A 288,358-nucleotide genomic window follows, 5' to 3' on the forward strand; every position below is an offset into this window, starting at 1 on the left:
TTTTGTATATGGTGTTAAAGAATGTTCTCCTTTCATACTTTTACACGTAGCTGACCATTTTACCAGCACCACTTACTGAAGAGATTATCTTTTCTCTATTGTATATTCTTGCCTCCTTTGTTGTAGATTAACTGACCATAAATAAGTACGTGGTTTTATCTCTGGGCTTTCTATCCTGTTCCATTGATCTGTGTGTTTGTTTTTGTGGTAGTAGCGTACTGTTTTGATGACTGTAGCTTTGTAATATAGTCTGAAGTCAGGGAGCCTGATTCCTCCAGCTCTGTTTTTCTTTCTCAAGATTGCTTTTTCTATTAGGGGTCTTTTGTGTTTCCATACAAATTTTTAAATTATTGTTCTAGTTCTGTGGAAAGTGCCATTGGTAATTTGATAATGATTGCATTGAATTTGTAGATTCCCTTGGGTAGTATAGTCATTTTGACAATGCAGGAAGAAAAAGCCTGCCTACAAATCTATTTGTGTCATCTTTGATTTCTTCCATCAGCATCTTATAGTTTTCAGAGTACAGGTCTTTTGCCTCCTTAGGTAGGTTTATTCCTAGGTATTTTATTCTCTTTGATGTGATGGTAAATAGGATTGTTTCCTTAATTTCTCTTTCTGATTTTTTTTATTGTTAGTATATAGAAATGCAACAAATTTCTGTGTACAGTTAAGTCCCCTACATATGAATGAGTTCTGTTCCGAGAGCTCGTTCATAAGTCCAATTTGTTCCTAAGTCCAACAAAGTTAGCCTAGGTACCCAACTAACACAATCGGCTATACGGTACTGTACTGTAATAGGTTTATAATACTTTTCACACAAATAATACATAAAAAACAACAAACGAAAAATAAAGAAAACATTTTTAATCTTACAGTACAGTACCTTGAAAAGTACAGTAGTCTAGTACAACAGCTGGCATACAGGGGCTGGCCTCAAGTCAACAGGAAAGAAGAGTTACTGACTGGAGGAGGGAGAGGAGGTGGGAGATGTTAGAGCTGAAGGATTGTCAGCAATAGGAGATGGAGGGCAGGCTGCAATGTCACTCATGCCTGATGTTAATGGCACAGGTTCTGGTTCCTTGCTGGATTCAAGTCTACCTACCCTCTTGGAAAAATGATCCAGTGATGTCTGGGCAGTAGCTCTTTTTTGCTCATCATAGATGACACGGTAGCACTGGCTTGCATTCTGAGTGGCTGCTGCAACCCTCGTGTACCGTTCTATGTTCAGGTCCTGTGCCTCAAAAACTAACGGTGTCTCCTCAAATAAAGACAATCCCCGTGGCATTTCCTGCATTGTGAATCTCTTTGGTTCTTCAGTTACTTCTTCTTCCTCTTGTCTCTCTTCGTCCTTACTCTGGGCCTCCAATTCCATCAGGTCTTCATCAGTAAGCTCCTCGTGCTGCACAGCAAGGAGTTCAGTGTTATAAGAATGAGCGATGTCTACCATCTTTTCACCTTGCTTCACTGTCTCAATTATTTTCACTTTTGTTTCCATTGTTATTGCTTGGTGCTTCTTAGCAGTACCAGCTACATCACCGCTGCTTTTACGCTTGCTTCCAGACATCCTGAGCTTGAAATAAACATACTGTACTACTTTACTCTATACAGTACTGTACAATAAAGTACACAAACGCACAACCACTTGTAGAGGATGCACGCACGTGACAGTGTACGCCAGACATGTGAACTAACTTATGTGATTGGATATGCGAATGCAGGTTTGCATCTTTGAAAGTTCGCAACTTGAAGGTTCGTATGTAGGGGACTTACTGTATTAATTTTGTATTCTCTAACTTTACTGAATTCATTGATGGGCTCTAGTAGTTTTCTGGTAGAGTCTTTAGAATTTTCCATGTATAGCATCATGTCGTCTGCAAACAGTGACAGTTTTACTTCTTTTCCAATTTAGAGTCCTTTTGTTTCTTTTTTTTCTCTGATTGATGCGGATAGGACTTCCAAAACTATGTTGAATAAAAGTGGCAAGAGTGGACATTCTTGTCTTTTTCCTGATCTTAGAGGAAATGCCTTCAATTTTTCACCATTGAGGATGATGTTAGCTGTGGGTTTGTTATATATGGCCTTTATTATGTTGAGGTAGGTTCCCTCTATGCCCACTTTCTGGAGAGTTTTTATCATATACGGATGTTGAATTTTGTCAAAAGCTTTTCCTGTGTCTGTTGAGATGATCATATGGTTTTTGTTCTTCAGTTTGTTAATGTGTTGTATCACACTGATTAATTTGCGGATATTGAAAAATTCTTGCATCCTTGGGATAGATCTCGTTTGATCATGGTATGTGTTCCTTTAAATGTATTGTTGCATTCGGTTTGCTAGTATTTGTTGAGGATGTTTGTGTCTATGTTCATCAGTGGTACTGGCCCGTAATTTTCTTTTTCTGTGGTATCTTTGTCTGGTTTTGGTATCAATGTGATGGTGGCCTCATAGAATGAATTTGGGAGTGTTCCTTTCTCTGAAATTTTTTGGAGTAGTTTCAGGACAGGTGTTGTTAAATCTTCTCTAACTGTTTGGTAGAATTCACCTGTGAAGCCATCGGTCCTGGGCTTTTGTTGGTTGGGAGTTTTTAAGTCACAGATTCAATTTTCAGTACTTGTAATTGGTCTGTTCATATTTTCTATTTCCTCCTGATTCAGTATGGGGAGATTGTACCTTTCTAAGAATTTGTTCATTTCTTCTAGGTTGTCCATTTTATTGGTATATAGTTGCTTTTAGTAGTCTCTTATGTAATGTTTCATTATGTGGATGCCCAGTAATCCTCTTAGTTACCTTATTGAAAATTCAGCTAGCCAAATTCACAAGCTGCAATGAAACTTCCTGGTAATTTTATATGAGTAAGAGCCAAGTGAACAGACATGGTAATGGAATCAACTATGTAGGCTTTGAGGGTAAAAAAATGTCCTTACAATCTCTAATAACAATTGAGAAATTTAACTTAAGTTATGCATAGTAATTTTACAGCAGAGAAGACTCTTGCTTTGCCTTATCAAATATTAGTACCTTATGCTGCATGATCACCAAAGGATGCACGTAACTCCCCTTTCATAGTGAGGATGTATTTTTCTATGGGAACCATTTTATCAAAATGCCTCCTGAGAGTATTGAGAAAGGACCTTAAATGCTAACAGTTTAGGTTTTAAGAAAGGTCCAAAGAGTGAAAAAGTATTAAAAACAGAATGAATATCTCAGGTCGGATTACAGTTATCTTGTCATAGAAAAAGCTGCTGAAAGAAATAAGTGACATGATTTGAAAGTATGTCAGTAGCTTTCTGAAGATAGAGTAAAGAATAATGGGCAGATCCCAAAAAAAGAAAAAGAAAGAAAGACCTGGAATCATTTTATTCCAGAACAGTTATTTTGGTTGATGATCCTTTTAATAAAAAATTAAAATTTTGAGACACTGTGGACAGAGATGATCACCTGCACGATTAGGGATTATAGCTTCTAAAAAGATTTTCGTGTTTAAAAAGCACAGCAGCAACTACTGACAGCAGGAAAGAAAAAAGCAGACTTTAGCAGATAGAGCAGGAAGTTCATGCTCAGTTGTTCTGAATTTTGACAGAAGCAACCCATGGGGACTATGTAGAGCTACAAGATGGGATATTATCTTTGAATTTATGAGTAAGAGATAAGAGGTGAGAGCGTGTATTAGAAAAAAAAATATTTTTTGGGGTGGTTACAGGTACAAAGAAATGAAAACTGCAGTGCAGGATAAAAAGAACAAGTGTTTTATAGAGAGGAGTTCCACTATGTATTGAATGTCAAGGTAAGGTTTGTCTTTAACAATCACATATTAAATAATTTTAGAATGGTAATATTGAACTTTAAAGGGAAAAAAAGAAATGGAGAGAAAAATAATGATGTGAAAGGAATAACATCCACAGTTAATTTTTCTGGCAGTGTTATAATCTTTAGTAAGCATGCATAAAGTGTATTTGGTTTTGAAAAATGAACAACATATCCACAGAATGGCAAAAATATTGCAAATCATATATCTGATAAGGGACGTGTGTCCAGAATATATAAAGAATTCTTACAACTCAACAATAAAAAGATAAATAACTCAATTAACAAATAGGCACAGAATTTGAATAGGTATTTCTCTGAAGAGGGTATGCACGTCATTAATGGTCACATGAAGAGATGTTTCAAGATCATTATGATTAGGGAAATGAAGATGAAAACCATAATGAGAAACCAGTTCAAACCCACCAGGATTGCTATAATTTAAAAAACAGACAATAACAAGTATTAATGAAAATATCTGGAAATTGAACTCCTCATACATTGCTGGCGGGGTTGTAAAATGGTGCAGCCACTTTGGAAAACAGCTTGGCAGTTCCTCAAAATGTTAAATATAAAGTTGCCATGTGGGCTTCCCTGGTGGCGCAGTGGTTGAGAGTCCGCTTGCCGATGCAGGGGACACGGGTTCGTGCCCCGGTCCGGGAAGATCCCACATGCCGCAGAGCAGCTGGGCCCATGAGCCATGGCTGCTGAGCCTGCGTGTCCGGAGCCTGTGCTCCGCAACGGGAGAGGCCACAACAGTGAGAGGCCCGCGTATGGCAAAAAAAAAAAAAAAAAAAAAAAAAAGTTGCCATGTGACCCAGAAATTCCACTCCTAGGTATATACCCAAGAGAAATGAAAACAGTTTCTACACAAAAATTTGTACACAAATGTTCACAGCAGTATTATGCCTAATAGCAAGAAGTAGAATACCCTAAATGTCTGTCAGCTGATGAATGGATAAATAAAATGAGTTGTATCCATTCAATGGAGTATTCATGGGACATAAAAAAGAATGAATTACTGATGAGCGTTATAATGTGGATGAACCTTGAAAACATTATGCTAAGTAATAGAAACCAGCTACAAAAGACCACATATTGTATGATTTCATTTAAGTGAAATATCCAGAGTAGGTAAATTCATAGACAGAAAGTAGATTAGTGGTTGCCAGGGGCTGGAGAAATGGGAAATGGGGAAAGACTGCTAACGGGCATGGAGTTTCTTTTCGGGGTGATGAAAATGTTCTAAAATTAGATACTGGTGATGCTTGCACAACTTTGTGAATATACTAAAAACCATGCATTTTACATTTACTTGAAAAGTGTGAATTTTATGGTACATAAAATATGTCAAGAAAGCTGTTATAAAAATTGATAACAATTAAATTCAAATTATAAACACAGAATTTCTAAAGAAATGGTGCTGTTAGGTTTCTAGATTCATATATCACCTCTGCCTTCTCTTTTACTATTATGAATAACTATACTACCTTTGTCTACTTGACTGAATCATGGAAGTGAAGTGATACTCTTCCATCTGACCAAGCTAACCTTGGTTTTGCTTTCATTCATTTATTTATGTCCCATTCATTAAAAATTAGGAAGGAAAATGTTCTACTTATTTGTTGAGATAAAGGAGACGTATTTCCTATTTTTCCATTTTAATTACTGTCTTTCTTTGTGTGTTCCTATGAATCTCAAATCTTCCCTCCTCCCCCGCCTAGAACATACCATTAAAGAAAATGATTGGTTAGAGGTGGAATGGTGAAAGCATCTAGTATTATCCTGCTATTTTTACAAAACTTTTGTCACATTTAACCCTGGTTGTCTACTCCATGTGTACATTTTTATATGCCATATAATTTCAGTTGCTTCAATTAATGTTGTATTAGGAATGCTTTTCCTTGTTTTGGCATAAATTTCCCGATGATTGCAATAGGCAGAATAATCGCTACCTTCTCCTCTACTATGTCCATATCCCAATCCTGGACCCTGTGAATGTGTCGCCTTATGTGGCAAAAGGGACTTTGCAAATGTGGTTAGGTTAGGCATCTTGAGATGGGGAGATTGTCCTGGAATATCCTGGATTATCCAGATGGGTCTGATATAATTACCATAGTCCTTTAAGGGAAAGAAGGAGGCGGGAGAATCTGAGGAGATATGACCTTGGAAGCAGAGATCAGAGTGAGCCAGGGGACCAAGAACAAGGAATTTGGGCTACCTCTAAAAGACGGAAAAGGCAAGGAAACAGATTCTCTTCTAGAACCTTCTACCAATCCATTTTGGATGTCTGACTTCAGAATTGAAGATAATAAACATACGTTGTTTTTAAGCCACTCAGTGTGTGGTCATTTGTCACAGTTACGATCCGGATCTAACACAATCATCATTTAAAATTGTTGCCTGCTGTTGTTACAGTGGACCAGAGCTTCCCAAATCATTTCCTTGTTTTGAAAGAGCAAGCATTCGGAAACGGCAATGACGTCAGTGTAGCCAGATCTGCATGAGGAGGTTTGGTCTGTGCAGACAGAGTGGTCTGTCCACTGCCACCATTTCTTCTCTCTGAGGGATGCTTAATAGTGAAGAGGACCACAGAGCATCTGGCCCCATTGCCATCAGAAACACTTCACTGCAGTCTCGGGTAGCATAACTCAGGTAATGTGCAGCTGGACAGTCATGGGCCCTGAGTACAGAAACCATATTTTCTGAACCCAAAGTTGAAAGACAGACTATTGAAAGCTGGGCTTGTAGGAAACTTGGAACCTGTGGCTCTCAGACGTATGGCTCAGTGAGTGATGGTGTATGGTCTCTTTAGTTGGTGGATAATAACGTAAGCATTGCAGAGGGCAGAGCTCCTTCTTTTGTGCCTTCTTAATTAATTACCATGAGACAACGCCAAACAATTTCTTGTTGAAACACTGGACGTTTCCATTTTGTCTTTCGAAGTTGGCCTGAGTTCCAACAGATGGAAGGGCAACAGGGCAACAGCATTTGCAATGGATGACCATGGAGAGAGACATAAACAGAAGCAGAGGACAGTGATTAAGTTCCCAACCGTGGAAAGCACAAAGCTTCCTAGAATTCAACATTTATAGGGGTAAAAAAAATTCATGAGGCAAATGCTCCATTAAAGTCCATAAACTTATGGGTAGATAGGGTAGGTTAGGCCACATGAGCTATAAACTGTGATGGTGGTGTACACTGTCCAATTAAACTTAGTCCATCTGACATAGGTGGTGGTCTAGATCATTGTTAGTAGGCAGCACAGTGGAAGTGGCAATTAGGGAAAATGGCAATTCATTCACATGAATGACTTAATTAGTATTATTTGCACAAAGAGCCATTTTCAAATGCTTGTTTTCTTCTTTTCATTTTCTGAGTTCTTTTGCACCGGGAATCAGAATCACTATTTTCTGTCAGTTGAAGCTCCATTTTCCATCCAAATCATCATCCCTGCCATTGTGCATGGCAAAGTCCTGAGTTCCCCCAACATTTGCCCTGCATCATCACCCAAGGGCTGAGGTTCCTGACACTTTATTTTCGTGATTCCGTGCTCTGCCCAGCACTTCTTCCATTCCCTGCACCGAATGTTCTGCCCAGTGAAACTTGTGCTAAGAGGCTTTGACTTGCTTTCCACACGCCCGGGTGGATGGGGATGTCAAGGGACATTGAGACTAAAGGACAGGAGAGGGCCCAGTAAACATGTTCTCTGAAGTTCAGGAGTTCGCCCAGGGCATGGCAGTGGGAGCAGCCAGCCCCAGAATAGGCAGTAAGAGGATGTGTAGTCTGTAGAGAAGTGGAAAACAAAACTGGCTCAAAGGGGTTTGGCTTTCTGTTATCACCATGGAAGAGCAATTGTAAACAACGCCATTGGCAAAATAGCCCTCTCCCCCGAAGTCTTTTATTGGTCTAAGTTCTAAACAATTGCTATCGTTTACTGGTGAGTTTCAATGATATGTATGTATGCTTCAAATAAGAAAATATTAGCTTCTTCCTTTCCAATAAGCATTGGATTCTACATAGAAGTGAATTTGGAGAACACTCAGTTTTGTAATCGCCCCAGGCACACGTGGGCTCAACTACGCGTTTGTTTTCAGAGTAAATTTGTCGTCATTCAGAAGTTTTGGGGCTCATCTGTGGCGTAATTTGTGTGTCCAAACCCTATGATATAACATATTCCTGTGTTTAAACAATGAATTAAAATAAAGAATGATAGTACAGTGATTATAAAGACAAAGACAAAGAAGTTGAATGCTTCAATCTGTCATTCTGTGTGACCACTTGGGGATTTAATTTTGTTTAAAATTTCTTGACTGTGGGCACATTAGAAAGCTGTTAGGGGACTTCCCTGGTGGTGCAGTGGTTAAGAATCTGCTGGCCATTGCAGGGGACACGGGTTCAAGCTCTGGTCTGGGAAGATCCCCCATGCTGTGGAGCAACTAAGCCCATGTGCCACGACTGCTGAGCCCGTGTGCCACAACTACTGAAGCCCATGCGCCTAGAGCCCGTGCTCTGCAACAAGAGAAGCGAATACAATGAGAAGCCCATGCACCGCAGCGAAGAGTAGCCCCTGCTCGCTGCATCTAGAGAAAGCCCGCATGCAGCATCAAAGACCCAATGCAGCCAAAAATAAATAAATAAATAAATTTACTTAAAAAAACAACAACAGAAAGCTGTTAGAATCTATCCCAAAGAAACAAATATATGGACAGTATTCCAATGTCTGGAATTTATTGGGAAAAATATTTTAATTTATTTTTGTTATTTTAATTTTTTCTGGCTTTATTGATATGTAATTTATGTATATCACTGTATGAGTTTAAGGTGTACAATGTGTTGATGCGGTATATTTACATAGGCAAAATGATTAACCTTAGGGTTAGCTAACACGTCCATCACATCACACAATTACCATTTATTTTTTGTGGTGAGAACACTTAAGATCTACTCTCTTAGCAATTTACAAGTATATATTGGGATGGCCAAAAAGTTCGTTCGGGTTTTTCAGTAAGATGTAACGGAAAAACCCGAATGTACTTTTTGGCTAGCCCAATAATATAGTATTATTGACTATAACCACCATGCTGTACATTAGATCCTCAGAACTTATTCATTATAACTGGAAATTTGTACCCTTTGACTAACATCTCTCTATAAAAAGGATTTTTAAAGTCTCTGTCAAACTTACTGTCTTTAAGACTTTTTCTAACTATTTGTGTATCTGTTGATTTATGTGAAATAAAATTTTTGCAATTAAAATCAATAAAATGTGCTTTGATCACCTATAAGCATAGATAGGTTGACAAACCTAGCTAGGCTATCTACTGCATGAATACGCAAAAAGATTAGTTTTTTAAATTGAAGTATAGTTGTTGTATAATATTATACAAGTTACAGGCATACAATATAGTGATTCACAATTATTAGAGTTTATAATCCACTTATAGTTATTATAAAATATTGGCTATATCCCCTGTACTGTACAATATATCCTTATAGCTTGTTTTATACATAATAGTTTATACTTCTTAATCCCCTACCCCTATATTGCCCCTCCTCACTTACTTCTCCCCGCTGGTAACCACTAGTTTGTTATCTATACCTGTGAGTCTGCTTCTTTTTTGTTATATTCACTAGTTTGTTGTATTTTTTAGATTCCACATATAAGTGATATCATACAGTATTTGTCTTTCTGTGTCTGACTTAATTCACTTAGCATAATACCCTCTAGGTCCATTCATGTTGCTGCAAATGGCAAAATCTTGTTCCTTTTTATGGCTGAGGTGTATACATATACCATATATGTATACACCACATTTTCTTTATCCATTCATCTGTTGATGGACACTTAGGTTGCTTCCATATCTATGGCAAGTATAATGCTGCTATAAACATCGGGGTGCATGTATTAGTGTTTTTAATTAGAGTTTTTGTTCCTTTTGGATATATACCTTGGAGTAGAATTGCTGGGTCATATGTAGTTCTATTTTTGTTTTTTTTTGAGAAACTTCCATACTGTTTTCCATAGCTTCTGCACCAATTTACATTTCCACCAACAGTGTACAAGGGGTCCCTTTTCAACACATCCTTGCCAACATTTGTTATTTGTGTTCTTTTTGATGATAACCCTTCTGACAGGTGTGAGGTGATATCTCGTGGTTTTGATTTGCATTTCCCTGATGATTAGTGATGTTGAGCATATTTTCATGTGCCTGTTGGCCATCTGCATTTCCTCTTTGGGAAAATGTCTATTCAGTTCTGCCTATTTTTTAATTGGGTTGTTTGTTTTTCTGATGTTGAGTTGTATGAGCTGTTTATATATGTTGGATATTAACCCCTTATTGGTCATGTTATTTGCAAATATTTTCTCCCATTCAGTCGGTTGTCTTTTGGTTTTGTCGATGGTTTCCTTTGCTGTGCAAAAGTTTTTTAAGTTTGATTAGGTCCTGTTTGTTTATTTTTGCTTTTATTTCCTTTGCTTTAGGAGACAGATCCAAAAATATAGTGCTATGATTTATGTCATGAATTTTATGGTTTCCAGTCTTACATTTAGGTCTTTAATCTCTTTTGAGTTTATTTTTCTATATGGTGTTAGAAAACATTCTAAGTTCATTCTTTTACATGTAGCTGTCCAGTTTTCCCAGCACCACTTATTGAAGAGACTGTCTTTTTTGCATTTTATATTCTTGCCTCCTTTGTCATAGATTAATTGACCCTAAGTGCGAGGGTTTATTTCTGGGCTCTCTATTCTGTTCCATTGATCTATGTGTCTGTTTTTGTGCCAGTACCATACTGGTTTGATTACTGTAGCTTTGTAGTATAGTCTGAAGTTAGGGAGCTAATTCCTCCAGCTCTGTTCTTCTTTCTCAATATTGTTTTGACTATTAGAGGTCTTTTATGTTTTTATACAAATTAAAAAATTTTTATTCTAGCTCTGTGGGAAATGCCCTGGTATTTTGATAGATATTGCATTGAATCTGTAGATTGCTTTGGAAATTATGGACACTTTAACAAAATTAGTTCTTTCAACCCAAGAGCATGGTATATCTTTCCATCTGTTCTTCAATTTCTTTCATCAGTGTCTTATAGTTTTCAGAGTACAGGTCTTTTACCTCCTTAGGTAGGTTTATTCCCAAGTATTTTATTCTTTTTAATGTGATGGTAAAAGAGATTCTTTCTGTAATTTCTCTTTCTGATAGTTCATTGCTAGGGTATAGAAATGCAACATATTTATGTGTATTAATTTTATATCCTTCAACTTTATGGAATTCATTGATGAGCTCTAGTAGTTTTCTGGTGGTGTCTTTAGGATTTTCTATGTATAGTGTCATGTAGTCTACAAACAGTCACAGCTTTATTTCTTCCTTTCCAATTTGGATTCCTTTTATTTCTTTTTCTTCTCTGATTGATGTGGCTAGGACTTTCAATACTATGTTGAATAAAAGTGGTGAGAGTGGACATCTTTGTCTTGTTCCTGACCTTGGAGGGAATGCTTTCAGCTTTTCACCATTGAGTATGATGTCAGCTGTGGTTTGTCATACATGACCATTATTTTGTTGAGATAGTTTCCCTCTATGCCCACTTTCTGGAGAGTTTTTTTTTTTTTATCATAAATGGATGTTGAATTTTGGCAAAAGCTTTTTCTGCATCTATTGAGAAGATCATGTGGTTTTTATTCTTCAATTTGTTAATATGGTGTCACTGATTGATTTGCGGATATTGAAAAATCCTTGCATCCCTGGGATGAATCCCACTTGATCTTGATTGTGGTGTATGATCCTTTTAATGTATTGCTGGATTTGGTTTGCTGATATTTTGTTGAGGATTTTTGCATCTTATTCATCAGTGATATTGGCCTGTAATTTTCTTTTTCTGTGGTATCTTTGTCTGGTTTTGGTATCAAGGTGATGGTGGCCTCATACAGTGAGTTTGGAACTGTTCCTTCCTCTGCAGTTTTTTGGAATAGTTTCAGAAGGATAGGTGATAACTCTTCTCTCAGTGTTTGGTAGAATTCACCTGTGAAGCTATCTGGTCCTGGTGTTTTGTTTGTTGGGAGTTTTAAAATTACTGATTCAATTTCAGTACTTGTAATTGGTCTGTTCATATTTTCTATTTCTTCCTGGTTCAGTCTTGGCACATTATACCTTTCTAAGCATTTGTTCATTTCTTCTAGGTTGTCCATTTTATTGGCTTATAGCTGTTCATAGTAGTCTCTTACTATCCTTTGTATTTCTGTGGTGTTGGTTGTAACTTCTCTGTTTTCATTTCTGATTTTATTGATTCAGGGCCTCTCCCTTTTTACTTGATGAATCTGGATAAAGGTTTATCAATTTTATTTATCTTTTCAAAGAACCAGCTTTTAGTTTAATTGATCTTTTCTATTATTCTTTTAGTCTCTATTTCATTTATTTCTGCTGTGATTTAGAAAAAAATCAGTTTTGATGAAGTCAATTAAAATAGAAACCGAGGGCTTCCCTGGTGGTGCAGTGGTTAAGAATATGCCTACCAATGCAGGGGACACAGGTTCAAGCCCTGGTCCGGGAGGCTTGCACATGCCGCCGAGCAACTAAGCTTGTGCACTGCAACTACTGAGCCCGCACAGCTAGAGCCCATGCTCCGCAACAAGAGAAGCCACTGCAGTGAGAAGCCTACTCACTGCAACTCACTGCAATGAAAAGTAGCCCCCGCTCGCTGCAACTCGAGAGAGCCCATGCGCAGCAACAAAGACCCAATGCAGCCCCAAATAAAATAAGTAAATAAATTTATTTAAAAAATAAAATAGAAAACGTAATGTTATTTGTTATTTATTATGCAGGTTGAACAGTATGTGCATATCAGTTTTCCTGTGTTTTTCAAGATAAAAGTATAAATCCAATTTAAAAGTATTAATCCTTTACTTTTCCCTTTTTTGTATTATTGTATTTACTTAAATTTGTATTAGCAATGTTTTTCTGGTTTGAGCATATATAGAGAGTTAAAGAAGTTTTTCACTGTTTTTCCCCCTCTGGCTATTACTATTATTTGTTTCTTTACAAGGGTATTATTAAAAATAATTTCATCATGTTGGGGATGTATTGAAAAATTATGCTGTTAGTGTCAAATATGCCAGTTATGCTTCTGCTACAAGACGCAGCATCTGAAATTCTAGTGACAACGGGATGAGAGGAAGAACAGTATTATAAGAAAGAGAAAGTAGGAGAGGACAAATCATCACTCTGTTATTTCCAGAGCCCCCATTTTGATGAGAGATTGCATGCCTATGTGAATATAAGAGGTTTACTTTTAGGACCAGTATGATTTGAAAAGCAAGGAGATGGTCCCCCTTTCTCCCACTTGTTGGTCACCACATGGCATTCCTCAGGTTGGGAAGAAAGCTTTTAATTCCACATTTAGAGATATAAGGCCTAAAAATACAGATACCATTTATTCCTTCAACAAATATTTTGACTACCTATTATGTGCTAATGTTCTCATCACTGAGATCCAATAATGAACCAAACAAAGCCCCGCCCTTCTAGAACTTATATTCTTGTAGGAGAGATAGACAATGTAAAAACTAAACAAGAAATAATGTAGTAAGTTAAAATGGGATAGGCTTCATAAAGAAAAATAGAGTAGGGAAGAGGATACGAAGTGTGGGGAAGAATATATATTTTTTCAATACCTTTTAGTGAAGTATAATTTATATACAGTAAAATGCAAAAATTTTCAGTGAACAGCCTGAGAATTTTATATACATATATATATGACCACTGTAAATATATATGTATACACATATATACGACATCGATCAAATCAAGCTATAGAACAGTTCCACTATCCTAGAAAATTCTCGTGTGCCCCTTTCTAGTCAGAGCGCACTTGCCCGGATGCTACTACTATTCTGATTTCTAAGAGTATGGATTAGTATTGATTAATCTTGAACTCCATGTAAATGAAATCTTACAGTATGTACTTTTTTAAATGCCTGGCTTATTTCAATCATAATAGATAACGCTTTGGGGATTTATTCATTTTCTAACGTATGTGCATTGGTTGTTCTTTTTACTGCTGAGTAGTATTCCATTGTGTGAATATACCATAATTGGTTTATACATTCTCTTGTTAATGGACAATTGAATTATTTCCAGTTTTGATTTATTATGAATAAAGCCTTAATGAGCATTTTTTGACAAGTCCTTCAGTGACACATATAGTTGTTTCTCTTGAATATATACCAAAGTATAAAATTCCTGGGTCATGGGGTAGCTCTATGTTTAACTTTCTAGAAATTGCAAAGTAAATTTTTTGAAGAGATTGTGCCATTTTAAATTCTCATCAACAATATTATTCCACCCCTCCCTCCCAAATCTGCTGGGATCACATTGACTTCCAAGGTTAATTAAGGGAGAAATGACATCTTAATGATACTGAGGCTTCCATTCCATGAAACTTGTATGTTTCTTCATTTATTAAGTTTTCTTTAATTTATTTAGGCAATATTTTGTAGTTTTGAGGACTTACACATATTTTATTAAATTGATTCAAAAGTATTTAATGTAATTTGATGCTATTATAAATGGTAACTTTTAAAAGTTAAATTTTCTGATTGTTTGTTGCAGGTATATAGAGATATAACTGATTTTTGTGTGTTGACCCTGTATCCCACAATCATGTCAAACTCAATTGGTTCTAACAATTTGTTGATTTCTTTGAATTTCTCTGTACAAAACCATGTTATCTGTAAATAACAGTTTTAATTCTTTATTTCCAATTGTTATGCCTTTTATCTCTGTTTTGTGCCTTAATGCAGTTGCTAGACCCATGAGTACAATGCAGAATAGCAGTGGTAAGAGTGGACATCATTGTTTTCCCAGCCTTGGAGGAAAGCATTCATATAGTCCATTATTAAGAATAATAGTAGCAGAGAGGCTGCCTAAAATCATAATAAGGTCACAGAAACCCCAAAACACACCACCAGATGCGGTCCTGCCCACTAGAAAGACAAGATCCAGCCTCATCCACCAGAACAAAGGCACCAGTCCCCTCCACCAGGAAGCCTAAACAACCCACTGAACCAACCTTAGCCACTGGGGGCAGACACCAAAAACAACGGGAACTACGAACCTGCAGCCTGTGGAAAGGAGACCCCAAACACAGTAAGATAAGCAAAATGAAAAGACAGAAAAACACGCAGCAGATGAAGGAGCAAGGTAAAAACCCACCAGACCTAACAAATGAAGAGGAAATAGGCAGACTACCTGAAAAAGAGTTCAGAATAATGATAGTAAAGATGATCCAAAAACTTGGAAATAGAATGGAGAAAATACAAGAAACGTTTAACAAGGACCTAGAAGAACTAAAGAGCAAACAAACAATGATGAACCACACAATAAATGAAATTAAAAATACTCTAGAAGGAATCAATAGCAGAGTTCCTGAGGCAGAAGAATGGAGAAGTTACCTGGAAGATAAAACAGTGGGAATAACTAACACAGAGCAGAATAAAGAAAAAAGAATGAAAAGAATTGAGGAGTGTCTCAGAGACCTCTGGGACAGCATTAAACACACCACCATTCAAATTATAAGGGTCCCAGAAAAGAAGAGAAAAAGAAAGGGACTGAGAAAATATTTGAAGAGATTATAGCTGAAAACTTTTCTAATATGGGAAAGGAAATAGTCAAGTCTAGGAAGTGCAGAGAGTCCCATACAGGATAAATCCAAGGAGAAACACATATTAATCAAACTACCAAAAATTAAATACAAAGAAAACATATTAAGAGCAGCAAGGGAAAAACAACAAATAACACACAAGGGAATCCCATTAGGTTAACGGCTGATCTTTCAGCAGAAACTCTGCAAGCCAGAAGGGAGTGGCAGGACATACTTAAAGTGATAAAAGGGAAAAACCTACAACCAAGATTACTCTACCCAGCAAGGATCTCATTCAGATTCGACAGAGAAATTAAAACCTTTACAGACAAGCAAAAGCTAAGAGAATTCAGTACCACCAAACCAGCTTTACAACAAATGCTAAAGGATCTTCTCTAGGCAGGAAACACAAGAGAAGGAAAACACCTACAATAACAAACTCAAAACAATTCAGAAAATGGTAATAGGAACATACATATTGATAATTACCTTACATGTAAATGGATTAATGCTCCAACCAAAAGACATAGACTGGCTGAATGGATCCCAAAACAAGACCCGTATATATGCTGTCTACAAGAGACCCACTTCAGACCTAGGGACACATACAGACTGAAAGTGAGGGGATGGAAAAAGATATTCCATGCAAATGGAAATCAAAAGAAAGCTGGAGTAGCAATTCTCATATCATACAAAATAGATTTAAAAATAAAGACTATTACAAGAGACAAAGAAGGACACTACATAATGATCAAGCGATCAATCCAAGAAGAAGATATAACAATTGTAAATATTTATGCACCCAACATAGGAGCACCTCAATACATGAGGCAAGCGCTAACAGCCATAAAAGGGGAAACTGACAGTAACACAATCATAGTAGGGGACTTTAACACCCCACTTTCACCAATGGACAGATGATCCAAAGTGAAAATAAATAAGGAAACACAAGCTTTAAATGATACATTAAACAAGATGGACTTAATTGATATTTTCAGGACATTCCATCCAAAAACAGCAGATTACAATTTCTTCTCAAGTGCTGATGGAACATTCTCCAGGATAGATCATATCTTGGGTCACAAATCAAGCCTTGATAAATTTAAGAAAATTGAAATCGTAGCAAGTATCTTTTTCGACCACAACGCTATGAGACTAGATATCAACTGCAGGAAAAAATTGGTAAAAAATAGAAACACATGGCTAAACAATACACTACTAAATAACTAAGAGATCACTGAAGAAATTGAAGAGGAAATCAAAAAATACCTAGAAACAAATGCTGATGAAAACACGATGACCCAAAACCTATGGGATGCAACAAAAGTAGTTCTAAGAGTGAAGTTTATAGCAATACAATCCTACCTGAAGAAACAAGAAACATCTCAAATAAACAACATAACCTTACACCTAAAGCAATTAGAGAAAGAAGACCAAAAAACCCCCAAAGTTAGCAGAAGGAAAGAAATCACAAAGATCAGATCAGAAATAAATGAAAAAGAAATAAAGCAAACAATAGCAAAGATCAATAAAACTAAAAGCTTGTTCTTTGAGAAGATAAACAAAATTGATAAACCATTAGACAGACTCATCAAGAAAAAAAGGGAGAAGACTCAAATCAGTACAATTAGAAATGAAAAAGGAGAAGTAACAACTGACACTGCAGAAACACAAAAGATCATGAGAGATTACTACAAGCAACAATATGCCAATAAAATGGACAACCTGGAAGGAATGGACAAATTCTTAGAAAAGCACAACCTTCTGAGACTGAACCAGGAAGAAATAGAAAATATAAACAGACCAATCACAGGCACTGAAATTGAGACTGTGATTAAAAATCTTCCAGCAAACAAAAGCCCAGGACCAGATGGCTTCACAGGCAAATTCTATCAAACATTTAGAGAAGAGCTAACGCATATCCTCAAACTCTTCCGAAATATAGCAAAGGGAGGAACACTCCGAAACTCGTTCTGCGAGGCCACCATCACCCTGATACCAAAACCAGAGTAAGATGTCACAAAGAAAGAAAACTACAGTCCAATATCACTGATGAACATAGATGCAAAAATCCTCAACACAATACTAGCAAACAGAATCCAACAGCATATTAATCCAAGCAATCATACACCATGATCAAGTGGGGTTTATCCCAGGAATGCAAGGATTCTTCAATATATGCCAATCAATCAATAAGCCATATTAACAAATTGAAGGAGAAGAACCATATGATCACCTCAATAGATGCAGAAGAAGCTTTTGACAAAATTCAACACTCATTTATGATAAAAGCCCTCCAGAAAGTAGGCATAGAGGGAACTTACCTCAACATAGTAAAGGCCATATATGACAAACCCACAGTCAACATCGTTCCCAGTGTTGAAAAACAGAAACCATTTCCACTAAGATCAGGAACAAGACAAGGTTGTCCACTCTCACCACTATTATTCAACATAGTTTTGGAAGTTTTAGCCACAGCATTCAGAGAAGAGAAAGAAATAAAAAGAATCCAAATTAGAAAAGAAGAAGTAAAACTGTCACTGTTTGCAGATGACATGATACTATACATAGAGAATCCTAAAGATGCCACCAGAAAACTACTAGAGCTAATCAATGAATTTGATAAAGTAGCAGGATACAAAATTAATGCACAGAAATGTCTTGCATTCCTATACACTAAAGATGAAAAATCTGAAAGAGAAATTAAGGAAACACTCCCATTTACCACTGCAACAAAAAGAATAAAATACCTAGGAATAAACCTACCAAAGGAGACAAAAGACCTGTATGCAGAAAACTATAAGACACTGATGAAAGAAATTAAAGATGATACAAACAGATGGAGAGATATAGCATGTTCTTGGATTGGAAGAATCAACATTATGAAAATGACTATACTACCCAAAGCAGTCTACAGAATCGATGCAATCCCTGTCAAACTACCAATGGCATTTTTCACAGAACTAGAGCAAAAAATTTCACAATCTGTATGGAAACACAAAAGACTCCAAGTAGCCAAAACAATCTTGAGAAAGAAAAACGGAGCTGGAGGAATCAGGCTCCCGGACTTCAGACTATACTACAAAGCTACAGTAATCAAGACAGTATGTTACTGGCACAAAAACAGAAATATAGATCAATGGAACAGGATAGAAAGCCCAGAGATAAACCCACGCACATATGGTCACCTTATTTTTGATAAAGGAGGCATGAATATACAATGGAGAAAAGACAGCCTCTTCAATAAGTGGTGCTGGGAAAACTGGACAGCTACATGTATAAGAATGATATTAGAACACTCCCTAACACCATACACAAAAATAAACTCAAAATGGATTAAAGACCTAAATGTAAGGCCAGACATTCTAAAACTCTTAGGGGAAAACATAGGCAGAACACTCTATGACATAAATCACAGCAAGATCCTTTTTGACCCACCTCCTAGAGAAATGGAAATAAAAACAAAAATCAACAAATGGGACCTAATGAAATGTAAAAGCTTGTGCACAGCAAAGGGAACCATAAATAAGATGAAAAGACAACCCTCAGAATGGGAGAAAATATTTGCAAATGAAGCAACAGACAAAGTATTAATCTCCAAAATTTACAAGCAGCTCATGCAGCTCAATATCAAAAAAACAGACAACCCAATCCAAAAATGGGCAGAAGACCTAAATAGACATTTCTCCAAAGAAGATATACAGATTGCCAACAAACACATGAAAGAATACTCAACATCATTAATCATTAGAGAAATGCAAATCAAAAGTACAACGAGGTATCACCTCACACCAATCAGAATGACCGTCATCAAAAAGTCTACAAACAGTTAATGCTGGAGAGGGTGTGGAGAAAAGGGAACCCTCTTGTACTGTTGGTGGGAATGTAAATGGATACAGCCATTATGTAGAACAGTATGTAGATTCCTTAAAAAAGTAAAAATAGAACTACCATACGACCCAGCAATCCCACTACTGGGCATATATGCTGAGAAGACCATAATTCAAAAAGAGTCATGTACCACAATATTCATTGCAGCTGTATTTACAACAGCCAGGACATGGAAGCAACCTAAGTGTCCATCGACAGATGAATGGATAAAGAAGATGTGGCTCATATATACAGTGGAATATTACTCAGCCATAAAAAGAAATGAAATTGAGTTATTTGTAGTGAGGTGGATGGACCTAGAGTCTGTCCTACAGAGTGAAGTAAGTCAGAAAGAGAAAAACAAATACCGTATGCTAACACATATATATGGAATCTAAATATAAAAAAAGGTTCTGAAGAACCTAGGGGCAGGAGAGGAATAAAGACGCAGAGGTAGAGAATGGACTTGAGGACATGGGGAGGGGGAAGGGTGAGCTGGGACCAAGTGAGAGAGTGGCATGGACATATATACACTACCAAATGTAAAATAGATTGCTAATGGGAAGCAGCCGCATAGCACAGGGAGATCAGCTTGGTGCTTTGTGACCACCTAGAGGGGTGGGATAGGGAGGGTGGGAGGGAGATGCAAGAGGGAGGAGATATGGGGACATATGTATATGTATAGCTGATTCACTTTGTTGTAAAGCAGAAACTAACACAATGTTGAAAAGCAATTATACTCCAATGAAGATATTAAAAGAAATAAAATAATAATAGTAGCTAGGAGTTTTTAATAAGACACGTTTTTATCAAATTGAGAAAATTCCCTTCTCTTACGGGGTTGCTGGTGGTTTTTATCTATGACCTTGCTATTTTTTTTTTTTTTTTTTTTTGTGGTACGCGGGCCTCTCACTGTTGTGGCCTCTCCCGTTGAGGAGCACAGGCTCCGGATGCGCAGGCTCAGCGGCCACAGCTCACGGGCCTAGCCACTCCGCGGCATGTGGTATCTTCCCAGATCGGGGCACGAACCCGTGTCCCCTGCATCAGCAGGCGGACTCTCAATCACTGCACCTCCAGGGAAGCCTGACCTTGCTATTTTTATCTATGATCCAGTATTGACTTTTATCAAGGCCTTTTTCTTTATATACTGAATTAATTGCATATTTTTGCTCCATAAATCTGTTAATGTAGTGAATTACACATTTATTTGCTTTTTGAATGTTAAGCCAATTTTGAATCCTGGAATAAACCTCACTTGTTATTGTAGTACTATCGTTTTTATGTATTGCTAAATTTGATTTGCTTATATTGTATTAAGGATTTTCGTGTTTACATTTACAAGGAATATTAGTCTGTAGTTTTCTTGTGATGTCATTTTTAGGTTTTGGTATCAGTGTTATAGTGAGTATATAATATGAATTGGGAAATATTCTTTCTTCCTTGTAAACTGAAAGAAATTTTGTATTATTGTAATTACCTCTTCCTAAAAGTTCAGTAGCATTCACCAGTGAATTCTGGGCCTGGTATTTTCTTTCCAGGAAGGTTTTTTAATTAGGCATTCATTTTCTTTAACAGATGTATTACTCTTGAATTTCTATTTCTTCTTGTGCTACTTTTACAAAGTTGTATTTTTGAAGGAATTTGTTCATTTCTAGGGAATTTCTCAAATTTATAGAGAAAAGTTTTTCATAATGTCCTTTTATGTCAAAGATCCAGAGTGCTGTCCTTGTGTTCATTCCTGATATTTTTCTTTCTAGGGTTTATAAATTTTACTAATCTTTCAAAGGGCCAACTTTTGCTTCATTGATTTTCTCTATAATTTTTTTTTTGTATTTTAGGAGTTTCTTCTTTTATCTACTGTTTCCTCCTACAGTGTTTTTGGTTTTATTTTCCTGTTCTGTTTTCTAGCTTTTTCAGGTGGAAGCTTCCTAGATCATTGACTTTGAATATTTCATTTCTAATAAACACATTTAAGTTACGTAACTTTTTTCCACACACTAATTTTGTTCCATCCTATGGATTTTGATATGTCATATTTTTATTATTATCTAGTCTGAAACATTTTCTAATTTCCACTGTGATTTCTTCTTTGATCCACGGCTTATTAAAAAGTATGCTGCACCATTTAAAAATATTCAGGGGATTTTCTAGTTACTTTATTATTATTATTATTATTATTGAGTTCTGGTTTAATTTATTGGAATCAGAGAACATAGTCTTATAATTTCAGTCTTTTGAAACTTATCAGGAAACTCCTTTGAAAAAGCATATTATCTATTTTGTTAACTGTTCTCATGCACTTGCAAAGAATGCGTATTCTCCAGTTTTTGGATGCAGTATTCTGTTGACTAGCTTGAGTTAGTTAATAGTGTTGTTCAAACCTTCTACATCCTTGCTTGTTTTTTCATCTGTTTATTCTATCAATTACTAGGATGTGTGTTAAAATACTCAACTATGTTTATAAATGTTTGTGTTTCTTCTTTTACTTCTATCACTTTTCACCATGTTATTATGTACATGTAGACTTAGGATTGTTTTGTCTTTCTGATGAATCAATCTATTTATCATAATGAAATATCCTCTTGATCTGTGTCTTGAAGTTTACTTTTTCTGATATTAATATAGGCACAATAGCTTTCTTATGATTGGTGTATGCAAGGAATTTTTTCCCATCCTTTTACTATGGACCTATCTTATGTTTAAATTGTATCTGTTGTAGTCAGCAATGACTGGACTTTGTTATTTATCTAGTTTAACTATTTCTTACTTTAATTAGAACATTTAGTCCATTTACATTTAACTACTGATATAGTTATGCCATCTTCTTACTTGTTTTCTATTTATCCCACTTGCCCTTTGTTCCTTTTTTCCCCTGTCTTCTTTTAGATTAATCTAGTAGTTTCTAGTATTACATTTTATATCTTCTATTGGCTTTTAGCGATACCTCTTTGAATTATTTTAGGGGTTACACAGAGGTTATAAAATGCAAACTTTACAAACTGAACATATCAAAATCCATCTGGAATACCACTTACTAGACAATGTAAGAAACCTTTGCAAACTATAATTTAACTTACTCCCCTTTGTGACTTTTATGGAATTATTGTCATATATTTGATTTTGCACATGTTAAAAATCCCACACTACCTTATAGTTATGGTTGTTTTAAAGACGTTAAAGAAAAAATTTTGAAGCATTAAAAATAATTTTACATCTTTACTTACATATTTACCTTTTCTGATGCTCTTCATTTCTTCTAGGCTTTTATTCAGGATCATTTCTCTTCAACCCAAAGGACTTCTTTTGTATTTCTTATAGTGCAGGTGATGAATTCTCTCAGACTTTGTTTGCTTGAAAATTTGCTTATTTTGGCTACAGTCTTGAAGGACCTTTTCACTGAGTCTAACAATCTAAGTTGACAGTTTTCTTTTTCTTTTGGCATGTTAAAATGTCATTCCTTTGTCTTCTAGTTTTCATTGTTTTTGAATAGAAGTTGTTTTCCGAAATATAAAGTATCCTTTTAATCTGGATATTATTAAAGTTTTCTCTCTAAGTTTGGTTTTCTCTCTATTATGGTTTTCAGCAGTTTGGCTATTATATGCATAGGTGTAATGTTCTTTCTTTGTCAAACAATTTTTGTTTGGGGATCTGAGATTCTTGAATCTATAGGTTGATGTCTTCCTTCACTTTTGAAAAACTCTCTGCTATTATCTCTTCACATGTAGCTCTGCCTTGTAATTTTCTCTGTTCTCTTCCTGGGACTCAAGTTACATATCATTCCATAATTCTCTAAAGATCTGTTCGTGTTTTCACTTTTTTTCCCCATTGTGCTTTAGATTAGATAATTTCCATTGACCTGTTCAAGAACATTTATTCTTTCTTTTGCTGTATCAAGTTTGTTATTAAGCCTTCCCAGTGAATTTTTCATTTTAGATATTATATTTTTTGTTATAGGATTTCTATCTGACTCCTTTTTAAGGCTTTTCAACTTATAATGGAAATTTCCTCTCATTTTGTGCACCACTCCTTTAAAGTTCTTTAGCATATTCGCGATAGTTCTCTTAAAATCCTTGTCTCTAATTCTAACATCTGGGTCATCTGGGGACCTGCTTCTAGTGATCATTTTTTTTCTGTTGATTTAAAGTCACGTTTTCCAGCTTCCCTTCATATCTGTAACTTTCAATTGCATATCATTATGTGACAAAAGAGCATTAGAGATTGAAGTAGAGAATAATTTTTTTCCAGAAAAGCCTTACCCTTTAGGGTTAGAGGTTGATTTCTTTTCTCAGCAGTAAGTGAGCAGGGTCAGGATTGCATTGCTGCTTTACTTACTTTCAGTTTATTTCTGGTGCCAGTTGTTTTGAGAATGAGATCAGAACTTTAGAATCTATTAACAGACTGCTCTCTGCCTTCCAGCCCCATTTTCATCTTCCCCAAGGTGCTGTTTACTCAGCATTATTGCTGAGGCAGGCAGGGACAGCTAGTTCTGTATCTGGAGATCCTCTAAATTCTGTTCCACTAGACCAGCCAATGTAATCCTAGCTTCACTCACCTCTCGGCTACCCCTGTATCTCTACCACGAGTCTGAGGATGAGTGTTTCTTCAGTTCTTTTTTCATACTATATTGTTTACAAATTTATAAAGTCTGATATTTACATTTCATGTTTTGTTCTGCTTAAAACCAGCTAGAAAACAAACTTACAGTTACCAGGGAATAAGGTGGGGGGGAGGGATAAATTGGGAGATTGGGATTGACATACACACAGCTATATATATAAAATAGATAACTTATAAGAACCTACTGTATAGCACAGGGAACTTTACTCAGTACTCTGTAATGGCCTATATGGGAAAAGAATCTAAAAAACGAGTGGATATATATATGTGTATGTATAACTGATTCACTTTGCTGTACACCTGAAACTAACACAACATTGCAAATCAACTATACTGCAATAAAAAATTTTTAAAACAGAGTACTTGCATAGTGAGGATGTTTAGAAAATGCTCACACCACCACCTGTGTTATTGGATGCATAATTGTATTAACAAAAGAAGCTTACCTGGCTACTTTCTAATCATATTTTGAAGTGATATTAAAGAGATGTCTACACATTTTTGGGGTGTGTGTGTATGAGGGTGTCTCTGTATGAGATTAGCATTTGAGTCATTGGACACAGTGAAGCAGATTGCCCTCCCCGATGCAGGTGACCAGCGCAGGTGAGCATCTGCCAATCCACTGAGGGCCTAAACAGAGCAAGAGGCAGAGGAAAGTTGGAATCACCATCCCTCTGCCTGACTGCTTAAGCTGAGAGTGGAGGGTCTTCTCCTCCCTTGGACGGGGAACTACATCTTCAGCTCTTCTGGTTCTCAGGTCTTTGGACTTGGACTGACCTATAGCACCAGCTTTCCTGAGTTTCCAGCTTGCAGATGGCCGACTGTGGGACTTGCCATCTTCCATCTTCCATAATCACGTGAGCCATTTCCTCATAAGAAAATCTATCTATATACGTACATATCTTTTTTTTTTTTTTTTTTTTTTTTTTTTTTTGTGGTACACGGGCCTCTCACTGTTGTGGCCTCTCCCGTTGCAGAGCACAGGCTCTGGACGCTCAGGCTCAGCGGCCATGGCTCACAGGCCCAGCCGCTCCGCGGCATGTGGGATCTTCCCGGACCGGGGCACGAACCTGTGTCCCCTGCCTCGGCAGGCGGACTCTCAACCACTGCGCCACCAGGGAAGCCCCGTACATATCTTTATCTATCTATCTACCTACCTATATCTATCTATCTATCTATCTATCTACCTACCTATATCTATCTATCTATCTATCTATCTACCTACATCTATCTATCTATCTATCTATCTATCTACCTATCTATCTATCTATGTCTTATTGGTTCTCTTTCTCTGGATAACCCTGACTAATGCATGGTAATTACGTGTATTAGTACTAATACATGGTAACCAATAACTGGTAATGAGAAGGTCCTAGAGTTACCATAGTGGAAGTGACCGAGGTAAGATGCCTGAAAAAAATCAATAGAGAAGAGGTGTTCAAGGCAAATGAGAGGGAAGAGAATGGTCCAGGTGCAGCAGCGAGGGGCAAAGAGGACAGTTAGCCCATCTGTACGTCCAGTGGGTCAAGAGTGAGAGGTTGAGTCACAGTGGCCACCACCTGGAAGAGCTGGAGAAGATGCAACGTCCTCAGGGGGAAGGCAGGTTTGGGGTTCGGAGCAAGAATGGACTAGAGTCAGTTCTCCTCTATCACTTGTTCTGAAATGGGAATTTGTTCAGCACAGTTGACATATTCGGGAACCATTTGAGTCTAAGGTGAATGTTGCATTTGCTTAGATGCAGTTTCATCTGTGAGCAATTCTAAGTGAAACTCAGAAGAGCTCGCCAGGCTGACTGGAGCACCTCAGGCAGACACGAAGTGCACACCCTCCAGCCTCCACCAGGGCCTCGGTTTCCCACGTGTGTTAGGATCCGCCCTCATATTAGGTGTTACAAATTCCCTCTGGTTTCAGCGGGCCCTTCTCCCACTGCCTCACGAGCACCGACAAGCTACAGCCTGTCGACATCCACTTCCACAGGCACCTGGAAGTCTTGTTCAAGGTAAAATGCCACGTTCATTGGAACATAGATGTCTTTCTTCACCATTTCACAGGTGTCAAGTTGTGCTACTGTTTTTATTCGATTCCTGTGTTTTTCTAATATGTCACTGACAAAGTTCTTGAATGTTTTGCCCCCATGCTGTTTTCCCCATAAGTTCTGTGGTTTTTATAGGGCAGTTGTTTTGGTTTGTTTGTTTGTTTTTTATTTATTTTTGGCTGCGTCGGGTCTTCGTTGTGGTGCGCAGGCTTCTCACTGCGGTGGCCTCTTCCCGTTGTGGAGCACGGGCTCTAGGCGCGTGGGCTTCAGTAGTTGTGGCACGTGGGCTCAGTAGTTGTGGCTCGCGGGCTCTAGAGCACAGGCTCAGTAGTTGTGGTGCACGGGCTCAGTTGCTCCGTGGCATGTGGGATCTTCCCAGACCAGGGCACGAACCTGTGTCCCCTTCATTGGCAGGTGGGCTCCCAGCTACTGCCCTGCCAGGGAAGCCCTATAGGGTGGTTTTAAATAACACAGTGATTTTTGTTGCATTACTGCAGTCCTGTGTTTAGAGATAGGCTGCCATTGAGTGGATTTTGCTGATGAATGGACCGTACGCTCCAAAGAACATCATGGAAGGGTTTTGAGGAGATAAGGACGTGCAGAAGGAGAGAACAGTAAAGGGATTATGAGAATGCAGGGTGTAAAGTATGACCTGGGAGTCTGGAGCTGCTTGGGGATTAAACAAGAGACAAAGGGTACAGTGGGATTAGCGCTCCAGCCTGTGAGCCAGGCTGTGAGTGTTGAAGTTGGCAGGGGGGTGGGGGAGGTCGGGGGCGGGGGTGACTTTCTGGGCCCCTGTTCTTTCTGCCAAAGGAAGTAAGGAAGTGAGGAGGTGAGGGGGTCAGGGCGGGTGGGATCTCTCTGGGCACAAGGGGCTCCCTGAGAGAATCAGTACTTGAGTTTGAGAAAGTTCAAGATACAAATGAGATAATACTCATTATTATATCTGTTCGAATAGGAGGAGGGGATTTAAAAGTAGGAAAAGTCAAGGCCTGAAAAATTGGGTGGAGTGGAGAAACTTATTCCGGTGCAAGAGGGAGAACGTAACAAAAAGAGGAGGTTGGAGACACACATAAAGAAAAATGATTTCACAGCCTTCCCGGTTTTGCCTCAGTTTATTTTCAGTGTCTGAGCGGGAATTGTGATGAGGACTTGGTATCATTTCTGTCAAAACTGTCAGGTACTTTATGAAATGGCTTGAGAAGGGAGAATAACTTTTTGAATAGAAAACATTCTTATTTTATTTTAAAAATAAAGTTAATATTCTTCCAATAGAAAAGGGGGTGAAGTGCTGAAAGTAAAAGAAGAAAAAAAAATCTCATTCTCCACCAAGGAGTAGAAACACGTCTAATATTTTAGCGTATTTTCCTTTGAATATTTTCAATATTCCATCTTTAATGTGAGTGGACCCCAAACTAAAAGCATGTACTAAAAGCAATAGTGCATATTCTAATTCTAATTATTTTTAATACACTGCTTTCTGATTTTAAAAACATTCATCTCAACATAAAAGTCATGACATACAGAAAAGTATGACAGAAAATTGAGTGCTAAGAACTCCATCACTCAGAGGTTTATGTATTTTCTGGAAGGTTATTTTACTTACAGTTTAATTTCACAATATCCCGTGCATGGCATGGTTATCCCAGGTCTATTTATAAGTTCTACATCCGTGATTTTCAAACTGTAGTCAGTGGGCCACCTGCATGCACAACTCCTGTGAGCTTGCTGAAATGCTGATTCTTGGGCCAGGATCCAGGACCACTTAGTTGGGATCTCCAGGGGGTGGGCCCAGGAGTTAGCATTTTACAGCCTCTTCAGCTGTTCCTTACAGTAAAGTTTGGAAATATGATCTAGGTGGGGGACAATATAAAGAGAAACTTGGGTATAAATATCTGGTTGTTAGCCTCTTCCAGTTAAAACTGAACCACTGGAGTTATATTCAAGAGTGATAACACCAAAGTTTGTTAAGCTATGATGTGCCAGGTATTTGACATATGAAACCCCAATTTTCTCAGGACTCTGAGTACAAATTGAATCCCATTAAAGATCTTATTTCATGAATTTGTGCCCTTACCAGCATAACAGAGTTCAGCCCTTCTCCGACCTTCCCAGTCAGGTCTGGAAGCCCGTGTTGTGTGTCCTCCGTGCCCTGGAAGCACTCACTCATTGATGGTGCTTTAGTAATTCCACTGCTATTTCTCTAATTTACTATTTCTCTTGCCTGGCCAGTTTCACTGGTACCTGCATGCCTTAGGATTCTGCGGAGAAACAGAACAGGATAGGATGTATGCACGTGTGTATCAAAAGAGATTTATTATTATAAGGCCTTGGCTCTCCCGATTAGGGAGCTGGCAAGTCCCAAGATCTATACAGTGAGTCAGCGAGCTGGATGCCCAGGGGAGCTAATGGCGTAGCTCCGGTCTGAGACCGAAGGTCTGAGAACCAGGAGAACCGATGGTGTGTTTCTAGTCTAAAGGCTGGCAGACCCGAGACCCAGCAAGAGCTGATGTTTCAGTTTGACCCAAAGGCAGAAAAAAGCTGATGTCTTTGTTTTAGTAAGGAGGAATTCTCTCTTCCTTGGGAGAGGGTCAGCCTTTTTGTTCTATTTCAGGCCTTCGACTGATTGGAGGAGGCCCACCCACAGTAGAGAGAACAATCTGCTTTACTCAGCCTACTAATTAATTTTATTATTTAAAAAAATTTTTATTTTATATTGAAGTATAGTTGATTAACAATGTTGTGTCCGTTTCAGCTGTACAACACAGTGATTCAGTTTTACATATACAAGTATCTATTTTTCAGATTCTTTTCCTATTTAGGTTATTACAGAATATCAAGCAGAGTTTCCTTTGCTATACAGTAGGTCCTTGTTGGTTGTCTACATATCAATCCCAAACTCCCAATCTATCCCTCCCCCACCCCCTTCCCCCAGTAACCATAAGTTCATTCTGTATGTCTGTGAGTCTGTTTCTGTTTTGTAAATAAGTTCATTTGTATCTTTTTTTTTTTGATTCCACATATAAGCAGTATCATATGGTGTTTTCTTTGTCTGACTTACTTCACTTAGTATGATAATCTCCAGGTCCATCCATGTTGCTGCAAATGGCATTACTTCATTCTTTTTAATGTGAACCTACCAATTTAAATGTTCATCTCATCAAAAACATCCTCACAGAAACATCCAGAATGATGTTTGACCAAATATGTGGGCACCACGTGGCCCAGTCAAGTTGACACATAATTAACCATCAGGCTGTGTCTTTCTTATTCAATGGTATTATATGAATAAGTTAAATAGTTTTTGTATTACAGCCTAATTATTAGAGATCACATATTGTTATGTACTAAAATGCTAATTCAGGGTTTTAAAATAAAACTACACTTTCACAAGCTAAATTTAAATATCAATACAATAATTCGGTCTAATATGAAAGGAGAGGCATTGCAGTTGGGAATATATTCTGATCCTTAAATTATTTTACTTTTTTTTAATGGAAAACATTATCTTTGCCTATTCTTTTATTATTTGCTTGTGTTATTTCATTTATATGGGTTTCTTGAAAATAGCATATTCATTCATTTTTGTTAACAAATATTTACTGAGGTCTTTCCTATATGTAGTCACTGTAAGCACTGGAGAAACTCCTGTGACAGGCATGGAATTGCAGACCAATTGGGAAACACATATTAAACAAATCATTACATAAGTAACTTCTAGTAACGCTTGTGGTCTGAAAGAAAAATGCATGATGTGACATATAATGGGGCTTCTGTCCTAGAAATGAGGGTTTATGAAGTTGTGGAAATTTCCTCAAGCTGAGGCCATAAAGGATGATCTAGAGTTAGCTTCATATTGGATGGAAATAAAGCTATTTCAGCAGAGGAAACAGAACGTGCAAAGCTTCTGAGGTAAGAAAGAGCTCAGAGCATTTGGACTAAGAGAAATCTAAGGTGGTGAAAGCCAAGAGGAGTCCATGTAGACTCCTGCAGGCTTTGTTGAGGGTTTGGGATGTTTTCTTTCTTTCTTTTTTTTTAAATTAATTTTTATTGGAGTACAGTTGCTTTACAATGTTGTGTTAGTTTCTGCTGTAAAGCAAAGTGAATCAGTTATATATATACATATATCCAATCTTTTTTAGATTTCCTTCCCATTTAGGTCACCACAGATCATTGATCAGGGTTCCCTGGGCTAAACAGCAGGTTCTCCTTAGTTATCTGTTTTATACATGGTAATGTGTATATGTCAATCCTAATCTCCCAATTTATCCCCCCACCTTTCCCCCCTTGTTAACCATAAGTTTGTTCTCTATATCTGTGACTCTATTGCTGCTTTGCCAATAAGTTCATCTGTAACATTGTCCTAGATTCCACATATAAGTGATATTATATATTTGCTTTTCTCTTGCTGACCTACTTTATTCTGTATGACAATCTCTAGGTCCATCCACGTCTCTGCAAATGGCACTATTTCGTTCCTTTTTATGGCTGAGTACTATTCCATCGTATATATGTACCACGTCTTCTTTATCCATTCCTCTGTCGATGGACACTTAGGTTGCTTCCATGTCCTGGCTATTGTAAATAGAGCTGCTTGCGATGTTTTCTTAAAACACATGGGAAGCCTCTAGAGGGTTTTAGGCAGATGCTGTGATTGGATGTGCAGTTGAGAAGATCACTCTGGATGCTCCCTGGAGGTTGGACTAGGGAGAGGGGGGAGTGGCAGGAAGGAGATGCTTTGGAAGCCATGGAAGAAGGGAAGGTGGGATGACGGCTGGACGCAGGGCGGTGGTGCTGACGGGCAGCAGTGGATACTTTCAAGGGAGTCTGAAGACACAGACTTGACAGACTTGGATGTGGATGAAGCAGAAGGAGGAATCAAAAATGGCTGCCCATTTTCTAGGATCACTATCGGAGTGGATGATTTTGCCCTTTATTGGGAGAGGGCCCACTGGAGGGATAGCAACTTAAGGGGGAAGATTTTGAGCTCGCTCCCGACTTCGGGTGTCAGCGGGATCGCCAAGTGTAGTAACATCAAGTAGACAGTTTGGAGGGAGGGAGGAGGGTCTAGGCTACTGGTGTAGAAATGCTTTGGTTTTGACCCGATCTGGGCAGATGAATTTTCTAGAATGAAAAATACTGCTTGCAGACCTCCACTTACTTTTCTGCCCAGCTGGGTCTATGGTGATTCCAGTCTCCAAATGGATTTTGGAAGAGAGGAACCGCTGGCACTGGAGTAGGGGTTGCAGCAGAGGTGAAGAAAGGCCAAGAGTATTCTGAGTATATCAAAAGGGCACTCAGGCGGAAGAGTAGCAGCTGCCCACTGCCCTCCGCAGAGCAGAGCTTCTATCATCAAACCTGGCAAACGATCCTGAGGCAGAAATAAAGAATCTTTCCTGATTCCATTCCGTAGGTCAGGCTCCTTTGGTTGCAACTCCATTGGACTTATATTAAGTTGAAATTATCTCCAGTACTAGATTTCTCTGGTGGTTTTGGTTTTTATTTTCTTCTGTTTTTGTGTGGCATATTTTAAGGGGAGTTTGGAAAGCTAGGTCAGAGGTGGCTAGACAGACATCATTTTTAACCAGTAGTCAAATTTCTTCTTTTCTTTTTTTTAAATTTTGATTTTTAAAAAATTTTGTTGATGTACAGTGTTCTATTAATTTCTGCTGTACAGCAAAGTGACTCAGTTATACATACATATTTTTTCATATTCTTTTCCATTATGGTTTATCACAGGATACTCAATATAGTTCCCTGTGCTATACAGTAGGACTTTGTTGTTTATCTATCTTATTTTCTGATTAAACAAAATAATTTCGTATTTAGTTGATTCTGTATAATGGTATCACTACTGTCTTGTTTGGGGCATATTCTTTTTTTTTTTAATTGAATAAAAGATTCAATTAAATTTTATAGCGCTTTGCAATTTTCAAAAGTTTCACACACATGATTTCATATAATCCCATGATAACTCTTTTTTCCCCCATACCTATATTGCCACTCCCAGTTTCCCTCTCCCCACTGGCAACCACTGGTTTGTTCTCTGTATCTATGAGTCTGCCTCTTACTTGTTTTATTCACTAGTTCGTTGTATTTTTTTAGATTCCACATATAAGCAATATCATACAGTATTTTTCTTTCTCTGCCTGACTTATTTCATTTAGCATAATGCCCTCCAAGTCCATCCATGTTGCTGCAAATGGCAAAATTTCATTCCTTTTAATGACTGAGTAGTATTCCATTGTGTATGTGTATATGTACGTGTATATATATATACCACAATTTCTTTATCCATTCATCTGTTGATGGACACTTAGGTTTCTTCCACACCTTGGCAATTGTAAATTATGCCATATGAAAACTGGAGTGCATGTACTTTTTCAAATTAGGGCATATTCTTTTGAATCTAATCAGAAATATATGAAAATGATACTATGTGTTAAGTAATTTCCCCAAATTTTTAAAGACAGAAAATGAAAGGTAATACTTAGAACTCAACAAACTGTTCAGTTTTTAAAATTTCTAGTTTAATGGATCAATGTTTAGTATGAATAAGATGTTCCCTTTTATCCCATTGGATAATTTAGAACCCAGAATAAAAACTATAATAGTAAAATAATGGACTACTGTGTTTTCTTCAAATCAGGGAATTTGGTGTTATGTTTAGGTCTTGGTATTTATAGAGCAGCAAAAGAATTCTTTCCCTACCTAAGGAATAATTATTATTGTTATTATTACTATCATTATTATTATTTTATTTTTAAAAAATAATTTGTTTTATTTACATTTGGCTGCATTGGGTCTTAGTTGTGGCACACAGGATCTTCATTGAAGCATGCGAGCTCTCTGTTGTGGTGCGTGGGATTCTCTCTAGTTGTGGTGTGCAGATTTTCTCTTCTCTGGTTGTGGCGAGTGGGCTTCAGGGCACGTGGGCTCTGTAGTCTGTGGCACGCAGACTCTAGTTGACGTGCGCGAGCTCAGTAGTTGTGGCGCACAGGCTTAGTTGCCTTGCGTCACGTGGGACCTTAGTTCCCTGACCAGGGATGGAACCTGCGTCCCCTGCATTGTAAGGAGGATTCTTTACCACTGGACCACCAGGGAAGTCCCTATTACTATTATTATTATTTAGGCACTTTTTCTTTCCTACATATCAAGAGTACTGAGCGTAGCTTTCAACCTAATTCATAATTAATGTCTAATTCAGTTGGTTGGGAGATTGCAAAAGATGGCATAGGCTGAAATGAATCAGGGTTTCCTGAACAAAAACATAGCAGACATAGTACTTGATTCATTTTTCTTATTTCCCTGTACTCTTTGTTTTAAAACTCTTGAAAAATATATGTAATTACACCATGTAAAGTATTTTGGGGCATCAACAGAACATAAGCACTATTTGGTGAAACATCAAGTTAAGTCTTTTCGTACAAACATAAAGCCATCTTTTATAGTTTTAATCTTTCTCTCTCTCTTTCTTTCTTTCTTTCTTCCTTTTTTCCTCCCTTCCTCCCTTCTTTCCTTCCTTTCTTCCTTCTTTCCTTTCTCTTCCCTCCCTTCCTATTAACTGCTAGGCACAGAGCATTTTGTCTAAATGTATGGAGAGTATGTAGCTGTCTACAGCATGATGTTGGCCTTAAAGGACTTAACTTCTTGTCTTAAAGAACAGATGTATGTGCACCTAATAAAACAGGTGGAGTGATCTGGATGTGCATTAAATGGGGAAGGAGCCACACCCTGCATTCTAAATGGAAAAACTGGGTTCATGGTTTTGTCAGGGCCGGGAGCAGGAAAACTGGCCAGATGGAAAGGGCTCTTTAAAATCACCTGAGTGACTGGATCAAGGGATTTGCTAACAAAATTCACAATTTGGCACTAAAAATGAGGATTTAAAAAAAATTATTTATTTTTTAAAATTTATTTTTGGCTGCATTGGGTCTTTGTTGCTGCACGCGGGCTTTCTCTAGCTGCGGAGAGTGGGGTCTGCTCTTCGTTGCGTAGCACGGGCTCTAGGCGCACGGGCTTCAGTAGTTGGGGTGCGTGGGCTCAGTAGTTGGGGTGCATGGGATTAGTTGCTCCGCGGCATGTGGGATCTTCCCGGACCAGGGATTGAACTGTGTCCCCTGCTTTGGCAGGCGGATTCTTAACCACTGTGCCACCAGGGAAGTCCCCAAAATGAGGATTTTTATGACTGAAAAATTTTATGAGTAAAATCAGAAGCCATTAAAAGCAACATTTAGGCCCAAATGACTTAACTCAGGGCCAGAATGCCTTTGTGGATCACAGTTGCTAATGTGAATTGTACTCAGAGGTGAATCTGGAGCCAGCACAGACGGAGGCCCAGTTGTTTCTTCTATAAAACCAGTTCCTCTAAGTGAACCAGCTGCTGTGCTCTGAGCCTCCTCTAACATTTTGAGCTGTTTTCAAGTGTAGCTGCGAATAGGGAGAATTCAGTCTTGGCAATGGTTCACTCAGCACTGTTAGGGATTCAAGGTAAAAATGTTGTCTGGGCAAACGAGCTTGGGAAACATTGAGTAAAATAAAGTTAAGCAAGGTTTTCTACGGCAGAGCCTCTCTAAGATTTTAACACCCTTATTTGGACTGTGAACTTGCAACAATATTTCCCAAGTTTATTTGTCCAGCGAACCCTTTTTCCTAGAGCATCTTCTAAGAGTTGTGTTCCACAAAATATGCTTTGGGAAACATTTCATTGGACTAATCTTTGACTATAGACTATAGCTGGGGTAACCATATAATTTACAATATTCTCCAAAGTGGGAGTCTTTGAGAATAGGCAGGGAGTTATTGGTAATTATGTTTGACAGCAAGCATAAACTGGGACTGCCTTGGGCAAACCAGGATGTATGATCCTCCTGGATCATAGCTAATAGGGCATGTTGCAGTGGCCAATATTACCCTCTGGACATTGCATCATAAAAGCAACAGAACATAAATAGGTTGGGTCAGTTCACATCCTCTGAGAAGCAGGGCTCAGGGTGAGCTTAGATATGCCAGAGATTTATTGGGTGACCCTCCAGGAAAGGATGAAGAGGGAGGGAGGGAGGAGGAGGGAAGAGCTTCAGGCTGTGATTCAGGTCTGATCCCTGTGAAAGGACAGAGGAAGAAAGGGAAGGAGGGAGGGGGAAGGATTGGGTAGGAGGAGCCTCAGATCGTAACACAGTACTGAAAAAGACTTGATCACACTGATGGCTCCCAAAGCAAAAGGTGCGTGTTGAAGAATCCCCACCTCGGGCAGGAATGGGCCAGCTCTGGTGCCCTCGCTGTGGGAACCAGACAGGGGAAGCTTGGCTTCAGCAAAGATACCATGCCAGGTCCCAAGGGTGGCAGCTAGATGCTCCCTTCAGTAGGTTCTCTGGAAGGGGATATGAAAGGCTCATCTCTGTGGCCACCCCCTAGGTTAACTTTCCAAACATCAAATACTGAATTACCATTATAACCATTTCAGTTCTATCATTTTGCCCAAGGACGATATCCAAGGACCTTGGCCCTTGGCCCAGGTCCCCACAGCCCTGTAGAAGAGGCTGACATTTCTTCATAATTGGGAAATCCCTTAGCTATTGAAAGACCCCTATCCCAAATGGGCCTTCATTGGAGAAGCTTCTAGATGATGCCAGAAGATGCAATTCATCAGGAGAAATACGTTTATGAGTAGCTGGGGGGATTCCATGCTGGGCTTCCTTGCAGTCTTGTTTCCAATGAAACGCCATGGTTTATGGGTACGCGGATGGCTCCTGTTCTCGGTAAATTCCAGCAGACAGAGGAGAGAACCTCAGCAACTTTGAATTCAAGCCTCAAACCTTTTCTGGCCCTGACTTGGCTGTTGAAACATGGCTCTTGGAGAGTTCCGTGCAGTCTCTGAGACAACATGAGTGTATTATCAGAAGTGATGGCCTGCACGATAGATTTCTCTGTTCTCCTCTGTGGCTGCTTCTAGGTGGCGATGGATTTTGACCCAGCAGACCAAGATGGAGCATTTGTCTATGACTGTATTTCAAAAACCCAAATGATCAATTGTGATTATGCCTCTGTGATGGTTAATTCTATGTATCCACTTAGCTGGGCCACAGTACCCAGATGTTTGGTCAAAGTCCAGTCAGTTTGTTCTGGGAAGGTGTTTTTAGCCATGAGTAACACTTAATTCAGTAGTCTTCAAGTAAAGCAGATGACCCTCCAGAATGTGGGTGGGCCTCATCTAATCAGCTGAAGGCCTTAAGAGAAAAAGACAGAGGTTTCCTGGGGAAGAGGGAATTCTGCCTCCGGACTGCCTTTGGACTAAAGCCACAATGTCACCTTTTCCCTGGGTTTTCAGCCTGCTGGTCTACCTACCCTATGAGATTTGGCGTTACCAGCCCCATGAGCCAATCCCTTAGAATAAATCTCTGTCCTTGTGTCTCTCTCACTTCCTCTTTCCCTCTCCCTCTCTCTCTCCCTCTCTCTCTCTCTCTCTCTCTCTCTCTCTCTCTCTCTCTCTCACACACACACACACACACACACAGACTGTTGGTCCTGTTTCTCTGGAGAACCCTGCTCATCACAGCCTCTTAATGGAGAAGAGCCATGATATGCTTCATCTGAAATGGTGACTCATTCAAGTAGTTGGTATTTTACTTTGAAAAGCACTCTCTGCTCTCCCACCTGGTGTATCATCCTGATGATGAGGGAAACAGTAAATAATAACGTTGGCGGTGGGAGAGATCCTACTGAGTACCCTCGTGGAGTCCTTACTACGTGCCCGGTGTTGTTCTAGGCACTGCCCATGCATTAACCCTTCGAGTTCACATTTAACAACCCTGTGAAGCGAGCGTGACTGTTCCCATTGTACACATGAGAAAACCAAGGAACAGAGAGGTGATGTGGCTTGTTCGAGGGCCACAGCTGGGAGGTGGCAGAACCAGAGTGCCGATCGGGGGTCCTGCTCACGAGCCCGTGCTCTGACCCACTGCAGGCTGTGCTTCTCGGGAGGCGCTGCACACGACACGGAAACCCTGCTACTGCGGCCGCCAGTCTCCTCCGCTCAGCTTGGTCTCTTGGTCCACACCTATCGGGGAGCCCCAGGCCTATTCGCTCCTCCCCGCTTCCCCAGGGGCCCAGGACAGAAGCAGCACCACACACCTGCCCTGTCCGGCTCTATCTCTCCCTGCCCCTCCCAGAAAGCGGTGCTTCTGTAGTGATGAACAGATGTCACTGCGCTTCTTCCAAACCCATAGAACGTGAAACACCACCAGTGACCCCTAATGTAAACTGTAGACCTCGGGCGAGGGGTCAGTGTGGGTTCGTCGATTGTAACCAGCGCACCACTCCGGTGGGGTCTGTTGATGAAGCGGGAGCGACCGGGTGTAACATGGGAGCTCTCTGTGGCTTCTCACTTTCGCTGTGAACCTAAAACTGCTCTAAAAATCAAGTCTTTAAAAACAAGACATATTGAAGCCCTAACCTCAGAACATGGCCTTATTTGGAAATGGACTTATTGCAAATCAGTTAAGATGAGTTCATACTCAGGTAAGATGGGCCCCTAAACCAATATGACTGGTCTCCTTGTAAGAGAGGAGAACACCTGTAAATAGAAGCATGTACAGAGGGAGGGTGGCATGAAGACACACAGAAGTCGGCCATGTGCCTGGAGGGATGCAGCTACCCGCCAAGGAACACAAAGGACTGCCAGCAAACACCGGAAGCTGGAAGAGGCAAGGAAGAATGCTCCCTTAGAGCTGTCAGAGAACATGGCCCAACCCATGCCTTGATTTCAGACTTCTAGCCTCCAGACTATGAGACGATAAACTTTCTTTTAAGCCAAGAAAAAAGAAAAAAATAAAAATAAAGAGAGAGAGAAGAAAGGAATGCTATACTTTGATTTCTAAACCTCAGGTTCTGGAACTTTCTGGGGGGACCTCCAAATTTGTTCAGCTCTTTCTGGACCCTCTGAATGGACCTTAAAGATGGACGATAGCAACTGCTTCTTCACGGAATTAATGAGGCCAACTCCCAAGGGATGGGACGCTCAGAGATTGTTTGAAAGGGATCCAGGCTCTGCAACATGAGAGAGAGATGCATTTTATTTTATTTTACTTTATTTTATTTTTGGTTCATACATAAATACTGTTTTATTTTTTATGTTTTTTATTTTTATTTTCTATCTGAATATAGTTGATTAACAATGTTGTCTTAGTTTCAGGTGTACAGCAAAGTGATTGTCATACTGAGTGAAGTGAGTCAGACAGAAAGACAAATAACATATGCTATCACTTATATGGGGAATCTAAAAAAAAAGATACAAATGAACTTATTTACAAAACAGAAACAGACTCACAGATTTAAAGAACGAACTTTTGGTTACCAGGCCTGCAGGGGGTGGGGGGGAAGGGATGGGGGAGGGATAGATCGGGAGTTTAGGACTGACATATATACATGGCTATATTTACAATAGATAACCAACAAGGACCTACTGTAGAGCACAGGGAACTCCACTCAATATTCTGTAATAACCTAAATGGGAAAAGGACTTGAAAAGGAATAGTTGCATGAGAAATGAGAAATATCATCTCTTCAGGTATCTGAATCTTCCTGTGCCTATGAATGTCTCAGAATGTTTTAAAATGAATTAAATACATAGGATTACAAAGGACACCAATAATATTTTTACCAAACTATTAAATATGGTTACCAAACTGTTGAACAATAAATTGCAATTTAATAATATAGGTGCTTTGTTATTAACATCATACCTCACACGATTTAGCAGTGAATCTCATAGTAGAATTTCAAGGTAGTAACGAGGTTAAGTGATCTTTTGGAATCTCTGAGAACTGTTGTGATATGAAAATAGATGATATTGCAACTGGTCACAGAGTCCCCAGTATGCTAATACTATTGTCGATTGTTGCCCACATTTATACTTGATGAAAATATTAGATTTTGGTTAAAAGATAGTGAAAATAAAGATGCAAGGTTTTGTTTTTTTTTTTTTTTCTTCGGTACTCGGGCCTCTCACTGTTGTGGCCTCTCCCGTTGCGGAGCACAGGCTCCGGACGCGCAGGCTCAGCGGCCATGGCTCACGGGCCCAGCCACTCCGCAGCATGTGGGATCTTCCTGGACCGGGGCACGAACCCGCGTCCCCTGCATCGGCAGGCGGACTCTCAGCCACTGCGCCACCAGGGAAGCCCAAGATGCAGTTTTTTTCCATGCAAGTTTCCATGTTCAGAACTATTGTTTTAAAAGTTTCCAGATACTTCTTATCTAGGTAGAGACCAAAAATTCACCTTTGCTGGTGACTTTTATTCTTTATTCTTGGAAGGGCTGGTTGGGTGAACTCTGCCTACTCAGACGGACAGGGGCTTAGTTGCTCCGCAGAAAGGATCATCCAGTACATTTTGTTGCTTGACAAAGTCTCTGCTCTAGAACTGGTTAGGTATTGGGGGGCAAAGGGGTGGAGAGAGAGGGACAGCCTTACCCAGGACTCAGGGAACTTCCAGGAAGCAAAGAAACTCCAAACTCTTCCGTTCTGGTTTTAAATGTGATGTGGTGAAGAGTACAGAATCTGAGCCAGACTTTTAGGTTCAAACCCCGCTTCTTCTAGTTCCTAGCTGTGCTACCTTACTTCTCTGTGTCTCCATGCTTTCATCGGAAAAATGGGGCAAAAATTAATATTTACTTCACAGCATCTCTGTGAGGGTTAAATGGACTAAGTGTTCAAACCCTCAAGAGAACAGACCCCAACTATTCATTATTATTATTGCTTCTATTAAAGGTCAATGTATCAGAACCTCTTTGAGGATTGACGGGGTGCTGACTGATGTCTGCTTGGCTTGCAAGGGTACCAAAGATTTCCAAGATGGAGCTCGCATCAGGGAGGGGATGTCTGGAGTCACGGATTCCCCATGGCTCCTTGGGTACGGTGGGCTGGTTCCAGCACGACCTCTGGATGAGGCTACAAATCTCTTGCTTCTTCTGCTTGCCCAGGTGGGCTTGGGCCACAGTGGCAGAGAACATGAATGGAAATAAAATCACCACATTCATAAGAGCCCCGTGTTGAAGTACCATCAAGGGAAAGGGGTCTCTCTCATTGAAAGAAAACTTATGGATCTGGATCACCCGTGGAACCATTTAGACAGTGATCATGGCACGTGACCTTTGAAAAACTCTGGTAGCAACAAAAGCAATGGTGATGAAGTAAGGACTGATCAGATGGATAATCCCCTCTGCCTGCTATTCGAAAGCCAGACTGGACGTTTTATTGCAGTAAGATTTTACGGAAAAAAGCCCGAATGAACTTTTTGGCCAACCCAACAGAATGAAGAAACTTCCAGAATTCTTCCACAATTCCGGGCAAGTGGGTATTTGAGTGATGAATTTGAAAATTACAGAGGTATAACCTTATCTGTGTCTGAAGGTAGCAAGATAGTCATGCTACCAAAAATATTCTTTTGATGGATATTATAATTAATTCCAATTCTATGAGTGTATATAGGCTCGGAAGTGATACCCAGATTGGGAAATAAAGGAGGGATCAAATCTAAGGTTTAAAATATGCTTGCACTTGTTTTACAAATAATTTTCTATTAGCCACTGTTTTGAAATACTGCAAACCATTTTCTAGTCCTTTGCAGCAGTACCAATAATCCAAAATTAATTCCATTTCTCCCCTGCAACTTCCAGAAACAGATGCAGAAATTCAAACCATAATAGATGCTTTCCAAAGTGTCAGTGAGTCATATCAGAAGGGCAAGAATCAGGAGAGGTAGGCTGAACAAATGCGTAGTCACTCATCTGATGGACTGTGCATCTGATCACGTTGAAGTTTGTCCTCCAAAGGGCATTCTTGTTTTCAAATTTATTTTAAGGCACATGGAAAAAAGCTATCTCTCTTTGACTAGTCTGTAAATTGCCAGCATCTTTTATGGAGCTTGTATGTCTATGCTGGTTAGCTGGTGATCAATGACTTCACCTGTGCATTTCCCCCAACAGGCTGTGTCCTCTTGCCCCACCAAGATTAAGAGGATGACGTCACATTGTAGAAAGGATGGGTATGTGGAGAAGAAAGAGACAGGTCTTGTTTACTCTGCAGCACTTCGTGGCCATATGATCTGGGAAAGTTACTTACCCTCACTGGGTAAAAAATGCTGTAGCTACTCAAAGCAGGAACTAGATCAGATAATCTTAGGGTCCTTCCAAAAAAAAGCTATTTCTGTACAGCTGTTAAAATTTTATACTGTATATCTGGGTATAATTATTGTCTTTTAAATTTTCTTCTGGTTTTATACAGTGAGCATTTATTGCTAATTAAAACTATTAAAAAGAATTTGCAGTTAGTATTTTCATTTTCCCAGTTAAAAAATCGTTGAAATGTTGTCATTAAACACTTAAGAAATTTTGCTGACATAACTCTGGTCTCTGTATGTTATTTTTAAATTGTACTGGAAGTGTGATCTTCATCTTAAATCTTTAGCAACACTGTCAACCTGACGCTCTGGGATAGAAAAGAGGAAATTGTCTCTGGTGTTGCAAAGGCGACCAAAATTCTCGTTTTGAGTTAACACTGTGAGAATAAGCTGAGGGTTCCCACATTGCTTGTTGGTTGTGAGACCACGGGCCGTCCTCTTATTCTCTCTTTATTGCCATCTGTAAAATAAAAGTTGCTGTACAGATTTAATAATGACCGTAATACATTATAGATAGCATCACTCTGTAAAAAGTAGATGTTTACTAGCATTTTGTAAGTTAACTGTGCTAACAGAAGGAAATTCTGCTCTTCAGTATTTTTTGTTTGTTTAAAAATATTTTTGTCATTTTTCACTTACAGTGTCTGACAATGAATTGCCAAACATAAGCTATTATTTAATATGTAAAAACTTTTAAGTTGTCTTAAACTCATATCTCAATAGCACCATGTGTTTGTTTTGTTTTTATATAATTATAAATAATTTTTATTTATCTTATAATAGCAGGACATAAACGTTTTCTAAGATAATTGAAAACACTTAATGAACATATGATTGACTGTCATATTCCATTGGATAGATAGGCCATTATTTACTTAACCAGCTCCATTGTTGAATATTCTGTTTCCCAGTTGTTACTACTATAAATATTATTTTGATGAATATCTTTTTTTATTGAGGCATAGTTGACATTATAACATTATATTAATTTCAGATATACAACCTAATGATTCAACATTCATATTGATATATACTGTGAAATGATTACCACAGCAAGTCTAGTTAACATCTACCACCATACGTAGTTACAAATTGTTTTTTCTTGTGATGAGAACTTTTAATATCCTCTCAGCAACTTTAAAATATGCAATACAGTATCATTAACTATAGTCACCATGCTGTACATTACATCCCCATCACTTATTTTATAACTGGAGGTTTATACCTTTTAACTGTAAGCTCAGTTTTTTTGTTTGTTTATTTTTTTAGATTCTACTTATAAGTAGGATTTTATGGTATTTGTCTTTTTCTGTCTGACTTATTTCACTTAGCATAATGCCCTCAAGATCCATCCATGTTGCCCACAAATGGCAAGATTTCCTTCTTTTTTATGGCTGAATAATATTCCACTACATACATATATATGTAGTGGAATACATACATACACATACATACATATACATGCCATATTTTCTTTTGTTTGTTTTTTTGTTTTTGGGGATTTTTTTTTTTTTTTTTTTTTTTTTTTTTTTCTTTTTGCGTATGCGGGCCTCTCACTGCTGTGGCCTCTCCCGTTGCGGAGCACAGGCTCCGGACGCGCAGGCTCCGGATGCGCAGGCTCAGCGGCCATGGCTCACGGGCCCAGCCGCTCCGCGGCATATGGGATCCTCCCAGACCGGGGCACGAACCCGTGTCCCCTGCATCGGCAGGCGGACTCTCAACCACTGCGCCACCAGGGAGGCCCGGGGATTTTTTTGATGTGTTAATTTTTAAAAAATCTTTATTGAAGTATAATTTCTTTACATTGTTGTGTTAGTTGCTGCTGTATGACAAAGTGAATCAGCTATACGTCTGCATATGTCCCCATATCCCCTCCCTCTTGTGTCTCCCTCCCACCGTCCCTATCCCACCCCTCTAGGTGGTCACAAAGCACCGAGCTGATCTCCCTGTGCTATGCTTCTGCTTCCCACTAGCTAGCTATTTTACATTTGGTAGTGTATATATGTCCATGCCGCTCTCTCACTTCATCTCAGCTTACCCTTCCCCCCTCCCCATGTCCTCAAGTCCATTCTCTACATCTGTGTCTTTATTCCTGTCCTGCCCCTAGGTTCTTCAGGACCTTTTATTTTTTTTCCATATATATGTGTTAGCATACGGTATTTGTTTTTCTCTTTCTGACTTACTTTACTCTGTATGACAGACTCTAGGTCTATTCACCTCATTACAAATAACTCAATTTCGTTTCTTTTTATGGCTGAATAATATTCCATTGTATATATGTGCCACATCTTCTTTATCCATTCATCTGTCAATGGACACTTAGGCTGCTTCCATCTCTTGGCTATTGTAAATAATGCTGCAATGAACATGGGGATGCATATATGTCTTCATGAGTTAGTGTTTTTTGTTTTCTTTGGATAAATACCCAGAAGTGGAATTGCTGGATTATATGGTAGTTCTCTTTTTAATTTTTCGAGGAACCTCCATATTGTTTTCCATAGTGACTGCCCCCAATTTACATTCCCACCAAGAGTGCACAAAGGTTTCCTTTTCTCCACATCATCTCTGACACTTGGTATTTCTAGTCTTTTTTTTTATAATAACCATTCTAACAAGTGTGAGGTGATAGTTTAATGTGGTTTTTTTTTTTTTTTTTTTTTTTTTTTTTTTTTGCGGTATGCGGGCCTCTCACTGTCGTGGCCTCTCCCGTTGCGGAGCACAGGCTCCGGACGCGCAGGCCCAGCGGCCATGGCTCACGGGCCCAGCCGCTCCGCGGCATATGGGATCCTCCCAGACCGGGGCACGAACCCGTATCCCCTGCATCGGCAGGCGGACTCTCAACCACTGCGCCACCAGGGAGGCCCTAATGTGGTTTTGATTTGTATTTCCCTGATGATTTGTGGTGTTGAGCATCTTTTCATGTGTCTGTTGGCCATTTGTCGTCTTTGGGAAAATGTCTATTCAGATCCTCTACCCATTTTTAATCGATTGTGGGGTTTTTTTTGCTATTAAGTTGTATGAGTTCCTTGTATATTTTGGATATTAGCCCCTTATCAGCTATATGATTTACAAATATTTTCTCCCATTTTTCATTTTGCTGGTCGTTTCCTTTGCTGTGCAGAAGCTTCTTGTTTTGATGTAGTCCCAATTGTTTACTTTTGCTTTGATGCTTTTGCTTTTTGCGTCTGATTCAAAGAAGTCATTGCCAAGACTATCTATCTATCTATGTATCTGTCATCTATCTTCTATCTGTCAATAGATGAGCATATTCATCTAACTCTCTCACAGCTGGGCCTGCACCTGAGGTAATGTATTTGGTACCATTTCCCAGAGATTCCCAGTCTCCAGCTCTCGTGACTCACTTACTAACTTTGGCTGCCTTCATCCTCTGTATCAGTTTTCTCCCTCACCTGTCTGTGTTCCTTATACCACCTAGCAAACTGCTTTCACTCCAATCCTTGGCTCAGGGTCTTCTGTGGAAACCTAAACTAAGATGTCCTATACCTGCTTCCTTTTATTTTTCAGGCTGGCATGAGAAACCTTGGGAAGCAACTGTTTCTGTTTAGTATCACTTAGATGTCTGGGATTCCACCACACGGCCGGAGTTTAACGGTGTCCAGGAAAATCTTTCAGCTCAATTCTAGTGTGTCCACCCCTACTTCATCCTGTCAGAGCTGGTATCAGCCTTGTTGTTGCTTAGATTGTTAGCTTTTTATTTCCTCCCTCCAGCAAGCCACTTGCTTCCACAGAAGTTGTTCACATAAGTAGTTTTCTCACCAGTCCAGGCATGTATCTCTTCGTTGTCACTGGGGACAGAGTCTGTCTCGGTCACTCACGTATTACTCAAAACTAACTTGAAACAATAGCCACTTATAATTTCTCACGATGTTGGGATGCTCTTCTCTCTACTTGGTCTTGGCTGCATTCAGCTGGGAGCTCTGCTGGCTTCTTTCACATCTGGTGCCTCAGCTGGCCTGGAATGTCTGGGGCTGGCTGGCCTCTCTCTCTCTCTCCATCTGGTCCCTCATCATGGTTATAGTCTAGCCCAAGCTTCTTTATATGGTAGCTGGCTTCCAAGAAGGTGAAAGTAGAAGCTACAAGATCTCTTAAAGCCGTGACTCAGCAGTCCCCGTGAAGTGAAGTCCCATCACTTCCATTGTTTTCTCTTGGTCAAAGGAAGCCATTAGGCCAGCCCAGACTCAAGGGGGAGGGAAATAAGAGTCCACCTCTCGATGGAAGGAATGGCATGCAGGTGCACAGATGGGAGGAGTTGTTGGCGCCCGTCTTAGGACAGGATGTACACGGCACTTTTTTCACTTTCAGGGTGATACCATGAAACTGTGGTCAACATCATGTTTCACCTCCTGTACCAGTGATTTAGCCTCACTTGGCCAGAGATTTTCTTCCCATTTTCATTGGTTCTCCCATCAACCAATGCCAGTCCTTTCTAAATAATACGCCTCTTTACACATATTCCATAAGGCACAGCGGAACCAACAGCAGAGGTATCTCTCATGTGACAGTGTTGGGAGTACCCTTGGTAACACTCGCAATAGTACCTTTTGTCCTGAAGAGTCAAATTAATTATTTGAAAACAAAACTTTGCAAACATCTCTTCCAAATCTCTCCAAGTACCTGAAAAAACTGGTATGGCTCTTCAAGTGTTCTTGTCATATACTCCTCTTCTTGTTATTTTATAAGAGGCACGTGTAACAGGAAGTCTGAGTTGGCTATTTGCAAAATTAGCCTCCTTTTCCTAGAATTGTAGTGGGTGAGAAATCTAAGAAACTTAGAGCTGTACTTTTGGAGCTGCCACTTGAAGGTTGTTGACCTCGTCCCTGGGGAGCCCTGTCAAGCAATTCTGTCTCATTATCTTCCGGAGTTTCTCCCAATGGAAAAGGACCCCCGCCCCTCAGAGAGTACTCGAATTAAAAACAAGCATGAGACTAGTCTTTGGGTGAAAAGCTTTTCTTCCTCTTATTATCCTCCTTTTTGTTATTTTTTTCTGGTTCTATTAAAACATTGCCCTAGAGCCAAGAGAAATTTTGGACAGTGTTGTAGAAACTAAAAAGTCACAGTTTCTGTATCTTTAGTATTAAATGAAATGAAAGTATTTACGGTTTGCCCTCTTCTCCGCAGGGAAATCATTACTCAGATGACTGAAAGCTATGTCCTTTCACCTCATTTTACAGATATTTTGAAGCCTCTTTCTGCGTCTCTAAGGAAGAGTTCAAGGAGCAAAGGAATTTGCATATTCAATTTGTCATGTTATAACTGTAAAATAGAACCATCTGAGGAGGTTTTCACCCTCACATTGCTCTTATTTCATCCCACATGACTTGTGCAGCTAGAACAAAACAAGTCTTATCTGCTGGATGGGGCAGATGCTGGGAAAATTCCAATTAGGGGCAGAATACAGTATTCTGAGGGGATAGCAGCCCAGTGGCAGGCAAACTCTTAGTTAGGGGGTCTGGCATAAGTGTTTGAGTGCTCCAAAAGGCTCGCTGGCTCAGTGAGGGAGAGCCCTGACACAACAAATTTTGAAGCCCTAATTGTGGACCCTTAGAGTTAGGGAAGTCTATCACAGCTAGTAAGGCCTCCAGCCACTTCTCAGGGGTTTAAGAGGGAGATTAGAATTTTCTAAGCAGTTGATTAGGAACAGCAAGGCAGGACCTTAGTCCAAAAAGACCTAAGATTTTAGGCAGGTTTTCTAACTGGGAAATGATGTGAAGACCATTGATGAGACATGGAACACAGACATTCTTTTTTTTTTTTTTTTTTACTTTTTATTTTATACTGGAGTATAGCCGATGAACAATGTTGTGATAATTTCAGGTGCACAGCAAAGGGACTCAGCCAGCCATATACATGTATCCATTCTCCCCCAAACTCCCCTCCCATCCGGGGCTGTATGACATCCCTTACATGCAGAATCTAAAAAGAAATGATACAAATGAACTTATTTACAAAACAGAAACAGACTCACAGACTGAGAGAAGGAGCTTAAGGTTACCGGGGGGGAAGGATGTGCGGGGGAAGGGATAGTTAGGGGGTGTGCACGCTGCTGTACTTAAAATGGGTAACGAACAAGGTCCTACTGTAGAGCACAGGGGACTCTGCTCAGTGTTATGTGGAACACAGACATTAGAATGCTGTCACTGGTTGGGCTACAGAGCTTCAGATTCCGTCTACGTGAAATGCCTGCCGTGGTCACTTTGCTTCAGCCACGGGACGATTAAGACTTCAGAGGTTAGAAGCTAAGCAAGCCTCACCCTCTCACGTTGTATTATCTCTTGCACCAACTATGACAAGGTAGATGGGAAATTAGGGATTGTTTTAATCCAATGTGATTTTACAAATCAAAGCCTTTCTTGTGATCCATATATCCCAAAATTCTAGGTGGGGTTTTGTCTCCAGAGAAAAATTTTTTTAATGGTTTAGGTACAGAAATTCCTTTGGAGAGTCTTTGACAGTGAGAGGTAGTAAATGACAGTAATGGAGAGAGGATGACAGTGATGAGGTTGGATTGTGGAGAGGGTTTGAGGGTATGGAAGAGCAGATGAGGAGGGAAAAAACTTCACAGACTTCAGAGTTGCAGTGAAGGCTGGGATAGATGTGGACCGCTGCATTATCCATGTCCCATATTTGCTAGGCGGTATCCATCATTTCCCAACTTAACTATTTATTTATTTAATTCAAGTATAGTTGATTTACAACGTTGTGTTAATTACTGTTGTACAGCAAAGTGATTCAGTTTTATATATATATATATTTTATATATATATATATATTCTTTTTTTAAATATCCTTTTCCATTGTGGTTTATCATAGGATATTGAGTATAGTTCCCTGTGCTATACAGTAGGGCCTTGTTGTTTATCCATTCTCTGTATACTAGTTTGTATCTGCTAAGCCCAACCTCCTACTCTGTCCCTCCCCCACCCCTCCCCCATGGCAACCACCAGTCTGTGCTCTATGTCCGTGATTCTGTTTCTGTTTCATAGATACATTCATTTGTGTCATATTTTAGATTCCACATATGAGTGATATCATATGGTACCAAATTAAGTATTATTCACTGAATGCAGGTACTTAGAGTTTTGTTACCTTAGACTTAGTGGAGAAGACAAGAATTAAATGAGTTGTACAATCTGATTTTTCACTGAGATAAATTTTAGAATTTGATAGACTGCTACAGGGAAAATTGTTTCTTTTGATATCATTTTTAAAAATTTCCTCTCAGGTGAGGAAAATGAGGTTGTGATTTCTCTGCAGCTTCATCTTTTCTGTCCTCAACTCTGTAATCACTTCAAGTCAACGAGTGTATATTAGGCATCTCTTATATGGTAAATTTTTTTTTTTTTTTTTTTTTTTTGCGGTACACGGGCCTCTCACTGTTGTGGCCTCTCCTGTTGCAGAGCACAGGCTCCGGACACGCAGGCTCAGCGGCCATGGCTCACGGGCCCAGCCGCTCCGCGGCATGTGGGATCTTCCCGGACAGGGGCACGAACCCATGTCCCCTGCATCGGCAGGCGGACTCTCAACCACTGCGCCACCGGGGAAGCCCTATGCTAAATATTTTTAGCAAAGCCCAGTAAATTGGCGAGTTAGCCCTTGATAAGTCCCATTCACTGAGGGTTTACTTTGTCATACACCAAGCTTGTTGCTTTATGTACACGTCTCATTTAATCCTCATAATAATCCTTTGAGGTATTGCTGTTCAACAAATAACCCGAGAACTTGGCAGCTTGAAACGACCATTTTATTATGCTGACAGATTCTGGGTCAAGAATTTAGACAGAGCATGGAGGGAATGGCTTGTCTGTGATTCATGAAGTTTCAGGTCTCAGCAGTGACAACATGAAATCTGGGGCTGGAATCACCTGGAAGTGTCCTTACTCACATATCTGGTAGTTGATGCTAGCTGTTGGCTGGGGCACCTACACTTGGCCTTGCTGTGTGGCCTGGTCTTCCTCAGAGCATGGTTGTCTCAGGACCTCCAAAAGTGAGTGCCCTGGCCAACAAGGAGGAAACTGCACTGACTTTCATGAATAACCTCCAGTGCCATTCATCACTATTTGAAATGCATCCTGTTGATTGCCAGTGAACTGCAGGTTTGCCCTGTATTCACAGAGAGGGTGCGTAGACCCCACCTCTTGAAGAGAGGGGGTCAAAGAATTTTCAGACATGTTTGTGAACAGCTACAGGTACAGTTTTTATTCATGCACAATAGTGTCATCAGGCTTAGGCTTGAGGTATAGGGTCTCTTTATAAAAATCAAGTCCATACAAGGATGAGACTCCTCAAGTACAATTTCTCAGGTATGGCTCTTCAAGACTGGTTCCTCTTTATCTTAAGACCTGAGGACTAAAGAAACAAACTACCCAGGCCTTCCCTGGTGGTCCAGTGGTTAGGACTCTGTGCTTCCACTTCAGGGGGCACAGGCTCCACCCCTGGTGGGGGAACTGAGATCCTGCAAGCTGTGTGGCATGGCCAGAAAGAAAACGGAACAGACTACCCTACACACCCCCCACTTTCCATCACTCAGTGGTGGGACAGCATAGGGTAACTGCTCTATACAGTTTGCTTCAAAAACAGAGAGAATGGGAAGCACACAGCAGTCGCTGGCCCATAGCAATTCTGAAATCCAGTTAGGCCTGGGCCGCCATGCCCCTGATTAGAGCTCAGTTCTACTTGAGGAATTTTTCTCTGTGCTTCTTGACTTTTTCCTCTGAGCTCTTGGCTCCATCTTTTGAGCCATTCTTCCTTTTCTGTAATAATTGCCCCATGCTTATAACTAAGTAAACTCCTCATCCTGCTTCTTGTTCACAGGGGTTTGGGGTTTCAGTTTCAAGGCCTGTCTTCATTTCGTACTGTTTCTGTCTCCCTCACAAGCTGACTTTTTTTTTTTTTTTTTTTTTTTTTTTTTTTTTTTTTGCGGTACGCGGGCCTCTCACTGTTGCGGCCTCTCCCGTTGCGGAGCACAGGCTCCAGACGCGCAGGCTCAGCGGCCATGGCTCATGGGCCCAGCCGCTCTGCGGCATGTGGGATCCTCCTGGACCGGGGCACAAACCCGCGTCCCCTGCATCGGCAGGCAGACTCTCAACCACTGCACCACCAGGGAAGCCCACATGTTTTTATCAATATAATTTCCTTAAAACTTTGTGGGTTTTCCCTGAATCTTATTAGGCTTCACTACATTTGACAAAAGCTACAACCACAGATATCTTTAAAGCAAGCCCTTCTTTACCTTAAGGAACCTGAGAGGCTGCTGAGTGACAAGGTTCTTAAGATTACTGAAAGTCCTTTAGGAGTGAGGGTCTATGATATGTTCCTTTCAGGTCCTTAGGAGTCCTTTTGTATGTCTGAAAGATTCCATGTGGCACAGCCTTAAATCTCCTGAAGGCCTGAACAAATGATCTTATACACTTCCCCCTTTAGGTTTGATCTTTGCCCTAGAAATACTCTTAACTTGGCCATCATTTGCCATTTGGAGATGCCAGCAACGTGAGACATTTACTTTTGAGTCCAGCAACTTTCAGCTCCTCAAATTTTGCTTGATGCTAAGCAGTTTGCCTTTTAGCTCATCTCTCTCCTCTTGCATTTTCTCACAGGCAGCAAGAAGAAGCCAGGTAGCCTTGTTAATATTCTGCAAAAAAAATATGCTTAGCTGAATCATCAGATTCCTTAGGTATAGTTCCAATTTTTCACATTACCACATATGACAGTTTGGCCAAACTTTGTACCACTAGGTAACAAGATTCTGCTTTTCTCTAGCTTCTTACACCATTCTCTTTGCTTTTTTTCAAATCCTCACCAACGGTCTCCTCTAGCCTTGTCAGGCTTCCACTAACAGTCTCCTTGAGATCCATTCAGCTGCTTCCAAAGAGTGGTCTCATAAGCCAGTGTCTCATGCTTTAGGGTTATGGTATAGTAACATTCTACTTCTAGGAACCAAATGTCTCTTCTAGTTATTATTGCTGCATAGTAAATTGCTCTCCAAATGAGCAGCTTAAAGCAACTGTTTTATTATGCTCATGTGTTCTGTGGCTTAGGAAGCTGGGTAAGGCCAACAGAAATGGCTTGTCTCTGCTCCATGATGGCTGGATCAGTGAGCAGGCAGTGACTTGACAGTTGAGGGCAGGAATCATTTGATCATCTGGAGGTATCTTCACTCACAGTCCAGCAGTTGATACTGACTGTTGGCTAGGACCTCAGCTGGGACCTCCTACTGAAACATGTAAAATATGGCCTCTTTATGTCTCTTGGGCTTCATCATAGCACGGTGGCCTCAGAGTAGCTGACTTCTTGAATGATAGCTCAAGGCTCCAAAAGTGAGTATCTCAGTGAACAAAACAGAAACTGCATAACTTGGTTGGCCTAATCTTAACAATTACCCAGTATCTTTTTCTCCTGTATTCTGTTGGTTACAAACAAGTCACAAATGTACCCAGTTTCAAGAGGAGAGTACGTTGACTGTGGCTCTGAATTGGAGGGTTGTCAAAGAATTTATGGACACATTTAAAAACTGTAATGAATATTATCATCTTATTTTACAAATGACATTAAGTGGCTGAACCCCAATTCAGTTGACTCTGAAGGTAAACCTTTTGATCATTAAGGTAGATTGCTTCTAAATATTCTACAGTGTAAACACTAATCACAGAAGGGAGATAATTTGGGGCTAAAAGATACAGTTCTGGAGCTGAACTTGAGAAGAAGTGTGAAACAAGAATTTTCTGTATTAATAAAAAATAAGAAAACCAGTTGTTGTTGTTATAAAGTGAAGTGCTCATAGCAGTAGTCATTAACAAGTTGATTTTCTCAATATTAACCCAGGCTGGGAAGTATGTTAGACCAGAAAGAAAGGGCAACAAGAGTTATTTTCTGTGTGCTTTGGAAAGAGGAGAGGGGGAAAGGCTTGAAGGTGGGGAGGAAAGGGTAGGGCTTGCCCAGAAGTACATTGTACAGATTCGCATAAGTGCAGGATACACTGAAGGCAGGATGGGAGATAGGGCTGGACAGATAAGATGGTGGCATGGCATGAAGGACTTTGAATGCCATGCTTAGGAACTTGAACTTTAATCCGTAGGTAGCACCATCTAAGGTGTCCAAGCAGGAAAGTAATATGATGTGATCTGTGTTTAAGAGAGGCAATTTCAAGGTGCTGGTGAGATTGCAGGCAAATAACCAGAGGATATTATGGATGATGCTACTGTACTTCAGATATATTTTTCTAAAGAGACATGAATCTTTTGTCCTAGGTATCCCCTCCTAAAAAAAAGACTCAAACTCTCCGAACTGCATTCTATAACTGAAGTAGTTATTTATAAGTTTATATCCTTATTTACTCTATGAAGATTTTGATATGGTTTAAAGGCAATATAGGATGTGAGAGTAATAAAAAAAAGATCAAGGTCAGAGAAAATACAGGCACCTTAGTAAGATAAGACAAGCTGGAGACTGTTTCGGAGCAGTGCAAGACATTTGGTTTCCCACATCTTGAGTAATAATCAGAGCTTTGCTAATTAGCTTCCATAATGTCAGAAATGTTGACTAGATTGGGGCACCAGGTGGGCTCCGAGCATCCAGGAAGCCAAAGCAAAAAGGAAAACACACAGTACTACAAAACTTATATCATCCATGAGATACAATCCAGATCACCTGTGTCATTTCCTAAGGAGAAACAGGGCAACTGGTATCATGTGAATTTGAAGGCAGTTATCACACACATAGAAGTCAAAGGAGATAGTTACTTGATTCTCATTTTAGTAATAGAAGGAGGACAATTGTGTAGATTTTCATGAGAAGTCCTCCACTGAGAATAGCAGAAACAGCACCATGATTCAAGCAGCATGAAGACAATGAGGCAAATGAAGTCCAAAGTCAGGGATTAGAGAGCTAGTAAACCTGTCGGTCATGGCTGGTCCTTCTCAGGGTCCAGTGAGAGGTCAGCAGAGACAAGGAGAGGTCTCATTCTCATTCTGCACAGCAAGACTGTATGCAAACTGGTGAACCACTCATTTTAAAACATTTTAGTGGGTATTTCATGTGAGTTTGTAAGTCTTTTGTTATGCAACATATTTAATTTATAACAAGTAAGAAATCAAAGGACCTGCTGATTTATTGATTGACTAGTAGCATAGAACCCTATCTGATGGTACCCTAGTTGAAAATTTGACTTTATAGTAGAAATCATTTCGAGGTCCATGGAAAGAGGCAGTATGCTTACAAAACCAAGGGCGTTTCTGTGCCTCTTCTGTGAATCTTTGCCAGCAGGATAGCTTTCATTAGTATTCATGCCTTATTGCTTTTGTCTTTACTTTTTTCAATAAACATCTTATTTTTGAAAAATAGTTATTCAAGGCAAATGTCCAGGGGTAATTTTCAGGGAAACATGTTTAAAACAAGACCTTTGATGGCCCTGAGCTGAGTGGTAATGATTATGCAGCAGGTGGCACTTTGAGTCTCTTGGTAGACAGATTTCTCTCATCAAAAAAACAGCCTGTATCATCAGCATCCAACCCAAATTTCATCCACTCTTTCCATTTGTAGCAAGGGCAATTTGGTGCCTAAATTTATGGCTTGCATTAAAAGCTTAGGAATCTGAGATCCATAATTTGAAGTATACTACATCATTGTTAATATCTTTTTTTCCAAAGACTTCAAAGGAATGCTTTTTTTTCCCCCTGTAATTTTTCCGGTACATAAAGTGCTTTGGGTTTGAGGTAGGAGAATTCAATTCTATAGGTAGGAGAATTCAATTCTATAGTGTATTTCCTAGATTCCTACCTGCCATGTACAGGAAGCCACAGACAACAAAGCTGAGATAACAAAGGCTTAGTTCAGGAAATGGATAGTCCAGTAAGAGCTGTGACAAGGACACGAAGAATCACAAATCAAGGAGGGTACCAATGACAGTGGACCATGGAGGCGTGGAGGTGGTTGCTTGCGTTCTAGGAAGATCCCACCCGATTGGCATGGGGAGAATCAGGAAAAGCTTTCTAAAGGTGGTGAGACGTTTGGTATATAGAAACTTGAGGAAAATTAGCTTATCACACTTGTCAACACACAAAAAATGGGTATCTAATACTTAGGAAACATCTTCAGCTCTACTACAAACCTAACACCCAACCAAATTTTAGGTGAATAGCACAAGAAATATTTCCTTGGTAGAGTTATGGAAGCCCATAAATGGAATGTCCCTTCGAAGTGCTGTCGGGAAGAAAATGTCTGATTCCTCTTTCTGGATCAACTCACGACTTTGCCTGGAAGAGAGTTCAGTTGGAGTCATTGTATTTGCACCTCCAGCTGTGTAGCAGCTCAGGAGAGGCACTGCCAGGTAGTCATCTTTAAATAGCAGGTCAGCGCTGCAGTGTTGAAAAGTCGGGAAGACTGTTGCAATGCATCTCTCGGCATCCACCTTTCTATTCCCCCCTCACTTCCCAGTACTTCCAGTCATGGTAGCTTTCAGGTGTTTCTTGATCATCTGCAATTCAAGTAACGATTATGCTAGGAATGACCCTACTTTGATTGAATTTTCAGGGGAAGATGAACTCACAGTCCAAGATAGTGTGACCTTTTATTTCAAATATGTCATCCAGTTGAGGCAATTGCTAAGGGAAGCTTTACCGATTTCTTGAGAAACAGCTTGTAAAGAAAGCTTTAGCTCATAGATCCAAAGTAATGGAAAGATGACAGAAAAGAGAGTATGGTGCACATAAAAATGATTAAGAACACTTGCTGGTCTTCATTTTAACAAGTCATTGACAGGATATTCATAACCTTAACACTTTAAAAAGAAGGCTTAGCATGAGAGGAATAGCTTCTGTATAAGATCCATCTGTTGGAATAATAGGAAAAACCCAAAGGAAAACCTGAAATCTTAAGCTGTAAGATAAACAAATCTGGACAAGTCCCTAGTCTGTGTTAAGATTCCTTATTGGTTCAAAGGGAAGCTAAAATGGTCAGAAAAGTATCATGTGATGGGAAAAGGAAGGTTGAACAGGAAGCCAGGAGACTCTTTTTTCCATTCATTTCCTTTGCCACTCTTTGAGTTCAAGTTTTCTCATTTGTAAAACTGAAATCATCTAGTGCCATAAATCTCACAAATCTCTCCCAAGGCTTTTGTTGGAATAAAATGAGATAAAAAATGCAGGAGCTTCTTGGAGAAGGGTGAAGAATAAGCTAATAATAATCATTACCATTTATATGCAGAATGCTTCACATATACCAGACATAGGCTTTCAATGTATTATCTTAGCCCCAGAACAATCTTGAGACAGGTCACTATTCTATCGACTAGGACACTGAGATTAAGAAATACTAATAATTTGCATATGATCATGGCAATAGTAAATGGTCAAGCCAAAAGTCTCTGACCCAATTGCTAACCAATTATATATCTGGTTTAGAACTGGAAGCATCTAATAATGGGCTACTTTGTTCAATTCTATTTACAAGGTGTGCCAATTTTCTTATCTTTCTTTTTCATTCTAAATCATATTTCTTCATTTTATACCAGTTCCTTTCCTCAGCACCACTGAACTTTATCTTGGTCCAAACACTCCCCCACTCTCCACTCTTATAATTCTTAAACATCTTTCCAGTCTCAATTCAAACACATCACCATGAGGATGTGATACTGCACTTACCACTGTATTCCTAGCGTTAGCACAAAGCTGGTCCCCTAGTAGGTACATAAATATCCATTCAATAAAAGATTGAATGAAGGAAACAGACACAGAGAAATGAATTGAGTGGATCAGTGCCATGTGGCACAGCGGACATCCAGACACCCAAATCTACTGTTCTTCCTTCTTTCCCACTGGGTAAGTTTATTTCCTGTCCAAAATAATGGATTTTGAAGCTGAATACTTTAATTATCATCCATTAATTAAAACCTCAGGGATTCCCTAAATTAGCCATGCACTGTAAAAATAGAATGATAGGGCTTCCCTGGTGGCGCAGTGGTTGAGAGTCCGCCTGCCGATGCAGGGGACACGGGTTCGTGCCCCGGTACGGGAAGATCCCACATGCCGTGGCTGGGCCCATGAGCCATGGCTGCTGAGCCTGCGTGTCCGGAGCCTGTGCTCCGCAACAGGAGAGGCCACAACAGTGAGAGGCCCGCGTACCGCAAAAAAAAAAAAAAAAAAAAAAATAGAATGATAATATTATTTTGGTTAAGAAAAAAATCAGTGTACAGGAACGTGGAGAGAGCTAAAACGAGATTTGGGACCAATTAATGAGATGAGAAGCTAGAAGCAATATGCACATATTAGAGAGAAGGCTCAAGGCTACTTCATATTAATTTTTGCAGCCTATGGGATACTGTGTGTCAACCCAGTTTGAAGAATATAAAATTCTTCCTCCTACTTAATTGTGCACTGTTCAATTTCAGCTTCTCCCTGGCAGGACACAGCGCTGTGAAAATAAACTGAAAGGTGAAAAAAAATGCAAGAGTGAAAATTACCATGTAAAGAGAAATTTTAATAAATTACGTTTCGGTGAGCTTGTAATGCAGAGGCAGAATAAACAATTTAAGTCAAAAGAGATATTTTTGTCTGCTAAGAAATGGGATAATTTCAAAAAGTGATGTCACCATGCCATAGCGTTGATAGATGGTATTCTCCATAGCAGTGGGACAATCCATTTCCTCCTTTGCCTCTTTAGTATAAAGCAATCACTGTACCACCTAGTGTTTATTGAAATCATTGACAAATGATATATACCAGCATGAAAAGAAGTGTGTCACAACACTTACTGTATGATTTATTCTTTCACCTTAGAGCCCATTTTCAAGTGGCTTGGTAACCTGGAAAGTTAATCTAACATGCTCATTGTACATGGACTGGTTCAGATGAACTCGGAATGAAAAAAAAATGATGATGTGTGTTTTTTTAATCCTTCATCGTGGGAAATTTCAAACATACACAAAAATACAGAGAATTATACAGGAAACCCCAAGTTTCATCACTCACTTTGAACAGTTATCAACTCAAGGCCAATCATGGCCCATTTATACTTTTCTCCCTCAGTAGATGATTTTGAGGCAAGTTCATTTAAAAAAAAATTTATTGGAGTCTAGTTGATTTATAGTGTTGTGTTAGTTTTAGGTGTACAGCAAAGTGATTCAGTTATACATATACATGTATCTATTTTTTTCATATTCTTTTCCATTATAGGTTATTATAAGATATTGAGGAGAGTTCCCTGTGCTATACAGTAGGTCCTTGTTGGTTATCTATTTTATATATAGTAGTGTGTGTACATTAATCCCAGGCTCCTAATTTATCCCTCCCACCCATGTTTCCCCTTCGGTAACCATAAGTTTGTTTTCAAAATCTCTGAGTCTGTTTCTGTTTTGTAAATCAGTTCATTTATATCATTTTAAAAATTAGATTTCACATATGAGTGATATCATATGACATTTGTCTTTCTCTGTCTGACTTACTTCACTTAGTATGATAATCTCTAGGTCCATCCATATTGCTACAAATGGCATTATTTCATTCTTTTTTTATGGCTGAGTACTATTCCATTGTATATATGTACCACATCTTCTTTATCCATTCCTCTGTTGATGGACATTTAGGTTGCTTCCATGTCTTGGCTATTGTAAATAGTGCTGCAATGAACATTGGGGTGCAGGTATCTTTTTTAAAAAAATTAAAAAAATCTTTTGGGGCTGCATTGGGTCTTCGTTCCTACGCACGGTCTTTTCTCTAGTTGCAGACAGTGGGGGCTACTCTTCGTTGCGGTGCGCAGACTTCTCATTGCAGTGGCTTCCCTTGTTGTGGAGCACGGGCTCTAGGCACTTCAGTAGTTGTGGCATGCGGGCTCAGTAGTTGTGGCGCACGGACTTAGTTGCACCGCAGCATGTGGGATCTTCCTGGACCAAGGATCAAACCCATGTCCCCTGCGTTGGCAGGCAGATTCCTTTTTTTTTAAAATATTTATTTATTTATTTATTTATTTTTACAAAATTGTGATAGTTTTATTTACATTGACCTAAATGCCTTCAATAGACCAATATTCTTTAATACACACATTATCTTAAAATTATCTTGCATATAATACCATCTAGTAGAGTTATGTTACTTGCAGCATAACTGTAAGAGTATTATTAATTAAAGCCATTATAGGTGTTGTGATCCAATACTGAGACACAGTTTAAAATTGTATAACGAATGTCTTCTTTCAATACTGTCAGTGGCTGTATCATTAAGGATCTGGCAGGCCGATTCTTAACCACTGCACCACCATGGAAGTCCCTCATGTATCTTTTTGAATTGTGGTTTTCTCCAGATATATGCCCAGGAGTGGGATCGCTGGATCATATGGCAACTCTATTTTTAGTTTTTTAAGGAACCTCCATATTGTCCTCTATAGTGGTTGAACCAATTTACATTCCCACCAACAGTGTAGGAGGGTTCCCTCTTCTCCACCCTCTTCAGCATTTATTGTTTGTAGACTGTTTTGATGACGGCCATTCTGACTGCTGTGAGGTGATACCAAACAACCCAATTAAGAAATGGACAGAACATCTAAATAGACATTTCTCCAAAGAAGTGATACAGGTGGCCAAAAAGCACACGAAATGATGCTCAGCGTCACTAATTATCGGAGAAATGTAAATCAAAACTACAACGAGCAAGTTCATGTTTTACTGAAGCAAATCTTACGATATTCTTGATATTCTTTGATCCAAAAATATGTTAATATGCATCCCTAAAGCATAAGGAGCCTTTTAAAATACAAGCAGAACATGATTAGTAAGCCTAAAAATATTAACAGTAATTTCTTAATAGTATCAACTATTCAATTAATGTTCAAATTTGTCTGAGTCATAATTTTTGTACAGTGAGTTTGTATGAATCAAGACCCAATTAAGGTCCATACATTGCAACTTGTTGATATATTTTTAAAGTATTTTTTATCCATAGATTCCTGCTCTCTCCTCCTCTCTCTTTAATTGATTATAATTGATTTCTTAAGGAAACTTGTGTATTTGTCTGCTAAACTTCCCATATTCTGAAATTTTCTAATTGCATCCCAGTAGTATATGGTTTAACATCTTTCTCTTTCTTGCATTTCCTGTAAACTGAGTAGTGAGATTTAGAGCTTTGATCCTTCAGGTTCAAGGTTTTGATGGTAATACTTCATGAGTGGCTTTGTGTGCTTCCATCAAAAGGCAGCTTGTCTGGTTGGCCCTCTATGATATCAATAATCATTGATCATTACCTAGAACAATGATCAGTAATTGGTGATCATTGCCTAGATCTAGATTCCTTAACTCATTAAGGTTTGCAAATGTGGGGGTATTCTAATTTTATCACTCTCTTCATTTCTTATCTAAAATACTTTCAAATTTCCCCTCTTTGATGATTGTCCTGAGACAACTACTTGGCTTCATTTTACCCTCATCAGTTTTCAAAATAACTAATTGATTCTTCCCAAATGTGACTGCCTTCCAAATGTGACCAGTGAGATTTTTTTTTAGTCTCACTACTGACAAATAGATTGAAACATGTTTGACGTGTTTCAATTCATTGCAGTTAATATTTCTTTGATGCTCAAATTGTTCCCTTTTTGGCCAGTTAAAGACTCTTCAGTGTTGTTGACATGATGTTTTAGGCTCATCTTGTACATTTTTTGCCCTAGACCTGCAATCAGCCATTTATCCAAGGAGCCCTGGTTTCTTTTAGTACAAAATAGTATTTATAGGCTATAACCTGGACTCTAGGGATGCTCTCTGCTACCTTATTGCTCTTAAGCCCTTTTAATGGACAGAACTATGACAAATATGTGCATATGTTTATATTTTAGAATTTTACTAATTGTATACAGTAGTGCATTTCCAATCAAAATTTTAGATTATAGAGTTTTAACTTAATTCCTTGATTTTATATTTTTTTCTCATGCTGAAAATCTTACATCCTAACAACATACATAGAATTACTTATTAGATTTCTCCTATAGAATATAAAATAGCTGCAGAATATCAATACCAATATTATTACTAACAATAGTCTAAAATTTATTTTGTTTGTTTTTAGGGTATATACCACGAGGGGTGTAGCACCATATTGCCATATTTTAAAGTCACTTGAAATACTTCTTCTTTCTATGCTTTTGCCATCAACTGGATGAACAGTTAGGTTTCATTTCATTTTGCTTGGATTTACAGGGATTGTTTTTTTTTTTTTTTTTTTTTTTTTTTTTTTGCGGTATGCGGGCCTCTCACTGCTGTGGCCTCTCCCGTTGCGGAGCACAGGCTCCGGACACGCAGGCCCAGCGGCCATGGCTCACGGGCCCAGCCGCTCCGCGGCATATGGGATCCTCCCAGACCGGGGCACGAACCCGTATCCCCTGCATCGGCAGGCGGACTCTCAACCACTGCGCCACCAGGGAGGCCCACAGGGATTGCTTTTTTTTTATTTTTTATTTATTTATTTATTTTTTTGCTGTACGCGGGCCTCTCACTGTTGTGGCCTCTCCCGTTGCGGAGCACAGGCTCCGGACGCACAGGCTCAGCGGCCATGGCTCACGGGCCCAGCCGCTCCGCGGCATATGGGATCCTCCCAGACCGGGGCACGAACCCGTATCCCCTGCATCGGCAGGCGGACTCTCAACCACTGCGCCACCAGGGAGGCCCGGGATTGCTTTTTAAAGAAAGTTTTGAATTGTAAGTATTTACAGTTATTCTGTATCATATGACAGTTATCATCTACACAGCCTTCCTTGGCTGTCACTTAGTGTTAGTTTTTTTTTTTTTTTGCGTGTGCCTCTCACTGTTGTGGCCTCTCCCGATGCGGAGCACAGGCTCCTGACGCGCAGGCTCAGCGGCCATGGCTCATGGACCCAGCCGCTCCACGGCATGTGGGATCTTCCCGGACCGGGGCACGAACCCGCGTCCCCTGCATCGGCAGGCGGACTCTCAACCACTGCGCCACCAGGGAAGCCCTGTTAGTTTTACATAAAATATATATTCAGTGCTCACAGCCAGTCATTATGCCAATTCTTCTTCAGTCATTTGGTCGTCAGAGTCATTTTCTAGTGGATTCTTCAGGAAGGGCCCATGAGAACCACATTCCTGAGTTCTTACATGTTCATAATAGTTTGTATATGACTTTAAACTTGAATGTCTGTCTTACTGGATATAAAATCCTTGGCCACATTTTCTTAGCTTTTGTAATATAAATGTTACTCCATCATCCTGTGGCATAAAATGTTGCTATTGAGAAGTCTAATGTCACTTTATAAACTTTCCCTAATGAGGGGCTTGGTCATTTTGCTTTGATGTCCAAAGGGTCTCTTTTCCCTTTTATTTAAGTTTGATAGATATACTAAAATATGTCTCATTTTGGCCACTCTGGATTGATTTTCCAGGGTCCTCACATGCCCTTTAAATATATAGATTCAGATCTTCTTTATATCAGAAACATTTTCCTGAATAATCTATTACTTTCTCTCCAGTCCTTTTTATCTTTTCCTTTATTTCATTTCTATTTTTAATTTTCTTCCTATTCTAGCTTCTCTTTTCTTATGATGTTGATTTCTCCTTGTGCTCTTCTTACTTTTGTTCATTTCTGAGATTATTTTTTTGTTTTCCTTCTAATTCTTAACCTCCCTCAGCCCACTTTTCAAACTTTTCTTTTGTCCAATCATCTCATTTTCTAATCCTGACTTATGGCATTCTTCCATAGCGTCTATCATTTTCTCAAATTCTCTTGGCTCATTTGGAAATATTAGGTTCAGGTATTTATTGTTTTATGGTCATGTCTTTATGGCATGATTTCATTGTCTATAGGAATAGTTCTCTGTCCATTATTAACTTTCTTTCTTCTTAAAATAATATCACGTGGATTCAACCCCAATCACTGCTGTAGATCACGTTTGTTCTGTGCTCTTCCAGGGGAGGGTGTCTGGAATATCCTTCCTAGATCGAACGCTCTAGGGCTCCATTTTCTCTTGTCATTTGGTGTGTTCGGCTCTTTCTGAGCTATGCTGCCTCCTACCTTAGTCCGGCTCTTTTCTTCCCTTTTCCCTTAGCGTCCCTGATGTGTTCCATTTACATGCAACGCCCAGCAGTTTCTCTTCCATCTGGGGATTTATCCTGTAGTCGCTTTAGGAAAGTGATGCTGAGTATTTGAGGGCAGAAATATCCATACCTGTCGTATCTTTACTGTGAATGTTAGCTTTTAGAATTACAAAGACTTCTTTATCTTTTTAAACGCCTTGTGATCTGAGCTATTTGAGAGTTGACAGGGCGTCTGGAGCCTGCCTGCAAAGCCCCTTCATCGTTTTGGCTCCCCTTATCCGATGGACCTGAAGAGCTTCCCATGCTGAGAGGAGCCTCTTCCTTTTGGGAGGGGGTACCTGATGGCAATCCGGTTTCCGGGCTGTTGGTTGGAAGCCCCTTGTCTCTCTGCTTCCTTCTGTAGTTGTCAGCACCCATCTTGTTGCTGCTACTGTTTTGACCCCTCCTGCTTATGGCAATACCTTGTCACTTTGGTTGCAGACGTTGTCTGTGGGTTTTCGTTTTGCTGTCTCAATTGTTCTGCCTGTTTTTGTTGGGGGTGATTCAGGGAAATTGAAAAACTGTGATTGCCTCCACTGCTGTGCTTCTGCCTCTCGGTAATTTGGGAGCAAATGTGCTGCTGTAGATATTTTAAAATGTGTAAAACCTGAGGTGAGATTTTACTTGTCTTTCTTTGTAATGGCTTTGTTCCTTTTCCCCCCTTAAACATATTAGATAATAGATATCATACTGTTTGAAAATACTATGAAAATCAGTGATTGGGATTTGGAAAATATCAAGGATCTCAGGAGAAAATGCTGTTTTGTCTGTGTTTGTAATATTATGGAATAAATTATTCCAATCCCCTTCAAAATAAATACTGAGAATTACGACCTTTTTTCCTAAGCTAAGCCTCTCAGAAATTCAAGCTCACCAAATGTATGAATAATAAGCCAAGAAACACAGACTGGAGGAATGAAAAGGAAGTGAACTTCCACATTTTAAAGATCTGCCTGTTGTTATTCTGTCGCTGTGTAGTGTGGGACTACCAACATCTTCTATCACTTATTTTTTATTCAGAGTGATTAATGGCAACTTCTAATTTCTTATCACATGGTATAACAATCAACTTATGTAATTGATTTCTTTTTTAAAAAAATTTCTTCGTCTGAAAAGGATCTGATTCATTTCAGGAAGTAAGTACAATATGCAACACACAGAGTATTTCAGACAGAAACAGACTCACAGACTTAGAGAATGAATTTAAGATTACCAGGGAGGATGGATGGGGGGAGGGATAGTTAGGGAGTTTGGGATTGACACATACACACCGCTATATTTAAAGTAGATAACCAACAGGGGACTTCCTGGGCGGTCCAGTGGTTGATACTTTGCCTCCCAATGCAGGGGGTGTGGGTTCGATCCCTGGTCGGGGAGCTAAGATCCCATATGCCTCGTGGCCAAAGAACCAAAAACATAAAACAGAAGCAATATTGTAACAAACTCAATAAAGATTTATAAAAAAAAGGGTCCATATTAAAATAGATAATCATCAGGGACCTACTGTATAACACAGGGAACTCTGCTCAATATTCTGTAACAACCTAATTGTGAAAAGAATTTGAAAAAGAATAGAAACATATATATGTATACCTGAATCACTTTGCTGTACACCTGAAACTAACACAGCACTGTTAATCAACTATACTCCAATATAAAATAAAAAGTTAAAAAAAAAGAATCATTTCAGTTAACAACCTCTCGTGTATATAGCTAGTGCCAAAGTCTCTTTGACTTGTCAAAGGTTCCTTAATTTCTAAACCAAGAAGACTCCTTAAGGGTTTTTTTTCCAATTAAAATTCCATTTCTCGCTAAAATACATGAGCAAATGGTCCCCCTCCCTCGGAACACTTCGCCAGCATTCTTTCCTGAAAAAAAACTACTGATTTTTTTTCCTTTTTATATATCAATCTTATATTTATTAGTGGTTTACTCCTTGCAAGACACTATACCAGATACATTTCAGATATTTTTATACATTTCCTATTCTCTCAACTATGCATTATAAGTATTACTATCTCCATTTTACAGATGAGACACGTGGGGTTCAAAGACTTGCAGTGTTTTGTTTGAGGTCATAGAACTAGTAAGTTGGTGAAAAAATTTGAATTCAGTTCTGACTTCCAAATCAGGGCGCTTGACATTGCAGCAAGTTGCCCCGCTTAATTTAGCCTTTCTTTACTTCCTTATTCCTTCCCTTCCTCCCCTCTCTCTCTGTCTGTCTCTCTTTTCCCCTCCCCCTTCCTCCCTCCAATCCTCCCCTCTTTCCTTCTTGCCACATTTACTCTAAGTCTGGCGCTGTTCCAGGTGCTGCGAAAACAGCAGGGAATACCCCATCCCTGCCCTTGTGAAGCTTACATTTGAGTTTGGATTGTGTTTAGAGACAAAATAAGCAAATTTGTATATGTATGTGTGTTCAGTGTATCACATGATGACCAGTTGAGCACTCTCCTTTAGCACTCGCCTGCCATGCCCCATCCTCAAAAAAAGACAGAAGGATGTGAGAAGTAGAGAGTGCTTTGCAGTAGAAGGTGGCTGCTTCGTGTGAAGTTCATGGAACTCCATGTAGCATGAGACCCCACACATATACTATTTACAGCAATTTAAACGCCTCTCCCCCAGCTTCTCTTGCAGATGTATCTTTACACAAGTGAAAAATCATTTGTCATTCATATCATTCTTTTCTCTGAAAGTTCTAAGTGCTTTTAATGAACGCATAGCAATATTATTTATGTTATCTTCTGTTCAATGCTCCCTAAATATTGTCTAGGCAACCTGTTGATAAGACAAAGTTGACTGCTTACCACAGTTAGGGGCAACAGCATCTCAATAGAGTTTTTATAGGGTCTCAAGGGAGGGAGGGAAGCCGGATTTTATTAAGAATTTGAAGCTTGGTTTAAGGTGGGGCTCTCAAAGCAGAGGCTTGATAAGGATCTTGATGTAACAGTTTAGGATTGGTGGGAACAGTGAAGCAAGAAATCTGAGGCAAGGAATTTAAAGAGTCTCTGGGAAGCAGAAGTAAATGGTGATGCTTCCTAGGGAAGCCTTGATGGGTCTTTCCAGAGTTTCCTGTAATGATCAGTCAAGTCACATCTGGGCAAAAGTGTCCTGGCATAGTAACATTATGCGAATAAAGTTATAAAGACCAGTGGGTAGTGAAGTCATGTTAAGGCAGACCCTCTGATTATATATGTTAAATACATAAAATCCGGGTTAAAAATCTTTATGTGATTCCCACACATCATCATATGGATAGTTTTTTTAATTGTTGAAAAGATGGATTTGAAAATTATATGAAATGTCCCTATTAGAAATGGTAGTCAGTTTCAAATTTGTTTCCTCTATTTTCTGTTCTGAAATTTCAGTGGTGTGTTGACATCCATTCTTTTCATCATCTCACCCCACTGTCTAAAATAGGGCAAGAATTTTGTTTCTGACCCATCTTAAATCTGTACGGATAAATTCCAGGGCAGTCCAGTGGTTAGGACTCGGTGCTTTCACTGCCGAGGGCCCAGGTTCAATCCCTGGTCAAGCGGGGGTACTAAAATCCCACAAGCTGTGCGGGGCAGCCAAACAAACAGAAGAATCTGTACAGATAGGTTACGTGGAAATATATCATTTGATTTGGCAACATTGGCTCTGGTTCCAACAGGGGAGATTCTAGGCCAAATGATTTTTCTTTGCAACTCTGTCATTTGGTACTTGTTCATGAGGTCTTTACTTCTCATCCCTCCCCCTTTTTAAACATGGCCACAATTTTATACACTGTTTCCTATAGATGTGGTCCTTTTATGATGGCAGCAGTGGTTAGACTGGGGGTGAGGAGGAGGGATGGAAAAGACTTGGTTGGCAAGTTCCCCAAAATACTTTTAAGACGCTCTGGCCAATTTGGAGAAGTGGGTCAGAATTTATGTGGTAGACTGGCTCATTCATCTTCTTTGATACATTTCAGCTACAGCACAGCTGTCAGGACAAGGAAGTTATAAATCTACATGTTAGCATTCACATTTTAATTAATACTAATGGGCAAAGCTGTCTCTAGGGGCAGATGGTGAGTTGTATAATTATTTCATTTTATGTTACAGTGTAATAATAATAGAAATAAAGTGCACAATAAAAGTAAAAAAAAAAAAAGAATGAAGTCTGAGAAGCAGATAATAAAGGTAGGGTGTGAAAGTATTATTTCTGAATCAATCCAGGTTGACTGCCAACAGTATTACCCTGTGTTGATATTGTCCAGATTTTGCTCTTTAGAATGGCCTTACCGTGGTTTGGGTTTGGGATTTTCTAATGTCTAAACGACCAGACGTCTCTACCTTTCCGTTAGAAAAGACAAGAGAACAAACTCAGACCCATCAAATTGCTCAGGCAAGATTTTAGAACGTTTACTCTCATCCCTGACATCCATCAGTTTAATTGTAGCCCAAGACAGTTTCTTTTGGGCATTGAGCTAAGACAGTGCCCAGAAGCTGTGATTTCTAAATGGTCCTTGGGTTCAAAGTCATGTTGACTCAGCAGCAGTGAGCTATGCAGGCATTAATTCATCCTGCACTTTTACATGTAAAAAGGCAGCCTAAATGCTGACCTCCCTAAAATCCCCAAGACAAGTCCCTATTTAGATAATGAACAATCCCTGCAGATTTCAGGAGAAGCAAAAACAGAGCACACCCAGGACTGTCCTATTTCAGTTGTGTTTAATGTGCAATATTATACACTGCTGGGCAGTGGAGAAGAAAGCTTTATTTAACTTCTCTTTTTGGCTGTTCACCACCAGAACAAGTCAAAGTGAAGCCTGATGAGGTGACTCTCCAGGGAATTTCAAAATGTTCATCTACTCTAGGTCCCATCTTTCCCCAGAGGCAGCCTCACTGATGAGTTGAGTAACTTGTAGCTACCTATAGGGTGTGAACAGACTGTCCCAGCCAGGTCCCATTTGGTTTAATTTATCTTTTCTTTCCAGGATCTACTTACAGTCTCTTCCCTTCCTTCCAGGTCTAAAAGTTTACTGTTAATAAGCCACTGTCTCCCTAAGGCCATTAACAAATTCCCGTGTCTGATTTTGGCTTCCTGTTAGATGGTGAGCTAGGATGGGTTGTTGGCTTTCTCTCTTCAAATCAACCTTAGGGAAACTAGAAGTGAGAAGAAATCATGGATTTGAGAAGCTAACAAAAATGGCATGAACCTTCTGGGGAGAGTGAATGAATGGTGTGGCGACTCCTGCACGTGGATGGGGTCAAGGTGGAGGGTGAGTTGGAGGGAACAGGGTTAGTTTGAGGAGGACACTTCAGAAGCAGTAAGAGGACAGGCTGGAGAAGAGCTCTTATGTTCTGTTCTTGCGTCTTCCTCACATGACCCTGGGTCAATAGTTGATGGATCCTTCATCAGAGAAATCAACTGTGAGCACCCAGGTCTCTAGTGCCAGGGCCTTTGGAGTGATATCAGGGCAGAGCGAAATCCTTACAGAAGTGAGGAATTTATAAAAATAGATAAGGAGTGCCAGACGCAATGTGCAACTGTCTTCACTTCTGTGCTTCTAAACCCCCAGGGCTAGTAGATTGCAGCTGAGGGAGATGAATTATCACACTGCCTATTTTTAAAAGGAGTTTAAAGACGAATCCCTGACCAGCACAGGTGCCTCATAAAGTGCCAAGTAGGATGTATACAATAAAAAGCAAACAAAAACAAAGCCCCTCACACCTAGATGCTAGAGTCAACTTAAGACCACCAAAGACAAAGCGAATTATAACAGTTTCTAGAAATAAACAGAAGATCACCTCCAAAGAAACAAAAAGCACACTCCTCAATAGCAGCCCTGGGTACAAGAAAACGATGGCTTAATATTTCAAGGTATTGAAGAGAAATGAACATTGAACCAAGAATTTTATGTTCAGCTGCTTTGGAATTTAAACTTGAGGGTATAAATAAAAATTTAAGTACTTCTCCCAAGGAGGTTGTTTGTGTAACAGCAGTTCAGGTCTAGTAGGGCAATTTCATGGCTTCTGGGGGCCCAGGCTCCTTCCATCATGTTGGTGAGACACCCCTAAGGTGCTGGCCTCAACTGTTTGATCCTTGATGGCTACTCCAGCCATCACCATTATATCCATATTTCAGCTGTCAGAAATGAAGAAGGGAAAGCCATGCCATTTCCTTTCCTTTTTAAAGTTACAGCTAAAAGATGAACACATCACTTCCACTCATATTCCATTGACTGGAACTTAGTCACGAGGTCATATCTAGCGGCCAGAGAGGCTGGGAAAGGCAGTCTTAATTCTGGCTGTATGTGAGTCCAGCCCAAAATTCAGAGGTTTTGGAACAAAATGGAAAAGGGGAAAAAGGAAGAAAAAATTTTTTGCCACCATTATATATCCCAAACCAAAAATACCCCTTTTAAGGTGGGGACAAGGACAAGATTGTCTAGTAGCACGACTGCTGTTTGACATAGTTCTAGCGAATGTTATTAAACAAGAAAAAGAAGTGGTTAAGAAAGAGATGAAGCTCTCATTACTATAGGTGATATAATGTACCTAGAAAAAAACAACAGAGTCAATATATAAGCTACCAGAACAGTTAAGGGATTTTAGGGTGGTTGCTGGATATATCAACTTACAAAAATCAGTGATTTTTAAATGCTTGTGTTAACGGTCTAGAAAAATACAATAAAAATAAGATGTGATTCTTAATTCCAATATAATTTAAACATACTTAGGTTTTAATAAAGAATATACAAAACCTTTTTGAGAAAAGTTTTAAACTGAATAAAAGGCAGAAATAAATCTAAATAAACTTTTAATGTCGATGGATATTAATATTATAAAGATGTCCGCCCAAATTAATTCTATAATTCTTCCCCAATTAATCTATATTTTCAAGGAACCTCAAATCAAATTCTTGGTTGAATTTATTATAAAATTTATGTGAAAGATTAAGGGTCCATGAATGGCTAAATTAGTCTTTAGAAAAGAGAGAAAAGAGAGGCTTCTCATCTGACCAGATATTGACATACTGTGAAACCACAGTAATTTTTTAAAATTCAAAGTTTTAGAAGGCAACATTGGCATAAGAACAAGCAAATAGATTGTTGGAATAGAATAGACAATTCAGTGACTTAATATACGATAAAGATGTTGCTAGAAATTAGTGAAAGGCTGCATCTTAGGTGACATTGGGAAAACAGACTCCCCATATAAAGAAAAATGAAAATGAAACCTTCTAATACCACATGCAAGGGTGGGACTCCAGCTGGATTAAAGACCTGAATGTGAAAAGTATGCATTAAAATGTAATAGAAGATAATGTAGGAGAATATCTTCTTTTTTTTTTTCCTTTTTTGCGGTACGCGGGCCTCTCACTGTCGTGGCCTCTCCCGTTGCGGGGCACAGGCTCCGGACGCACAGGCTCAGCGGCCATGGCTCATGGGCCCAGCCGCTCCGCGGCATGTGGGATCTTCCCAGACCGGGGCACGAACCCGTGTCCCCTGCATCGGCAGGCGGACTCTCAACCACTGCACCACCGGGGAAGCCCAGAATATCTTCTTTTTTAAAAAATTTTATTTTATTGAAGTATAGTTGCTTTACAATGTTGTGTTAATTTCTACTGTACAGCAAAGTGATTCAGTTATACATATATATATATATACATTCTTTCTCATATTCTTTTCCATTATGGTTTATCACAGGATACTGAATATAGTTCCCTGTGCTGTACAGTAGGACCTTGTTGTTAATCCATTCTGTGTATCGTAGTTTGCATCTGCATCTGGAAGGGATGTTGGATGAGGGTGGGAAGGATAAACAAAGGGAATCGATAGATGAAAGGAAAGAGGGGCCCGGCAGAGACCCCTACTGAAGCGTTTCTTTTGTTTTCTTCATGAAAACATTAGAATGGATCGGTCCCTCAAGGGTCCTGGCCCTGAAGGAACAGGGCACAGAATGTTTCAGCGAGGATGGGCGGGAGAGACGTTGTTTTGACACAGGTGGAAGGGGGAAGGGACCACCTGAAGAGGAACCTGCTACTGATGAGAATCTCAAAGGTGAGAGAGTTGGATGCCAAGGAGAGCACCATCTGTCTTCCTAGTTCTGTCTGCTCTTCCATAAGGAAAGTGCATAACATTTGGATTAAAAAAAGAAAATCCAAGGTCATGTACCAAGCCACATGGGGACATTTTTCTCTTTGAGAAAAAGAAGCTCAAGTGGGGTACACTGTGCGGACACCCAGGCTCACTTCACCGGGGAGTTTCTGACTCCACAATTAATTGGCTCCACCTGGACTGATTTCCTCAGGTGTAATTTGTCTCCATGAGAGGCCAACCTTTAAAATCTCACAGTGCATCAAATACGGTAGAAAAAATGAAGGGGAAAAAAAGTCATCCAAATTTTAAAATCATCTGTTAAATAGTGGTAAATGGTACAATACTTGTGTAATGTTTTATCTGCTTCTTCAGATTCCTCAGAAATGCTTTGTGTTTATACTTCAAAACTATTTTAAATCTTGTCTCTTAAAAACCTCCCTAAATCCTAAGATATTATGTTTTTAGAAAGCTCTAATTTATTTCTTCTAAAGCTGTGTTTTTCTTTCTGGTTTTGCTATTGAGAATGATTGCAAATTCTAAGTCACAAACAAATGGGATAAAGTAACATGATAAAAACATTTGGAGTATGGCTGCAATAGAAAGTAAATTTAAAAACACAATGGTTGGGCTTCCCTGGTGGCGCAGTGGTTGAGAGTCCACCTTCCGATGCGGGGGACACAGGTTCGTGCCCCGGCCCGGGAGGATCCCACATGCCGCAGAGCAGCTGGGCCCGTGAGCCATGGCAGCTGAGCCTGTACGTCCAGAGCCTGTGCTCCACAACGGGAGAGGCCACAGCAGTGAGAGGCCCGCGTACCACAAAAAAACCAAACAAACAAAAACGAAACAAAAAAACCCCACAATGGTTCTATAGGATGCATCTTATATAGAGATTTAGAAATACTAAAATCGATATTATTCCATTTACTATGAATAAAGATAGGATTGATGCTCTGTCTTGAATTCAGAAAAAGATACATCTTTTAAGTGAAAGTTTCAAGGGAAGAGTTGGTATTCAAGGTAGAATTTGAAAAATGGGTAGATTTTAGGTGGAGAAAAGGGCACAAGGCAGAGGGAACCATCTGAACAAAAGAGGAGGAACGATAAAAGAGGAGACATGTTTGGGAAATGGTGAGCAGTCCCGTTTTTAGGTTATAACGTGGGTTGTAACAAGAAACACCAATAAAAATACATACTAAGTGCTTGGCACTGTTCTAAATGCTTAATGTATATTAACTCATTTCATCTGTTTACAACCCTAAGAGGAGACTTTTCAGGTGAAGACACTGAGGCTTGGAGAGAGGTGATCTGAGATCACCCAGGTAGTAAGTGACAAGCCCAGGATGCTGAACCCTGGTGTCCAGGTCCTGATAGTAACGGTGGAGTGTAGTTTGGGTGTTGACAGTAGAGTTTCATCTCAATTGGGAGGCACTTGAGAAATACTGAAGATTCGATTTTGGAACAGAAGTATGGGATGACCTACGTACAACAGGTTTAAAGAAAAATATTTGAGTAGTGGCATATAGGATAGACCAGAAGTGGAGCTAAGTGAAGTCAAGGAGCCTCGTCTTCTTTTTTTATTTTTAATTGAAGTATAGCTGATTTACAATGTGTTAATTATGGCTATACAGCAAAGTGATTCAGTTTGAATCACATACATATATATATATTCTTTTTTAAAAATATTCTTTTCCATTATGGTTTATCATAGGATATTGAATAGAGTTCCCTGTGCTATCCAGTAGGACCTTGTTGTTTATCCATTCTGTATATAATAGTTTGCATCTGCTTATCCCATACTCCCACTCCATCCCTCCCTCTCCCCCTCCCCCTTAGCAATCACCAGTCTGTTCTCTATGTCTGTGATTTTGTTTCTGTTTCATTTGTGTCATTTTAGATTCCACATATAAGTGATACCGTATGATATTCGTCTTTTACTTCACTTAGGATGATAATCTCTAGGTCCATCCATGTTGCTGCAAATGGCATCATTTCATTCTTTTTTATGGCTGAGTAGTATTCCATCGCATATATGTACCACATCTTCTTTATCCATTCCTCTGTCAATAGACATTTTTGTTGTTTGTTGTCTTGGCTATTGTAAACAGTGCTGCATTGAACATATTTGGGGTGCATGTATCCTTTCAAACCATGGTTTTCTCCAGATATATGCCCAGGAGTGGGATTGCTGGATCATATGATAACTCTATTTTTAGTTTTCTGAGGAACCTCCATACTGTTTTCTACAGTGACTGCACCAACTTACATTCCCACCAACAGTGTAGCAGTCATGGAACCTCTTCTGATGTTGTACTGGGGGAAGAGGGTGACAGTGGAATGGGGTTGAAGAGGTGGGAATGGAGGGGAAGACATTGAAGATGAATCTGGGAAATCAAGGCTGAGCGGCCTGCCAGTGGCTTGACCTTGTCCTCACAGGGAAGAAGGAGGCCACGAGGAAGATGTGGTCTGAGGGGAGGAGAAGCAGATAAACTTGCAAGAAATCAAAGTGGAGCTATCCAGCAGGCTTCCAGAAAGAGGACTTTTCTCCTATTTAATAATGGGAGAGGACAACGCCCATCAAATTTAGGAGTTCGTTAAGGAGGAATGGAGCTAATCCATATGTGCGCAAGTTCCCTGAGGACCACAGTCCAGGGGAAAGGACCGAGGACTGAACGTTAGGAGAAAAATGCCTGCCTTCTGCAATGTTATTGACCTTTCTTCTACCCCCAAAACCTGAGACACAAAACATACTCATGTCACTTAACAGAGCCGTTAACTGATTGTCCTGAGACTCACGTTGGGTTTAGGATAAGGTAGCATAACCAGGGCTATCGTGAAGGCCACTCTTGGATGTTGATAATGAAACCCTCTTGTTTCTGTATGAGAATCATTCCTTTTCTGCTTCGTTCTGCGCAGTCCTCAGGTGTGGTTGGGTGTGGATTCAACGGTGCGTTTCTCGTTTCTTCCAGTGGTGGTTCTTTCTCGTTTCTTCCAGTGGTGGTTCTTTCTCGTTTCTTCCAGTGGTGGTTCTTTCTCGTTTCTTCCAGTGGTGGGAGCCTTTATTTCCTATTTTCTGGCTTTCCTGTTCCTGAAGGAATGCTGCTGATACTGGTGCCACCACTTCTAAAACAGATCTTGTCTCATTTCCTCAGTAAAAATGACATTTTTGTCGAGCTTGCCAGTGGCCTCAGAAGAAAATATTTTGCTCTGTGTGTTTGCTGCTCTAGTGAATTCCACAGATCTGCTCTTTTCATATTCAAGAAGTCACTTCATTTTGTAAAAACTCAAGATAGTGTGAAATTTATTTATACTTGGAAGACATCATAAGAATGCGTATTTTGCAGGTGAACTCTTAATCTGTGTTTTATATATGTCCTCTCATGTCATTCATTCTGCAAACATTTGCTGTCACCTACTTAAGTCACAGTGTGGTTCTCAGTGCCGGGGACAGAGGGTGAACAAGGCAGGTAACACTCGTGCCCTCAGGGAGCTTGGCCTTCCAAACAGAAAAACTATGGGCTTTATATATTTCCTTAAATGAAAAGCACTATTAAAAAGGATATAAGAAAAATCAGAAATTTTAAATTTCTTAAATATCTAGAAACATAAAAATCAGTGAAATAAGGTTAATTGGTCATTCCTGGAAAAAAAAGTGTGTGAGAACTATCATTTACTATTGTGTTTGGTTTAAATTAATTCATGTCAGTCCAATATCTGTATTGAAACATTATAAATTCTGAAAGTGTGTTTTATTAAAAATTAGCTGATCTGGGAATTCCCTGGTGGTCCAATGGTTAGGACTTGGTGCTCTCACTGCCCGGGCCCAGGTTCAAACCCTGGTAGGGGAACTAAGATCCCACAAGCCACATGGCCAAAAAAAAAAAAAAAAAAATTAGCTGATGAAGCATTTCCCTTCCCTCAGGGGTGTATTGTATGGTCTCGTTTCATAGCAGAGGAATCTTTCCTACCTGTGTTGGATGGTATTCATCTGTTCAGCTCTGCTTAAACTTGATGACTGACTATAAAAAGGTGTATTCTTAAAATGGCAACTCATCCTTCATCTGTCATTTTAGATTTTGCAGTCTCTTGTATTAAATTTTACTTCTCTAGCCATCCTTGCTTTCAATTAAATACCTAGACATATTTTGGAGGCACTGGCCTATATCTCTATCCCTGTATCACTGACAAGTTCTTCTGTTAGACCGACTTAAAAAAAAAAACCTCAGAGTAAAAATCTTTTAATTTTTAAGGTATTTTCACTGAAAATATAAGCTCCAGTCATGCCCTAATGTTTTTGTATGCATTTAACCTCTTTTCTGGAACAGATTTAAAATAATTAGGACAAAATCAGTACTTCCAAGGTGGAATGTAATCAGTAACTGCAGCAGCATGCAGCTGATTTCAGGAAGGAGCATGGAAAAATAAGTCCTTCCAACTTCATGGCACATGGGGTAATATCTAATGAGCACCCACAGAGACAGCAGAGATTCCTGGGTCCACAGCTGCTAATAACTTGCTTTGGGACTAGGGAAAAATCATTTCACTTCCCACTGGCTGGGCTTCTGTAGCTGGAAGAGAAAGGATAATTAGGCTGCTATTTGGATAAAGCAGAAAAGAGAATCCCGGCTCTGCTGGCGGGGTTCCAGTAACCCAGACACAAAGCATGGTATTGGCTCCAATGACCTGAGTAACTCCTTCAAACTTTTATTTTATGTGCACGTTGGAAATTTAACTGAGCAGACCAAAGTGGTCAAAGGAAACTGTTAAAGGGAAACAAAAGTGCCTGAGGAAGAAAAACAGTGAAGTTAATTGACTGAGAGGGTCAGAGTTAGTACCGTAAGCTCCTCGGAGAAACCACAAAAAGAAGACCAAGTCGTCTCGGCCCCATAATTTTAGTTATAATATAAATTTGATTAAATTTATATTTTAATTACATATCCATAAATGTTATTGAAAAGTCTTCATAGAGTTAATAAAGTGATAAAATAGCTTGTAAAATGTCAGTCATGTGGAACATGTAAGGTCCATGATCAAAGTTAGTGAAATATAAGTGTATCCTTTCTCTAACCCAGATAATCAACCTCTCAGCATCAGGTGCCTTTGAACACAGGTGGAAAATGGGACTCATTCAGATATGCAAAACATCATTAAAGGAACATTTTCCAAGGGAAAATTAATTAAGGTGGGTAAACGTATAGCTATCTCCTAATTTAAAGGTGAAATTACCATTGGCACATCATGTAGACTCTAAAAGAATAAGAATTCTACTTTACAACGTCCGTGAGTTGGAACAGTACAGTGGTCCATGTATTTGGTCTGGAGCCATGCTAAGTCATTCCATGAATGTAAGAGAATAAGAAAATGTTCTCTTAAACGATGGTGACTTAGAGGTGAAATATGAATATTAAGCAGGGGCCTTCCCTACCAGTGAATACTATTTCCATGTCCATATATAACAGAATGGAAAAGACAATGACTAAAAAAAGAAAGAGTCTGTAATGAAGCGTTTTATTCATCAAGGATTTTCTTTGTTATCAGAAGTTATCAGAATGGTTTTGACTTAGAAAGTCCAGTGCTGTTCTTGTGACTAGATCACACGACCAAAAATGCTTCCAAATGGTAATTTTTCATCCCCTACTCTAGTAGACTACAGAAGAATAAATACTTAATTTCTGTGCTATTTTCTAATCATACTAATGCTATTTGCTAATCCCTAAATGACTACCTTTGATTTTTCCGTAGAGACGTCCAGTTTTTCATACATAGCTTTTGGAACAATTAGGTCTCCTGTGTGAGTGTTGGCTTTTACTGAATTGTGCTTTCCTAGGACCTCAGGATTGCTTTTTTAAAACATTGCTAGTGATCCAAGAAACCTATTTTCCCTGCAGAAAGAAATGGTGAAATGTACTGGACTGTGAATAATTTACAGTATGTTTTTAGGAAAAAAAAGTAAATATTTTATATATTTTACGGTAAATAAAACATGTATTTAGAAGAACAACATAAATACTTGATAGGTTCCTGGGTTTCTTACTTTGGAAGACCTTTGCACAGGATGAGTTATATATTTAGATCCACAATAGTTCATGTATTTGCTTCTAATGAATATCTAACCTGGAGCGGTTTGTAAGTTACTGTGGCTTCTGTGTTTCACTAGTTCCTCTAGGTGAATAGATTTTTCTTTTCCAAGGAGCTTTGCTTTCCACGCCACATTCAGTTTTTCCTTTCCTCTTTTGGTACTGGAGAAAGGAGCAAGAAGATATTTGATGTGGAGATTGGGTTAGTGAAAGGGCTGGTGGGAGCAAAGCATGGAGAACAACGAGCAGATATTAAGCAGGTGATGGTTAACGAGGTAAAGAAGCTATTACAGGTCATTGTTCCCTAGTATGTAAAACTGAGGGCTATTCTCGAAGTACTAAAGAATTGCTTTCAATTTTCAGAATGATTAGCTCACACTGGACCACCTGCACCTTGTCTATCAATGTTCAGAAATGGAAAGGGTCCAGGTCTCTTGTTTAATGTTTAATATTTATTTTGTACTTATTAAAAGTTAAATTGTGGGCTTCCCTGGTGGTGCAGTGGTTGAGAGTCCGCCTGCTGATACAGGGACACGGGTTCGTGCCCCGGTCTGGGAAGATCCCACATGCTGCGGAGCGGCTGGGCCCGTGAGCCATGGCCGTTGGGCCTGCGCGTCTGGAGCCTGTGCTCCACAACGGGAGAGGCCACAACAGTGAGAGGCCCACGTACCGAAAAAAAAAAAAAAAAAGGGTCTCTTCGTGAGGCTGTACTAAAAATGCAGCTATGGAGCTGCCTCTGACCGCGTTCCCTGTTCCCCGGAACAGAGTCCTCTGGCAATAAAAGAGAAGGAAGTTTGCATGCAAATGGGGAGGATTTTAGGCAGAGACAATAAAGCATGTCCAGAAGCAAGAGAAAACAAGCTGTGTTAGCCCAATGGCAGGAGGCTAAGTGTGGCAGGAGTATAAGAAGGTAAGAGGAAGCTGGGCTGGTGAGCGTGTTCCATCCCAAAGCAATAAGGGTGGGTGTTAACGCGAGGCCACCTGAAGTGAGAGGAGGGCTTGTAGGAGTTGGGGGGGGCACGTGTTTCGTGATGTGCCAGGCGGTGCTTTCGATTGCCTGCATGCGTCATTGACATGGGCAGGAGTGGAAGCATCTTTATCGGCTCGTTCTGGAAATATCAGGAGGACTAGAGAACAGAGCTTGGAAAATGGATATCAACCAATGGAGACCAGGAAGCAGGGACAGTCTTGCCAGGGCTTTGCAATCGATACCACTCCTCATGGATGCCACTGCCACCATGCTGAGTAATTTCCCAGCTGTCCCTGCAGCTTGGTATGACTTCCTCAATATGTCTTGAAGGTGAGTGTGTGATGGGCCAGACCTGGATCACAGGCCCATAAGAGGCTCCTGCAATAATCTAGTTAAAGAGAGGTGGGGGTGACCAGGGTCACAGAAGTGGCAGGTGGCGGCCTGGATGGAGAGAGAAGACTGGATTCAAGAGATGTTCATAATGTAGAACTGAAATGGTCTATTGATCAGGGACGTGTGTGGTGGTGGTGGTGAGAAAGAAGTGTGAAGGATGACACTCGGTTTCTGGCTTGGGCAACTTGCTGGCTGATGGTCCCCTCCACTTAGAGAACCCAGGAGGAGCAATAGAGTCCATATTAGCTTCGTTTACCCTACTTTCCGATGAAGAAAGTCAGAGAGGTTAAGTAGCCTGCTGAGAATCACCCCCAGCGAGTGGCAGAACCAGGATACACACCAGGTTGGTTTGAATAAAAACCTCCTGCTGCTATTCACAATAGCCAGGACATGGAAGCAACCTAAATGTCCATTGACAGAGGAATGGATAAAGAAGATGTGGTGTGTACACACACACACACACACACACACACACACAGTGGAATATTACTCAGCCATAAAAAGGAATGAAATAATGCCATTTGCAGCAACATGGATGGACCTACAGATTGTCATACTGAGTGAAGGAAGTCAGACAAAGAAAGACAAATATCATAAGATACTGCTTCTATGTAGAATCTAAAAAAAGGGTACAGGGCTTCCCTGGTGGCGCAGTGGTTGAGAATCCGCCTGCCGATGCAGGGGATACGGGTTCGTGCCCTGGTCCGGGAAGATCCCACATGCCGCGGAGCGGCTGGGCCTGTGAGCCATGGCCGCTGAGCCTGTGCGTCCGGAGCCTGTGCTCCGCAACAGGAGAGGCCACAACAGTGAGAGGCCCATGTACTGCAAAAAATAAAAATAAAATAAAAATAAAATAAAAAATAAATTAAAAAAGGGTACAAGCAAACGTATCTACAAAACAAAAATAGAATTACAGATGTGGAAAACAAACTTAAGGTTACCAGCAGGGAAAGGAGGGGGAGGGATAAATTGGAGTTTGGGATTGACATATACACACTGCTATATATAGAATAGATAACTAATAAGGACCTACTGTATAGCACAGGGAGCTCGACTCAATACTCTGTAATGGCCTATATGAGAAAAGAATCTAAAAAAGAGTGGGTATAACTATATGTATAACGGAGTCATTTTGTTGTGCACCTGAAACTAACACAGCATTGTAAATCACCTATAATCCAATAAAAATGTTAAAAAAAAACCCTCATGCTCTTTCTCTTATAGCAGAGTGCTCTGCGTATCAGAATAGGAGGGTCAGGGAGTGATCTATTAAAATGTTAGTTCTTTATTTACATATTGTCATCTTCTCCAAAGAAGTATTTCCACTTGAAATTTTTAACGGGAAGAAGTGTTTTCATAGGAAAATAACTTGTTGAAAATTTCAGTCTGTGGCCAGTACATTTCTCTAGGCTTTCATTATACTTCATTCTGCATTGTTTAGTACCTAAATCTTCTCCTTATATTTTGTACTTGTATTACTACTGTTATCGTGCCCAGCGTTTCTAAAGACCACTGGAATTTTTAGCAGTAGTTGGGTTAGCTTCAGAAAAATGTCTAGATACTCTAGAATTACATGCATTTATTTATTTATTTTATTGTTTCTTTTTTTGCGGTACGCGGGCCTCTCACTGTTGTGGCCTCTCTTGTTGCGGAGCACAGGCTCCAGACGCGCAGGCTCAGCGGCCATGGCTCACAGGCCCAACCGCTCCGCGGCATGTGGGATCTTCCCGGACCAGGGCACGAACCCGTGTCCCCTGCATCGGCAGGCGGACTCTCAACCACTGCGCCACCAGGGAAGTCCTGCATGCATTTATTTAACAAATATTTATTTTGTACCTTCTGTATGTTCTAGGCACCTGGAATGCAGGAATAGGGCAAAATAGGCAACGTCTGTGCCTTTATGAAGCTTCTCTTGTAATTAGGAGAGATTGACAATATACAAATAAATATATTACGTATTTGGTGGTGATGAGTACTGTGGAAAACATAAAGCAAACGAAGGAGGTAAGAAGTGCTGGTCATCTGGACCTGAGGGGTAGTTCTTATTTTATTAAGGTAATGTTTGATCAGACTAAAGGAAGAGGGAGTCAGCCATGGGCATATCTGAAGGAACAGTTTTTCTGGCAGAGGGAATAGAATTGCCAGTGCAAAGGCTCTGTGGCCAAATCATTTCATCTCGTGTTTAGCAAGTGTATCGTGTGTACAGACGGTCCCAGGCTTACAATGGTTTGGTTAAGATTTTTTGACTTTACAGTGGTGCAAAACCTTCGAATTCTGAACTTTGATCTTTTTCCCAGGCTAGCGACACATGGTAGATATTCTCTCATGATGCTGGGCAGTGCGCCCAGTCAGCCACACGATCACGACAACCATTCTGGACCCAGACAACCATTCTGTTTTTCACTTTCAGTACAGTATTCAATAAATTACATGAGATAGTCTACACTTTATTGTAAAATAGGCTGTGGGCTAGATGATGCTGCCCAACTGTAGGCTGACCCACATGTTCTGAGCATGTGTAAGGTGGGTGAGGCTAAGCTATGGTGTTTGGTAGGTTAGGGGTATTGGATGCATTTTTGACAGGATGTTTTCAACTTAGGATGCGTTTATCTGGGATGTGACCCTTGTGTAAGTGGGGGAAGACCTGTGTCCCCTTCATCACGCTGCAGCAGAAGAAGGCTACAAAGGAGACAGGAAGGAAGTTAGTTGAAGTTTATGCCTGATTCCAAAATATTTCTAAATATTTTCCCTCAATTTTGAGTTATAAGACCATGTTCTAGAAACACATCTGGGAGAAAGATGCCCTTAGGATTCTGATGTGCCAGTGAAAATGAAAGTTGACTCACTTGTGCCAGTACAGCTAGAAACTTTCTACTACATCTAAAATCTACGTGAATGTAGACGGGGATCAAACTGGTGATATAAATGAGTAGTAAGGAATAGCATTCTGCTTAATTGCTACTGACTGTAAAATCAGACTTATTTAAAAATTTTCTCTTCTCTAGTTTTAGAGATAGCTATAAAATCAATCCTAATGTTGAGTGCTAATTATCAAAATAGAACAATAGATAACTTGCAATAGATACTGGTTTTTAAACTATCGACGAAAGTGTTCAGTATTTTTACATGGTTCCATTTGGGTTCAAAGTTTTTAACTTTTTTTTTTAGTGTGTTGAGCAGTCAGTTGACATGTCAAGAACCTGCACAGGATCACAGATGCACTTCACTCAGCAAATATTTATTGAGACCTTGTCTCATTCCTGATTAGAGAGAAATTGTTTTTATTAAACAATTAATAAACCATGAGGTTGCCTTTTGATACATTTATTTTTTCTATCATTCTCCGAGAAGCTGCTGTCAAATCCTGTTTTACTAAGGATTTTTAAAAAATCTCAGAAATGTTGCTAAATTTTATTAAATGCCTCATTTTCCTTGGCTAAGATGATTGTGGCTTTCCTGCAATAATCACATAATATGATAAATAAAATTAGATTTTCCTCGTGGTGAACTATCTTTCCATCATGAGAATAAATGCCAGTACTTTTTTAAAAAAAAAAAACTTCATATATGTATTTGTTTCTAAAAGACTTTTTTTTTTAAAGCTCTTTTAGGTTGAGAGCAAAGTTGAGAAGAAGGTACAGAGATTTCTCACATACCCCCTGCCTCTCCCATTATCAAAATCCCCCACCAGATGGTATATTTGTTACAATGGATGAACCTATATTGACACCATTATCACTCAAAGTCCAGAGTTTACATTAGGGTTCACGCGTGGTGTTGTACATTCTATGGGTTTAGACACATGGGTGATGACATGTATCCATCATTATAGTATTACACAGTATTTTCACTGCCCTACAGGTCCTCTGTGCCCTGCCTATTCATCCTCCCCTCCCCACTAACTCCTGGCAGCCAGTGATCTTTTTAATGTCTTTATAGCTTTGCCTTTTCCAGAGTGTCATAGAGTTGGAATCATACAGTACTAATGGTTCTGTTCATGTAGTTCTTGAGATTTACGGTATGTTGCCTTGTTCATTCATTTTAATTGCTGAATGAGTAACTGACAAAATACTTATCATTCTCCTCCTGAAGGGCAATTAGGCAGTTTCTCCTTTCTTACTTGGTATAAAATGCTAGGTTGGAAATAATTTCGGCTCAGAATTTTGAAGCTCTTAGTCCGTTGCCTTCTAGCTTCCTTGGCGGCTGCTGAAAGTGTAATACCAAACACATAGCCTGTGTATGATATGCCTGGCATTCTCCTAACGTCTTTGCATAATATAGCTCATTTAAGCATTATAAAAATAGGTTGACGTAGATACTATTATTATTATTATTACTATTTAAATTAATTTATTTTTATTTTTGGCTGTGTTGGGTCTTTGTTGCTGCATGCTGGCTTTCTCTAGTTGTGGCAAACGGGGGCTACTCTTCATTGCAGTGCGCGGGCTTCTCACTGCGGTGGCTTCTATTGTTGCAGAGCACGGGCTCTAGGTACACGGGCTCAGTAGTTGCGGCGCACGGGCTCAGTAGTTGTGGCTCGCGGGCTCTAGAGCGCAGGCTTAGTAGTTGTGGTGCACGGGCTTAGTTGCTCTGCGGCATGTGGAATCTTCCCGGACCAGGGCTCAAACCCATGTCCCCTGCATTGGCAGGGGGATTCTTAACCACTGCACCACCAGGGAAGTCCTGATACTATTATCCCCATTTGAAATAAGGGGAAATTGAGGCACAGAAAGACTAAGTGTCTTGCCCCAAATTCTGTAGCCGATGAGTAGGACCCAGGTAGTTCACCTTGAAAGATGTTTCTTAACCACTGGATTTCATCACTTCGCATCATGGGTTAATTCCTGATCCTTGGATATGACATGGTTTGTTATCTGGCACCCACTGCTGAGATTTCCATATTTGTGCAGGTGTGAACTTAGTTGCTCTGTATGTTTCCTGTTTCCTTCCTGGGTCGTCTGACGCCAGGGTATGTGGTCCTATTCCTGCCGGAACCCACCTACTGCTCACTTCCATGCAACCCGAGAGGGAGCTTACAGCTCAGGAGATGACACTTGACAGACGGACGCAAGCTGATGAATAAATGCCTCCCCTGCCTGGCCTTCAGATGGACCATTCTCAGGTGCATCTCAGATGGTTCCTTAGAGAGTGCCTGCCGGGATTAAGCGCCAGATTTCCGTAGAATGGACCAACCAAATCATGGTTTCTCTTTCCACATCCCTTAGTACTGCTTCTGGGGTCACTTCTCAAATAAGCTTCTTACTTGCGAGCCTTTGCCTCGGTCTTTCCTTCAGGTGGGCAAGGTGGTGGGCAGGTCAAGAGTTGGCATCAAAAGTGGCCCTAGAAAACATGAACCACTTACCAGTCAGACAGTAGCAGGGACCCATTGCTGGTGGTAGGTGGAGTGGGGAGCACCCTTGACATCACAGTTACCCAGACACTCACTGCAATGACTTGGAGCAAAGTGCAGGTGAAGATGAAACTTTCACTTGAGAGATAGGTAAGGCCTTTGAATAGTATGTGGCATGAATCACAGTTAGGCTGGTTTGGGTTAATGCTTTAAGAGCTAACTATCAACTCAGTGCAGGCTTTGAAAACTGGAGCACCTCATGGCAGGATTGAAAGAAGATATCATCACATGCACCCCTATATTCATAGCAGCAATAGCCAAGACATGGAAACAGCCTAAACGTCCATCAACAGATGAATGGATAAAGAAGATGTGATACATATATACAATGGAATACTACTCAGCCATAAAAAAGAACGAAATAACGCCATTTGCAGCAACATGTATGCAACTGAAGATTATCCTACTAAGTGAAGTAAGTCAGAAAGAGAAAGACAAATACCCTATGATATCACTTATAGGTGGAAACTCAAATATGACACAAATGAATCTATGTATGAAACAGAAACAGACTCACAGACATAGAGAACAAACTTGTGGTTGCCAAGGGGTGAGGGGTGGGGGAGGGATGGACTGGGAGTGTGGGATCAGCAGATGCAAACTAGTATCTATAGGATGGATGAACAACAAGGTCCTACTGTAGAGCACAGGGGACTGTATTCCATAGCCTGGGATAAACCATGTTGGAAAAGAATATTTTAAAAATGTATATATATGTATAACTGAGTCACTCTCTGAACAGCAAAATTGACACAACATTGTAAATCAACTCTACTTTAATAAAACATAAAATAAAAGAAGGTGTCATCACTTGTGGCTGCAGAACATGTTGGCCCAGGATTGAAGTGTGTGGGTGGCAGAGCCTCAAAGAGACTTGGATCCACAGCCTTGACAGGCTTCCTGTGCAAATGCCAAGATCATCACAGGAAAGGAGTAGGACGTGGAGACCTGAGGATCTGGAACCCCCAGGTCCCCTGAGCTCTCTGGGCTGGCAGAAGCAGCCCTCCACCCCTGCCCTGCCACCCCAGTAAGAGAGAGGAGCTTCACCTTGCCTAGATGCAGGCGAAGACCTCGAGAGAGGCAGATACCTCTCATTCTGAGGTTCTTCCTCCTTAAGCTCTGCCCTTGCCCCCATCATTGCCTCCAGACTACTAGCCAGGGTTGAGGCACAGCATGGCTTAAGCAAGAAACTACAACAGGAGGAAAGAGCATACCTATCAAACAAATTGCAGTACCTACTGGCAGAAGCCAAGGGAGCACATTTGGGAGTGGATCTTGAAAATGCTGGAGCGGACAAGGCAGAATGTACAGTGGAAGAAGGGAGAATTTATTAATAAGGGAGCACTCTCCTGTGATGTGAAGTCTGGTGGGGTCTGGGTACCACTGCAGGGCACCTGTCACTCATTCTGTGCAATCTGAACGTGCACTGTGCAACAGGGGCTGATGGAGAAACGCCAGCCCTCCTCCAGGTGGACAATTCAGTTGGTCCACAGCTGTGGGTTCGTGTATTGAAAATTGATCTGTATGAGGGACTTGAACATCCGCAGATTTTGGTATCTGTGGGAGTCCTGGAACCAATCCTTCTTGGATACTGAGGGACGACTATACTGAGACATGCTATGAGGTTCAGCAGAAAATCCCTGGCATGATCCCTACATCCACAAGGGTTCCCAGTTCAGTGATGTACTTTTTTTTTTTTTTTTTTTTTACAGAAAGTTTTTTTTTTGTGTGGTAAAAGTCACATAATATAAAGCATACTATATTAACCATATTTAACTGTCCAGTTCAGTGGCACTAAGTACATTCACATTGTTGTGCAGCTCTCACCATCATCCATCTCCCAAATTTTTCACCTTCCTAAACTGCAACTCTGTCCCCATTAAACACTAACTCCCCATTCCCCCTCCCTACCCCACGGAGTAAGTCAGAAAGAGAAAAACAAATCTCATGTATTCACGCATATATGTGGAATCTAGAAAAATGGTACAGATGAACTTATTTGCAAAGCAGAAATAGAGATACAGATGTAGAGAAAAAACATATGGACACCAAGGGGGGAAAGGGTGGGTGGGATAAATTGGGAGACTGGGATTGACATATATACACTACTATGTATAAAATAGGTAACTAATGAGAACCTACTGTATAGCACAGGGAAAAAAACAGAAGGTACAGTCTGTTTGTAGGACATATATTAAGTTAACCTTAAAAATGCATTCCAATATACATGAAGTACAGGCGAATACTATTTGATTCCACTTATACGAGGCACCTAGAATAGTCAAATTCATGGAGTCAGTGATGTACTTTTACACTGGCTCTCTCACCTCTGCTTTACTTTCCCCAGATTCTCCCTCCTGATCCCAGGGATTTATTTATTTTTTTTTTTAATGAATACTTATTTTTTTTTGAAATTTATTTAATTTATTTTTTTATACAGCAGGTTCTTATTAGTTATCCATTTTATACATATTAGTGTATATATGTCAATCCCAATCTCCCAATTCATCCCACCACCACCACCACCCCCTGCCACTTTCCCCCCTTGGTGTCCATACGTTTGTTCTCTACATCTGGAATACAAATTGGAAAAGAAGAAGTAAAACTGTCACTGTTTGCAGATGACATGATGATACTAGACATAGAGAATCCTAAAGATGCCTCCAGAAAATTACTAGAGCTATGAATTTGGCAAAGTTGTAGGATACAAAATTAATGCACAGAAATCTCTTGCATTCCTATACACTAACAACGAAAGATCAGAAAGAGAAATTAAGGAAACAATCCCATTCACCACTGCAACAAAAAGAATAAAATACCTAGGAATAAACCTACCTAAGGAGGTAAAAGACCTGGACTCAGAAAACTATAAGATACTGATGAAAGAAATCAAAGATGACACAAACAGATGGAGAGATATACCATGTTCTTGGATTGGAAGAATCAATATTGTGAAAATGACTATACTACCCAAAGCAATCTACAGATTCAATGCAATCCCTATCAAATTACCTGTGGCATTTTTACAGAAATAGAACAAAAAATCTTAAAATTTGTATAGAGACACAAAAGACCCTGAATAGCCAAAGCAGTCGTGAGGGAAAAAAATAGAGCTGGAGGAATCAGACTCCCTGACTTCAGACTATACTACAAAGCTACAGTAATTAAGACAATATGGTACTGGCACAAAAACAGAAATATAGATCGATGGAACAGGATAGAAAGCCCAGAGATAAACCCACGCACCTGTGGTCAACTAATCTATGACAAAGGAGGCAAGGATATACAATGGAGAAAAGACAGCCTCTTCAATAAGTGGTGCTGGGAAAACTGGACAGGTACATGTAAAAGTATGAAATTAGAACACTCCCTAACACCATACACAAAAATAAACTCAAAATGGATTAGAGGCCTAAATGTAAGACTGGACACTATCAACCTCTTAGAGGAAAACATAGGCAGAACACTCTTTGACATAAATCACAGCAAGATCTTTTTTGATCCACCTCCTAGAGTAATGGAAATAAAAAGAAAAATAAACAAATGGGATCTAATGAAACTTAAAAGCTTTTGCAAAGCAAAGGAAACTACAAATAAAACAAAAAGACAACCCTCAGAATGGGAGAAAATATTTGCAAACGCATCAACAGACAAAGGATTAATCTCCAAAATATATAAACAGCTCATGCAGCTCAATATTAAAAAAGCAAACAACCCAATCCAAAAATGGGCAGAAGACCTAAATAGACATTTCTCCAAAGAAGACATACAGATGGCTGAGAAGCACATGAAAAGCTGCTCAACATTACTAATTATTAGAGAAATTCAAATCAAAACTACCATGAGGTATCACCTCACAGTGGTCAGAATGGGCATCATCAGAAAATCTACAAACAACAAATGCTGGAGAGGGTGTAGAGAAAAGGGAATCCTCTTGCATTGTTGGTGGGAATGTGGATTGATACAGCCACTATGGAAAACAGTATGGAGGTTCCTTAAAAAACTAAAAATAGAATTACCATACAACCCAGCAATCCCACTACTGGGCATATACCCAGAGAAAATCATAATTCAAAAAGACACATGTACTCCAGTGTTCATTGCAGCACTATTTACAATAGCCAGGTCATGGAAGCAACCTAAATGCCCATTGACAGACAAATGGCTAAAGAAGATGTGGTACATATATACAATGGAATATTACTCAGCCATAAAAAGGAACAAAATTGGGTCTTTTGTAGAGATGTGGATGGATCTAGAGACTGTCATACAGAGTGAAGTAAGTCAGAAAGAGAAAAACAAATACCGTATATTAACTCATATATGTGGAACCTAGAAACATGGTACAGTTGAACCGGTTTGCAGGGCAGGGATAGAGACACAGACGTGGAGAACAAACATGTGGATTTATTGTTAAACAAACGAGCTGCACAAAAGCTGCTATCTCGCCTTTGCTGTTGGAGAATAAGAAGAAAGACCTGGGTTAAGATAACCTATTATTTGGAGAATAGGTTCCTTTGCTTGATCTACCGATTTTCTCCATTTTGGGTTATATTTCAAATTCTTTGGGTTTACTCTGCTTTGTTTCCCCAGCATCTCGACTTGGAAGCTTAACTCATTGGTTTTCCTTTTTTTTTTTTTTTAAACTTTTTAATATGTGCATTTAAGGCTGTACATTTTCCTGCTTTCACTACAACCCACAATCTGGTATGTTGTCTTTCATTATTGGTTTTGTCTAAATATTTTGAAAATTTATTTAAGATGATTCTTTGACCTATGAATTATTTGAAAGCATTTTTAAGTGTGAGGATAGTTTTATTTGTCTTTCTGTTATTGGTTTCTGATTTTCCTGATTTGCGATCAAAGAGAGAATAAGATCTCTGTAATACCCATTCTTCAGGATTTGTCTCGACGTGTTTGGTGGAGTAGAATATGGCCTGTTTTCAGAGGTGTTCTGGATTAGCTTGAGAAGACGGTGTTTTTTCAAATTGTGTTGTTCAATCCATTTTTTTTCTAATTTTTTGTCTCCTTTAGAGAAAGGTGTGTTGAATGTATCAAATTTGTTTTGCATAGTTTGAGGTTATGTTGCTGTTTGTTCTTTATAGATTCAGGATTTTTATCTTTACCTAGAGAGTTATGCCTTTTATTCTGAAACGATTTTCTTTTTTTCTAATAGTACTTTCTGTCTCCGTGTCTGTTTTGTCTGATATTTTTAAGCTTTCTTTTAGTTAGTATTTCTTTTGTATATCATTTTACATACTGTTATTTTCATCTTTTCTGTGCCATTTTGTTTATTTTTACCTAATCTGTGAGTTTCTTTTAACTGGTAAGTTTTGTTTATTATATTTATTTTAATAACTGATATGTTTGAATTTATTTATACCATCTTATTTTGTGATTTATTTTTGACTTCTAGTTACTTTTTCTTCCACTCCTTTTCTGTCCTCTGTTGAATGGGATGATTTTTCTCTATTCTCTGTTCTCCCCCACTAGTTAAGAATTATCATATTTTTACTTTATAATGGATGTCTTTTTTTTCCAGCTTTATTGAGGTATAATTGACAAATAGAGTTGTAATATATTTAAAGTGTACAACATGATGATTTTTAATATATTTTACATTGTGAAAGGATTCCCACAATTGAATTAATTAACACCTCATGTACTACAGTGGATGTCTTAACATTTAAAAAATGCATATTTGACTTAACAATGTATAACAGTAGTTACTAATTCTACTGACCTTCTAAATGGTTTAATTCTGGTAGCTCCTGTTCTTTCTTGTTATTACTGTCTATTGTTTTCATTCAATCTCATTTTGTAGTTCCTTTCACAGATGAGTCATCATTATTTTGTTTTATATAGTCACTGTTGGTTTGCCATTTTGCTTCTTCACCATTATTCTTCATCGCACTCCTTTCTTCTGGGGTCAACTTCTTCTTTTCTGGAATATACCATTTACAGTGGTTTGTTTTGTTTTGTTTTTTTCCCAACAAAGGTCTGTGGGTGGTAAATTTTTTCAGTCTTTTAAAACACTTTTAAGTTTATCCTCATCTTTGCATGATAATTTAGGCAGATATAGAATCTACGAATGACAGTATTTCCCCTGGCACTTTGAAGATTCAGTTAACTTTAGGTATTTATTTTTGCTGATAGGAATATGCTATAATCTAATTACCATTTCTTTGTAAGTTACATGTCTTTTCTCTTTGATTGCTTCTAAGACTTTTTCTTTGGGGTTCTGAAGTTTTATTACAGTGTATCTAGATTTGGTTGTATTTTTAGTCATCCTGGATGGGGGCTGGTTGCCAGGGGAACCAACCATGTGATTGGAGGTCTGGAACTTTCAGTCCTACCTCCGACCTTGGAAGGGGAAAGGTGATAGAGGTTGAATCAATCACCAATGGCCAATCATTTGATCAGTATCACCTATGTAATAAAGCCTCCATAAAACCCCAAAAGGATGGGGTTTGAAGGGATTCCGAGTTGGTGAATGTGTCGAGGTTTGCGGCAGAGGGATGCACTCAGGTTGCAGGGAAGCTCTGTGCCCCTTCCCACATACCTTACCTTATGCATCTCTTCCATCTGGCTGTTCCTGAGTTATATCCTTTTATAATAAACTGGCAATCTAGTAAGTAAAATGTTCCTCTGAGTTCTGTGATCTGCTCTGGCAAATTAATCAAACCTCAGGAGAGGGTTGTTGGAGCCTCTGATCCATAGCCAGTTGGTTAGAAGCACAAGGGACAACCTGGACTTGCTGTTGGTGTCTGAGGTGGGCAGTTTTGTAGGCAGTCTTAACCTGTGGGATCTGATGCTGTCTACTGGTAGACAGTGTCAGAATTGAGTTAACTGCTTGGCGGTGTGGGAAAAAGAACCACTCACACACATTGGAGTTGGTGTCAGAATTGGATAGAGTCTAATTCCTCTCCTATTGAATATATGCTAGGCTTAGGAACTTGTATGACCAATAGAATCCAGCAGAAGTAATGTTCTGACACTTCTGAGACTAGATCCTAAGAAACTTGCAGCTTCTGCCAGGCCTCTTAGAACATCTTTGATGGGAACTGTTGGCCACTAAGTAAGAAATCTGGCTGCCCTGAGATCACTGTGCTAGAGAGACTAAGTATGTGGGTACTCCAGGTGACAGCCTCAGCTGAACTCATCCTTTGAATTATCCCCATCAAAGGGCAGGACAAGTGAGTGAAGCCACATTGAACCCTTCAGACCACATTTGACACCATGTGAAATATTAGTATCACCCAGCTGAGAACTGTCTGAATTCCTGAGCCACAAAATCTTTAGGTATAATAAAATGTTATTGTTGTAAACCACTAGGTGTTGGGATGGTTTGCAGTGCAGAAGTAGGTAACAGCAATGTGGGTCTTCTTAAGCTTTTCTAAGGTCTTTTAATTTCTGTTTCAAGGTTTCCAACTCTTCATCTTTCAGTGGATAATTATATCAGAATGGTATTCCGGATCATCGTTTCTCTCTTTAGCCATGTATAATCTTGTCACTTGACCCATCCGCTGATTATTTTGATATCACTGACTATACCATTGACGCTTGAACAACTTAGGGGTTAATCTAAGTATAACTTATGGTCGGCCCTCTGTATTGGAGGTCTCTCCAGATCCTTGGATTCAACCAACCATGGATTGTGTAGGACTGTAGTATTTACAATTGACAAATATCCATGTTTAAGTTGATCTGTGCAGTTCAAACCTCTGTTGTTCAAAGGTCAACTGCATTTTTTCCCTCATAGTTCTACTGGTTCTTTAGATAAACGTTTACTTCATTTATCATCACTCTTTTCTCAGTGTCTTGATTCACCCTTTCATGTCCTTCATGATGTTAAACTTGCTTATTTTATGTTCTCTTTCTGATTATTGTTTAATAATCCTTCCATTAGTTGTATCTACTGAGACATATTCATGGTGAATTCCTCAAGTGTTTTGCAATTTTTAATTTTATGCTCATTCTTAGTGAGATTCCTTTTCTTTCAGATTTTTATGGAACTAGAATAGTTAGCACTTTCCTGCCATGTTAGCATCATTAGCCAGGGACCAAGCTTTATCTTAATTTTAGGACCACTTAGGATGGGTAACATTTGGGTAAACCCAAATGAAGCAATGGTTTTAGATTGAAATTCTTTGACCCAGATCTCAGGCAGAGACAAACAATTGCATTGTGCAGGTGTGTGGGTCTTTGTTTTTCTAGTTCACATATTTAGTTTTTAACAACAAAAAAAGCTTTATGCAGGAATTCTAATTCCAACTCTGTCTCTCTGGGAACCCAGTCTGCCTCTTTCATTCCCTGCTTAGAAGTCAAAAGCAAACTTCTAGGTTACCAGGATGATAATGTATTACAGGTGAGCTGCTTTCAGTCAGAGCACACACTTCCTGCTCTTTTTTTTCAGTATGTTCCTCATTTCTGGTAACTGGGGCTTTCCCTTTCTTTATTGAGAACTTAGCTATGCATTCCTTTTTTATCATTAGATTTTATAAAACATTTCTAAGGGTTTGTAACAGATTCATGTATTGCTTGAATAGGTATTCTTTCTGTCTTTAGCTAAAAGGTCTGAGTTTCTTTTTCCCTCCTTCTTTGGAAAATATTTACATATATATTCTCTTTTTAATCTTTTTTTTTTGTGTGCGAAACAATGATTATCTCACCCTGAAAGGCAATGAAAGTAATGTGCTTTTACTACATCCTTTACTCTTCTTGTTTTATATTTTCCACAATCTGCCATGAACTGGAATTTTCCTTCCCAGATTTATAATATATTTATTATATTTCTGTAGCAATTTTTTTTTTTTTTTCCTTTTGCGGTATGCGGGCCTCTCACTGTTGTGGCCTCTCCCGTTGCGGAGCACAGGCTCCGGACGCGCAGGCCCAGCGGCCGTGGCTCACGGGCCCAGCCGCTCCGCGGCATATGGGATCCTCCCAGACCGGGGCACGAACCCGTATCCCCTGCATCGGCAGGCGGACTCTCAACCACTGCGCCACCAGGGAGGCCCTTCTGTAGCAATTTTTAAAGAAAATGTAACAGTTTTATTGTGGAATTCTATTATTTAAGCTCAATTCTATTTTTAAAATGACCTGTTGCTTATCTGAGTTCTTTCTGATTACAACTTCTTCATTGTGAACTTCTTATTTTGATTCATTTTATGATTTGATTATAGCTCAAGTTGATTTCTTTCCAGGATACATATAGAAATATTATATATTCTGAGTTCTTAAATATTTGAAAATTGCATGTGCTTTTATATATAAAACTATCTTAGTTGGGTATGGAATTTTGGCGTCACATCTTTTCTGTTCAAAAACACAGTAAATATTGTTTGTTCTTTTGAGTCTAATGTTGTTGAGGGGAAGTCAGAAACAAGATTAATTTTTACCTGTTTCTTCTATCGGGATGGTTTTAGAATTTTTTCTTTGTTTTTAAATAATCTCTGCAAGAGGATACATCATAAACTTAATTGTTCTCTATTAAATTTCTCTGGATCCTCATGAGTTCACCTAATGAGTTCAGACAATGAGAACACAAAACATCTGCGTATTTAGATATTTCCTTATTTTGGTAAAGTTTTCTTCTATTATATCCTTAAATGTTTTAATACTTCATTTTTATGCTTTTAAAAAACAACCCCTAATCTCTACATGATATATATCTAATATCTGTCTTTAATACATATGTTTTCCTAATCAGTATATTTTCCTTGCCCCTTTCCTTTGTGTTTTCTGCAATTTTCATCAGCCTAATCTCTGTGACACTAATTCAGATTTTTGCCACCTAAATTCTCTTCCTCAGTCTTCTACAGGTAGTTCTAAATTCTGCAATGGTTTTTTGTGTTTTGTTTTTTACTGTCATCAGCTCACTTTCCTTCCTATTGCCTTGCTATCTTGTCTTTCAGTTTTTCTTCTTTGGGTTCTTCTTTCATAGTGTTTATATTATATTTTGTTTCCTGGGGAGTACAAAGTGATCCTTGCTTAAATTTTCTGCTGTTTCCTGCAGTAAGTCTTTTCCAACATATATTCCTCATTTGCTTTTCTATTGGTTACATTTCTTTCCGTTCGTCAAATATTTTGCAGAACTTTTGCATAACTTTTTTTCTGCTTACTCATCTTTGAAATAAGTTAAGACTGTTTCTTTCTGCTACTTGCCAGAAATATTATGAATGGAAAATCTTTGGCAGTTCTTCCTTTTTATTTGCCTACTTGTTGAAATTTAGTTTTGCATTAAGGACTTGCTATTGGATATTTTTGTTTCATTATTTATCTGCTTATAGTTTAGGTTGTATGGAATGAAGAGGTGGGGAAGAGAAGTTGAGGAGAGAAATATGGCAGGCTTGGCTATATTATCTAAGCACACACAGCACCCACCCTCCAATTTTGTTGAAACAACTGGAGTTCTACCCAGTCTTGCAAACTCTGGAATTAGGCAGGATAGTCTGGGACAGGCTAATTCGGTATAAAAACCATTTATTTATTGAATAGGTGCTCATTTTTCTTTAGTAAATTGACTTTAATCGTTAGCTGGAAAATTCTTTAGCAGCACCTCTCTTCAAGATTAGCAGTATCTCTAGGTCATCATTCCTAAATGGAATGGCTAGAAAGCTGTATTCAGTGAAAAGCAGAAATATTGGTCACCATGTTTCTTTTAACATGGTAGCCCTGGCCGTTCCCACTGATGGCTACTCATCTTTGTTGGGTCCTACTCCCAGCCTTTGCTCTTCCAAATTGAGTGTTAGTTGGACCTTCAAAAACTTTTCCATTTCTTTTCCACAAATCTAAGTCATAAATAGGGGAGATGAGTCTTGAACTTGGTATTCTCGTCCAATTAGTTCATCTTTAGTAGGCATTCTGGGGGCTTGTGGAACGGGATTGTAGCCATTTTATAGTTTCAGGATAAATGCGGAGTTTCCATCTCTCTTTTTTGGTCCTTTATGATCTTTTAAGTGGACTTCAGGGAAAGGAGATTTAGACATTAAGATGTTTTATATATTAACGTCTATTTTATACTGTGAATAATAACTTTATTTTTTTGTTTTGTAATTTTAGTTATACTACCAATTGTTCTATATATATATATATATATATCCCAAATGGAATTTGTGTATCATCCTAGGTGTTCTTATCTTTAAAGTGACTTTATACATGGAATTTCTTCAATTTTTAAAATATTCAATTAGTAACGGGAAAAATCTGTAACAAAACATATTTGAAAACGTAGCTCCCCCCCACAAGGTTGTTGATTTCTTGAAGTTATTTCTACTTTTATTTATATCCTCTGATTTACTGAAAATATGTAGCCTTGGTTACACTATCCTTATGAATTTCCTCCCCCCCAAGGGGTAGTTTAATATTTATGAGTGTGCCATTGTCCTGCAGTCCTCACAAATCTCTAATATTACTAAAACCAATCAAGCAGCCTGAAGACATCAGAAACCATTCTTTCTAAACAGGGAGATGAAAATGTCACCCAAATGAATGAAAAATTCTTTGGTGCATCAGTTTTCTCTGTTTCTCACAGTACTCCTTCCTTTCCCTGTATTGAAAGTTTCCACTTGTGTATTCTAGTAGATATAGTAGACACTTGATATTTGGGATTTTTCATGAATCCTTCAATCCATGCATTTGAAAATATTTCAAACCTTATACCCAAAAATGAGAAACCCCAACTTCCAGGAAGATTTTCAATGACTTGGACATTTTTTATATATCAAAACTTCCCAATATTTTTTTTGTAAGTTATTTGATGAAAGTAAAGGCACTCCTGATGACAAATAAAAAAATAACAAAGGCAAAATGAGAGGCAGATGCTGGGAAAGCTGGGAGAGGTAGGTTCACACAACAGATGGGGCTTCTGCACACCAGCCTGAGTTTCTGAGGGTTCAGATATTTGGGGCTGCTGGTCAAACCTATGAATGTTAAGTGACCAAATGCACATTTTCCCAGTATTGGTTCTGTGGCTGATAATATTTAAAGAATCCTGTTTTTGTCAGGTTCTTTGATCTCTCAAGGATAAGCAAGATAATTCATATTTTACCAACCCACGTCTTCAATTACAAACCTTGTGGTAAAGATCCCTACTGTCAAATTTTAACACTGGGTTCAGAATTCCCATTGCAAATTTACACTTGGTTTTCCAATTAAAATGGGCTTTTGCGAGTCTCCTGCTGATAGCCATTGGCTTGATAAAAAGTAACTTCATTTGCAGAAAGGGTGTTTAGGGAGCCCAGTGCAAGGTTGACTCTTCTGCTGTTGCCTTGAGCCCAGTTGTGCTGAAATATTAAACTTTAGTAAATTAGGTGAAATTGCAGCTTCCTGGCTGATACAATAATGCCCTTTACTTTTTTTCTGGAAACCATCTTCAGCGTGAGTTGTCTGCACAATTCTTCAGCTCTAAGAGAAAGAAAATTCAGACTATCTTCCAAATCCAGACACCTTTTCCATTTTCAAGATAATTGTACCCTATCCTACTTATCTAATAGTGCTTAAACTTTCAAACACATAGAATTGGATTACTTTATTATTTTAGCACCAGCTGAAGATAGCACTACTTTATCATACCCATCCTCAGATAAGCAGCTGGATCCCTAAAAATGTCAGTCTTAAGTAAAAGTAGCAACTTCTCCTTTATCGATTAATACATATTTTAATAGGAATAGTGAGCTATGGAAGGAAATCCTACTTCTAGTCACATTTATTTTCAGGGTTTTTTTCTTTTTCTCTTTAAGAAGAGCATTAATTCTGAGGCGTTTTATTCATTGACCAAACATTTATTGATCAACTGCTATGTGCAAAGTTCTGGTGCGTTTTCACGCAAGTATTTTAAACTGGAGTAAATGCAGAATTAGTAGAAAGGAACTAGGCAGCCTCACATTTCTCTTCTTGATATATGCTGTGATTTCTTCTGAGATGAAATCACTGGCGACAGCTTTATTGAGCTGTCTGGGCTGCTGGCTTCTCACAGGCTCTCACATTGGTTTTTCAGGTTAAGACCTTATGCTTCTAGGAGAGCTCAGTTGAAATATATTTGTTACTGAGGACACTAAAACCTTTGAAAGCACCTTTATCAAGGTCTTGGCAAGGTGGTAGAGTCCAAGGGTTGCTTTTGGAAAAATATATACAAAAGCAGATGGAATAGTCCAGTGAGCCCCCATATAACCACCGGGGAGTTTAGGGTTTATGGATGTTCCTCCAGGGTTCAGAGTCAGGGGCAAAACCCAGGGAGGTTGCACAGTGGGCCCTGGGGCCACGCGCAGACAGAATAGCTTAGGGCCGAAAGAGGAGAGGCCCACGCCCGGATAAATAACTGGGAAGCCAGACTATATCACGCTGTCATGGGATCACTCTCCTCTAGTATAATACATGAGATACTAACTAATCAATGAGATGCTAACCAATATGATCCAGCCCAATATGAATTAGAGCAGGGGTCTGACAACTTGTTCTGGAAAGGGCCAGAGAGTCAACATTTCCGGCTCTCTGGGCCGTCTGATCTTTGGGACCACGACTCAATTCTGTCCTTGCAGCGCAAAAGCGGCCCTAGATCAATAGATACAGCCACGCGCGGCCATTGGTAACACAGAGGAATGGGGCAGGCAGTTGGTCCAAGGAAGCTCTTCACAGGAACGGGCAGGGGACGCGGTAGTTTGCCCGACCCGTAGGGACGGCCTGGCCCCCCGGAAATCCATTCGCCGTCCCTCTGAATCTGCCTTCAAGCAAGGGGAGGTGCTTGGAAGTCCCTAGCAGTCTCTGCGCGTGGGACGATCCAGCAGAGCGACTACTCCGTTTTCAAAGTTTTGGAAGTGGGCCCTTCCCTTCTTCTTCTTCCGCCTCTCCGAGCCCTCGCTCTCCTCCGCAGGGGCGCAGAGCCAGGTGTGGTCCGCCTGGGCGGGCTGCGTGGGCTTTGGGGAAGAGCGCGCGGCCGCCCAGGGGCAGGTGAGGGCGCAGGAAAGTTGGAGCCCAAGCAGCACGGCGTCCAGCTCCCGAGCCCCAACCTTCAGGTGACCCCGCGCGGTGGCGGTGGCGGCGGCGACGACCAGAGCCCGCAGCAGCGCCGAGCGCCTCCGGGAGGAGAGGAGGCGAGCTGGGCCCCTCGCCACTGCCAGCCGGGCTGCCACAGCGATCCGGGGCTGGGCGGGAGCCGGGGGAGAGAGCCGGGCCGCGGCGGCTACCTCCGCCCGCCGAGATCGGGCGAGCCGGGCCGGGGGCGCGCGCCGCCGCCCCTCCCCGCCGCCTTGAACGCTGGAGGTGTGCGTGGCTGCGGCTGCGGCGGCGGCGGCGGGAGCCGCGAGTCGGGGCCGCCCGGGCTGCGCTTCGCCGGGGCAGCGGCGGCGGCGGCGGCGGCGGCTGCGCCCGTGGCTCAGGATGCGGCCGGGAGGCGCGCTGCTCGCCCTGCTCGCCAGCCTCCTCCTGCTGCTGCTGCTGCGCCTGCTCTGGTGCTCGACCGACGCGCCCGCCCGCCCCAGGTAACCCACCGCCGCGCGCCTCGTGGGGGCCCCGGCCGACCCCTCCCCTCGTTCCTCTCGGGCGCGCGGACTTTCGGCCGCTGTGAGGACGAGCCGACGGGCAGCGGCGGCCTGAGGGTGGGGTGGGATGGTGGCGTCCGCGAGGCGGGCTGGGTGAGTGGCGGGTATCGGAGGGGCGACGCTAGCCGCGGCCGGGCACCGGCTGGGGCGCCGGGGGACCGGTCAGGGCGGTGAGGGAGCTGCGGCGCCGGACCTGCCGTCGGGTTCCCCGTCGGTCACCCGGGCTCTCCTCGCGGGTCCGCGCTTTCCCTTTCTTCCCGCCCCGAGCCTCTTCGCAAACTCCGGGGTTTGGGAGCTGCGCCGGGAGCCAGGGCGCGCGCGAGGAAGTCCCGGCCGCTGGGCTGCGAGCGAGAGGCCGAGCCTGCCAGCCAACTGCTCCCCAACTTAGTTTGCTTCCCGGCTGTGCAGGTTCTTGGTGGAGGAAAGCAGGGAGGCCATCCACGGCACCCGCGCCGCGCCGAGGACGCCCGGGAGCCCGCCGACCCGGCCCCCGCGCACCACGAACAGGTACCCGCGGCGCCGGGCGGCCGGAGGGAGGGGGCTCCGCGGCCGCGGCTCGGGGATGGGGCGCGGCTGCACCGCGGGGCTCGCTTCGAGGTGTCTGGTTGGGACCACACGATTGAGTGGATTTGAGAGAGAGAGAGAGGATATGTGTGCCTACGCGCGCGTGTAACTCTCACACTCCCTCAGCCTTCCCCTGTAAAGCCTGTCCCTCGATGTGGATGTTCTTCGAACCAACGGAGATACGAAAGCAGCTGCACTTTGAAAAAAATAGGTGCTGAGTTCCCCTCGCGATAATGGTGTGCTGAAAACCTCGAGGAGCAGCTCTGCCTGTCTCTCGAGAGGTTTGGTTGGTTTGCTTTATGTCTTTATGCTTTCAAGTGCACCGGTGTAAGATTCACGTTTGGGAGCGTGGAATTCTGTGCTCAGTGTTGAGAATGTTTTTGTCCTTGCTGAATGGAGACAATTTTTTTCTTTGTTACTCCTAGGAGTATTTATCCATGTGCAATAATTATTTGGGTTTTATCTTTTCTTTTTAACCTGTCGTAAAAAAATCCATTCTTAGTGCAGAAAGTTAGATGACATGAGAAATGGATTTAAAAATATTCACTCGGAGTCCCACCACCCAGAGATCATATTAAGGTTTTGGTTTATATTCTTCCAGGAGTTTTTCCCATGTACATGTATTTATGAAATATACTTAAGATTGTACATTGTATTTTGTTCTGCCTTTTTTCCCTAAAAATCAGACATAAGTGTTATTACAATGTTTTTTTGCAAAACATTGCTTTTAATTGTTGCATAATTCATCGTATGAATGCACCATAATCTATATAACTTTTATTTTTGGACACTTAGATTGTTTCCTGTTTTGTTTTGTTTGCTATTAATAATTCTGTGAAGTACATCCTTGTATGTAAATCTTTATCTGCATTTTCAGTTCTCTGAGGTGGATTGATAGAAGTTGAATGATTAGATCAAAGAGTATGTACATTTTAGGTACTCAATACATTTGGCCAGTTGCTTCCTGGATGGGTTGAACCATTTTACATTTTCACCAGCAGGATCTACTGCTTTGAGCCTCAGCCTTGCTACTATTTTTGCTTCCTTTAATAAATTTATTTATTTTATTTATTTATTTTTTGCTGCATTGGGTCTTCGTTGCTGCACGCAGGCTTTCTCTAGTTGCGGTGAGCAGGGGCTACTCTTCGTTGCAGTGCGCAGGCTTCTCATCGCGTGGCTTCTCCCGTTGCAGAGCACGGGCTCTAGGTGCACTGGCTTCAGTAGTTGTGGCTCACGGGCTCTAGAGCGCAGGCTCAGTAGTTGTGGCGCACGGGCTTAGTTGCTCTGCGGCATGTGGGATCTTCCCGGACCAGGGCACGAACCCGTGTCCCCTGCATTGACAGGTGGATTCTTAACCACTGCACCACCAGGGAAGTCCCTGTTTTTCCCATTTTGTATACTGTCTCTTTTCCTCTATGTCTTGTAAATCCCTTTTCCCCTGTGTATCTTTCTGTGTATTCTTGGATCTTGGACCATCTTAATTTTCTGACTGCGTGGCTTAAGGCTCTGGTGTAGTTCCTGCATGACCATCAGAAGGGTTTGGGGGATCCCAGAAGGAATCTTGAAGTGCAGCACGACATTGCCTTCTGCAGCCTCCTACTGGAATCTCACAGCGTATCAGGGGCACTGAGAGATCCTTGGGTAACAAAGCTTTAGAGAAAAATATTAGCCTGTACTTTTACTTTATGCAGGGTTGTGTATTATAGGTAGTAGTTTTCCAGTGAATTGGGGAGCATTGCATCTTTTTCCAAGTCCTGGTACTGTTATACATTCTGGTGTTGTCCCTAGGGAAGACTTAGAAAGAATGTACTAATTAAATTATCTGGTCATAGGCCTTTTTGGAGGTAATTTTTGGATGAATTTTTCAGCTTCTTTTGGCGTACTTCTTTCTGCTTGGCATACTTCTTGAGCTAATACAGGTAATTCATATTTTTTTCGGAATGTGGTCCATTTTATTAAGGTTTTTAATTTTGTACCATTCTGTTGTATTTTTCAAAACTTGTCTTTTGATCTACTTTATATCCCCTTTATCATTTATGATGGATGATTTACGTGGCAGGGGTGCAAATTTTAATCCCTACTACTACTCGGTTGTGTAGAGAAATTATAATTTTGATTTTTCTGTAGCTGGTCTGATCTTCTTCCAAGAGCCCCAGCTGTAGGTAGAAGGTATAAGTAATAGTATAATCATAATACTAAAAGCAATAAGGATAGACAGCATTTACTGAATGCTTATTGTGGACACTGATCTAAGTCCTTTACATTTATTAACTCGCTTAATCTTCAAAAAATACTAAGAGAAACTCTTAAGATCCTCACTTTATAGGTGAGGAAACAGGCACAGGCCGATGGAGTCAACTGCCCAAAGTCACAGAGTTGACAAACTGTGGACCCAGGAGTCAGACCCAGGCCATGTGGATCCAGAATCCCATACTCTTAATCTCCCTGCTGTGTAGTCTTTCACAGGTGCTGGGCAATATGGAGCGTGTGTGTGTGTGTGTGTGTGTGTGTGTGTGTGTGTGTGTGTCCAGGTTAAAGCTTAGTCAGATGTGCCAACTTAAGCAACTCTTTCTGGTATGTTTACTCTCTCTGGGAGCAAATGCTCACTCTTTCAGATTGTTTCCACCATCTTTTCTGACTTTCAGATGATACCCAGATCTAAGGGGGAGAGGGGCTGAGGTGCGGTGGTAGAGTTAAGAGGTGGCGTTCATGATCCTGGTGTCCTTTGACCCTCTACCCTCCAAGGGGATGTCGTCCATTTCCCATCTGCTGGATGGGTACCCTGATGATAGCCAGTGATGAAAGCTGCAGTCTGTGGCTCAGTCTTCTCCCTCAGGCCTTCCACCTGCTGGTACTCTCCACTGTATTGGTCTCACCTGAGCTCCCATTAATGCTACATTTCAGGGATCCGGTGAAGATTCTCTTCTGGTTCCATCCTGAGTTGTCCTCTGCTACCTCACCCAGCTCTAGCTGGCTAGTTCTAGCCAGTCTGCCCACTATTTTTGGGCCCTATCTAAAGATACACGAACCAAGGCTGGTTCAGGAAACTTAAGTATCAGGACCTCCCTCTGTTTGCCCCACAAAGTGGATGCGACCCTGTGTTAAGTTAGTTTCGCAGTGGAAGACTGCCCAAGAAGTGATCCAGAGTCCTAATTGGGGGAGGAGACAAAGCCCCATCTACCCTTGTTGTTACCCTCACCTTTCTCCAAGCCAAAGCTCTCTCTTTCCTTTCTTTTTTTTTTTTTTTGCGGTACGTGGGCCTCTCATTGTTGTGGCCTCTCCCGTTGCGAAGCACAGGCTCCAGACGCGCAGGCTCAGCGGCCATGGCTCACGGGCCCAGCCGCTCCGCGGCATGTGGGATCTTCCCAGACCGGGACATGAACCCGTGTCCCCTGCATCGGCAGGCGGACTCTCAACCACTGCGCCACTAGGGAAGCCCTCTCTCTTTCCTTTCTTTCTTCTCTTTCCATCTTTGCTCTAGGCTGGAAATGTGCAGGCTTCCCCTGCATCATAGTTTCTTTTTTATTGTCCTGACTCAAACCTGAGCCTTAAGGGTACATTGTGGGGACTGGGAGTAAAAAAAAAAATTGGGAAAGCTCCAGGAGCTGAGTCTTGCAGGTAAGGTAGTTAATGTGCTAAAGAGGCATAATGGGAGGAATTTAGAGAATCTTTTCTTGGGGCTGTAGCACATCCTATTCCGCTTGTCCAAAGCTGAATATTACCTTATTCTTTCTCTTTGCATTCTTTTAGGAAAAAGTCTTTATCTCTTTATACTCCTCCAAAGAATGCTTCAAAATAACTAGGGAAAAGTCATGTCAAAGTCAGAAAGACAAAAGAGAAAAATATACTAACAATTCTCAAAATATGACCCCATCACAATGGATTGTTTCTCTTTCTAGTAAACTTTGTCAATCTGCATCATTGGTTTGTTTGTTTTTCAAACAAACAGCTCTTGGATTTATTTCTCACTTCTGATGTATTTCCGTGTTCTATTTCCTTTATGTGTTGCTTTTGTTTTTTTTGAGGGGGGTTGTTTGGTTTTTTTTTTCTTTGTGTTTTTTTAATCTTAAAATATCATTCCTTTTTTTCCAACTTAATGTTTTGAAGTGAATGCTTCATTTATCGATTTTTCCCTTTTTCTTTGTAACAACAATATTTACTACTATGCATTTTCCTTTGAATGCAGCTTTGCACCTGTTCTGTAAATTTGGATACATAATGTTTTGGTTTTTAAAAATATATTCTAAATTATTTATAATTACATTAGAACATTTTAATTTTACGTCCATAGTTCTTTAGGAAAGTAGTCTCTCCCACCCCCAGAGTAGCAGTTTTAACTTCCTTCACGAACTTTTCCTTTGCATTCACAGCTTGTCTGTTTGGTGCAAGAGGCCTAGCTTTCAGCCTGTCTTTTAGGAGACTACTTTTAAATTTCCAAGTGGTTGGAATTTTTTTTTCTTAAGTATTAATTTAATATGTGTTCTTAAATAATATTAATTTCATTTTTGATTATAAAAGACACCAAATAAAATCCTGCCATAATGTTATAAGTGAGCTCCCAAATATTCAGTCATTAGACATGAGAGATTGGATTATTGTGACATTAATGACATGGCCAGAGCAAGTGCGTGTAACTATCTGGCTTGGAATTCCAGGGTCCCTCCATGGGAATTATCTAGGTCTAGGTTATGGTTTGCCATCTTTTAGTGGCAGTGTCCATTTTGGCTTTAATATCCACAGTGATGATTCAGGATCCTGTGGCTGGCTGGGACTTTCTGGATAGAAGCCACTGTTCTTTGAATGTCCTGCTGAGTTGGTGCCTCTTTCACTGGCCCGTCTGGGAGGACTGGACTACAAGTCCACCAGAGTTGTGGGAACCCTACTTCCACTTCTCTGCTTTCCTAGAGAGGTTTGCCTGCTATTTCCATTAATGACCTTTCTTTCCATTCCCTGTGACCCTTTCTCCCTGCAGCAGAACTTGATTTGTCCCTCTTGAGAACTGGGGTTCAGTAAAGGGCAGACATCAAAAGTCAGTCATGTTATATCCAACTCATATTATTGTAGGGAGTATTACTGCAGAGATTTTATTGTATGTTTTTAGATGAACACACCGAAAAGGAAAACCACCTGTCATTTCAATGTCGAAAAAAATGCTAGTATTCATATTTTCAGTAGTTTTATATGCACATATCTAGTAATTTTGCTATGCATATTTTGGTATGGATTAGTAACGTTTTTTTTTTTTAACAACATCTGAGCTTTTCTTCATGTCATTAGTATTCTTCTGCAACATAATTTTTAGAGCATGGTGTTTGAACGTATGCACGTACTGTAATTTATTCTTCCCTTTGGTCACTTCAGTTGTTTATTATTTTTGATTTTGATGTGTACTCTAATATGAACAAATTTATAGCCTTACACACAATTTTAATTATTCAGATAAATTCCTAGAAGTGGAGGGGCTTGATCAAAGAATATGTGAAAATGTGAAAATGTTGCTATGACTTGTCCAACAACAATAGTTGTTCCAATTTATTCTTTTGTAGGCAGTATATGAGAGTGACCATTGTCTCAAATTCTTGCTAGTTCTGTGCATTAGAGTTTCTTTTCACTTTTTAAAATTTCATACTCAAGAATAGTATTTCACTGTTGTCTTAATATGTATTTATTTGTTTACCATTGTGTTTAGTTTTTAAGATGTTTGTTGACTATTTACATCTTCTTTTAAATATTTTATTACTTAAAAATTTTTAAAATTGAAGTATAGTTGATTTATAAAGTTGTGCCAATCTCTGCTGTTCAGCAAAGTGACTCAGTTTTACACATACAGATATTCTTTTTTTAATATCTTTTCCATTATGGTTTATCCCACTAGATTGGATATATTGATAGTTCCCTGTGCTATACAGTAGGACCCTGTTGTTTATCCGTTCTAAATGTAATAGTTTGCATCTAGCAACCCCAAATTCCCAGCTCATCCCTCTCCCCACCCCCACCCACGGCAACCACAAGTCTGTTCTTTATGTCTATGATTCTGTTTCTGTTTCGTAGATAGGTTCATTTGTGCCATATTTTAAATTCCACATATAAGTGATATCATATGGTATTTATCTTTCTCTTTCTGATTTACTTCATTTAGTATGAGAATCTCTAGCTGCATCCATGTTGCTGCAAATGGCATTATTTTGTTCTTTTTTATGGCTGAGTAGTATTCCATTGTATATATGTACTGCATCTTCTTTATCCATTCATCTGTTGATGGACATTTAGGTTGCTTCTGTGTCTTAGCTATTATGAATAGTGCTGCCATGAACATAGGGGTGCATGTATCTTTTTGAATTATAATTTTGTCTGGGTATATGCCCAGGAGTGGGATTGCTGGATCATATGGTAAATCTATTTTTAGTTTTCTGAAGAACATATTGTTCTCCATAGTGGCTGCACCAACTTACTTACATTCCCACCAACAGTGTAGGAGGGTTCCCTTTTCTCCACACCCTCTTCATCTTCTTCTTTTTTTAAATTGGCTCTTCATAGCCTTGTCTATTTTACTATAAAGATATTCTAGTTACTTGTTGATTTACAAGAGGTTTATAAGCGTCAAAAGTATCAAACTTTTATTTATCATGCATTTAAATTGGCTTTCTAATATAGTTAACATTTAATTATGCCTGTGGTTATTTAATCTGTAGAAGTTTTCAACTTTTCTATATTCAAGTCACTTATATCTACTTTTTATTGTCAATTCTGCTTTTGAATTGATTAATTTATTGATAATTTATTGATATATTTAGTACCCTGAGATAAGTGGACATCTCTCATTTAAAAATATTTAAATCTTTCCTCCTTCTAGAACTTCTTTTAGCACATTGCAAAAGGGGTGGGCTTTTTATTAAGTTACTATTATTCTATTATATACTTTCTCCTTTGAAAATTACTGTTTTTTAAATTTGAATTAAACGATTGCTTACAAATCTAAAAATACCATTTAGATTCTCTTTTCAGTGTTTGACATTTGTCTCTAAATGATCCTCTCCTCATTTCTTTAGTTCTTTGTTTCCATTCCTTTCTTGGTCAGTTGGCATGTCTTCTTTCTTCTAATAGTTTTAGCTTTGGAATGTGGATAGTAGTGTTTCCATGAGTAGTGAATTATTGCATCACAACGCCACTTTTTAAAAATTTTCATCTTAAAACTTTTGTAAGATATTCCTCTATTTTCTGGCTGTTAGGACTCTGAGAGAGAAATAAAGGTGATATTATTTCTTCAAAAGTAACCTATTTGATTGTTTTACTGGATCCTGTCAGGATTTTTTCTTAAGCTGAAAATTTAAAAAATCCACAGTGCTGTGTCTTTACAGCTACCTCTTTTGATTAATTTTGTCTATAAGCATTTTTAACCCACTGACCAGGTTATTTTTAAATGTAAAAAATTATGTAGTATACCTTTGATTATTCGATGTGTTCCACAGAGTCTGCTTTTATTTTGAGAAGACAGTCTTCACTTTCTATATTCCGTCACTATACCTCTTACCCACCATCCCGGTCCCGTGTAAACAACTTCACTTCTCTTTCTAAGTCTGCTTTTCTCTTTGTCCTTTTCCTCTGCTCTCTGGTATGGCTTCTCAAATGTGTCCTCTACATTCCTGAATTATTTTTCTCTTCGGGTCAATTCTGTTTTGCCCTGTCTAAAACAGTATATCTATTACATTTTTAGATGTTACAACTTTTCCCTTCTTTCAGCCTGCTTCTTATCAGCTCAGTTTATATCTTAGAAAGCATCTAAGTCACATTTTAAACCCCACCTTCCATTTCTTCATATTTTCTTGTATATTCTTGAGAACGTGAAGCAAATGCTTTCTAAAGGTTTCTTCTGTTTCTTACAGTAAATGTTTTTCTGAAGTATGATTTTTCTCTGCATCTTAAGAATAATGTTCTATCTCTAAGTTAGAGAATCTTTTAATAAGTTTTATAACTTGGGAGGCTTTTTTTACTTATGTTAATTTATTTATTGCATGCATTAGAACTGATGAGGTAGGTATTATTCTTATTCCTATTTTTTTTTACTGAACTATAGTTGATTTATAGTATTGTGTTAGTTTCAGGTATATAGTAAAGTGATTCAGATATATATATATATATATATATATATATATATATCTTTTAAGATTCTCTTCCATCATAGGTTATTACAAGGTATTGAATATAGTTCCCTGTGTTATACATTAAATCCTTGTTGCTTATCTATTTTATATACAGCGGTGTGTATCTGTTAATGCCATACTCCTAATTTATCCTTCCTGGGGGGCCTGTTTTTTAATTTATATATCCCCAAATGAGGAGTCCTTTCTCTGGCCTTGTGCTCATCAGAAAGAATGCCTTTGAACCCCTAGTGGCTCCCACCAAGGGCTGAAAGATCCCCCTCCTTAGAGCGTCCACCAGATGAGAGGCTGAGCCATTTAGCCCTTAAACAAATGTCTGATTTTTTAAAAATTTGAATTGAAAAACAAATCTGGCAAAATACAGGTAACATAAATTTTACTTATTTGACTTTTTACATACTAGACCTTAAAGCTATCTCTTGCTACCCTGTCTTGACCTCATGACTGTCAGAAAGTGTGTATATTCCTGAGGGATCCTAATCAGCCTGGATTTCTGCGGCTGCCAGGGATGGTGGGGGACATATGTCACCGGAAATCCAGAAAGGGCTGGGCTCCTGGGGCTCTCCCCATATCTACCACCCCCTTCACATCCCAGGGTGTGTGAGATGGCTGATTCCCTTTCTTTCGCCTTCCATTCCCTCAGTGCTGCTTTATAAATGATATGATATGGTATGGAAATGACATGATATGGTAATGAAACAGTATAGTATGATGTGATATAGTGTGGAATGATGTGATATGGTATGGTATGATATGGTATGGTATAATACGGTAATGATATGATATGGTATGGTAATGACATAATATATGGTGTAGTATGCTGTGCTGTGCTATGCTATGATGGTGGTATCATCTCAAGAGGCTGTAGAAAGACAGCAGTGCGTAAGCACTGGTACAGCAGCAGCCAGACCAGCTCCTAATGCCTCCGGAAGCAGGTCCTTCCTGTGTGGGAGCAGCCACCTGATTTTCTGGTTGGGGCAGGCTCTCCACGCTCAGGTCAATAAAGATAGGCAGTGGGAGGAAGATCAAAACCTCTCTAATTTTTTTTCTCCCTAGACCTGCTCTGTTTCAGGGGTGAAGATTTATATCAGCTGCTGGTAATTTCTCCATGTGATGCCCTCTTGCTAATAACATTTCCTCTCCCAACCTGACACATTTCTAAAGCAGCTATCTGTTGCCATCAGAATGTGTGGTTGTCATTTTGTGTCGACGTGTGGACTTCCGTAAGAACGCAAATAGTCTGAAGAGGGAGAATCAGGCCTCGTTGCCTCTCTCCTGTCACACTGGGATCCTAACTGTGAGCTTCAGAAAATTCAAGATGAGCGTGAACTAGAGGTTGTAAAAAAAAAAGGCTGTAGAGCTACACATAACTCTGGAACAGCTGCTATTCACCCTTTTACCCCTTTCCTCTGCACCCCGCCCTCCAAGTACATGAAGGCTATTAAATGTTACTTTTGAGAATTGGTATCTTTACTTCTTTGCTTTTAGAAGTAATGGTACTCTGTGTGTCCTGATTTTGAAAATTCAGTATGTTTTAAAGGTGCTTGGAGTCTGGTTGCTGGGTTCATTTGAAATGAGGCTTTACGTCTTGCATTCTGCCTCCTTCCCTACTTCCAATCCTATGTGTTAATTGCATCTCTTCTTTTAAAGGTATACAGGGGGTTCTCCTCCATTTCTTCACTTCTGGTGTTCCCCGTTTGAAAATGGTTGTATGGTGCTTCCCAGATTGACATTTTTTCAGTCCCTTCGTTCCCTGGTGCCTGTGTCATGTCTTTGGCTGCTCTGGTCTGGTGTAAGCTGCAGGGCACAATTGTCCAGGGGGAGGCAATCCAGAGAGAGGGCTTCAGAACACAGCCTTTAGTCCCTGCCAGGCTTCTGTGGGCACGTCGACATGTGGACAGCAAAGCCAGGATGAACCTGCAAGACATGAAGAAATGTTCTGCTCTTTCCTTTGCTTTGTAGGGTAAGTGGACAGGGGATCAGGAGTTCAGGAAGAAACGGTGTGTGATTGGCCCAACTCTCACTTCAGAGATGGTTGGAGATGGAATTTAATTTTCTGTTTCATATCACTCCATTGCCTGCTTGACAGGGCCTCTCTTCACCAGGAGCCGGGGTGTTTCTTTTTATGACTTCAGAGCTGACATTAAGCAGTCAGCAGACAATACTGTTTGCACCCAGCGCAGTTCCATTGCAATGTAAATCAAGGTGGCCTTAGCGCTGTCTGGACTTGTGTATTAATTCACTGTGCCCTTCATAGACATATTCCTTGAACCAGCAGGCATTAGGATGAAACAACAGAAACAAAGCCTGACTGCCTGGGGAAGGAATAAAGTTTTTTTTTTTTTTTTTTCAGGAGTTATAGAGAAGCACAAACATTTTGAAGGATTAGGTGCTAACAGAGGAAATATTGAGAGGTGAGGCTAGGACACAGCAGAAGGGATGTGACGAGAAGAAAAGGAAATAAATATATCTCCTCCTCTGCCAGGAGACGTTACTCTTTTTAGAGCCACTAATAGAAGCTGCTCTGTGGTTTCAGGGTGCAAAGGTTCTGCGACCTCTCATTTGGGGGCCGAAAAAGAGGCTCTTTAAAGAGCAACTGATGCTTTGAGTAAACTTTAGGGAAGTGTTCTTGCATCCTGGTGTCTTGTTTCATGTCTCCTTTTGCCATTAAGAAGATGGTTACGGCTTCAGTATACTTATCTGTACTCAGTAAGAGAGTTAGCTTATCCAGGGCAGTTAAATCTATCTTGTCTGTACTTTCAGATTTAAAAAGCTTTATTTTGTTCCACGAAGTACTATGAATACATGCTGTAGATAATCAGTAATTTCTTGGGAACAGTCATATCCATGGGCATATTATTTCTAAAGATAATTTTATAGGGTATAACCTGAGCTTTTGAAATTATTGAAAAATAATTCCCATTATCTTGTTAGTTACAGTTGTTAGTTCTAAAAACACTAGAATTCTCTAACACATAATTTTTAAACTGTGGTATTCCAGAAAACTAACGTTGTAGGTTGTAAAGACCATTAATTTTGAAATTGATTAAAATCTCTCACTGGTTCCTGGAATCTTGGTTGGATTCACGTGGTACCCTCACGTGCTGTCTCGGAAGGATATACTCAATATTCCATATATTCTTTTTGAGATTATACCTCATTATTTCCTTACTCTGTGGGATAAAATGTGTGATCCAAAATTTTGTGTCTGGAGTGTATTTTTTTATAGCATATGTGCTACTTTGTTATTTCAGGGGAACATCCGTATTTTACATGTTTATATCTGTCACCATAGCTTCACTATTTGCACATTAAGCTTGTGGGCACATTTTTGTGTTTCTGATTTGGGAGTTTATCCAATACTCCTTGTTTATTTTGGGGCTGCAAAATACTCATGTTTTCCATGTCTGGGGAATTTTATTCATGAGATAGATTGAAGTTCAGTGTCTTGTCTGTTTCTTTCACCAGAGTTCTCTGGAACCCCCAGTGTGTTAGGGTTTGAGTCCTCTTGCCTTGTGTCAGTAGTGGGTACTAGGTTTTTGAAGGTACACGTTACCATGTTGCATCGCAAGAGAGCCATTTAACGAGCTTCCCTTGGTAAAATACCAATGTTAGCAAAACCCGATTTATAATTGTGTGGTTGTGTGTGATTATATCAAATAAAATTTTGTAATTGGAGGGTGGATTAAAACTGGAGGGTTGAAAACTCATATCTGCAATCATTTCTTAAAGGGAGAACATATTGATACATTAACAAAGAATTTGAATAAGTAGACGGGAACTTTTATGATACTTGTACTCTTAGGAGAAATTTTTTCTAATAAAAAATTTAGAGATTAGTGAGCATTTACCTCTGCAGTCCATTGTAGAACTGCTGCTTCTGTGGGGTTTTGAGAACTTTGAAAATTCACAGAGCATTGGAAACTTTTCATAGAAATGTAACTTTAGGTAAATAATGATTTAAAAAAATGCATGGCCAAAGCAGAGATTTAGTGTTCCTCATATTTATGCTAGACTTCTGATGGAAGATCCTTTTAAACCAAGATGCATATTCTAAGCTAGAAGGTTGCCACATAAAAATTGATTGTATAGTGTATTAAATACTCATGTATGTGAACTATGGGCTGGTTTCTTAGTAAAGCTCTAGCAATCTGAAAAAAGTGTAGATTTTACAGAATTTTGAACACTATAGGATTTCCTCCATTTTTCTCAAGAGTGGTGAGAATAAGACATGTATCACGTTTAAAAGATTGTTTTATATCATCTTTACTATAAAAACAATAAAAATCAGTAGAGGGCTGGTGTTTGGGGGTAGTTTCAAGTGTGGAACTTTCAGGGTTTTTTTTATAAATGTAATTAATTTTGTAAGTTAATTTAGAAATCTATGAATTTTATTCAGTGTAACAAATCCTTTAAAATGAAACTTATTTAAATTAATTAACAAGTTTAGAGGCAGGACTTCCAGATGGTGGAGTGAGGGTAGTGTCTACATGCCCCTGGAGCTCTACATGCAGAAAAATGAGTTTAAACTCTTACCTGACACACAAAATTAACTCGGCATGGCTCATAGCCTTAAGAGCTAAAACCATAAAGCTTCTAGAAGAAAACACAGAAAATTTTTGTGGCCTCGAATTTGGTAGAGTTCTTAGATACAACACCAGAGGTGTAATCAATAGAGGAAAAAATTGATAAATTATATTTTATCAAATTAAAAGCTTTTGTGCTTCCACATACACCGCTAAGAATATTAAAAAGATAACCCACAGGGCTTCCCTGGTGGCGCAGTGGTTGGGAGTCCGCCTGCCGATGCAAGGGACACGGGTTCGTGCCCCGGTCCGGGAGGATCCCACATGCCGCAAAGTGGCTAGGCCCGTGAGCCATGGCCGCTGAGCCTGCACGTCCGGAGCCTGTGCTCTGCAACTGGAGAGGCCACAACAGTGAGAGGCCCGCATACCACAAAAAAAAAAAAAAAAAAAAAGATAACCCACAGATTGGGAGAAAATATTTGTAAATTGTATATCCAATAAAAGATTTGTATGCAGACTATATCAAGAGCTCTCACAAGAAGACAGCTCAATTTAAAAATGGGCAGAAGGGGCTTCCCTGGTGGCGCAGTGGTTGAGAGTCCGCCTGCCGATACAGGGGACACGGGTTCGTCCCCCGGTCCGGGAAGATCCCACATGCCGCGCGGAGCGGCTGGGCCCGTGAGCCTGCGCGTCCGGAACCTGTGCTCCGCGGCGGGAGAGGCCACAGCAGTGAGAGGCCCGTGTACCACAAAAAAAAAAAAAAAAAAGGGCAGAAGATTTGAATAGATATTTCACCAAAGAAGATATACAGATGATAGAAATGGCCAATAAGCATATTAAAAACTGTTTAACATCATTAGTCATTAGGGAAATACAGATCAAAACCACAGTGAGGTCTCCACTTCACACCTTTTGTGATGGCTCTTCTAGTAGTCCCACCCTGAGTGGGGCAGCTCCCTCCTGAAGCTCATGACAGTAGCCCTCGTTATGACCCAAGAAAGGTTTATTACACAAAGTGCGATGTCCCGAGGTGGGGGAGGGGAGGATGGCTCTCCAGGAAAAATTCAGGAACAGAGAGAGAGGGAGAGAATAGGGAGTCCACAGGCGTTGTGTAGACGCCTTGTGAGTCCACAGATAATCCTAAGACCTTGAAGCAATTTACATTCGAGGAATTATTACAAGAGTGACTAAAAATCAGTATCCCTTTGGCTCCAGGAGTTGTAATTTCTCATTTTTTCTTATTATGGAAACCATGAGCTTTGCCATCCTGAGTCCTGTAACAATCCCTCATTCAAATTGCCATAATCAGTGGAGCCAGAGCTGACCTCCTATTGAAGAATGTTGGTGCTGGGAACAAAGTTAAGGTCTTTCTTTCCTCACAGAAAGATGCACACAGTGACAGGGAATGTTGAGCCTGTGTTTTACAGTTGAAAATACATAAACGTGTGTCTGTTATACCACAGAGTATGATGAGACCCACTGTTGTAGTTTAAAAGAAGGCACCAAGACATCTGTTTCCTACAAAGGGGGACCTGTAGTTAGCTAACCTTTAAAATGGTTGTATCGGGGACAGGGGAGGGCAGCGGTCTTTGGCAGACAGCTTTCTTAAGGCGTATAGAATAGTCTGTTCAGGGGGGAAGGTCCCTCACTTTCAGTAGATCCCATTTTTTTATTTGCCTTCATCTGGGCTCCAGGTTTGAGAAGGGATGGCAGAATGGGCAGGTGTTATTATGTGGGAGAGGGAATTCTCCTTGGGTTTAATAGATCTGTAGGTGAGTAGTGTTCTCTCTTATGGCTAGAATGAGGAGAAGAGGGACCCTTGTTATATTTTGGTAGAATGTCATGAGACTTAAAAGTCAGGAGTTCCAGGTAACTGTGGCAGAGGGCAAAAGAGATTTATTTGGGAGACCACTGTCCATTTTGTAATATCACGAGGGTGTCTTTGAATAGGTCATATGTCTCTTTATTAGGACTCTTTATTAGGACTGCTGCCTGTAGACACTAGGAAGAACGGAATTCCCAGTGATGCCTGTTGTAAGACTCACCTGCACTGAGTGAGTAGCGTGTACCCCAATCAGAGTGGATAATACCTGGGCACCTAAAGGGAACTAACGGAGTTTTGGTGAGACCTGCGGTAGTGGTGTCAGCGGTAGCATACTGGGAAGGACAAGCCCAAAGGAGGCCCACATAAGTACTAGTCACTGCGGGGCCGTACTGACTTATGCCCACACACGGGGGCAACAACTCAGTACAGTCAATTTGCTAATGAATGAAGGGACGTTTGCTCCTTGGTATAATCCTCATTGGCCACGATGCCAGGACAGAACAGGCCACAGAAATCGCATTGGGAGGCTAAAGTGTTGGTTACAGCCAGTGGCATTGGGATACCATGGTGTTTGATACCATGTTTAAGAATCCAAGGTCCACAATGACTGGGCCCTTAGAGCCAAGGAAATGGGAGTGCTATATGAGTTTACTGAATAAATGTGAGCAAGTTGGTCAGCTATGGCATTAAAGTGAGCCTTTTCCGTGGGACCTTTGGAATGAGCTGAGTCATGGGAGACTTTAATATAGTGTATTAAAGCAATAGTATATTCCTAGTGTGGAAGGCCCCATAGGGAACAATCCTGAATATGAAATCTAGTTTGTGCTTGTTGGTTAGACCAAACAGTGGACCCATTAGCTACCACCAAGGAGTCTGTAAAATTATGGACAATGAACATACATTTATTGAGGCACTCCTCCAGTGCCCACGTGACTGACCTTGTGGCCCATCCTTTATCTATCATGTCTTGGCAGTGGGATGGAAAGAAGTAACTCTCCTGTGGATTCACATGGGATGGAGGTGCTCTTGTCCATAAAATAAATGGATTCCCTTTCTCCTGGACACAGGGGACCTTGCAAGTGGCCTATGGGGCCAGGTGAGGGGCCATCTTTCTCGGGCAAGGAGACTCCAGAAAGCATGAGAATTAGTGTGTAGAGCTTCCACAGTAAAGAAACCACCAGATGCCACTGGTGGCATTGTTAGCTGGGTGGCTTTTGGGGTGGCCTCCATTCAGATTGACCTGATTTTCTTGTGATTGCCTAAATAGATCTTAATGAAATGAGTAGATGGGATGTTTGTTGCTTCCAGAAGCCAAATAGGCAAGTAGATGTTGGGCTTGAGAGGCTGGGAAGTAGGGTTATTGACTGGAGATGGTTTGGAGCAGCCTTCTGGGGACCAAATGATGCCCCCAAATTAAACTGAGGTGGTAGAGTCTTGGATCTTTTGGGGTGCGGTGACCCAACTGTGGTTAGTCAAAATCTGGAGCACAGTGTGAATGTCTTGTGCAATAACTTCATGAGTTTCTGGCCTCGGTAGGATATTGGCAGTCAAAGGCCATAGCTGGTGTTTGAGAACAGAGCAAACCCATGAAGGTCCTGTCTGCATACATGGTGGGGAGATATATATATTTTTTTATTTTTTATTTTTTAAATTTTATTATTATTTTTTGGCTATGCCCTGCAGCATGTAGGATCTTACTTCCCTGACTAGGGATCGAACCTGTGCCCCTTGCAGTGGAAGTGTGGAGTCTTAACCACTGGACCACCAGGCAGGTCCCCCATGGTGGGGATATTGATGTAGCCCACAGGTAACTGAGTGAGGGTATATCGGGGCACCTCATAGATAGATGCAAATTGCGACTGTGAAGCTGGAGAAATGGGGACAGAATAAACTATATTGGTGAGATCAGTAACTCCGGGGATCTACCTCACGGAGGGTATCCTACCACCCCCGCCGATGATGTTTATAAGCTCTCTTGTCTAAGGAGTCTTACCCTCAATTGTCAGGATTTGAGTTTTCACCCTGGGGCTTCTGTTTAGTGGCAGAATTAATTTGTGAATTTTCCTTTTTAGAGTTTAATAAGGTTGTGACATGTTGAAATGCTACAGCATTAAGAAAGATTCATAATCTTTGTCGATGACCTTTAAGAATGCATTAGGTTTTTGTTTTTTGTTTTTTGGGTCTTTAGGAGGTGAGAAGATAAAGCTGGTTAACATTTGAGTTTTAGCTCCTGGATGCCAAGGGCGAGTCCCTCTGTGCCCCTGAAGATCAGGACCTTTATGGCAAAATCAGGGGCAGGAACAGCTGCAGATGTACTTGGTGTTCTGAGTGTTCTAATTAACCATTTCCCGTCGGGGAATGAGCCTCAGAGGGCCACAGGGGGATAGCTCTGCATCCCAGCTCACCTGGGGACCCCCCACTGGCTCACTGGGACAGTGGTGGTGGTGGAATCAGCGAGCACCATCACACTTGTGCTGGAGGCGACAGACGCAGGTGGGAGATGTGACTTGGAGACTGCTGGCACTAGCCAGTGAACAGTGGAAGTGCAAGTGCTACGACTTTGAAAAAGAGTTTGAGGGGGACCTTTGAGATGGCAGAGGAGTAAGACGTGGAGATCACCTTCCTCCCCACAAATACATCAGAAATGCATCTACATATGGAACAACTCCTACAGAACACCTACTGAACGCTGGCAGAAGACCTCAGACCTCCCAAAAGGCAAGACACTCCCCACGTACCTGGCTGTGTGGCTGAGAGGGTCTTGGTGCTCTGGCCGGGTGTCAGGCCTGAGCCTCCAAGGTGGGAGAGCCGAGTTCGGGACATTGGCCCACCAGCGACCTCCCGGCCCCATGTAATATCAATTGGCGAGAGCTCTCCCAGAGATCTCCGTCTCAACGCTAAGACCCAGTTCCACCCAATGGCCAGCAAGCTCCAGTGCTGGACACCCCATGCCAAACAACTAGCAAGACAGGAATACAACCCCACCCACTGGCAGAGAGGATGCCTAAAATCATAATAAGTTCACAGGCATGCCAAAACACACCACCGGACACAGTCCTGCCCACCAGAAGGACAAGATCCAGCCTCATCCACGAGAACACAGACACCAGTCCCCTCCACCAGGAAGCCTACACAAAGTGAACCAATCTTACCCACTGGGGGCAGACACCAAAAACAACAGGAACAATGAACCTGCAGCCTGCGAAAAGGGGACCCCAAACACAGTAAGTTAAGCAAAATGAGAAGAAAGAGAAATACACAGCGGATGAAGGAGCAAGGTAAAAACCCACCAGAGCAAACAAATGAAGAGGAAACAGGCAGTCTACCTGAAAAAGAATTCAGGGTAATGATAGTAAAGATGATCCAAAATCTTGGAAATAGAATGGAGAAAATACAAGAAACATTTAACAAGGACCTAGAAGAACTAAACAGCAAACAAACAATGATGAACCACACAATGAATGAAATTAAAAATTCTCTAGAAGGAATCAATAGCAGAATAACTGAGGCAGAAGAATGGATAAGTGACCTGGAAGGTAAAATAGTGGAAATGACTACCACAGATCAGAATAAAGAAAAAAGAATGAAAAGAATTGAGGACAGTCTCAGAGACCTCTGGGACAACATTAAACGCACCACCATTCGAATTGTAGGGGTCCCAGAAGAAGAGAAAAAGAAAGGGACTGAGAAAATATTTGAAGAGATTATAGTTGAGAACTTCCCTAATATGGGAAAGGAAATAGTTAATCAAGTCCAGGAAGCGCAGAGAGACCCATACAGGATAAATCCAAGGAGAAACATGCCAAGACACATATTAATCAAACTATCAAAAATTAAATACAAAGAAAAAATATTAAAAGCAGCAAGGGAAAAACAACAACATACAAGGGAATCCCCATAAGGTTAACAGATGATCTTTCAGCAGAAACTCTGCAAGCCAGAAGGGGGTGGCAGGACATAAAGTGATGAAAGGGAAAAAACTACAACCAAGATTACTCTACCCAGCAAGGATCTCATTCAGATTCAATGGAGAAGTTAAAACCTTTACAGACAAGCAAAAGCTAAGAGAATTCAGCACCACCAAACCAGCTCTACAACAAATGCCAAAGGAACTTCTCTAGGCAGGAAACCCAAGAGAAGGAAAAGACCTGCAATAAGAAACCTAAAACAATTAAGAAAGTGGTAATAGGAACATATATATCAATAATTACCTTAAATGTAAGTGGATTAAATGCTCCAACCAAAAGACATAGACTGGCTGAGTGGATCCCAAAACAAGACCCATATATATGCTGTCTACAAGAGACCCACTTCAGACCTAGGGACATATACAGACTGAAAGTGAGGGGATGGAAAAAGATATTCCATGCAAATGGAAATCAAAAGAAAGCTGGAGTAGCAATTCTCCTATCGGACAGAATAGACTTTAAAATAAAGACTATTACAAGAGACAAAGAAGGACACTACATAATGATCAAGGGATCAATCTAAGGAGAAGGTATAACAATTGTAAATATTTTTGCACCCAACATAGGAGCACCTCAATACATGAGGCAAATGCTAACAGCCATAAAAGGGGAAATCGACAGTAACACAATCATAGTAGGAGACTTTAACACCCCACTTTCACCAATGGACAGACCATCCAAAGTGAAAATAAATAAGGAAACACAAGCTTTAAATGATACATTAAACAAGATGGACTTAATTGATATTTTTAGGACATTCCATCCAAAAACAGCAGATTACACTTTCTTCTCAAGTGCTCATGGAACATTCTCCAGGATAGATCATATATTGGGTCACAAATCAAGCCTTGGTAAATTTAAGAAAATTGAAATCGTATCAAGAATATTTTCCGGGGCTTCCCTGGTGGCGCAGTGGTTGAGAGTCCGCCTGCCAATGCAGGGGACGTGGGTTCGTGCCCCGGTCTGGGAAGATCCCACATGCTGCGGAGTGGCTGGGCCTGTGAGCCATGGCCGCTGAGCCTGCGCGTCCAGAGCCTGTGCTCCGCAATGGGAGAGGCCACAACAGTGAGAAGCCCGCGTACCGCAAAAGAAAAAAAAAAAAAAAAAAGAATATTTTCCGACCACAATGCTATGAGACTAGATATCAATTACAGGAAGTAATCTGTTAAAAATACAAACACATGGAGGCTAAACAATACACTACTAAATAACTAAGAGATCACTGAAGAAATCAAAGAGGAAATCAAAATATACCTAGAAACAAATGACAATGAAAACACGACGACCCAAAACCTATGGGATGCAGCAAAAGCAGTTCAAAGAGGGAAGTTTATAGCAATACAATCCTACCTCAACAAACAAGAAACACCTCAAATAAACAACCTAACCTTATACCTAAAGCAATTCGAGAAAGAAGAACAAAAAACCCGCAAAGTTAGCAGAATGAAAGAAATAAAGATCAGATCAGAAATAAATGAAGGAAACTAGCAAAGATCAATAAAACTAAAAGCTGGTTCTTTGAGAAGATAAACAAAATTGGTAAACTATTAGCCAGACTCATCAAGAAAAAAAGGGAGAAGACTCAAAACAGAATTAGAAATGAAAAAGGAGAAGTAACAACTGACACTGCAGAAATACAAAGGATCATGAGTGCTACATTTAGCTTTTTAATTAATTAATTTATTTATTGGCTGTGTTGGGTCTTCGTTGCTGCATGTGGGCTTTCTCTAGTTGTAGCGAGTGGGGGCTACTCTTTGAGCAGGAACTACTCTTCATTGTGATGCGTGGCTTCTCTTGTTGCGGAGCATGGGCTCTAGATGTGTGGGCTTCAGTAGTTGTGGCTCACAGGTTCTAGAGTGCAGGCTCAGTAGTTGTGGCACATGGGCTTAGTCGCTCCGAGGCATGTGGGATCTTCCTGGACCAGGGCTCGAACCCATGTCCCCTGCATTGGCAGGCGGATTCTTAACCAGGGAAGTCCCAAGCTTTCTTGAGGCACCAGGAGGCCTTTTGGGGCCCGGAGTTAGGTCAGGTTGGTTAGGTGCTCTCTCCCTTAGAGGCTGAGCCTGGCTTGGCATCCCGGAAGTAGTTCGTTGCTCTCCATATTTGCTACCACTGAGGGAAGACTGATCTCCAGAGGGCCGAAGGAGAGAGCTGGTGGATTCAGTGTACGGTTGCCAAACTGATTTTCCGAAAAGAGTGAGGCATAGAGATCTTTTCACCTTGAGCCAATTTTTAAAGCTATATTAAAGTATCATTTACATGTACTAAACTGCATACGTTTGAAGTATTACAAGTTAGTACGTTTTCACCTAGGTATGAACCTTGAAACCATCCTCAGAGTTCTGATAATGCCCATGTTTACCTCATGGCCTGTTATTATCTCTCCTTGCCCTTCCCACCTCTTCCCTTAGAATAGATACGTTTGCATTTTCTTGAATTTATCTGATTGGAATCATAAACCGTTTACTGAGTTTTTCTTCTGGTTTCCTTTGTTTCATAATTATTTGAGATTCATCAGTGATATAAACGAATAGCTCATCTCTTTATTTTTTGATGAGTAGCATTCTTATCTGGATGTACCACTGTTTACCCGTTCATCTTTTTATGGACGTTTAGGTTATTTCTAGGTTTTCACTCTTGAAAATAAAGCTGCTACAATATATATATATAGATATATATATATATCTATATCTATATATATATATATATATCTCAACAATATTTAAACCTCTCTCACCTCCCCGCTTCCAAGATGATCAAGAAAAGAAGGAATAAGGGTCATGCCGGAAAGGGCCGCGGCCACGTGCAGCCTTTTCGCTGCACCAGCTATGCTGGATGCATGCCCAGGGATAAGGCCATTAAGAAGTCCGTCATTCGGAACGTCGTAGAGGCCGCAGCGGTCAGAGACATTTCCGAAGCGAGCGTTTTCGGCGCCTATGTGCTTCCCAAGCTGTATGTGAAACTGCATTACTGCGTGAGTTGTTCCATTCACAGCAACGTAGTCAGGAGTCGTTCTCAGGAAGCCCGGAAGGACCGAACACCTCCACCCTGATTTAGACCTGCGGGTACTGCCCCATGACCTCCGCCAAAGCCCATGTAAGGAGCTAAGTCCTTGAAGACTGAAGAAATACTGTCCCTGGGAAGACAATAAAGTGGAAATTATACTTAAAAAAAAAAAAAAAAAAAGGTACTGTCTACCTTTTTTTTTTAATTTTTCAGATCTTTTATTTGTTATGTAAAATTCACATTTTAAAACTGTGGATAGAGGAATTACAATCACAATTCCTTGGCACCATGGTAGCATTACTGCGGTAGTACTCCTAGATGAGGGAACGGCATGTGAAGTTCACGAAGTACAAATTGACAGTTCTGTAATATAAACTCCAAAATTAGTAAAGTGATTTTCAGATGAAAGTCAAAACAAAATGGAGCAACTTGTATTACTCTCGTAAAAGCCTGCTTACAAAAAGCCCAAATCAATGGTGATGACGAGTTTTGAGTGGCAAAGAATTTAAAGGGGGACTAAAAATCATGGTTTATTTGTTGAATGAAACCAGCCTTGGAATTTAAGAAAATCACATTTTAAAGTTTAAGCACAGTTATAAAAAACAGTATTTGAAAAATTTCATGTTTGCTTATTCTCATTTTCAGCAATCATAAAAATGTGAATCCAATCCCATCAGTATAAAATAGTTCCAAGAATATAATTCATGTCTCCAATATTCCTATCAGAGCATTAAGGACCACCTATAAATCAGTATGTCAGTTCTAACCGAAAACTGGATTAGGGAGAAGATAAATCTGAAAGTAAAATAATGGTTTCATACTTTGGCAGTTGAGAAAATTAAACAATTTTAAACCTCAATGGAAGAATGTACTGTGAGGAAACAATCCTAACGACAGCAACAAAAAATCAATATTTTTTTTCACTTTTGCAGTTCAATTTATTTGCTGTTTTACAACTTATATTTCCAAAGGCTTTACGATGTCATATTTTCTTATTTTTTGATACAGTGCTTTAATAGTTCAATCAAGAGAGGTATCATATGATGCAATATTTAGCTCTTCCTTGAAGCTGGAACTCAGCAATTTGTTTCCTCTAGAGCTGCTGGGTATTGCCTAAACTTTATAACATCTGCCTCGAATCTCTGTTACTTTGCAGGGGAACTTGGTTTTTGATCTCTCACAGTTACATTCCAATCATTTGTGAGAGGCTCTCCTGGACTCCAGTCCCTCTGGCTTGGGCATAGCGTGTTTTCTTTGGAGGCTGACGCCAGTGCTTTCACAGCCATCCTGTCGTTTGAGCTGGTAAACCACAGGGATGACGCGCTCATATTCACCACCAGCTTGTAATAACTTGTACTTATTTCTGGTGGGCCAGACCATCAGCTGGGGAGGGAGAGAGCAGTCAGATGGCATCCTGATGATCCTTCCAGCCTGCTGATAAGACCTTCCTTTGGAAGATGTCAGAGGGCCCTGTGGACTCACTTCCTCAGGGAGGCATTCTCCCTCATCCATTTCATCTTCAACTTCCAACTCAAGAGTCTTCTGAATCCTCAGCCACCCCATCAAGAACATCAGCGACACCAACTCCTGCCAGGTCAGTATTCCACAGAACCAAGTCATTCGGAAGTCAGAGCTGAAAACGGATGCCGGGGAAGAGTGCTGAAGACCCCAGTGGATGGTGGAGCGCCTCTATCTGGCTTCACTTTTTGGACAAATTCTCCCCGCCTCCAAGGGCAAAAGGATATGATGAGTTTTCTGAAAAGTTCTCACTGTTCGAGACTGGCCTGCTTTGAAGAGCAGATTCCAGTGCCAGCAGTGACATAAGTGTCTCTGTTTACCCACAGTCCTACAAATGCTGAACTGATTTACGCTGACCGATCTTCACAGGTGTGCTGTGCCACCTCAGCTTTCATCTGCTTCTCTACTTTCTCCTGACGGTGAACCTTGAACCTTCCCTCTGAAGTGCTGTTAACTAAGCCCCGTGAGGGCCCCTTGGAGCCCCTTCCTCCCTGACAGTGTCAGCTCTCAGTTCCGCTCCCTCTTTTCCTCCTGTGTGAGTTCCTCTCCTAAGTGCAAGCCTTTCCCCAACTTCTGTTCTCAGCCATCTTTCCTCTCGAGATCCCATGCACATCCACGATTTCAGCTGTCTTCCTCTGGAGAAAGCAGTGCGGTCAAACAGAAGGTAACTGTCAGGTCGGAGACGAACGTTCCGGGTTGAAGCCCAGCTTCCCAACTTCCTCCTTGTCTGCCTGAGTCAGGTCTGGCATCCTCTGTGCCTCAACTTCCACATCATTAAAGTGGGTTGTACTGTCTAAAAAAAAAATTAAGTACTTCTTTTTTTTTTAATTTTATCTTTGGCTGTGTTGGGTCTTCGTTGCTGTGCGCGGGCTTTCTCTAATTGCAGTGAGCGGGGGCTGCTCTTCGTTGCGGTGCGCGGGCTACTCATTGCGGTGGCTTCTCTTGTTGCGGAGCATGGGCTCTAGGCACGCGGGGTCGGTAGTTGTGGCACGTGGGCTCTAGAGCAGAGGTTCAGTAGTTGTGGCGCACGGGCTTAGTTGCTCCACAGCACGTGGGATCTTCCCAGACCAGGGTTCGAACCCATGTCCCCTGCCTTGGCAGGTGGATTCTTAACCACTGCGCCACCAGGGAAGCCCCCCCACCTTTTTTTGCAGAAGGACTCACACTTATTGGTTCAAATACAGTACCTAACATTTGCTAAACATGCACTTCACACTAATTGGTCACATTTCCACAGGTAGTCAATCCACAGAAAAGGGCCCATCCCTTGCCAGATGGCAGGGTGGGAGGTGGCAGAGGGCCTGGGTAGCAGAGCCCACCAGTCATCACTTGGTCATGCAGGATTGATGGAGCCTGGTTGGCGGGCAGCCCTTGGCCGGCCCTTTGGGGACAAGGGCTCAGAGACATCCCGTTTACTCGACTCCTGTACAGGACTGTGGGTAGAGGTGGGCCTCGGGTGGGGTCATGGGAGGTGGTGTTCCCTGTGCCTTGGGTCATAGGAAGGAAATGGAGGCCTCTTCAGGGGGGTGGCTGGTCCCTGGCTGGGCAGGTGGGAAGGACTCCCCAGACGTGGCCCAGACATTACAACACAGCCGCAAGCCCCTGTCGCAGGCCTGGGATGGCAACATAGACAAAAACACCAACACCCCAGGGCAGGCGGGGTTCCTTTCCCGACGGAAACATGGAAACAGAGCAGGAGTTATAGTATTCTTTCCCCACAAGATTCCTCAGAGAGGAATAGACCAGGATGTCACTCAAGAGGTAGTTTTTTTTTTCTTTTTCATGGAAATTTGAGTCAACAACATTATCACCTATTATAAGACATTTCAGAGAAACAAAAAGTTTAACTTTTTTTTGAGAGTAAACAGGCAAGTTTTATTATCAAATGTAACAATTCTGCAACAACTCAGTAGTATTGTAGTATTACTGCCTATCTTAAAGTCTTTCAGAGCTTTGGGCAGACAGCATCTTAAGGCAGCCAAGTATAAAGAACTATTTTTCTGATCTTAAGCGCCGGTTATCACCAATTTTCACACAAAATGGTTTTCTTTTTTAATTTTTTATTTCTCCTCCTGCATTTAAAGGGCCATTGCTGGTCAGTGAAGAGGGCATGTTTGGCTCTCCATTCAAAGTGTTAATCAAAGTGATGTAAAGTCGGGCTTCCCTGGTGGCGCAGTGGTTGAGGGTCCGCCTGCCGATGCAGGGGACACGGGTTCGTGCCCCGGTCCGGGAGGATCCCACATGCCGCGGAGCGGCTGGGCCCGGGAGCCATGGCCGCTGAGCCTGCGCATCCGGAGCCTGTGCTCCGCAACGGGAGAGGCCACAACAGTGAGAGGCCCGCGTACTGCAAAAAAAAAAAAAAAAAAAAAAAAAAAAGTGATGTAAAGTAAATAAAAATAGCAGCCACATAACTCTGCATGGCATTGCATCCAAGCTAAGGACAAGATGAGTAAATTAAAGAAACTTGTGCACTCAGGTAATCAAATCCTGTTTCCTCTTTGGAGTTACACGAGGCAGCACTGCTGTCCAGCTAGTGTCTAATGTTGCACGTCTGGAGCATAAACACAGCTGAACACACAGTGCGAGACACCGACAGCATCAGTACCTGTTCTCACCCATCAGTGTCCACCTCTCAGTCTAGCATGCTGACTATAACCCTATGCTTTTAAAAGGTTTCATTATTTGACAGCTAAAGCATTAGAGAAAAAGTTTTAAGGCTATCTTAATATATACAAGCATTCACTTTCGTTAGTATATTGCTTTCTCGAATACACTGTTCAAATATCTCATGTTTGTGACATTAAAAACTATGGAATTCCTTATTAAAGTCCAAACCATCAATAATGGGAATAGTACAATATAAAACAATACATATAAAGCAGCAGTATTCAATTACAATTCAAACTAGAAATTACTAACTACACGTAGCTGCTTCATGTTTGGTTTTACATTTTGGCCCCTACTTCATTCCTATTTACAAGTGATGCCTACTGAGAAAAAACCCAACTTCTTAACTATGTACGTTTTGTGGTGGATGTGCCATTCCTTCTCACTTTTTTTTTCTATTAAAAAAAAACAGAAAATAACTGCTGTTTTTGAGGATGGGGAAAAATATAAACCCTTGTGCACCCTTGCTAGGATTATAAAATGCAGCAACCACTCTGGGAAACATGTGGCAGACCCTCAACAAATGGAAACCAGAACTACCATATGGCCCAGTCATCCAAATTCTAGGTACATACCCAATGGAAAGCAAAGACTTGCTGAGATATTTGCAAACTCTGTTCACAGCAGCACTATTTCCAACAGTGGAGATGCGGAAGCAGCACCGATGTTGATCTTCAGGTGAATGGGTAAACGAAACGCGGTGGAAACCTACAATGGAATGTGATTTACCCTTTAAAGGGAACGCCTGTCGCATGGAACAACATGGATGAAACTTGAGGACAGTATGCCAGTGAGATAAACCATCCGCATACAAAAAGTGCTTTAGAATTCCACACACGTGGTATGTAAAGTGGTAAAAACATATATAGAATATCAGAGTAAAATGGTGAATACTAGTGGCTAGAGAGAGAGAAATAATAAAGACTTGTTTTTTAAATGATGTGGAGATCAGTTTTGTAAGATGGAAAAAGTTCTGCAGAACTATAGCATAACAACAAGAATATATTGGACACTACTGACCAGTACAGCAAAAACTGGTTATATAGTACATTTTATGACTATTTTCAACTACAAAATTTTTGTAAAATGGAGTTTTTAAAATAATTTATTTGTTTAAATTTTTTTGGCTGCATTGGGTCTTCGTTGCTGGGCGTGGGCTTTCTCTAGTTGTGGCGAGCGGGGACTATTCGTTGCGGTGCGTGGTCTTCTTACTGCAGTGGCTTCTCGTTGCGGAACGTGGGCTCTAGGCACACGGGCTTCAGTAGTTGTGGCACGTGGGCTCAGTAGTTGTGGCGAGCGGGCTCCTCATTGTGGTGGCTTCTCTTGTTGCGGAGTGGGTGCCAAGATAGAAAGGGCTTTTCCAGAAAGTCTCAAAAGACAGTGGGAGGATGAACCTCTAAATGTGCATATTATTGGAAATCTGCCTTTTAGTGTATCAACTCCACTGATTATCAAATTGGCTTGAAAATGTTTCTCATAGAATTGGACCTTTTGCTTATGGCAGAACTCAGATGACTTTGACTTTTCAAAAGGAAGTGGCAGAGAAACTTACAGCCAGTATAGGAAGCAAGCTGTGTAGTTGCCTTTCCATCATGGCCCAGTACCTCTGCGAAGTTCTGCACATCTTGACAGTTCCAGGTCAGGCTTTCGTCCCCAAAGCAGAGGTGGACTCGGGGTGGTACATTTCACCCCCCTGACCCGGACCAGGATAGAGTAGCCATTCAGGCTGGTGGAGAAAGTCGTTCAGAATGCCTTTCAGTTCTGAAGGAAATACTGCCATCGAGGGCTTGGAATGTTACTCCCTGAAGCTCACGATTAGAAAGCACTGGGAAACTGTTACAGTTGGCAGATGTGGACCCTACTCTTCGACCCACCCACCAGCTCTCTGTCTTACACTTTAAAAGCCTCTGTGACGTATACTGAAAAACGTGTGATGAAGACCCACACCTCTTTGCTTACAATTTCAGAGAACTCAAGCAAAAATCAGAAAAAAGGGTATGACAAGGAGAGTTACAGACTGTAGCTGCTACTTCAGGGGCTGGCACCTTACTGGATGTTGATTTTCACAATGTTGAACTTCTCATACGTGTGCTTACCAGATGTGACATATTCCCCTTTTACAGCTTTGTAAAGAGAATAAATATCATGAAATTAAAAAAAGAAAAAAAGAAAGGACTTTCCTGGTGGTGCAGTGGTTAAGAATCTGCCTGCCAATGCAGGGGACACAGGTTCAAGCCCTGGTCCGGGAAGATCCCACATGCCGCAGAGCAACTAAGTCCGTGTACCGCAACTACTAAGCCTGCACTCTAGAGCCTGTGAGCCAGAACTACTGAGCCCGCAAGCCACAACTACTGAAGCCTGCATGCCACAACTACTGAAGCCCGCACGCCTAGAGCCCGTGCTCCGCAACAAGAGAAGCCACCTCAGTGAGAAGCCCGTGCACCGCATCGAAGAGTAGCCCCTGCTTGCTGCAACTAGAGTAAGCCCATGCGCAGCAATGAAAACCCAATGCAGCCCCCAAAAATTAATAAATTAAAAAAAAACCCAGCAAAAACCAGTGGCTCTCCATTTTCCTCAAAGGCGAGGCCAAAGCCCTGACATTGCCCATGAAACCCTCCCAGACCTGCCCCCACTGCCCCCTGATCTGTTTCCTTCTTCAAAAAAAAAAACTTTTATTTATTTATTTTGGGCTGCATTGAGTCTTCATTGCTGCCTGCGGGCTTTCTCTAGTTGCAGCGAGTGGAGGCTACTCTTTGTTGTGGTGCGCAGACTTCTCATTGCAGTGGCTTCTCTTGTTGTGGAGCACAGGCTCTAGGCATGCGGGCTTCAATAGTTGTGGCTCACGGGCTCTAGAGTGCAGGCTCAGTAGTTGTGGCACATAGGCTTAGTTGCTCCGTGGCATGTGGGATCTTCCCGTACCAGGGATCGAACCCATGTTCCCTGCATTGGCAGGTGGATTCTTGATCACTGCGCCACCAGGGAAGTCCCATAAATTAGTTTTTAAAAGTTGATTTTTCTGAACTTCACTGACCTTCATGGCTGTGGATTATCCTGAAATCCATAAAAGTCCTGGCAGCATTTCCTCTAAGCTCAGAACACAGTGGTGAGGTAATAACAACTGCACCTTTGCTACTTTTGCAACAGTACTTTGGAATTGAGCATAATAGGGGGAGGAGGTGGTAGGGGAATCACCTCTTCTGCCTTCTTAGTTTGCAGAGTAAAGTGGAAAATCCCGGGCTCAAATCCAGGACAGTCTGACTAGATCCCACTTCAACCACTGTACTCCAATAATTTGTTTACACGTCTTATTTAAGTCCATGTAAGTCAGTTGAGAATCATGTAGTACCTTTGTCCTACTGGCGCAGCCCAGTGCAGCGTAACGCCAGGTGAGGAGTTGTACCCGTGTAGCCCAGCACCTACCAGCGTTCTCAGGACCAGGCGCTCGCTGCTGCCCTTGCTCTGGATGCCAACAAAACACAGGCACCCCTGCCTCCTACACACTTCTCATCTTTCCCATTGGAGGAGGTCACCTGTAGATCCAGGCTGGGCCTTACAGGCTGCCCGGTTGGAGAGTCAGTTGTGGGTTGAGCCCCACCTCACCTCTTTCCTGTTGTCAGCTGGAGTAGGTAAACAGCAGGTGGTCATCAGAGCAGCTAAAGCCTCAGTTTCCTTAACTGTTAAAGAGAAATTTTTTTTTTTTTTTTTTTGTGGTACACGGGCCTCTCACTGTTGTGGCCTCTCCCATTGTGGAGCACAGGCTCCGGATGCGCAGGCTCAGCGGCCATGGCTCACGGGCCCAGCCGCTCCACGGCACGTGGGATCCTCCCAGACTGGGGCACAAACCTGTGTCCCCTGCATCAGCAGGTGGACTCTCAACCACTGTGCCACCAGGGAAGCCCAAAGAGAAAATTTTTGATGGAGCTCATCCTCCAGTAGCTTCCTGAAAAAGGATGCATAAAGTGTTCCAGTGAAGGACCTTTTCCAGGACACTCAACGATGACAGTTGCCAAGTCCTGTAGTAGGTCCTGGGTGAGGAAGCCTTGACTCATGGGACATAACAGCATTGCTGGATGCCTGGTTCATTTAAGAAACCTGCCTGCAGAAGAAGCACTCTACATGGGCACAGGATGTTACCTGGAATCAGAGAACTAAGTGATCCTGACTTTTCTTGATTTTAAATGGTAAAAAGTCTAACTACTTTTTGTAACAGTACTCTGTACTAATGATGGTTAGCTATTTATTTTTATTTGTATTGTTAATATTCACAACTTATTTCCTAATTAAATATTTAAAAGTTCTAGTGCCAATTCTGGTGTTAAAAACTTGTAAAATCTCTATAAATCTGGTTTTGAGACAATTGATAGTAATTGACTTTCTTTGTTAGAACCAATTGCCGAGTAATAAAATTCACTTTTCAAAACAAAACAAAAAAAACTCAAGAGGTTTAAATCTTGGTGATAACGCAGTTGTCTGTAGAAGCAACTATATGCCAATAAAATGGACAACCTGGAAGACATGGACAAATTCTTAGAAAAGCACAACCTTCCGAGACTGAACCAGGAAGAAATAGAAAATATAAACAGACCAATCACAAGCACTCAAATTGAGACTGTGATTAACAATCTGCCAGCAAACAAAAGCCCAGGACCAGATGGCTTCACAGGCGAATTCTATCAAACATTTAGAGAAGAGCTAACACCTATCCTTCTCAAACTCTTCCAAAATATCGCAGAGGGAGGAACACTCCGAAACTCATTCTGCGAGGCCACCATCACCCTGATACCAAAACCAGACAAAGATACTACAAAAAAAGAAGACTACAGACCAATATCATTGATGAACATAGATGCAAAAATCCTCAACAAAGTACTAGCAAACAGAATCCAACAGCACATTAAAAGGATCATACACCATGATCAAATGGGGTTTATCCCAGGAATGCAAGGATTCTTCAATATATGCAAATCAATCAACGTGATACACCATATTAACAAATTGAAGGAGAAAAACCATATGATCATCTCAATAGATGCAGAGAAAGCTTTCAACAGAATTCAACACCCATTTATGATAAAAACCCACCAGAAAGTAGGCATAGAGGGAACTTACCTCAACATAATAAAGTCCATATATGACAAACCCACAGCCAACATCGTTCTCAATGGTGAAAAACTGAAACCATTTCCTCTAAGATCAGGAACAAGACAAGGTTGCCCACTCTCACCACTATTATTCAACATAGTTTTGGAAGTTTTAGTCACAGCAGTCAGAGATGAAAAAGAAAAGAAATCCAGATCGGAAAGAAGAAGTAAAACTGTCACTGTTTGCAGATGACATGGTACTATACATAGAGAATCCTAAAGATGCCACCAGAAAACTACTAGAGCTAATCAATGATTTTGGTAGAGTAGCAGGATACAAAATTAATGCACAGAAATCTCTTGCATTCCTATACACTAATGATGAAAAATCTGAAAGAGAAATTAAGGAAACACTCCCATTTACCATTGCAACAAAAAGAATAAAATACCTAGGAATAGACCTACCTAAGGAGACAAAAGACCTGTATGCAGAAAACTATAAGACACTGATGAAAGAAATTAAAGATGATACAAACAGATGGAGAAATATACCATGTTCTTGGATTGGAAGAATCAACATTGTGAAAATGACTATACTACCCAAAGCAATCTACAGATTCAGTGCAATCCCTATCAAACTACCAATGGCATTTTTCACAGAACTAGAGCAAAAAATTTCACAATTTGTATGGAAATATAAATGACCCCAAATAACCAAAGCAATCTTGAGAAAGAAAAATAGAGCTGGAGGAATCAGGTTTTCAGACTATCCTACAAAGCTACAGTAAGCAAGACAGTATGCTACTGGCACAAAAACAGAAATATAGATCAATGGAACAGGATAGAAAGCCCAGAGATAAAACAAATACTGTACACTAACATATATATAGAATCTAAAAAAAAAAAAAAAAAAGGTTCTGAAGAACCTAGGGGCAGGACAGGAATAAAGATGCAGATGTAGAGAATGGACTTGAGGACACAAGGAGGGGGAAGGGTAAGCTGGGACGAAGTGAGAGAGTGGCATGGACATATATACACTACCAAATGTAAAATAGTTATTGGGAAGCAGCCGCATAGCACAGGGAGAGCAGCTTGGTGCTTTGTGACTACCTAGAGGGGTGGGATAGGGAGGGTGGGAGGGAGACGCAAGAGGGAGGAGATATGGGGACATATGTATATGTATAGCTGATTCACTTTGTTATAAAGCAGAAACTAACATACCATTGTAAAGCAATTATACTCCAATAAAGATGTTAAAAAAAAAAGAAAAAGTTTGACAGTTTCTTAGAAAGTTAAACATAAACTTGTCATATGACCCAGGAGTTCGACTCCTATGTATTTACCCAAGATCAATAAAAACATAGGTTCACACAAATGACTTGTATGTCATCGTTTATAGCAACATTATTTATAATATTCAAACAATGGAAACAATCCACATGTCCATCAACTGGTGAAAAGATAAACAAAACAGTGTATCTGTATATGAAATACTATTCAGCAATAAGAAGGAATGAAATACGAATATAATATAATATGCTACAACACAGATGAACCTCAAAAACATTATGCTAAGTGGAAGAAGCCATACACAAAATAACATATGAAACAGACACAAGTAGGTCAGTGGTTACCTGGGGTGGGAAGTGGGGTAGAAATTAGCTACAAGGAATCTTTTGGGGGTGATGGATACATTCTAAAACCAGGATGTGGTGATGGTTGTGTAAATCTATACAGTTACTAAATATCACTAAATTGTGCACTTGAGCTTTTTATGTTCAGGAAACTTTGTGAGAACATACATGTTTTCATCCACGGTGTTTTGCGCTATGTGTAAGCTTTATGTAGTGTGTGTGTCTACCTGGGTGGAAGCTGACGCATGTAAATAATGCTGTACTGTACTGGCATGTGCAGATGATTTAAGTATTTCTGAAGGGCACCAAGTTTAAAAAGTCTTCTTAGGTAATCTACGTAGTTACCCACAACATTGAGAAACAGACAGATGTGCAAAGTTCCCCCTTAGTGGTGGGGGTGTGTGTGGGAGGTACAAACTATTGGGTATAAAATAGGCTACAAGGTTGTGTTGTACAGCACAGGGAATAGAGCCAATATTTTGTAATAGCTGTAAATGGAGTGTAACCTTTAAAAATTGAATAAAAAGTAAATTAATTAACAACAAAAAACTCCAAAGTTCCCCCATTAGCATTCAGATTTCCTACACTTTTTTCATGTTTTCTAAATAGTTCGTTAGGTTTGAAATGCTGTTTATTTAAGAAAGAGAATAATCACCCAGATGTGAGTATGTATGATGCGTAGGTTGTTGTATTAAGCGCCACAAAATCAAGGAGGATTTTTTTAAAATTATAGAACAGCAATTATCGGGCTGCTCCCAGGTGCTGGTCTTAGCAGCTTTATCTGTACGACTTCACTGAGTTCTCACAGGGACACTCTTCTGTAGGACTCTTGCTATTCTTGTACAGAAGGAGACACTGAGACCAGAGGGCTTAGTCACTTGTCCCAGGCCACATAGCCAGGAGGGGCAGCTGATGGACCTCGGAGTCTGTGCTCCAGATGGAGAAACAGGGGCTGGTCACACTGCGTCCCATATTGAATGCAGGGTGATCTTTCCAGACATTTAGGGGACCGTGGGAAGAAATGTCAGGGAGTGGTCATGAACTACTGAGACATGTGGGGACGAAGGGCCTTGGGGACATGTGGGGATGAGAGCCTGGGAGGCAGGGGACCAGCCCAGAGGGGACCATTGAATCCCTCCAGACCACAAAGGCAGAGTAATAAACAAGGATGCAGAGTAGACCAGGCATGGAGAGTGCGGCTTTAACAGCTAGCCGGAGGCCCATGTCCCTGTGCTCCAGGATGCTAATCCAGGGCCCAGGATGCTAATCCAGACCCCACGATGCTAATCCAGGCCCCACAATAGTAATCCAGACCCCACGATGCTAATCCAGGCGTCACGATGCTAATTCAGACCCCAGGATGCTAATCCAGGCCCCAGGATGCTAATCCAGGCCCCACAATGGTAATCCAGGGCCCACGATGCTAATCCAGGGCGCACGATGCTAATCCAGGGCCCACGATGCTAATCTAGGGCCCACGATGCTAGTTCAGACCCCACGATGCTAATCCAGGTCCCAGGGTGCTAATCCAGGCCCCAGTGTGCTAATCCAGACCACTCTTGAAAGGAACCCGCCCTCCCCCAAGAGCTTGTTCAGCGTGGAGTCCTCACCTTCTCTCTGGATGGGAGATTAGAGCCAGCTCAGTCTGTGTGGGTGAGCAAAGAGTCTGTGCCGACCTCAGGGACTGAGGCTGTCTGCCAGTGGCCACCTCCAGAAAGTAGCCCTCTCAGCTTACAAGGAAAACCACAACCAGGTTATAGAAAGTACACTGAGACTCCATGATTTACTTTACCCAAGTGGGAACTAACCAACGCAGATAGCTTACTTCTCCTCAGGTTTATTTAATACGAGTGTGTGTGTGTCTGTCTGTGTCTGCCCTGCAGTCATAGGCACAGATCTTCCCTTTGTTCCTACCCAGTACTTCATGTTTATGAGATTGTACTGTACATTGAGGAAGATCCAAGGAACACGCACACCCACCACCCTCACCACAAATTTCATTAATAGCAAGTCTCCTAAGAATGAGTTTGTATCCAAACGATTCTCTCCTGACTCAGTCACAAAAATATTTCAAAGAATATTTTGAATATTTGAAAATATTCTTCCTAGCAGTACTGCTTCTGGCACCCTGTTGAAGGTTCTTAATGGCTTCATTCATCCATCCAGCAGATATTCACGCTGTAGGAAACTTCTGCTCTTATCTCAGAGCTGGATGGATATGCAGGTGGTACCTAATTTGATTTGGATGAAAACAGCCTGCTTTCCTTAGGGAACAGTTGCTAAGTCCAGCTCAGCGTTTGTGGCAAAGCACATCAATCCTCTAATTCCAGGTGTTTTCTGAGGCTCCACTTTGGTCAACCAGGGGTCCCGGATCTGTGACAGCCCTGAATAAGCATCAGTCACTGCTCTCAAGTAGTCCTCAGCCAAGGGGGAGCAGCAGCCCCCTGTGATGCCCATCCAGTGTAAGTGCTGTCATGGAAACATGTTCAGGGCAGCGTGGCAGCCCAGGGACAGTTGGATAGGTGAGGGTGCCAGCGTGGAGTCTTGAAGCCTAAGTAGAAATCCCACGAGCAGGCCAAAGGGGAAGAAGACATCCATGACATGTGTGAAGGCTTGGGGGTGTACGCACAAGATGTCTTTGTGAAGCTGAAGCTCTTTTAGGGAGGCTGGACCCGGGGGTATGAGCGGAGGAGCGGTGCGCAGATGGTAGAAGGCTGGTGTCTGCTTGCCTGTGGGCAGCAAACCGTCCGTCCTTAACCGTTAACTCCTCCCTCCTGGTGGGGCTTTCAGTCTCTGCAGAGCAGCTTGGAGATATCGTTAAGTGTATCCCTTGACGGGGAACCAGGACCCTGCCCCAAGGCTGCACTGTTGTTTCTTGGCTGCTCCTCCCTTGTCCCTGCATCCCCTCCCTTGCCTGATGAGCAACTGTTTGAACCTGCTCCTTGGAGCTCAGGGAAGGTCATGAAGACTGAATGAAGCCTATTTTCTGTAATCAAAGAAATGGGGGACACAGAAAGGCTTTCGTGCCCAGGAACCCCACAGGGTCCTGCTCGGTATCAGGAGGACCACAGCCCCGGCCCCCTGCCCTGTCTCCCAGGGACACCAGAGGCGGTTACCTGGTTGAGCAGGTGTCTGCACTGTGGGGACCTTGCCTGGCGCCAGGGGCCCAGCATCTGTGTGGTTGGGGTCTATTGTGAACATCCCCCCAGCCCCGTGCATGCGATGGAGTGACAGGGGAAGGAACTGAGAAACAGGCAGGAGACCGTCAGGGCCTGACCTAAAACCCATGTGATGGGAGTGGATGGGAATTTAAGGAGAAACATGAGAAGTTTGGGTCTTCAGGTGTTGGTGATTGACTAGGATTGGGGGGGCGAAAGGAGCCTGGGTAAGGTCATGGGTGTGTGCGGTTATGGACTGTATTAGTCTCCTGTGGCTGATGTAACAAAGTACCACAGACTGAGTGGCTTAAACAACGGACATTTATTTTCTCATTCTGTTTTTAATTGAATTTAGTTCTGGAGGCTAGAAACCCGAGATCAGACTTGGCAGAGTTGTTTGGCTCTGAGGGTTGTGAGGGAAGGGTCTGTTCCAGGTCTCTCTCCTTGGCTTTAGGTGCCCATCTTCCCTGTGTGCCAGTTTCCTCTTCTTGGAGAGACACTGGCCCTGCTGGATTAGGGTCCACCTGACTGGCCTCAGTTTCACTTAATTACCGCTTCAAAGGCTGATCTCCAAATAAGGTAACATTCTGAGGTGCTAGTCAGGTCTTCAGCCTATGAATTTGGGGGTGTGGGGACACCGTTCAGCCCATAACACGAAGACGTAGACAAAGCTGTGAGCAGTGTACAGTGTAAAGTTGTTCATTCTGAGGAATCATATAACGAGGTTTGCCTGTACTTCCAGTGACCTGAACGGGTGTGTGTTATTTGTGAGGTGGGAGGGCCTCTTCCAGGGAAAGAATCCCCTGACCTGAATGAAGGCAGCAGGTCTTTTTTTTTTTTTTCCAATATTTTTTTTAATTGGAGTACAGTTGATTTACAATGTTGTTAATTACTGCTGTACAGTAAGATGATTCCGTTATACATATATATATATGTTTTTAAATATTCTTTCCTATTATGATTTATCATAGGATACTGAATATAGTTCCCTGTGCTGTACAGTAGGACCTTGTTGTTTATCCATTCTCTATATAATAGCTCACATCTGCTGACCCCAACCTCCCACTCCATCCCTCCCTCATCCCCCTCCCCTTTGGCAACCACCAGTCTGTGCTCTATGTCTGTGAGTCTTATTTCTGTTTCATAGATAGGTTCATTTGGGTCATATTTTAGATTCCACATGTAAGTGATATCATATGGTATTTGTCTTTCTCTTTCTGACTTACTTCACTTAGTATGATAATCTCTAGTTACATGTTGCTGCAAATGGCGTTATTTCACTCTTTTTTATGTCTGAGTACTATTCCATTGTATATATATATGTACCACATCTTCTTTATCCGTTCATCTGTTGATGGACATTTAGGTTGCTTCCATGTCTTAGCTATTGTGAACAGTACTGCTGTGAACACAGGGGTGCGTGTATCTTTTTGAATTACAGTTTGTCTGGATGTATGCCCAGGAGTGGGACTGCTGGGTCATACAGGCAGCAGGCCTTGTTCTGGAAATTTAGATTTTCTCAAGGTGAGTGCAGTTCCTCTGGCTTCTCATAGCTGATGTCTGGGAGAGACTAGCTGAGGGTCAGTGGGTTTCAGCAGGATATTTCAGGAGTGGTCATGGTCTAGTGGTTGGAGCTCTGGATGGGGTGTGTGTGTGATAGATTATTTTGAGCCAAAAGGAATAAAACTGCTTAAGAGGCAGGGTGGAGTCAGACGAACCCAAATTCTCATCTCTCCTCAGCCCATCTCTCTTCGTCAGCTCAGGCTTCCATAACAAAGTACCATGGACTAGATGGCGTAAACGACAGAAATTTCTTTCTCAAGAGTTCAGGAGGCTGAAGTCCAAGATCAGGGGCCATGTTCCCAAGGGCTCCACCCTCATGACTTCATGGCCTCCCAAAGGCCCCACCTCCAAAGAACATCGTGCTGGGGGTTTGGGCTTCACCATATGAATTGGGGGAGGGAACACAAACATTCAGTAGTAACACAATCCTAAATGTGTGACTTTAGACTTTTACCTGCCTTGTCACTGACACCCTACATCTGTCTCTCAAGGTGGTTGGAAGGTTAAATGAGATAATGTGATTCACTCAGATAATGCATTTATTCTTCCACATTTCATCAGAGCCTGGCATAGAGGAAATAAATATTCAATCAGTGAGTCTCAGTTGGTATCACGGTAGAATCACAAAGCCAATTCTTCCCCATTATTGTTTGTCTGTGGTGTTCCAGATTATTAATGCCATGTGCTCTAATAAGAATTGAACTTTACCTTATAATTTAGAAACACCTAAATCCTGTGGGTAATTAAATTATATAGTTTGAGAGCCTCTGTGCCCTATTTTTAAGTCAATTTTTATTGTTTTCTAAGTTGGATATTAAATAGTTAGAAAACCAAAGGGGTACTTTTTTTTTCTTTTTTTTTTTTGTGGTACGTGGGCCTCTCACTGTTGTGGCCTCTCCCATTGTGGAGCACAGGCTCCGGACGCACAGGCTCAGCGGCCATGGCTCACGGGCCCAGCCGCTCCGCGGCATGTGGGATCTTCCCGGATTGGGGCACGAACCCATGTCCCCTGCATCGGCAGGCGGACTCTCAGCCACTGCGCCACCAGGGAAGCCCCTGGATAATTTTTTAATAATTGGCACATAACAGGTACTCAGTTAATACCTGTGATTTTGGCATCACTTTACTTAACTGTAGAGGCCTAGTAGAATCTATATGGTGTTGCTCTGAAGATAATTTCAAGCTAAGATGTAGTAAGATTATTGCTTATGGAAATCAGGACCCATCATGGGTGCCTGAATGTGCGTGGAACAGTGGTCTATTTTCGGTGTGCAAAGAGATGGGAGAAGTGAGCCCCATTCCTGGACGTGTCCTCTTGTTTTCAGGATGCTGTCTGCTGTTGTATTCTTTTTTTTTTTTTTTTTTTTTTTAGATGTTGGTGGTAGGAGTTTATTAATTAATTTATTTATTTTGCTGTGTTGGGTCTTCATTTCTGTGCAAGGGCTTTCTCTAGTTGTGGCAAGCGGGAGCCACTCTTCATCGCGGTGCGCGGGCCTCTCACTATCGCGGCCTCTCTTATTGCGAAGCACAGGCTCCAGACGCGCAGGCTCAGTAGTTGTGGCTCACGGGCCTAGTTGCTCCGCGGCATGTGGGATCCTCCCAGACCAGGGCTCGAACCCGTGTCCCCTGCATTAGCAGGCGGACTCTCAACCGCTGCGCCACCAGGGAAGCCCTGCTGTTGTATTCTTATCACAGTGGTAGCAGAAGAGAAAGTGAGAGCGTTGACAAAGCTAACAACAACCAAAAAGAGACAAGAAAATAAACCACTGATGTGTCGAGAAGATTATACACTCATTTAAAAAGTGTATTTGGGGGGCTTCCCTGGTGGCACAGTGGTTAAGAATCCGCCTGCCAATGCAGGGGACTTGGGTTTGAGCCCTGGTCCAGGAAGATCCCACATGCCGCGGTGCAACTGAGCCTGCAAGCCACAACTCCTGAGCCCGCGTGCCACAACTACTGAAGCCTGCGCACCTAGAGCCTGTGCTCCGCAACAAGAGAAGCCACCGCAATGAGAAGCCCACGCACCACAATGAAGAGTAGCCCACCGATCACCACAACTAGAGAAAGCTGGCACACGGCAACAAAGACCCAATGCAGCCAAAAATAAATAAATAATTTATTTAAGAAGAAAAAAGTGTATTTGGAGAGGTACAAACTACCAGTTACTAAATAAATAAATTACAGTGTTGTAATGTACAGCACAGGGAATATATTCAAGATTTAATAATAAAAAAAGGTTTTTTTGGTGGTGAGCACAGCCTAGCGTACAGAAGTAGAAGTATAGTGCGGTACAAGTGAAACATACCATGTTATGAGCCAGTCGTACTTCAGGTAAGAAAAAGGAGGAAATTAAGGTACAATGAGGTCAGGTGGGTGGATCCTAACCTAGTAAGACCCTTATAAGAGGAGAGATTAGGGCACACACATTTGGGTACTCAGAGAAGGGGCCATGTGAAGAGAGAGAGAGAGAAGATGGCCTTCTGCAAGTCAAGGAGAGAGGCCCCCGAATGAAACCAGCCCTGCCCACACCTTGGTCTTGGACTTCTAGCCTCCAGAACCACGAAGAAATAAACTTTTGTTGTTTAATTAAGCCAAAAAAATTCTATTTACACTATACTGTAGTTTATTACATGTGCAATAGCATTGTCTAAAAAGCAATGTACCTGCCTTAATTTAAAAATACTTTATTGCTAAAAAATAAAAATACATGAAAAGTGCTTTTGGAGCACCCGTACTGTATCACACACCCCACTAGGCATGCAGGGAACCAAACAGTGATGGGGTCTCTGGCCTCATGGAGCTGACAGTCTGCTTGGGGGAGGGAAACATTAATCACAGAATCCCAGCAATATTAAGTTATACGAAGGAGAAGAAAATAGGAGGCTGTGAAGACGTAACAAGGGGACCCACTCTGGAGGATTCCAGAAGGTTTCACTGAGGAGGTGATTGGGATTTTGAGAACAGGAAGGAGCATTTGTAAATACAGTAAATTTCACAAGCTTCCACTTACCTGTTTTACATGGTTGGACGTTGTGGGATGGCTTCTGCTTCTGGTGTGGTCTCAGTATTTTTAATTACCTGCTAATTTGCCTGCATAATATGTCAGGCACATATTTTTTGTTATCAAACACCCTCTGAGTGTCTGGTTGGCTCTGATGCTGCCAAATGAATGGCAACAATATTCTGTTAACAATTGCTCCCATGCACATTTATTTTCTGTTGGGTTGGAAGAGATTTTCATCACTTTCCAGTTGGCTCTATTCAATGTGAAATTACAATTGTCTATCATCCTGTCTGGTCCATATTGTTAAACAATTTCTGTGTTTTCTCTCATTCCCTTCTCTGTCTCTTAGCATGATTAATCTTGTCCCATATTTGTTTTATTTTTTGGGGGGAAACTTATAGCCAAATTTAGTGGATTTAAGTGGTGTCGAATCCCTGAAACCCAAGCATTTCTGATCATTTTCAAGTCCCCTTGGCTGTAAAGACATAGATATAGCACTGCCATTAAAGTAGGAGAAGATAGGGCTTCCCTGGTGGTGCAGTGGTTGAGAGTCCACCTGCCGATGCAGGGGATCACGGGTTCGTGCCCCGGTCCGGGGGGATCCCACATGCCATGGAGTGGCTGGGCCCGTGAGCCGTGGCCGCTGAGCCTGCACGTCCGGAGCCTGTGCTCCGCAGCGGGAGAGGCCACAACAGTGAGAGGGCCGCGTACCAGAAAAACAAAAAACAAACAAACAAACAAAAAAGTAGAAGATAAACTGTTGTCCCTGAGAGTCAGTAAAATAGTTTTTTTTACAGTCCTGAATCTAAGTGTTTAGAATGTGTATTACCTGATTAATCAATGTGTTGCAAGATGTGAGGACCTCGATGTATTTCCCTGTTCCGCCTCAGTTAAGAAATTAAGAAAAAGGAGGAAATTAAGGTACAATGAGGTCAGATGGGTGGATTCTAACCTAATAAGACCCTTATAAGAGGAGAGATTGTTGGGGGGCGGCAGGAAGGAGGAACAGCATTATTTAAGGCTCTGTTTGCCGTGGAGCAGTAAGTTATCCTCTGTTAATCATGAGAGTAGCTGTTGGCTACCCTTTGGTAATGAGAAGATCAGTATCGTGGGAAGACAGAAAGCGATATATACATTTTGTCTTTGTGATTCACAGTAATTGCCTCTGACTGGCTAAATTCTGTCCCATAAAACAACTCTTAATTGCTACTTGTGGGGAGTTTCTTTAGGGAAAATTATAACCCAGAGCATACTTGCAATATTTTGGAGATTAAAAATGATATTTCCTAAAAGTTTAGAGTGGTTGACCCTTTCAAATACGAACTTTCTCCCAAAGGTTTTTTTCTCCCCCCATTTATTTTATTTTTAATACCAAGTTTCTTCTCTTGTGGCATGATTTGAGACTGTTTCTGTTGGCTTAAAGACTCTTGTTCTCTTGATTAATATCATTGTTAGGTGCTCTTACTTTCTGTAAATAGATTTAAGATGGAAATGATCGATGTGCATGAAATTATAAATTCTGAAATATTAAAATTAATAAAATATCTAATAGATTCTGAAAAAGAATGTATAAACCAAACATTTGCCGAGTCTTTATATTTCTCCACTTGTTTCCTTTTTACTTTAGGGGCTGGATACCCAAAAAAGGAAATAAAATTCAACTTAAGACTTGTTCTAACTTTGTATGCATCCTTTAAATTCTTGGATCTTGCTTATTCAGGTCTAGTTAATTGGACAGTTTATATACATGATTTTTTGTGCATACCAGTTAGAAGCACAGATGAATTAAACTACATACTATATAATTTTTATCCTATTAGGGATCGTTGGAAGTTGGGTTCCCTGGCAAATAGACTCTGGGATGGAACTTTGTGTATAGGAAATTTATTAGGAAGTGCTCCCAGGAACAATGCCAGTGAGGGTGTGAGGGAAGCAGGGTTGGCAGCGGCAGAGCTTAACCCTTTAATGCTCCTGCAACAAAGGTCTTGGCCACAGGGAGTGGGAAGCTGGAGTGTCTTCTCTGAGTTGGGCTGAACTGAGGTGAGGTAAGGGGCCAGGCATTGATCAGTCATTGGATGCAGCCCACACCTTTGAGAAGGCAGCTTCTTCACCCGAGGATGGTTCCTAGGGAAGGATCCATGTGGGCGTCAGCAGAGTCCCAGCAGCTGGAGGGATGCATGTCCCACTTCTGAAGGAGGGGTCTGGATGCCACAGCATCCTCTAGGCATGTGAGCACTAATTTCATAGCATTTGAATATTTAAGCATTTATTTTTTTTAACATCTTTATTGGAGTATAATTGCTTTACAATGGTGTGTTAGTTTCTGCTTTATAACAAAGTGAATCAGCTACATGTATACACATATCCCCGTATCTCCTCCACCTTGCGTCTCCCTCCCACCCTCCCTTTCCCTAAATATTTAAGCATTTAAATTGGTTCCAAGAAGTATTCATCAGTCTCTGTTCCTGAGGTGACCTTCAATAGAGGGTTTTGGGGGATGATCCCAAGTGATGCAGGTAGTCACATGACTTCATTCAAGTAGTCACATGCTACCTCTTTACAAAGCATTTCAGAGTCCTTGGTCTTTGAGATGATAATTCTTAAAGAATGATCTATCTCACGGTTATCACTTTATAACCTCATCTTTATCTGTTTGGAAAACATATGTGTCTATTTAAGGCTTGCCAGGTGGAAAAACTCTTTAAAAATAAAATGCTGATGATATAGATGCAAATGAGAAAAATTGGGAGGCGTCTTGTCAAGTAGTGTGACTGCTGATCTCAGGTTCAGAGAAGGCGCATGGAAAGTTAATGTTAGGGTGTGTAACAAAGATGTGTGCAAAAGAGTGGCACGTAAGAATGTTGTGGAAGAGGCTGAAAAATAGAATGAACCTCTGATGTTTTTAAGCAAAAAACAAACAAAAAAACGGATATGCTTGCTGCTTGGGGCAAATTTGGGTATTGTTCCTTGAAGTTGGGAAAATTGAACTGCTCCATTTCTACTTTGTTTCCAACTTCCCTTTCAAGAACAGTGATCTCCGAAAAGGAAACATCTGGCACAGTAAAGAGATTGGAAACCCAAGACAGGTGAAGAGCGACTCAGAGATCACCTTGTCACTTCAAGTAAATTCTGTTGTCCAGATGGAGACAATTTATCCGGCAGGAACTAAGTGTTCCTTGTCCATGTAATTGTGTACCCACTGCTGGTCATCTTCAAGGGATTTCAGAGAAGAGGTGATAGAAAACTAAGAATGGAACAAATGTTATTTTGATATTTGAAGAGAGCATAAAGATATATTTTGGAAACCATAAATTGGTGAACTTGACTCACATTACCCCAAGCAATTAGAAGGGAAATGGTAGGAAATCCCCCGGCGGTCCAGTGGTTAGGACGCAGTTAGGACGCAGTGTTCTCACTGCAGGGGGCCCAGATTCAATCCCTGTTCCAGGAACTAAGATCCCACAGGCCATGAGGTATGGCAAAAAAAAAAAAAAAAAGGAAACAGTAATAGAAGGCTGCATCGTTTACTGGAAACGAGACATGTCCAGTTAACCTCCTTTATTTTATTTTATTATTATTATTTTTTTGTGGTACGCAGGCCTCTCACTGTTGTGGCCTCTCCCGTTGTGGAGCACAGGCTCCGGACACGCAGGCTCAGCGGCCACGGCTCACGGGCCCAGCCGCTCCGCGGCATGTGGGATCTTCCCGGACTGGGGCACGAACCCGTGTCCCCTGCATCGGCAGGCGGACTCTCAACTACTGCGCCACCAGGGAAGCCCCAACCTCCTTTCTTGTTTTGGAGGAAAGCAGATGTGTAGGAATATAAGCCCAGGTGCTGTAGGCAGAAGTCCTGGCTCTGAATCATCATTTTGTCCCAATTAACTGAATGAGTGTGGTTATGGGTTATGTCACATAATCTCTCAGAACTTCAGTTTCTTCCTATGTACATTATAACTCTCTTGGAATCGTTTGGGCGCACAGAGGTCAACCTTAGGCTGGTCCACAAGGAAGCACAGCTCAGCATGCAAAAAAGAAATAAAAATTGCCTTCTTATTTTCCTTTTTTCTTAAAATACATAAAAAGGGATCCAATTCAGAACCCTCAGCCATGCTGTTCATGTCCCGTTTACTCTGCTCAGTTTTTTGTCCCTCAGCCGCTCGAGACTCAGACTTGACAGGTGCTGGGAGAGCTCTCTCGCTCACACCTAGACCACGTGGGCTTTCTCCCCCTTTTCAGTGCTCCCTCTCCTCGCCTACTCACTCAGACCTCTATTCTTTATTATTTCTGGCTGACAACCAATTTCTCCAAGTCTTTCCCTTCCGAAGCCTTTCAGATCTATCTCCCTCTGTTAATTCTCTGTCACTCTCTGACTCTGATGTATGAAGAGCCCAGGACCGGTCTGGCTGGGACAGCCCCTCCTTAGGAGACAGATGGGGTAGGGGACACATGGGGCATTGGGGAAAGCCATTAGGGCAGCCTGGCGGAGGGAGGGGGTCAGTGATCAATTTCACTCTTTCAGTGAGTTTTTAGTATATGCCAGGCAGGTGCTTGGTGCTGGAGATATAGCAGGGGGGCGACAGACGAAAGCTCTGCCCTCTTGGGCAGATGCGTAGTGCTAAGTAGTTTGCAAAAACAGAAAGTCGATGCTAGAGATGAGAGTAGGAAAAGTCACTTGGAGGGGCTGACATTTGAGTTAAGACCTGAAGGACAAGAAATAATGTTCCAGGCAGAGGGGACAGCGAGTGACCAGACCCTGAGCTTGGCGTGTTTGAGAAGCAGAAAGAATGGAGCATGGGGAGGGAGGGGGGGATTTATCAGAGCGATCTGGTAAGTCAGGTCACATTGTAGGACACAGGCTGTGGTGACAGTTTTGAGTTTTTTTCTAATAAGTGAAATCACTGAAGGGCTTGAGCGAGAGAATGACACAATATGATTTACATCTTTGAAAGCTTCCCCTGGCGGCTGCATAGGGAGTGGATGGCAGTGGGGCAAGGTGGAAGCCCAAGGACCATTCGGGGAGGCCCTGGCTCCAGTCCAGACAAGAGAAGGTGTGCCTGGAACCTGAGTGATAGGAGTCGAGATAAAGAGAAGTTGATAGATTTGAGGCAGAACTGCTAAAAGGCTGGATGGGGGAAATGAGCAAAGGGGTCTGATCCATTTGGGGCTTGAGAAGTTCATTGCCATCCACTGAGATGGGGAAGCCTGGAAAGGGAAAAGGAAGTCAAGGGTTATGTTTTGGATGTGCTACATTAGACAAGACTATTAGACGTCCAGGAGGAACTGTCAGCCGGGCATTTGGAGCGTATAAATGAGTCTGGAGCTCAAGGGGGAGGTCAGAGCTGCACGTATAAATTTGGGTGTCATCACCAGAGAGACGGGATTCGAAGCCAAGAAACGGGATGAGCTCACTTAGCATTAGAAATAGCTGGAGACGAGGAGATGAACTGGCAGCAGCCAGTTCTAGGGCACGCGGGTCTGGAGGTTTGCAAGAGAGTCGAAGCAAGCGTAAGGAAACCGGGAGAGTATGATGTCATGAGTCCGATAAGAGGAGGGTTTTCAGGACAGAGGGTGTTCAGTTGGGTCACGTGTTGCTGAAAAATCAAGTAAGATGGAAAGAGATGTGTCCATTGAGTTTGGAGCATGGAAGATGTTTAAAAGCTTGAGGCAAGCAGTTTTAGCCAGATTTGAGTGGTCTGATGAGTGAATAAATTGTTGAGGAAGGGGAAGCAGTGATTTTAGAGAATTCTTTCGAGAATTCTTGTCTCCAAGGGAGGTAGAAAAATGAGTTGGGAGGTGGAGAAAGACCGTGTAGTCAAGGGAGGAGGACGTCAGAATTCTTGGAAGAAGGATCCACAGGAGGCTCTGGTTACAGAAAAGAAAGAGATGGGTGGGTCAGTGATTTTCTTAAGAAGGTGCTAAGGGCTGGAGACCCAGAGCCGGTGGGGGGCTACCGGCTTTTGATGGGAGCAGGGACTTTGTTTCTGTTGTGACTCATGGTAACCTGAAGAGGATGGGCAGTGTTAAGGACTGATCTGTGTCTTCACCAAAATTCATGTGCTGGAGCCCTAACCCCTCAATTTGACTGTGTTTGGAGACAGGGTCTCTAGGGGGGGTAGTTAAGATTAAATGAGGTCATAAGCTTGGGGCCCTCATCCAATAGGACAGATGCCCTTATAAAAGGTGGAAGAGATGCCAGAGAGCTCTCTCTTCACATGTGCCCACAGGAAGAAGTCCACGTGAGGGCACAGTGAGACGGTGACCATCTGCAAGCCAGGAAGAGAGGTCTCATCAGAGACCAATCCCAGTGGCCCCTTGATTTTTAGCCTCCCGGACCGTGAGAAAAGAAATGTCTGTTGTTTAAGCCACCCAGTCTGTGGTGCTGAGTAGACTAATGGAAGCCCAGAAGGCGAGGGGTTTTAGATATAGTGGAAGATGTACGAAGGTGTTGCCCTTTGTGGGTTTCTGTTTCTGCAGTGGAGTAGGAGGTAAGGCTATGAGGTGGGAGGGTAGGGGTTAGGGAGTGTGGGAGGTTGGTACAGAGGGAAAAAAGGAAGTAATGACTTTGAGAGAGGAGAGTGAAGTTTATTAGGGAAACATAGTAGGCTTGCCAAACTTCAGTGCCAACTTGAAGTTTGCAGAGCTGAATTTATTTTATTTTCACTTTATCATTTTTTTATGGAAATGAAATTCACATGCCATAAAATAATCACGTAAAACACTTAAAAATGTACAGCTGAGGGCCTTCTGGTACATTCAAAGCGTTGTGCAACCACCGGCGCCTATGTAATTTCAGGACATTTCCATTTGCCTCAGAAGAAAACTCTGTAGCCATTAATCAGGCCCTGTCCCTCCAGTCCTTGCCAGCAGCTAATTTGCATTTTGATTCAGTGGATTACCTATTCTGGAGAGTCCCTGTCCTTGAAATCATATAACATGTAGCCTTTTGTGCCTGACTTTTTAAAATTTAGCATAGTTTTCCTCTTTCTTTTTTTTATTTTAAAAATTTTGTATTTTATATTGGAGTATAGTTGATTAACATTGTTGTGTTAGTTTCAGGTGTACAGCAGAGTATCCATGTACAGTTCGTATACATATATGTATTCTCTTTCAAATTCTTCTTCCCATTTAGGTTATTGCAGAGTAATGAGCAGAGTTCCAAGTGAACTCATTCAGCAGAGTTCGGTGATTTTTCTCCAGCGGTATTTGGCTGGTCCAGGGATGGCCCAGATGGCAGAGAGTTGGGTGCATCCAGGGCTCCACATTTGCCGGGCAAGGGCGACAGAGAGAGAGAGTGTTTTTGAGGGTGTGAGCTGGGGAAGGAGGGAAATGAAGACAGGAGTTTGTGTTGGAGGGAGATCGCAATGAGATGAATCACTGTAGAGAGAAATACTGGAGGAAGTGAGCTGGACAAGTAGAATGTATTAAGTTAACAGCAATCAGTTTGATTTATTATGCGAAACTGGTGGTTAAGACCCTTCACAGCGTTACAGTAGCCAGGTCATGGGAGCAACCTAAATGCCCATCAACAGAGGAATGGTTAAAGAAGATGTGGCACATATATACAATGGAATATTACTCAGCCATAAAAAGGAACGAAATTGGGTCATTTGTAGAGACATGCATGGACCTAGAGACTGTCATACAGAGTGAAATAAGTCAGAAAGAGAAAAACAAATACCGTATATTAACGCATATATGTGGAACCTAGAAAATGATACAGATGAACCGGTTTGCAGGGCAGAAATAGAGACACAGATGCAGAGAACAAACGTATGGACACCAAGGGGGGAAATCGGCGTGGGGGTGGTGGTGTGATGAACTGGAAGGTTGGGATTAACATGTATACGCTGATGTGTATAAAATGGATGACTAATAAGAACCTGCTGTATAAAAAAATAAAATAAAATTTAAAAAAAATGGATCCTTCACAGCATTATTCCAAGGATTAAATGCACATACTTGGTAAGCTGTAAAGTGAATTATTAGGCTGGTAAAGTAATATCGTAGATATAGTGGCAACTCTGCGTCCAGCAAGTCTGTTAGTGCCATTTTTCCAACAGCATCCACTGATCACTTCATGTCTCTGTGTCCACTTTGGTAATTCTCGCAATATTTCAAACGTTTTTCACTAATATTGTATCTGTTATGGTGATCTGTGATCAGTGATCTTTGCTGTTACTACTGTGACTCACTAAAGGCTCAGATGATGGTTAGCATTTTTTTGCAATAAAGTATTCTTTAGTTAAGGTGTGTACATTGCCTTTTTAGACATAATGCTATTGCACACTTAATGGACTACAGTATAGTGTCAACCTAACTTTTATATGCACTGGGAAGCCAAAAAATTCGTGTGACTTGCTTTATTGTGATACTCGTTTTATTCGGTGGTCTGAAACCAAACTCACAATGTCTCTGACGTGTGCCTGTATTCATATGCACTTAATTCCTGTAAAATTCTTGTAGATAATGTTCCCGAAAGGTCTGTATATCAGAAAAATGCAGGTTCGGACCAAAGGAGGATACCTCGACGCAGCCGTTTTGATGTCACAGTGCTTGGATTTCCTAGGCTCAAATTAAGGATTCACAGCAAATTGGTCTTCACTCAGGGTCATCCCTGTGCGTGATCTTCTTAGGTCACACCTTAGCCCCCCACGTGGCCTGACACTTCTGCAAGAAGGAGGGGTTGCATGGTGTGGCTTGAAGAGCCCATTTCTCTCCAAAACTTGGGGCCTGCTTCAGATGCCGAATCCCTATCTTAGGGCCTCTGGTTGGATGATTCACCCCCTCTGAATCCCAGTTTTGAGTTCCTGGGGCTGGCTTGGCCAGTGGTCAGTCCGCGGGGTGTGGGTGAGGCTCTGAGCAGCCAGAGCGGGGGCTGGGAGAGGGCAAGTGTTGTCCAGGGCAATAGAAGCCAAATCTCGGTGATGTGAGGGCGGTCACAGTGACTGCCCACCATGTCCAGGCGAGATCCCCAAGGTGAAAACAGGGAAAGGCAAATCTGTCCAGTGGGAATTGGGTGGGAAGTTGAGAACTGGGTAGCTGTAGGTACCCCCGGGGGAGTAAGAGGGTCCACAGCACCTCCAGAGGCTCAGTGATTCGGTCCTCAGTCTAGACCAGAAGGGGGCTGTCTTTGCCACCAGGGTGGGGGATGAGGGCAGAAAGACATTCCTTAAAGACTTCTTAAAAATATTTTTTAATTGAAGTTGATTTACAATGTTGTGTTAATTACTCCTGTACAGCGAAGTGGTTCGATTATACACATATATATATTCTTTTTTTTAAATACTCTTTGCCTTACGGTTTATCACAGGATACTGAATATAGTTCTCTGTGCTCTACAGTAGGACCTTGTTGTTGATCCATCTTCTATATACGCGCTTACGTCTGCTGACGCCATCCTCCCACTCCATCCCTCCCCGATTAAAGATTTTTTTTTTTTAACACAGGTATGTTCATTGTGAAGTGTGGTCCATTAAAAACTCATTAGAACTCATTACCATGTATGATCCTACTCACAAACTCTAGTTTTCCAGATGAGTAGCAGATGGGACTAGGAATTAGCCGAGCGAGAAGGACTATCCTGCAGGGGGAAGGTGTGTAAGGGGGGACATGAGATGTTGCAGGAAAGCAGCCCCGTGACAAAAAAAGACACACAGCGTGAGCCCTGCTAAGTTGCAGAAAATCCAGAACCAGACCCCATAGCTCTGACTTAACAGGATTCGGATTATTCCAAATCTCCAGTAAAATAACAGCAGGACATTTTATCAGCTGGGAAATTGTGAATATGCCGATATGAGATTAATACACTGTAATGTAATCAAGAGTTCAATTTTGTTGAGTATTGCTCCTGAGTTTCGTGAAATGAGACTTGATCGACTGCACTGCTCAGAACCCAACACCTCATTTGAGTAATTGTATTTCCTCTTTTCAAGGATTATTACGTTGTGCTGTTTCCTTGTTGAATTTCATCTGTTATATTGCTCCATTTTGAGATGGATCGGTCTCCTAGGACACTCTCATAACCCTTCCTAAGTATGACTTACCTAAACACAGTAAATTTGGTGAGCCAGTTCTCTGACACTTTTATCCATTATTAATGAGAGCATTTTGACATCATTTTAACTGCAGTAAAATCTCAGTTAAAGAGAATGAACAGAGACTGGGTTCTTCTGGTTAATTACATCTTATAATTATCTGGGGGTTAATCTGAAGATCCTTTTGGTTCTCATTCTTCCTGTTGACTTTTATTTTCCTAGAATTTTATTTTACTTTTCAGTCTGATCAGCTCTGGAATCTCTTTTTCCCTGGATAAGTTATAATCTTCAAGTATCTCAGGTTCATTGATCATTTATTCATTCATCCATTTGCTCAGATTTATTAGGGAGCTACTAATAGGTAAGGAAGACACAATCACGTCAAAGGCAGACATAGAAATGTGTCACAGGGAATCAAGGGAAAATTCTGGAGGTTGCTTTTTGAACAAATTCTAGTTTATAGTTTTTTTTTTATGAGAACAAAGGGAGCTTTAGAAGATCAAATAAAAAGTATAAATAGTGAGTCAGCACATGAGGTGGAGATTCCAACATTCTTTTTTTGCTTATGTTGCTTTTAATGGCACTTGAGATTAAAGGTCAAATAGAATTCAACACAGTAACCCTTGTAAAGCTTGATAATCTATATTTGAAGATTCTAACTATTCATCTCTTCAGCCAGAACTTCACTTCTCAACAAGATGTCTGTCTTTATTGCACTTTTCATGTCTGTTTACCTCAAATCCTAACCAGCAAAATGGGTACTTTAATTTTTTAATTAATTTTTATTGGAATATTGTTGCTTTACAGTGTTGTGTTAGTTTCTGCTGTACAGCAAAGTGAATCAGCTAAATGTATACATATATCCTGTCTTTTTTTGGATTTCCTTCCCATTTAGGTCACAGAGCATTGAGTAGAGTTCTCTGTGCTATACAGTAGGTTCTCATTAGTTATCTATTGTATACATAGTAGTGTATAAATGTCAATCCCAGTCTCCCAATTCATCTCACCCCCTCCTTCCCCCCTTGGTATCCATAAGTTTGTTCTCTACAGCTGTGTCTCTATTTCTGCTTTGCAAATAAGTTCATCCGTACTATGTTTCTATATTCCACATAGAAGCATTAATGTACAGTATTTTTCTCCTTCTGACTTACTTCACTCTGTATGACAGTCTCTAGGTCCATCCATGTCTTTACAAATGACCCAATTTCATTCCTTTTTATGGCTGAGTAATATTCCATTGTATATATGTGCCACATCTTCTTTATCCATTCCTCTGTTGATGGACACTTCGGTTGCTTCCATGTCCTGGCTATTGTAAATAGTGTTGCAGTGAACATTGGGGTGCATGACTCTTTCTGAATTACAGTTTTCTCTGGGTATATGCTCAGTAGTGGGATTGCTGGGTCATATGGTAGTTCTATTTTTAGTTTTCTAAGGAACCTCCATACTGTTCTCCATAGTGGCTGCACCAATGTACATTCCCACCAACAGTGCAGGAGACTCCCTTAGTATATAGTTTTTTCGTCATTGCCTTACACAACGTGGGTCACAGAAAAAAATCTTTATTGACAGCAAGGTTCCGGTGAGCTTTGTGTTGACTGAATGAAGCTGTTCCCCTCTTTCCATTTCAGAATTTCAAAAAGCATCATTATTCTGTGATAAGGCCAGCCTCGTTTCACATTTATAAAATTGCCACAGTGAGATGACGTTCCACTTGCTATTTTTGTTTTATTATGACATACTCTTCTCATAATTTTATTTCATATTTCAGGTGCCGCCAAATGTTTGGACATGATTTCTGAAAGATTTTTTGCACTGGTTTTCATTCTGATGACACTAACCTGAATTCCACAAGTAAGCCCAAACAGCCTTTTGTAAGACCCACCAGTTTTGATTAGATCAGTCAGTTAAGATTTTGCTCGCTGATCAGATGCGTTCAGCATCTAGCCTTTGGAGGATTTCTGTTTTGGTAGCATATATTTCCCTGGAGTCTCCACACTGACTGGGCAGCTTCTCCATACTGGAGTCCAGTCTTGGCATCAGTTTTCATTGCTTCAAATTTTCCTTGCTCTGCTGATCAGAAACCATTGTACCACCCTATTAAACTTTGTTCATTTTGTTATTTTAAAGAAGATTCCATTCAGTTTTCTACATGAGGTCCCCAGTGTTTGACCCTAATGTTACCAAACCAAACTTGGGTCTCCTCACCAGCCATGCAGCAAAGCCAATCCACTGAGACTGGGTTGTGGTGAAGGAAAATACAGCGTTTATTGCAGGGCCCAGCAAGGAGAACGGGCAGATAATGCTTAAAAGACCTGAGCTCCCTGATGGCTTTCAGGGAATAGTTTTTAAATGTAACGTTTTGGGGGAGGGCTGCAGGGTGCATGACTCTCTTCTGATTGGTTGGTGGTGAGGTAACAGGGTGATGTTTCCAAAATCTCAGTCATCGACCTTCTGGCTCTAGCCAGTCTGGGGTCTAGTGCTTGTGGTCAGCATGTAGTCACCATCCTCCACCTGGGTGGGGGAGAGGTTCCTGAAGAAGCCCACAAAGATATGCATCAGATTATTATGCATATCCCTTGAGGAGGAATTAGGACTCTGTTTTATCACTGAACTCTTGTCATGACTTTTCTTGTTCAACTGCTCTTCCTTTGTTTCTGTGTTCGCTCACTTTCCTAATTAGTCACCGCTTGTGCCTGCTTTTTGGAACGCAGGGAAGACCTAGGAGACTAAAGCCTTTTTCTACAAACCAGTAATGGGGAGGAGGGACAAGGAAGGGCTTTTGTACCCAGGAGGGCCCTGCAGGGTCCTGCTCGGTTGCACTAATGCTTTCCTGAAAATGAGTATGAAATATGAATATATTAAAATGAGCTATGAACTTACACGTTATAAGAGGGTTTTTGCCCTTTGATGGCTAAACTTGTAACAGTGGTTATGGTTCTAATATTTAAGTATTTTTAAATTATCAAGTGCCGTCTCACACAGCACCAGAGAGTCAGTACGGAATGTAAATAAAAGTTATTTTCTCATTAAAGGTCTTATCTCAGAATTCACTTCTCCCAGTTTTATTGAAGAGACATTTAGTTGCCAGAGGAATTTCCTCATTTGTTTTTTGGTTGGGACAAGGAACTTCGTGACTGTGGTTGCATAGCTGACATGGACACTTAAATGTGGATTTTATGGACATTTTAGAGATGTTTCCAACACATGTCCATTGGCCTTTTTTTAGAAGACATTGCATCCTCCAGCTACATCCAGTTGGCTTGAATAATGCCTGTTGGAGCGGTGTGTTTGACGGGCTGGTTAAGCCTGAGTGAAGGTGTTAGGGATGGTGGGTGTGTGTTCTCTGTAGCAGAGCTCCTGAGAGGGTGAACGCTGGGTCCCACTCAGGAAAGCAATTATGTTAAATATTCTCAGTACCGTATGTCTCCTCTTACAATATTTCCTTGGTTGAGCTCTTCCTCTGAAAAAGAAAAACGCCTCTTCCTTAGTGACATGGTAACTTAGCTCATTTTACTCTTGTGGTTCTGTCAAGTGTTTCATTGCTTCTCCCCACTCATGCTTCTGGCCATAGGACAGGCCCACATTTCTTGGAAGTCTTACTCTAGACTATTACGAAAAATCTATCAGAGCAGATGAACTTGATCCAGGAGGCTTATCATGCTTTGTCAAAGTGCGATCCTCAGTCCGGCAGGGTGGGCGTCACCTGGGAGCCGGTTAGAAATGCAGACTATCAGGCCCCATCCCAGAGCTGCATTTTAGTAAATTTCCTGGGTGACTCATGGGCACGTTGCAGTTTGAGAAGCACTGCTTCAAGAGGCGTTCCGTGATCTTGACGGCCACCTTGAGCACTCCTGCTGAGCACTGCCTAACTGGGCTCTCTGTTCCAGTCACCGTGCTGAGCGTTCTTCATGCATTATCAGTTACAAACTTTGCATCAGATCTGTCAAAGAGATAGTATCACCCCCATTCTGCACACAAAGCTGAAAGCATAGAGGGGCTAAATAATTTTTAAGGGGCCAAGCATCGAGTGTGTAGCAGAGTAGGCATCTGAGCTGTGATGTTTGCCACCAAAGTTTGTCCTCTTTATCAGGTAGTGTTTATTCAATTTGCAAATGCATCCAGCACGCTCATTCAGAGTGTTAAAAGATAATTTTAATTAAAAGGTAAAATCGTGGCTCTCATACAGATATGAAAATGAACACTTTTAAAATTTTTATTTAACTCATCACTGAGGAAGCGGGTAAGGGGTGACAGCCCGTTCAAAGGAACAAGATGCATTTATTGGTCAGGAATATTGAGATGAACATGGCAAGGGAGACAAAGATTCTCCCACTGTGGGGAAGGGTTGTCTCTCCCCTGGACATAACCCATTTGCCCGTAGACAAGACTCGTCTTCTGTTGCTATCACTTAGCTTCAATACATAGGATTGCAAGATAGCTCTGTTAACGGACGGGCAGGCGAGGCAGATGTTATGCAGCACCACTGCGATGGGTGTAGGGACTCCTGCAGTGGAGTTCTGCTGTAGGGGAGAGAGATGGGACTCAACTCTGAATCCAACAGGAAATGTGGGAATCTATAGCCAAGGAGCAGGTGGGGGTCAGTGGAGGGAACATCAAGGGGTAAGGGATGATTCTCGCCAAACCAGCCTGCGAGGAATCTTGCCAAAGGCAGACCAGGGTGATTGGGTATGGCCTGGGGGATGGTGGAGGATGAGGAGTTGGGTCAGATAGCAAGGGTGATCCCACCTGGAGGATGGGGGATTCTGGATGAGCTGACTTAGCAGGGTTCTTGTTAAAACTGGTCTCTTAAGGACATGCCCACAAATGGGTCCTAGTTGAAAAAGACCTCAGAGGAGCTTGACTAGAGTTTGGTCAAGGAGAGACCATTTGTCAGTTCCTGTAGACTCAGAATCAGGTAACCTGGAGTGGCGAGTGCTGTAGACAATGAACAGCTCTCCACTGAAGAACAAATGTTTCCCTATAAGGGGAGGTGGAATAGCACAGTGCCTAAGAACACAGACACGTGGTGTCTGGGTTCAAAACTGTACTCCAGTTCTAACAGAGTGACCTTACGTATGTTCTTTAATCTTCCAGTGTCTTATTTCTCTCAGCTATAAAATGGGCACAGTCCCTACCTTGTATATTCGTTGTGAGGAGTGTATGACACATGAATCAAGTTGACAGCAATACATAGCGCGTGATGACCGTCCAGTGGATGTTGCTGTTATCACCTTCATGCTTAACCAGGAAAGCATGTCAGAATTTTTGCATCAAAGAATCTGGTTATTAGTACCAAAAATATACTCAGTTTATCCAAAGTTTGCAAATGCAAAGCACATTAAAGAAAGGTCAGAATAATCTTGGCTGTATCAAGTAAGAAAATATTGTTAGAGGTGGGTTTTAAAAGACTTAGAAACACTGTACTGAGAGCAGTTCCATCCTGTCTACACTTTTGAGTTGATCTCAAGGCCCCAAGGATCTCACACTTAAGGACCAGTGAAAAGAAGCACGAATGGTCCAGTGCTAGTCACTTGTTTTCTTCCATTTGTTCTCAGTCTGCTCCTATTTTATTTTACCTCTACTTTGACCCTCCTCTTGCCCATCTGGACTTGAAGTTTAAATCAGTCTCTATGGGCCTCCCTGGTGGCGCAGTGGTTGGGAGTCCGCCTGCCGATGCAGGGGATACGGGTTCGTGCCCCGGTCCGGGAAGATCCCACATGCCGCGGAGCGGCTGGGCCTGTGAGTCATGGCTGCTGAGCCTGCGCGTCCGGAGCCTGTGCTCCACAACGGGAGAGGCCACAACAGTGAGAGGCCCCTGTACTGCAAAAAGAAAAAAAAAAATCATTCTCCATATCAGACTTGTCCTTCTGGTAACCCTTACTTCAACCTGCTTAGGTAAGGCGGTGCTCCCTGTGTGCCTCAGAGGACTTATACCTAAACCAGATCCACCTGTTCCCCTTGGGCAAGCTGTGGACTGGAGGAGACTGCAAGTTAGATGGAGTGAAAGTCTTTTAGGTTCCCTACTCTTGATCCTTCTTTTAACTTTATAGTGGTAGGCAGTGGTACTGTTAATGGGAAGTTGTGTGCTTCAGTGGATACATTGGCATTGTTCAGATCACACACCTCTGAGTTAGCTGATACTGATCCTCCTGGGAACAGTTTTACAGCTCTGCAAGATGTAGTTAGCTCAGAGCAACACAAAATAATTCTTATCTCTCAATATGCAAATTACATCCTATCTGGTAGCAGTCCAATGGACTTCCTTCTATTTGCACATTCATTTCAGTACTGATCTATAAGTCTGTGTGTTCTGTGGCTTCTGCTTTGAACTGGTTCCCTTATGGGGAATAAAAGAAAATCTTTAATGCATGTTCGTTTCATATCTGTATGATATTTATGATTGTCCTTTTTTTTTTTTTTTTTTTTTTTTTGCGGTACGTGGGCCTCTCACTGTTGTTGCCTCTCCCGTTGCGGAGCACAGGCTCTGGACGCGTGGGCCCAGCGGCCATGGCTCACGGGCCCAGCTGCTCCGCGGCATGTGGGATCCTCCCGGACCGGGGCACAAACCCGTGTCCCCTGCATCGGCAGGCGGACTCTCAACCACTTCACCACCAGGGAAGCCGAATGACTGTCCATTTTTGAAAACTATCAACAGTGGTGGAGGAACCAGAATACCGTAGGGTAACTGATTTAGTAAGAGAGTTAGTTAATTAATCGTTGTCAAAGGTAACCAAAGACAGGTAAAAGTCAAGGTGAAAAACCAAGTTAGCAGAGATTATTTGTAGAAATTTCTGCAAGTTAAGGTGGCTGCAGTGTTCATGTATAAGGAAGTGAAATTCTAATGTAGCCATTTTCAAAGCAGTTCTTAATATTTTGAATTAAATGATATCCACCAAAACACAGATTCATGGTTTCTTGAAAGTAACGTGATGGTGGGAAATAGCCAGCATCCATTCTGCAGACTCAGCATGGTAAGCGTGTGCTTCCTTGTCTGTCCTCTGCACCAGACTCTTTGCTCCAAGGTGACAGGGACACGGTTTTGTCCCCGTCCTTTCTCCAGTAGCCATAGTTCTCTGTGGCACAGATGCCTGGTGAGTGACTGAACAAAGAGGTTGGCCAGGGTCTTCCCCTCATCTCTGTAGACACCAAGACTTGATTTCGTCAGTTCTTGGGTCTGATTTCAAAGGCAGACTTGTGTTCACCACACTCATAAACCAGAATATTAATTTGTCAGTTAAAAAGAGTAATCAACTCTCCCGGTAGACTGGGATGCTTGCCTTTCTCCCTCGGGGAACTTGCATGGCATGGGGTGCACATGATAATTAGGTGTTTGCTTGATGAGCTTGAAGTGAGCACAGTTGGCCTCTGTCCCCTCTGTCCTAGAGCTGGCAGGTCAGTTGTCACACCAGTGGACAGGGGGATTTCTGCTGATGGTCAGGACGCACTCCTGGCTCATCAGCATCTCTTCCCAGGAACGGGGAAGGAGTGTGCAAGGTACGTAGATAGAACAATTCCTATTCTTTGGACTTTCCATTTTTAGGCTGTGTTCCCCATCTGTTAAAAATTGTTTCTTCAGAGAGAATAAAGTTGATTCTGTTTTAAGCTTTTGATTTAGATTCACAACTCAGTTTTTGCCCCCTTTCTGGCCACTGTAAATAGAATTTGGATGTCCCAAGAACTTGGGACTTCCCTGGTGGTCCAGTGGTTAAGAATCCACCTTCCAATGCAGTGGACATGGGTTCAATCCCTGGTCAGGGAACTGAGATCCCACATGCCACAGGGCTACTGAGCCCCTGAGCCACAACTAGAGAGGAGCCCATGCGCCGCAACAAAGAGCCCGCGTGCCACAACTAAGACCCAACACAGTCAAGAATAAATAAATTAATTTAAAAAAAAAGAATTTGGATGTTCTTGACACTCCTCAGTCACTTACACGCAAATTATTCTTTGGGATGTTTTATTTGTCCAGGGACTGAATGCATATTGCATTAATTAAAAGTCATTAACTCTGTATTTTAGTGGACCTTGTGGATACCAACTAAATAATGATGACATTACTTTGTAGGGACTGAATCACTTGTTCTGGTTAAGAGATATTCTTTGCATTTTCAGAGCCTCATTAGTTTTCAGTACCCATTGTAGTCTCTAAGCTTCTTGCTATATTGTGAAATCTTGCCAGTTGGTTTTCAACTCAAGTCTGACTTATGAAGATAGAATTTCAGATCAGCCACATAGATAACAATGATAGCAGAAATGCTTATTTTTTGTGTATCTTTCCCCTAATCTTATTAAAGATTTTTTTCCCCCGTGACATACTGAAGTGATGAAAACGTGCTTGAAGGCTTGGTTGCCGGTACCAAAAAAATAAATCCTATAATTAAATAATAAAAGCAATCAAAATCCATAATCTAAGACTCGCAAGGAATGGAAAAAGGAATTTGTACCATTTAATGGTTAGCAAACTGTCAGTAAAAGATGAGACTGGAATTACGGTCAAGGGCCAGGTCCTGGATGGCTCTGTGTGTCCCTCTGAGGCTGAGGGGGGGACACGGAAGGGAAATGACACGATCAAATGTGTATGCAGGACCACCCACCTCAGGGACCATGAGGATGGAGCAGAAGGGAAAGGGCCTAGCGTACTGGACACCATGAATTTATCAAGGCACCAACCCACCTACCTGGGTGATTTTGTTCCCAGCAGTCCTCAGGGGGCAGGTATAGGAATGCATTAGGCCAGAGGCTGTATTGCTCCATTATGGCAGATTTGCAAGGTGGATGTGAGAGAATGTTGAAGGAGCAGGAACTTGGGCATGCTGGTGAGATGCTTCCCATGCTACAAATGAGCAGACAAGCAATCTTGTCTAGTGACGTGCAAGCAGAGATTGTGATCTTGTAATGGAGCAATTAAAGAGACATTGGCAGGGCAGTTAGAGCCATCTCAGCTCTCTGGTCTGGGATGCCTCAAGCACTAACTTGGTTCATCAGGTTCTAGCAGATCTCCAGGAGGATGGCCACTGTCCCTCCATGACTTGTCCTGGGGGGCTCTCTCCACTATATATTTGGCAGATTGTAGGTAGGCTGATTCTTTTCTCTTCTTTGGCTAATTCTGGTAAGAAGTTCTTTAAAATGGCTTTCACCAGCAAATTGAAATTAAAAAAAAAACTATCAGTTGATGGAAAGATAATTATTATCTTTATAATAGATAATTATCTATTATCTTATTTTGAACCCATGAGAGTCTGGCCCCAGAGATTTTGGTTCTTAGAGGGTTTTTTTGTCTCCCAGACCCAAATGCTCAGACCGCCAAATTGAGTTAGTTTGTGGGGGGCAGGGGTCCCTCTCCGTTCATGTCCTAGACTTCTACCTACATGTGAGATCCCTGGCAGCAGCAGGCTCTGATGTGCTTTCTCTGCTGCTTCCTTTACCATTTCAAGTTCTCCCTGAATATCCAGTCCTTTTGGATGGGCCATTCCAACCTGGTCCCCAGTCATCCGTCCTCGGGTTATAAATCAGCCCACACGACTTGTAGCCATCTCATCTTCTGCCAGGGTACTTGTGACCCCAGGTCTTTGGATTTCCTACTTTCATCTCTCTGTATTTCTCTCTGTCCCCTTTGCCTTGTCTGAGAGATGTCCCCAAATCAGAAGTTGAGGAGAATTTATTCTAATGTCTTCATCTGTGGTGGATGCCATCTTCTCAAATAGGATCATGACCTCTGTCAACTCAGACCTGGGAAGGTTTCCTCTTTTCCTGTCTCAAGAGCAAGTAACTCCCTTGTGGTTCTCCTCATGAGCTCAGATCTAAGGAACATCTAATTCTCACTTATTCCCACAATGGACTGATGGTTTAGCCCTCTCCCTGGAAGGTCTAATGCCTTCCACTTCTCCACGGGTCCTGGCATCTCTTACAGTGTCAGGTCTTCAAGCATCTTAAAACATGGCGGTTATATTGTTAATTTGTATTTCTGTCACTTTGAATAACAAACATTGTTGAAAACAGCGTGAGCTAGGAGTCTTGTCTAAGAGGCAATGAAAGGGGCCCTATTGGCCAGATGCCTAATGTAGACAAACATTTGAAGTTTATGGGTTCCACAGGTCAGTATTTTAGCGTTTTCCTAGGAAGATTTTAATGACATTAGATGAAAAGGAAGAAAACTAGGAAGATCCTTTGAATGAAAAGGGGGCAGGAGAGAGAGAACTCAAGGGCCTCCCCTTTCTGTTCCTTTTACTGTGAAATGACTTCTGTGGGTGGGAGAAGTATTACCATACCGTCCCCTATTGTAATAACAACAACTGAGGAAACAACACAGAATGCATTTAGGAGAACAAGAACACAACATTTATTTAGTAACTTTCGTGTATCAGCTGTTTTTATACCCATCCCATGTAATCCCTTGTCTTGGTCCATTCAGGCTACTAGACCTGGACCGGGTGGCTTATAAATACCAGAAATTAATTTCTCACAGTTCTGGAGGCTAGAGGTCCAAGATCATAGCATGTACAGATCTGGTGTCTGGAGAGCCCACTTTCCCATAGACAGCCATCCTCTCATTGTAACCTCACAAGGCAGAAGGGGACCAGGAAGCCCTCTTGGGCCAATTTTATAAGGGCACTCATCCCATTCATGATCACCCCCTCCTCATGACTTCATCACCTCCCAGAGCCCCAACTCGTAATACCATCACCTTGGGGGCAAGGGTTTCAACATATGAATTTTGGGGGGACACAAACATTTAATCTGCAGCATCCCTATAAACTACCTTATTGAGTAAAGATTTAAAAAGGAAACTCTTGGATTTAAAGGCCAAGGTCAGAGAGTGGAGCCCAGATTCAAGGTTGGCCCTGCTGGCTGACACCTAAGGCCCCTTTTGTCCCTCAGGCTTCATTCTTCATTCTCTCACCTCCACTTCCCCGCAGGTACCCTCATGTGCTTTCCATGGGCCTTCTGTGATTTCAGTTGGGCAAAGCTGTTTGGACTTTTTATTAACAAGGATACTCTCCGATTTAAGGAAAGTGCTCTGACACCGAACCCTGGGTGCCTGTTTGTCACAGTTTCACAAATTCAGTCTTGCGAAGCCATCAGAATTCAAAGCACTGATGGCTCAGTAATTCACTTCATTAACGGCGCTGCCTGAATAAAATACACAGCAAATTAGAAATAAACAAATCCTTGGAAAGTACGGTAATACATTCAGAAAGCACAGAAGGTGAGGCACGTAGATGGAAGGAGGAAGGAAGTGGGGAGGGGGAGAAAATCGTATCAAGATAAAGAGGGAGGGACTTCCCTGGTGGCGCAGAGGTTAAGAATCCGCCTGCCAATGCAGGGAACACGGGTTTGAGCCCTGGTCTGGGAAGATCCCACATGCCGCGGAGCAACTAAGCCCGTGCGCCACAACTACTGAGCCTGCGCTCTAGAGCCCGCTAGCCACAACTACTGAGCCTACGTGCCACAGCTACTGAAGCCTGCGTGCCTAGAGCCCGTGCTCCGCAACAAGAGAAGCCACGGCCGTGAGAAGCCCACTCACTGCAACGAAGAGTAGCCCCCGTTCGCCGCAACTAGAGAAAACCTGTGCACAGTAACAAAGACTCCATGCAGCCAACAAAACAAGATAAAGAGGGATTTTGTGAGCCCATAGGTATTTTGTGCCATCTTCTTAGGCAGCACTTCTGCAGGATTAATTAGGAATCTCTCTCGTTTGTATCTTTATCTTGATACCTCGTGCTACCTCACCTCCCATATCCAACTTATTATGAAGTCCTGTCAGTTTTACCTCCAGAATAGATCTCAGATCTGTCAGCCTCTCTTGTGCCAGTGGGCAAGTGGATGTGGGCTCTGGTCCACTCTCGGATCCTGGTCGCCTCTTTCTCTGGGCACAGCGGATGATTGCCTTTTTCTGACAACCACTGTGCAGTCAGGTCGGGCATGCAGCTAGTTCTGGCCAGGCTGAAGCATCCGGATACAGAGTAAAACCTTCCAGCACTTTCTTCTCCTGCCACAGCGATCATGGAAGTGGGTCGTTGAAAGGAAGGTGCCCCAAGCGTGCAGTACGCAGTATTCCTAGGTCGCAGGGAGCACGGCCGCCCTAGAGAGCTACCCAGTGTCTAGTGGGCATTTCGTGAGTAAGAAACAGACCTGTGTGATGCAGAGCAACTGCCGTTGGGTGATGTCTCTGAGCACGTCATAGTCTGTTCCATCCTGGCTGGCAAAGCACGTTGCCGTCCTCTCTCTCCTGGAGCCCTGCAGAAGCCTCCTAACTTTCCCACCTTTTCTGTAGTCCTGCTTCCTCTCGTTTCATTTCTCAGTCAACCACTTAAAACACAGATGAGGCCAGGCCCATCCATCACTCCTCACCCCTAACCTATTGCTCCCTGTGTCCTTAGGGTCCATTCTAAACCTGGTTCACCAGGCCTGTGTGCTCTGGCCCCTACTTTCTGCTCCAGACACCCTTGAGCCCCACCGGCCTTCTTTCAGCTCCTCAAACATTCTGGGGCCTTTGCACCTGCTTTCCCCTCTATCTGGAATGTTCCCCCCTCTTCCCAAAGTAACGCCCTTGGATCACCCTGGGGATCTCCACCCAAATGACACTTTCTCAGAGGCCCCCCCCCCGCCCCCAGGATGCAGGCATCTCCCCACTGCACTCCTCCATGGCACCCACTGCTGTCTTCAGGATCCTAATAACCACAGATCAGAATTCGGTATTCATTCCTGTGGTGGTTTGTTTGATATACATCGTTCTCTTTAACCAGACTGCAAGCTCCACTAGGGAAAGGGACTGTGTGCTGTGTTATCAAGCTCTGCATCCTAAGTCTCCTGTGCCCGGCTCCCAGCACATATTAGATCCTCAGCAAATACCTTCAGGGTGATTAAATAGATGCACTACTACCAGGAAGTTGGAGTTGTGTGCATGTTTCTGAAGTGTAGGGAAAGCGGTGGTTGATATTTTTTTGAGCATTTACTGCGGTAGGCGTGGTACCGGGTGCTTTTCATTGTTTCCTCTATCGTGTGTATATCATGACAATAGCACTATGGGGTAAGGACTAGAGATGTAGAAACAGGCCTCAATCAGTCCAGTAGCACACATGTGTCCGCAAGGCTCGTTAGGCAGCCCGACTCCATGACCCATTTCCTTAACTTGCTTTGTGATTTGGTTTTGTTCCAACTCCAGTTTTTCCAAGTTCATAAAACAATAGCAACAGACCCTTATATCACAGCTACTGTAATAATCAAAGGCCAGATTTATCTTGCCTTCTTTTGGGAGAGAATTACTGATCTCCTGTGTCTGCATGCTTCCTAGCCAGAGACATCTTTTAAAAATAAAGCCTGCTTACACACACAATGATTAAAACTATTCAATAACTTGTTCATTGTACATACTAACCTCAAAATATGAGAACCTGAAAATACAGTCCCCCATGGAGTGTTCTTTTCTGTTTGACTTTATCATGTCAACTTTTTTCTTTTTTAATTTAGACCCATTTTTGTAGGTGAAAATATCAATTTCCTTTTCCACAGAGAAATCCGATAAAGGGACCTCAGTTGGGCCCACTCTATCAATTAAATCTGTTTTTTGTTAACCGTATCTCATAAGCTCTCCTTTTAAATCAATCTATTTTTTAATCTCTTTCACAAAACAGCACATATCTGAACGAGAAGTTCCTCCCGCCGACAGAGAGATGCCAGAATCTGCAAGCCGGCTTGGAGACTTTATCTAACAAAACGAGAAAGTAAGTTCTACTCTTTGCATTTAATGTAATTTTTTTTTAAATGGAACTTTATTTATTTACTTATGGTTGCACTGGGTCTTCCTTGCTGTGTGGGCTTTCTTTAGCTGTGGTGAGCGGGGGCTACTCTTCATTTTGGTGCGAGGGCTTCTCATTGCGGTGGCTTCTCTTGTTGCGGAGCACGGGCTCTAGGCGTGCAGGCTTCAGTAGTTGTGGCTCACGGGCTCTAGAGCGTAGGCTCAGTAGTTGTGGCACACGGGCTTAGTTGTTCTGCGGCATGTGGGATCTTCCCGGACCAGGGCTCGAACCTATGTCCCCTGCATTGGCAGGCGGATTCTTAACCACTGCGCCACCAGGGAAGCCCTCATTTAACTTTAAAATAGGTGTTTTGTAAGTGTCAAAAAATGTTTCATGGCGTCTTTGAAATCATTTGGAAAATACGACTGTTCGCGAGAAAAGCACATATCAGACAATAACGCATATATGTGGAATCTAGAAAAATGGTATAGATGATCTTATTTGCAAAGCAGAAATAGAGACACAGATGTAGAGAACAAATGTATGGATACCAAGGGGGAAAGGGGGTGGTGGTGGGAGGAATTGGGAGACTGGGATTGACACATATACACTATTGATACTGTGTATCAAGTAGACAACTGATGGGAACATACTGTAGAGCACAGGGAACTCTACCTAATGCACTGTGGTGACCTAAATGGGAGGGAAATCCAAATGGGGGGGGATATCTGTGTGTGTCTGGCTGATTCATTTTGTTGTTCAGTGGAGGCCAACACAACAGTGTAAAGCAACCACACTCCAATAAAAATCTTTAAAAAAAGACTTCACATGGAGGCATGACCTTGGGCTTGGAGAAGCTCCATCGGGTGAGGGGGATGGTGAGGAGCTGAACAGTGCAGACCAGGGTCTGACCCTGGCACTGGGGACTCTATGTATCTGTCCCTGAATCCACATTCACTAGACATTCTGTGTAGTTTTACCAGCTCAGCTTTTCTAGGCCCTGACTCTTTTTGAGAACCCCATGGCATTCCAGACCCTAATCTAGAGAAACACACACCTGTATCGAGCTGCTTACATACAGCCCCATGAAGGTTAACAGGTTGACCACCACTTGACCACCACCACCCCCCCCCGCCCCAGTCCCAGCTGTGGTTCCCTCCCAGCTTCCCACACCTGCTGACAAGCCTGTACTTCAGAGAGTCTCCAGCACCATCTTCTCTGAACTGGGGAAAAGGAGTTCGAAAAGCTCCGAGCTGCGTGCGAGGAAGAGCTACTCGTGGCCTGAGGGTCCGATGGTAGAGGCGCTGCCTTGGCTGTCCCTGGAAGGGGGGATGGCGGGGCCTGGGTTGGCACCTGTAAATCTCCCTGGAAGGGACCCGTCAGAGTTGCAGGTCGCTGCGCGCTTGCCTGACCGAGTTGGAAAGTTGTGCGGGGTGAGGAGAGCAGGTGCCTCATGGCAGTCGGGACCCAGCGGCCTTTCCTTCTCTTTTTCTTCCTAATAATCAGTCTGGCGATCAGTCTCTCTCCTCTGTCTTCCTCTCCTCTCCTCTCTCTCTCTCTCTCTCTCTCTCTCTCTCTCTCTCTCTCTCTCTCTTCACACACACACACACACACACACACACACGTGCGCACACACATCTCTTCCTCTTTTAATGTTAAAAACAGTTTATGGGAGGAAGCAGTTAAAGCTGCCTATAATCCATGTACTTCCATCCCTGGAGGGTGACCCGGGGGCGGGGGGGAGGAAACTGCGGTAGGCAGCCTGGTCTAATCTCCTTTCAACTAGACCTCAGGTAATAGACTAAGAATACTTGCCGGAGGAAGGGACCGTTGACCACTGAAATGTCCTAGCATCTGCTCCCTGCCTGAGGAATTACTTATATTAAATGGAACCCAGGATCCCTGAGCCTGGTCTCCCTGCAGAGCAGCACATGGGCTGTCCAGCTCTCTAGGTGTACAGGGAAATGTTTCCTACTTTAGACGTTCCTGCTGTGTAAGGAACCCAGGGACCTCACTTAGAGACCTCACCTACTCTTCTGGGCCGGAGGTGCACGTCCAGTGCAGGAAGCCGGGACCGAGGAGGCCACCGTGGGCGTCCCAGGTGCCTCTGCTTTGTCTGAGCCTCCCGACAGCCTGGATCCTTGAAGTTAGTGGGAAAGCCTGCTACCCAGTAAGATTTCTGATTTGAGTGAATCTGGTTTGACAGTCCAACCCGGTATGTTCCTGTATGTTAGCTCAGTTTATTACAATGGATAGTCCTCTGGAAATGTTTGTTTTCTTTTCCTTAAATTCCAACTGATGGGCCTAAGCGTCCTAGAGCAATCCACTGTGCTGTGTACTTGCATTTGCTGCATGTGACCCACTCATCTCCCTTCACCACAGTTTGGTCTGTGTCCCGCTTTGCCCTGGGAGGCCGACCTACAGAGACTTCATCCATAGGCTCCTGGCTCCTTTGTCAACTGGTTTTCTTTGCATTTGACTCAGAGGACAGCACTAGAAATGGATCAGGAAGGGGAAGGAATGAAAAGAAGCTTTTCTCTTGTGATGTTGCTGCAGGCGAATTACATCCTTGACCTAAGGAAGGTGTTACATCCTTAATGAAGGTCATGACTTTTGTTAAGTGTCTCTCTCTCTCCTTTTTCACTTCATTCCCTCCACTGGACTCTTCAGCCTAGGGGTGAGCTCCTAATGGTCCCCTGATACTGTATTTGGATTTTCCTACATCCAGCCCAGGACTTTGGGAAAAGTGCCTTCTTTAAGCTTTTCCTAAATGACTCAGTTTGAGCAGGCCACTGTTTTTGCCAGGACCCTGGCTTATGGTAGATGGGCCAGAACTAACAGGTGCAAACGCTTCTTTTCTTGCACAATAAATACTTTGAATTTTGAGGTGGACATAAAGCAGCTCATGCATTATAGATGGCACCGCACGTCTGTTTTGATCATATCTGAGCCATTGTTTTGCTTGTTGTTTGCTGGGCTCTTTCTGAAACTTTTCCTGAGGGACTCAAATTCCAGATGTCTTGTGGCACCACTCATGAGAGTAGGACTTGGAAAAATTGGTCCTTGCTCCGCACTCCCTGTGACAAGCCTGTTGTATCCCTTGCCCGACATGTGAGTCAGTGGGTGAAAGTTTCAACTGACTCTCTTCACCTCTCTCTCTCTGATACGAACTGTCTTTGTTCCTCAAAGTGACAAAAGTGCTTAACGTAACCCTGACCCATAGCTGTACTTTGGAGCAAAGCACTTGAGCCAACGTGGTGGAAGGTTCTTTAATCATGGAAGGTGATGTTGTTTTTCAAGGCAGAGAATTTTACAACTCTTTTATGGGCATCCACAAACATGGTTAACTGCAGCATGCTAATGAGATTGCCTGGGCATATATTCTCATGTTTGTTCTCTCACTTTTTTCCTATTGTTTTGGATTTGGCGCTAAGACCTTTTCTCGGCTGTTCTTTAGAGGGATGCCTTTTCATGACCTGCACAGTTTTCAGCCAGCTCGTGTAATTAGCCTGCACTGTTATTCTGTTCGGCAAAGGTCTAGAGAACGTAGGCATGAATTACCCATTGTTATGAAAGTGTTATTTTGCACTCAGGAGACTAATTTGTTCAGTTGTATTGTCTATTGTCCGGAACCGTGCGTTCTGCGACCCTGCTGTTACAGACGTACAGGGGACAATCAGGAAAGCTATTCGGTGCGTGGTGATAAAAGGCAATTTCATTTTCTTAGAAATAATGATTTAGTTCTCTCTCTTTTTTTTTTTTTTTTTTGCCTCGGTGCGGCATGTGGGATCTTAATTCCCCGACCAGGGAGCAAACTGGCGCCCCCTGCAGTGGAAGCGTGGAGTCTTAACCACTGGACTGCCAGGGAAGTCCCTAGCTCTGTTTTTTTCATGGTCTGTTAAAGAGTTAGAATCTTCTCTTTCCTCAGCCAATTTGTCCATTTCAGATGCTAAAGTAGAATTTAGGAGGAGGGCACTAGAGTGGGAGGGAAACAGGGTTCTGTCTCCCACTGGTCTTGACCACAGTGTTCAATAAAAGGAAGTTAAACAGTTGCCATTGGGAAGACCATCGGGATGGGGTACCATGTATCACAATTCTTTATTTTCTGTTTAAGACTGTGAGCTCCAAGACTATGAGTTTGTGGTTCTGTCCATGGTGCCTGTCACAGGGCTCAGCACATAGTCGTTGCTCAGTAAGTATTTGTAGGATTAAACTAATGAATGAATAAATATACCTCTTAGATCCTCAAAGCATTTCCTCTACCATCTCTAATTTGTAGCTCTTAAAAAATTATCCATAAACTTCAACTCCTTTTTGAAACCTATCTTTCACTTCTCTGGCTCTGGCTCTTACTTTGAATCTGAAGTTTTCTGTTTTTTCCTATCTCATTCTTTCTCCCTGAATGTTTCTCTGGGTTTCTCCATCCCAAACCGTTTTTACCAGGTGTCTCCCAGATAAAATATTATCATGAACTAAAATGCTACCTAGCCGGGGCTTCCCTGGTAAGTGCAGTGGTTAAGAATCCACCTGCCAATGCAGGGGACACGGATTCTTGGTCCAGGAAGATCCCACGTGCCGTGGAGCAACTAAGCCCTTGTGCCACAACTACTGAACTCACGTGCCACAACTACTGAAGCCCGCGAGCCACAAGTACGGAGCCCACGTGCCACAACTACTGAAGCCCGCGCGCCTAGAGCCCATGCTCTGCAACAAGAGAAGCCACTGCAATGAGAAGCCCGTGCACTGCAATGTACAGTAGCCCCCGCTCGCCGCAACTATAGAAAGCCCGCATGCAGCAACGAAGACCCAACGCTGACATAAATAAATAAATAAGTTTATTTTAAAAACATCTTTAACATACTACCTAGCCATCTTATCACGGCTAGTTTGCATTTTTCAGTACGGCAAAGATTATTTGTAATCTTTTGTGCTATGTGTATATCATTTTAAAATGTTGACCATCTGAATATCCAAGTTGTCCATCTTAGTCCACATTGTTTCAGACCAATGAGCTGGTTTTTCAAGAGCAGATACTTCAGAGGGGCTGATCCAGGAAATGAACTCATCCCTCCCCATCTTAGGTTTTGCTGCCTCTGTTCTTGTGCCTTGTTCTTCCTGTGTTCCTCTTGCATTTTCCCAGATGATCCTGGACCCCAAGAAAATGTACATCTATATTTCTTCAGTTTCCACCACCTGGTCAGGGTGGAAGAACTACTCCAACAAAATCTCCCCAAACACAGTGTCATAACACAGTCTTGTATTCTCTCTCATGCAGCATTCAGTATAGATATTCCTTCCTGGTCAGGCAACTGTCCTCTGAGTACTGACTCAGGGATTCTGGCTCTTTCCATCCTATGATGCAGGCATCTTCAACAGGTGATCCCAGGGTTGCTGCTGAAGGAGAGGGTGCTATGGAGAAAGCACACCCAGCTTGGAGGGGACACACATCACTTCCGTTCACGTTCCACTGGCTGGAACTAGCCTACCTAGATGTTTTGGGTCATGTGACTGGGCTTGGCCAATAGAATGTGAGTGGAGCTGGTGTGTGCTTGGCGTGGGGGAAGTAGTGCCTGGCTGGGATGCTGCTTACAGCAACAGCTATGCTATGGAAACAGAGCGCCAATTCAGTGACGTCAACCAGATATTTCCGCGCCATATGTATTAAATAGCTCTGCCATTCTCATCATTCTGTTGACTCTAGGCCCTTCAGGTCTTCCTTAAAGGTGGAAGGAAACATTTTTCTTAAACAACAGCAATCTCTTATATCTTCTGAACACTTGAGTAGTTTAAATAGTACTTCTAGTGAAAGGAAATATTTAGAGCTCTTCTTAGGCACAGAGTGTAAGCCACTGCCCTGTAACTTCCTGCGCAATCACCAGGGCATGAAAAAGTTGCTTGTGTTCAGATAGCTTTTCTTGGTAAGATTCAGATTCTCAGAATTAAGGTTTGGAACACAGGCTTGCACAGGCTAGGTGTGGCTTGAACCATACACTGCTTGGTGAGTGCATATGTTTGATGAGCTACTTCATGCCGTACCATTTAAAATTACTGAGAACAAGAGAATCTTCTGAAAGGATCATCTTAATGGGGCATCCTAAAGATGTCTGTTCGAAGGCTCTGTTTTGCAGGATGAAAGGCAACGTGAATTGAAGGCTGGCCCCAAGCGTTCTTCCTGTTTATTATCTCAGAGAGCACAGCATGACCTGAATTGCAGCTTGAAAAGAAGAAGTATAAATTATGGCAGATCAGGCTTCAAAAAACCTGACTCTGAACATATCACTTGACAGCCTGTTAACAAAGCAAGTATTCCTAAGTTTTCACTTGTCTGTCAGGAAAAACGATTTGTGGTCATATACAGGATTTTCTTGTCATACAGTGATGTGTGACTTGTTCACCTAGCTTTAAATCTATGGTGCTTTCTTTGCTTCTTAAAGAGATACCCACAGTTTTGTCTGTCTTTTCATCTCTGACCCTTTAACTTGCCTTTTGTGGTCAGCTTTTAAGGACTAGCCCTTAAAATCTAGCCCTACTTCCTTCCCTTGGTATTGAGGTCAGAAAGAAGAAGTTAACACAAAACAGCCATTCATACCAACTTGGTATGTTCTTAATATCTTGTGATGTATCTCTTGGTAACCAAAGGAGTGGCTGTGTTTGCTCGTATAAACTTTTAAGTTGGGGCAGGTGAGCTAACATCGAGGCTATGATAGAAATCTCTGAAAAGTTTTTTTTTTGTAGTTGTGTCAAGTCTATCCAAAGGTGGTTTAGCCATCATTCTGTGCCTCAAAGAATACATAAGAAATAAACCATCATACAATTTAAGAGCTTGAAGGAATAGTCTCTTAAATTATTCTAATCTGTATACTTTTTTATGTGTAAGTTTTGTTTTTCTAAAAATTCTAATTTCCTTAACGATAAAAGTGGGATTATGCCTTGTTCAGAGTCAGGCAACCCGTTAAAGAAAAGGTGGGAAATAAAATATTTTGTGTGTGGTTGTTGATGCTAGAAGGTAACTAGAGGAATTCTAGTCTGAATTCCTTAGTTAATACGTGGCAAGAGTTGCTTAGTATCATTTGTTACCGTGCTGAAGATTGGAATCGTGAATTATTTGATTATAAGTGTTGGTCGGTGGAAACAAAACCGAATTTTCCCTCAGAGGAAAACTGAAACACTGACTTTCTCGTTATACTGCAATCTTGATTATGTATTCACATTAGGCATTATTTCCAATTTTAGAAGTGGGATGGAGAAAGAAAGCAAATCTGTCATTGATACTTCTGCTCACCGCTTTCAAATACATTAAAGGTATCGTCTCTTTACTATCTGTGGTAGCCAGACTTCCAAGATGGCACCCAATGATCATTTCCTCCTGGTATTTACTTGCTTTTCCCCTGCCTCACTGAATAGGGCTGCCCTGTGTAACCAATACGATATCGTAGAAATAACGACGTCGTATTTCAAGGCCAGGTCATAAAAGGATATGATAGCTCTGCTGTGCCTGCTCTTGGACTGCTTGCTCTGGGGGAAGCCAGTTACCATGTCATGGGCACACTGAGAGGTCCACATGGCAAGGAACTAAGATCTCCCACCAACAGCAGCACCGCCTTTTCAGCCATGTCAGTGAAGCTCCTTGGAAGTAGATACTTCAGCCCCGACCAACATCTTGACTTTACATCCTAATGAGCTGCTGGGCCAGAACTCTCCTGCTAAGCTACTCATGAATTCCTGACCTACAGAAACTGTGCAGTAATAGTTTATTGTTGTAAAACAACTAAGCCACTAATTTTTTTCATAATTTTTCACATAACCACGGATAACTAATTGACTACTCAATTCACAGTCTTTACGTTATTATATTTTTATCATAATGACAATTATTATGATTACCAAAATTATCAATAGTGGTAATAACAACTACCGTTTTTGTGGACCTACTGTATGCAAGATAATTTAAGTATATCTACAGTCTTTGCAGTATTTCTTCAGAATAGCTTTTGTTATTCTAATTCCACAAGTGAAAGAGATGAAGTCGGAGGGTTAAATGGCTTGCAGAACATCAGACAGTTAGAAAAGGCAGAGCCGGGGCTTGGATGAAATTCTGACTGTTTTATTCTCACTACTGTATGGTTCCAACCTTAATGAGAACAGAATTACAAGTCACAAATACAGGAAGAGAAAGGCATTTGACTTTAAAATGCGAAGCTACTGAAAAGCAATCTTCCTCCAACATACCATATACTTTCCTCACTTTTTGATACTTATTTTACTTAAGCATCCATAATGTAAATATACACAGGTAGCTTTATCTTGTACAGCAACCACTGTACCCTGATTGTAGCTTGGGGACCAGTATGGCTTTTCTTGGTAAGATCATGGCGGATGGCTAATTATGGTCATAGTTCAAAACTAATATCTGAAACCTTTGGGTGTTTTTATGTTCTAATCATATATTAATTTTCAATTTCAGAAACACACAGCAACTTCTCTGTGTCCAGAACTATGAAGGGCACAGAGACAGTTATTCTCAACCTGGAGGTGTGTATCATACTCCCTGGGAGCTTTTTCAAAGGATGCGCGGTTGAGAACAGTTTGAGAACTCTTGCTTAAGGAACACAACGATAAAGAAATTATTTCTACTCTTTAGCAGCTTGCAGTATATTAAGAAAGTCAGGGACTTCCCTGGCGGTCCAGTGGTTAAGACGCGGCACTTCCACTGCAGGGGCTGCGGGTTTGATCCCCGATCAGGGAGCTAAGATCCTGCATGCCACGCAGTGCGGCCGAAAAATAGAAAAAAAAAACAAAACCAAAGCAACAAAAAAACCCAAAACACCAACAACAAAAAAGTCAGATAGTTACAATACTTCAGTTTCTCCTTCTCAATCTTTGTAGATTCCTCCTCATCTCCCCTCACTTTTGACACTGGAGCGTTCCAGCACTCAGTCTTCAGACCTCATTTCTTTTCATCCTCAGACCTCAGGGACCTCATTTAGTCTCATGGATTAAAATACCATCTACATACTGATGATTCCCAAGTTTGTATTTCCTCCCTAGACCTCTTTCCAGGTTTGTATTACCTCTGCCCAGTGATCACCTCCCTGGGGTACTCATAAGGAATCTCAAACCTTATAAATCTCACAGGATCTCCTGGATCCACCCACTGGAACTTTGTACTTCAGCACTGTTCTCCATTTCAGTTAATGGCAAGTCTATTCTTCCAGTGCTCAGATCTAAATGCTTGGTGTTATCCTTGACGCTTTTCTTTTTATCCATCCCATTGTCTGTCATTAAATCTCACTGGCCACCTTGAAGTCATACCCAGAAGCTGATAATTTCTTACTCTATCACTTCCACCCTGGACCACGCCATCTTTATTCCACTCCTGGATTGTGGCCAACATCTCCAAATTGCTCTTCTGGTTTTCACCCCTGCTCTCCTAGAGACCGTTCTTAATGAAGTAGACAGTGGGAACCTTTCTAAATGTAAGTCAGATCAGGTCACTTTTCTGTTCTAATGTTTTCGCATTTCACTCAAAATAAAAGACAAAATTCTTAAAGCAGCCTACAAGGTCCTTAGAGCACTTCTCAAATATACATGTAATATATTTGCCAGTAACAGCACAAAGGAGCTGTTACGGGTGGGAGCCGAGTTGCATCAGGCTAAGGAAATGACTACAAATGGCAAAGTAATAATTATAACAATGTGTAGTTGGGTTTATAACATTAATGGATGTAATATTGTATAACAAAGATTCCACAAAAAGAAGAAAAAGGGGAGACAGCGATACAAGAGTAATATTTTTATATATTAGAGCAATTAAGCTAGTATAAACTGAAAGCTGATTCTGATAAGATGTGTATGGTAAACCCTAGAGCAACCACTAAAAATATAGTTTAAGTTATTAAAGATGTCAAAATGCTACATTAGAAACATTCACTTAAGGCATAGGAAAGCTGTAAAGGAGGAATAGGGGAACAAAAAATACATGAGACATAAAAAAACAAAAGTAAAGTGGCAGAGGTAAATCTAACTGTATCAGTAATAACATTAAATATGAGTGGATTAAACCATGCAATCAAATGGCAGAGATTGTCAGACTGGATTAAAAAGCACGATCGGGCTTCCCTGGTGGCGCAGTGGTTGAGAGTCCGCCTGCTGATGCAGGGGACATGGGTTCCTGCCCCGGTCCAGGCAGATCCCACATGCCACGGAGCGGCTGGGCCCGTGAACCATGGCCGCTGAGCCTGTGCGTCTGGAGCCTGTGCTCCGCAACAGGAGAGGCCACAACAGTGAGAGGCCCGCATACCGCAAAAAAAAAAAAAAAAAAAGCATGATCAAGCTATGCTATCTACAGAAGACACATTTTTGGATTCAAATACACATAGATTGCAAGTAAAAGGATGGAAAAATGTATATCTTGCAAACAGCAACCACAAGAAAGCTTGAGTGGATATATTGATATTAAAAAAAATAAACTTTTAAAACAAAAAGTGTTAGTAGAAATAAAGCAGATCTTACCATCATAAAAGGGTCAATCCAGCAGGAAGATATAACAGTTATAAACACATATACATCTAATAACACAGCACCAAAGTACACAAAGGAAAAACTGACAAAGGGAATAAATAATGCAGCAATAATTGGAGATTTTAAATACTCTATTTTCAGTAGTGGATACAACACCGGAAAGAAGATCAACAAGGAAATAGTTGAATTGAACAACACTATAAACCAGCTAGACTTAACAGGCATCTATAGAGTACACCACCCATCAACAGAATATACATTCTTCTCAAGTGCACACAAAACATTGTCCAGGGTAAATCATATGCTAGATTATAAAACAAACCTCAATAAATTTAAAGAATAGAACTAATACAAAGTATGTTGTGTGACCACATTTTAATAAAATTTAAGATGAATATTCAGGAAAAATAATTGAGAAACTCACAAATCTGTAGAAATCAAACAACATACTCTTAACTGTGCAGTGGGTTCAAGAAGCAATAGAAAGGGAAACCAGAAAATACTTCGAGATGGATGAAAATGAAGACACAATAGGCCAACGTTTTGGGGATATGCAGGAGGTGATAGCTAAAGTGTACAAGATGTCTTTCTGAGGTGGTAAAAATGTTCCAAAATTGACTGTAGTGATGGTTGCACATATCTGTGAATACTCTAAAACCCAGACTTCTCTGCTTTAAATGGGTGAGCTGTATGGCATACTAATTATACCTCAGTGAAGCTGTTAAAAACTTTAACAGGTCTGCAGATCTTTTGAGGATGTTATTTTAAGACAGTCTGATTCTGTAGGTGTGAGTCAGGGCCCGAGAATCTGCATTTCTAATAATCTTTCTATGTGATGCCAATACTGCCAGTCTGAGATCCACACTTTGAATAGCAAGGCCGCTACCATCAGATTTCCTGTGACCTTTCTGACCTCATCTCCTGCCACCTTCATGAGTGGATTCCTGAGTGACTCGTGTGTGATTTCCAACCAACCTGACCATCTTGCTGCTGCTCAAACATACCGTGCCTGCCTCTACCTCTGGCCTTCACACTTGTCCTTCCCTTTGCATAGAATGTTCTTCTCATTCCCAAACTCCCATATGTGTATCACTTGCTTAATCCCTTTCTTCAAGTCTCTGCCCAACTCTTACCCCCAGGGAGGTCTTCCCTGACCACCCCACTTAGATTGAAGCCCTATTTCACATACTTTCTTTCCCTCTTTTCCTGCTTTATTTTTCTTCACAGTACTAAGTACATTATACTTCAACATGATTTTAATTTATGTATTATTTGATGTACAGTTTCTTAGGGCTGCCATAACAAATTACCATAGACTAGGTAGCTTAAACAACAAACATTTATTTACTCATCGTTCTAGAAGTCTAAGACCAAGGTGTCAGCAGGTTTGGTTTCTCTGAAACCAAAACCAAGTCTCTCTCCTTGCCTTCTTGCTGTATGTATGAAGCATACATACGTGGTCTTTTCTGTATGTATGGTCTTTTCTGTATGTAGGCCAGCCTCCTGGTATCTCTCTGTAAATAAAAACTTCCTTTTCTTATAAGAATGCCAGTAGATTGGACTCAGGCTACCCTAATGGTCTCATTTCAATTTAATCTCCTATTTAAAGGCCTTATTTCCAAATATAGTCATATTCTGAGGTACTGGGGATTAGGGTTTCAACATATGAGTCTGGGGGAACACGGTTCAGCCCATACATTGGGTTTATTGTCCATAATCCCCTATTACAATATAAATTTCATGAGAATGTGGATTTTTTTAAAATTTATTTTGTTCACTATTTTTATTATTGGTCTCTAGAACAATATCTTGCACATAACAGATGCCCAGTAAGTAGTTATTGAGTAAATACATGAAAACAAAAGGTAAGTGCTATAGAGATATTTAGTGGACTTTTTTTTTTTTTTTTTTGCGGTACACGGGCCTCTCACTGTTGTGGCCTCTCCCGTTGCAGAGCACAGGCTCCAGACGTGCAGGCTCAGCAGCCATGGCTCACGGGCCCAGCCGCTCTGCGGCATGTGGGATCTTCCCAGACCAGGGCATGAACCCACGTCCCCTGCATTGGCAGGTGGACTCTCAACCATTGCGCCACCAGGGAAGCCCTTAGTGGATTTAGGGTGTTGCAAAGGACATGGGAGAAAGAGATCAACTCTGCTTATGTGAGTCAGAAGAATTTAAAAGGCACAAGGTTCATAGCCATTCATATATGGTTTAAAAATCTTACCAGGTGTAATATCCACGCTAGCTTTTTCACTCTTGTAACTCACTCTAACTATATAATGTTATTCTTTAAGAGATGGAGAAACACTCAATTTATTGGTTCTTTCTGATTCCTTGCAATATATAGGATCCTAGTTCTAAAAATTGATAGTATAAGATCACTAAACTGTTACTTTCAACTCTGGATATCCTCTTATATGTGAAGATTTCTTTCCATAAACTTGAAAAGTGGGTCATCTTTCTTTCATCTTCAGAAATCATACAGCAGTAGTGTTGTGAGGGAAAATGCGAGAATCTTAAATAGCAGCCTCAGCCCTTGTTTATTCATTCTTTCCTTCCTGGTGATGTATTTGCATGTTGTAGATATTTGTGAAGGGGATACTTTAAAAAAAAAATCTTTATTTGAGTATAATTGCTTTACAATGTTGTGTTAGTTTCTGCTGTACAACAGTGTGAATCAGCTATATGTATACATATATCCCCATATCCCCTCCCTCTTGCGTCTCCCTCCCACCCTCCCTATCCCACCCCTCTAGATAGACACAAAGCACCGAGCTGATCTCTCTGTGCTATGCGGCTGCTTCCCACTAGCTATCTATTTTACATTTGGTAGTGTATATATGTCCATGCCGCTCTCTCACTTCATCCCATCTTCCCCTTACCCCCGTGCCCTCAAGTCCGTTCACTACATCTGCGTCTTTATTCCTGCCCTGCCACTAGGTTCATCAGTACTGCTTTTTTGTTTTTTTTTTAGATTCCATATATGTGCATTAGCATACAGTATTTGTTTTTCTCTTTCTGACTTACTTCACTCTGTATGACAGACTCTAGGTCCATCCACCTCATTACACGTAACTCAATTTCCTTCCTTTTTATGGCTGAGTAATATTCCATTGTATTTATGTACCACATCTTCTTTATCCATTCTTCTGTTGACGGACATTTAGGTTGCTTCTTAAAATGATATTTTTTGTTGGACTGTGAGGTACTGCTTGACTTTGGCATTATATCAAATTAGTCCAGTGAAGTAAATTGTTACCCCAAAATAATTCTGATAAATAGCACCATGAATAGCTTTCCACTTATGCTATGTATTCCTATTTCATCTTCCAGATCTACTGTCTACCTTTTTCATTCTTGCTGTGCACTCCAGGAGGCTGATTTCCTTGTGCTACCTTAGTTGGATTCTCATAACTTTTGGCTTCTGGTTGGGGTCACTTTCTGGAAGTCATTGGTATGAGAGTAAAAAATGGGAAGAGAGAAAGTTTGGGGTATTTATTCCCCTGGATCCCTCTCTGTGGGAGTGATTTAGGGATGACTTCATCCTCTACCAAAGGCCACCTCTCCAGTCCTGTGACCTTCTTCTACACCTCTAGCTATAGCTCTTTCTGGCTAGTGTATGGACTTAGGGTGGTAACAGCTTTCCTACTCTACCCCTATTGTAGCCTTAGTGTGCTTCACCAATCCGTGTAGGCTTTCCTTTACCATGTCCCACCCCTTTGTAAATAGACACCCCTTTCCCTCTTGGTTGGCTAAAGTTAGTCATTGCTTGCCGTATTTCCTAGCACGTGTCTTAAACATACAATTACTGTCCAAACCCCAGAAGTTAATGATCCAGGACAGAGAAAGTGTTCTTTAAAAAAAAAATCAATATCTGACTTTTTCAAATGTGGCAATTTGGAGATTTCAGTGGCGCTGTGAAGAAGAACATTGGCATCTTTAAGAATTCATTCCTACAGCTGTTTTGGAATACTTAACTTGTCTGAGGGACACTAAAAGGTATGCAGAGAATAAAAAGTTTGAATCCCTTTCTCCTATGCCAAGTGACAATAATCACAGCATTCTAATTAGAAGTTACCATCACACAGAGTTAAAAATGATGTAAATTGAATTATCCTGCTTTTAGTGGTTGAAATGTCGGTATGTCAGTACCATGTGTAGCTCAATTCAGTCTGCTTGCTACATATTTCTCTTTTTTAGCTGTCACACACTCATCAGCCATTCCTTTAGCATTTGCCTTACCTATTGAGGTGCTCCTATGTTGGATGCATAAGTGTTTACAATTGTTATATCTTCTTCTTGGATTGATCCCTTGATCATTATGTAGTGTCCTTCTTTGTCTCTTGTAATAGTCTTTATTTTAAAGTCTATTTTGTCTGATATGAGAATTGCTACTCCAGCTTTCTTTTGATTTCCATTTGCATGGAATATCTTTTTCCAATCCCTCACTTTCAGTCTGTATGTGTCCCTGGGTCTGAAGTGGGTCTCTTGTAGACAGCATATATACGGGTCTTGTTTTGGGATCCATTCAGCCAGTCTATGTCATTTGGTTGAAGCATTTAATCCACTTACATTTAAGGTAATTGTCAATATGTATGTTCCTATTACCATTTTCTTAATTGTTTTGGGTTTGTTTTTGTAGGTCTTTTCCTTCTCTTGTGTTTCCTGCCTAGAAAAATTCCTTTAGCATTTGTTGTAAAGCTGGTTTGGTGGTGCTGAACTCTCTCAGGTTTTGCTTGTCTGTAAAGGTTTTAATTTCTCCATCGAATCTGAATGAGATCCTTGCTGGGTAGAGTAATCTTGGTTGTAGGTTTTTCTCCTTCATCACTTTAAATATGTCCTGCCACTGTCCTCTGGCTTGCAGAGTTTCTACTGAAAGATCATCTGTTAACCTTATGGGGATTCCCTTGTATGTTATTTGTTGCTTTTCCCTTGCTGTTTTTAATATTTTTTCTTTGTATTTAATTTTTGATAGTTTGATGAATATGTGTCTTGGAGTGTTTCTCCTTGGATTTATCCTGTATGGGATTCTCTGCACTTTGTGACCTGAGTGACTATTTCCTTTCCCATATTAGGGAAGTTTTCAACTATAATCTCTTCAAATATTTTCTCAGATCAGCCATTCCTTTAAAAAGTATTGCCCAGTGGAAATAATTGGCTATACTGACTGAAAATCTTACTGCTGTATTGACGTGCAGAATTTATTTTCACGTAGACCTGAGCTCTTCAGGGGTTTTATAGAAACTAATTACAGAAGGCTGTTTGATCTACACAGGATACCACTTAGAAGCCTACTGACTTAATATTATTGGGGTGTCTCCACCCATTTTAGTAGACAAAAGGATTGGCTTTCACCATAAAGAGATGTTATAGGAAACTAAATCAGTACCTCAGCTGTTTACATAGGACTGATAAATGAATATCTTCAAGATAAGGTCTAGGCATCTAATAAGTACCCAATAAATATTTAATGGTTAAGTTAACTAACCATAAATTGTGCCTTTTGAAAAGTCCTATTTATATCTTATTTGAAATAAAACTAGTCACAGCATGTGGGTCTTCATCTCCAAAGAGACGTCTCTACAAAAACATTTTATTATTATTCTTTATTGAGGTATAGTTGATTTAAAATATTATGTTCATTTCAGGTGTACAATGTAGTGGTTCACAATATTTAAAGGTTATGCTCCATTTATAGTTATTATAAAAGAGTGGCTATATTCCCTGTGCTGTACAATATATTTTCATAGCTTATTTATTTTATACACAGTAGTTTGTGCCTCTTAATTCTCTCCCCGTCTTGTTTTCCCCCTTCCCTCTCCTCACTGGTAGCTACTAGTGTGTTCTCTATAGCTGTGAGTCTGTTTCTTTTTTGTTTCTTTTATTTTTTTAATTTTTTTTAGATTCCACCTGTAAGTGATATCATACAGTATTTGTCTTAGAAAAATATTTAAAATTTTAATATTATATTTACCTAGTATCATTTTTGTGTTATTTATAATCTGTATCTCATTTTGAGTATTATTAATAATGACTGAAATAGACATTATTTATTCTTTTGAAAATAACTTGCTTCATTATTTAGTATGATTTATTGTATGTCTTGGTACCAGAAAATACTTCTGATGGGATTGATTTTCAGTTTCATTCCGAAAATAGATGAGATGCAGCATGATATATTGGAAAGAGAGCCAGAGTGTGAATAAAAAGATGTGAGTTTAATTCTTAGTTCATCTGCTTACAGTACAACATTGAGCAAGCTTTTTATCTTCTCAGAACTTTTAGTTTTGTCATCCATAAAAATGGGGGTGATATCATACGGGTAGCTGCCTCTCACAATTTTGGGGTGAAGACCATACTTTGCAATTGAAAACCAACTGTAACTGTAATTTGCAGAAAGTATGATGTGATTTAGAGCATTTTACTCAATAGGAAAATTCTATAGAGGCACATTTTTTTTCACAAATTGGCCCACACTCGTAGCATCCATGTGATTTTTCCTTCTCTAGCCATGCTTCCACCTTACAAATCATGATGGTGCTGTGGTAGTCTTAATTATCTCATAAAGCTGGTTGGTGATTTATTGTTCAGTAGAAAAGGACCAGCATATAGGGAAAAAAACGTCTCTTTAACATTCCTTATTCTTTAGTCTTCCCCTTCATAATACCAGAGGATAATGCTTCATTTCTAGACATAAAAAAAGATTCTTTGAACACAGCAACTCCAGGAGGTAAGTAGCTTGAGTATTGTCTTCTGATTATAAAATGGCCAGGAGTATTTCTCCTTTTAAAATATTAATACATATGTCTGCTGTAATGTGTTTGAGTTGGTTTTAAGTATCAGGGACTATAAAGTCAAAAGCCCTTCTCTGCAGCTAACTTCCTAGTAAAATCAGATACATTATGATTGGCATCTTTCAATATTAAGTTACATTGGAGCCAGCTACAATTTATTGGGAGACATATGTCATGAAAACAAAACGTTTTTAAGACTATACATACTTTACAATGAACTTTTTTTCTAACTGGCAGTGGATGATCATTTTAATGTTTTAGACAGCTTGATATAATGGGAAGGATGATTGTCAAAATGACACAAACTCTGCTTTTCAAGTAAGCCAAAGTTAAAGTATAATATACAGAATAGTGCTTAAAACCTTTGGAGAAATAAAGTCATCTGTAATTTCCCAAGCTTGTAGTTGCTCCTTGGATCTAGTATGATAGTTTTGTTTCACGGAGGCTTAGGACCCCTCTGAATCAGTTTTCTTGATGAGTCAGGTGTGGCAGCAAAGTCTTATTACCTGGCCTTCTCGGCCAGCCTCCATAAGGCTCAAACTGGGGGAAGACTGGAAAGTTCTGAGCCAGTCTCACAGGTTGTGGAACAGGGGTGGAGAAGGATAGGGGTAGTGGTGCACTCACATTTAACAACTAGCTTGGGGAGAAAGCCCTGACTTATCACATTTGCTGCTTCCAGTGATGTAAATACTCCCACCTTGGCTAATTTCAAGCTACCAGTGGTTTAACAACCTGCTCACAATGTTGCTGGACATTTACCAGGCAGTTCTTCCAAGCTTGTATGAGCCAGCTCTAGCACAATAATGAGAAAGAAAGTATGGAGCTAGGAAGAGAGGTTCCCCACACCCATCCTGCGGCAGCAAAGAGAGTTGAGAAAAGAGCTTACTCTCAAGTCCAAGAGTTGGCCAAAATGAGATAGGAATTTACTGTGTTTTTTGCTTTTAAAAGTTGCACAGGTAAGATCTCTCACAACATAACCCCTTTCCTCTATTTTCTGTGTGAAATCTCAGCAGATTCTGCCTTGATCACGATTGAGGGAGTTCAGAGTCGAAGATGGAGGCAGTCATGGGTTAATCATTGCAAAAAGGGTAAAAGTGTAACCAGATATGCACACATGCACACTCATTTTATTTCATGCTAAGAAATTGGGGGGCTTCCCTGGTGGCGCAGTGGTTAAGAATCCACCTGCCAATGCAGAGGACACGGGTTTGAGCCCTGCTCTGGGAAGATCCCACATGCCGCGGAGCAACTAAGACCGTGTGCCACAACTACTGAGCCTGCGCTCTAGAGCCCATGAGCCACAACTACTGAGCCCGTGTGCCACAACTACTGAGCCTGCGTGCCACAACTACTGAGCCTGTGCTCTAGAGCCCGCGAGCCACAACTACTGAGCCTGTGTGCCACAACTACTGAAGCCTGCACGCCTAAAGCCCATGCTCCACAACAAGAGAAGCCACCGCAGTGAGAAGCCCACGCACCACAACGAAGAGTAGCCCCCACTCGCTGCAACTAGAAGAAGCCCGCACACAGCAACAAAGACCCAGGGCAGCCAAAAATAAATAAATAAATAAATATATTAAAAGAAAAGAAAAGAAACTGGGAAAGTAGGAAGGATGGGTTGGGGTAATGGACTGGCTGAAGTGACTGACTAGCTACTGAGCCCTCATCTGAGGCTCTTCAGGCAACATGCTGAAGAAGGCGTAGGCTTTAATATAGGGGTGGGTGGTTTGTGAACAGGTCAAGGGAGTGCAGGTCAGCACTGGGGAATGTTACTGAGTAGAAGCCATAATCCGTGGAGTAAGGAAATACTGCTTTGAACTTACAGTAGTTTATGACCTCATTACATTTTGTATTTATAATTAAATGACTCACGTATTTCCTGGGTTAACAAGAATAATCAGCTTGACCTGGGATTGTGTTCGTCTAGAAATGCTCAGCCATCGAGGCCCTGTGGGGAAAGGCATAGTCTAGAAGGGCAGCCAGTGTGTGAACACGGGATGAAATTCAATGTGAGGAAGGCTGGTATACGAGCATTGCTCTAAGGACTCGGAGAACACATAGGAAGTAGCAACTTCTCAGTTCTTTAAAAAGCACATTCATTTAAATATACGGTAGGTTCAGCGTGACTAGAATTTTGAATTTTAGATATTTGGTCCTCAACAATGGCCGATGGATAATGCTCATTATCGTATTTATATCACCATGGAAAATACAAGTTTTTAGCCCAATATGAACATTTTTAAAGTTTTTTTTTTTTTTTGTGGTACGCGGGCCTCTCACTGCTGTGGCCTCTCCCGTTGCAGAGCACAGGCTCCGGACGCGCAGGCTCAGTGGCCATGGCTCATGGGCCCAGCCGCTCCGCGGCATGTGGGATCTTCCCGCACCGGGGCACGAACCCGTGTCCCCTACATCGGCAGGTGGACTCTCAACCACTGTGCCACCAGGGAGGCCCTTTAAAAGTTTTTTAAGGGGTAAATGATGTACAATATACTGCAACTTAAGTGTGCAATGTGAAGAGTCTTGGCATATGCGTGTACTATTACTCCAGTCAGGATTAGGAAGACATCCGTCACCCACCAGAGGTTTCTCATGCTTTTCTGTCATCCGTTCCTCTCTACCACTGCTGCCCGTCTTGTGCCAGCCCCCATTTCCAGGCAACTCCTCACGGGCTCTCTGTCCCTGTAGGCTAGTTTTCATTTTCTGGAATGGAATCTATGTTGTGTACTCTTTTTTTTGTCTATATTTTTTCATCCAGCGTACTTACTTTGAGATTGATCTATGTTTTTGCAGGTATCAATGGTTCATTTCTTTTTTTTTTTTTTTTTTTTTTTTTTTTGCGGTATGCGGGCCTCTCACTGTTGTGGCCTCTCCCGTTGCGGAGCACAGGCTCCGGACGCGCAGGCCCAGCGGCCATGGCTCACGGGCCCAGCCGCTCCGCGGCATATGGGATCCTCCCAGACCGGGGCACGAACCCGTATCCCCTGCATCGGCAGGCGGACTCTCAACCACTGCGCCACCAGGGAGGCCCTCATTTCTTTCTATCACCAAATAAAAGCAACACTATTCCTCTGTAAGTAGATACCACCATCTGTTCATCCATTCAGCTCTTATGGATGTTCACATGATAGGTATTTGGGGCTGTTACAAATAAAGCTACCATACAAGTCTTTTTGCGGATGTAAGTTTGCATTTCTCTTGGAATACCTGGCAATGGAACAGCTGGGTTGCATGGGGGATATGTAGGTTCACCCTTTGAAGAAATTACCCAGTGGTTTTCAGAAGTAGCTGTAGATTTGACATTCTCACCAGTAGTGTATGAGAGTTCCACTTACTCTGCTCTTTGCCAAACTGAGTGTGGTCTGGCTCTTCAGTTTGAGCCATTCTGGTGGATGCATAGTAGTATATAATTGTGATTTTAGTTTGCAGTTCCCTAGTAGCTAATGTTGTTGAGCATCTTTTCATGGGTTGATTTGCAACCTGTTTATCATCTGTGGTGAAGTGTCTGTTCAAATCTTTGACCCAGCTTTTAACTGGCCTGTTTGCCTTATTGAACTTTGAGTTCTTTACATATTCTGGATAGCATTCTTGGTACTGCAGATTTGGTGGTATGAATTCCTTTAGCCTTTTCATACCTGAAAAAGTCCTTATTTTACCTTCATTTTTTGAAAGGTTTGCTCCCTCTCGAATCCTAGATCGACAGTCCTGCCAAATCCTGTACTGTATTTTAATGACATTGTTCCACTGCCTCTGGCTTGCATTGTTTCTGACAAGTGTGCTGTAATTCTCATCTTTTTTGTGTGTGTGTGTGTGGTATGCGGGCCTCTTACTGTTGTGGCCTCGCCCGTTGCGGAGCACAGGCTCCAGATGCGCAGGCTCAATGGCCATGGCTCACGGGCCCAGCCGCTCCGTGGCATGTGGGATCTTCCCGGACCGGGGCACGAACCCGTGTCCCCTGCATCGGCAGGTGGGCTCTCAACCACTGCGCCACCAGGGAAGCCCTGTAATTCTTATCTTTATCTCTGTGTACATAATCTGTCTTTTTCCTCTTTTACTTTTAAGATTTTCTCTTTATCACTGGTTTAAAGAATTTTTTTTTTATTATGTGCCTTGGTGTAGTTTTCTTCATGTTTCCTGTGCTTTGGGTTTGTTGAGCCTCTTGGATCTGTCGGTTTATAGTTTTCCTTGAATTTGGAAAATTTGCCACCATAATTTTTTCAAATTTTTTTGGTCTCTTCTCTCTTTCTAGGACCATAATTTCTCATTTAGGCCCCTTGAGGTTGTCTCACAGCTGAATGATTCTCTACAACTTTTTCATTCAACCTTTTTTCCCCTTTATGTTTCATTTTTAAGTTTCTATTGCTGTGTCTTCAAATTCACTAGTCTTATTTTCTTAGCTATACATCATGAGAAATTTAATTTCTTTTTAATTTAATAAATGAAATTTAAACAAAACTTTAGACTCTGACACATTTGGTTTTTATGATAGGATAATAATTTCTCATTTACTGTACTTTTCATGATATATTTTATTTTGATGACTTAAGATACAGTTGCAGTTCTCATTGGTTTAATTAGATATTTGTATTTGGCCCTTCCCTTTCCATTTCTCTTTAGTTGAGCTTTGTGAGACGACTCTTTTATAACTTAAAAAATTTTTAATTGAAATGTACTTGATTTAAAATGTTGTGTTAGTTTCAGGTTTACAGCAAAGTGATTCAGGTACATACATATATGCATATACAATATACATATACTTTTTCAGATTCTTTTACATTATAGGTATTACAAGATGTTGAATATAGTTCCCTGTGTTTTATCTATTTTATATAAAGTAGTGTGTATCTATTAATCACAAACTTCTAATTTATCTCTCCCCCCCACCCTTTGGTAACCATAAATTTGTTTTCTATGTCTGTGAGTCTGTTTCTGTGTTGTAAGTTGATTTGTATCATTCTTTTAGATTTCACATATAAGTGATAGCATATGATATTCATCTTTATCTGACTTCACTTAGTCTGATAATCTCTAGGTCCATCCATGTTGCTGCAAATGGCATTATTTCATTCTCTTTTGTGGCTGAGTAATATTCCATTGTGTGTGTGTGTGTGTGTGTGTGTACACACATATATATATCTCACATCTTTTTTATCCATTCATCTGTTGATGGACACTTAGGTTGCTTCCATGTCTTGGCTATTGTGAATAGTGCTGCAGTGAACATTGGGGTGCATGTATGTTTTCAGATTAGCATTTTTGTCTTTTCTGGATATATGCCCAGGAGTGGGATTGCTGAATCATAGGGTAACTCTATTTTTAGTTTTTTGAGGAACCTCCATACTGTTTTCCATAGTGGCTGCACCAACTTACATCCCCACTAACAGTGTAGGAGGGTTCCCTTTCCTCCACACCCTCTCCAGCATTTGTTATTTGTAGACTTTTTAATCATGGCCATTTTGACTGGTGTGAGGGGATACCTCATTGTAGTCTTGATTTGCATTTCTCTAATAATTAGTGATGTTGAGTATCTTTTCATGCGCCTATTGGCCATCTGTATATCTTCTTGGGAGAAATGTCTATTTAGTTCTGCCCATTTTTCGATTGGGTTATTTGGTTTTTTGTTGTTGAGTTGTATGAGCTGTTTGTATATTTGGGAAATTAAGCCCTTGTCAGTTGCATCATTTGCACATATTTTTTACCATTCCATAGGTTGTCTTAGGTTCATTTTGTTTATGGTTTCCTTTGCTGTGCAAAAGCTTGTAAGTTTGATTAGGTCCCGTTTGTTTATTTTTGCTTTTATTTCTCTTGCCTTGGGAGACTGACCTAAGAAAACCTTGGTATGATTTATGTCAGAGAATGTCTTCCCTGTGTTCTCTTCTAGGGGTTTTACGGTGTCAAGTACTATGTTTAAGTCTTTAAGTCATTTTAAGTTTACTTTTGTGTATGGCGAAAGAGTGTGTTCTAACTTCATTGATTTACATGAGGCTGTCCAACTTTCCCAACACCCCTTGCTGAAGAGACTGTCTTTTTCCCATTGTATATTCTTGCCTCCTTTGTCGAAGGTTAATTGACTGTAGGTGTGTGGGTTTATTCCTCGGCTCTCTATTCTATTCCATTGAGCCATATGTCTGTTTCTCTGCCAGTACCATGCTGTTTTGATGACTGTAGCTTTGTAGTATTGTCTGAAGTCTGGGAGGGTTAGGCCTCTTGCTTTGTTCTCTTTCCTCAGGATTGCTTTGGTAACTCTGGGTCTTTTATGATTCCATATAAATTTTAGGATTATTTGTTCTAGTTCTGTGAAAACTGTGAGATGACAGTTCTTTTGTTGCTTTGCGTGATGGACCCTGGTACACACATTGCTCTGATGGTTGCCCTGTTTCCAATGTGATCAAGTGACTAAACCCACGCCTTGGTGGTAGATAGGACTTCTCCAGGCAGGAGAGGTAGTCACAATGTCACGTCTCTCTCTGGAAGAGCCAGAAATTGAGAGAGTCTTGAGTAGGCTACGGAATGGGCATGTCTTCCTTTTGTGTCTCTTTTTTAGCTTAATGCTGTTTTGCGGAAGGTCTTTAGATTAACTCTCACCATGTGGAGGCAGGTGATCCTCACTCCAGCTGGGAAGTGCCACATCTAGACAAAGCTTTGGGGCTAGAGTATAGATCTCTCGAGTCCCTTGGTGACAAGACTTGGGGCCCGTGAGAGTGAGGTAAAATGGTTGAGGTTGGAAACCTGTATGCAAGTCAAACTATTTTTTTTTTTTTTTTTTTTTTTTGCTGTACGCGGGCCTCTCACTGTTGTAACCTCTCCCGTTGCGGAGGACAGGCTCCGGACGCACAGGCTCAGCGGCCATGGCTCACGGGCCCAGCCGCTCCATGGCATGTGGGATCTTCCCGGACCGGGGCACGAACCCGTATCCCCTGCATCGGCAGGCGGACTCTCAACCACTGCACCACCAGGGAGGCCCCAAACTATTTTTAATCTCTCCTGTGGTAGCTCTTTGCTTTGTTCTCCTTTAGTATTTTGCAAAGTCTTTCAAGATTTTCAGCTTTTCTTAGCTGGTCCAATGGGAACCAAGAGAAAATAGTTTCGATTAATCTTGGTGGCAACATTGACAGGCGAGATACCCAAAAGGTAGGTAAATTTCGAGGGCAAAGGAGTTGATTGGTTGACTACCTTCCCCACCTATAATAAATACCTCCTTTTAGAGACAGACTTTGGAGCATCTGCATTATACTGCATGGGGGTGGAGAAGATCCTTTTCTGACAAGATTCTTTACTGCCTTTCCCAGACACTCATCAACATATACCCTATCTTTTTATTGCAAAGCCTTGATCTCAAATAGCTGGCAACTAATGACTATGCTATTAACTGAAAGGAAATTTAAGGGTTTTTTCACTCAAAAGGATATATGCATTTTAATTGATAACCATTAAAGACTAGAGGCTATTTTGTGATTTAAGGGAGTTATTACTTAATGATGAAATTTCAGGTAGAGGGAGATCTACCAGGGACTGGGATCCGGCCAAACTGTACCACTATGCCTGTAGATTTTTATGCCAATATACATCTCTTTTAACCTGGCCCAATCTGGTTTTCTCATGTACTGTTCAGAATTAAAATTTAAGATGATTATTTTGTGGAAATGTTATCCATATATCCCAAGGTAAATCTATCAACTTAGAGTCTGAAAAAGATGGTAAACTCTATATTTATGGTAAGTGTCTATAAAAATATATTTATTTGTTAATGAGAAGCTAAGGTGAACTAGCCATAAGATATGCATGTGAATTAGTGTGCTGTCATGGTTGGTTAGTAATACTAAACTTGACTTATGAATGTGAAAATTACATATTCCTAAATCAACATAATAATTCTTTGTGAACTGCATGCTCCTAGAAGTTTTGAAATGGGTGTGATGTTTACTTATTTCTACATCACCTTATTTCAGAAAAGATTTAGAGGGCTAAAATGAGTAGATTATAAGTGTCCTTTAGAAGACTTATATAATCATTTAGCAATAAGTGAGATCTTTATTTTCTAATTTCATTGACATTTGACTTTTAGGTATTCAGAGGATGACTATCTTCAGATTATCACAAATATCCAGAGCTGTCCATGGAAGCGACAAGCGGAAGAACATGAGAAGTTTAGGTAAAAAGTTTCTTCATAAATAATATGAGATTAAAAAATGTTTTGTACATTTGCTTTGTCGCTGAAATAAGCAAAGCGTTGTTAAAAAGAAACGTAGAAGGGGCCAAGCGACCATCAGGAACTTTTCGTTCTGAGATCCTCTCATGAGACACAAGGCCCTGTATCCCCAGCTCTTAGATAGAAATTTGTAATTATGTTGCTGAAATTAATTACAGAAATCCCAACTTCAAAAAGAAAGTTTTTGTTGTACTCTTTATCATATTTTAGAGGATGTTGCTGCTTCTTTGTACCATTTGTATTTGACATTTATTTGTAAATAACATGTAGCAGTGTAAAGGAATTTTGGAAAATATAGAAAGAAAAAAAAATCACCTATAGTCCCAACACTCTAGAACATAAACTATGTTCCTTTCTGCATACTCCCTTCCCGTTTTTCTCATTAGCTTTTTAATCTCAGCACCATTCAGGAGCATGAGATGCTCCAGGTAATAACCCAGGGGGGCGCCGTCAACCTGACAAGACCAGGTTATCAATGGATGATTACAGAGCTGTCTTGTGCTTGAATACCTCGGAGCCCACCCAGACAGAAATAAATTGTGTCAAAACAGTACCCTGCGGGGGATGCCTGGATAGTTCTCTGGCACTGCTTCCTCCCATTATCTGCTCGTAGGGTGCAGCCAGGCCAGGTATCTCTTTGCCTGCCTGGGCTACCTTGCTCTGCTTTTCTTTGCCACATTCTGATTCTTTGCATCAACACAAGTTTTGTCTTGTGCCAGGTTATTACAATTCGGTAATATGTTTTTATCTTTACTGGTTCCTGTTTTCAAAATTTACATTAATCATCGACTCTTCTAAAGACCTTATTAAGGAGACTTGGCCTTCCCCTGAGATTCTCTAACCCTGCTCAGTTCTGTTTGCTGTGGGAAGCCAGCTCTTCTGCATGCAGGGTCCTTCAGTCAGTACATGCTGGAGTCATTGGACCAGCTGTCTTTGATTCTGGTGCCACTGGAGCTGGGTTGTGGGCAACTCCCATTGGGTAAGAGAGAAACTTCCTGATTGGGTTAAAGCTGAAAATGAACATCTTTCCTCCACTGGGTAGACACATGGCTGTCACGGCCTCCTGTAGGATTCCATTGTCTTTCCTAACTGGCAGTTTAGAGTGTGGGATTCCTGTGTAACTATTTCATCTGCAGGACATTTTATGCTAGATCGTCCACTATAGACTGAACTTGTCCCCTCAAAAGTCATAAGTTAAAAATCTAATCACCAACAGGATGGTATTCGAAGGTGGGGCCTTTGGGAGGTAGGCGGTAATTGGGTTATGAGGGTGGAGCCCTCATGAATGGGATTCACGACCTTATAAAAGAGACCACGTACTGCTGTCTTGCCTCTTCCGTCATGTGAGGACACAGCAAGAAGACAGCTGTCGAAGAACCCAGAAGTGGATTCTCACCAGACACCGAATCTGCCAGCACCTTGGTCTTAGACTCCCAGCCCCCAGAACTGTGAAAATAAATTGTTGTCTATAAGCCACCTGGTTTATAGCATTCTGTGATAGCAGCTCAGATGGACTTAGACACAATCCTACCAAAGACTAGATGTGAGAGATTCTCGTGACAGGAAGACCTGATAGAAAGTTGCAAGGGCAGTTGTAACCTAAGCAGTCACCGGGTCAATGAGTAGCAGAAGAGTCTGGTTTCGAGAGACCTTTCTACAAGTGAAGAGTAGGCAAAAAAAGAAAGAGAGAGCTATGGAGGTATTGAACTATTGAGGATCAATCCCAGATAATTAGCTGGAGAAGGACTAGATGAGTAATGACACCGACAATTGAAGTCAGGATAAAGGAGCTTCCACTTCTGGCGGTAAAGTTGATTCAGGGCAAACCTCCTGAGAATAATACAAACAAAACGAAGTATGTGAAACACTTCTTTTGAGGGCAATGGAGAGCTACCAAGGCAGGGGGAATTTCCAGGACTAAGATCCAGAAGAAGAGAGGAGCTGAAGGAGAAGAGACGCCTTTGGAGCTGCTTTCCCTCACAAGGAACTTGCTGGATGCAAAAGCAGAAGCATAGAGGAGAGGTAGAGACATAGAGCAGGGCTTCCAGCATACCCTAGAAGAGACCCGTTCTCTAAAAGACTGAAGCCCAATTGAAGTCATTTCCATCCTCCCTTGGATTTAGGTCTGCCCTTAGCCTAGATGCCTGATAAAAACAAAATAATCCTGGGGCATCATTTAATCCATGAGGGTCCCGAATAGAACAGAAAGGTAGACGAAGGGCAAACGTGCTTCCTCTGCTTGAGCTGGCACATTCATCTTCTCCTTGGCCATCAGCCTTTGGACTCCTACTGGGACTTACACCATTGGCTCCCTTGGTTCCCAGGCTTCGGGTTTGGACTAGAACTACACCACTGGTTTCCTGAGCCTCCAGCTTGCAGACTCTCTGTTGTGGGACTTCCCAGCCTCCGTAATCATGTGAGCCAGTCCCTCATAACAAACGTTCTTTCTGCATATCTAAATTTAAAAAAATAATCCTCTCTGGAAGAAGGTAACTCCTTCTGAGCCTTGAATGATCTCTGCAAGTTTTTATGCACAACGTCTAGCTCAGTTAAAAAGAGAATTCTTTTTAAAGGTTTTTTTCCTTCTTTCCCTCTTGTGTGTGTGTGTGTGTGTATGTGTGCACGTGCACACACTAAAAATCAGGAGTCTCTTTGAATCCAAAGCCGTCTGAAAGTCACTGGTGCAAATGATAATGGATAGATGCTGTATAGATGGCTGGTATGCGGATTGGCCATTTTTCCCTTAGAACCATCTCAGTATAAACAGTGCATCCATAACTGTGATGATTACCCCAAGGTAATCATCGGTCCCTTCAGGGCCAATTTAAGTAAACATCTGGGACCGTAACATTTATTGTTTGTTGTCTTTCAAGAGAACAGTCATGGTGACACTTATTTATTTACTTGAATATGTATTATATTGGTACATTCTTTTTATGGGCATATTTGTGAACTAAAGTATATAAACCCTCATCAGAAATCTGTGCAATTAAATCATAATAAACCATTCACTTTCCTCAGTTTTTACAGATATAGCTGGCCAAATCTGGGGAGTTTCTGGCTTATTTATAAAGCTGGAATTATAGAAATGTCCCCTATTATTATAGATGTCAAGTAACTAAATAGTGTTCTATTTCATTTTATTTATTTATAGCAATTTATACCAAATTGAAGAAAAGTGAAAGGTGGTAATATTCTTTTAGCAGGAATAACAAAAGTGACATTAAATTCTGAAAAATATGAGCAAGTGAATATATTCTAAATCCAGCTGTAGCCTCATTGTTGAAACTCCCAAAAGTTGACACCTAGGGGCTATTTGAAGATTATGGGACTTTGTGGTCACAGGATCTCAAAATCAGAGAGCTTTTAAAAGCTTTCCTTAGATAAATATGCTACTTGCTAGCATAGGGCATACATTTTATTTATCAATAAATATTTGTTTCGGGATTACTCTGTCAAAGCACAGTAGGCTTAACCTGTTATGCAGGCTTAGAGTAGAACCTCAAACACAAAGTAGAACCACAAACACAAACCTCAGGCACAAAATAGAACCTCAGTAAATATGTATTAAATAAATGGATGCATGAAAACCAACAAGGGAATGTAGGGTTTTCTTACTGATTTCAAAGAAATTGAAACAGTTTGGAGAGGCAAGAAATAAAAGTGTGAATATTTATGATTTAGTGTAAAAATGAGTGACGTGTACAAATACCGTAGTATATCAATGCTCGGTCTCTGTGGGGTGTAATTTCTTGAAACGTTTTGTGGAAAGAGTCAGGGCTTGAGCTGTAGCTCTGGGGACACGTGGAAAGAGAGGGAGAGACCAGGAGCGATGGGACCAGGAATAAACATGAGTAAGTTTCAAGACCAGCTTCACTGTTGCAGTGAACTTGTACTAGAGGGTGCTTGGGATGCAGGGGTTACTTACAGGTAGATGGGGTCGGCCTGATGATGCTCAGGACTCTGATTATCAGAGTAAAATCCTTCCACAGGCTTTCTGTAGATACCAGGAACCCAATAGGGATATTGCCAGCAAGGGAATTACATGATGAATCTATTATTTTAAGGAATGCATTCAGTCAGCAGAGTCTTAGGAGGCAGTGAATAAACTGAAGGAAACCAGAGCCATCAGGGGCTGGTGGTAGAAAGATGACTCCAATATGATGAAGATCTTAAACATCACTGGTAGGTATAGAAATAACAAGGAAAGGACACTTGGCTGTGAGCTCCTTGAGGACATGGTTTATTTTTTTTAATCTTTGTATCTCCTGTGACCATCACATAGATGGTACCCAATAAACAGCTGTAGTAAACATGACTGAAAAAGGGGCAGAACTTGGTTGCTTATTGATTCCTAGTTTTCTAATTGAAGGAGAAAGAAAAATAGAGTCAAAGACCCATGAGAAAATGTGGGTCTGGTCGATTGGGGTAATAGTGGTACTAGTGACAAGTAGACAGGTTTCAAGGGGAAATTGCTTTTGAGAAGATAAGCCTATTTGGGGCAGGCTGTGTTTGAGATGACTTTGGGACAACCAGATGCAGAAGATGTTTCCTTGGTCTGGGATAAACATGTAAGTGTTGAGAGAAAATGGGCTCTCCCAGAAAAGAAAGTTTAAAAGCTAGGTTATGTAAGAAATATGGCCTGGGAAAAGCCTATCTTCTCAGCAGTCTTATTTTTTTTTCAATTTAACAATGTTTGTCCTATTTTCATAGATTCTTAACCTTTTAGTCATTCAGTAATTTAATTGTGAGTCTGAGAACTTGTACCTGGGGTCTGAGTCCCTAACTTCCCTCAACCTTTACCTGGAAACATCTGAGATCTATATTGGTGGTTCCATGAAGCCCTTGAAATTGTATGTGACACTTTGCACATGTTTCTGGGAAAAAGATCCCTAACTTTCATCAGACTCTCAAGGAGCCCGGGAGCCCCAGAGTGGATAAAATATTTCTAAGAACTCTTCCAGACCTGAGGCTCTGTTTGCTTTGGGGTTTGATTGTTTGTTTCACCTTCCATGTTAAGCATGATTATCGTTAGGTTTAGGTGTGGCTATAGCTCAGATTTATCCATACTTGTAATTCTAAATTAATTAATTAAATTAATTCTAGACTTCAGTTATGAATTGTTATTTCTGTGAGATCCTAAAGAGGGATTTGAGTAAGAGCTGAAAATTTTCTACCACCTTTTTTCTCCCTTGGTGTATAATTTCATTTACATATAACTGTACAAAGTTAAGAATGTCAAGCTGTCTGCCTTCTGCTTTTAAAATCATTAATTAATTTTCCTATTACAATTATTTTCCCCAAGCACGAGTTGGTACACGTATACTAATTTGTGGAAAATCTAACCTGGATTTCAGTTTAAGAAATTATAGATGGTCCCCCATTTGCAATAGTTCGACTTAACAATTTTTTAATTTTATAATGGTGAAGAAATAATATGCATTCATTAGAGACTGTACTTCACATTTTGAATTTTGATCTTTTCTGTAGTGTCTGAGGACAGAGGGAACAAAAAGTGTCCACCGAACTGAGAAGGTATCTTGAGATTGAAGAATGAGGCAGGCAGCACCATATAATCGGTGGATCCGTTTATTATATGGTAACTTACATACAGGGTAGGATCAGGCAGACGTTGATCCAGAGCATATGCAGCTGTACCCTGCATCTCCGAGGGGCAGTTGGGACAATTTTATAGTTAACCTAGGGTATGGGGGTATGTGTTTGCAGACGGCAAGTGCATTCCTAGGTCAAGATTTATGATGGGGAGCTAGTCTCATGGGTGCCAGGAATATGTCCGCGAAGGTCTTTATCACTGTTTGGAGACTACCACAGCACAGAAACCACCTGGACCTAATGATGATTAAACAACATCTGTGAACTACAAAGCCCTTGACAACAAAGAAGAGATTTACCCCCAGTACAGTCCTAGGTAAGGTCATTGGAAGGACAGGAGGAACCGAACAGGCCTGGATGGCATCAGTATGCTAACAGCCATGCACCAGGATAGCGATACATACCTGATATTATTTCGTGATGCTGGGCAGCTCCCAGGCAGCCTGGTGGTCACGAGTGTGAATAACCCATGCACTGACAACCATTCTGGACCCAGACAACCATTCTGCTTTTCATCTTCAGTACAGCATTCAATAAATTGCAGGAGATATTCAGCACTTTATTATAAAAGAGGCTTTGTGATAGATGATTTTGCCCAGCTGTAGGCTGATCTAAGTCTTCTGAGCACGTGTAAGGTAGGCAAGGCTAAGCTGTGATGTTCAGTAGTTTAGGTGTATTAAATGCATTTTCGACTTAGGATATTTTACACTTCTGTTGAGTTTACTGGTGTAATCTCCTTGTAAGTGGAGGAAGGTCTGTATTGGTTTCCACACTGTCTCCCTGTCATGTTCAGAGGTGGGTAGGTAATCATTTGCTTGAGCAGGACACTTGGATATTTGAGAATAATGGTACCGAGTCCAAGCTTGTACTTCTCGCCATACAACAGGCCAGTAAATTGAGAGATGAGTTGTTGGAGCAAGGATGATCGCCTTTATCTGGAAAGCCAGCAGACTGAGAGGATGCTGGACTAGTGTCCCAAAGAACCATCTTGCCCAGGTTTGGACGCTAGTTCCTGTTATTGCTGCAAATATTTTCTGGTTCCTGCCAGACTCGGGAGGGGATGCGTTAATTCCTTTTTTCCTGCAGCCACTCACAGGTGGGCCTGGTCAGGATGTTTCCTGTGAGGGAAACAAAGGTATTTTAGCTTAAGCTGCAGGCATGCGAGGCAGGGTTCCTAGAGATGGACCATACTTTTACACCCCTTGAGTGATGCTCTAGCAAAAGCAATAGAGCAATAGAATACAAGGGTTGAAGTAAAAGAAACAGATCCAGTAGGGAATCAAATGTGCTCTTCCCTATTACAATAACATCGAAACACTTAAATTAAACGTGTTATGAAAAGCTCCCGACTCCTCTTCCTCATCTTCCTCTACTTTGCCCGTGAAAACTCTTTTGTGAAGCTCTGGAAACTTTTGGTAAGCAGGTTTTATCCCAGCAGAAGATCTTTTTTTTTTTTTTTTTTTTTTTTTTTTGCAGTACGCGGGCCTCTCACTGTTGTGGCCTCTCCCGTTGCAGAGCACAGGCTCCGGACGCACAGGCCCAGCAGCCATGGCTCAAGGGCCCAGCCGCTCCGCGGCATGTGGGATCTTCCCAGACCGGGGCATGAACCCGTGTCCCCTGCATTGGCAGGTAGACTGTCAACCACTGTGCCACCAGGGAAGCCCCTAGCAGAAGATCTTTGAGCTTCAATAATCAGTCTTAGATTCCCTCGGTAACTTGCATGGTTATTACTGCATTAGCTTTCATGAATTGTTTTCTAACTTAAAAGAACTGTGTTCATTTGTGTAACCAATTATAGAAAGCTAACCAGGTATACAAGCAACAGAGCTTAATTTTTATTTTACTTTCACTTTTTTTTTTCCAGAAATAGTCACACGATTATTTTGTTTTGGGTTTCTTTTGGAACCTCTACTACCATTGGATTTCTTGAGACATCCCTATGTTTCACAGACGTGAGTTTGAATACAAAAATGACTGAGCATTATCAGTATTTACTGAAAACATGGTGGCAGAAAATGGTGCTATTGTATAAAGGCACATGTTTATTTTAAGGCTCATGCAAATGAACTGCATTTCAAACTACTTGTAAAACAGGTATTTTTGTACCTGATTACTTTGTTACAGATAACTATTACATGGTAGTGGTTTTAATAAATCTCAAATTATCCCCTCAGGTTTGGTTCGATTAAAATTTCTTGAAAGTAACTTTGTCTTTCTTTGTGTTGGATATAAAAGAAAAGATTCCATTGCTGTCTTAGTAGATTCCTTGATATTTCTAAAATAACAGCCAGTGTGTTGCTTTCATTTTTATTTGAGCTCCTTGGACAAAATACAGTGTTAAACAAAAGAAACTTACAGACTACATATCACATACGTTAATTTTTTTACTATGTGACACTTACATGTTTGATGATTTAGCTATGTGAAAGGATATAAATTCTGCAAATAAATAGATGGATAAGTTACTCAGTATTTTTCAAGAAATCATAAAACTGAGCAACCAAACTTAGTTTGACCAACGAAGTTTTCAATTATTTTCTAAAATATGTCTCCAAAAGCAATAGCTATGGTTTGATTTTGGATAGCATGTGGTGAGCTTACTCCCTTTTTTTTTTTTTTTCATTCAGTCAGCACTTAACATTATTAAGTCCAGACATTTTGTCTTATAGCCTAGATTTCTTGGAGAAAAGCACAAGTCATCTCTATCAGGGGCTTCTTTTGATTATACAAAACCATGTTCATTTTTCTGAACCTCTGTTCTCTTCCTCCTCATACCCTTTAAATTGCTGCTTATGATTCATGCAGGGTGACTCTGATGACAGCTCAAAGCAATACATATTTTTTAAAAATTTAAGAATATGTTTGCACTTTGTGATAGGTGTTTTGGGTCAGTTGTCAGATTGAAAAAGCTTCTTTCCCTCGTTTCCTGTGCCTCGAGACCATTTTTCAGTGTTAATATTCTGTCATATCATTTTCTATTTGTCATGCCCTACGGCCTGCCTGTGCATGTAGAAAAGCAACAAAAAACACACCATGTCATTACACCTGCTGTATTTAATCATAGAAACTGGCTCTGTACATTTAGGGACTAGTTCCTGTCTTAGTCTTCAGAATCTAAACTTCGCCATAAAAATGCATCAAACCACATGGGATTCACTGATCTTCTAAATTTTATTTCAAAAACGTATCTCCCAAGTTGTACTCGGTATTAACCATATTGCTTTATGCTCCTAGGTCGGAGAAGTCTTCTTCTAGACCACCCTGCCTTTCGAGCCCCCTGCTCCTTGTTAGGTTGCTTGGGGTATCTTCACTGGTACATTACATTGCTTAAACACTGGTACATTACATTGTTTAAACACTGGTGCAGTGTCCCTGTATACATAGAGATCTCTCTCCAGTGTTTCAACATCATCTCCTTCACTTCTGAGTTAACATTTCAGTGGAGTTCCTGTCCTTTGCTTTGACAGTCATAGTCTTTCATATTTTATTTACCTTGGTTTACTTATATTCTACTCAAATAGATGAGCTGATCTTTCATAAACATCAAAATATCAGTGTACACATATAAGGGAAAAACTCAGTCATCTGAGGTGCGGATGGAATTTGGTCTTTATTCATTCTCTTCTGTAACCTGAAACTTGTGTGAATCCCATATTGAACAGGGGATCACATACCCTCTTGGATTTTCCTATGGCTGCCGGGTTATGAAGCAGAATTTTGAGTGGGTTGAGATAAAGCTAAAACTGTGAAGTGAGTGAAACTGTCCATTTATTGTACATTTCAAAACATATTGAACATCCAGCTCTGGGTCAGGTGCCTGGGCTTCCTTCCACCCCGCCTGTTTGATCTCTGTAAATTATCCCAGTTCCTTCCTCATTTCTCTCTTGCTTCTTAATGTGATGCCTCAGGGTCCGGAGACACAATGGGATGTCAAGTTTCCATGTTCCCAAATGTTTTCTCCCTCATCCTTCCTCAAAACTCCACTTTCTCTGTGCCAGACCACCCCTGCCATGGGACGTACTAATTCATGTTACGATGTGAATGATGAATGGGTGGCGTTTTTGAATGCCATGCCTTCCCATTCTGTATCTAGCTGGATTCGTTAAGGACAGTCACCAATGTCTGACTTTCTAATTCCAAATGTCTAGGCCGTTCTGCCTTCCTAATTTTGTGAGAGAGCCAAGAACTGGAAAGTAAGACTCTGTGTGATTAGTGTCATGAATTAACCTGAATCAGGGATGACTGTCAATTCTCCCATCCTATCTTTCAGTGTGATGCCAACCTGATAATCCCACAAACTAATAACAGATCCACTCTGGGTTGCTGGAATTTCTCCCAGTGGTCTGGGAGGCTAGTTCAATCTCACGGGTGGTTCTGTTTTAATTTAGGTATAGGCATATTGCTAAAAGAGGTAGTGTCTATTTGAAGCCCTTAATTCTTCTGATCTGTTGGGGCTGAAACAGAATGTTTTCATGCCTTTTGAATCCCTGTGAACCACTGGAATTCTTAGATCATTGTATTCTTTTTTCTTTTTCTTTTTTTGGCAGTATGCGAGCCTCTCACTGTTGTGGCCTCTCCCGTTGTGGAGCACAGGCTCAGCGACCATGGCTCACGGGCCCAGCCGCTCCGCGGCATGTGGGATCTTCCCGGACCGGGGCACGAACCCGTGTCCCTTGCATCGGCAGGTGGACTCTCAACCACTGCGCCAGCAGGGAAGCCCTAGATCATTGTATTCTTAAAGGCAGTCTATTTTTTGGACTTCCCTGGTGGTCCAGTGGTTGACTCCACGCTTCCAGTGCAGGGGGTGTGGGTTGGATCCCTGGTCGGGGAACTAAGATCCCACATGCCGCATGCAGCCAAGAAATAAAAAAGGAAAAAACAACAACAACAAAACCAATCTATGTTTTTAGTGTGAAACACATATTCATCGTGAGCCAGTTGATTCTAAAATCACGGTATTTTGACGTGCCATCTTGATTTGAGTTTTCATTTCACTTCTTACCCAAAGACCCTTCTCCACTGCATAACCGAACCCTGGAAAGAGTTGTCTATACTCACGCTGTCTTCCACCCACATCCTTAATGACAACATTTCACCTATGTCAGCAGTGACCCCGCATGCTAAATCCAAAAGGCATTTTCCCTTCCCGTTTTGTTTGAGCTCTCGCCTCTTACCAGGATCTGGAAATGATAAACCATTCCTCGCTCCTTGAAAGATTCTCACCCTGGGTTTCTGTGTTGCTCCATTTGTTCTTTTAGCTCCTTCCTCCTCATCCCCATATCAATCCATCCTCGAGTCCTGTTTGTATTTTAGAAACGTCTCTCTAGAATATGGGAATCTTTGCTGGTGCATAGGAGACACTCCATGACGGACTATGGTCGGGGGGACTCTGTTTGCTTCATCGCTGTTTCTCCTTTGGATTACTGCAGTGACCTTCACGATGGTCATCATCCATCATGCTGGTACCCTTCTCCTCCATTCTCTATACAATAGCTGGATGGCTTTTTCACAGAATTTTATTGGAGTATGGTTGATATACAATGTTGTGTTAGTTTTAGATGTACAGCAGAATGATTCAGTTATACATATATTCATTCTTTTTCAGATTCTTTACCCACATAGGTTATTACAGAATATTGAGGAGAGTTCTCTGTGCTATACAGTAGGTCCTTGTTGGTTATCTATTTTATATATAGTTGTGTGTATGTCAATCCCAAACTCCTAATTTATCGCTCCCCACCACCTTTCCCCTTTGGTAACTGTATGTTTGTTTTTGAAATCTGTGAGTCTGTTTTGTAAATAAGTTCATTTGTATCATTTTTTACAAATTAGATTCCACATGTGAATGATATCATATGGTATTTGTCTTTCTGACTTACTTCACTTAGTATGATAATCTCTCGGTCCATCCATGTGGCTGCAAATGGCATGATTTCGTTCTTTTTTATGGCCGAGTAGTATTCCATTGTACATATGTACCACGTCTTCTTTGGATGGGTTTTTTTTAATGGAAATTGGGTGATGATGGGTGGTCACAACTCACTTCCACCAAGCCTATCCCTGCCCCAACCTGTTTGGAATCCGCTGGGTGTTGTTGTTTTATTGAGGGGCCGTGGCGGGGGGGTGCATTCAAAACTGAGACTTAAACTCCCTTAAGGCCCTGTATTTCCTGGCCACTACCTACTTTTCCGGCCTCACCTCACACCACACTCCGCCTGGCTCTTTCTGCTCCATTGCGTTGGTCTTCTGTGTCATCAAATGTCTGATACTTGCTTCAGCCCCGGAGGCCTGACAGCTCTGTCCCTCCTGCCCCCCATGCCCCTGTTCATGGGCACCAGCCTTTCAGATCCCATGTCCATCATCTCTTGTTCAGGAAGGCCTTCCCTGAACACCCTGATGAAGTCATTGCTGCTGTCCTGTGATGAGATTCTCCTTCAGAACACTGATCACAAGTATGGATTGGAATTTTGTGTGTGGGATTAATTTATAGCCCTGGTTACCTGTGATCCATGTATTCTATAGAGTGCAAAATATTGATGGGAAAACATTTTCATCAGGAAGAACCAAGAATCTTTCTAGGTGGTTCTAAAATGAGTCAGGGCTCAGTATAGGAACCAGGAGTTGGAAAGGATACTCAGGTTTCTGGGCTCAGAGCATAGGCTCAGCTTCACATTGGCTTCATGTGTCTTATTTGATTGACCTTTTGTTTGTTTTCCATAGTCATTGATTTTATGTTATATTTCATCTCCCTGTGAATGCTGAGTTCCCACTAGGGACCATTTTACCTTGGACAAGAGGCACCTGGGCAGTTGGTTATTTATAGCATCGTTATCATTCTTATTAGGTGAAGTCACTTCTCCTGGCCAGTCTCTTTATCAGTTTGATAAAGATGAGTAATACCTTCTTTCATGAGTTTTTATGAATTTTCAATACATAGAATGTTCAGTACAGAGTCTGTTATATGTTAAAGTCTCAATACTTGATCACTATTATTATTCTCAGTTTAATATCATTTTCCTAGCTTACAATGAGTATTTTACTAAAACTAGTAGGTTGCGGTCTTCCTGTGCATCATCTGCAGTAAAAAAGGACTTACCTTCATAGGAACTGTCTGTGGCTTGTCCCTCCCTTTCAAGATGGCCAGTCAAATCGTGCTTGGCAACACGCTTCAGAGGTCCAACAAGGAATGACTTTGAGTTGCCTGAAAATTAACCAGCCTAATTCTAGGCAGTGCACAGAGTTCTGCATCCCGTTCTTTCCCCAGATTACATAGCCCCTCAATGGGGACAAAACCCTAACCGTAACCCTAACCCTAATCCTACCCTGGCAAGTTCAGGGTAGGATGCCTTATCTATTGGGCAAAGCCTGAGGGCAGAGATGAAAAGTCAGGATGTGGAGGGAAACCAAAGGCCAAAAGCAAGAAAATAAGTGCCCAGGTCCCGGAGGCCAGGCAGAAACAGAAGCTGAGCTTGGGGCTGTAGCCAAAAAAGCAGAAGATGGTGAATTCCTCAGTGAGTCATGGGGGCTGACCTGGAAGAGTGCCTGAGAGGTGAGCAGCTGTGGTGGCTGCTGGGAGCACTTGCGGCCTATTTGTCCACGTGAGTCAGGCTCAGAAATGGTCATGATCAGAACCGGCCTCCTACCTGCCCCTCCATCTGTGCAGGACGGCGACTCCCATCCTTAGCACAGAAGGAGCCCTTTGCCAGACACATGCATCGCTTGTCACTGAAGCACACGATTAGGACTTGGTTTGGTCAGTTTAAAGGTCATGAAATAATGGGACCTTTTATAAAAGAAAGTAGTGTCAACACAAAATATACGGGGAACAGTTTCCTGAGGAAATGCTTCACAGACCAGCACGCTGGTGCAATTACACGTGAGATCGATTCAACCTTGTAATGATAAAACTCTGTCTTCGTAGGGTTCAGACTGTTACTTCAGGATCTTAAATACACTGCCAGACGGTGTCTGCAAAAAAAAAAAAAGAAAAGTTTCTTACTCCTTTTTTTCCCCCCTCCAAAATATCTAACTAAATAGAAGTAGAAACGAGTGACTTCTTTGCATTTTCTTCACACATTGAGTAATAATGACTCTGACCTGGAGGGTTTTTTTGTTTTTTCTTTTTTGGTCTGCAAAGTAAAATATATTCCAAAATCTTAACATTCATCTTAACAGCTGATTCTGTATTTTTAGAACTTGTGTTTTCCACACTTATATAATTGGCTGTTGACTTTAATGGAACAATTTTTGAAAGTCAGGAGCCAGTCCCGCGATGGGGCCCTGGGAGAGACTTGGGCAAGTTCATTTGGTCATAGCTTTGTGCTCATTCAGAGCGGCCTCTGGACCAGCCAGACGACTGAGTCTCTCTCCTGTTTTCCGAGGCTTCGCAACCCTCCTTCTTCACAATCTAACTTCTCATTCCACTGCTGCCTGCCGTGTGGTCTCATTTTCTCCTTATGAGACCTGGGATGAGTGAAAACGACGACAGGTTACTACAGTACCGCAGGATGCAAAGGCCATGCCCCCATCTTGCTTTTGTTGAAGCTGCTGCCTGTGTCGGGGAAGGCATCACCCCCTCCCAGTGGCCCCAACCGGAAACCTGTGTTTTACCCCTGACATCCCTTCAGTGCCCATTTGCCGTTCATCACCAAACGTTCACGGTTTCACATCCTAAGCATGTCGCGAAGCCATCTCCTTCTCTCTCTCCTCCACCAAAACTTGGGGCTGCATTACCGGGATGGTTAATTTTCTGTGTCCCCTTGACTAGGCTGTAGTGCCCAGTTATGTAATCACATGTGAGTCTAGGCATTGCCGTGAGGGTGTGGCTTACATCTACCCTCAGTTGACTTGAAGTAAAGGCGATGACCCTTGACAATGTGTGTGGGCCTCCTCCAATCAGCTGAGGTCCTTCAGGGCAAAAAGTGCAGTTTCCCAGAAAAGAAGAGATTCTGCTTCAAGACTGCAGCATCACGTCCTGCCGAGTTGCCAGCCTGCCCGCCTGCCCTGTAGATTTTAGACCTGCCAGCTCCCCTGACTGTCTGGGCCAATTCGCTAAAATAAATCTAGATAGACAGACAGACAGACAGACATCAGTGTTGATAGACTGTTGGTTCTGTTTCTCTGGAGAGCCCTAACTGCTAGAGCTGCTCCAATTATCTCCTAACTGTTACCTAGTTATTAGCTGGTGTTCTTGTTACCTGTTGCTGCTTAATAAACTGCCCCCAAACCTGATGATTTGGGACTTCCCTGGCAGTCCAGTGGGTAAGACTCTGTGCTTCCACTGCAGGGGGGCACGGGTTCGATCCCTGGTCAGGGAACTAAGATCCCACACGCACGGCCAAAAAAAAAAAACAACTTGATGACATAGGCAATGATTTCGTAGTCTCTCACGGTTCCACTGGCTGACTGGGCTTAACTGGGGGACTCTTCATCAGGGGCTTTCATATGGTTTGTAGTCCGGTGGGCGGCTGGACTGGACCTCCACGATGGCTCCTTCTCACGGCTGGCAGTTGACATTGGCTTTTGCAGGAGCTCAGGTCGGGCGGCCAGCTACAACACCTGCAACGGAATCTCTGCGTGTGACTTGTGCTTCTTACAGCATGGTGGCTGGATTCCCTATCCAGAGATGGAATGTTCCAGGAGACTCAAGCAGAAGCCCCAAGACTGTTATGACCCAGAATGCCACTTGTGCTGTGTTGTCTCGGTCACAAGGGTCACAAAGTTGAGCGCAGATTCAAGGGAAGGAGCTTTCGAGTTTACTTCTTGATGTGAGGAACACCTCGCGTGCATGGGGAGAGAAGGAAGAGGTAGCGGTCATCTTTGGAGACCATCTCCAACACTGGGTCACTGCTGTATCCTCCCAACTGATGGCACCAGCTTATTCAACCCCCCCCATCTCTCCTCCCCACTGAAGCCAGGGGACACACCCTAAGATCTCATTGTAACGCTGCCGTAACTAGACCTTCCCTGACTCGTCCTTTCCCACAGGAGGAAGCTGAGTTGTTCCCCCTGTCTTGCTTCTAAGACTTGTCATGGTGCAGTTCTGCAGCGTTGCCCACCTAGGACACCACCCACTGGGCCAGACAGAGTTCCTTTCAACATTTTGCACGTTCTACGTTCTTTCTCCTCCCAGCCTTCACACTCCCTGTTTTCTGTTTCTCAGTGTCTTCCTCCCTCTCTTTCTCTTGCCTTACCTGGCTCCCTTTATTCACCTTTTGGTTTTCAGCTTAAACTTTGCTTCTTCTAGGGGCGCTGAGTCCTGACGCCCCAGGTTCAAATGGAACAGCTTCCCCTGGGCTCCTGTCTGCAGGGTCGGCCCAGATCTTGGTTTTGCATGAATATGGGCTTGGACTCAGTTAGACTTGCTTTCACTTTGCTTTCTTACTGACTCAGCAAAATGTAAACACCAGGCTAGGGATTCCAGTGAGCGGGTTGTCCCACTCAGAGCAGCACCTCAAATTCCTGTAGTTCATGCAACCCTTGGGCAGTGAGTAAGCTCACACCACAGACTGGGCTCCCTACCTCACACTGACGGCGGGCCGATCTCAAAGGCTCACACTGCTGTCACAAATGGAGGTGCCACTGGGCTACAGTCTCACCCTTCCAGGTTCCTTTTCTCACGCATCGCTGGTACGTGGCAGGCCTGGCCTCAGTGGTACACGGCAAGCCTGGCCTCAGTGGTACGCGGTAGGCCTGGCATCACCGGTACGCGGTAGGCCTGGCTTGGCCTATCCCAGCTCCTGACCCTCCTGACTCTTTTCTCCGTTATATCCCTGGTCCTGAGAACAGTACTGAGAGCTTGATTTGCTGAATAAATATCCATGCGAATGAATGAAATCTTCAGTTTACCCTAAACACTGTTCCATGTCACTAAACTTGATTCCTGACTCTACCCTCTTGGTGTTGGCTGTTCATATCTGTCCTCTTTAGTGTCAGACCCTGCCCTTGTCTTAGCAGGTCTGTTTTGCTTCCCAGCCCTAAGCAGCCTGTCGCCTGGGCAGAAATTTTGACCTTGGCCTTGACTCCATGGACCCCAGTTCCCAACCCTCAGTGCTTGAACCTGTATCCAGCTGGGTTTGCCCTTGAGGAAGGAATTTGGATGCTGTTTCACTCTTTTTTGCATAGTTGTGGAAATTCAGCAAGTTTAAAAATATTTAATCACAGTTTACAAAACATATTGAGTTGTATATTCCCATGAAGGTCATGGAATTTATCTACATGTCTTGTGACAGTGGCTGTGTGGGCTGTGTCAGTGGCTTTATTCCCTCTGTGTGTCTCTGTTATGGTTTATTTGTGTATAATAAGGTGACATTTAGAGAGAGAATAAGGCACACAGACATTAAGACTTAGGTTCAGGGCTTCCCTCGTGGCGCAGTGGTTGAGAGTCCGCCTGCTGATGCAGGGGACACGGGTTCGTGCCCCGGTCTGGGAGGATCCCACATGCCGCGGAGCGGCTGGGCCCGTGAGCCATGGCCGCTGAGCCTGCGCGTCCGGAGCCTGTGCTCCACAACGGGAGAGGCCACAACGGTGAGAGGCCCACGTACCGCAAAAAAAAAAAAAAGACTTAGGTTCAAATCTCAGTCACCAGTTACCAGCTGTGTGACTTCAGGCAAGTAGCTTAGCCTCTCTGTGTCTCAGCTTCCACATCTGAAAAATAAGAATAAAAAGTCGTGATGAAAATAGTGTTCGCCTCCTGGCACCTTGATGAAGATTTTATAAGTTACTATGTCAAGCGCTTCAAAGAATGTCTGGGACAGAAATAGAGTCACAGATGTAGGAAACAATTTTATGGTTACCGGGGGGATGGGGGAAGGGATAAACTGGGAGACTGGGATTGACATATACACACTACTATACATAAAATAGATAAGCAACAAGGACCTACTGTATAGCACAGGGAACTCTACTCAGTAGTCTGTAATGGCCTATATGGGAAGAGATCTAAAAGAGAGGGGATACAGGCATATGTGTAACTGATTCACTTTGCTGTACACCTGAAACTAACACAACACTGTAAATCAACTAAACTCCAATAAAAATTTAAAAAATAGAAGCCCCCCCCCAAAAAAAAAGAATGTCTGGGACATAGTGGGCACCATGCACATATTTACCATCATTTACGCATGAATATTCTTGAGCCACAAACTCACGTTTTGCTTTTTATGTTCCTGTCTGGGCCGCTATCTTGGGGCTCATTCTGACCCCTTTTCTGTCGAATGTGCTGTCTGTGTGAACGCAGGTTTCTGCATGATCGTGTAAGTGTTCACATTGCTCTCTGGATCCTTATGGGTCTTGGTGTTCTGGCTGTGGGCACGTGACTGTCTCTTGCTTTCTGTCTCCTCTCCTCTGCTTTCCCCGGATTTCACGTGTATGTTTCTGTCTCTTTTCTTTTTTTCCTTCTTGGTCTCATGCTCTGTCCACGTCTTTCTCTTTTTCCCTTGGTTTTTTGTGGCTTTAGCTTCCTCTTATTAACCTGGCTCCCTCTCTTCTGCAATTGCCTGTCATAGGAAAACTGAAAATTGAAAACTATTGTCTGCATTGATTAAGTAGCTTTCCATTCTTTTTCAGGAATTTAGAAGCTTAGGAATACGATAGTTTCCTTGCTCTCCAGAGGGGGCATTACACTGTCCTTTGCTTATACAACCTTCTGAGGACAGACTTTCCTTGCAATTCAGTGACACTTAATACATAAAAGATCCCCCTGTTGAACAGAGGTAAGCCACTGTTCATCACCTTTATTGCTTTGCCCAGAAGGCTTCTTCCAGTTTCTACTTCTGTGCTGCTCCAAGTTCCAGATGACGGCAGGGCAGAGTCTCTTTTATTCCTTGAGCTGTTCCCAGGGTCTAGCACGGCGCCTGAAACACAGGATGCTCTCGATTGTGAAATGAGTGAATTCCACTGGGGAGTGTTAAGGGTTGGGGGAGACCGACACGAGCATCGTGTGACGGAGTCATGGTTCCATCTCCCAGCAGCCTTACTTTAATCTCTTCGCTTTGTTCTTTCACCTAGTCAGTAGATCTCGGTAGGTCTCACATCTCCCCCACCCCAGCCTTTGCACCCTCACATCGCTTGCTTTCTGTGGGCCCTTTCAGTCTTTAACTAGGTGAACTCTAACAGCAGTGGGCCTTCCTCCCTCTGGTCTCCTTCCCTTACTGTCCAGTGACTTGCCCCAAACGTGGGTTCCTTCATTCACTGAACACATATTTATCCTGTGAGCCCTATGTGCTGGGCATGTACTAACACCTTCTTGGAACCTTCCCCTTGCCCCCCAGGCTAGTTCAAGTGCCCTTCCTCTGTGCGCTCAGCACAGCCTCTTCTGATGTCTATCTGTATCACGTTGAAATTATACTGAAGTACCAGTCACATTTGGTGTCTTTCTCTCCTGACGTAAGTAAACTCCCAGAGGGCAGGGTCCATCCATGCTTTCCTCATATTTGCATTGAAGAATTTATAAGTTGTAGTCCTCATGACCTTGAACTATGGCCATTACTCAGTGGGTGTTGGGTAACTACGGGCTGAATCGTTCTGTGCTTTGGTCCTGGTTCCGTATCTCAAAGTTACACAAATCTAATTCCTCCCAAGTCCATACAGTGTTTGAAGACAGCTGTTGAATGCCTCTGAATCTCTTCTTCTCCCATCTGGACAGTATGAGTTCCGGACAGGCCCTGGTTTCTCCAGGTGCCTCTGGAAGCAGAGTTTCTACACTAGACCCAAGCACAGTGAGTGTGGCTTGAGCATCTCCTCCCAGGTCACTGTTCTTTTACTTATATTGTTCAGTTCACAGTGGGATTTTTTAGTGAGCCAGTGCTCACTGCTGAGTTATACCAAGTCCATTTAAAACCTGGGAATCTTACTCCTTAAATGTCTTATGACTTATTCTCAACTTCCACCACCAAATTATTCTTCCTCTCCTCCCTTCCCCCGGCCCTTACACCACAGAGCTGCACACACAGGCCCACATGCAAACACACGGACTCACCCAGAGTCCAGTATGGTCGCTGGGGCGTGATGACTGTGTGTACGGAGGCTGGGCTGGGGTCTTGTACGGGATGCGACATCAACACCTACACGACAGAAAAGGCCCTTTGAGTCCATTGCACCCTCTTGCGTTTTGTAAGTGTGCTTTCAATTTTGAACTTGTAGATTCTATAAACATCTTTTGGGCAGTGAGATAGGGTGGCTCAAACAAGGACATGTTACTGGTTAAGATCATAAACAGCACAAAGGCAGAGACAGTGCTTATTTCATTCACCAGCGTGTAGACGGCACAGTGCTCAGTGCCTGCCTACATGCTAAATAAATATGTATGAATGAATGAATGGGTGAGCGAAGGCATGTGTAATATGTGACCGGCTTACCTTTGACAAGCCTGAGTTGTCCTCAGTTGGAAGGTGAGTATCAATGGAACCTATTTTGTAGGGTTATGTTATCCCCTAACTGAGACAATATATGTAAAATATTTAGCACATAGCGAGAGGGCACTAAATATTTGAGATTGTTATGATTGGTCCATCAGTAAATTATATAATGTGGGGGAGGGGCAGAAAAGGGCAGAAAAGGGAGCATCCACAGAAGAGAGGCGACTGGTGCATTGCTTGGCCCAGGTATGCTGTGATCTTGGTGACAGAAGAGAAATGTGGCCACGTTAGAAAACACAGGAGGGTAAAGTAAGTCCTTTGAATGTGTGCGGGTGCTTATGTTTTAAAACCCCTTTTCCTAGGAGCCTCATTAGAATCTTAGGGAATAGACGCCAGAAGAAAGGCAGCTCTTTATTAATACTTGGAAAGTGCCTTTAGCCTTTGCCTCACCCTGGCTGCCCCAGACTCATTAGGGAGTCTCAGGAGTTTGATAAACAGAAGAGAGGCCTGTGAGCCCTGGGCTGGGACACTTGGGTGGTTAGTATTCAGCATGTCCTGTAGGGTCTTGTGCACTGCAAGCCTTAAGCCGTCCTTAACATTTCATGGAAATCCAGGAAGCATCCCGCTTAGAACTGAAGAAGAATTTTGACCTGGGACTTGAAATGAATCAGAAAGAAAACAAACAAAACAAAAACAAAAAAGCAAAGATAAAAACCAAGGAAGCACTCAGCACCTAGGGTGGCAAAGAAAAACGAATTTCTACAGTCTGAACAAAAATCTCTCTCACAAGTATTTCATTAGACCAACTGTGATGCAGAGATGACTCTGGACATTTTCAGATTCTGTCTTTATAGATCAAGGCGAAAAGTATTAAGCCAGATTCTCCCAGGACCAACCTACTTTTTTTTTTTAATAGATCTTTATTGGAGTAGAATTGCTTCACAATACTGTGTTAGTTTCTGTTGCACAACAAAACGAATCAGCCATATGCACACACACGTCCCCATATCGCCTCCCTCTTGAGCCTCCCTCCCACCCTCCCTATCCTACCCCTCTAGGTGGTCACAAAGCACCAAGCCGATCTCCTTGTGCTATGCGGCTGCTTCCCACCAGCCAGGTATTTTACGTTCGGTAGTGTATATATGTCCATGCCACTCTCACTTGACTCCCACCTACTTCTTGAGAGTTTAAGCACTTTTGAAAGAATGTGAACTCTTTCCAGTTCTGGAAATCAATGAAGTACAGAGAGTCCCTATTCTTTTCTGGGGGCGGGGGTGGAAGGGACTAGATTTCCTTTTGGAACTGGATTGCGTAGAGGAAGTTGCTGAAGGTGTGACACAGCAAGGGTTAGAGCATCATTAAACCAGGGGTTTCTTTTCCATTAAATCCGAGGACACATTGTCTGGACCATGTCTGGATCATGACAACCTTGATCCCATCCATCGGGAATCGTGTAACCCTCCATGTAAAATAAGAGCCTTGAATGTCTCAGTTATATAGAGGGTTTGGAATATTCACATGTAAAATTTTTTGCAGCCTTTGAGGTATGTCTGGACAAGCTGTCAATGGGGTGCTACCAGCATTATTTTGGGCACTGCTGTGTTGTTTGGTGCCACTATGGAAAGCATCCCAAAGGAAGAAGCTCAAATGACAGCATTACCCACCCAAGATACTCTAGTGTAAACTGCAAAGAAGTGAATGTCAAAAGACATAAGCTGGAGTCACGAACAACCTGGGCGCCTTGGTTCTAACCCATAAACTCTTTCAACTCCAGTTTTCTCATCTCTAAAACGGGAATGGGGGCTTCCCTGGTGGCGCAGTGACTAAGAATCCACCTGCCAATGCAGGGGAAAATGGGTTTGAGCCCCGGTCCGGGAAGATCCCACATGCCGCGGAGCAACTGAGCCCGTGCGCCACAACTGCTGAGCCTGCACTCTAGAGCACGTGAGCCACAACTGCTGAGCCCACGAGCCCCAACTACTGAAGCCTGTGTGACGAGAAGCCTGAGCACTGCAATGTAGAGTAGCCCCCCACTCACCACAACTAGAGAAAGCCCTCGCACAGCAACAAAGACCCAACGCAGCCAAAAATAAATGAATAAGACTACTTACTACTTTAAAAAATAAATAAATAAAATGGGAATAATTATATTTTCTATCTCCCCGGTTGTTGTGGGCATCAGATGTCATAATAGGTGTGAAAATGCTCTGGAGAGTACAGTGCTTTACCAGGGTGAGGTTTGTGAATGCTGATATGGTTGGATATTTACTATGCATTGGAAAGGGTGAGCTTTTTGTCTCCATCGATTCAAATGCTAATCCTTCCTGAAACATCCTCACAGACACCCCCAAAAATAGTTTCACCAGCTCTCTGGGCATTGACTTGGCTCAGTTGACAGGTGAAATTCACTATCACATCTAGTGAATACCAAGTGTCCTTCATTTCTTAATGTCTCTTGCTCTTTTTACACAAGAAGGGGGAAATTGCCATGCCCATTATTGTGAGCACATCTAGTTGACTTTGGAGTCACCAAGGATTAGAATTGACTCTGTTTTTAGGGATGATGGGAAATGGAATAATAGAAACAAAATTCCATTTTGTTTTGTTTGTTCTAAGCATCTCAGCTCTATACTAACACTGGCTATTTATGGGGATCTTTACCATGCAGATGAACTGGGAAATGACAAAGAGCATAAATTTATAATTCTGCCACTAACTATAAAGGCTTAAAAATGTCCCATTAGTCAGTGACCCAACACAGGCTGCAGAAATGACATTTTGGGTAATTATTCCAATTTTTTCCTGGGATGTTATTAGGAATGATTAGGTATTTAACATTGATTTTTGATAGTGATTTCTTTAAAAGTGCAGGGGGGGTGGCTAAATCAATTCTGGTACATTCAGACAGTGCAACACTACTCTAGCAATAAAAAGGGATAAATTACTGACGTACATGGCAACATATGTGAATTGCAAAAACATTTATGCCAAGTGCAAGAAGCCTTACACAAAAGCGTGTATACAATATGATTCTTTTTTAAAAAATGAATTAAATTTTTAAAAACATTTTTATTGGAGTATAGCTGATTTACAATGTTGCGTTAATATGATTTATATAGATTTATATTTATATAGATTTATGTTTATATAGATTCTGGAACAGGCAGTACTAATGTTTGGTAAAAAATAATCACAAAAGTGGTTGCCTTGGGCTTCCCTGGTGGCGCAGTGGTTGAGAGTCCGCCTGCCGATGCAGGGGACACGGGTTCGTGCCCCGATCCCGGAAGATCCCACATGCCGCGGAGCGGCTGGGCCCGTGAGCCATGGCCGCTGAGCCTGTGCGTCCGGAGCCTGTGCTCCCCAAAGGGAGAGGCCACAACGGCGAGAGGCCTGCGTACCGCAAAAAAAAAAAAAAAAAAAAGTGGTTGCCTTGAGGTGGGGGAGGGCTGGAGGTGGACTGGGAAAGAATTTGAGGGAATTATCTAGTGGGGTTGGTAATATTCTGTATCTTGACAGGGCATTGGGTTACAGGGGTATATGCACTTCTCAAAACTCATTGAATGCACTTGGGATTTTATTGTATGTAAATTCTACCCCAAAATGCAAAATAATGATAAACATGCTGAAGTATTTAGGGGTGAGGCGTACTGGTACCTGTAATTTATGTTGAATTGCAATAACTATAACAACAAAAATGGATTGATGGATTAATACACAGCAAGGCAAATATAGTAAAAAATTACTTGTAGAGTTAGCTGGTCATTATTCAAATGCTCAGTGTCCAGTTCTTTCAACTTTCCTGAGGGTTTGAAAATTTTATAATATAATAATTGAAAATAATTTCAGAAAAAAACAATTTTTATAAAACATTTTGGCCACACTGCACAGCTTGCAGGATCTCAGTTCCCCACCCAGGGACTGAACCCGGGGCCACAGCAGTGAAAGCGCCGAATCCGACCCACTAGACCACCAGGGAACTCCCAGAAAAAAAAAGATTTAAAAACCCACAAAGGGTACTTTGCTTAGTGTTTTATTTTTTTTAATAATTGCATTTTTAAATTTTTATTTATTTATTTTGGCTGTGTTGGGTCTTAGTTGCTCGCACGGGCTTTCTCTAGTTGCGGCGAGTGGGGGCTGCTCTTCGTTGCAGTGTGCGGGCTTCTCATTGCGGTGGCTTCTCTTGTTGCGGAGCATGGGCTCTAGGTGCATGGGCTTCAGTAGTTGTGGCACGCGGGCTCAGTAGCTGTGGCTTGCGGCCTCTAGAGTGCAGGCTCATTAGTTGTGGCGCACAGGCTCAGTTGCTCCGTGGCATGTGGCATCTTCCTGGACCAGGGCTTGAACCCGTGTCCCCTGCATTGGCAGCCAGATTCTAAACCCCTGCACCACCAGGGAAGCCCTGCTTAGTGGGTTTTTTTTGTGATGCAATATTCTTTCAAGCACCAAATATCCTTAGAGAAATTAAGTTACTTGTAAAAGGTAAATGAGAATCTATTCCATTGCCTTTCTCAACATGCTGCATAGAAGAGACATTTAAAATTATAAACACATAAGGATTTCTGAGTTTGCAGTATGTCACATGAATGGTTATAAAATTAAATTTATAATTACAAATACTTAGTATCATATTTTTGACTACACATCATTTCATTTTCAATATTTTGTTGGTCTGGTCTCCATGGGCTATTAGAAATGGTAGGTTCTGAAATACAAAGAGAAATAATAAGCAGGTGATAGAATTCAAGTCAGAATGTACTCTTTTAATAATATCAGCTAACTGATACGAACTAATTTGAAAATCTTGATGTTTAGGGTACAAATAATACCACAGCACTGACTTTTCATACCCTGAGAATTACTGGCATTCACGAAGACTGGAATATAATTCAAAATGACTGTGACGGATTAAAGCATTGTATTCTTTCAAAAGAACCAAATTCAGTAGGAACATATATGAAAGTATACCCTTCAGGACCAAAAACCAGTAAAAAAAAATATATGCGATGGGAAAGGGCCAGTTAGGAATTCAGGGTATCAGTACTGACCACAGTCAGCTCTGTCTGCTGAATAGTCACTGTTCCTTGTGCTGTGGTGGGATCCAACTTTAATATATATTTTTAAGTAAAATAGAGAAATTAGTAAAGGTTTAAAGATGAACAAGGTGACATTAATGAAAAAACTGGTCTTATGGAGAAAATCTGAGAGAAGAGGAAATTCTCTAAATGCTTCAAAATTGAAAAGGTTCAAGTTGTGCTTGATGATTACCATTTTCAATTACATGAAGTGTTTTTTATGGAGAGATTCTATGAAAAACTAACCAGGGAGGTGGATTTAAGTGAAGAGAGTTCAAGTGTGCAAATCAAAGAGTCTCTTGACTTCAAGGTTGATTAAACTGTGGAATAATTATCAAGAGACGCTATGGAGTCTACATCCCCAGAGAATTACATAAGCAAAATATAAATTCTGAGTGGTTCTGGATTCACCTGCCAGAGGTTGGGGGCAAATTCCAACAACCCCTGGAAGGACCTTTCTGGGTCTGCATTCTGACAATAAGGTTTCACTCCATAGGAATAGTTTCTAAATATAGCTCAGTACTAAATTACATTTTTCTGGGCTTTCTGTAAAGAATGGCAACTTTAAGTTCACGTCATTTAAAAATTCAGTCTAGGGGCTTCCCTGGTGGTGCAGTGGTTGAGAGTGCGCCTGCCGATGCGGGGGACGCGGGTTCGTGCCCCGGTCCGGGAAGATCCCACATGCCGAGGAGCGGCTGGGCCCATGAGCCATGGCCGCTGAGCCTGCGCGTCCGGAGCCTGTGCTCCGCAACGGGAGAGGCCACAGCAGTGAGAGGCCCGCATGCCACAAAAAAATAAATAAATAAAAAATAAAAGAAGAAAAAAGATAACTATGTGACATGATGGACATGTTGATTAGCTTGTTTATGGTGATGATTGCACAGTATGTATGCATATTAAAGCATGAACATAAACAATTTGTATTTGTGAATATTTTTTTTTTTGCCCGCACCACGAGGCTTGTGGGATCTTAGTTCCCCGACCAGGGATCGAGCCCCAGACCCCCTGTTAGGAAGTGCAGAGTCCTAACCACTGGACAGCCAGGAAAGTCCCCGTACGTATGTGTGAATTATACCTCAGTGAAGCTCAAAAAAAATCACCGTATTGAATGATGCTTCTTTTCTTTGAACTTGTCTCATAATAAATGATTACATATTGCTTTGGTGATGATTTGTGACACTGGTCTTAATTTAGTTTCTGTACTGTTTAATAAAATAATTAGAAGGTAGTCTGACATTTTCTCTTTGTTGTTACAACATTATCATGAGAAAGAAGTCTTTATATTTAAACCGTTATATAATCAGTATTTCCTATGGGGGACTCGGTCCCTACCTGCATGTAAGTACGTTGATGTTCTTTGCTATTTAATCCTACCACAGCACTCTTGCACCATCCAGGGACAGTTAGAATGGAATGAGATAAAAATGTCATCTTTGCGAATGAGGTATCTTCTCTCTGAAAGTCAGTATGGCAAAATCCTCTTCTGCGTTTTCCATCGTCGTCTCTATTTTGGGTTTCTTAATCTTATTCCTTGATTCACTTTTATCCTTTTCCTTCACAGAGTGGAACTTGCTTCGTGTTGTGATGCCGTTCAAAACTTCGTTGTTTCTCAAAATAACACTCCCGTCGGGACGAACATGAGTTACGAGGTGGAAAGTAAAAGCGAAATCCAAATCAGAGGGAACATGTTTGATATGTTGCCAGTGGTGAGTGAGAATTTCTTGCGGTTTGTGTCACCATTTAAGGTGAATGTTGGCTCAGATTAAGATAGAAGAATGGAGCAGTTAATTCATTAAAATGCCACTCTGTTGTGTAAGATACGCATGGCAGTCCATTTTCAGAAGGCAGCTTTGAATACTTGTGGCTCTGTGGGGAATGGTATTTATATCTTAAGTGATAAGCTCTTCCAGCCCTTGAGTCTTCATGACTCATCCTTGAATGAGATGAGGTACTTGGGCTTTCTGCATAGTAATTACCAGGGCTTGGGAAAATGACCATTTTTCACCTCCAGTAAGACTCCTCCAGTTGTCAGTTTCAGTGACTAAATCAGTTCCTTCACAATGAACTGTAGGTTTATGTGGCTAATCTTTGGGAAGTAAATACATAAGAATTTGCGGTCCGTAAAGGTAACCTCCACAAGACAGGGATTTTTATCTACTGTGTTCTTATGTATCCCAAGCTCCTAGGACATTCCCCAGTGCACAGATGCATTCATTACATATTCGTTATTTAAACTAATGAGTAATGATGCTGTATCATTACACTATAAATCCAAATTTGGGGGGAATTTTTCTCCTGAAAATATCCCACTGCTGATGAACTACACTCTCAGGCATCTTTTTTTTTTTTTTTTTTTTCGGTACGCGGGGCTCTCACTATTGTGGCCTCTCCTGTTGCGGAGCACAGGCTCCAGATGCGCAAGCTCAGCGACCATGGCTCACGGGCCCAGCCACTCCATAGCATGTGGGATCTTCCCGGACCGGGGCACGAACCCGTGTCCCCTGCATCGGCAGGCGGACTCTCAACCACTGCGCCACCAGGGAAGCCCTCAGGCATCTTTTTATGATTTGATGAAAAGCAATTAGGCCAAGTCAGTGGTCAAAATGAGATCGCTTTATATATGCAGTTTACCAACTGTAGAATTTTCAGTTCTTACAATTAATTCCATTTTGCTGGACCTTTGACTTGTTTCAACTATTTTACTGTCATGTAAGTTCCAATTTTTTTTAATATTACAATTCAAAGGAAGTATAATTTTCTGGGAATGAATGAAAAATCAATACACAATGTTAGAGAAAAAAAATATTGCACATTTTCCAGAAGGGAACGGGGACCAAAATAATAACTCATATGGCATTCTGAAAGTCCCCTCGTGATGCACTGAAATTACCAATAGCTGAAAAGACAGCAACTAAAGAATATTTATATCCCTTATCAGGGAAGACCTTGGGGAGTTCCACAGAGGGCAACTGTTTCACCCTTGCCATTTTTGCTAGTGTTTTCCTTGCTTTAGGCTGGTCAGAACAGAGGATCTGCAGGTACTTTTTTGCTTCTGATTGGCACCTTGAAAAGAATAACTTAGCATAGGCTTGATAATTCTGGATGCAGTTAACAACAGCATCCATTTTCCAAATTAATACTGACTTTTTAAAACTAGGGGGAGGAAATTCTGAAGTTAATACAGTAACAGCTGCAAAGCGAGGTCACTTTTCTGTGTTTCTTCAACATCCCCTTCCACAGACACAGCATCCGAGGTTGCTTCCCACACCCCAACCCTGCTTTGTTCTGTGAGGCACACAGCCAGCAGATCGCAGTAGATGCTTTGGATGAAATGTTGTGAAGTCACTTACTCCAAAGCTTTGCTAAGTTATTGAAAGGAAAACAACGAAGCTGGTTTTCAACCAGAGTTAGCAACAAGCAGGCAGTTGAGTCGCCCAGATTTGCGTTTTCTTAGGAGCCTTATTGTAAGGAACGTTGAAATTGTCATTTATTTGAACTCTTACTGAACGTAAGATACCAAAGCATGTGGATGTTTTCCTCCCAGTTCACCAAGAAACCAGAGAAACACGTTCATTACTTTGAGTGTTTAATTGGAGATATGTTCCCCTCGGTAATCTTTTCTATTGTACCATAAAGAGCCTATTTGCATTCTGCCCTGTCTGTAAAATGCAGAATTTACTGTGGTATCGGTTAGTAAACACGGTCTGAAAACATCTTGCGCTAGAAGTTCAGTGATTTGAAGTAGCCCAGGGCCTGTGGGAACCATTCATGAAAGAGCCAGGCACTCTGATGGGCGTCGCATCTGTGCAGGGAAATAAGGCACATCCTTCAGTTAACCTTTCACCCCTAGAATGACAGACAGCACCTGTATAATGTGTTGTGATTAAGACCATGGACTCTGAACCAGCCTGCCTGGGTTTGAATCCCAGCTCTGCTGCTTTCTAGCCCTTCCTTAAACTCATGCCTCCGTTTTCCCATCTGTAAAATGCCCTCAAGGTTGTTGGATGGATTCCATGTGTTAACAAGTTACGACTCGGGAAAGTGCTTCTCACACCAGAAGCACAACATGATTTTTCATTTTTGTGGACAAACGCAGACATGCTGAAAGAGAGTTCTCATCACTCGTTTGGCATCTCCCAGTGCAGATTCAGGAGCACACGGGAGTCAGGGTGATTCAGGATCTGTTGGGCAGCTCAGAACCACACTGGTCCTGGGGCGTTGCCAGTGGGGCTGGTACACTGGGCAGGAGGGTGCCTTGATTCCTAGCAGTGTAAATATCCCCATCGTGGCGATTGTAATTTACCAGTGGTTTCACAATCGGCTGACAAAATTCCTGAATATTTACCGGTTGGTGCCCATAAGCTGGTACAGCTGGGTTCCAACATGGCGCTGGGGGTTGCACCCAGGTGGCCATTGGGCCAGTCGTCACCCATTGAAAAGCAGTGGTCCTCTAGGCGAGGTCTGCAGTAGAAGACGGGGGAAAATGAAAAGTAATAAACATGCTCTCTGCCCCTGAGGACCTATACTCACATGCTGGAGACAAAGCAGGTGAATCAGGACCTCATCATCGAGGAACTCTGAGCGGACACCCTTGCTGCTGGTTAAGGTCACATCCTTACCTCCAGAAAAGTGACCAGCAAAGGCAAAGTACACTGTCAAATTGAAAAGTTACGTTTCAGACTGCGGAGGATTTGGTAAAAGTGGGAAGTCTTTTGGGGTCTGCCAGTTGGGTCCTTGGAGGAAACAAAAATGATTCCGGCCTTAGAAATGAATTTGAAACAAATCCGCACAGAGTTACTGGGCGTCCCTGAAGCACCCTGGCTGATCATTTACAGAGATCGCAGGCATAAATCTCCTGTCATCACTGAGCCGGAAGGTCTTAACTATTTAAGAAGCACAGAGAACTTTCACTAAATTATCTATTAATTTTCTGGCCAAGAATAGAGTTTAATGCTACTTTGGAATTGCTTTCTTTTCTATTTTTGGCTGGAAATGGTCCTGTTGGTCGGAAAGGCCCATGTGGGATTTTGCCATCCTCAATTTATTTACTTAATTATGTGATGTAAAATACGTTAAAGTACATTTTAAGAACAAGTGTATTATATTTTGTATTATTACATTATGTTTGTCTGTGATATGCTATATATTCCTCTCAAGAGAAATGAAACAGGTTTACAGAATTTTTTTATGATGTCATAAGTTGATTAACACGCTGTGGTATTGCTTCTTCTTCTTTTTCTTTCCTTAGCATGTGTAAAGATTAAGCTACTTGAATTAAGCTGATGATGTTTATGGCTCTAAAACTAAAGCTATTTTATGGCGGTTTTTCCCTTTCTCCTGATAGACTCAGCCTTTTGTGGGGTACCCTTACAATCAGTGTGCCGTGGTTGGAAATGGGGGGGTTCTGAATCAGTCTCTCTGCGGAGCTGAAATCGATAAATCCGACTTTGTTTTTAGGTAAGCTCTGTCAGATTGGTTTCTTTGACATCCAAGATCAGCTGGATATTTTAAATGAATAGGCTAAAGATACTCTGTGTAAATTTTGACCTTTGAACTCTGTTGCTTAAGCCTGCAATTTATCTAGTGCGTTTCCAAAAGTGTTAAATGGATCATGAGTTCCTCTGAATGTTGCTATGGTCACTTAACTTTCCAGAAACCCTGCATGAGATCATAGTCAACGAGGGTCTTCACTGCAGGACTTGTCAGAGCCTTCAGTATATTAAGGATACTTTTTTTTTTTTTTTAAACAGAGCATTTCAAGAACACTTTGTTCTCAGGTAATACTTGTGAAAATGCTGACTTAGATGTTGTATAGCCACACAACATTGATGTTTATTTAGGTTTCTGGCCTGAAATTTTTAAAAAATGTGCAGCTTCTAAATTCTGATCTTTTAAAATGTTTATATCTCAGTACAAGCTAGCTTGCCAAAACAGAAACAAAAGCGGTTCCTCTGTGTGTCTGAACTAATAAGACAAGCCACAGAGCATCTCCACTTTCAGAATATGATGGAAAGAGGATTCATCCCTGTGAGGGTGGATTTCAATTGAAATGCACCTTTTTATAAAGTCAGTTGAAATCCGTTTCTTCCCATTTCAGGTGCACCGATTGCGTACACCAGAGGAGATCCTTTGATCTTTATTGATTTAATGCTGCCCATTTTAGCACATGAAAAAGAAACAGGACTCTGAATCAGTAGCTCCCCCTCACTTTAATTTTATGCTGAAGATAATAACAGAACAACAGACCTGGCAGCCCAACAATTATTGAATGTGTTCGTCATGATGAATGTGAAAATGGCCAATACCTGCATGATTTAGCCATTTTGTTAAAGTACTCAGTATGGAAAAACCATAAGGAAGATAAATAATTCTTCTTGTAATAGACTTTTTTATAGACTGAAAATTCCCAAAACATCTGGGGTGAATATTATGCCTAAACATCCATTTTACTTTATAGCAGATATAAGAAATACAAGTTTAGGTTTAACAAGCAGGGAAAAAAACCCCAAAATCAAAAAACCCAACAGCTACTTAATTTATAACTCTAAAATAAATGCGTATATTTCTAGATTCTGCATTTGTTGATGCCAGCTATTTTTCTGAATATAGAGTTCCTTTTGAAGTTAGCCTTCCAAACTGAAAGGTCAAATTGGGGCTGTACATGGTTGGTGTCATTAAAATTTATTTAGTTTTTAAGCCTATCTCTATTTTGGTTGTACATGTTTCATAGTTTATAAAACCATCTGGAAGCTGATTATCATTTTTTTTTTCATTTCAGAAGATTGGGAGCTGTCAGTTAAGTGTGTAAGGAGCAAAAATAGGCGATGAGTGGCTTTACTGTACTGTGTATATACAATACCCAATATTTCCCCTAGGGGTCTCCAATGATACCATATTGGAAATCATCTTTGAGTCTTCAAAAGAATATGAGACTGGGCTTCCCTGGTGGCGCAGTGGTTGGAAGTCCGCCTGCCGATGCAGGGGACGTGGGTTCGTGCCCCGGTCCGGGAGGATCCCGCATGCCACAGAGCGGCTGGGCCCGTGAGCCATGGCCGCTGAGCCTGCGCGTCCAGAGCCTGTGCTCTGCAACGGGAGAGGCCACAACAGTGAGAGGCCCGCATACGGCAAAAAAAATAAAAATAAAAGAGAATATGAGACTGTTCTAGAAAGTAGATTTGTTACAGGAGGCCCACTAATGAAGATATTTCTGTGGCCTATTATCTAAATTAATATTTATTTTTCCCAAGGTGCCATATTTGTTTTCTGATGTATCTTTTTTATCATTGAGAGAAGTACGTGTTTCATTTATTCATATATTTCATAGAGCATGGAATAGAATATTTCAACCTCATCTTACAGAACACATCAAGTTTAAACAGCCTTCCTCAGAGATGCTCCCTTTGTATGTATAGCTTTAAAGAAATGGTCTACTTGAAATTCTGTAAATGATACTTTCTCTTTCCTGTGTGACAAGAATATACTTACTCAAAATTAAAATTCTTAATTTGTTTTCCAATTTAAAAGCAAAATAGTACTCAAAAGAGGATGAGAACATCAATATGAAAACATCATTATAAGAACATTAAGGTTTTATTTATTAAACAGCTTAATTTGGTGGAAAAACAGTCCATATGGGAATCAGGAAATTTTGATTTTTTTTTATATAGCCTTTGCTTCTGGCAGACACTATAACCTTAGTCGCAGTGCCTCAATTTTTTAAAATCTGTAAATTGGTGATCATACCTCTGTGGGAATCTAATTAATATAAATAATATTTTTTTTTTTTTTGCGGTATGCGGGCCTCTCACCGCCGTGGCCTCTCCCGTTGCGGAGCACAGGCTCCGGACATGCAGGCTCAGCGGCCATAGCTCACGGGCCCAGCCGCTCCGCGGCATGAGGGATCCTCCCGGACCGGGGCACGAACCCACGTCCCCTGCATCGGCAGGCAGACTCCCAACCACTGCGCCACCAGGGAGGCCCCAATAAATAATCATTTTAATAAAAGGATCATGATCTCTTCAAAAGCTAGGCAAGGTGTAATTGTCATTTCTAGTTTTGTTACTTATAAAGGTCTTACATAATACTGAAAGCATTTATCAAATACATTTATTTTATCCAATATTGAAATGCCAGCTAAGAGTTCAGTATTTATTAAATGTTTTTCGATGGAAATCAGATGAATTCTGAGAATCCTCTTAACAACAATAATTTTCTCCAATAAAATGAGAATGATCACATGTATATGTGTGGATGTATGTGGATGTACTTTTTTTTTTTTCACAAGTTATATTTTGAGAATAGTTTTCCTTCCATATTTCAGGTGTAACCTCCCCCCAACCACAGGAAATTTTACCAATGATGTTGGCACTAAAACCAACCTGGTGACTCTAAATCCCAGTATCATAAGACTAAGGTAAGTACCTCAAATTACATAACTGTTCAAGAACATTCTTCTCATTATTTAACCTGTTTCTTAGTCTGAGCACTAATCTTGTTGCTGAGGCTGACTTCTAATACAGCTGGAATGGCTTTTTAGGAAAATATATAAGAATATATTGGTAATTTAGGTTGTGGCTCATAAGAGGTATGTCCAGTTGTACTTCTAATGTCATAAGCTGAATGTTGCTAATCCAATGAGAACTTTTTAAACAATACTGAAATTCCTTTTTTAGATTTCCTTTAAGAATTTTAGTGTTACTCCTGTCTTGATAGCGCTTTCTTGAAAAAACTTAGTCTATTTAGAAGCTTCAGAGAGTAACCCTTAGGAGAACCTGGCAAAATCAAGTTTTCACTTCGGGCAGTTTATTACTAAAAAATAATTCCTGTATTTTATTTTCCACAATGTAACTACTACAAAATGTTGGCTGTTTAATGAAAATCCCATATATAGTTTTATTCAACTATTTTCATCCGAAGTGACTAATAATTGTTACTAGTAGAATACACCCCTCAAATAGTTCTAGTATGGCTTAAGAGAATAAAATATTGTACCTGTCTCCCCAATGCTTATTTTCTAAACACACGCAGTCATGCACACCAGTATATTTACTGAGGTATTATTTAAATTAAACACACAGAGCTATCACAATCCATGGAGGAAATTTAAGATGTGTGTGTGTGTGTGTATGCATATAGATATTTTAGGCTTTCTAAAGGAAACTGTTATTTTATAATAACATATACACAAATGTACAGCTCAATGAATTTTTTTAATGTACAGCTATTTTTTTTTTTTTTTTTTTTTTTTGCGGTATGCGGGCCTCTCACTGTTGTGGCCTCTCCCGTTGCGGAGCACAGGCTCCGGATGCGCAGGCCCAGCGGCCATGGCTCACGGGCCCAGCCGCTCCGCGGCATATGGGATCCTCCCAGACCGGGGCACGAACCCGTATCCCCTGCATCGGCAGGCGGACTCCCAACCACTGCGCCACCAGGGAGGCCCAATGTACAGCTATTTTAAGAGTGTGTTATGTTCGAGAAAACATTTCAGCGTTATACATTTGGAAGGTAATTCATCATTAAAACGCAACCTTCGGAAAAAATTACTGAGTTGGAAGATAAAATAATATAAAAAATGTATGTCCAGTAAGGGTATTGCCCCCTAAGAAGGTAGAAATGAAAGCCTAGATATGCCAAGAAAGAGAAATGAAGACCTCACCCCTGATATTTACAAGATGCTTACTTGACATGAGTTTTCTCTGAGTCTGCAGTTTGTCTCTTTTATATACAGTGATATAAATGGTTCTGTTTCTTGGCCAATGGTGAATTCAGCCTCATGTTACCAAAACTGCTCCTTTGATGATTACTGTTAAAATCATGATGTTTTAAAACTTTGGCAGATATGGGAACTTAAAGGAAAAGAAAGCAGTATTTCTGGAGGACGTTGCAGCCTATGGAGATGCATTCCTCCTTCTGCCGGCCTTTTCCTTCAGGGCCAACACTGCGCCCTCTTTTAAGGTGTACTACACACTGAAGGAGTCCAAAGCAAGACAAAGGGTTTTATTTTTCCATCCCAAGTACCTGAAAAACCTTGCCCTCTTCTGGAGGACTAAAGGTGTGACCGAGTATCGCCTGTCCTCCGGCTTGATGATCACAAGTGTGGCAGTTGAACTGTGCGAGAACGTGAAACTCTATGGATTCTGGCCCTTCTCTAAAACTGGAGAGAACACACCTGTCAGCCATCACTACTACGACAACAAGTTACCTAAGCGCGGTTTCCATGAGATGCCCAAGGAGTATAGACAAATTCTCCAGCTTCACGTGAAAGGCATCCTCAGATTACAATTTAGCAGATGTGAAATAGCCTAAACCAGATGTCTTTAAACGGGAATCGTGTTCACACAATGCAGTAGGTGAGTGTCAGTGTTCCAAACACCGAAAGAGGGGGTTGTACGGTGTCGAAGGAAGAGTCCCTAAATTTGGTTGGATCAAAGCTCTGGCACTCGGTTTGCAATCTCAGCAACTCATTTCATTGTTCTGATCTTCAGTTCTCTTCCTGTAAAATGGGGACCATGATCTCTAACTCATATTAGGAGGATCTGATAATCTGTGAAAACTTTCCGCAAGTATTTAGCATGAGGTAGGGACTCCATAAATATCCCCTCGTTGATACTTTTAACAGCCGTTTTCACCTTCACCAGACATAATAAAAAGGCAGGCTGTCTTGAAGACTCTTTCTGAAGAGAACAGCTGAACTGCCAGTATCCACTGGAATTCTTTCTCTGGCAGGAGCCTCTATTATCCGTAATATCGTTCCCACCTTTCTTCCTGTCTTAAAGAGGGCATATAAGGAAGCTGTGTAATTAAACAAGAAACCCGTGGTTATGCGGGAATGAACACCTTACGCCTCTAATTACATTCACTTGTGTCTTGAGCTGTGCTGGTGTCGTGGTTGGATTTAGGCCAATCCTTTTCCTCCTTTATCTACATTTAAAAATCACTCTATTAACTTCCTATCTCACTCTTAAGCCTTTTCCTCTCCCACTGACAGGATTTACTTCAAGGGCAGGAAATAGTTACAATTCTACTTACCTGTTGTCTTGTCTGTGGCGGTCACTCATACAATTTACTTTGCTAAGGTTGTTGAACAGCTGCTTCATGCTAGACCCTTTCCCAGGCTCTGCGAGAGGGATATAAAAATGACTAAGTCCTGGGGACTTCCCTGGCGGTCCAGTGGTTAAGACTCCGCGCTGCCACTGCAGTGGGCCATGGGTTCGATCCCTGCTCGGGGACCTAAGATCCCACAAACCGTGTGGCGCAGACAAAAAGAAAAAAAAAAAAAGACTAACTCGTGCAGGAAGAAACAGATGTGCGTGTTGTGAACAACGAAAGGGTGTGGTCAGTGTTCTCACAAAAGCTATGGGGAACAGAGGCAGGAATCATTCAGTCGATTTCAGTGGAGTCTGTTTCAGAGAAGAGCTGGTTTCTGAATTAAGCCTAGAAAGGGAGTAAGGCTTTACCAAATGAAGAAGATTCTAGGTAGGGGGAATATGATGGGGAGAAGGCTGTCCCCTTGATTCTTTTTTTTTGTTGTTGGCTGCGTTGGGTCTTCGTTGCTGTGCGCACGCTTTCTCCAGTTGCAGCGAGTGGGGGGCAGTTCTTTGTTGTGGTGCGCAGGCTTCTCATTGTGGTGCTTCTCTTGTTGCGGAGCACGGGCTCCAGGCATGAGGGCTTCAGTAGTTGTGGCACGTGGACTCAGTAGTTGTGGCTCGCGGGCTTTAGAGTGCAGGCTCAGTAGTTGTGGCGCACGCGCTGAGTTGCTCCGCGGCGTGCGGGATCTTCTCGGACCGGGGATGGAACCCGTGTCTCCTGCATTGGCAGGCGGATTCTTAACCACTGTGCTGCCAGGGAAGCCCTGTCCACTTGATTCTGATTCATGAAAACAAAGCTGTTTGAAGGTAAATCATGGTCTTTGCCCCAAAATCTGCCCTGTGAGAGTAGGATATAGCACATGGCGGTGGTGGCTTAGGCCCACATCTGTGAAATGGGAATAATACCAAGCTGACTGATTTCATAGGAAAGTTGTAAGAACTAAAGCACAGAGAAACTTAATTCTCATAAGGAAAAGTGTACATTTACATGAGAAATAAGACATCAATATAAAATAAAGCTTAAGGAGACATTGAATATTAGCATTTCGCAAAACTCCCTTACATCCTGATGGTACATGTTAATAGAGGTCATAAGTGCATCCATTGCATAAGTTATTTGACTTAAATAAGTAATTACGTGCACACTTTTGTGCTCGTCTTTGTATCAGCACGAGAAGAGCAGAAATAGGAGCAGACTGAGCAGCATGACAAATTAATGACAAATGTAATTCTGAATTCTTACCTTAGCCAGATTATTGTTTTAGTCAGGGTTCACTTGTAAGAACACTCTGCTGTAAATTGCTTATTTTGATAAAGTACATCTTTAATTCGGTTGTAGTTGCCATTTGTGATGCCATTCTTAATTCACATTTTCATTTGTTCTTCTTTAGCAAATGAAACCTATTACCGCCATAAATTGATTTCAAAATTCATATGTAGATATTTTCTAAAAGGAACGTGCTTTTAGTTACATAAAGTCTAATTCATTTTTCTTTCTTTTTGTAGTGACGAATAAATGACTGTTTTCTACTGCTTCTAATGGGTTTAATTAATTTCTGAAAATCTGCTATCAGGCTTGGTAATGTTTCTGTCATGTTACTAGCAATGATTATGAAAAATAGATCGGAACACTCTAATATTTTATAGTTTCGTAAAACGTTTCCCTCAAAATGTTTTCTGCTGGGTAGAGACATAAACTTTGCTTTTTAATGACATGGGAAATACATGATTGATGAGTAAAAATAATAGAATATAGTGAAATAAATCATTAGATATACAATATGGAGACTTAATAAGTTATTTAATAAAAATTACATATGATTAGGACATTTAGAGCCTACTTAAGTTTTTCCCATATAACTTCCCATTTTAACCTTGGATATTTTGTCTAGAGTATCAAAACATCAGTAAAATTTTCAGTGTCACTGATAAAGATTTCAGAAATATTCAAAATGGTGTGAGAGTAAGGAACATTGTCCTAATGATACCCGTGTTCCGGTTAAATGTCAGTAGAAAAACTTTTAAGTTGTGGAGAACATTTGTAGATCTTTTCCCATAGACACAACCAAAGTTGGTTTCCTGTTTAACATTGGTATTAATGTTTGTGTTGCCAGCCTCAAAGCATGTTGATGTTTTTACAGCCGTCCCAGCTAGGTTCACATTAGCCAAAAGCCTAGGTCACAAAGAACACGTGTGCTCTTTCTATCTCTTTCCTGAGTTGAAATCACAAGAGCTTGTAGTTACCTGCCATTGCGTGAAACTCTCCGTCACCATCTCTAGTGTCCTCAGCGTTTCTTTATTGTGGAGAAATAAAGGGAGTGGGAGGATGGAGTTCATGCGACAGTGTCAAAGTTCATGTTCTATTATATTTTAGAAAGTAAAAAAAAATTCTGTTTTGGAACAGGAGAGCATTATTGGTGCATCACAATGGAACACGTGGAAGGTCATCCTCCACCAGAGAGGAAATGTTATCATGTAACCTATCAGCTATGTGAATTGGAAATAGTAAGTCACAGTTCTATAGATCCAAACAAAAAGAGAAACTCTGAACTCCATCCTGTAGATTTAGAGATTAACCACGTCTGACCATGACACTCAAGAAATCCCTGGGTGTAATGAGCACTGGTTAAATCTTGTTACGTGGATGGATTTGATCTGCTCTTCAGCTTCAAGTACATGTATAGGCATGGAAAACAGAAAGTTTGAGTACTGGTGCTAGCCAGTTCTAAACTCTTGGTTAGGACTCCAGCTCGTAATACCACCCGCCACCAGTTTCTAAGGGAAATACTGGCTTGCTTGATTCCATTTTCTACTTGTTGTTTAGAATCAATGGGGCAATGTAAGTGAATAACAAGAGTCCAAAATAGTTTCTATTGAAATCCAAGGGTAAGGCAGAAATATTTATTTAAGCATATAATAATGCTGTATGGCCCTGGGAAGGGCTCCATGAATAATTGCATGGAGTTAAGTTTTATACACCATAATAGTCCTTGAAGTCTCTGGTGCTTTTTCCTCCTAACGAAAGGCAAATGCAAATAGATCATGACTTTCACGAAGGAAGATTTCCTTCTGCATGTAAATTCCAACCCGGTGAATATGTGGGCACTCAGCCAGGTAATCAGCCAAGGACATTTTTTTGAGGACTCACTATGTATAGAATACTGAAGTAAGCCATAAATCAGATCTGTCTGGGACAAGATTTTTCCTTGCTTACAAAAAAATTTGCCAGTTAAATACTATATCATGTCAAGCACCCTAAATCATTCCATGAATTTCCAAAAGCTTTGGGAAAATTGGAAAGCTTTGTGGATAACAGGTCTGCTCACATTCTAAACAGCTAAGTATGATGCAATATGTAGTATAGTTACGACATTAAAAGCATTTTATGTATGTAACATGACACGGGAACACATTGTTTTGCTACTAAACATCGAAGGAATTGCAGGAATTCACAGGAAATATCTGAAGCACTTGACCTAATAAGACTATTTCTTTCTTTATTCTTGGTTTTTAAAAATCCCTTTAGAGCCCCTGGGTGAGTTCAAGGTTTCCTACTTGCATGTGGCTTCAGAAGGCTGAACCCATAGTGAGCAGTCACCATTACCCTCCTGAAGATGGATGGCCAGGGATATTTTTCTTGCCCATCTCATCTGGGTCACCACCCTTCCAAGAGCATTCTTCCTTTTACCAAAAAAAGTGTGGTATATGATAGAGATGCATCACTTCATTTTATATAATGGAGAAAAGATCAACTCTTTAGCAGATAGTATTGCAACACTGGCTCATAATAGAGAAAAAAACAAATTCCTACATGGCACCATAGAACAAGTTGGACTCCAGGTAGATTAAAGAGGGATTAAAAGGTGACTGCAAAGCTAATAGAACAAAATGTAGGTAAGGGGCTGTACCCCTTAAACATAACCCCCAAATAATGTGTTAATCAGGTTGAGAAATGATGGCTATGGCTACATTAAAATGAAGAATTTTCTAATCAGTGAACAACACCTTAAAGCTAATAGAGAGTGACAGACTAGAATAGCTTTTAGCAACGGGTAAAATTAATGACATTACTATAGAAACATTCCCGGGAGCTGCAAATCAACAAATGAAAGACAGGAAACTCAATATAAAAATGAGCAAAGAATAAGAATGTGATCTACAAAGAAAAAAGCTGAGTAGCTAATAAGAATAGAAAGTGATGCTCAAACTTGCTAATAGCTGAGAAATGATAATTAAAATGAGATATATTATATTGCCAAGAATTCATAAAATTGTTAATTCCAAATGCCAATAGAAGTATAAACTGATTCAACCATTTTGGAAAGCAGTCTCGAAGTACTGAGTTAGTAAAATTAATTATTTGGCCTATGGCCCAGCAATCCCACCTTCAAGACCTATGTCCCAGAGAACTTCCTTTGTAGGTCCACAAGGAGACAAGATTTAAGATATTTATTTCATTATTATTCATGGTAGCAGGAAGTTGGTTACGCAGGTACCCATCTCTAAGGAAGTCAATGAGGTAACTTTGATAAACACATAGTATGGAATATATCAGTTAGAAGCAACTTACTGGATGTGTATAGAGCTAGGATAAGTCCTTAAAATACAGCAGAAAGGGGAAAATAAGAGCTACAGCGCAATGCCATTGAAATATACATTAAAGCATATATATATATACTTACATATATGCATGCATACATGTGTACATACATATTAAAGGGCATATATTAAATACTAGAAGAGTGCCAATTTAGGAGGGCGTAATGGGAGTGGGTTTAGAGATAAAGGAATAAGTAAAGGGATAAAATGAATAAATAATTCAAGAAAAGGATCTTGCAGGGACCGTAGCTACTAAGTATGCCATAAATGAAGAGCCTGGTTAACAACTCACAATCTGAAGCAAAATTAAAGTCAGGAGAGAATGAATAACATGTTAATTTAAAAAGAATAAAAATTCTAAACTAACATAAAAACGGATTTCCTGTTTTGTTCCAAGAGAGAGAGGACAGACATCCTTTGGTAGAAAAATAATAGTGCTAAGGAGGTAGGTTTTACAGAAGGGGAGACACGGTACAAAGGAATAGGAGAAGAAAATACATATATGGAAGTGAACGTTTGTATGGTGCCAAGTATGAGGCACCATACTTTATGCTGAGTACTTTACATATGATATCATGTTTAACAAGGCAAGCCTTTGACACAAATATTCTTATCCTCACATAACAAATAAATATACAAGATGAGACTCAAATAGGTAAGTAACTTTTGTACAGTTACATTCTAAGAGTAGCGCCACATTCAGTCTCGTATGTCTGACTCTAAAGCCCTGTGTTTACTCATAAAGCCATCTTCACAATCAAGATGATATACACAACCATAATCCCAAAATGTTTTCTTACGCTTTTTTTTTTACTCAGCATAGTAATGCTAAGACTCACTCATGTTGTTTGTGCGTCAATAGTTTATTCCCCTATTTACTGATTTCTATCTATTATATGGATGTACCACGATTGGTTTATCCATTCACCCATTGAGATACATTTTAGTTGTCTCCAGTTTTTGGCTGTTACAAATACAGCTATCATGGACATTCATGCACAAGTCTTTGTGTGGACGTATATTTTCATTTCTTTGGGGCCAATATCTAGGGTTGGAACTGCTGGGTCACATGGTCTGTGCATGTCTAATACTTTTTAAAACTACCAAACTATTTTCCAAAGTTGTTGTAACATTTCATGTTTCTATCAGCGGTCTATACCAGTTGTAGTTACCTCACATCTTTGGTAAAATTTTGTATGGTCAATCTTTATTAATTTTAGACATTATGTTGGGTGTATAGTTGCTTCTGATGATTTTAATCTGAATTCCCCTTATGATTATCTTCTCAGATGTTTATTTGCCTTCTATGTGTCTTCTTTGGCGAAGTGTCTATTCAAATATTTTGACTATTTTTGATTGGATTGCTTTATTATGGAGTTATAAGAGAATTTTTATAAATTACCGATACAGATCTTTTGTTAGATATATGTTTTGCAACTATTTTCTCTCAGTTTGAGATTTGCCTTTTCATTTTCTTAATAGTGTCTTTTGAACAACAAAAGTTTTTAATTTCACTGAAGTCTAATTTATGGATCTTTTAATTTTATAGTTTGTACCTTTTGTTTCAAATTTAAGAAATCTTTGACAAACCCAAGGTCACTAAGATCCTCTCCTGTGCTTTCTTAGAAGGTTTTACATTTAGTCTTATGAGCCACTTTGAGTTAATTTTGTGTATGTGTTTATGGTGTGAAGTAAGGGTCATTGGATTTCATTTTTATACTTGGCTTAAGGTAATTAATATGAGACTTATTTTTGTTTTTAACATGGGAGTTTAATGCTGTAAATTTTCCTCCAAAAGCTGCTTTCCACAAATTTTGATATGTTCTATTTTGTTCTTCATGCAGTTCAGAATACTTGGACTTTTGTTTCTTGTTTGTACCAAAAGTTATTTAGAAGTATATTATGTAGTTTCAAATATTTCTGAATTGTTCCAGATATATTACTGTAGATTATTTTAAATTAATTTCAGTGTGGCCAGTGAACATACTTTGTATGATTTTAATCCATTTAACTTTATTGAGACTTTTATTTTTATGGACTAAAACATGGTCTTTCTTGGTAAATTTGCTGTGTGCACTTGAAAAGCATGTGTATTCTGATGTCTTCTTGAACATGTCAGATATACTTACAACTGTTTGTGTCTTTTTGTACTAATTCTGTCATCTGTGTAATTCTTGAATCTGTTTCTACTGATAGATTTTTCTCCTCAGTATGAGTTGTATTTTTCTGCTTCTTCAAACATCTGGTGTTTTTTTTTTATTGAATGCCAGATATTGTAAATTTTACTTTGGTGTGTGTTAAATATTTTGTGGTCCTGTAAATATCTTAAGATTTGTTCTGGGAAGAAATTGAGTTACCTGTAAACAGTTTGTCCCTTTTAGAGGCTTACTTTTAGTCTGTGTTAGTTGGAATCAATAGCAGCGCTATCCTAGAGCAAATTTTTTCTCACTCTGAGGCAATACCCTTATGAACACCCTACTCAGTGTCCTATGAATTACAAGGTTTTCCTTTATGTTTGGTGGGGACATGAATTATTCCTGGCCTTTTTAACTTTCAGGAATTTTTCCTTCTCTTTTCTGGTGATTCTTTTCCCAGGTTCAGGTAGTTTCCTCACTTAAATGTGCTTGTCATTCCTCAGCTGAAGACCAGAGAACACCCTGCAGAGATTCCTCTGCATGAAGCGTTCTCCACTCTGTATCTACCTTGGCATCCCCAGACTCCTAGATCTATAACCTCTATTCTCAGAGACCACTGGACTCTGCCTGAGTTTCCCTCCCTGTGCTGTGGCCTGGAAACCATTTGGCAGTAAGTTAGGGCAATTGTAGGACTCAACTCATTTGCATCCGCTTTTCTCAGGGATCACCATCCTGAGATGCCCAATGTCCAAGTGTCTGAAAACCATTGTTTCACTCATGTTGTCTGCTTTTTTTTTTTTTTAAGTTGTTTCAGGTAGGAAGCTAAATCCAGTACCTGTTACTCCATCTTATCTAGGAGGAGTAATTCAATATGATTTTATTTCTATAATGTTTGCCACCTGTCTTTTCTTGGAGTTGCTGGAAATATCTTTGAGGATTTCCCTTTGCCCATCTGAAATTTGGGCCTGCTTTTTAAAACCCAGTATTCTATAATAGACTACCAGATGTCATCAGTGAGATCTCTTAGAACTAATTTTATTATGTGAATGTAATTAACATATTTAATTTAGGGCTTACTATACACTTGGCACCTATACAAGAACTTGGCTTACATTATCTTATTAAAACCTAAGTCTGTGAGGTAGATTATATTATCTCCATTTGATATATAAGAAAACGGGCTAAGAGTGGCTAAGAAACTTGCCCAATGTTATATAGTATACAGGTGTCAGAGCCAATTTTCAAATTTAGGTTGTATACCCAAAACTTGTATGTTTAATCAATATTTTAACCTCTCTTTAGCTTTATTATCATTGATGTTGTTTTGTTTGGGGAAATAAGATTATCTAAAATTTTTAGATTTTAGAATTTTACCTTCATTACCTTGGGTCATTTTTAATTGTCATATTCTTCTCAATAAATTCTAAATTTTAACTTTTCTAAATTAAGGAATTATGATTCAAGCTTACACTATAAATTTTTATATATTCTACTATATTCATTTTAAAGTTTATTGAGAAGTATCCAGTATGTTAAATTCCCCTGAGTTCTTTTTGAAATGAGCATTTAATGTGATAAATTAATTTCTTTTATCAGCCTGATTCTCTTTTATTTGTTTTGAGATATGTGTATGTACCTGTGTTGTGAAATCCAATAAAGTACCAACAGCATTATTATTTTATTCCTTGTCTTTGGGGGCCTCAAGAAGATTCAGAATCCTTACCTCAGCTATGAAAATGTGTTCGTTGGAGGCTAAGATCACAGTTTTATGTGATATGGAAATGTGAGCAATCAGAAATTAAGGCTGTTAAAGATTTGCTGAAGTTAATTATTAGCAAAGTTAATAGCAGGTATTCAGTGTGCAGGGCAAGCAGCACCTCAAACCTGATACCATTTATTGAAAGCTAGTATTGCACCAAGCACCATGCATAAAATTTTACCTATATTTTGAATTCTTGCAAGATTGCAATGGAGCTATCAGCCTGATTTCCACAGATGAGAAAATGACTCAGGAAGATCAGAGTGCTTTCAGCTGAAAATATCAAAAGCCTCATCAAACTGGCTTAAACTTTATAGAATTCTTGGCCACAGATGTAGAAGTCCAGAGACAGGGCAACCTGAGAACTTTGGTTCTGGCTTCATTTCCCTGCAAGAGCTTTAGTCCAGCTTACCTCTGTGTGTTGACATCATCTTAAGACTAGTTGTTGAACAAAAGCAGCACATGCGGGCCTCATACATGTGCATCTGTACGTCTGTACATATCCAGAGAAGAGGGGAGAGTTACTTCTGGACACTGTCCCAGAAGATGGAGGAAGATCTTTCCCCAAAACCTCAGCAATCTCATTGGTTCAGATTGGTCACGTGTACATTCCTGAACAAAATCATTGGCAGAGGGAATAAACGGGATTTGGGGTTAACCTTTATAATTAGTCCTGTCCCTGGGAAGCATGAGCTTCAAGGGGGACAGGTGTGTACCTGAGTACATTCAGGGTTTTGTTGGGAAGGAGGAAGAAAAGATTTTGGATGGGCATCTAACCATATTTGCTACAAGCAATTTTCTCTGTGTCACTTACCTACTAAGTGATTGAACTAGAGTATGAACCCAAGTAGTTGTGACTCCAAATTCTGTGATCTTTCTCTCAAGCCCTAGAGACTTTTAGTATGCCATTCGGCTGATCATAGAGAAAATACACTGTGTGTGACATTAAAAAATATATATTTTTTGTATAATCAGTTACTAGGGATTGAATGCATTCACTTCAGAAGCAATTCTTACGTTAATGACTCCTTTTCCATTTTCGTTTTGGGCACTGATCCCTCTTCTCTATTCATCAAAATGTAATATGGAGGCTCCTGTTCTTTTATTTGTTTTACTTGTAAGACAATGACGATTAATTTTCATCAAATATGTGAAATGAAATGTTTCATGTGTGAAGTCTTAGAAATAGCTATTAAGACTTTTTACCTTAGAGTAGACTTTCTGTGCTTACTGATCTTTGGGTAAATAAAGTGATATTTTAACAACTTTGTCTAAAGAGCCCAAACCTGATGGTTTCCCAGAACAATATTTACCCATTAATTATTTCCCCAAGTTGCTCTTCTAAGAATCATGAAATTCCCTATATGGTAGTTATGGTCATTGAGTCTAGTTATAAACATCTCTGAAGAGAAAGCTTTCTTCCACTTAGCATCTGAGGCAATGAACTAAGGCAATAGTTCATGGAAAGTTCATTCTTAATAATAGTATGTCCTGGTTTGCCCAGATAGTCCCAGTTTATCCCCCTTTATTCTCAGAAGTGTCCAGTTTGAATGGTAACATAGTACCAGGTTCTTGGAAATTAGAATTTCTTACACAGGATTCGGTGGGGCTGTAAACCATATACGTTAGTCCAGAGTTTAAAGTTCGGGTTTTAAAATCTTAGAGATGTAATATTTCCACCTCTCTGGAATATTATTCCAGTGACAAAAAGGGTGACGCACATGTTCTGGAACAGACATTAGAGGGGGTTATGTAACATGGTGAATGTACTTAGTGCCACTTACATGTACAATTTAAAATAATCAAAGAGTTAAATTTTAAATGAACATTCTATCATAAGCAATTTAGTATATGTCAGAAAAAACACATATTAAAAATGGCCTTGGGGAGGAGGGAAGGAATGCTCCAGGGCTGCTTCTGGCACTGGGGCAGCTCATCACCTGAGATTCAAGAGAGCCGTGGTACCTGGTCCCACTGGAGTGTAAAGTTCACGAGAATTGCTTGGCTTTTGAATGCTTCTTGTCTCCACGGGGAATGGATTTTGTTTCCTGAATGTGTAGCTCGCTCTCTAGACAAGGACATAATTAGAAGGTTACGCCGTCATTTGCAATATACTCCCTGAGTCCATTCTAGTACCAGCTTTCTTTTGGGGCTGTGAATATATTTAATCTCCTTTTCCTGTGCTAAGAAATGTGGATAGAGGTACCTGTCCCATCATAGATTAATGGAATACCGTTAATGGAATACCTTCATAGATTAATTTGCTCAGTGTCTTAAAGGCAGAGGACCTATCATTTTCACTTTTTAACATACTTAACTCTCGTCAGTTTGTCAAAATATCTCTAGGTGAAATGAAAGGTAGACATTGAAGTTGCTCTCATGACGGTAAGGAAAATGATCCATTGTAAAAAAAAAAAGCACCGGTCTTCAATATAATGCTGGTATCAGCTTACTCAAGAGGAGGTGCTGATACTTATTTTCCCCACTACCTTTTGACACAGTGATAGCAGTAAGTGGCTTCATTGACAGTAAATGCCAAAAACAATTATTAACATTTCGACTGTATCTAGGAAAACTTAAGGAAACATTTCTTTGCTTCCTGTGTTTGTCTGTCTCTTCTGTTTTTGTTTTTGAGAAACTGCTCAAAATTCCACAGTTTCGAAGTAAATTTTAATGTCGGATACATTTCCAATCCATTGAGTCTCGTTTCATAAGGATCTTTGGATGTATGTAGTTGTTTTATAATTAAACAGAGCGCTTCAATGATAGCCTGCTTTTTAACGTTTGCCGTTATAAAAGTTGGGTGTCGTTGAGCACTGATGATGTTTTTAATAAGGATAGCATCAGCATATTTTATTATCCTAGTGGATGTCATGGAGGTAGGTCCTCAGCTCCTTCCAGCTGGCCCAAACCAAAATGCGTGATCAAGCATGAGCAGAAAATCACTTTTAAGATTTGTGTCATTACTACCTTTATTGAGTTATTATTCCATTGAGTTCTTTGACATTGTTACCAGTATTATTCTCATTTTACAGATGAGAACACTGAGGTTTCAAAACAGCAAGTAACTTGAACTAGATTATACAGCTGAGAAGCAGAAAACTAGAGAATTTTTAAAAACTTTTTATTTGAAATATTTCAGTTTACAGAAAGTTAGCAGATATAGTATAATGAGTACCCCAGTGACCCTTCACGTGGAATCAACTATTGATCTAAGGGTAAAGTGTAGATCTCATGATCCTTTGCCCTAAGTCAGCCTGTATTTTCTAAGAACAAGCACAATTTAATTGTAATGGACTTCAGGAAACAAATTTCCTTCTTAACTAATATGCTAGATGGTCTCCCCAATCTAGATGAAGAACAAGACTGTTATTTACATATACAACCACTGAGTCTGTGCACGGATTTTGTTCCTGAGAATAACGTTTTCTAGTTTTGTTTTCTAGTTTTTGCTGTCCTTTGGCATATTTATAGTCAAACAGTGAGTGCTGTTGTGAGCTGTCAGTAAACGCAGTCTAAAAACCGTTCACAAAGTTCTTCTTATTATCATTCATTTTGAGTGGCTTTTTAACAGCCTTTATGGCCTTTGGATGCAAGTGAGGAGACAGAGTAAGAGATGGGAGTCCTCGGCTTTCCTCTCCCACAGTTTTATGCAGTAAAGTTACTGCTGTGAATCCAAACAGAATCCTTGAGTCTTCAAACATCTCCAGCTCCTATATGCCTTCAGAAAACGTTATCGTGGTTCATTCTGTCACAGGCTTTCTGAGGATGATGACGAAAGACTGGAAGGTTTTATGTTTCCCCCATCGGCACTCCCTTTCCAGAAAGGTTTGCCTGCTTTAAATATTTCCTTGAGCAGGGAACTCTGACGACTCTTAAGGCATGTATTCTGGGATGTTTTCCTTCTGCTCCATAGCATATGTTGGAACTAGTGAATTGTGACCCTTGTGACTTCATACAATGTCCTGAGTCAGCCACACGCTTACTGCATTTTGTGATCTCTTGACATTGGCACCACTGCAAAGGCAACTCCCCACAGAATTCATCACAAGTGACAAATTTGGCTTTTATTTCAAGATCCTCAGTTGATACACAATAAAAGTGCCTGTATGATATCAGATGCTTGGAAGTGTGACCTGTCAATCTCTGAGATACATGGGATTGCAAAGCACCTTTTGTTTAATAGTGCAGAGTGTGAAATGGCATTTCGTTTTTTAATATTTTACTGAAGTATAGTTGATTTACAATGTTGTGTTAATTTCTGCTGTCAGCAAAGTGATTCAGTTTTATATATATATATATATATTCTTTTTCATATTCTTTACCATTACACTTTATTACAGGATATTGAATGTAGTTCCCTGTGCTCTACAGTAGGACCTTGTTGTTTATCCATCCTGTATACACTAGTTCGCATCTACTAACCCCAAACTCCCACTCCATCCCTCCCCCACTCCCCTCCCCCTTGGAAACCTCAAGTCTGTTCTCTGTGTCTGTGAGTCTGTTTCCATTTCATAGATAGGTTCATCTGTGTCATATTTTAGATTCCACATACAGGTGACATCATATGACATTTGTCTTTGTGACTTACTTTGCTTAGTATGATAATCTTTGCTGCATGAAATGGCATTTCTGACACTAAACGTAACGTCAGTCTTTCCTCAGACACTTCATACAAGGTAGATTCCTGAGGAGACGGTGATCTGACATAGTTTTCATATATGTAAGATCTCAAAGCTTAAAACTGTCGCATTCTTTGAGTTTCCAGTGTTTCTACTCTATATCAGATCCACTGAAGTTATGAACATGACTCCCTCCCCCTAACTGGCAATCTGCCAGGTCTCAGCAGAGGTCTCAGGGATGCATGCTTTTAGGGGTTTGCTGTCCTCATTCTGAAGTTCTTCACTTTATTCCCCCCAAAATCAGCAAACCAGGGAAGAGTATTTTGTCCAAGACAAGAAGAAACAAACACACCAAAAAAAAAGGGACATTTTAGAAGCAAGATAGCACTTGGAATAATTTTAGATACAGCTAATTATTTCTTCAAGTTGCCTTTGAAACTTTTGGAAGTAATTGACTCTAAGCTGTAAATATATATATATATATATTTTCTTCAATATTAAATGATCTAAGAGCTAAAATTAGTCCAAACTTGAGGAAATGAAGAATTTGAACTAAAATAAGAGAGCATATAGTTTTTTTACTGTTAACTTTGTCTTAAGGTGAGACATGTGATACTGTTTCATGCCAAATAACCATGCGTAGTTCAACTCCTGGGACTTCATGTTAAGGACACTCTTTTAGAAAGCTGTCTTTGATGGTCCAATACCGTTTTGCTCCATTTCCTATCAGCTGACTTCTGAAATGTGTTGAGGTTTTGGTTCTCAAATGTGATTGATAGAAAACAAGTTTTTTAAACGTAGCATTGTTTTATATGAGAATTAGTGTCCCTTTCATTAATTTGCCAGAAACTAGTAGAATGTCTGTTATGGGCTGCTTATAGGGATAGAAATATAGGACAGCTTGCTCTTTAAAAATTCAGATTCTAGGAGAAGGACTAGCTTGTTAAAGAATTACAACATAATGCAGTGAAACACTCAGAGAGCTCTAGAAACACAGGAGAGGTGCCCTAACTATGCCTGGTTGCTGGCTGGTAGATGAAGGTCTAAAACCCATGTAAAGGCACATGCCCAGGTATAGGCAGAGGTTATAGACTCTTGCCAACCTTAATTTTATTGCTTTAATACTTGTTAGCGGCACAGGAGTTGTCTTTACCCCTTAAAGAGAGTCTCTGGTATAGGTTTCACTTTCTTAAATTATTTTTTCTCCTCTCCCTTTATGACCCTCAGTTTCCTCATCAAAATAAAAGTCAGGACCACCACGTATGGCTTTGGAGGCTGTTTGCACAACTCCAGGAGGCACCATTTACATGGACCAACGTGTGAGTGGCGCCCCCTGGAGTTTGCAGCTGTTATTAATAGTACTTACCCACAGCGCTGTGGGGAGGAATTTTTTTTTTTTTTTACCAAGGTGGAATCCAACTTTTTAAAATTGAAGTATTGTTGATTTACAATATTAGTTTCAGGTGTATAACAGTGATTCAGTATTTTTACAAATTATACTCCATTAAGTTATCACAAGATAATGGCTATAATTCTCTGTGCTGTACAATATATCCTTATTGCTTATCTATTTTATACGTAGTAGTTTGTATAAATCTTTTTTTTAATAGCTTGCTTAATCCCCTACCCCTATCTTTTTTTTTTTCCAGAGACCAGACACCATCTTTATTATACTCTAGGATGTATGTCCAAATTTATCAAACTGCAAACCTTCAGTATGTACAGTATTCTGTATGCTAAGCACACCTCAATAAACTGGAACAAAATACTGTTGCCCTCCAGGAAAACATTCACAGAGTTCTAAATGGACAAAACTGTGGCTTCAGAATCACTATTACTGAGACATTAAGTATTCGTTTAATAATAAATCTCCACTCTGAGTTGGCCTTTACGTTCCCCTCATTTTGGTTGATCAAATACAAGAAAAGAATCTCTAACTGTATTTATTTGACTTATGAGAAGTGGGAGGCTTGAGAACCTGGGGGTATTCTGAAAAGTTGTACGACCAGCAAATAGGGAACCAGGCCCTGTAGATTAACCCTTCAGTTCCAAATCCTGTGGCCTTTCTCTGGTGCCTCTGCTTCTCGGGACAGACTCTAAACTTCTCCTATGAGTTTGGCATGTCAATTATGACTTTAATCCTTGTTCTCAATCCTTGTGTGGGATGCTCAGCAGGCCTGAGATTGCAGTAATCCCAGCCCTTGCTCCTTCAGAGACTTTAACATTAAAGGGGGACTTTCTCAAGGATGCCTCCTTCCTGTCCCTCTCCACATTCCCAAAGCTTCTTTTTGTTATTACAGGAGGCTTCAGAATTAATCCTCCCCCATCTCAGCTGGGCGCGGGGGCAGCATTCCTTCCTTTTGCATGAGCCCCAGGTGAACCCACATGTCGCACCCAGTTCTGGAGGAATCTGAGAAAGGAGGATCCTCCAGGGATAAATGAAGGAGCTTCACTCCAACTTTCACCAACTAAGATCTAGTATTTTGCTTCAGAAAACGTTGCCAAGAATAGGAAATGCCATTCTGATGTGGAAAATCAGTCTCCCATCACTTATGCCAGCCCTGGTTTCTGTGTGCTGGGCACGAAACACTGTACAGAGATCTCCTTCAGGGACTGAGCGTCAGGGTAGGCACTGGGCTCCCTTCCTGGGAGGATGAAGGGGAGGTTATGCATTGCAAGGTGGGGAGAGGGGAACTCAGCAGTGGGACAGGAGCATCGCCACTCATGTCCCTGTCAAACCTGCCAGAGGAAATAGGGTCTGGGTTTCTTCTGAAGCCTTAGCAAGTAACAAGTCAAGGGAGTTGTTTGAAGTCAAAGCAAGTATAAAATAAGGCAGAGTCTGACTTGAGGATCCTTTTGTTTCATGGCTCCTGTGTGAAATGAATGGCATTTTAATAGAATTTGATTGTCCTACAGGGGTAGGACAGTCTATCTATTATCTATTTTATACGTAGTAGTTTGTATAAATCTTTTTTTTAATAGCTTGCTTAATCCCCTACCCCTATCTTTTCCCTCTCCTCTTCCCTCTCCCCACTGGTAACCACTAGTTTGTTTTCTATATCTGTGGGTCTGTTTCTGTTTTACTGTATATATTCATTTGTTTTATTTTTTAGATTTCAGTTATAAGTGGTATCATACAGTATTTGTCTTTCTCTGTCTGACTTAGTTCACTAGGTATAATATTCTCTAGGTCCATCCATGTTGCTGCAAATGGCAGAATTTCATTCTTTTTTACGGCTGAGTAATATTCTATTGTATCTATACAACACATCTTCCTTATCCATTCATCTGCTGATGGACACTTGGGTTGCTTCCGTATCTTGAACCTTGTAAATAGTGATGCTGTAAACGTTGGGGTGCATGTATCTTTTTGAAGATTAGTGTTTTGATTTTTTCCTGATACCTACCCAGAAGTGGAATTGGATCATATGTTAGCTCTGTTTTCAGTTTTCTGAGGAGCCTCCACACTGTTTCATGGTGGCTGCACCAATTTACATTCCCACCAACAGTGCACAGAGGATCCCTTTTCTCCACACCCTCTCCAGCATTTTTTGTTTGTGGTCTTTTTGATGGTAGCCATGCTGACAGGTATGAGGTGGTATCTCATTGTGGTTTTGATTTGCATTTCTCTAGTGACATTGAGTATCTTCTCATGTGCCTGTTGGCCATCTCTGTATGTCTTCTTTGGAAAAATGTCTATTCAGGTCTTCTGCCCATTTTTTGTTTGGGTTATTTGTGGGGTTTTTTTGATACTGAGTTGTATGAGCTCTTTATATATTTTGGATATTAACCCCTTGTCGGTCATATCATTTGCAAATATTTTCTCCCATTCCAGAGGTTGTCTGTTTGTTTTGTTGATGGCCTCCTTTGCTGTGCAAAAGCTTTTAAGTTAAATTGGATCCCATTTGTTTATTGTTGCTTTTACTTATTTTGCCTTAGGAGATGTATCCAAAAATATCACTGTGATTTATGTCAAAGATTAAATGATCTATGTAAAGTGGTAAGCAAAGTGGAGAGCACATAAGGATTCAATATGTGTAGCCATTGCTGCTATCATTATTATATTATTATTATTATTTCACATACATTCTTTTTATATCCTTTAAAAATGTGAAACGGAGATGTGTCAGTGAAGAAATCCTGAAAGCTGATGATATGCAAACATAATTTCTAATGAGATAAAGCCAATATTACGTATTTAAAGAGATGTCACTGCAATTATATTTTCATTGCAATTAATCATGACAACATTGTAAAGTGTCTTATACCTTTTTTGTGGTATATAAATGATTGTCTTCTATTTTTTATTTCCAAGTGGAGGAATTTTAGTAGGTACCCTGAGCTTCTCCTACACTATTTTTGTTACAGTATAATCGACCCTATAATAGCTGCTTCTCATAGGTTTTAGAAATCTGTACTTGAATTAAGTTATTTTTCAAAATAAATGAATAGTAAACTGGCCTCAAAGACATATTAGGATGACTGGGTTTTTAAAATATTAATGTTTTATAAGAGACAAAATGCATTGGTACTTGCTTTTAAAATATAAATCTGATGTTAAAATATTTCAGTAACTATGCTTTGTGCTTAAATCCTTGCAGAGCTATGAAAATGCATTTGCTTCATTATTGATCATTTCCTTACAACTCTGTACCTATTATTGATATTTTAGTATCTGTGTTTCATAATAATAAAGATATGCTGGACACGTTTTTGTGCTTTCGTTGATGTAAATTCTAAAACAACATATTTGTCTAATGAATTTCTCCAGGTATTTAATTTCAGGGACTATTGCTAGGTGGAATATACTTACTCTCTTGCCATTTACATTTCAGGAAATTTCTGACATGAAGCACATTTGCTTTTATCAGAAAATTATAAGAAAAAGTTAAATGAATTGGGAATATTAAATACTGATTTAGGGTAAGGATAAGCAAGTACAATCAACAAACCTCAAGATGTGTAATGGTTTAAAAAATACTGAAGTTTTTTTCTAATTTTTTGTAAAGTCAATAGTAGGTGTTCCTTCCTACACTGTTGGTAGGAATATAAATTGGTATCGTCCCTACGGAAAACAGTATGGAGGTTCTTCAAAAAGCTATAACTAGAGTTGCCATAAGATCCTTCAATCCCACTCCTGGGCATATACCCTGAGAAAACCGTAATTCAGAAAGACGTGCACCCTATGTTCATTGCAGCACTATTCACAATAGCCAAGACATGGAAACAACCTAAATGTCCATCAACAGATGACTGGGTAAATATGGATAAAGAAGATTTGGGGGCTTCCCTGGTGGCGCAGTGGTTGAGAGTCTGCCTTCTGATGCAGGGAACATGGGTTCGTGCCCCGGTCCGGGAAGATCCCACATGCTGCGGAGCAGCTGGGCCCGTGAGCCATGGCCACTGAGCCTGCGTGTCCGGAGCCTGTGCTCCGCAACGGGAGAGGCTACAACAGTGAAAGGCCTGCGTACCGCAAAAAAAAAAAAAAAAAAAAAAAAAAAAAGAAGCTGTGGTACATATATACAATGGAATACTACTCAGCCATAAAAAAAGAATGAAATAATGCCATTTGCAGCAACATGGATGGACCTAGAGATTATCATACTAAGTGAAGTAAGTCAGAAAGAGAAAGACAAATGTCATATGATGTCACTTATAGGTGGAATCTAAAATATGACACAAATGAACTTATCTATGAAACAGAAGCAGTCTCGCGGACGTAGAGATCAGACTTGTGGTTGCCAAGGGGGAGGTGGGGTTGAGGGAGGGACTGGGAGTTTGGGATGAGCAGATGCCAACTAGTATATATAGGATGGATAAACAACAAGGTCCTACTATACAGCACAGGGAACCATATTCAATATCCTGTGATAAACCACAATGGAAAAGAATATGAAAGTGAATGTATATATGTGTATAACCGAATCACTTTGCTGTACAGCAGAAATTAACACAACCTTGTAAATCATCTATACTTCAATAAAATAAATTCTACAAAAATAGTAGGTGTTCCTGATTGGTAGGAAACTCACCTCCAAGTGGTAATTCTAAGACTCTGACTCACTGCATTTTGTGTTTTGCTGTCTTCAACACATAATATCTAAATTTGTCCATCTACATATATTCAGCAAAAAAGAAACAAACATGGAGAAGTACAGTTTTGAGTATTTTTTATGGGCCAAATATAAATATGGTGCCCAGCACTTCTGCTCACGTATCATCTGATGGTGACCTGGTCATACCTAACTGCACAGAAGGATAAGAAATGTCATCCTTGTTTTTAGGAAGGAGAGAGGTTGAGGTGAGCAGCAGAAAGTCCCTAAAAATCAGACATCTTTTGGGCACACTTTTTTCCACACATGGAACACCCTCTCTCCCCAAAGAGGACAACCCAAAGTATCATATATAGTGGGTACTGTGGAACCTCTTTGGTGGATGTATTGCTTTTTTTTTTTTTTAATTTATACGGTTGCACCAGGTCTTAGTTACGGCAGGCGGGCTCCTTAGTTGCAGCTCGCCAGCTCCTGATTGTGGCACCTGGTCTCCCTAGTTATGGCATGCAAACTCTTAGTTGCGGCATGCATGTGGGATCTAGTTCCCTCACCAGGGATCGAACCCAAGCCCCCTGCATTGGGAGCATGGAGTCTTATCCACCAGGGAAGTCCCAGATGTATTGCTTTTGTAGTCCACTTCCTACTTGTGTAAATTGAGGAGATGAAGGACAATTTTAAGGAATGAGCAATCAAGGGCATTCTTTTATTCTGGGCTCATAATATTTCTCGGGCACTGTGATTCCTTCAACAACTTAAGAAGCCTCTGATTTTTTTTTACTTCCAGCCCGTGTTTTGTGTTAGGAACCAAACCCATGTTCTTTCCTCGATGTAATCATCAAGACTAATTTTTTTGCTTCCTCTGTTGCCTCTGTCTCTCAACTTTTTGGGGTTACCTGATGGCCATGAGAAGCAGATGTAGCAGGCTGGAAAGACTTGTTAGGCTGAACCAAATATTTGGCAAAGCTGATACTGCATCAGCTGGGAAAGCAGACCACATACCTGCTGAAGCCCTAGCTCCAAGGCAAGAATTAGGAAAACAATATTAGGAGTGTTGGTTGTTGTCACTTATGTTTAGCAAAGGATTACAAGAAAGAGAGAAGCTCCCGTGAGCACTGGCTGGTTTGAGACACAGATGGAAGGGAATAGAGTGAGATCATAAAATCTGGTGACTCGAAAGATGGGAAAGCCCCTGCTTTTGGACCCTATGCAAGCAGTGATAAGGCCCAAACATTTTTTCTACAATTGCCACTAGCCAAACATCATGATTTTAAAGTATTGAATGCTGCTGCTAACTTCTCAGTTTTAGGTGAAACTTGTCACATTCATAAATATAACTTGTAATCCCCAGTTCATTTAGTGATTGTATAAATAGCATAAGCATATAATGAAATCTAATGTAATCTTCACTAGATGATATTCAATGGCCCTTATTATAATAGTAACCTAAATTCGATAAGTGATGAAAATGTATTATCTTCATCTACGCGCGCACGCACACACACACACACACACACACACACACACACACACGACACGATCCCAATGGCCCATTAGCCGTACCACTGAGAAAGAATATTCTGGGTTACTAGGAAGGTATGTTACCATAAATTAAACTGTGTTTTCTACCAATTTACTACTGTTTTCCTCTAGTAACATAACTTTAAAACCTCTCTCCAGTATTTGTCTTTACTGCAAGTGTATTCCCATTTCACTCATAGGGAAAGGGACAGTAACAATGGCCATCATTTACTGAATGTAATTGAGCTGACGTTTTACTTGAATCACTGAATGCTCACAATTCCCTCATATATAGCTACTATTATTTCTATAGTGGATGTGGTTATTTGGATTTTATTGGCAGGAAATTCACATTAAATCTAAAACAAAAGAGGGAAAATGACTGCAATGCACGGTCTCCCTCGAGCGATTTGGACGCACGTGAGAGTTAAAGCAAGCAGTGGAAAGCCGTTGGATACCCGGACAGCCATTTCTTCAGTCTTTGCTCCCTGGTTCTGAGTGACACTGACTTTATATTCCTCTCCCTGGCTCCTAGTTTCCTTTCCCTTTGCTGTCTTTCTCCGCTTCCCCTTGCACACGCTACCCCACCGTTCTCTGGGTCCAGCCTCGAGCAGAGACTTGGTGACTGGTGCACCATCTGAATGATAACTTCTGGAGTGGAAATCTGATGGTCCGTGTTTCGGTCAAGTATCCACTCCAGGCATTAGCCCCAAACATGACCACTGATGCCCCAGTTTCAGGAGGGGCCTAGAAGCGGGGAGGGATGTGCTCTGGAGAAGAGTGCTGTCCGGGGCTAAGCAGACACCGTAAAATATGTGCACTACAGGGCTTCCCTGGTGGCGCAGTGGTTGAGAGTCCGCCTGCCGATGCAGGGGACACGGGCTCGTGCCCCAGTCCGGGAAGATCCCACATGCTGCGGAGCGGCTGGGCCTGTGAGCCATGGCCGCTGAGCCTGCGCGTCCGGAGCCTGTGCTCCGCAACAGGAGGGGCCACAACAGTGAGAGGCCCGCGTACTGCAAAAAAAAAAAAAAAAAAAAAAAAAAAAAGATGTTCACTGCAACAACATTCTTAAAGTAAGGAAACTGAGTCACCGAGAAGGTAATGATGTAGCCAGAGCTGCTAATAAGAGGAGAAGCCAGCAGGATTTCAACTCAGGTCCTTGTACCTCCAAAGCTCATATTGTTAAGTTTTGCTACTCAGCTTACTGTGTAGAGTATGAATCAGCAGTTCTTTGAATCACTGTCTTCTGCTTTCACTGTCTTTGTTCAGGTGTATATAAATTCTTACTGAATAGATGGTTCATTATGGTCATAATAATTATTATTAAAGATCTTAATCATTTTTCAAGGACCTGGTCTTCTCCTTTAGGATTTCTCCAACACTAATACATGCTGAAGATATAAAGTAACACTTTCAAGTCTTTCTAGTCATTTATTTTCCCATTAAGTTCAGTTTATTTCCCAGAAATTCAGTGCCAGAAATGTTTAATTCATCAGTAGGCAGAAATCTGAGACCCCTCGAGTAGATGATGTGGTGCCACATGAGATGACACTTTTATTCTGGGGGCTGGTTGTTGATTATTGTTGGAGGCTTGTCATTCTCTTTTACCACCAACATGAAGGAATGCACTTTGAACCATCTGGCTTCCTAGTTAGGATACTTCTGTTCTGCAAGGGAAAGTCAAGGTGAACAGAGGGTGACATGTTTGCTGTCATCAGCAAACAAAGATTTTATGATTCTGGGAACACAAAAGTAAGAAGGGGAATACCAGGTAAAGGATTGGGTTCAAAAACGTTTCCACTTTTAATCTAACGAGGAGAGAAGTGATTCTGCTCCGTGGTGCTTAAACCTGTCTAAATGGAAACAGGCTGTCCTATAAAATCAGCATGAATTCATATATACAGTGGCTTTTTGGTATGGATTTACTATCCTGTAGGGCTCTCTAGGGACTGCACTGTCATCTCCAACGCCGGATTCAATCAGACCCACGAAGGAGAGGTGAAACAATGTTTCAGGCCACGCGGGTCTTCACCTCAATCTTACCATCAAGAGATTTTCTTCAATATGTTACTTGACTTCATTCACTAAGTGCATAACAAATATTTGAGGGGTGAAGGAAGGGAGCACAGTCATATCTTCTTCAAGGATGATTATTTTTTAACTGAGAATAGCTATCGGGACAGACGTTTCATAATCACCACCATCTCCTCATGCACTGTGGCTAAATCAGATTGGCGCTTCTCCTGAAATAAAGTATTAGCAGAACTGAAGGTGCTGAAATGGCAATTTGATGTCAGCTTCAATTTTCTGCAGTTTAAAAGAGGTGAGAGTAGGGCTTCCCTGGTGGCACAGTGGTTAAGAATCCGCCTGCTAGTGCAGAGGACACGGGTTCGAGCCCTGGTCCGGGAAGATCCCACATGCCGCGGAGCAACTAAGCCTGTGCGCCACAACTACTGAGCCCGAGAACCACAACTACTGAGCCCACATGCCACAACTACTGAAGCCCGTGCGCCTAGAGCCTGTGCTCCGCAACAAGAGAAGCCACCGCAGTGAGAAACCCGCGCACCGCAACGAAGAGTAGCCCCTGCTCGTCGCAACTAGAGAAAGCCTGCATGCAGCAACGAAGACCCAATGTAGCCAAAAATAAATGAATAAAATAAAATAAATTTGAAAAAAATTAAGAGCAATATACTTTAAAAAAAAAGGGGGGTGAGAGTAGTTGGCAGTCTACAGAACGCAGGGTGTCCAGTCTAATGCAGAATGCTGACAGCTGTTTGGAAATGGATCTGCTCTAATAGATGATTCTTTCTTGTACACAGAATGCTACTAACAAGCTCCAAACTCAGATTGTCTAACAATTGGCACAGCTACTTCTTAGATTTTTGCCATATTGGGACTCATTAAGAATTAAACCATACTCTCCAGATTGCAAACTGGTGATTTGGGGTAGTAGAAATTTGCAGCTTCTGATTTTCAATTTCATCTTCTGATCCGAAGATGTTTTGCTTTGCTCTGGGCTCAGTACTCCTTTGTGATTCACAGGAAAATGACATTCTCACCTCCAAGAAGTGGGGACAATTTTACACTCTCAAATAAACGTGCAGTAGTGGAGATTTCTTCCATTCACTTGCTTTGGCTTTTGCTTATAAAGCCTCCAGGATTCATAAATTGCAGCTCATGTGATTTTTACTGTAGACAATTAAGAAAATTCTAGCCTGGATCTCTCTTATGAAACGGGTATTCTGTGTTACAAATGATTTACTGGGAACTAAAAAATATTTATTGATTCATAATTTCATGATGTGATGCAAGTGATGGGGGAAAATGAAAGAATACGTGTTTCTTTTTAAATAAAATAGCCCTCAATAAAAAGTTAGTTTTCTTTCCCTCCTTTCTCAGGCTGAACATTATTTCTAGGATGCTCCTGTCATTCTGAAATACAGTCGTTCAAAATAAATCTTTCTTTCCGTGCATATATGTGTGTTTGAATGTATGTAAGCCACCTTCTTTGTTTTTAACTGATTCTGAATGTTACTGGCAAATCGGTAATAGTACATGCTGCAAAGCGCCCTTTGACCAGAGTAAGTGATATTGCCACCAGATTATAAAAACGAATAATCACTTCTTACCCTTTAATTCTTTCTAGGAAGCCTTCAGGGTGGCAGCTCTTAATAGTTAAAAGAACAACTTTTATATTTTGGATTAAAAAGGAAAAACTAACTCTACACCACAACAATACTGACCCAATATTTTTTGAAAGGACTGTTGAGAGGGCAGATCATTTAGACTTGCCCAGTGTGTGCAGCAGCAATCTGTTCTTGCAGACTGTATTTTGCGCCTACCACGGAAGTATGGGCATGCCTCGTTTAATTGCGCTTCACTTTATTATGCTTCGCATAATGGATTTGCATTTTCTACAAATTGAAGGTTTGTGGCAACCCTCCATGAGAAAGTCTGTCGGCGCCATTTTCCCAACAGCACTTGCTCGCTTTGAGTCTCTGTGTCACATTTCGGTAATTCTCAAAATATTTCAAACTTTTCCATTATTATTCTATTTGTGATGGTGATCTGTGACCAGTAATCTTTGATGTCACTGTTGCAAAAAGATTACAACTCACTGAAGGCTCAGGGGGTGGTTAGCATTTTTGAGCAATACTGTGTTTTTAAATTAAGGTATGTCCTTTTTTTAAAGACATAATGCTGTTACACACTTAATAGACTACAGGAGAATATAAACGTAACTTTTCTGTGCGCTGGGAAAGCAAACAATTCCTGTTACTCACTTTCTTGTGATATTTGCTTTATTGAGTGGTCTGGAACAGAACCCTCGATGTCTCTGAGGTCCGCCTGTACAAGAAAAAGTTGAATTAGGTTTATTCAAACTAGAAATATTTATCAAGTACCTTCTGTAGTCTGCATCAACTATATATACATCTAACTTGAACTCAACACAGTTTATTGTGTTGAGGTACATATCTTCTCCTCCTAGTTTGCTGAGAGTTTTTTTGGTGAAAGGATGTTGAATTTTGTCAGTTTTTTTCTGCAGCTAATTAGATGATCATATGATTTTTATCTTTCAGTCTGTTAATAAGGTGTATCACATGAATGGATTTGCATATATTGAACTATCCTTGCATCTGAGGGATAAAACCCACTTAATCATAGTATGTGATCCTTTTAACGTACTACTGAATTCAGTTTGCTAGCATTTTGTTGAGGATTTTTGCATCTATGTTCATCATCAGGGGTTTTGGCCTATAGTCTTCTTTTCTTGGAGTGTCTTTGTCTGGCTCTGGTTTCAGAGTAATAATGGCCTTATAAAATGGATTGGGAAGTGTTCCCTCTTCTTCAGTTTTTGGAAGCGCTTGAGAAGGGTTGGTGTTAATTATTCTTTAACTGTTTGGTGGAATACACCAGTGAAGCCATCTGGTTGTGGGCTTTGTTGGGAAGTTTTTGATTACCTTTATCAGTTATTGGTCTATTCAAGGTTTCTGTTTCTTCATGATTCAGCCTTGGAAGGTTGTATGTTTCTAGAAATTTATTTCTTCTATGTTATTCAATTTACTGGTGTATAATTGTAATAATCTCTTAGAATCCTTTTTATTTCTGTGACATCAGTTATAATGTCTGTTCTCTTTCTTTCTTGATTAAGCTCATGAGAGTTTATTTTATTGGTCTTTTGGAAGAACTGGCTTTGGGATACAGTCAACCTATTATCATGTATTTTTTTTCTATATCATTTTGCTATCTTAATTCCTTTTTATGCTCTTTTGTCTTTGATTTTGTTTCCAGTTTCTTAAAACTAGCATTACATTTCCTTAATTTAATTTTTTCTATAATTGTGGAGGTATTTGTGTAGGAAAGTGGTAACTCAGCAGGTCTGGCCGCTTAATCTCTGCACATTCCCAAGAAAGATCTGCCTTCAGGACTGGCCCTTGGCTGGCTGCTGGGAGATGAACTCTGAGCCTTTAGAATATTCTACCTAATCAGAATGTTTTTGCATATCTGGAGCCTTAGGCCATGCAATACAGTTCAATCAGTTTATTCTAACAGTGTGATTTTTTTTGTGAATGCCTGTCTTTGCTCTGGGAGGTTGGAGTCTGAATAGCTGAGGTCAGTCATGCAGCCACTATGTGCCTGTGTTTCTGACCTTGAATAAAGCCCTGGACACCAAAGTTCAAGTGAGCGTCCCTGGTTGACAGCACTTTGCATGTGTTGTCACACATCAGTGCTGGGAGAATGCATCTGTGTTACTCTACAGGGAGAGGACACCTGAAAGCTTACACCTGGTTTCTCCTGGACATCAACCCATGCACCTTTTTCCTTTGCTGATATATATTTTTTAAATAAATAAATAAATTTATTTATTTATTTTTGCCTGCGTTGGGTCTTTGTTGCTGCGCACAGGTTCCTCTAGTTGTGGCGAGTGGGGGCTACTCTTCATTGCGGTGCACAGGCTTCTCTTTGTTGCTGAGCATGGGCTCTAGGCACGAGGGCTTCAGTAGTTGTGGCACATAGGCTCAGTAGTTGTGGCTCGCGGGCTCTAGAGCGCAGGCTCCATAGTTGTAGTGCACGGGCTTAGTAGCTCCACGGCATGTGGGATCTTCCTGGACCAGGGCTCGAACCTGTGTCCCCTGCATTGGCAGGCTGGTTCTTAACCACTGTGCCACCAGAGATGTCCCCCCTTTGCTGATATTAATCCCTATTTTTTCCTGCAATAACTGTGATATGATAGTTTTTTTGAGTCCTTCTAGTGAATCATCAAGCCTGAGAGTGGTCTTCTGGTTCCACTGAATACAGTTTTCACTGTGTTCCGGAGGTTTTAGAATGCAGTGACCTTCCTTTCATTGCTTTCCCTATCATTCATGATTTTGTTTTGATTGTTTTCTTCTGTCGAAGATATATTTAGAAGTAAATCTCCTATTTTCTGAGTCACAGAGGCATATTTCAATTTTTTATCGCATTTTACTGGATGATGACCAGAAAACGTGGTCTTTAAAATTTCAGCTTTTGAAAATGTTAGGTTTTTTCTCTTTGTAAAAAGTATATTCATAATCAAACATCATTTCTTTACTGTTATATGAAAATAGGATATTATTCCTTTATACTTTGGATACTCTATTTTGCCACTGTTTTGCCCCATGCACCAGAAAGATGATAATTTTTGAATACTTTTAACTTTACTTAACCCTCTCCTGTCCTCAACTCCTAGGTTTTGTTGAATTTCTAACTTTTTAGTATCAGGCTGTCATTAGCATGTTGCTCACAGTTTGTGGAAGAAAGAAACTCTGTGCTGTATATGGATCAGCTCTATCAGAGGCAGCTTGAATTATCTCTATAACTGTTGAGAAAAGAACTGGTTGCAGGGTGGGTGAGGCTAGCTTTCTGAAAAACAGGAGAACATGCAGTGTGATGGATTCATTATCACAAGGCCAGAAAGTTCACATCCTGAGTGGTAGGTTGTTTTTCCCAAGTCTGATGAGTTAAGTTACAGCTGAAGAGAACGAAATCAATTTCCTATAACAATGTTTTCAGGCTTTGTGGTTAAACCATTATATTTACAAGCCTGCTTGTCAAATACTTATATTTCTCAAGGAGTCTTGTTTTTTCTCTTAATTATCAGTAAATTTCAGGACAGCATCTCTTCCTGAGTTAGTTTAATCTCAAAGACCATGAACCCTTCTAGGTAGTTTCCAGCACTGTTGGTTTGTTTATTTGTTCGTTTAGAGTCTCTGGTAGTCACCAGGATGTAAATATTTTTCATCATTCTCCTTCTTGTTTTCCTAAGAAAAGCAATATCAACACAGCCCATGAAGACTTATGTCATCAAAGACCACTTTCCTCTCAAGGCTTCTTAGCAATTAAAATTATAACTTAGATTTCTATAATTAAGGTCAGTCAAATAAATGAAGCCTCTAATTTCTAATCTTCATATTCTACCACTCTTCATTTAGATTTAATGATTTATAAATGTCAAGGTTCATTACTGATCACCGTTTTCTCTTTTTATCTTTCTGATCTCTATTCTGAACATTTGGTTGTGTGGCTAAAAGTTGTTTCTTGAATATTGTCCTTGGATGAGGTTCATGGAATATATTTTTAGAATCCTTGCATATTCATAAATAATTTATTTTCCTTGATAGGTGAATGGTATCTTAAATGGACATGCTTCTTGGATTTCAGGGGTGTTCTTTCTCCCAAAAGTCTGTGGTCATCTCCCATGTTCATTCTACAGACAAACTAATGCAAGTCTGGGGTGTGTGTGTGTGTGTGTGTGTGTGTCTGTCTGTCTGTCTGTCTGAGAGAATTACTATATTTCCTGTCTAAAATCTTGTAAAAATTTGTTTTTAGTTTTAGACTGCAGGGATTTTGACAAGATACGCATAGGGATGCCTCCAGAATGCTCAGCTGTTGAATTCTAGACTCAGATAATGTGGTAGGTAGAAAAAAGGCCTCTCAAAGATGTCTTAATCCCCAGAACCTGTGACGATGTTATCACATCAGAATTAAAGTGGTAGATGGAATTAAGGTTGCTAATCAGTTGACCTTGAGTTGGGTAGATTATCCTGGACTGTCTGGGTGGTCCCAGTGTAACTGCAGCAGCTCTCCTAAGTGAATGAGGGCGGCAAGAGGGTCAGAGTCGGACAAAGACTGAAGACATTAGTACGCTGCTTTGAGGATGGAGGAAGGGGGCTGTGAGCCAAGGAACGTAGGCAGCCCCTAGATGCTGGAAAAGGCAAGGGCATGGCGGATTTTCCCCAAATGCCCCCCAAAGGTTTTCGGGCCTGCGACTCCTTGATTTTAGCCCAGTGGGACACATTTTGGACTTCTGATTTCCAGAACTGTAACCTATTCATGTTGCATTTAGCCACTGAACTTGTGATGATTTGTTTCAGCAGCAACAGGAAACTAATACAGTTGATCTCTCATCAAGAGGAAAAAAATCCTGCCTAAGCTTTTTCCTGTTGGGCTGGTCATAGGTTTTGTTTATATCCTCCAGGTCTGCTCGAGGCTAACAGGCTCTGGAGAAACAGCTGGAAACTGCAATTAGGAGGGGAGGACACCAGGAAAGCACTTAAGTGCCAGCTTGCTAAACTTACCATTTACCTTTTCAACCTTGTGTCCTGCCATCTCAAGCACAATACCTTCGCCTTAGGCTTCATTTCTCTAGTAAAGCTGGGCTACTTACTGTTCTTTTGTGTCCTTTGTTTGAATTTGAATGTTCTATTAGGTTATAAATGTAGAGGTTGCAGACAAAAGAGAAAGAGAGAGAGAGAGAAAAGAACTAGATCTGAGAAACAAACAAAGCCATGGGCAGGTATAGTTTTCGTTGTCTGGGAGGTAACACTAGTAAAACTATGGGTCAGAGAGCGCGACATTCCCTGAACTCTACAGACTAAGGGGTCCTCTACCTGCAATAAATGCATAAGTTAGTGAGAATAATTAACGTGACCCATAGGACAACGGAGATGAGGCTCAAGAAAAGAACTGACTGGATAGGGAGAAAGCCAAGCCTGAGACTTCCAGTCGGGGAATTAAAAGGCAACAGATCAAATTAAGTAATCCGTCACACCATTTAGAATTTAGACTTTGCTTGCTAAGTAGAAGCCTTGCTCTATTTGGCAATAATTACTCATGACTGGAAAATTTACAGGTGCAGTATTACTCATGTATTGGAGGAAATGGGCTCTCACTTAGGAAATGCAGTTCTCTAGCCAAAGTGTGTATCACCACGGGGAGAAATAATATAGAAGACAGAGGAGTATGTTCCATGATATCAGACTGAAGGAAAACAGCCATTTAAGACATGTAAGTAATGTAACATCAGATGTTCAGGAAAGAATGCAATATGTATTGGGGAAGTTTTGTTTGGAGGAGAGAGGATGGTGTATTGCATAAAAGGAGAGAAGGCCACCAGAGATGGGCCAGGACTGGCTGAGCTGGGGAGGGGTCCTGTCTGAGTCTGAGAAAGGGTTAAGGGCTAGTTAGAGCCCCTGGGCCTGATCCAGCCTGCTTGTGGTTATAAATAAAGTTTTATTGGAACACAGCACGTTCATCCATTTAGGTATCGTCTACGGGTGCTTTTGTGCTCCAGTGACAGTTGAATAGTGGCCACAAAGACTGTACGGCCCAGAAAGGTGAAAATATAATTTGGCCCTTTACAGAAGAAGTTTGCTGATCCCTTGGTTAGAGGAAGCTCTCAATGGAAATAATGGACAGGGCCGTGAGGTCCATCCTGAGTTGTAACTTGTAACAGTTAAATCGCCCAACTTGGCAAAGGATGTACTTTTAAAAAAATAAAATGGAGTCTATTCAACGTTATCCCATGAACAGCTCTGGTGTGCTGTCTGTGGGAAAGGAAGAGATAGTTCTGGTCACCAAGCAGATTTCGTGTTTCCCGGGTAACCCTGAGAGTGAGTGGCATGAGAGACAAGACCCACGTCTATCACAAACATCAGTTGGAAAAGATGAAATTGAAACCTGCTGGCCTAGAGAAACCTGTGATAAGAGATTAGGGGTTTTAAAAAATGTTTTAAAGATGTCAGTGATGAAGAGACCCTGCATCTTTCTCCTTCAGCAGCGCAGCCTGGAATAAGACTCTACCAGCGCCCAGCCCCATCCCCATCCAGCCTCTTTCAGCTCTTACGGCGGGGTGGGGGTGGGGGGATGAGGGGGAGTACGTCCTGAAATTGCCTTTTTGACAGTCTCTTTCCCTAGCAGTCCATCCAAAGTTCAGCATCAGGTTTTCCTTTAAGCCAGTAGAAAATGCCTCATGTGATTTCAGCAGTCCCTTGGATCCTGAAAATGTTTTACCCTTTTTTTTTTTTTTTTTTTTTTTGCGGTACGCGGGCCTTTCACTGTCGTGACCTCTCCCGTTGCGGAGCACAGGCTCCAGACGCACAGGCTCAGCGGCCATGGCTCACGGGCCCAGCCACTCCGCAGCATGTGGGATCTTCCTGGACGGGGGCACGAACCCGGGTCCCCTGTATCAGCAGGCAGACTCTCAACCACTGCGCCACCAGGGAAGCCCTGTTCTGCCCTTTCTGTTGGAAGTTTTGGGTGGGGAGGATGGTAGGGAGGTTAGGGGTAGGGGGAAGTATAGGATAAGAGATTTAAAGAAAACGTAGTGTTGAGTGGAGCAAACATTTTCGAGTGGATTGCTTTCAGCCAGAGTCTCTGTGTGACTTCATGGTGGAACCTTCCCAGTTTGGGTGGTAGGGAGAAAAAGATAAGAAAAACAGTACATGAGACGCCTGAAAAGTAGAATATCACGACGTTTCCCAAGGCACAGTGGGTAGGTGCTGAAGGCAGAGACCAGGGAGAGAGATTTGGAGCGCTTTATACAATAATAATATTATTGTATAATATTATATATTATACAATATATAATAATTATATAAAGTGCTGGCCTATTGCTCAGGGCAAAGAGAAACTTTATGTCAAAATATGTCATGTATCTACAATGCAGACCCTCTGCTTTACATGACTTAGAAAGATACTTGGGTACGTATCTTCATCTACTTCAGCACTGTTTGTTTTTCATGAAAGTATATTCTAAGTGCCTTGAAGGCTAGGGGTGCCACCTTGTCTCACATTAAGTGCGTCTCTTCTGGTGTTTGCATGGCACTCAGTGAATTAGTTAATTGCCGTTAATCACAGGAGCCTCACAAAAAATGATCATTTAACCAGAGCGAGTAATGCTTGTCCAGGTGGTTAATATAGAGAAAACTTTTTATTCCTTGAGCGAGGGGGAGATTAGTATTTCATTTGTAAGAACTGGAGTATTTTTTGGTGTCTACCTCCGTAAAGGTATTGTTCCAAATTTTCCCTTAAATTTATAGCCTAAGAAAGCGAAAAGTAAGAATTCAGTCTATATATATATTCTGAGTTCATGTTAACAGTATTTTAAGTGACCTTGGAGGGCAGGGTCTTTGTTTTGTTCACTGGGTATGCCCCCTGCACTTAAAATATTGCCTAGCACACAGTAGGGACTAAGTATTTTTTGAATTTTACTCATGGATTTTTTTCTTGTGATCATCTTTCTATAGCTTTAAATTTTTGAGTCAAATATTTTGATTTTTGAACATCTTCCTATGAACATCTTCCTACAACCACAGAGAACTGTTTACTGGATATTAATATGCATATCAAATTTCAGATACTACTAAAACAAGATTGGAGTAGACTATATTTTTTGGGGGGGGTTGCTAAATAGAGCATTTATTCTTTTTTTTTCTTTTTTTACATCTTTATTGGAATATAATTGCTTCACAATGTTGTGTTAGAAAAGACAACTGAAGGAACTGGCAAAGGATTAATCTCCAAAATATACAAGCAGCTCATGCAGCTCAATATCAAAAACACAAACAACCCAATCCAAAAATGGGTGGAGGACCTAAATAGACATTTCTCCAAAGAAGATATACAGATTGCCAACAAACACATGAAAGGATGCTCAACATCACTAATCATTAGAGAAATGTAAATCAAAACTACAATGAGGTGTCACCTCACACCAGTCAGAATGGCCATCATCAAAAAATCTACAAACAATAAATGCTGGAGAGGGTGTGGAGAAAAGGGAACACTCTTGCACTGTTGGTGGGAATGTAAATTGGGGTTGACTTTTCTTGTTTATGGTTTCCTTTGCTGTGCAAAAGCTTTTAAGTTTCATTAGGTCCCATTTGTTTAGTTTTGTTTTTATTTTCATTACTCTAGGAGGTGGGTCAAAAGGGACTCTATATATTTGATGTCTCAATGAAGCTTTCATTTGCTCGCTTTATGTTTCATCTTATTTTTATTCGTTTTCTTGTATCAATTCTAATATATCTTTTCTAGTGTTTATTTTCATAGGAGAGCCCGTGGGGTTTGGGTAGTTATTGCTTATTTAGGGAACAACAATCAACAACAACTACAACATAGAACATATTCCTTAATTTACACAAAAATCTGGTGTAAAGAGAAAGTAAGTAACACATCTGAGGGTATTTATATAACTCTTGGAGATGAGGTCCTAAAAAATAATTTTCTCAGGCTTCCAAGGAATCATCACTATACCTCATGTTTTTCTCTTTAACAGGAAAAAGTATATAAAAGTGGGATCTATCACAAGGTTAGTATTTTAGAAGTACTGTGGTCCCATCTGTTTGGTTAGAGAGAAATAGGACCACCTTTCACATTTTAAAAGTCCTTTTGAAAGGACTTGAAGTAAGTGCAGGGGAACGTTAGTGGACTTCCTAACTTTGATCTACTACACGTAATAGACATTTTAGGGTTCTGTAAGAGGAATGACGTGTTCCAAGGCCAGGCATGCGGAAGCAAAAAAATTATTTCACAGTCATATATAGTGCCAGTTTACCTCCAAATCTGAGATACCCATCAACCTGAGATTTTCATATTTACCGTTCAAGATAGCTGGAAGGAACAAGAATCAACAAAAAGATGGAGATAAATATGGAATGACTGTCTTACATTTAGACCAATGAATGGTTAAGACCTCAGGTTTGAAAGTAACCAAACCTAATGTAACCGAAAGTGGGGTCTGGCTGTTCCCGCTCAAAAGCCAATAAAGAGGCAAGGTTGGTGGAGAGGAAAGGTTGCTTTATTTTGGATGCCGGCCAGCCGACCCCCCACCCTGATCCCCCCACCCCGACAATTAGGGGGCAAGAGCTTCTCTAGGTGGAGGGAGGGGGCTGCGTGCAGAAACAGCACGGTCAGCTCTCCCAGTCTTCTTGACATTGGACATCGGGGGTCTGACCAGCGTCATCTTGATTGTTTTAGGTACAGTTAATCTTCAGTTCCAGGGTCGGTTTGTTTCCATTTCTGTGCAACCAGTTCTCAGAATTGTGGCAGCTTAGGTCATGGCTACAGTCTGGTCATCATGGAGTTCACTTCTTCCACCTGGTGGGGGTTTCAGTATCTGTAAGACAGCTCACAGTGTATGGCTCAGATTAGTATCTATAGCCCTTGAGAAGGAACTAAAAGGCCTTGACTATGCTTGATGACTAAACTGTTACTATTTGGTCTCCTTTGACTGTTTTCCTTTGTTTCTGCATTTTCTCACTCTCCGATTAAACTTATTCTTTGGCTAAAGATTTTCCACAGACAAAAGGCAGGCAGAGGACATGGGGGGCAAGCACCATAGGGTCCTGCTCTGTTTCACTAAGGCTAATAGGATTTATTTCTTCTTTTCCATGATGGTTTATTACAGGATATTGAATATAGTTCCCTGTGCTCTACAATAGGACTTTGTTGTTTATCCATTCTATGTATAATAATTTGCATCTTCTAAGACTAGTAAGATTTAAACGCTAAATTGGAGAACATAGGATGAATTTTAAAGAACAGAATAAAACTTCTCATTTCCTGTAATAAGTTGTATAATGCTTACATTTCTAAATAAAAGTTTACATTGTTATTTTACTTGGAGTTTTTCTGATTGATCATCCCCAACTGAACTCTTTTTGGGGTATCAAAATAAAGTGGGAATTTGAGTCCTAGATAAGCCCAGATACTGGGCTTTCTTCATTTGCAAAATAAAGAGTTCAAAAGAATTGTAAAGATCATCTCATTCAACCTTTGAAATTCATTTCATTTGTAAATCAAATGGAGCTCAAGTTTAAGGGAGCAATTAGAGGGTCTGGAGGAGAGGCAGGAAATAGCTGTTTTGACTGAGCCAGTTTCTTTCTGAATAATGCTCTCCACTGGATTTAATCTTCTGGCAATGTAGTTTATTATGCAGTAGGCTTTAAGGCTTTCTCAAAATATTGAATATTTTTATGGAGTTCTTCATATGCTAACTATAGATTGTATATCATGGTAACATCGTTTTATTTCTTAGGTTAAAATGAAACTCTTCTTGAAGAAAGAAAAATTCATCCTATTGATTATTTTTTACTCCTGCCTTAAGCCCTGCACCATCATAGTAAAACATGCCTGCTTCATTTTTTAATATCAGGAGTGTTTTGCTATAACATGCCTTTAATTATCCAAGTAATAGAGCAGCAGTGGGTTCTGACTGGAAATGAGGCTGCCCAGCTTTCTCACGTGCGTTTGATAGGAAAGAATTGCCCACCCTCCCCATCACCTCAGCTAAATGGATTTTATCTCATTTCTGGGATGCGTTATATACCACAATCACATGGAACTTGAAAGGGACATAAAAGTTTGCCTGCTCTGGCAAATCTCTCTGTCCTTGGTTATTTAAGTCTCTCTTCCTCATTAACTTCCTTCTGTGAGCTTTCACTCTTCAGGAGATCATAAATCAGAGTCTTTTCTTTCTGATTTACTAATCATCAATAGTAATAAGATATTACGGGGTGTGGAACCTTGTCATGTTGGGGATTTTCTGTATAGCGTCACCTCAGTGAGCCCGCTGGGGTCCTCTTCTCTATTTTGCAGAAGAGGAAGCTGCCCCTTGGTGAGGTTCAGTGAACTCCACGTCAGTGCCAGTGGTGATGGATGGCAGAGCCAGGACCAGTGTTGAGTTTTTAAGATGTCAAATGCCTGCAACGATCATTGATGTTAAACACTATAGACGCTGGTCTGAATCTTTTTTTTTTTTTTTTTGAGGTACGCGGGCCTCTCACTATTGTGGCCTCTCCCGTTGCGGAGCACAGGCTCTGGACCCGCAGGCTGAGCGGCCATGGCTCACGGGCCCAGCCGCTCCGCGGCATGTGGGATCTTCCTGGACCAGGGCACGAACCTGTTTCCCCTGCATCGGCAGGCGGACTCCCAACCACTGTGCCACCAGGGAAGCCCTGGTCTGAATCTTTAACTTTCTAGTAGCCTTTCCTCCAAAGGAGCACTGCTGTCTTGTACAAGAGGGTTCTATTTCATCTCTCAGTTGTAATCCAAGATCCAGAAGTCTTCATCCTAGAGATCCTCCAGAAGATCCTAAATTCTTTAAATCACAGGAAAGCTGTCTGGAGAGAGCCACCAAGCCACCTGAGAGATGAGTCTGATGTCGAAAAATAGCAGCATGATTTGCTGTATTGAAACGACCACATTAGCAAACCAGGTACAAAGCTAAGAAAGCCACTAGCACCATGGTTTACCATTGGAGATGGAGGCTCTTGACCCGTTGTCTGATTTCCATTCTCCTGCTTCAAGAGTCTGCATTTCTCCCAATGCAGGGGTGGACTGTTTCCTCTTTGGGAAGCCAGCCAGCGTCTGCCATCGTGCCGTGCCCTTTTGTGCTATATAGTCCCATTCAAGGGACTCCCTGTTTCTTACCACTAGATTGTCTCTTTTCTTTAGAGGTATCTAATACCTTAATTGTTGTGATACATGCACACTTTGCCAATGATGAACTCTGCATTTTTCTTTTTTTTTTTAATGCTGTACGCTGGCCTCTCACTGTTGTGGCCTCTCCCGTTGCGGAGCACAGGCTCTGGATGCGCAGGCTCAGCGGCCATGGCTCACGGGCCCAGCCACTCCGCGGCATGTGGAATCTTCCCGGACTGGGGCACGAACCCGTGTCCCCTGCATCGGCAGGCGGACTCTCAACCACTGCGCCACCAGGGAAGCCCAAGTCTGCATTTTTCAAAAAAGATGCGTCACCATTGTAAATTCCCTGCCCTACTCTGTTGTTTCTCACATGTAGTATGGATAATAACTGTCAGCTGATTGGTGATTCATCTAAGATTTTCCAACTCCTAGTGTCAGGCACAGACATAAGAAAAGTTTTAGAGATTGAGAGGGAGATAATCATTCTGACATCAACTCCGCAGTCAACGAAAGTGAGGTCAAGAGAATCCAGTTCAAACAGCTTTCTTCTTCTACAAGAATCATTTGTTGACTCATCCATGAGTATTCTTAATCACAAAGGATCCATCCATCGGAGATGACTGTCCTTGATATTTTTAACCTGGGGGAGCACATCTTGCAGAATTAATGTCTTGACATTAATTTCTAGGAAATATCAGCTCTGAGCCTGGGTACACCCCAGACTCTGCACAACAAAAGATGAGTAAAAATGAAAGAAGCAATTGAGGAGAGGGTTCCTTGAATAATCCATGTCATAAATCATCCTGCGAAACACCAACTGAACTTCTTCGAGACCTGAATGTTCTGAAGATGACCTCTACACAATTAGATATTTCTACCCCCTAGAGTCCTCTATTAAAGCAGAAAGAATGGAAAAGAAACCACATGAAGATGAAAATCTGGCTAGTTCACCAGAGATAGAAAAACCAACATTTTTTTATCTGATTATCCTTTTTGAAAATCTTGAGCAGAATTTCTTTTCAAAATGATCATTCCCTTCTGACAAAATCCATTTCCAGGAACCACAGTATATGATACATCAAGATCATGACATTCAAGAGTCCCTAAAATTTCCATGAAATTCAGAGATGAACTTTTTTTTTTTTTAACCCTCGGATTACAGTCACAGGATTTACACTGCCCTTTCAGGGGAAGAAGAACAGTGAGGAATCACACCTGTTAAGTAAGGCCTCCGTGAGCCTGGCCGTGTGCTAAATGCTTTCATCGCCTTTGTGTTTAAGGTGAAGAACGAGGCTTGCAGGAGCAGAAGAAGGAAAAATAACCGGAGTGCAACATGCCTGTGTGAGTTTCCAGCTTTATGGCAAGGTACAGGGTATAATCTTAAACTGGAGAACAATCTTTCATATTCTTCCCCTCTCCAAAATACAATTTCTAGTTAGACAACTAATGGTCCTCAGAATGTCTCATCAAGGAAGCTGCACAACATGTTTCAAACGTAGAGTTGTTTTCCCTTTCTTTTCTCCAGGTAATAAACACTTGACATTTAGGAAACGCCGTTCTAGATTTACGAAGCACATAGCGCTTGTCAACTACAGTCACTGTATTGTAAGGTGCCAGTCACGTCCATCAATATGCCTCATCGAACAGATATTCATTTATTAGCGTGGTGGTACATTTTTAGAGAGGGACATGAAGGCCTGGCTCACAGAGGGTGACGTAGCATTCAGACTAAAATGTTTATAGGAAGGGGAACTACTTTTTTTTTTTTTTTTTTTTTTTTTTGCGGTACGCGGGCCTCTCACTGTTGTGGCCTCGCCCGTTGCGGAGCACAGGCTCCGGACGTGCAGGCTTAGCGGCCATGGCTCACGGGCCCAGCCGCTCCGCGGCATGTGGGATCTTCCCAGACCGGGGCACGAACCCGCATCTTCTGCGTCGACAGGCGGACTCTCAACCACTGTGCCACCAGGGAAGCCCAGGAAGGGGAGCTACTTTTTAATTCTTTAGCCTGCCCTTTCTTTGTGCCTCTTGTATATTGCACAGTTGTGAACGATGGTGTGAATTGTGTTTGCTCAGCTCAACACAAGAATCTTGGCAGTAGCTTTAGCAAAGAAGAAAATGTAAAATGGATGTTAATTGCTCCTGTAGTTAGTCTGGGTGTTAGTGGCAAGCAGCAGAATTTAATTCTGGCTGTCTTCGACATAAAGGGAACTTATTGGGATAACAGCGGGGCTGGAGGACCAAGCTTGGAAAAAAAGCCAAGAAGCACAGAAGCGTGAGGAAACTAGACAGCAGGAACCATGCAAGAGGTCACACTGGAGTCTCGTCCACCAGCATCAGTAATGAGGCTGTGCCTATGAACTCCAGCCATCCCTCTGCTTTCCGAACCCTCACCGAGACCCTGAAGGCCAACGGGAGTCTTGGTTCCCTGACTGCTTTGCGGTAGAAAGAGGAAAGACCTGCTCCTGTAGACTTCAGGAGAAAGATTTCCATACTATGGGAGATTTCCTAAAAGGGAGGATAGGGACTTCCCTGGCGGTCCAGTGGTTAAGACTCCACGCTTTCCCTGCAGGGGGCGAGGGTTCAATCCCTTGTCGGGGAACTAAGATCCCACATGCCAAGTGGCACGGCCAAAAAATAAAATGAAAAATTTTGAAAAAAGGGAGGATCGGGTGGTAGAAGAAGGGTCCTGTGAACGTTGGACTACCGTTTGGATGGCGTGAGTCCCCGACATTCAAGGACAAGCTGACCTAAAATGGAGACTATAGGGCTTCCGTGGTGGCGCAGTGGTTAAGAATCTGCCTGCCAATTCAGGGGACACGCGTTCGAGCCCTAGTCCAGGAAGATCCCACATGCCGCGGAGCAACTAAGCCCGTGCACCACAACTACTGAGCCTGCACTCTAGAGCCCGCGAGCCACAACTACTGAGCCCACGTGCCACAACTACTGAAGCCCACGTGCCTAGAGCCTGTGCTCCGCAACAAGAGAAGCCACCGCAGTGAGAAGCCCGCGTACCACAACAAAGAGTAGACCCTGCTCGCCACAACTAGAGAAAGCCCGCATGCAGCAACGAAGACCCAAAGCAGCCAAAAATAAATAAATAAATATTTTTTTAAAAATAATAAAATAAAATAAAATGGAGACTATAATGTATGCTTACATTCCATCTTATCTCTTTTCCTCTGCCAATGGCTACCACCCTTATGACCAATTAGAAAGAAAAAAAAAAAAAGAATCAGCTATTATCCAGCTCAAAGTCTCCCTTTCACAGCTCACGTAAGGCTCTGAGAGAGGGTGACTTGCCCAGCGTCACCCCCAGAAAGTGGCAGTGCTGGAATTTAAACCCATGTCCTTCGAGGCCACCAACAGTGCCTTCATCAGTTGGTCATGGCGATCAAAAGTCACAACCATCCAATGTTACGTTGCAATTTTAGTGTCGAAAACATGAAACATTTTCATGAGCTCACTTAAATAGTACTTTTTGCTTCCCAAAATCTCTAGTATCATTTCGGAGAGAGTAAGGACACCTGAGTTTATTTATTTATTTGTTTATTTGCCGACTCCGCGGTCTCAAACAAGCTACTTTATCTTTCTGAACAGCTGTTCTTCTATCTGTAGAAAATGCAAATATACCCATCCTTAAGACATTGTTGTATAAAATAATTGTGATAATACATAAGGGAGGCATTCTGTGTACTTTAAAAAATGGCACGGGACTAAAAATATTTTAAAATACAATTTAATGGGTTACATTAATTAACGATAAAATAAAAATAATTTTTAAAAACCTGACTCACACAGATACCTTGTAACCAACAGGTAGGGCCACAATTCCTGTCTCCATCTGTAGTTTACTAGCCCAGGGATATTCATTGCTTTGACTAAAAGGCTGTGTATTGAGGTAGGAAAGTCAGAAAAATGAGGAATTCTAGAACCCAAGTCTTCTGATTCAAAATACAGTGTTTTTCTCCTTGATAATAGTAACAGTTGGTTTTAAGGGCTTTTTATTATGTATAATAAACTAACTCAACTAACATCTCTAATTCTCAGACCACCCAAGCAAACTGTAATTGCCTATTGTGCAGTTGGACCCTGAGGCCCAGAGATGTTATATTACGTTGCTGGAAGTTATCCCAGCTGGTGGTGGAACTGGGATTTAAACCAGCGTCTTGCTTTCTCCAAAACCTCATTCTGTGATGTCCCACTGCCTTTTCTAACATCCACTTCCCAACGCTGGCAGCACTATATTTAAAAGACAAGAGGAAATGTCAGCTGTGCGATTTTGTCATGAAAACAATAACACCATCATTTATTGAGCGGTGTATGTGCTAAAGTCGTATCCGTATTATCTCGTTTAACTTTCACAGTATACTCTGAGAAAACAACAGCTTAGACAAGTTTAAGAACTTGATGGAGACCTTGCAGATGGCAAAGCCAGGCTGCAAACTCCTTTGTGACTCCAAGGCCCATGATCTGAATGACTCACTGAGGCCAGATTCTGCAGAAAGCCCAGAATTGCAACAGAACAAATTAACTGCTGGGCTTTAATTTGCCAAACCCCTCTTATGGGGGTAATTTGATCAGAAGCAAAGGCCTTGTCTCTCTTAAGAGAAGTGAAATCCATAAACTGGAGAGGCGTGAGAATGAAGTTTTCAGTTTTTCTACATCAGCCAAATTCATCTTCATCCAGAGCATTTTAATGCACTCTTTGTCCATGTATTGGAATGACTGAAGTTTTCAGAGATACTTACCCCCATCTTAAAAATTCCCTCACACCATATATGAAAATAAACTCAAAATGGTTTAAAGACCTAAATGTAAAACCTGAAACCATAAAACTCCTAGAAGAGAATATAGGCAGAACACCCTTTGACATAAATCATAGTAATATTTTCTTGGATCAGTCTCCTAAGGCAAAAGAAATAGAAGCAAAAATAAACAAACAGGACCTAATTAAACTAAAGAGCTTTTGCACAGCAAAGGAAACCATCAACAAAACAAAAAGACAACCTACAAAATGGGAGAAAATATTTGCAAACAATGCAATTGACAAGGGGATAATATCCAAAATATACAAACAGCTCATACAACTCAGTATCAAAAAAAACGAAACAACCCAATCAAAAAAACGGGCAGAAGACTTGAATAGACATTCTTCCAAAGAAGACATACAGATGGCTAACAGGCACATGAAAAGATGCTCAACATTGCTAATTGTTAGAGAAATGCAAATCAAAACTACAATGATGTATCACCTCACACTGGTCGGAGTGGCCATCATCAAGAAGAACACAGATAAATGCTGGAGAGGGTGTGGAGAAAAGGGAACCCTCATATACTGTTGGTGGGAATGTAAATTAGTGCAGCCACTGTGGAGAACAGTATGGAGGTGCCTCAAAAAACTGAAAACAGAGCTACCATAAGACCCAGCAATTTCACTCCTGAGTATACCTCCAGAAAAAATGAAAACACTAATTCAAAAAGATACATGCACCCCAGTGTTCAGAGCAGCATTATTTACAATAGCCAAGACATGGAAGCAATGCAAGTGCCCATCAACAGACAATTAGATTAAGAAGATGTGGTATATTTACACAATGGAATATTACTCTGCCATAAAAAATGAAATAATGCCATTTGCAGCAGTGTGGATGGACTCAGGGAACATTATGCTTAGTGTAATAAGTCAGAGATAGACAAATATATGATATCACATATGTGGAACCTAAAAATAATACAACTGAATGTATATGCAAAACAGGCTCACAGACATAGAAGACAAACCTAGGTTTACCAAAGGGAAGAGGGAAGGGTGGAGGGACAAATTCAGGGCATGGGATTAACAGATACGAACTACTAGGACAGATAAAGTAGATAAGCAACAAGGATATAATGTATAGCACGGAGAATTATACCCATTATTTTGTAATTACATGTAATGGAGTATAATCTGCAAAAATACTGAATCACTTTGCTGTACACCTAAAACTAACACAATATTGTAAATCAACGATGCTTCAATAAAAAAAAAAAGAAATTCCCTCAGAGAAGAAGGCAATCAATAGAGGCGATCTCAAAACTCCTGACCACCAGAGGGCGGTAGACCCCATAAATCCTTCCTACTCTGTAGAGTCCTGGACCAGCTGTAGCATCACCTGGGAGCGGGCTAGAAATTCGGTATCTCAGGCCCTGCTCCTGATGGATTGAATCAGAACCTTTATTTCAACAAGATTTCCTGATGCTTCGTGTGCAGGTTAAAGTATGAGAAGCGCTCTCCCAAATTGCAGCTTGGTCAGTCAGGAACCAAATGGCCCCAGAAAGTTTCCTGTTCTTAAAATATAACATCTCCATTACTGAGTATTTAATGTGAGCAAGGCACTTTGTGTTAATTGCCTCTAGTTGTCATTCCAGGTGGGTGTTCTTAATCCTCTTTTTCAGCTGGGAAGATTGATATTCAGAGAGATTAAGTAAACTGGTAGAAATTATAAAGCCAAATGGAGGTGCCTGGATTTGACCGCAGGTGTTTCTTCCAACTGAGCGGTATTCCCGCTGTTCTTGCTGCTTTTTGAAGCACTGTTTTTGAAGAGGTATGTTTTGGGATCCTAAAAAGATAGGATAGGGCTTGGTTCATTTGACTCTTGCCTTGACTCTGCTTCTCTTTAGCTTAATGTTTCAAGTATAGGGGTTTCTATCTAGCTGGTAGATAAAAGGACTTTAATAAATAATAGAAAAATTCAGAAATAGTCTTGATGGTCGTAATAAATTCATCTTTTACTTAGAATAGTTCTGAGCTGTGTCCACTAGATATTAATCCGTCCAATTCCATACAGCTCAGCGTGGCCCTTGGAAAAAGCCCTGTGATTTCTAGACCTACCAGTAGATGTCAGTATGTCTTTGGGCACCACAATGGCCATTTAGGTATCTGCCCTGCTGTTCTCTGTCAGCAATCAATTGTCTTGAAGAATAGATGGGTTTTGCTGCTGTTGTTGCTTGCTTGGTTTTACATTTTCACGTAGTTGGAGCAGTCTTCTTAGCCTAGTGTCTTCAAAGGCATTAATGACCCAGAAGCAATTTTCTCTATTCCTCTCTCTCTCTCTCTCACACACACACCACACACCGTTTTTATGGAAAAAGATTCAAATAAAGGTTTTCTCCCAAGGAGATCTTTCTGTGAAGAAGTTGGGAAAAGACGTTTGAGGATACCAAAGCCAGATTTCATCAAGCCTCTGGCTTGTGAACCAAACACACCCCACTCTCCAGGAATTAAGCAACTACCGCCATGTTCACTGCCAAGCCAAAAAGAACTGCCCTTTGAAGAAAACAACTCAGAAATCAGCAGGACAGGGGGCTCACTTTGTGTACTTCCATCAGAGTTACGTGGGGTAAGAGCATAGCCTCCTACCAAGGCTTTATTTATTTCTCAAATTATATTTTATTTGCAAATGTTTTCTGGGACCTGTTTTCAGAACTTTATTAAATGTGCAAGAAGGCTGAATAATTTATGAGGTTAACAGAAGGCTGCAAATTTAAGTTGACGTGCATTTGATTTTAGAAGCTGGTGTTTGATTTGTGTGGCTTTTTCATGGTCCTGCCAGCAGGGTGTGTGCTAAGAACAATTAGACTCTTCCCAGCTGAGTGCTTTTTCTTGTTTGCTTTCCAGAATGATATGGATCCTTTTTTTTTGAACCTTTGCTTTCGATTAACCACAAAAAAAATCATTTGACAGGTATCTGAAGAGACTAACTTCACTGACAATGGAGGTTATTTGTAGCTTCTTGATAAGGAAAAAATCCGGAGAGAGATTAAATACGAGTAATGCTTTCTGAGTCATTAGATGCTAGACAGGTTAGCATACCAGGAAAATACACTGTAGCATTCAGTCTGGCACCAGGTAATGACTCAGTGATTCTCTGGATTTTCGATATTCTGTGTGGAACATTTAAGCCCTTCTGAGGCCTGATAAGTAAACAGTTTTAGTTCACTTTGCAAAAGAGGATGTAATCAGCTGTTCGTTGGCAAATTTAGAAGTGCTTTAGGGTTATTTCATGACTCCTCTTTTGTGATTTAGCTATTATGTATCAAATTGATGGTGAGAGTCATTCTCTTCGAGAAGTTTGGAAGTGGAGCTAGTCTAGTGTTTCTCAGAACTCATCTATTTACAAGCTAGGTTTGGGGCTTTTGTTGTTGTTCTTAGTATTCTATAGCGGCTGAGAGCACACACTTTGGATTTGGATTCAAATCCCACCTTCATAATTTACTGGCTGGATGACTTTGTATTAGTTAACTTCTGTATAACCTCAGTTTACTCATCTGCAAAATGGGTATGCTAATCCTTGATTTATTATGAGATCTCCATAATACAACTAGAGAAAAACATCTTTTCTCTGTCCCCATCCCCTACTCCAGGGACTAGTTTTAGATGTGTCTGGTCTGCCTAAGATTTGACGTACTCATTTAATCATCATATATTAAGCATGTACTGTGTGTCAGGCATGTGTGTGCTGAGTACTAAAGATATGACAGTGAAAAGACAAAGTGGGTCCCATCTGTCATGGAGTTTACATTCAAACGGGACACAGAAAACTGAACAACAAACACACAAATACAGAATAACATTATAGACAATAATAAGTGTTGTGGAGAAAAATAAGGTAAAGGAACGGAAAGTGAAGAAGAAAGTTAAGTCTCTTTGAGGAGGTGATCTTAAAGGAAAATGATCATTTAAAAACTTGAGCAGGGCCTTCGTGTAGCTAAAGAGAGGCCATCAGGAGATGGATGAGTAAGTAATGGGTTTCTTTTCTCAGATGCACACAGAGCCAGGACACCGTCTGAAAAACAAGAGAATGAAAGACACTGCTCTGTCTAATAATGTAATAGTTTCTCCTCATTGGAGGGTGAGAGGAATCTTTGCAGGTTATGTTGCATCTAAGGAAATATTCTTTAACAAGAATTGCTGTGTGGTCCTGGGTGGGGTGACCGCAATGGTTCAAAACTCCCTTCAAGAGAACCCACTGTGGAATGTAGCTCGTTGACTGTCTCCAACTGGCACTTTTTGGGGGTCTACCTCTCCATTCATTCTCAATCAATGCTGCCCTGAGACCATTCCCAGCCAACGACTGAGCATAGCATGTGTGCTAGAATAGGACCATTTGTTGGATGCAAGATTTCTCGAAAGGACGCCTTTTGCTCAAGACTCTCCATTGGTCTGGCCAAGACTTTTCTTAGAGCAGCACTGTAATCTGAGCCTCTTCCTATCCAGTTCTTCCTTCCCTCTCTCCTTTCACAGACGTCAGGCCTGCCCTGTGGTCTGAAGCTTCTCCCTCCCTACTTCTCTAGCTCCCTTTGTCCTTCATAGGTATTTCATCCAACAAATCTTTTTTTTTACAGTGTCTTATTTTATTTATTTATGTATTTATTTATGTATTTATTTAATAACGTTGTGTTCCATGCCATGTGGCATGTGGGATCTTAGTTTCCTGACCAGGGATTGAACCCACACCCCCTGCGATGGAAGTGCCGAGTCTTAACCACTGGAACACCAGGGAAGTCCCTCATCCAACAGGTCTTTTGTATAGTGATTCCTTTTTGGCTTCTACTTCTTAGAAGACCTGAACAGACACATTTGGGACCAGGAGTGGTCAGAGAAAACAGGTGGTAAGATGAATCTGCCGGCCAGGGCTCTGTGAGACAGACACAGAGCTGGGTTTGTTAACAGACGTAAGGACGGAGCCAATGTTCAGATCTAGAACACTTTGACTCTAGAGGTGGCTAAACCCCTAGAGCAAGAACCCTGAGATGCTTCAGCAGTAATTCGTGCAATTGTCCCCAAGTCCTTCCTCTAAAAGGACCTGCGGTCATTTACTTGAGTGACTGTACTCCGGGGGAAGAGGAATAACCAGACTTTTTGAGGGCTTTTGGACACAGGGCGTGCATTGACAATTCCATGGCCTCCTTGCTGGAATGGAGGATTATGGGGTCCAGGAGATGAATATAGTCCTGGATAAAGTCCAGCTCACAGTGGGTCCACTGTGTCTACAAGAATCACCCACTGGTCGTTCTCCCAGCCCCTGAGTGTGTAATGGAAATGGACATACATGACAGTTAGAGTAGTCACATTGCGACTGTGGTGTACGAGGTGACAGCTGTCATGGTTAGGAAAGGCCAGATGGAAGCTACCCCTCTCCACCCTCCCAGTCAAGATTAAATCACAAACGATGTCGTATCCCAGGGGGCTGGCGAACATAAATGCAACCATTTAAAACCAAAAGAATACAATGGTGGTGGTTTCTATCATATCTCCATTTAATTTACCAGTATGAGCCCTGCAGGAACTCGCTGGATCCAGGAAAATGACTAAAGACTACAGCTTACTCAGCTAAGTAGCATCCCCAGTTTCATCTACTGTACTGGATGCTGTATTATTGCTAGAGCAGGTTAATAAATGCCTCAGGGAAATGGCATGCAGCCTTTGATTTGACCCAAGCATGGTGGGGCTATTTTCTCTTCTTATCAGAAACAATTTGCATTCATATGGAATGGACAGGAGCAGTCATTTACAGTTTTGCTCCAGGCTTCTATGCAGTCTCCCACCCTCAGTCATGATGTAACCCAAAGAGATCTGGAGATCCCTAGGACCATCACATGGATCCGCTACATCAGTGCCGCCATGCTGATCGGGCCCGGAAAGGAAGATGTGGCTGGTACACTGGAGACCTTGGTAAGAAATGTGTGCTCCGGAGGGCGGGGGATAAACCCTGTCAGAGTCAGGGACCTGCCATTTCAGTAAAGCAGTGGGGTCCAGTGGTCAGGGGCAAGCCTGGATATTCCCTCCAAAGTGAAAAGCTGTTACTGCATCTTGCATCTTTTTTCCGGAAGAAGAGGGCACATTACCTGTTAGATTTCCTTGGATCACTGAGACATATTCCACATGGGAATGCTGCTGTGGTCCAAACACCAGGTAACACACAAGGCTGTCAGCTTTGTGGAGCCCACAGTAGGAAGAGACTCTGCAGCAGGTACCACCAGACTGTGGTACAAGAGCCTTGATGCTTTGGCCATAAAATCCAGCTGACTCTCTCGTGTTGGAGGAGGCTGTAGTTTATGGAGAGCCCTGGTGGGAGAACTACTACACAGACCCCTGTGTTCTAAAGGAAGGCCATTGCATCTGCAATGGAAAATTATGTCTTCTCATTATGGACCCTAGAAGAGATGGAAATGGTACAGCCAGAGTCGAGCCCAAGCAGGAACAGGAGAGCACAGGCAAGCTGCAGGAGCTGGCAGCCCACACGCCCACGTCACCGTCTGTGCTTGTATTAATAGGCCTTCCCCTGCTCACCTGTGGCCATTTGGGGGCGAGGTGCCATACAACCAGCAAAAACTTGCACTTGGTGTACAGGTGGGTTGGCGCAGTTTGTGGGTCGGGGCTGAACTACTTGGTGCTCTATTGCAGCCACATTCAGGGGTGGCCTTGAAAGCTAGTGGGGAGGGCAAAAATCTTCCTAATGAGCAGGGATGCAAGTGATGCACCTGGCATAGGAGGTGAAGCAGCCCGAGATGAGACTATGAGAGATTCCTGGGCTGAGACCCATAGCGCAGCAGGCTGGCCAAGTTCCTGGAAAGAAAAGGACTGGACTGTTAGACACAAGGAGGGCTGGAGTAGAAGCATATGGACAGGAACATGGGAGATGCACGGTGTGGAGACTTTTGTATCCATTAATGCCGAGCAGAACAGATCCCAGGACAGAAGAGACACTGAACACCCAAGTAGACAGAATGACTCTGCAACTGACATTAGCCCGCCATCATTATCCTCTGTCTTAGAACTGGAACAATAGTCACATAAATGGACTGGCCACAGTGGCAGACTCAGAGGCTACACATGTGACCAACGGTGTGGACACCCATTTACCAAAGGTAATCTAGCTACTGCTGATTCTGGTTAGTACATCCGGGCCATGTTATAGCTTTGCGGGTCCTCTGCCCTTAAAATGCGTGCTTCTCAGTGCAGCTACTATGGAGAACAGTATGGAGGTGCCTTAAAAAACTAAACATGGAGTTTCCATATGATCAAGCAATCCCACTCCTGGACATATATCCAGACAAAACTATAATTCAAAAAGATACATGCATCCCTATGTTCAATGGCAGCACTATTTACAATAGCCAAGACATGGAAGCAACCTAAGTGTCCATCGACAGATGAATGGAGAAAGAAGGTGTGGTCTATATATACAATGGAATATTACAGCCATAAAAAAGAATGAAATAATGCCCTCTGCAGCAACATGGATGGACCTAGAGATGATCATACTAAGTGAAGTAAGTCAGACAGAGAAAGACGAATATCATATGATATCACTTATATGTGGAATCTAAAAAAATCTAAAAACAAGGACCTACTGTATAGCCCAGGGAACTCTATTCAGTATTCTGTAATAATCTAAATGGGAAAAGAATCTGAAAAAGAATGGATATATGTATATGTATAACTGAACCACTTTGCTGTACACCTGAAACTAACACAACATTGTAAATCAACTATAGTCCAATATAAAAAAAATTAAATTAAAAAAATTAATTTTGTTCATAGACAGTGAACTATTAGGTATGGAATTTGTGAAGTGTCAAAGAAATCTTTGACAACTCATAAAGGGGCATTAAAACCATCCAGTTGTCATCTCTTTTCCTCAAGGAGATATTCATTGCTTCAAGTTCAGGAAGGCAATAGCTGAAAGAGAAGATTGGGTCTCTATTACAGAAAGGCTTCAGAAAAAGTTTTGGATATACAATGGTGCATCTCCCCTTCAAGGGTCCTTCCCAAGATGATTTTCCAATTAATGTATGTTAGAACAGTGCTCACTCTCTCATAAAGCAAATTTCCATATACTTGGTGTTATGAACTGAATGCTTGTGTCCCCTCAAAATTCATAGGTTGAAAGCCCCAAACCCCAATGTGAAGGTATTTGGAGGGGCCTTTGGAGGTAATTAGGGTTAGATGAGGTGATAAGGATGGGGTCCTCACAGTGGGACTAGTGCCCTTATAAGAAGCAACCAGAGGGCTTCCCTGGTGGCGCAGTGGTTGAGAGTCCACCTGCCGATGCAGGGGACACGGGTTCGTGCCCCGGTCCAGGAAGATCCCACATGCCACGGAGCGGCAGGGGCCATGAGCCATGGCCACTGAGCCTGCGCGTCCGGGGCCTGTGCTCCGCAACGGGAGAGGCCACAGCAGTGAGAGGCCCGCGTACCGCAAAAAAAAAAAAAAAAAAAAAAAAAAAGAAGCAACCAGAGAGGTAGCTTTCTCTCTCTCTCTCTCTCTCTCTCTCTCTCTCTCTCTCTGTCATATGAGGACAAAGGAAGAAGACGGCCATCTGCAAACCAGGAAGTGGGCTGTTACCAGACACCAAATCTACCAGCACCTTGATCTTGGACTTCTCAGCCTCCCGAACTGTGAGACGTAAACGTTTGCTGTTTAAGACACTCAGTCTATGATATTTTGTTATAGCAGCCCAAACTAAGACCCATGGGTTTATTTGGGGGTAAGTCCCCTACATACTAACCTTCAAGTTGCAAACTTTCAGTTGCGAATGTGCTGTGTTCACATGTCCAGTCACGTAAGTTAGTTCACGTGTCTGCCTGTTCACTCGATGCCAGCGCCAGGATGCCAGCTCTTGTACTGTACTACTATACTTTTCAAGGTACTGTACTGTAAGATTAAAAATGTTTTCTTTAATTTTTGTGTTTGTTTGTTATGTATTATTTGTGTGAAAAGTATTATAAACCTATTACAGTACAGTACTGTATAGCCGATTGTGTTAGTTGGGTACCTAGGCTAACTTTGTTGGACTTAACGAACAAATTGGACTTAAGAGCGCATTCTCGGAACAGAACTCATTCGTATGTAGGGGACTTACTGTGTGTTCTCTTGATGTCTATCTCTACACCAATACTACACTATTATATTTTACTATAGCCCTATCTGGTAAGACATGTCTTTCTAATGTGGTGTTTATTTTACCTAAAAGAGTATCTTATTTCTTCTCAACCCTTTGCTTTTCTTTGCACATAATTTATCTGTAGATAGTTTTGGGTTTTCCAAATAAGCAATTATATTATTTGCAGTTAATGACAGTGTTATCTCTTCTTTCTATTGCTATGTTTTTAATTCTTTTTCCCTATAGTACAGTATTGAATAGGAGCAGGGGTAGTGGGTATCCCTGTTTTTCTTGATCTTAAAGGGAATAATTATATTATTTTGCCATTGTTTTTTATGTTTACTTTTGCTTTCTTATAGCTACCTCATATTGAGTTAAGAAATATTCTCTATATTCTTAAACCTATTTATTTTATTTATTTATTTTTGGCTGCATTGGCTCTTCGTTGCTGTGCGCAGGTTTTCTCTAGTTGTGGCAAGCGGGGGCTACTCTTCGTTGTGGTGCGCAGGCTTCTCGTTGCGGTGGCTTCTCTTGTTGTGGAGCACGGGCTCTAGGTGTGCGGGCTTCAGTAGTTGTGGCTCGCGGGGTCTAGAGCACAGGCTCAGTGGTTGCTCCGTGGCATGTGGGATCTTCCTGGACCAGGGATCAAACCGTGTTCCCTGCATTGGCAGGCAGATTCTTCACCACGGTGCCACCAGGGAAGTCCCTCTATATTCTTATTCTTCTAAAAGTTTTTATATTAATTAGGTGTTGACTTTTATGAAACTTTTTTCTGTGTCTATTAAGTGAATCATAGGTTTTCTCCTTTCAGCTGTCAAAATGTTAAATTATGTTAATCACTTTTAATATTAAAATACTGTTGTATCCCTGAGCTATACGCAACATTTATTATTTTTATATGTTTAGAATACATAAGTATTGTTTTTAAATATATTGCTTGATTTGTGTAGTGATAAGGAAGATACATCACTTACATCTCCCGTTTCAAGAAACATAACTGACTCATGGCCCTACCGTCATCCCTCTGGATTCTCCACCACATTTGGGTCAAGGACACACTTCCCCTGGGCTGCTCCCAAACCAGTGACTGAACGCGGTCAAGATTATAGTACTGACCCATTCTTGTGAGACATGGGACTCTTCTAACCAGCCACTGACTTGAGGAACTTCCATAGGCTTTGCTGAAACTTTCTTAAATCAACACTGCAGTCTGAGGCTACTCCTACGATTCCATCCTTCCCTCTCTCCTTTCACTGGTGTCAGACCTATATTGCAGCCTAAAGGCTCACCTACCTCTTCCTATGTCTTCCCATTTATACATCAAAATAAATCTCTTGTACATCTAATTCTATCTTTTGCTGTTCAAAGAACCTCAGCCAACACAAGTCGGTGTGCTGATGTTTTGTGAGGATATTTGCATCTCTATCCATGAAGAAAGTTGACCTGCAGTGTTCATCTCCTACTGGGTCCTTGTCTCGTTTGGGGATTAAGGTTATGCTTTCTTCATATAATGAGTTAGAAAAGGTTCTCTCATTTTAATGATTTGAAAATGTTTGTGATGATTTGGAATGTGTACATTACATGTTTGGTGGAATTCAACTGTTGGGATATCTGTTCTTGATATTTTCTTTTCTTTATTTTGACGTGGACCATTTTTAAAGTCTTTACTGAATTTGTTACAATATTCCTTCTGTTTTATGTTTTGGTTTTTTGGCTGCGAGGCATGTGGCATCTTAGCTCCCTGACCAGGGATCGAACCTGCACCCCCTGTATTGGAAGGTGAAGTCTTAACCACTGGACTGCCAGGAGAGTCCCCTGTTCTCGATATTTTCTTTTAAGAAAGACTATTCAGGTTTTTTTTTATAGTCTTAAGTCAGTTTTGATTGGGACTTTTGATTTCAACCTCTGTGGCAATCTGTATTTTCCAAAGATGTGGCCACAATGTTCACTCTCATTCCACAGGCTCTTCTGTAATGTCACCTTGCCACTTCCACGTGGAGAGGTAGAGTCTAATTCTCCACCCTTGAATTTGGGTGGTCTCTGTGGCTGGTTTGACCGATGGAATGCAGTGGAAATTGCACTGTGTTATTTACAGACATAGCCCTTACCAAACCTGGATATTTCTGCTTCCTGCCTCTTAGCAGTAGGTCACACTGTAAGAAGTATAACTATCCTCAGACTACGCTGCGAGAAACCTAAGCCATGGATTATGAGACAATATCTGGGAAGTGAAAGAAGGCAAAGAACACTGAGGCAAGAGACTTAAGAATGAGGAAGTCATCTTCTATGTCAAGTCCAGTGAAGGCTTCAGATGACCCCAGCCTGAGCTACCACCTGACAGCAATTGCATGAATGATCCCACGTAAAGGCTCCCCAGCTGAGTCTGGTCAACCCGCAGAATCATAAATTGTTGTTCTAAGCTGCTGAGTTTTATAATTGTATGGTTCATAGTATTAATTGATAACTGAATACCTGTCTGCTCCATGAAAACAACTATAATAGCTGGAGCACACACATACACGCATGATCAGACACAAACATGCACACAACTGTGTAATTATTTTGAGAGCAACCAATACAGTCAAGAATGGAGATTAAGGGCTATATTCCTTCAGAGAAGCAGACTCCAAGGTGAAATCCACATTCGCTTGGTTTTTCCCATGAGGGCAGTTTCTAAATGAGGGAGACAGCTCAGCATAAAATGGTGTTCTTACTAGGCTAAGTTGACAGAGAAGCATCAAATTGTTGGCCATCTCATAGGCTGTTTATGTTCAGGGTGAGACTCCAGGAAACCCAGCAGAAAATAGTAGCAAGCAAACTAAAAGCTGAGCAGGCTAGAGTGTCTGCCAAAGTGGAAGGGCTTTGATAAATGCATCCAGGCTATAGCTGAGATCCAGAAAGGTCCTATCCTGGGGCTAAGGAACACATTTGAGAGGTGAGGACCAGTACTAAGATAATGGAGTTAAAATAGACAAGACCTAACAAAAACTGTAACTAACCCTTACCAGGATCAAGGTGACCCACTGGTACCCTATTTGCCTGTAAAAAGAAAACTATTCTTCCTTTGTAGAGAATGAAGACATTGCCCAGAGCCTAAACAAGCATTCATTTAAAATGTTCAGCATGCAGTAAAAAAACTATGAGGTGTGCTAGAAAAAAAAAGGACCAAATAATCAAAAACCAAAAGAGAAAACAGACACTATAAACAAATTCACACGTGATTCACATATTGACATGAGCAGACAAAGACCTTTAAACAAATATTAAGAAATAATAGGGACTTACCTGGTGGTCCAGCAGTAAAGAATCCGCCTTCCAACGCAGGGGACTTGGGTTCGATCCTGGGCCTGGGAACTAAAATCCCACATGCCACCAGGCAACTAAGCCCACGCACCACAACTACTGAGCCCGCGTGCCTCAAATGAGAGCTGCAAACTACAAAGCCACGCTTTTTTTAAAAGAAATAATTACAGAAATAATTTAATAAATTAATAATGATTAAATAATCTAATAAAAATAATTTCTTTTTTTAAAAGAAATAATTACAATTAATGTGATAAAATAAAGGAAAATATAGAGAAAATTTCATATTCTGGGGAGACAGAGGCTCATTATTGAATTCTGATCATCGTCAGGACTACAAGCCACGGTCTGAATGCCAAGGACAGAACAGGAACTTTCTCCACCTTAGGTCAGCCTGAGTAGAGCTGAATTGACCTGAAGTGACCTGTGTAGCCTCTTTGCAACATTTGGGAAGTAAGATACATCCAACACCTCGTACACAACATCCCCTGTTTGCCTTAGTTCAGGCTGCTGTAACAGAATACCGTGGACTGGAGGGCTTAAACAACAGAAATTTACTTCTCGCAGTTCTGGAGGCTGGAAGTCCAAGATCAAGGCGCCAGCAGATCCGCTGTCCGATGAGAGCCTGCTTCTCTTTGTAGGCTTCTCGTGGTATCCTCCCAGGGCAGAGAGCACAGCAGAGGGAAAGCAAGTTCTCTGTGTCTGTTTTTTTTTTTTTTTTTTTTTTTTTTGCGGTACGCGGACCTCTCACTGTTGTGGCCTCTCCCGTTGTGGAGCACAGGCTCCGGACGCGCAGGCTCAGCGGCCATGGCTCACGGGCCCAGCCGCTCCGCGGCATGTGGGATCTTCCCAGACCAGGGCACGAACCTGTGTCCCCTGCATCGGCAGGCGGACCCTCAACCACTGCACCACCAGGGAAGCCCTACATGGAGTCTTTAAAGAGGTGATTAAGGTACAATGAGGTCATTTGACCTAATCCAATATGACTGGTTTCCTTACAAGAAGAGATTACTAAGGGGAGAGGCCTCAGGAGAAACCAACCCTGTCAGCACCTTGATTTTGGACTTCCAGCCTCCAGAGCTATGAGAAAATTAACTTCTGCTACTTAAACCACCCAGTCTGTGGTACTTTGTTATGGCAGCCCCAGCGGATTTATAGAGACCCTTTGTTTAGCTGAAGCCTGGCAGGTTGGGGAGAGAGCCTTCTGTGGGGCACAGGGTCTGCTTCAACCTTGTTTTCTTCAGGAAAAGACCAGGGGAAGCTGGTGTCCTCCCACCCGTCCCCCATCACCACACACAGTTCCTCCTTTAGTCCCACAGCCTTGGAAAGGAGAGTTCCTTTCCCAGCGCCTTTGTCAGAGGCTGGTCATGGGAAGGCGGACCTCACGATAGACACGCTGTAACTCAGTCGGACGTTTGTCTCTGTCACCAGCCACCTAGTCCGTCTATCACGACGGTGAGAAACCTTAGCAGGACTTAATTTTCACATTATTTCCACAGACTGCACCGTCCCCTTGGTAACTTTTTTGAGACTTCACACTCTATGTCATAGTTTTCTTCTCTCCATCCCCTACTTTTTTTTTAATCTCCTTTAATCTGGGATTAATGTTTTACATAAAAGAACCAAGCATTCATCTTTACTTCACCATAGGTGGTGAGAACATCATTTCTTTTTATTCATTTTTCAAAGTGGCAGGTAAGGAAAATGCTAGCTGTGTAATTAAAGACAAACATTTAAAAGACTTAAATAGATTTGAATTCCTACAAGGCGGGGCCCTGTGAAGCTTTTCAGAAGGGCTGATTTCTGACAGCCGCAGATAAGGGAGGCAAGCTCATCTTTTTTGTTTCAGGGAGGTGATTTTAGAAAGAGCTATATGGAATTTTTAAGGGACGGGAGCCCACTGGTCTCAAAGTATTTGGGCAGACTTTGTCATCTTGGGTCCTTTTCCCCTGGGAGGAGGGGTGAGTGGGGAGCTATAGCTTCCTTCCCTTCCCTCTTTCTTTCTTCCTTTCTTTTTTTTTTAAAAATAATGAAGGGTTATATGCTTGAAGAAAACTAATATGGGGCCAGTGTCTTCTCTGGATGATCCTCCTAAGCCAACGGTAGGGTAGAGATGAAGAGACAGGAGTCATAGGACTGGGAGGCTGAGAGGAATGTGGTGAAAATGGCTAAAGAACAAAAAACAAACCTAAAGATCAAATAGAAGAAGTTTCTTCAGGGCCCAAGCCCCGGGATGGATGTTTGTTCTGGCAATGCTGATTATGTAACTTAACACATCAGTGTTCAGATATGGGGGTGGAGTGAGGGTGGGGTGCAGGACCACTCAAGGAGTCTCAGCAGGAATATCCTTTCCTATAAGATTATGCTAAGGGTAGGTACTCAGTGCTCTGTGGTGAACTAAATGGGAAGGAAATCCAAAAAAGAGGGGATATATGTATACATAGAGCTGATTCACTTTGCTGTGCAGCGGAAACTAACACAACATTGTAAAGCAACTAGACTCCAATAAAAATTAATTAAAAAAAATAAGATTATGCTAAGGGTAGGATGACCAGATAGAAGCTGTTGTTCAAATTAGTACACTTGTGAGTCTGAAAGGGGGCATTATTAATAAGTAAGCATAAACCGTACCATCCTATGCAGACTAGGATGTAAATCACCCTGACTAGGGGTCACTTCCCTGGGCCAATTCTTTCTTTACTCATGTGGTACCCACAGTATCAAAAATGATGAAAATCACAACTAATATTACTTAGCACAGTGTCTGGCATTTAGTTAAACTAAGTGTAAACCATCTTACTTTCCCCTGAGCAACTCTACCAAGAGGTAGATACAAACACTTAAAAATTACAAGGAGGGGGCTTCCCTGGTGGCGCAGTGGTTGGGGGTCTGCCTGCTGATGCAGGGGACGCGGGTTCGTGCCCCAGTCAGGGAGGATCCCACATGCCGCGGAGCGGCTGGGTCCATGAGCCATGGCCGCTGAGCCTGCGCGTCTGGAGCCTGTGCTCCGCAACGGGAGGGGCCACAACAGTGAGAGGCCCGCGTACTGCAAAAAAAAAAATTACAAGGAGGGACTTCCCTGGTGGTCCAGTGGTTAAGACTCTGCGCTTCCACGGCAGGGGGCTCAGGTTCGATCCCTGGTCGGGGAACTAAGATCCCGGGTGCTGCGTGGCTCCCCTCTCAAAAAAACACAAAAAACAAGGAATGCCTACCACATCATTCCTGGAGGAGAGGGAATCCTAGTAATACAGGAAATTGGGACTTAAGTCTAGGAACTTCTTACTCAAAGGAAATTTCCCTCCAGAACATACATTGGGCCATTACAACTCTTGCTTCCAGGCAATACCCTTCCTCTTTCATTTATTTGACTCTATCTCTCTTCCTAAACTCTGCTCACATTGTGTGACCTATAGGAAGGTTTTCACGACCACAGCACTTCATTCTCATTGCTCCAGGTTTTTTTTTTTTTAATGTTGAGCCTTCTTTTTAAATTAATTATTATTATTATTATTATTATTATTTTGGCGGTACACGGGCCTCTCACTGTTGTGGCCTCTCCCGTTGAGGAGCACAGGCTCCGGACGCGCAGGCTCAGCGGCCATGGCTCACGGGCCCAGCCGCTCCGCGGCATGTGGGATCCTCCCGGACCGGGGTACGAACCCATGTTCCCTGCATCAGCAGGCGGACTCTCAACCACTGCACCACCAGGGAAGCCCTTTTAATTAATTTATTAAAAAAAATTTTTTTTGTCTGTGTTGGGTCTTCGTTTCTGTGCAAGGGCTTTCTCTAGTTGTGGCAAGCAGGGGCCACTCTTCATCGCGGTGCGCGGGCCTCTCACTCTCGTGGCCTCTCTTGTTGCAGAGCACAGGCTCCAGACGCGCAGGCTTAGTAGTTGTGGCTCACGGGCCTAGTTGCTCCGCATGTGGGATCTTCCCAGACCAGGGCTCGAACCCGTGTCCCCTGCATTAGCAGGCAGAATCTCAACCACTGTGCCACCAGGGAAGCCCTGCTCCAGGTTTTGACAGCTGATCAGAGACTAGCCTCATTTTACCACGACTCACATGTGTTAATTTCACCTCCCAATGAACAGGTAAGGATTTTCCTTTATTTTGTGTCTAACATCACTCCCCCAAAGCACAAGTCTTTAAAAATATCTGTAGGTGGATATATAGATCTAGGTATCACATATAGGTATAGATACACAGAAAAGCAGGGTAGTTTCCCACGTTGGAACTAAATGAACTTGTCCCATTTCTCTGCATCTTGCTAATGGAAGATGCAGCTGTTATATCCTGGATGTTGCCCTACACTTTAACCCCTGTAGTGGAGTTTGTGCCACGTATATGCTGCACATACCAAAATGCAGTTTTCATTTTAGTCAAAGTTTCTTTAATTTTAGGAGGTCTATTTGTTAGAACTGAAATCACACATGGACATGGACCCAGCTGGATTCATTTTATGAAAAGACCTATCATCATTTTGTCTTCAAATTGTTTTATTATATAACATCTATTTATGAATTTTAAAAATAACTTAATTGAAAAGAAGTGAGGTCTATCTAAAATGACCAAATTAAGAGCTACGCTTCAAGCATAAAGTTGAATTTCTCAAGTTAACCCAACCTTGATTTTGTGGGAATTTGACCAATAAGACCAAAAAATATTTAACCAAAACATATATTGTCATAAAATTTAGAGAACTGTTTAGATATCAAATAAGCAAGACACCAAAAGAGTTTTCCAAAGATTTATTGAAGCAGAAACAAGTTGGTCAGATACGTGATGGAAAAAAGCAGTTTTAATGGTATTCAAAAATACTTTTTAAAAAGTATTCTAGCACAAGGCGTCTTCGGTAAACTAGATTATGTTGTAAACTTTTTTCTAAATCTTTTACGAGTGTTGGTTCTCAAGAACTAGAGCTTATTCCTATTTCAAATCTATCTTGCACTCCTGAAAAAACTGCAGAAAGGCACTTGAAAGCTGTTTCTTTAAGATACGGATTTCTTTTTTATTCTCACTGGTAGTATTTTGCCGCATGGAGTACGTGCAGTTTTTATTCCAGATCATCGTGATGCTGGGAAGTTTCGTTGATAACCTGTTAAGAAAAACAGAACTCAAATCAAATATAATACTACACACTAATGATTAAATTACCCCATAAAGCATGTCAAAGAAAAATCCTAGGAAAGGCATATAATTTATTGTGAAAGTTGGAAGATCACGTTGGTCCTGCGTGACCAAGAGTCACAGCAAGCAGGGACAGATACGTATGTAAGATGCGCTTCACCTGTAGGCAAAATATGTATCCGATAGAATGTTATGACTTAAAAAAATAAACTTAAAAAATACTGTGTTTATGAAGAAGAATGCTGTAATAATCATAGGCAGCAAAGTTTAAAAGCAATTAAAACATATTAAAATGTACAGCAAGTACATTTTATGTGCAAGGGAAGATTTACATGAAGATTACGATACATTTTGACCATTTCTTTCCTGGCATAGAGAGGTAATGAGAAACTACTTGATCATATGGCATGTCCTTGTATTACATCATGACAGGGTCTAGGAGTGTCCCGGGAAGGCCGGTATGTCCAGGATCAAAACATTCCTGCTACTGAGGCAGTCTAATGAAACTAGTTTAGGAAGTAACTTAAGGAAGCAGTTCTCCTGTTTCAAATCAAGCACCAAAGGAAATCACTAATTTTAGACAAAGGCAGACTACTATCCCACCTTCACATCTAGGAGCCAAACAATTAGATGGCTCTGTGTAGTGCTGGAAGAGGTCGACCTACTCTCTTTTTAGGAGGCATGAGTGAAACCGAAACCTCCCAAATTAGCTAGCTGTATCTGAGATAGACTTAGTGATCTAAAAGTTTATCAATGCCTGTCTGAAATTACTCCCATTTTGATTTAAAGATACCAACCTGTCCATCTCTGGTTTCAACCGTCTTAATCAGAAGTGTCCTTTTTGAATGGGTGTCCACCAGAGGGAGTGAATCCAGATTGGTTTCTGAATAAAGAAAACAGGTCCAAAATGAGTAAAGATGAAATTTTTAAAGTCCAAAGAATGATGATTTTTTGTTCATGATTGTTTAAAGCACTACTCCCAAAATAATTCTAAAGACTGTCACCTGTTTTAAAACCCAGAGGCTAACAACACTGTAGCATCAGGATGAGATGGACTACTTCAGCGTATGCTCCAACAGGAGGGAAAAACAATGGAATTTCACTTTAACTGGACGTAGAAAATGTAAGACACTCCTTGGTTGAAAATTATGCCTATCTGAGAGCCTTTTCTCTTGTCTGGCATTTGTCAAGTATCATTTTAAAAATGAGTGCTTTATAAACAGAACGGTTACAAGCTGCTCAAATTTTTCATAAGGACTTCCCTGGCGGTCCTGTGGTTAGGACTCCGCACTTCCCCTGCAGGGGGCCCGGGTCTGACCCCTGGTGGGGGAACTAAGATCCCACGGGCCGCGCAGTGCAGCCGAAAAAATAAAATATTTCCTAAAGGAGAATCAAATGCTTACCCCTCAGGTTCAGGGAAGAAAAGTTTGGAAGAGGTAGAGCGATCCTAGAAAGAGACGAAGAAAAACAGTGAAACCTTTTCGGAAAACAACAAGGAATACATTTATACACTTACTTTCATCAAATAAGAAGACTTACAATCCAGAGGGGAGGGATTTGCTTCAGAAGCATTTACCTATGATCAGTCTCATTCGTACAGTTAAATATTTTACTCCAAGCATTTGCTCCAAGGGGCTGGAGGTGTGACAGGATGACTCTTGGTTTTCAGAGTCAATCGTAGGTTGAAATCCCAGCTCAGATATTGACTAACTGACTAGGAGAAGGAACTCACATCTCCAGATCTGAACTGAACGTTCCTCATCTGTAAAAAGGGGTAAATAGCTACCTTGAAGCAAGGCTCTGAAGATGAAATGAGGTGACGCATGGAAAGCAAGGGGCCTAATACCTCACACAGGGCAGCGTGGCAGTCACTCCCACGAGCCCCCGTTCCCCACCTGCTCTCCTCTCCTTCCAGCAGCTTCCTGTAGGTGGCAATCTCGATGTCGAGAGCCATCTTAACATTCAGCAGATCTTGGTATTCACGCAGGTGACGAGCCATCTCTTCCTTCATGTTCTGAATCTCGTCCTGCAGGCGGCCAATAGTGTCTTGGTAGTTAGCAGCTTCCACGGCAAAGTTCTCTTCCATTTCACGCATCTGGCGTTCCAGAGACTCGTTCTGCAGGGGAGATGAGAAAGGCCACCGGTGTTATCTCCCAGAAACAAACGAACAAACAGAGCTATCCCCCCAACCACTTCCAGACCATGTGCAATCATTTCCCCTAGCAGCAAATGGGGAACGCTCCCAATTTCAGCGGAAAATACAAGTACCAAGTCCCTTCCTAGTGGAAGCAGTAATATAGGTAAACTAAAACCTTGGGATCTGCAAGTTCTTTTTGAATCTGTCTTGACGACTCATTGGCTTTGGACTAAAATGTAAATTTTTCTCCCTTTGAGCAACGTTTTCTTCCGATAGCACCCTGAGCTTGGCCACCTGAAATGGGTCCAAGCTGGTGATTGGCCCTCTCTTCTTGCGCTGTGATACTCACGGTGCCTTTGAGGGCATCCACCTCGCAGGTGAGGGACTGCACCTGCCGACGGTACTCGTTCGACTCCTGCTTGGCCTGGCGCAGGGCATCGTTGTTGCGGTTAGCAGCCTCGGAGAGGTCAGCGAACTGTCAGGGAGGAAGCAGAAACCTGGGTCACCCACGTGCCTCGTCCACAAGTCCTCTGAGGTTCTACCTGGCCTGGATAACGGAGCCGGCTTAAAGATGGCAAACAGACAAACACGTAAATAAGGCGTGATACCAACCAACTTCTACACTCAAAGCTCAAATCGCCACGTGTTCCAGGACACACCTCATTTGTTTTGAAAACCAAAGGAAATGAGGTGGAAGGCAAATGTTGAGATTTCCGAGTAGAACTTCCCTCTGTTTCCCTCGTTCTCAAAGGGTGGAGGTCAAGGGCAAGGGGGTAACCTGGCGGTAGGGTGAGAGCGGAGCAGTGGCAAGGGCATCTGCTCTTCTAACGGAGGGGGTGTGAGCCGTGGGCGGGACGCAGCAAGAGACAAAACTCGCGCAGGAGGAAAAGCCAGCTAAACTCGGCAGCAAAAAGCTACTTAGGAATCGCAGACAGGTACAGCGTTTTCAGAAAAGAACGCTTTTCTTCCGTTCTGGCCACACTTGCTCGTTTCGCACCTTGGACTTGTACCATTCCTCAGCCTCCTGGAGGTTCTTGGCGGCCACGCTCTCGTACTGCTGGCGGACGTCACGCAGGGCAGCCGTGAGGTCGGGCTTGGAAACATCCATATCGATCTGGACGTGCTGTTCTTGAATCTGGGCCTGCAGCTCCTGGATTTCCTGAGGAAAGAAAAGACAGACGGTCAGCCGTGCCGAGTACGGGGGCAGCGTCACCCACAATGGTTCACAGACTGTGATTCCTCTTACCTCATCATGCAGTTTCTTCAAAAAGGCAATCTCTTCTTGCAAGGATTCCACTTTACGCTCCAGGTCCAGACGTGCCAATGAAGCATTGTCAACATCCTGTTTCGAAGAGAGAAAAGACAGGGCATGAAGGAGGATGCTGAAGTCTGTGGCCTATCCCATGTATTCATTTCAAATGAACGATATGAACTTATGTCTCTTTATTATAAAGAAGGGCACTGACAAATTTTATAACCTTCGAATAAGTTTGTAAATCACCCAGTGCTACAACCTACTCTGTTTTCTTTTCTTCATTAACAAATTTGAATTGTGGTGCGCTGGGTTGTACTCAAGGTGACCAGTAGACAATTTTAAAATAAATAAATAAGTGTATGCCAACATGGCAGGCTGCAGTCAATCAATTATTATTGAATCCACATTGTATCAGTGAAGTTTCTATTACTTTTTTTAAATCTAGGAAATCAATGCCACAACATTTTGGGGAGTTAACATCATGGAATAGTAGAATAATGGGAGTTGGTCAGGTTTCACAGCTTCGTGTGTACATGAGAACGTGCAGAACAGAAATTAGTGCTCCAGAAGTTTCAGCACATAGTACATAAGCTCTCCCCCCCCACCACTCAACTCTTTTGAAATTTATCCTTGGGATCCCAAGCAAGTCATCTGGCATTCAAGTTACAAGGCTAGATTTATACTCCAATTCAGGATGTGCCCTGGCAAAAACGTAGTTCAGGCAAATAAGGAACAAGAAGTGTAACCCTGAACTGTATTTGCTTTGCTTTTTCTGGTAGATTTTTCTCCTGGAACTCCCCTATCTCATCCCACAAGGGTGTGTCCACATCTTTTTTCACTTAGCACTGTGTCAGTTTGGTTCCTTAGCTTGTTTCAGAATGACTGATCAAAATGCATACAGTGTTAACTGTATGTAAAATTTTTGCTGCTCTCTGTTTCCACCATCTGTAAACTGCTACATCCCAAAGATTTAATTTCCCCTTAAGGGAATGTCATGAGGATTGTTATACCTCTTATCTTGTAAGCAATTATATGTGGAGTACAGTTTATAGCCTTACAGTCTTAAAATATTGACATGCTTCTATCACCTTCATGGAAAAAGGAGTGAGGAATAAGTGATAAAAAAATCAGCCTTGGGGAAAAAATTTCACTTTTGCTTGCTGTTAAACCCTACAAAAGATATACAAGATGATTTACTCTATAAAAAAGTTCAGTGTGTCACATTCTACTTCTTCGAAGAGAATATGAGGGGTTTTACCTCATCCCTAAATAGGGACAATTTATACTAATATTGATTTATATGAGGTTACTACTGGGGGTAGAAAACACTACAGACATGATGATCAGAAACGCCCCATGACTAAAATAAACTACTCATTGCTGTGTTTAATTTGGTAAATGTATTTCTGCTTCAAAATGTTATTCTAGACTGTTTGTCTGAAGGAGATTTTATAGCTGTCCCAGTAAGTGCTCAGGGGAATGCAGCTATGCTTGCGACTCTTCCTGCTTTGGGATTTCAATTTTAAGTTAAAAATCATTTAAGGCCATCTATCTTTGGAGCAAGAAAACCTTTTACTTAAAACCCCATTCTTCATTTTCAGGTTTATGCTTTATGGAGAGAACATGCTAAAGAATACAAAGGTTCAAAAAAGAAAGGCCTTTCCACCTGTGAGGTATGACTGTAGCTTTAAGAACTCTTCATATCACATACTTGGAGTCTGGGCCAGATATTAGATAAGGGATGTTAGCAAATACTTGTGTCCAATTAGAACGGTGCTTGCATCATTACATAGTCCGTAAGAATGCAGCCTGCTGCAAAGCGTCTCTGGGAACACAAAGACTCCTATTCTTTCCGGCCAGAACGGCCCCACTTGCCAGGATGTCTGTATCTACATTCCATAGTGAAGCCTGTAGAAACCATTAATACCTTTCAGCCAAGGGGACAGATGGTTCCTTTTCACCCTTATGAGGTCACAAAATAGTTGTGCGTAGGGATACTTCTATCTAACCTTAGGGCCACAGTAGAACTTGCAGTGAGGAAAAGAAACTTGCTGGCTTAAGTCCAGTTAAACTAAGTTTCTTATCTTCCAATACATTTTACATTTGAAACTACAGGGCAGAAGTGCGCTTTTGGTGGCCTTGTAAAAGGTAGCCAACTTGACTTTGGCAAACCGCCATCTAAATCAAACTGTAACTGTTCGAGATCAGAATATCAACGTGTTGCAAAAATGAAACGGAAAAAAAATGATTTCTTGGGAAAAAAAATCTTGAAACAAAGTAAACAGTTAAAGACTTCCCTTTATGTCCTAGAGAACGGTTTGATCATTCAAGGGTTTTTGTCCGGAGCAGCTCCGAACTGTGCTCTTTCTGCCACTAGGGGGCTTGGAGCGCAGACGTGAAGTTTGGCACGATTTATACTTGGGTGAAGGCAACTTCT

The 288,358-nt window shown here is 41.2% G+C and overlaps 3 protein-coding genes and 1 pseudogene across 4 annotated transcripts in view; 3 read left to right on the forward strand and 1 right to left on the reverse strand.

Annotated features, from left to right (window-relative positions):
• Positions 1–97,500: 97,500 nt before the first annotated feature.
• Positions 97,501–222,975, forward strand: ST8SIA6 (ST8 alpha-N-acetyl-neuraminide alpha-2,8-sialyltransferase 6; the record flags this gene model as incomplete). The annotated part of the gene is made up of 8 exons (XM_082617064.1): positions 97,501–97,601; positions 98,070–98,168; positions 162,006–162,095; positions 187,488–187,574; positions 214,232–214,376; positions 218,015–218,127; positions 220,991–221,083; positions 222,507–222,975. The coding sequence occupies 8 exons, from the start codon at positions 97,501–97,503 to the stop codon at positions 222,973–222,975; spliced, it is 1,197 nt and encodes a 398-aa protein (XP_082473190.1).
• On the forward strand, positions 119,456–119,755 carry LOC309801937 (small ribosomal subunit protein eS26-like; the record flags this gene model as incomplete). Its single annotated transcript, XM_082617070.1, has 1 exon — positions 119,456–119,755. The coding sequence occupies one exon, from the start codon at positions 119,456–119,458 to the stop codon at positions 119,753–119,755; it is 300 nt and encodes a 99-aa protein (XP_082473196.1).
• LOC309803256 (mitochondrial dimethyladenosine transferase 1-like) lies at positions 121,353–126,102 on the forward strand (annotated as a pseudogene). Its single transcript has 3 exons — positions 121,353–121,442; positions 121,781–121,891; positions 125,240–126,102. The product of its transcript is annotated as a mitochondrial dimethyladenosine transferase 1-like (transcript).
• A 59,160-nt stretch (positions 222,976–282,135) lies between the features above and the next one.
• Positions 282,136–288,358, reverse strand: part of VIM (vimentin) — a 7,588-nt gene continuing 1,365 nt past the window's right edge. Inside the window, exons 3-9 of the mRNA XM_082617708.1 lie at positions 285,913–286,008; positions 285,664–285,825; positions 285,016–285,141; positions 284,425–284,645; positions 283,933–283,976; positions 283,327–283,412; positions 282,136–282,497 (exon numbers count right to left, since the gene is read on the reverse strand). Of these exons, the coding sequence (XP_082473834.1) occupies positions 282,456–282,497; positions 283,327–283,412; positions 283,933–283,976; positions 284,425–284,645; positions 285,016–285,141; positions 285,664–285,825; positions 285,913–286,008 (777 nt within the window). The 3' untranslated portion in view covers positions 282,136–282,455. The remainder of the gene's footprint in view (positions 282,498–283,326; positions 283,413–283,932; positions 283,977–284,424; positions 284,646–285,015; positions 285,142–285,663; positions 285,826–285,912; positions 286,009–288,358) is intronic.

The sequence above is a fragment of the Mesoplodon mirus genome, assembly GCF_964341445.2.
Source record: "Mesoplodon mirus genome assembly, chromosome: 4".
Lineage (NCBI taxonomy): Eukaryota > Metazoa > Chordata > Mammalia > Artiodactyla > Ziphiidae > Mesoplodon > Mesoplodon mirus.